The sequence below is a fragment of the Condylostylus longicornis genome, unplaced genomic scaffold (genome assembly GCF_029603195.1).
Source record: "Condylostylus longicornis isolate FDR11 unplaced genomic scaffold, ASM2960319v2 ptg000077l, whole genome shotgun sequence".
Lineage (NCBI taxonomy): Eukaryota > Metazoa > Arthropoda > Insecta > Diptera > Dolichopodidae > Condylostylus > Condylostylus longicornis.
In genome coordinates, this window is record NW_026578045.1 from 5,800,650 (window position 1) to 6,089,007 (window position 288,358).

The 288,358-nt window shown below is 24.5% G+C and overlaps 1 protein-coding gene across 2 annotated transcripts; it reads left to right on the top strand.

The window, feature by feature from the left end:
- The first annotated feature begins 5,163 nt into the window (after positions 1 to 5,163).
- On the top strand, positions 5,164 to 241,062 carry LOC129612859 (homeobox protein araucan-like). Of its 2 annotated transcripts, none has more exons than XM_055526648.1 (6): positions 5,164 to 5,349; positions 81,651 to 82,133; positions 144,359 to 144,477; positions 211,070 to 211,392; positions 238,705 to 240,241; positions 240,851 to 241,062. In XM_055526648.1, exons 1-6 carry the CDS (start codon positions 5,302 to 5,304, stop codon positions 240,885 to 240,887), a joined length of 2,547 nt encoding a protein of 848 aa, XP_055382623.1. In that variant the 5' UTR covers positions 5,164 to 5,301; the 3' UTR covers positions 240,888 to 241,062. The 2 variants fall into 2 exon arrangements, with proteins under 2 accessions (XP_055382623.1, XP_055382624.1); XM_055526649.1 differs by having other exon boundaries at positions 240,858 to 241,062.
- The last annotated feature ends 47,296 nt before the right edge of the window (positions 241,063 to 288,358 follow it).

A 288,358-nucleotide genomic window follows, 5' to 3' on the forward strand; every position in this document is an offset into this window, starting at 1 on the left:
TTTCTTGCATTCCAATAAGAAATTTTTTCCGTACTATTTCGGTTTTTTTTTTTTCTTTCACTCTTTCTTAACATATAAGTTATTACACACTACTGCAATCTCACACATTTACTTAAAGATTACACAATATTATAAATAGGTGATTCGGAAAAAAAAAATCTTAATTCTCTTAATAGAGAATAATTATCTTACTCTCAGAAAATGGAAATGATTGGTTAAAATGAAATTTAATTTGAATTATAAATAAATATATAAAATGAAATTATTAATAACAACAAAAAAAAATTATATTTATCTCTTTTTCACAATAGTTAATAATAATGTTGAAATGAAAAAAAAAATAAATATGATTAATGGCTTTCTTACCACGTTGTTTTATAATTTATTATTTTCTTTATTCATCTTAGCACTTTTTTGGTTTCGGAGTAGGTATATGTACATATATTTATATAGGTACACTGTTATACTAGTATAACAGTGTTTTCTATAAGAGGGAAGAGAAAAAAAAAATACTTAATTTGATTTTGATTGAATAAGTATAAGCAATAACCGAAATCAAATCAATATAAAAATTAATTTATGGCATATTACGTATGTGCTATATTTGGTATTGTAATAAAATATTTTTTTTTATTTTTCAATTAAATACAATAGAAAGAGATGCAACATTCTTAAATTTTGTAAAATCCGTACACACAAAAATTAAACTCTAAATAAATAAAACAAAAACAAGTCAAAGAAAACTATTTCTTTTTTCGGAATTATTCATTCGGAAAAGTATGAGAAATAAGAATACATGTAGAGAATGGTTAACACGCACACATATGTTACACTACTCATACACCAGAGAACAATTAAACTTATATTCAATACATAAAAATTCTTGTATTGTTGCTTAGTATAACAAGCTGTCATAAAATCAGCTGGTTTTATGAAAACTTGATGAAAGAGAAAATACAATTGATGATAATAATGAAAGAGAAAAGAAGAGAAAAATATTGTTAATGCGACGGTATTTTTACTTTGTTTGATATGCTCCCTTTATATTAGATTGACGTACCCAAAAGTGAGAAATTCTAGGTGATATTTAAAATGTAAAATGTAAATATGTAGGTACTCCTATATCTGTATGGATATTATATGAATATTATTACGTATTGTATGATCTAAATATAAAACCGGTTAAATAGGAGACTCCTATAATATTATTTTTGTAGGTTGGGTTTAAAAAATATATAATAATAAGAAAACGAAATATAATTTGTATTTTTCTCCATATATTTAAAAATATTGTATATTTTGTTTATAAAAATAAGAAAGTGACAAATATATTATACCTATTTGTTAAAAATATTTTTCGATTGTATTTGTATGTCATTAAAACGTATAATCTTTTAAATATTTTTTTTTTTGTATTTTATAGGTAAAACCTACTTATTGTAGGTGAAAACCTACCTTTTGGAAAAATTGTTTTTTCTATTATTTTATGCGATCATGATTAAAAATTTTAATAAAATTAAAATGTGATTAGAGTATATTGGATTCAAAGGGTCAAAATGGGGCTAACAATATGAAAAAAATAGAGCGAAAAATAATTTAAGAATAAAGTAAATAAAATTTAATTTTATTTATATTAAAATATAAAATTATTTCATTTAAAATAATGTTGATTTAATTCATTAATTTGATATTTAAAATAATTTGACAATTAAATGAATTTTATAAAAATAAAATTTTAGATCAGCAACTCCAAAGTCATTGTTATTAAGCACACGAGTTCAATATAAAGAGGATTAAAATAATAAAATTTCAATTTGGATTATAAGAAAATTTTATTAGATTAAGATTAAACTCATACATTCTAAAATCTTTAATGATATTATGTAAATGTATTGGTTTGGTATATATAAATATATCAGACCAATTTGTAGAAAATTTTTATTTTTCTTTATATATCATTGTATTGTATATCTGCTATTCTTATATATTTGTTGTAAAAAATATGAATGAATAATACACTATATAAATAAACACGCAATATTATATACGAGAGAAAAGGAAGCTGCATTTTCTTATATTATTATTATTATTATATTTTTTTTAAATGCAGCCGTTGCATTCAGTCAAACTCATCGTTTTACTTGTATATCATATATATTTTTCTTATATATATCCTAATATATATTTTCATATTTTGTGTATTTATATTATTTAAAGTTATACTATATACAGGAAAATTTTGTATACAAAATTCTATTTAGAAATTTTACTCAATTTTATTTTGACAGCAACAACACTAAAACAAATGCTAGAATGAGATAAATATATTACATATATTTTACAATTTGAATTTTTTAAATTATATTTTCTTGCCTCTTTCATTATATATGTATATATCAGAATATATTGTGTATATGCATTCAATAAAAATCTTACTGTTTATTTAATGTATATGAAGAATATTGAAGAAGTATTTGTTTATTTTTAAAGTAGTACAACAATATTATTTATATAGGAAAATAACATTTTTGTTTTTCTGTTTTAAAATTTCTATACTTTACTCTGTCATTCCTTTTATTATTTTCTTTTATTTATTTATAATATTATGTTTGTGTAAATATATGAGTACACATTTCGTATGCGTTTTATGTGGTTCGTTTTTGTTTCTTTTTTTTTTTTTGGCTGTGTGTTTTTGTTCTTTTCGATAGCATTGTTGTTCAAGTGGTCGGTCAGAATGAATTGAACCAGTTAGTGCTTGAACGTGAAATAGTGCGCATCGATATTATACGCAGAATCTGTTTTTGTATCGTAACAAAAATAATATATATAAAAATACGTATATACAAATACATATGTAAAAGAATATATGAATAAAATAACGGATAAAATAAAGCAAAAAAAAAAAAAAGGAAATTATAAATAAATAATATTTTTATTTTTGTTTTTTTTACATTATGATAACATAATAATAATGCTTAAGATCGCAAAATAAATAATCATTACAATAAAAAAATAATTATAAAATATAATGATAATTAAAAATTTGTATAACAATATTTTATTTTTTTTTTTTATTAAATTCTAATTAATTTTGATTTTATTTATTGCGTTTATTACTTTGAGTTCATATTTTTTTCTTAATTACTTATTATTATTATAATTAAATTAATATGGATAATTTAAACTGCACACATAATATTATATAACAGAATAATAATATGAAAATATTCTAAAATTTATTAAATAAATAAAAAAAAACGAAATTATTGTGATTTTTAATCTACAATATTAAAACAAAAAGAAAGAATTAAAGTAGTTATTAAAATTACATAGTTAATTAATTAAAAACAAAAAAGAAAGTTCTCATAAATAATTTAATTAAAACAAAAGAAAAGAAATTAATAAATTAATTTTTATAAATTAATAAAAATAATAATGAAAACAATGATTAATTATAAAGGATTATTAATAATAATATTAAGACCAATTAATATAAAACAAACAAAAATATTATTGTGAATTTAATATAAATAAAGAAAACAAATCAAAAATAAATAAATACCGGTAAATATTCCGTTATTTATAATTATTGAAAAAAAAAACAAAAATCATGTTTACCTTTATTACATTAAAAATATATAAATTTCGTATAAAAATTATTAAATATTATTGCCACCAAATGTCCAATAATCAATATTATTATTATAAATTATGATTTAGTTTATTTATATATAAAAAAAAATTCTTAAAAATTAATTACTTACATGCATACTTTTTGTAATATAATATACGGTCAATGTATATATTCGTATAATTTCAATTTTATAACATCTTTAAATATTTTACCATATATGAAATTAAATAATTGATTAAATTTAAATATTAAACTTATTATTTATATTATACCTAAGCATATTTATGTTATTAAAACTAAAATATTGAATATTTAAATTCATAAATTCAATTGTGAATTAATTTAACAAGAAGAAAACAAAGAACCGGGATTATGTGCAAAAATTATATAAGAAAACAAAATTAATTAAATACATTATTGATATTCAATCACACATTTATAGTTTCCAAATTTCTAAATAAATACTAAGCCCTGCTGTGTATAACATTCACTCTTATATTACATAAATAATGAAATCTATACGTATAATTTAAGAAGACATACTTGAATATTCTTAAAGACTAAATTTTCAGTGATTTCAGTTCGATATACACATATATATTATATACATATATATTAAAAATAATTTCAAAATTTAATTTCGTATTTCTTTTACTATTTAAGAATTATATATATTAAAAAACGTGCAATTTTTAATTAATTTATTAATTTTATTTTAAAAATCTTTTAAGAATAATAATTTGAAAATTTTTATATACAAAAATTAACAAAATTATAATTTCATTTAATAAGTACAATATTTAATTATTACTTATATTAAAATTATATAATTTAATAGTATATGAAAAGTATTGAATTTAAAATCGAATAAAAATAAATATAACAATATAAGAATTATGAAAAACAGATATAAACACGTACACATGCATTATGTATAGATATTTTAAAATAATTTAGTATGAATAAATAATTAATTATGAACTATGACTTAATTAAAAAATTTCGCCAATAATGGACTGTAGATGGTGTACAAAAAAAAATATATAGAATGCAAAATATTAAAATATATTGAAAATTATTTTTATTATTAAAATTAGTTAGAGGGAAGAACAACAGAAAACAAAATAATTAATAATTGTTTATTATTTTTTTATATAAAATTTTTTCTTTTAATTTTTAATGATATTTTTTTTATAAAAATAATATCGTGAGGACAATAATTTTCATGAAAGTGCTGTACTTACTTACACTTTAATTTTAGTCGTACCTCCTATACTTACAATAAAAATTTCAATGAAAAATACATAGAAAAAGAAAAATATTATCAAATATAAAATTGTGTTAGAAAAAGCAAAAAAAAAAATAAATAAAAATTTGTTTATATTATACATGAATTTTAATTTTTTTATATATAAAATATATACAAAATAGTTAAGCTAATTGAAGTATAGCTTTAACTAAGATTCAAAGTATACAATAATTAACAAATTAGTTACATGAAATGAAAGTAAAGTAAAGAATAAAAAAAAATAGAATAAATCAAGTTAAAAAAAATTGTCATTAATTCTAGATATTTGAAAAAATTTATATATAAAAAAAAATATATATATATAATATATATATATATATATAAGTATATATTTAGTGTCTGTTTTGTAAATATAATTATGGCAGCATATGCACAATTTGGTTATAGTTATCCGTCGGCAACTCAGGTGAGTTTATATAAAAAAGCAAAAAATTAATAATTTCACTATTGTTATTATAGAATGTTAATAAATAACATTTACTCTGACTGTCAAATAAATTTAACTGTAAAATTTCTATTTTTATGAAGAGAAAGTTAAGCGAATTCAACTATAATATGCAATAACACAATTCTTACTTAACTAGTACAGAAATGGAAAGTTATTTAAGCATTTCAGTTTCCGTAACTATATACGCCTCTTATTGTTTTCCCTGTTAGTGAGATATTGAATTCATAATGTTAAATAACCTTATACAAAATTCCGTATTGAAATTTTAGTGAGGTATTAAAATGTAATTTTAAGTAATAATGTCAAGAATTAATTTGTAGAAAATAAAATTGATTTTCCATTGTAAATAATTGAATATATACATATATTGTTGTATAACAGAATTATTGTAATACATTTGGTTGTGTTATTGTAACTTTATACATTATTATAATACAATTTCTTACAAATTATACTTATAATATGTATCAAAAATTTTAATATGAATATATCACCCATTGTAGATTCTCAAACGACCTATATCTATAAAACTGTTTACATTAGGATAACCAAATGTTCTTATAGTGAATAACATGTTGTTGTCCTGAATAATTGATTGAGTTTGTAACAACGGATTTGTTACATTTAAATTAATCGAATCAGATTTAAATTTCGATTGTACATTACGTTTTCTGGAAAATAGAGTTCTATTTATAAGTACTTTTTATAAGTTTATAGATAATTTTTTAATATATTCTATTAAGAATATTAGAAAGACAAAATATTTTATAAATTTACTTCGAAAAATAAATTAATTATGTAAAATTTCACGGGTTTAAATTCGTATATTTTATAATTATTAAAAATAATTAATATTCTTTCTCTTTGTGATATGCACTATTCTCTATGGATATGCCAAAAGGTTTTGCTTTTTTCACAAAAAAATAAAACAAATTTGCAAGTGATTTTGATAAATAGCCTACGTATGTCAATTTTGAAAGCATTATACCTTTATAGTGAAATCATTATACCTAAAACGAAACTAATATTCCATAAGTCAATTATGTAATTTAAGAAACTATGTATATTTCTTCAAAAATCAAAAATAAATTTAAAATAACAAAATTTTATTGATCCGCCGGGATTTATGCAATTTTTAAATATTTTGCTTAGTCTTAAAAAAAATTTAAAATTCATAAATTATTTTCATAATACTGATTCGAAATATTCAAACTGTTATACTCCCATTTATTTTCAAGGTAATTTTCAACACTGAATTACACTGAAATTTGTTCAAAATAAATTATGTAATGTGTATAACAGCCTCTATTAACAGCCTTTATTATACTTATTTTTAGTAAATTAAAAAAAAAATTTACATACAAATTAGTGTCTAATATATACGCACTCATAAATACTTCAATAAAATTTTAATGAGAAATTATAGGCATTGTACACAGAACTGAAGAAAATGAAAAATTTATTAAAATTCCATTTAGAGGAATTCCGATCGAATTTTTTGATAATAAATTAAATTAAGAATCGAAATATTTGGAAATTCAATAGATAACTTGTTTTGGTTTTTAAAGATAATTACTTATAAGTTTGTAAAGCAGTTTTATAGAATAATTTACTTTTGTATAACAATTGTGATTAGTTATAAAATATTTCACTTTCTTTATATTTATGCGCTTAAACTTTTATAGATATTACGATTTTAATTTTCTCTTTAACTTTAATTTAACCTTAGATTTTAAATTTTTGAATTGGAATATCTACTTTGACATAGGAATATTTGCATATATAAAAGTGTACCGAAATTTTTTTATTGTTTTATGCCAATATTTTATGGCCTTTTTATTCATATTCGATTCAAATGATTGGCGTCTTTATTCCAAAAATTTTATTAATTAAATATTTTGTGAATATACGGCAATTTTAGAAAAGTCTTGGAACTATGAATTTTATGAAACAGGTTTTGATATTCAAAGAATTTTTATTTCAATTTTATGCTGTTATGCCGGCCGACGGTATTATAAGAAAAATTATGCATTTGTTAATATTTTTGCGTTGCATATATAAAAATTTTTAGAATTTTATTTTTTCGTAAATTAATAATTACGTGAATAAGTCTTGGTTTTAATGAGAAAATTTTAAGAAAATTCGTCTTCATGTTTTACTATTTCGTGAATAATTCTGCAATAGTTTATTATCTTCTTATTAAAAATGGTTCTAATTATTTAGTTCGTTATTCAATTAATTGCAATTTAATTAGTCTTGTCCGATATTTGATTTGACCATCGATTTTATCGATGATCAATTGAGAGTTATTTTAAATCAATTTAAAAATGTTGGACTTGATATACAATTAAGTTTTCAAATGAACAATGAATGAAACGTTTTATCGTCATAAAAGTATATTTTGGCTGCTTGTATTGGCTGCTACTTTATACAGTCTGCTCTAGTGGGGCCTTAGATATTATAAATATATCTAGTGTAGTCCGATAGTTCTATAATATTTCGCTTAATTTGTGTTCATAGCTTAAAAGAAGAAAAATAGACATTATGACCAACTTAATTTTATATGCATTTAAATTTATCAAATGAAATTTGTAATAACACCTGATCTACCAGACTTCCTTGTATAAAAACTATTTTTAATCCTATCGAAAATCTCATACAATCATAATTTACGATATTTGAATATAAAATATATTACTTATGTAAATTAGTAACTTATGATTAAAATTATTAAAATATTTTTATAATTATTTAACAAATTTATTATCCCTTTTATGTTTTACTAGAAAAAAAAGAAGCAACACAACTATTTTATAAGAAAAAAAGAAAAAAAATACTCACTCACTTAATGTGATAATGTGAGAACTTACCATCACAATTTTCACCAGAGATGGTAAATTCTTACAACAAAAAATTACTTTGTATGGGAATTTTGTTTTGCTAAATTATTCTTTATTATTATCATAATGATTTTATAATTAATATTAATAATAAATTTATAAAATAATAAATAAATATATAAAAAAAACTCAAATATAAAATCACTATTTTTGTAATGTTAATAATTATTTTCTCAAGAGAATGTTCTAAACAACTTGAAGAGAACATCACTGTTAATTCTCTTTAATATTAAATATTCAATATATACTTAGATAATTAATTTTGTTGTTGTTATTGTTTTTTTTTTTCTAAAATTAACAATCCTTTTATGATTTAATGATAATCTTTAATAATATTTTTTTCCTTTTTTTTACATTAAATTTGTAATTAATTATTGCCTATAATTAGAAATTTTATTTATTATTATATTTTCTGTGGCTATGAGACATATTTTTTTAAAGTTGTAAATAAATTATTTTTGCACTTTAATTCATTATTTCGAAAAAATATGTTCTTAGGGAGACATAACTGTAAGAATTTTAATGTTTATTAGGTGCATTCTCCAAGAAAGTGTGTTTTTAAAGAAGTTTTCCCAGGTCAACTAAAGGATACAAAAATAATGGCACTGTGTCTGTTTCCCAAATTAAACACTATATACAGCAGCTCCTTTTTTCATAATAATAATATGAAGGCAATATCTATAGTTTCTAGAATAACGATTTTGCTTTAAAAATAAGCTTATTCATTAATTAATATTTTAGAAAATTTGACTGTTTTCGAGTTAAGATAATTGTTATGGTTTGAATCTTAGATTTTTAAAATATTTTAAAAATTAGAACAATATATTATTATTTGTACTTAAAAATTTGATACCCGTTTCGAGCCAAATTTTATGTTATATAAATATTTGTCAGATGAATTGTTTACGCCAAAGTAAATCGTTACATTTGATGAAGGAGGAAAAGTATAATGGATAGCTAGTAAGGATAGGAATATAACTACTTAATGGAAGCTTCAATAGACGTTTATGCGCCTAATTATATGCAAGATATTTTGTAAAATTAAGGGAAAATTAAATATATTTTTCGATTGTATTAGAAATGAGGTAACTATAACATTTACTATGTTCTAATGTCCATAAAGGATCATATTCGTGTATCTACGTAACTACCGAGATAATATTGATTGGGAATACTATATGAGAACTATTTTTCTTGCCTATATGTTTACCCAAATTCAAAATATTAATGTTAAAATTTTTGTTTATTAGTATACTAATTAAAATAGCAACAAATCGATATTGTTTTGGTTTGTCCACAGAATATTTTACAATCATATGGAAACAATTATGTAGACCAATAAATATACCTTATATACATATATATGTTATATTTAGTGTGTTTTTTCTTTAAAATATTCTTTAAATTGTTGGTTTTTTTTTCTTGCATTGCCTTTGCATTATTTAAAAGATAAAATACCACTTGTCATAATTTATTAACCATTTAAAGTCATTTTTAAAATTTCATAAATCAGAAATCATAATTGGCGTTTAATATCAATTCACACGCATACACACACAATATATTATAAGTATAATATTATTTATATATTATATTAATTTTCTGTATAATTAATATATATATAATTATTATATATATATTAATTTTCTGTATACATATATTCATTTAACTTACTTATTCATTTTGGATTCTTATGAACTATCACCGGGAATATTATATGATTTTGTAACTTAAACGCTATTCTGACTTTAATAATTTAAGCGCTACTTTATAACTGCAATATTTTTTTTAGTTTAAGAATATTGTTATACTAAGTTGTCGTTCAAATTAACTATAATGTACCTATCCATATATATATTTAGATATTAACAAGAAGATAAAATTTTTTTCTTAAAGATACAAATAGTCTGATAATGACTGACAATAACTTACAAAATTTTTACCATACCACATTATCTTGATTTTTACCATATATGTGAAAATATTATCAGAATCTTTTCGTATAGTTTCTTTTTTTGTTTTTTGTGAATTCTTTTAAAATATTAAAAAACAAAATATTATTAATAAAAATATTTAATATACAAAATTCTTATGTTTAATCAAAAAATTAAAAATTTTTATTATTATTAATATTTTATATTTATTTTTGTTTTTTTTTTTTTTTTTGCAAAACTTATTATAAATTCATATAATAACTTCGTCAAAAAAAAATTTAATTTATTAAAATATTGAGACAAACTCACCTATATATTTAGGTTTGTGATATATTCGAAAATATTATAAACAGAGAAAATTTAGTAATGCCAGATATTAAAATTTTTCTTTTTATATTTGATAAGCATTGTTTGCAAGACAATAACGGGTGTTATTTTTAACAAGAATCACGGTGAACAATTGATTTGTTGAAAATCTTATCCATAATGTAAAAAGTAGTTAAAAATTAAATATTTTTATACCATTAAAATTGTTGTCCAATAATATGCAAATTGAAAAATGGCAATTTAATTTGTCTTTCTCATTTATAAAGCGCCGATGTAGTTCATGTAGCTCATGCTGTAGCTCATGTAGTACATGTAGCTCATGCTGCAAATAAAATTTTTAAAAATGTTTACATTGTGAGCAGTTACAATTGAATTGTTAAAGTGATTTTTAATATTAAAATGTCGAGCTTTGAAGACTAGCTAAAGTAAATTGTTTATATTTTTAAATTAATTTGAAAATTATCTTTTTTTTCCATTTATTTCCTGAAATAATTGAATTTGAAAATTGAATAATTGAAACAAATTTGAACTAAATTCTCGCTTCATTTCTTTTTAGTCCTTTATTTGAAATTAATTAATTAAACGAACAGACTTTAAATCTCAAATACTGGTGCATCACACAAAATTGGTAGCGTCAAACTTTGTAGTACTTCAAATATTGGAAAAAAGCTTTTTTAGTTCTGATTAAGAACTTGTCGTGCATCATGCAATACCGAAAAAACCCTTTGTTTTGACCATTCCAAAAAATTTACGAGTCTTAATAGCACTAAATTAATTTTATATTTATTTAACTAATATTTATTGAATTGTTTAAATAAAAATTGAAAGTATTGATTTAATTAATTAAAAATTATTCATAATAATTTTCTTAATTTGACTCTTTATTAGTATTCCCGACGAAAAAATAGCAAAAACAGTTATCATCCATATTTTCTGTGCTATGATATGTATAATAATATTTATTCTGAATTGTGATTTTAACGAATATTGTTGATATCTGCTGATTGACTTAATTTTTTTTGTGAAATAATTTTGTGAAACAATTTTTTCCTAAGAACAATTTTGTAATTTGCAATTAAGTTCCCCAAATAAAAGTTATTGATTTTACCCACGGCAATGTGGGTAAAAATTAACACAGTGTTTAATTATAAACAATTGAGAACAAATTGATTGCAAAATATTCAAATTTCCGACAATTTATTAAAATTTTCATTAATATTGTTAAACCGAAATGTTATATTAAATATTAAAATTGTTGAAATGTTGTACAAAATTTGATATTTGAAAAATAAAAATACAATTTTGAGTAGTTTCTCTTTTAAATAGTGAGTAATTAAATTGATTGTTCTGAAATGTTAAATGCGATAGTAAATTCTTACAATCAAAAATTGAGAGGAAATTTAAAAATTTAAGCATTAAAAAAATATTAATTATAATTAAAAATTTTTAATAAACTGAATGAAAAATTGCATTATTAATATTTTTAAATTTTATTAATAACATATGGCATTTCTGAATATTAGGTATAAGTAAATTCAATAAAAATATTTATGTAATTTTTATTAATATTAATATCACTTTCAATATGATTTCATATAAACATTTTTGTAAGTCTATATGAACAATACTCAATATAAGTGAATCACTCATACATATGTTATAAAAAATAAAAGTCAACACGTTTAAAATCATCAAAATGCGCACCTGAAAAATATTTTAAACATTTCACACAAAAATTTATTTTAAACATATTGGCATCGAATTTTTTGGGGTTGTTATTTTGTGCTACATTTGATTTTCTATAACGTACAAATATACTTTATAATTGTATTGATCCCCCTATATATATATATACTCTTATACTCAAAAAAAAAAGTGTTTTTTTTTTGTTATATTTTTATTTTTTTTTTGTTATACTTAAATACCTTGACTTTAACTGAACTCACATATTAATGGGCATAAGTATTGACAGATTTTTTGTTTCACTTAAAATATTTTGATTGCGACAGAATAATAATAAAATATATTTTAATGTTATACACAATATATGTATAACAATACAAAAATATATTGGCACATTAATATACCACTTACTTATTATTAATAATTTTAGTATGTATTTTATAATATACAAGAGTGTATACAAGTTAAATTCACATATTATACGTAAGTGTATACTAAAAATGAGCTCTAAGGAAAAAACTATAGAAAATAATTGTACCCATATGACGTTAAGAATCAAAATTAACAAAATATTTGAGTCAAGAACAAAATTATTTATATATATGAATAGTTTTATACATATACATGTATACCATGTGTATATTGTTCAAACATAACCTCTAAATTTATAACTAGATATACTAAGGTAACGTATATTGGTTTTATAACAATGTGGGACAATATTTTACCAATATTATTTTCACAAATAAAAATTTTTTTTGGATTTTTTTCTCTTGAATCAGAAAACTTTGTTTTTTATTTTATTTTTTGACAAAACAAAAAGGTAAAAATTGTTTTTTTTTTTAACCAAAAATATAAAAAGCTATAACTATAACTAATGTATAATAATAAAAATATTAATAATAATAAAGTATAACAAAAAAAAAATTATTATATCCTTTTTAATAATTTATATATGAACACTATATAAACTTATACATAAATATGTGCATTAAGTTTTGCTTTTGTTCTTGTTTTTGAGGCAATAAAAACTTGTCTCTTTAAAAGAAAATAAATGCAAGTGTAAAATTTAATAAATATGAAAAAAAAAATAATATTAAGAGCATAGCAAGTGTTACCAACTTGAACAAACTTATATTATAGAAATCGGGATTTGTTTTTATTTTCACTTTAGAATCCAAAAATTTAGTATTACTAAAATCAGCAGAGATAACCAGTATAATAGTAAAGATGCATAACGGGATTTTATTAAAATTATGAATTATACTATATGGTATCGTACGGGATTAAATATCGTTATAATTTTGCGAATATAATGTTAGCAGTATATTCTATTGCTTCCAAATATTTTAGCCATCTTACAATTAGAGAGCCAAATAATATTGCTGGAGAAGTCAAATTAAGCCATCAATATAATTGCCTTATATTTTCTTGTAAAAATTTGAAATTGTCTCTAAAAAATGAAGGAAAGCGAAATATTAAGTAATTAACAAATTAAAGCTCTTTTGTTCAATAAATTTTTAAAAAATTTTAATTTAAATTTTATTGTTCACTAAGTTCGGAAAACCATGACATAAACAAACTTTGTCTTTGGAATAAACCACAAGCATGGAATAGTGTTTCAGTATAATAGTAGAATCAAGAAATAAATTAACTTGATCTTTGAATCAAAAAATAGCTAAAAATTTAAATTTCGGTATAGTAAAGTCGGAATATGATTTACCTTTTTAGAATTTTTGGTAGGAAGGCGGGCATATTATTTACGTTTTCCTTATCAAAGAGAGTGCGATAATGAGAAAATAATGTTTTATAAAAATGAATAGAACAGTTTTGCAAGTGCGGTTGCACTCAATATTCATGATTTATTCGAGTTTAAGAAACTTATAAGAATAAAATTAGATTAAATTCATTCAATTAATTAAATGTTATAATACTTGAAGAATTCAAATTTTGCAGATTTCACTTGATTTTCGATATAAGAATCATTTTACTACGAGAGTGGCGGTATCTATTGTTCTGTTCATAAACATTTTACACTATTTTTTCGAGATGAATCATTGAAAATATTGGAAAATTTTATTGTCCTTAATACATTTTAAGGCCGTGATCGTCTAGTGGTTAGGTATCTACGTTATGGTACATTTTAAATATTTTTAAAGAAATATGTGGCAATTCTATTTTAATGTCGCGATTAAAATAATATTCAATTTATGATTTTATAATAAATCATATAAAAAAATAAAAAAAAAAAACAATAAAAATATAATATTTCAAGAATAAAGATTCATAACCGTAAAATATTTCATATACATTTTTTTTTCGTCTTGTGTTCCTTCACATACTCGTATTTTCTTGTTTTTTTTTGCTTTTAATTTTAAAAGAATTGAGTTGAGCCTACAAATAAGTTTGAACTAAGCTGGAATATTGTGCGAAGTGATATGAGAACAAAATGTAAAAAAAAAATCCAAAATAAAGCAATACAAAGCCTTCAAAAACGGCAAAGAGAACGTTATGTTAAAAAGTGAAGGATGAAAGAAAAAAAAACTTATCAAACAGGAGTCTCACAGCACATTTTATCTTCTCACATCAATTGAGTCGAATGCACGCTTATTGTTTTTTCTTTTTTGTTTTTTGCTCTTTATTGAATATTCTGAGTTTGTTTTTTTGTGCTATTTAACGTTTCCATATTTCTATAAAATTAATAAAAACTAAAATTTGTCATAAAATAATAAAAATGTGAATTTTTAATATTTTATCGTCTTCAAACTGATTTTCTTGTATGAAAACTTGAAACAAGAAACAGAATATAAGAAAAAATTTTGGTTTAAAATTTTAGATTTTTGTCTTCTCTATATTATAGATTTTCATCAATGATGCTAGTTCTATACTAAAAATCTAAGGAGCATGGAACTGTACATATAGTGTTCACTCTTATATGATATTGGTAATGAAATTTAGAACTAGGATATTTTTTTTAAAATTTCGTGATTATCGTGATTTTGTTAATTTTTATTTTTCGATGTGTGCTGCAAGAACTTGTCAATATATTATTATTAATTCGTTAGTACCTAATTTAAAATATAAATTGGAAAATAAAATTAATTTTAATTGGTTACTTACGAACATAACTCATGATTGTGAGCTTTAATTTGAGTGTTTTTTCAGTATTTTCAAATTGTGTTACAATAATAAATTATCAATACACATATATGATACACCTGTTATTCGCAAGAGAAGAGATATACTGCAAATTATACCGGCGAATCGGTTACGATTTCCTCATAGTATAGGAATTCGACCGAATTCACAAAGGATTGGATCTGAAATTAGAGATCTTTGCTACTCCGATCACATAATTTTCCATGTCTAGCAACATAAGAACCAAATAATATTTATTTCTTATAATTCGTACTCATAGTTATATACCCACATTCAATATTTTTGTGTAATTCAAATATCCGCCCCAGTATTGCGTCAAAAACTATGTGGCGCCACTTAGTGTATACAATTTGTGAACTGTAATGTTTATTAACTGATTTATTCACCTAAATTTTTGTACTTACTTCATTAGTAATTAAATTCTCATATTACATTTTTTTATTTTTGAATTTTTTTCGATTTAACCCTTTGTGTACCAATGTTTAATTACTGAAAAATTATTTTATTGAACTAAAACAAATTTCGTATCTCTACCAGTCGAAAAATATAAGGTTTTCAGAGGAGCTGTGATGCACGTTTATTTCCGTAGAAGATTCTGTATTTTTATACTATAATAGAAGTTCGTCCCATTTGCAAAACTTCTTTCAGTTATACTTCGATGGTAGTGCTAGGTACCATGAACTCTTAAAAGGAGTGCGTTAAGTTGTTCAAATCTTTGTTAATTAAATTGTTTAAATGAAAGTGATACTGCTAGTCTCTAGTGTCTGATCATTATTTTTAAATTCTCTTGGGCCTACAATTTTTTTAACAGAATGAATTTTAGAAAAAGCAACGATTTCATTATATTTTAAAAAATTGTCTTAGGTTTGCAAGGTGCTTTCAATTTGTTTCATATTATGTTTGCTTAAAAAATATTTTGCATATGTTAAGTTCATGAACCTTATATATAAAAAGTTCTTCTTGACTTGCGACTTTTCATTGTTCAGGAACACGCTCAATTGGTTATAAGAAAAAGAAAAAGCAGCAAAAATGAGTTAAAAATTTATAGAAGTTCTGAAGAACAATGGTCAATAAAAATATTCTGAAGTTGTAATAAAATTACAAAATATTATACTTAAGTAGTTAAGAAGAAAAAGAAAATGGATAGGGACATTTTTTTTTCTATTGGACCTTTGGAACCCATACGGTATTTGATGGATATTGACAGTAATTAGTATTTAGAAAATTATCAATTTTTGAATGACTTTGTTTGATTATTTTGTGTAGGATGGTGTGATTTACGGCAAGAAATATCAATTGAAACAAAGTGAAATTTTGAGGGGATTTGTTAAACCTTTATTGTACTAATTTTTTTAATGAAGTAACTAGCCAATTAGAATTTTTGGCCTATACCATTCACACATTTTTAAATCTTAAATATTGTGCTTACAACTGAATATTTTAATTAATCTATAAATGGCTATGTGGCCACTATTTACAGTCCATTAATTTATTTATTAAAATTGTTGCATACGCTATACAGTAGCTTTCGTTTTATTATGCGTTTTATTGTTAAAAGCAGGTGACATTCAGCTGTGTAATGTCATTGTGACAATTAAGTTTTCAAGTTCAGTTTAATTTTATAAATTTATAATAAAAAAAATGTGCTTTTAATATATTTAAATAATTATATATACGTATATGGCACTATGCCAGGAAAATTTTTGAAGTAAAATGCTGTAGGTATAGGTATAACATATTTATAATTTCGTTTTGAATTAATTGTATTCATAAATTCATAATTGATTTGTAATATAAATACTCAATCTGTTAATTTTATTTTGTAATCTGTTTTGAAAACTTGATTAATAGTTCAGTAGTTATGGCTTCAAATTGAACCGAATAGATTATATTGAACATAATGGATTTTGAATTCAAACTAATACAAAAATTTGATATAAATAACTTCAAAATTTGGCCAAGGATCTAATTTAATATATGAAAAATAACAAATCCATCAAATATCTAATGTAAGAAGAGACAGGGACTGCATATATTTGTAACGATATCTTACGGAAAAGTTTATTAATGTAGGAACTATTATGTAGTGCCTCTAGTCATAAGGTGAAGTCATAGATACTTGATGAAGGCAAGCAGTGCGGCGACTGCTTAATTTTTTGACGTAGAATTGAAAAGGGAAGAAATAATTTCTGTATCTATAACTTTAAAACTAAAAAAAAATGAGTTAAATTAAATTTTTGAATTAATTTTTACAGAATTTAGAAATCCGAAATAAAAAGAATTTGAAGACTCGAATTAGGCTCGTTTTGCGTTTGACCAAATGTATACGGGCGAACATTTGTATAACACATTTTTTAAAATCTGCATTTTATAAAATTTTCAATGTACAATTTTTATTCAAATCTCAATCAATTTCAATTAAATTTTAATCGATTTCAAATTAATTTATTTTACATAAATTTTAATTCAGAAACATTTGTGAAAAATAATTAAATCACAATTTTTTAAGCAAGAAGCAAAAACTATAAGTATGACAATCAAAATATTTTGAGAAAATTTATACGTACAGGTGATTAATATTATACCTTGAAATTTATTATATTTGTATATTTGTATAACAATTTCATTGTTATATTTATGTATAACAGAATGTTATTCCTATCTCATATCACTATTATTTGTACTAACTAGTTGGATATAACAAAAAAAAAAAAAAAGTGTATAACCTGTAAAAGGTTGATGCGTTTATTTGTGTTATATGAGTAAAAACAAAAAATAAAAATAATTTTTTATCTTTCCAATCATCATCACTTCCATGGAACAGTTTTGTTGTTGAAAGAATAACAATCTTTATACCTTTGGTGCTTCTTTTTAAATTCTGTTCATTTTTTTTTCTTCTTATAACTCGCTATTTTTTTTTTTTTGTTTGTATTGTTGTATACCTTTTCTTGAATGCTCTGCGAATATTATCTGATCATCCGTTTTTAGTCATATAGTCCTTATATTTTATATTTTAGTGTTATACCCATAATATAGGTATACGGTATACTTAATAATAATGGACCATGAAATTCAATAAAATATCAAAAACCATTATGATTGAAAATTGATCTGACGCAAATAAAGTAACTACACGGTGGCGCTTTTTTTTTTCAAGAATATAACAATAATAAAGTAATATTTCAGTATATATATAGTAAAAGGAAGCAATATTACAGATATAGAATTAAAACAATATAAAATTGAAGTAAAGTACCTTTAGGTATATAAGTATACAAATATACTAACTACTTACTTAAAAAACGTTCAGTGTTCTACCATTAAGTATCTATATAAGAATATCTATATAAGTATAACAAATATTTTCTGATTGATTCGCTTAATTTGATGTTTAAAGAATTTTCTGGTATAAGAAGTTTACACAGTTTATGATACATATATACGTATTTAACAAGAGCTTGGATCTTAGAAGAGAAATAATAAAATCACATAGAAATCACACGCAATAAATATTTTCATGTACTATATGAGCCATAAGCTCATACCATTCATCATAATGGACGGAAATGTTTGTAAATTTACAGATTATTTAATGTACCCATTTTATACACATTTATAATAAAAGGAATTATTTTAGAAGATTTTTATCTAGAAATAAATTATATATTTGTATATTTAAAAATTTATAATATTGTTTTATGTATTCTTATGTATTTGATAATTAGATAAGTTAGTATTTGTTTAGGGACACTGAAAAAAATTTTCATGTAAAATTGCTATAATAAATTTTTATAGAAATTTAAATTAAGGCGATGTGTGCATCGTTAAAATGATCGTGTAATAAAAAGTACATTTCTTAACTAAATTGTAAATTAAATTTTTTAATTTCTGTGTATAGTGCTACTTCATTAAAGAGTAAAATTACCTATGCAGAGTAAAAATTTCTTCTCATTGCATAAATTTTTTATTAAATTAAATCACAAATTATAACTGAATATGAATTTTTGTCGTAAAATTTCTCTGTTACCAAGTTAATTTGTAAAATTACTTTGAAATTGAGTAAAATTGATCAAATGTTACGCAGAGTAAAATTACGTGCTCAAACGCTCAATATAAATTTGATCCTCATTGTAATTTTTATGTCAAATCAAATCACAAGTTGTCACTAATTTTATATGAATTATTTCCGTAAAATTACTCTCCAACCAAGTATATTGCAAAATTACTAACAAATTAATAAAATTTCCCTTAATATTATTACAGAGAAAATTTTACAAGAAAATTTTACAAAGGTGCTATAAAACTACTTCAATTATTATAGCAAATTTTCTTCTCAATTTTTTTCCAGTGTACAAATTAAACGCATACATACTTGCATATTTTAAGAGTATCAAGAAGCAATTGGAATTAAAAAATTGAATTTTCTCAAGAATTTTAATGTGATGTGATGAGAAATATTCCTTCGAACTAGAAAACAAAATCATGTATGTATTTCGTGTAGGGTATGGTAGAGTGTAAACTCTTATTAAGAACAAAAGTAAAAAAAATTTACAATATTTATGTTGAATGAAAGGCACATTTTGTAGAGGCACTAATATAACTAGCTATATTATTGCCTTTTTCAACATCTATAGCATATTTTGATTAATTTATTAAAGTATGTACTAATTTTTTCTAGTTTAACTTATTGAAAAAATTTTGTTCTAAGTTTCATCTATACAAAATATATATATAGAATAGATAGATGGGTAGGTAGGTAGGTACTTTTTCAAATTTTTTAGTATGATTATTTGTTGTTATCTTTCAATAACCAAAAAAGGTAATTTTCTCTTTATATATAATATGTACTTGTAATTTAAAATATGAGAATCTTATATTGAATTATTGTTGTAATTTTATTGTTGATTTAATATAAAAGGCGGATAATTTAATTCAAAAAAATTGACATTAGATTAATTTGTTTCTCCAATTGGATATTTTATATTTATACATACGTACAATTTTGTAATATTGTATACGTATATATGTATCGTGGTATATTTATGCAATATGAAAGAATTAAGTATATTATTATGTTTGAGTACAATTTTAACAAATTTTAAAATTATTGTAGCTATATGGGAATTAATTTTTTATTGTAGAATATTACTTAATTCAATATAATCAAAATATAGTATACAAATTTATAATAAGAAAATAAATAAATTGTTACCAACAAGATAAAATTAGAGAAAATATGTTAGGAATTCAATGCACTCAATAGAACAACTGTACCAGTTAACTGCTTCAATTGTACCTATACTGTTATACTAATATGGTATGGATAGGTTAATCGCGGTCCTTATTCTCTTGTATCTAATATAAATTTTCATATAATAAGTATATATTAAAATTGAGTTTAGGTTCCTTTTCAAACTGTGAAAGTTTTGAAAATATTTTATTCATCTGAAGTATTTCCTGCTGAAATCTCACATCGTTATCATGCCTTCCATACAATGTCTTTAAAAAAAGATATAAAGTTGTATATATCTCCCTTGTTTGGTATATAAAGTATATAAAGAACTAGTAATTTTTTTTTGTTAAATTTCCATAAAAAAATTCAAAATATACCAAATTTAATTTCATTTGAGCCTCATTACAGCCTCATTTGCCTCATTACAGCCACATTTGAGCCTTATATCAATGGAAAACGAGTGAAAAATGGCTGGAAATAAAAAACAAAATAAAAATAAACTACTCGTATAAGACTGTTAGGTGGTTTCATATTTATTATTTAAATTTAATGTATACGTTGTATTAAATTTCTTAGTTTTAATAATTTAAAAATTATTTTATTTTGTATACAGACAACTCTAATAAAATATGAGTATGCCATTATAAGTATAATAAAATTGTTATTTGAGTAAAGTATTCAAGTAATAAAAAAATTATTAATACAAAATTTTTATATTTTGCCAAAACTTAAGGCAACCATAATACAAAAAATTCTTCAATGGTTGATAATTTTTCCGAAATATAAATTTTTTTTTATTTATGAATTATTTCTTTAAAATATAATAATTTAGATAATAAAAATTATAAAAAAACTAATATTATTTTAAATTTATTAAAAAAAATGGCTACAATATTTTCATATTAAATATATAAAATTTAATTATTTGATTTATTTTTAAAAATTTTCATGGTATTTTTATGGTTTTTATTTATTATACTAATAAATAATTTAATTTATATTATTATAATAAATTAATATTGCTATTGACTATTGAAAATTTGATATATTAACCTATGTATAACTGTTATATCTATAGAGGAAATTGCAATAATTTTATGAGATTTCCGATACTTCGTATATGTGCAATAATAATGCTCTCATGTAACTCCGAGTTCCGAATTGTAATTTTAAATTGTAACTTCAAAAACAATAGGTAGATGAGATTTATTTTGTAAATTAAAAGTAGCATATTGTCCTCCGGTCGAATATTGTTATTAAATTTTATCATATTAAGTAACATAATATACGTGATTATAAAATTGTTATTGCATTAAAACTTATTAGTATATATACAAACATTAATTAATTTGAACATAATATTCTTCTTATATATTATAATTTAGATTGTATAACAAAATTTAGACTATACTGTTTGCCGCAAATCTATATATACGCATGGATTTTCATCCATTTATAATTTAATATTTCGAAAATTTATTTATTTAATTTCGAATGAATTAAAAAAGTTTTTGTGATATACCTACTTAAAATTAATTTAGTTATATACATATATAACACATTTTTTTTTTCATAATTAAATTTTATTATGATTAATTGTATACCATTCATTTCTACTTATACATAAGTAATTTTTAACTTAAAAATTATCTTTATTAATTATTATTAACAATATTTAAAAATATCATATATATACAATTAAATCTATATGTATTACAATATTATAATATATGATTCTCATATAATATTATTATTTGTGGCATAACTATGTGTTGTTTTATATACGTGTACATATTAACACACAATGTCGTATCATATATGTGTACTTACAATTTATAATCCAAATAAATTGAATTCTAGGATGATAGTTAACTAATTTTTATATAGTATAATATACGTATAACAGTATTTATATATTAAATAAAAATGTATTTTGATGTGAAAACTTTATAGTTTTGATTACCATTTTTGGATAAATGCAATAACTTATATTTGATATTTCAACAAGAGAAAAAAAAAAAAAATAAAATAAAAAAAAAAAATCTCAAATATATTAAAAGAGAAAAAGAGAGAATAAAATTGAATTGGATGGTTAACAATTTATGGTATGTGTTAGTATTACCCATGAGAATATTTGTTAAGCATAACCATTTATGTCGTTTGTGTTTATTTTATACTTACTATCTATATATATATTATTTTCTATATATATATATATATACATATATATATATATATATATATATATATATATATATATAGTGACTTACACCATAGAGACAATTATATTCAATGTACTGTGGATATATGCTGTTAAATTTACCCATGTTGTCTGTAACCGCAATTTTTTTTTTTTTTTATTTTCTGATAGTATATGAAAAAACAAATGTGTATAACAATTCGTATATAATATTATGTTTGTAGGTTTTTTCTATACTGATTGTGTCTATTTTTGTGCTCTTTTAATGATTTTTCTTATATTATTGAATTTTTCTTGTTAAAAATATTTTGTACTAATCAATTATTATTATTATTATTATTAGTTGTAGTTTTGTTCACGGGGAATTATTTTCACAGTTTCACATTTTTGTAATATTTATATTGCAATATCAATATATAGGATCAAAAAGTATAAGTTGTAATAATTTTGTTTTTTATGCTAAGATCAAATACAGAAACAAAAAATAATGTAAGTAACGAATTTAGTAAAAGAAAAAAAAAAACTGCGAATTATTTTACTTTTTTTTATCGGTTTTTGTGTAAAATGTAAAAAAATTTTAAGCAGTTTTTTTTTTTTTTTCAAATTTTTTTTTCTCAGGAATCAAAATCAATAATTGAATTTTTATTAAATCCATTGATTTTTGCCTTTTTTTTTAACATTGATTAATTAAAATTGATTTTAGTCTTATTTATAGATAAATTTTAATGATAATTACGAAATATTTTTAAAAAAAAAAAATACACTTGATTTTATTAATATTTGAAATTGTGATAATTTTGCATATTTCGCGGGGCTAGCGGAAAATATTTTTCTAATATAGGTAATATAGTTTGCGTAATGAATTATTTTTATTCTTTTAATGAAAATTTTATAGATTTTTTTGAATATTATTAAAATATATTATGAAAAATCTTAATAAAAATTAAATTTCAAAATAATTTTTATTGGTTATTGCCGTCGGAAAAAAATGTTCACAGGAATTTTATTAATTGAACAATAATTTTGAAAGAATTTTTATTATCATATTATTACAGATGCTAGTATCTAAAATTTTTTTAAATAAATCGAAACTACCAACTGAATAGCAACGCTATAGTTATAAAATATTTTTTGCATTATGTCTATTTTATACCTCATTCGGCTCATTACTTAATTTATTTTGATTATAGTTCCAATTATTACGCCTTATTTATTATAATATGTTCCATAACTTTTAAAATATCATCCATAATTTAAAATTTGTGAATGAAAATGAGTGTCGTATACAAAATATATAATATTTTACTAAAATACGATCGGATTGAGTGAAAAAGTTAAGTTATTTTTTATTTCTTCTCTCTACTTACCCATAATATTGTTGAGGCAAATACAAAATTGAGTACTTTTCTTTAATGTTCATTTTGCATTAATATCTGGGATTTAAATATTGAGAAACAGGAATGAACATCAGTAAAATATTATTTAAATACAAAGAAGTCATTATAATTTTTCAGTTTGACTCGAAAATAATTATTATATGAGTTATAAAGTATAATTGAGTATTTATTAAAAATTTGATTTTCCGCCAAGTAGTAAGTAATATCAAGATTCTACTGTAATTAAATTGATTATTTAACAATAATATCAACGTTTAAGAATTATATTAAAAATTAATAAAACTTTTACTGTGAAAATTTAGTTTTGTTAATTTCTGATATTTTTTGTTCCAATGCTACTGACATTTTTCTTTCAAACTTACTCGAAAAAATTAAAGATTTTATTTCTAATTGTTTTTTTTTTTTCTACAAATCAGTCAGAGAATATTAAAATTCAATTTTTTTATTTTAAATTATAATTAAAATTAATTTTAATTAATTAAATTAAAATATTAAGTAATTGTAATGAATTTTTTTTTTATAATAAATTTCTATTAAGATTTATGATTAATTCTAATGTACTTATAATAAAATATTCAAGGATTTTAGAAAAACAAATTAAAATTCCTTAAATAATTATAATTTATTTGAATTTAGAATAATTTATATTGCAATTTATAAATTAAAATAGTTAAGCATGCACAATATAATTTGCTTTTTTTGTTTAAGAGAGAAATAAAATATAAAATTAATTAAATTTTATAACTTTCTTCTCTATAAATTTTATAATTATGCTATTCGACATTTTTGCAAAGTAATTTATAAAGTATATTTCGTCCCTGAATGAATAAATATTTTCGTCAATGAATCAATAAAATCAACTGAATTTCAAATAAAAACAAAAATGATTTATGAAAATGATTTTAAATTTTGAAAATAATTAAAAAAAAAATTAATGAGATGACGTGATTTTTAATTTAATAAAAAAAAATTTTTTTTTTAAATTTTAAAAGTGTTCTACAGGGGTTCGATGCAATATGCCGGCTGAAAGCTAGATATTTTCTATCCTATATTGAGATTATTCAGGATCATTGTTGTACAACTTTAGAGTTTTATTTCAGATTGTTCAAATTAATATTAGCTCGCAATCAGCTTTCTAAATTTCTATTAAAAAATTTAATTCAATATTTTTCATTTATGCAATTTAGGGAAGCGTAACTAGTAGTTTTATATGAAATAATTTTCTGTTTCAGTTTATAAATTGAAATTAAAATTAAATTTATTCAATAAATAATAATAAAATTATTATTATTATTTTGAAATTTTAATTGAAATTTTTATTTAAATTAAATTGAAATCAGAGTTGAATTTATAACCATATTCAGTGAACGGAAAATTATTTAAGTTTTGATTTATGGTCTTTTTTTTTTTTTGAAGGTTTATTTATTTTTTTTAAAAACATGAATTTTTTTGTTTTATAAACTTTTGATTTATTTCATTTGGAAGACTTAATTTCCAACATTAAGTTTACCAAATATTATTGTGCTGAATGAATGTGTGAAATAACTTTAAATTTACTATGAAAATTAATAATATTTTGTAAGAAGATAAAATGACATGATGAAGATGAGACGGCTGAAAATATTCTCTGTTTTTGTGAAGTATTAGCTAGGAGACTATTAGTTTGCTTGGGGGAATACGTGGTAGCGCTCTCGGACTTGTAGCGCTTGGACGAATCTGTAATTATTTGGGGATTATAGGTCTAGCTGGCGCTTTATAAGTGGTGGGATATTTCAATAAGTGTTTTGGGCTGTAGGGAGCTGGGCAGAGATCGACCGCTACAAGTCTAAGAATCAAAGAAGATAAAAACTGTGTAATTTTAATAATTATCTTCCAAGACTTAATCAAAAACCTAATTTTAATGTTTATGAATAAAAAATTTTCGGAAAAATTATTAAAATCTTCTAAAAATTTTAAAAAAATTATTCCTTCACTTGAATTATTACAATAATTTTAATCTGGATTTTATTTCTGTTACAAATTACAAGCAATATCTGTTAAAACTTGGTTCTTCAATAGCAAAATATGTCGTACGTTAGACTTGATTTTAAAATTCTTGATTTATTGATTGCTAAATGTTAACTTGGAATGGGTATTAATCATAAAAACAGCAGTTAGCTATTTGTAGATATTGACCATATTAACATAATACCTGTAACTCACAGATTGAACACTTGTTCAACAGACCATAGTACAATAATTTTTAATTCAATATTGAATATAATGTGGTCTAAACTATTGCCGACTTAAATAATTGTTAAAAACAAAGAAAAAAATATATTTTTTCATAGAATACTTGCACTATATTCAGGCACGTTAATGGTACTCCTGGACCTCTCCTCTCCTTTTACCCTCTCCATTTGAAACAGCCTGAATTTTTCAAAAAATCGACTAAGATCCCTATAACACGTTTAAAATATAATTGATAGCAAATTATAATTTCCGTTCTCTTAAATTATTATCATAATTTTCTTTAAGATTGAAATATGTTCCATGTTTTTAAACAGCAAAATAGTGAAAAATAATAATTAAAGTTAATTTGAATATTTTTACGATAATTTCCTATAAAACTTCAATTTTGACATGAGCTACTGAAAATCAAATATCCGGTATTTAATTTTGTTCTTTTTTTTTCTCTCTCTCTCACTGTTTTATTATAGAATTAAGTACCATAAAGTATTTAAACACCTTCTTCCTTACATTGTATTCAAAACATGAAGATTAACGTTCATAATGACTATAATTTTATCCTTTTATTTTTTGTTTTTCTACTGCCTTGCAACGCTTCATTTTATATCTTGCTCTAACTTATCATTATTATTTCATTTCTTTTTTTTTGTGTATTATTGCAGTTGAATGTTTTTATAGGTGGATATAAAAATTTAATTCTTTTAACACCTTTACTTGTATATCTTGTAGTTGAAAATTCAAAAAAGCCGAAAATTCATTTAATTTCAGTGATTATCTGCACGCAAAGTAATCATCTTTTATTTTTCATTCATTCACTTATTCATTCACTTCCAACAAAAAAAAAACAGAAAGGATAAAGGAATTAGTTTTTGTTTTTGTATCTAATATAAGAAGAATTTGAAAAATGTAAAATTTTTTATTAAGGCAAAAAATGATTTGAATTTGAAAAATATTTTGAGTTTTTAGGCAGGAAAAGGTATTGTAAGTGGATACGGAAATAATTTTGTTCGTTAACCGCTTTGATTCGCTTTAAAATATGGGTACATTTTTAATTATTATCCATAGGGTACTATCATTTTATTATAGGAGAGTATTTAATTTTCCATATTACACTAAATTTTTACATTTTATGTAATTTCTAACAGGCAATTTCCTTACAAAAAGAAATTGTCCCAAATAAAATCATTTGAAGTGTCGACATTGTAAAATTTCGTAATAGAATTCATTAAAATAGAAATCATTAAGAATTTAAAATTTTTTGTTTTTTTTGTGAGGGAAATTAGAGAATATATTGTCACATAATTTCACCTGCGCATTTTTTGTCCTTTTGTGAATGAACTATAAAAAAATATTGTCCTAGATAAGGATCGATACAGACATGGATCGATATTTGATAGTGTTCCGATCTGCATTTGATATTTTGAGTATAATTTATCCAAGAAGCATTAATGAACAATTTTTTGATGATAACGAAAAATTTTGTGTTCGAAGAGTTTTTTATAATCTGAATTCATATGGAATGTGATTACGAAAAGGTCTTCTTGAGTGGATCGGAAAAGAACGTCATTTATTATTTGATTATTTTAAAAAAAAATTAGAAATTAAGCAAATTGAAGAAAGTCTTAAAATATTTGCATAAGAGTTACAAGTAACTTTCATATTTGTTTTTTTTGATTGCATAAATATAGGCGTGAAAGAATTTTATTCGCCGAGATTGTCAATTAAATTTCCGCTATTTTATTTCTTGTTTCCACTTTCAATAAGATTGAAACCTGAAAAGACTACATTTTATATGTTAAATAAATGTAATCCAAATTTATTTCAATTAAATTTTGAATTCAATATGAAATATTTTCGTAAATTTTCTCTTTTTCTTCTTTTTCTTTAGTAGCTCTAAAGCCCTTTGAGCCTTAGGTTGATTCACAATCTGTCTCCATTCTGCTCGGTCCGTTACTGCGTATATCGTCTTTCCATCTTAACCTTGGTCTGCCTTTAAATCTGTTGAGTAAGGGTCTCGCGTCATAAACTCTTTCTGGAGCCCTATCAGAGTTCATTCTAATGCAGCCTTTTGGCCTTTATATACCCAACAATGTTTTCATTGTCAATTAATTCCATCAGTTCCTGGTTCGTTCTAGTTTTGTATTGATTAAATACGAAATTTTCTCTACAATTCTATAATTTATTTAATACAAAAATATTATTTATTTTTAAAAACAGCTATACTTTTATAAAAAAAAATAATTAGCTATTTTGTGATTCATAAATAATTCACCATAATTAACTTAATTTTATTTTAATTTCCAATGATTTTTAATATTTTATTTTTATATTTTCTTGTAAATTATTCACTATAATCGGTCTTAATTGTACAAAATTTCAACTAGAAAAAAAAAATATCGAATATAACCTAGCTATTTATAAATTAAAATGATTCACAATATTCAATTATGATGTGAGTTATTTTTATAATCAAAATCAAAAAAAAAAAAAAAAATAAGGAAAATTTGTAAGAAGATTTGTAAAACAAATTTTTGAAAAATGTATAATTTAATTAAATTTTATTTTTAAATTCTTAGACTGTTAATTATTTAAGCAATTTAGTTATTTGTGAATTCGCAGAAAAAAAAAACAACAAAATAATAAAAATAGAAAATAATATGAAAAAATTTTGGAATTTTTAATATTAAAATAATAAAATTTTGAATATTTTTATTTTAATATAAGACGATTGCTTAGTGCAAGCATCTAGTATATAGCAAAATAAGCATCGCTTAGCCAACAAACGTGGTTATCAGTAAATATGGAAAGAAAAAGGAAAGGGAAAAAGGGACAAAAACAATAGTATTAGTAGTAGCCTTAAGAACCTTCTTACTAACGATCGAACAAAAAACTGATGAATTAATTTCGCACAACATACGCGTCACCGGTTCATGCATTTCATATAGTTCGTACTATGACGCGGCACATTGAAAATACTTATATTATGCTTATATTTCAGTAGAATAATTATTAGTTTTTAAATCACATACGAGAAAATATCCATAAGCTCTTTTGTGCAGATTTTGTCGGAACGGTGACGAGAGCGACGTGCATATTCTCTACACCTACTCGGTATTGGTTGTCAGGCATCGCAATTGCCTTGACTAGGATTTCCTGAGCATTCGGGAATTGCTATATAATTGCTTTGTTTATGTCTCGAGTTTAATACTTGGAACAGGGATATTATAAACGGAAGCTTAAGAAGACTACAATAAGTCGCCAATTGCTGCGGTTCTTTTGGAATCTACCAATCTACTAACAACAAGATTTTTATTAAAAATAGATTAAGTCAATAATTTGGAATAAATTAATTTACATTAAAAACATTTTATTGCTTTGTAACAAAAATTATTTTCATATTAGCCTTATAACATATTTAATATATTGTAGGTAATAAAATGATACAGCCGGTACCATAACACAAGAATTCAACATAAGTTAATCGAAAGAATAAATATGAGAATTCTCATGTCATCTAATGGTATACAACATACCATATTCACCCCCAATGAAACAACATTTCTTTCAGTATATTTTTGTATATATGCACTATATTGCACATTATATTAAACAATAATTAAGTGAGTCTTAAGAAAAATAAATCAAAGAATCAAAGCTTTAATAAAATGATAGTGTTTTGATTTGCTGCAAACCAATGATACCTTCATGAATAATTTGCAGAATATCACATTTTCTTACATAATTCTAATAAATTTCGTCTTGCTACACACAAATGAGTCATTCATAACCATTTAGAAATTATTGAATATTTCTAAAAAATCTACATTTTAACAAAAAAAATAGAAAATTAAGGAAAATTAACAATTTATAGTAGCAAATCCCTTTTAAATGGCATTCTTCAAAATTGTTTTCTGCATTGCAAGTTTGCTAAGTGCAATCTTGACTTAGCGACAAGTATGTATAAATGTATAATTGCAATATAATTATACAATCTGTCATCTACATATTCTATAGAATTATATAAGATATACAAATATCGTTTGATTTTTCATTCCCCATTAAAAAATTTGAATATGATAACCAATCAAAAATAATTAATTATCCTCTCTTAATAATTCTATTGAATTTTATTGTAATAATAATGACGATTATCTTTTATATTAAATCTAATAATAATCTAATAATAATTAATTAATTTATTTATTTTATTAATATTTTCATAAAGAATTTAATAATATTAACATTGGTAAATAATTAAAATAACATTTATTAATATTAAAATGCAATTAAAATCTAATTATACTTCATATAATAGCAGCCATATTGTTTGTATATCATATATATAATAAATATAGTTACTGAAACAAATAAATATAATTACCCTCTATATGTAATTATTTTACATATATGTATATGTATGTGTATATTATGAAGAAATATAAAATCAAATACCCACAACTAATTGACGAAAAACTTTTTTTTTTTATTAAATTATTTATTTATTTATTTAATGTACATAAGACTTTGTATATTATATTATGATATACGCGTATATATATACTAAGAATAATATAAAATATCATTAACATTATTTGTATATATCAAAATTATAATCTGTTATACAAGTATACTAATTAGAATTTATCTATATTCATATTTGTGTCATTCGTTATACAAAATATACTTGAGTCATTATATTGGTAATATTTAATTCATATTTGATTAGAAATTAAATATTTTTTTTTTTTTTATAAAAGTACTTGATTAACAAGGACATTTCTATATATATGCTAAATAGTGTTTCTTTAGCTTAAAGTATACCTTGAACGACTTACGCATTAAGAGAATTCTTTCTAAATATACTTACAGAGAATAATTTGAATTTAACTAAAATGTATTAGGTGTGATCGATTTCCATATACTGATTTAGATTTGATTTTAAGTGATTTATTAAAATTTTGTAAGGTGGAGATGATAAATGAACATTTTACCAATATAAATATGTAGTCTAACAATTAAATGTTTATTAATTTTAACATACTAATCAGAGTGGTTTTGCATAAGATGCCAAATAATATCAGAGATGATTCTTTAATCAATTTCCAGAAAAAAATTGTATATGAGAGGATGGGGGAAGGGCGGGTAGGGAATGAAGATATACACATTTTCTGAATGAACATATACAGATTTTTCCTGTATATATAATATATAAATGCTTGTAACTTCAGAACCATACAACGCATGAAGTCATGAGCGCACTGTGTAGAAATCTTTGTATTGTCCTTATATAATGGGAAAATATTAAATGCTTCATGAAAATATAATATGTATAGGACCTTTTTTATTGAACGTATATGAGTTTTCATTAAAAGAATGATTATTGTTTCAACAATCAAACTCTTTAAACTGTGGTTTACTTAAACTACATTCATTCCTGAAATTTACCTTCTTATATTTTAGCAATATTAAAATTTGAAAGAATTCAAAATAAAGAATGCTGGACTCTATGTTAGTAGCACAATGGTGATAGCTATCAAAAATTTTTGTTTTGAAGGCTCTATATCAATTACAAATAAATTCTTAATAGAAATCGAATATACCTTTCCGAATTTTCAACTCGTAAATACAACATGTATACGAAACATATGTCAGAAAATTAATTTCAAGAAAATTGTAGATCACACCCATTCGGTTACCCTAATACTCTTTTTAATCTAGGAACTATTATTGCCTGATAGATCAGTTTTAGGTTTTTGACTGGAATGCAATGTAAGTTATGCTTTATTTTTGGCTGAAGTAAGAGTTTGTTAAAATCTTTAAGATTTTTGAGTAATCTAAAGTAAATTAAATCTCATTATGAACTTGTATGTTTCATTTGCCCTATTTATCTTTCCGAATTCTATATAATAAATAAGTACTTCAAATAATTATAATTAATTGGCAAAACAAAAAAAAAGAGAGAGCTTTTAATGTATATTTAATAATATCCCCATCCCGAATGTAGACAATTCAAGCCACGTTATCAAATACACAAAAAAAAAAAAAAAATAAAGAATAATCTAAAAATAATAATCACCAAAATTAATAAAAAAAAAAACTGTTATAACAACAATAATAACATTAAAATTAAACCACGAAATTTTCATGTTCAATTTATCAAAAGTACAACGGAACTTTTTCTTTTTTTTTCTGTTTTTCTTCTTTTCTTTTTTATTATTATTATTATATGCATTATAATTTGTTAATATAATTATAATACATGTGTTTGTTGTTACTGTTCTTGGTATTGTATAATATGTACACGTATATATTGTTATACATTATTATAATAATATTTATTAGAATATTATTTTTTCGAGTGAATTCTCATTATTATTATTACATTATATATATAATATATTGTACATAATACAGGTTTATTTTTTACATAACATAATAATATGTGAATGTTATATGCTTATGGCCGTATGTACAATAATAAATGGCAACATTCTATATTCACTTTTCTCTCTGTGTATATATGGTATATAGGAAATTAAAATATTTTTTAAGGATTTTTGAATTATTTTTGTTTCTCTGATATGATAACTGAAATAGATAAGAGTTATTATATATATAAATGCTCCATTTTAATTTAAAATATAAAATTTAATATGTATATATGACCATATAAATTAGTAATTATGAAATAAATGAATAGACAACCGTAATAAATATAATGTATAGTGGTTTGTTTTATGGCATGATTAAAATTTTATACATTGGACGCTATTTTATATTATATACAATTAGTTATCTATTCTTAGTAATTTTGAATATTAAAATTTTAGTTTACTTACTATTGTAATGCAAAAATTTCGAAAAATTATTTTATTTACCAAAATTATAGGTGAATGTGTTGTGCTAGGGCATATACGGAAAACCGTCAATCTAACATAAGAAAAAATTTTAAAATATTTTGTAATTAATTGAAGAAACTTACCAAATACACATTACACAATTTCTAGTAATTGTACTGCAAATATTTCGGAAACTATATTTAAAAGTTTCAAAATTCAATGTGAAAATTGTAAAATTTCTTTTAATTTACAATCTAAATACCAATATAATGCATATTAGTTAAAATGATTTTCTCAAATTTTTTCACCAAATTATTTTAAAATTTTTAAAATTTCAGATAAATATAGGACCCCCGACATGACTTATCTTGAAACTATTAGAAATAAAAATAATTATTTTGAGCAGTTATAATTAGGAATTGCATCCAATAATTGTGGACCTACTTAATAATTTGCGTCATTTCTAAAATAAATTTAAAATTAAATATTAAAATTTTATTAAAAAATTCGATATTTTTCCAAATTTTTCTTAAATTTAAAATTATTTTATAATAAATTTTAAGATCCTGTAGAAATAAGTATAGCTCTGCATAATTTAATACGAATTCATAATATTTATATTATTCGTTTTACATATACGCCAGATTTAGAACTATAAGATTGTTTTAACAATATACAAAAACAAACAAAGTAAGGGGTTTCATCTCATTTTGAATGGTTTACGATATTTTTATAATGTATATACCTATATAAGAAGAATTAATAATCGTTATCTCTGTTAATCAGTTTCATATGAGAATTAAGATCTTCTTCGTTTTCATAATTTTAAATTTGAATTATGAAATCAGTCCCACATGAAATAAGTACCGAGTAATTTTTTTTTCGATATTTTGATAAAATTTTTAATTAAATGTAAGTGCAATTTGAAATGAATGTTTTTCAATATCCAAATAATTTGATTTAACCTCTATTTAAGAGACTAAAAACAACTCAATGTGATATAATACTAAGGGCTAAAATTACATAGTTTGACAAATTACATCTAAATTTCGGCATACAATTTGTTGGATTTGATAAATTTATTGTTTCAATTAAATTGAATGATTTTAAGACTATAAATTAATTCGAAATGAGTTTGCAATTCTAAAATGTATGACGATGCGTATGCATTTTGTTCGTGGTCGTGAATTTAAGAAAACAATATGTTCCAATTAGTGATAAGAGTTGGTTTGAGACATATTTTTATGGTCATTATTACTCGAAGGTTCTTTTTCAATTTAGTCTCATTATTTCTTAAAATGACATAGTAAACTTTCAAATATAAACCATCGAGATAAAGTGAAAACGAAAAACGTGGCCAAAAAAAAAAATAAAATTGTTGACTCTTTACCTGTCTTAAAATAGTTGTGAGTATGTTTGTTTTGTTTTTAATTTTTTTTTTCCTAAACCAAATAAAAATATCATTGGATATCTATAATTAAAAGATAGGTTCGTTTCAGGTTACAATATACTTATAAAATTGATATTGAGAACATTCTTAATATAACCTTAAAAAGATATAATTTGGTCATCTATATAAAATGAAAAGAAGAAAACTAAAAATAAATAAAAAAAAACGTGAATTTCGGATTTAGCGCGGATCAGATCGAATTTGAATTGTATAAAATATTTTTTTATATCCGTTACAGACGTATATTCTAAGGGAATGATAAATTTGTCTTATTGTTTGTAATGCTAAGAAATAATGGTTTGAGATGTAGACATAAGTGTAGGTTTTTGATTAGCATCGAATTTTGAGTCAATTTAGTTTTGCCCCTGTGCCTGTCTGTCCGTCCGTTCGTCCATTCGTCCGTCCCAACGACAATTCAAAAACTAATTGAGTTCACCAAATTTTTACACATGATTTATAATAATGAATGCAGGAAATCTATATAAATTGGATGTGATCGAGATACTGGTTCAGATAGCTGCCCTACAATTCCAAAAAATTATTGAAGCTGTAATATTAAAACTTTGTACAAGCAAATATATTATTAAGGTTGTTATGTGTGACAAAATTCGTTGGAATATCTTGACTCTTTATGGTAGCTGCCATACAACTTCAAAAGTTATTTGGTCATAACTGAAAAATTGCTGACGTTATGCGGTACTGAAATTTTACAAAAACAGATAATGTAATATTGCAATTATTTTCAGTAAAAGCAGTTAAGATATCACGAGCAATTATGATAGCTACCATACAATTTCGAAAGCCATATGATTGTATATAATAGAAAGTATTGAAATTATAGTGCTGAACTTTATACGAAAAAAAACGAGGAGTATGTATGGAACAGTTTGGCATGTTAACACACAGCACATTCATTCGAACAGATATCATAGAATTGACACGGTCAACTCTACCTATTCTCGGTTTTATTTTTTTTTTGTATTCTTTAATGAATATTATAAATGAATGAACCTCTTTAAATCTTAGAAATTTTTTAGATAAAGTATTTAGATGGGTTTAATATGGGTTTGATATATTGATATTATTGATTAGAAGAATATTTTATTGAATTTTGAGAGCTTCTCGTTTATTTTAATAAAAAAAAATCTTATAGTTATACCTATACTAATTTATGTGGAATTATTTGAAAATTAATTTCAACTTGAAAAGGAGAGAAAAAATTACAAAACAAAAAACAAAAGGAAAAATTCTTAATTAGGAATTTTTAATAAATTAAGATTCAAAAACAAAAATTATAATTTTGTTCAAAAGAAGGAAAATGAATTTCGTTTTCTATTGTTTTCTCTTATAAAGCAAAATCAACTCAAATCATTTTATTAAATGAGGTACTAATGGTAGAGGAGAAGGCGGGCGGAGCAAAAGAGCAGAAGAAGGAGTATAAAAGTAAGGGTAAAAGAACAAAAATATTATTAAATTGAAAAAGGTGAGAAATTCTAAACGCTCTAATATTAGAATATTTTAAAATAAATTTAAATATTTTATTATAGGAGTAAAGAAAAAAAAATTTTTTTTTTCGAAATTTTTGGTAGGTACTTAAAATATGTTTTCTTTTTTTTCTTTGAATTTAATGTCTGCCATTATGTCTATCAGGTGTATAATAACAAATTCGTAGATATTTTATACAAGTGGTTTAACAAGTATTATACTTGTTATTAGATTATGTTTTTTTTTGTATGTTATTAAGAACTAGTTTTTTTTTATAAATAAATTTTTATTTTATTTAATATATTATTAGATAACATTTTATATATATGCTTTATATATGTAGTTAGATAATATGTCCCGTTTTCTAGATTATAAACCTATATATACGAAAAATATTTATAATAGTAGAGCATGTTATGCTTATAATTAACGTAGTAGAGTATATAACAATGAAAATGTAGTAGAGTATGTAAGACATTTTGAATTTCATTTATTCGGAGTATCGGGATTCGGTGTGTTATTTAAAATATATGAATAATACTATAGCCAATTGTAAGAAACACATCTAAATTAATTAAATTTTGAATTTGCTTTGTATCGCTATATTTGGTTTGAAACAATTGCCGAATAGCTTTCTACAAAAATTTTACGTAGTATATGTATATTTTTGTGTATATACTTCAAAAACAGTAACTTTAATTATTATCAAAATCTAATAGGAATTCCATCAATTTAAGAGATTAGAACCGAATTATTTCATGAAAATAAAAAATAAATCTTTCTAAGAAATAAAAAATAAATATCAATAACCTTAAATATTTTAGTATAAAGGAAAAACTACGGTAGGCTAGTCACTCCTACCTAGTCAAAACCCTATGATGCAATGAAACTGGAGCATGACTATCTCTGATATTATGAACTAGTTCTGTGCTTCTTCTAATATTTTTTTCCTTTATGAAATCCTTATTAGGAGCATAGGGCCTCCACAAAGCCTCTCCATTTGTCTCTATTTTGGGTTAGGTTCTTGATTTGACTCCATATTTTTCCTTGACTGGTTATTTTGCTTATTACCGTTCTTCTTCATGTGTTTTTGGGTCTACCAACTTTCCTGCTTCCCTGGGTTTTCCATTCCATTGCCTGCCTCAGTATTAGGTGTTCCGACCTTCTTGGGATGTAGCCAAGCCATTTATATTTTCTTCTTCTTATTTGTGTTTCTATAGGCTGCTGATTACATTGAGACCACAGTTCATTATTAGAAATTCTGTTTGATCAGAATATTCTACTTATGATTCGGAGGCACTTGTTTGTAAACACATGCAGCTTATGGATTCTGGACTTATTCCCTTGCCGGGTCTCATTCCCATACAACATTGTTGATTTTACGGAGGCATCAAATATCTTTACTTTGGTGTTTCTTGATATATGGGGTGATCGCCAGATCTTCCACAGTCCCATGAATCCTGACCTTATTTAATTTTTCTTCTGTGTTCGTTTCTGTTCCTCCATTTACACTGGCGGTGCTCTGCAGGTAGTTGAATTTATCCACGTCTTCCAGTATCGTATTTTTTAATTTGAACTTTTGTGTATTGATGCCTGGGAAAAAATGGCATCGACTGGGTCCTGTTAATTGGACGACTTAGAAATATGCAGATGATGTATGCCTCTTGTCACACAACTATGAGAACCAGCAAGATAGACTTACCAATTTGTGTACAGATGCTGCAGAAGTGGGTCTGCCAATAAACAAAAGAAAAACTAAAATCATGAGAGTCAACTCCACCAATACGCAAAGGCTTCTCCTAATATACTCCTCCTAATTTAAAATTTTTAGATTTAATTTTTAGAAATTTAAATTGTTAGATATTGTTAATAAAATTAATAATATAAGAGAAATCCTATACAAAAAGAGTCACTAAACATACAAGTAACGTCCGACTGGACTATAGGACTGGATTACTTTGTATTTCTATGTATTTATTAACAATATTTACACCTTAATTATTGTGACTCAACTATTATATAATTTTTAAAGTTTAAAATATTAAATATTTCAGAGATTTTTTTTCTTCTGAACAAATTAATGATATAAAAAAATTATTATAAGTATATTATATAGTAAGGTATATATGAAAAATATATAAATAATTCATGACAGTCGGCTATCACATCAGATTAAGTGATTCAAAGAGATAAGCGAAAAGACTTAAATTTTCAAAATAAAATTAAATTTAAAGTAATTTTAAAGTTTTATTGAAAATTAATAAATTTTAAAATAAGATAAAAAATATAAGATTTTTTTTTATTATTTTAGCTCGATTCTAAAAATGACATAGATTTTATAATCACAAAATTTTAATAAAATTAATAGTTATAGCACTTTTAAATCTCAGCTGTAGCCAAAAAATTTATACTAAAATTTTTGAGTTTAAATACAATACGAGTATGAAACTAGTTTCGGTCCATAATAAATTGATTATAATTGATCATTAGACGGTTTAAGTTAAAATTTGTATATAATTTTTGACTTTATGATTGATTGATGTGAATTGTGTGATGTGTCAATGGCATATACGCAAATAAATGAAAAAAATCAAAAGTTTCATTTTCAACACAAAAATAATTTAAATGTTTTAAATTTAAATAAAGTTGGGTCAAACCAATGGTTTGTATTGTAGCACTTTTCCGTTCAACAAGGGAAAATTCTGCTTTTAAATACAGTCTATGTATACCTATCAAACTATTAAAATTATTTTCATTCATATAGAAAACTATTTCTAGAATTGCATATGACGCATGTAGGATGACGCATATATGCAGTGTTTGAAATAGAGCAAAAATTAATATAAAAAGGGGTTAACATAATGCTCGATTTTAAGGGTTAATTGTGTGAGTTAAGAAAAATAATTATATTTTTTAATTTCACGGAATTTATCGTTAGCTTTTTGCGTTTATAAAAATTTGGAAAAGCTTGCGGTTTCGGAAATATAAGGTGTCAAAAATTCAAATTTTACGAATTTCAAGAGGTTATAACTTGAGAGGGGGTGGAGATGGAAAAAAATTTTCTTCTAACGAAATGAACTATTTGTTAATGTCTGAAAGCTCCTAAAATTTCAAGCTTCTACAGGCTGGGGTCTAGAAGATAAACGACATCAAAAATTTGGAAAAAAAGGACTTTAGATAACGGTAAATTTGAACGGCCATTTTGTTTTTTTTAAAGTTTAACTATAGTATATCGCGCTAGAGGAAGCAAGCCACTGCCTTTCTGCGTTTGCAAAATTTCAAAAATGCTTATGGTTTCATTGCAACAAATATTTAAAAAAGGCCATTTTTAGGGTTTTGGGGGGGTATAACTTCTAGAGGGGGGGAGATAGGTAAAAATTTTGTTCTACGGAAATAAGTTTTTAGTGAAGATCTATGTACGTATTAAATTTCAGCTTTCCATCTTCAAAGGTGTAGAAGTTTTGTAAACAAAAAAAGTGTCCACGGACGGACGGACGGACAGAGTGAAAGTAATAAGCACTTTTTTCAAAAAATTTTTTGGAAAAGTGCTAAAAAAAGTAAAAATTTGCTTCAAAAATTGTTAATTATAAAATAAAAAAAAATTTATAAAATTTCGAATATCGCATTCTTATTATTAAAATTTTAACACGCGTCGATAGCACACCAGAGATTCTCAAACAAAAAAAATATTCGAAATTCTTGCCTTAATTACTTTAATATTTTTGAAACATTTATACACTTCCTATGGTCTTAGTACTCAAATGTTGTATGTAAGCTTTTTGGGATTATTGGACTTAAGACCATGATTAGCACAATTTTAATTTTCAAAAAAAAAATTAACAAAGAGTCCCACAATATTGTAAAAATTACAAGCAAACAATATTAATGCCGTTTTCTAATCAAATTGGCAGTGATTAGGCCAAATTAAACATAAAATCAGCAAAAAAATTTTATTAAGGAAATTTAAATTTTTCTAATTCTTATTTTTTTTTTATATTTCCAACTCAAATTCAAATTGGAAGAATTTGAAACAAAGAGTGTTAATTTATAACAAAGCGTATAGTTTATCCTCAGTATTAATGGAATATTTCACATTTTCCTGTATATATATAATTACATAATTCATGTATATATACATACAATTTATAATCAAAAATTTATAATTATACATTCACACGAACTGATAGCTTTATAATTTAATCAAAATTAATCAATCAATTTATAAAATTTCCATAAAATATTTATGTATGTAGACATTATAATGTGTGCCGATATAGTTATATATATAAACACATATATTTATTTACATAATGTTGTTGTATAGATTATAATATAGAATATCATTTTTAATTTAATATAGATAGAGAGGCAGGCATGAACAAATTTTTAAACCTTCAATATAAAAGTAATAAATCAATATCAATTCGTTTTCTATCTAATTGACATGTCATTTTAACTATCCATATACAAAACATTAAAATGAGCTCTCCAAAAAAAAAAGCACACACACAACAAAATTGGATATTGTAAAAAAATTTAAAGAGTCCGAGAACCAGAGCCAGATTTTTATTATTTCTAAAAAAAAGAAAACAAAAGCAAACAATTGAAATGAGAACTAAAAAAAAATAAGAGACAGAAATTGTTTTGTTATATAAGGCATACCAATATACATACACATATATATATATTTATTAAATTCAAAATATCTTCAAGTCTCTTTTGTTTTTTTTTATATTGCTCTTTTGTTAAAAGCAGCAAAGAAATTTTTCGAAATAAATTTCCAACTTGTCAATTTAATCTCTTTCAAATGTCAAAATAATTTTATTGTAATACAAAACAAGAACACAACCTTTTGAAGATTCTATATAATAAGAAGAAAAAATGCAAATAAAATTAAAAAAAAAAAAAAAATTGTACCCATATAAAAATATTAATATACCTAGATTATAAATTTTATTATGTTTAATGACCTATACTCGTGTATAACTAACATCAAAATAAATACAGAGTGTGTCACATTATATGAATAGTTATTGAAATGTTGACCGTGTGAAACTGTTTGAAATAATTGAATAGTTAGGCTTTTTACCATCATAATTGGAACGGTTGGTGCGGCTATATAAGAAAAATTTTCGAAGCCGAAATTATTTTGTGAAAAAATATCGAGACTCTGACCAAAAACCAGTTTTGAAAAATTTATTTTACGTTTTCATTTCAATTTAGTTAACACGATTTTCGAAATTTCAGAAAAAAAAGGCTTGATTTTTTTCCAAAAAATTCTTTAAAGCCTAATCGTGTATCTCACTTTTTCGTCTCATTTTTTATACACTTTCAAATCAGAAGTCTTCTATTTAATAAAAATTTAATTTTCCAAATTTCTTTTTTCAATTTTATTTTGGAATTTTTCCTCAAATTATTAACTGAACGTCTCACCAGCCAACTTTTGAAAAAATGAGATACGCAATACGGAAAAATTTTTCTCACTCGAAAATTACATTTATACAAATATATGAGAGTCGTTCACTTTCTTCTCACTTAGCAAGTAAATTAGCGAGATATGCGATCAACCCTTTAACAATTTTTTTTTGAGAGATGTTTTCTTAAATTTTATTGGACCGCCTTGGAATTACATTGCGAATACATAGAATATAAATGCTATAATATATTATTACGATTTTGTTCAAAGTCAACTTAGAAAATTTCACTTGATTCCCAGTGATGTTTTCATATATTACTCGTAATGCAGCATTGTATATTGAAAATTATCGCACCACTCTCTGTATGAATTTTTTTTTCGTATAGAATTAAAATTTATTTCATAGATGTGTGTATGGCTATTTGTGTGTGATCATATGTTTTTTATTTTAATATTATATAAATTAATACTGTTCTATATTTATAAACGTTCTTCTTAAAAATATTTAAATTAGTTTGCTAATTTCAAAAATTTTAGACTTAGAATTTTAGACTAATTTCAAAAATTTTAGACTTTTAGACTAGATTATAACGTTAATATTTTAAGTGATATAAAATTAATATATAAAGGAGATAAACGACTAATCATCTCCGCCCCAGTGAATTAATGCAACAGTGAGTTTATGTATTTACTGATATATTTACATACGTATACATATAGCTGTGTTATTTGAAATAATTATTAATTATCGTTATTTTAAAATTAAAATATTTCAATTTAATTTTTCAAGAATTTGAGGACAATCCAATGAAAATTAATAAAAATACCTATACTAACAAATTAATTATGAATGTTGTGATTAGTTTAAAATTAATAGGAAAAATTAATAATTCAGAGATGAATTTGTTCGTTTCGAAGAATATTAAATGGAATATTGTGCTAATAATGTTGCGTAAGTTGTTTTAAAAGCTTATAATTTGAATGTATTTAGTAACATAAGAAAAAACGTGAGTATTGTAGTAAAATTTTGAGTAAAAATCCTATTGCGTTGTTGTGAGGAAAATGCTCTAATATTTTAAACAAAAATTTCACTGCTCAGAGACGCGCGGGGTTGACTCTAAAACTTAAGAAGGTAATATTTTTTAAGAAAAATTTGTTTTTTAACATAAATGAATTTAGCGACAAAATTTTTTTTATGAGTTTCATGCAAAATACACAATGTTTTTTGAATTCAGTTTCAGTTTATAGTAATGAGAGAGCAAATATATGATTAATTGCCTATAAATTACATTGTAATTTTATTGTATAGATTCCAAATATTTGAATAGAACAGAAATTGTAATTAAATTTCAAATACTATTATACGTAATTCAATAAAATTTATATAACATGTTTTATTTTTAATTTTAATCACCATGAAACAGATTATAATTGGCAAATTAACAAATATTTTTAAAAAGAATTTTTATTAGATTTAAAACTTTATTATTATTCTGTGATTATTTTTAAATATAATTGGTATTTCAAATTTTAAAAAGTTGATATTTTAATATAAAATTTTAACCGTGTGATTGATTTTATGTGTATGTGGGTGTGTATTATGTCCGTGTGTTTGTACATTTATAAAATTTTGAGTTATTGAACTATAAAAAAATTTTGATTAAATTCTATTGGAATTTTAATTTCCTCTCTTAATAATTTAAGTAGAATTCCTATTTATATACATAATAATATATTTGTGGAAAAATATGCAAATAAAATAAATGTTTTCAATAAAGTGTTATATACCATTTGTGTACCATTAAATTGTTAATATGACCTAAATGATATTAAAATTAATTAAATTAAAAGTATTAAAATGGGTAAAAATAGTCGAAAGTGAGAGGTGTTTTTAAAATTATTTATAACTGAATAAAAAAAAATTAATATATTTCATGAAAAATTGCATACCTTTAGGCGCACTGAATTTTAAATTTGATTAAATGATGACACTGCAGTAATAATAATTATTATAGAATATATGAGGGACTCAGGAGCAAAGTGACTTAATCGTCACCCTCAAAATTTTTGCTTTTTTGTTAGAAATGTATATAAAATTTGGTCACAAAATTTAATTTTATCGACAAGAATTCAAATACGAGTATTTCCTATTTTCTGTTAATTTAATTTTTTCCACTGCAAAAGTGGAAGTCTAACCCACATATTGTGACAAAAATTTTGGGAGTGACAATTAGACCACTTTGCTTCTGGGCCCCAAATATAATGCATTTAATTACAAATTTTGAAGTGGAAAGAAGTAAAACTTCGGTACATGTTTTTTGACTATGTAGAGCATTAGTCAAATAGGGAAGAAGAATTGTAAGGAGCATTTTCTATTGGACTGTGGAGATGTTAGTTCACAAAAGGAGCGAAATTTTAAAGTACTATATATATATCTTCTGTAGAAGAGTTCCTGAATTCTCTTAAGCTGTCCGAACTCATCAGTTTTATTAGGATCCTTTGGTTCGTTTTACTTTTTTATTGTGTATTATTATTGAAAATCGCTTATTTTATGATTTTCATCTATTTATTTTTAAAATATTTGTGTATTTTAAGTTTTGTAATACTCAATTCAGTGCCGGTAACTTATTTAAAAATTCTTAAAATTAAAATCGTCCATAACTTTAAATTTGAAAAATTTCATTTTTTTTTTGTATTTTTGTCTTCTTATCATTATTGTTATTATTATGATTTTCATATTATAATTTTTTGATGGTGATCAGACATATCAGTTTCTGGTTCGATGAGTCTTTAACATCTCATTTTGCTCCCATTTTTGTCATATTTATTATTTTTTATTTTTTGTCTTTTTTTTTTTTCATTTCTTTCCTGTCTCTTTACACTTTTTTAATATTATTTTTTTTTCTTCTTATTCATTTACTCTCTTTATATATGGAATATTACAATCACAATATTCTTCTTTAAGATTTTCAAGTCATTCAAACTTCATTATAACTATACATTATGAGCTCCATGTAACTATATAGAGAATAATCGCATTACGCGGTAGGAGTATGTGTGTATATGTTGAATTAATTTAAGTATGTATATGCAAATATTCAAATTAGTTTGTATATATTATATGATAAGTCGATCTGGCCGCATTTAAACCTATATGATTTGATTAACATATGAGTATAGATGTGTGTATTATTTATGTGTGTATCAGTATTTAGTGTGTATTAAAACGCGCCATATATAAAGTGTAAAGGGTATTCCGATCAACAAGAATTTTTTTTTTTTGGTTAGGATTTAATGTCGGTTTGATTTTTGTTTTTTTTTTTTTTTATTTGGGTTGAAATATTTTTATTTTTTTATTGTTTATATATTTGAGCACAGTTCATATTTAGAATGCCTAATGACATTCATTAAGTAATTCGATACAACATTAAAAAACAGAAAAAAAATAAGGAGAAGAAAAACAAAAAGAACTGTGCTGCATCCAATCAAATTTAGATTATTTATGTATAATTTTAAGTAAAAATGAACACAGAGAAAAAAAAATGAAATAAGAAAATCAAAAAATAAATTAAAAATTATTATGTTCTATGGACGGAAAAAGAATTCAACAACAACATTAATAATACTAAAATAAAATATGTAAGAAAATAAAAAAAAAAAAATATTCCAAAAGTTTTTTTAAATGGAGAATTAATTTTTTTTTTTTTTTGTATTTTTATTATTTTGGATTAAGGTTTGGTTGGTATGTTTTTTTTTTTCTTTTCATTATTGAAAATGGTAAACAGTAATCACAAATGATTGGGGTGCGTTTTTGCTTATTCGCTCGTTCTTTTTTTTTCACTCATTCTCTTCATTATTTTTGTTATTATTATCATATTTAAAATTATGTACATACAAACATACCGACATTATAATATTTTATTTATAAACATGTGTATTCATCCGTGTTATTTGGTTTTTTTTTTGTTAAGATTATGAAAAAATTTGTGATTTTTAATGAAAACTTAACAGAAAAAAAGCCAGAAATAAAAGTAAAATACACAGAGAAAAAAAATACGATATGAGCATTTGAGAAACATAAATATACACTTGTTTAAATGAACTTGAGTGTAAGTAGATAACAAAAAAAAAAAAAACAAAAGGTGAAATTAATAAATTTTGAAATTTTGTGGACAAAATGAACAAACGAAAAAAAAGGTTTTGAAAATCAAAGGAAATTTTTTTTTAATGTTCTGTAATTTGTTAATTCATGTGTATAGAATATTTTTTATTTTACAAAAATAATTGAATAAATCATAATTAATTATTAATTATTTTAAGAATTCAAATATTATGATTTTATATTTTTAAATAAAGTTAAGATAAAAAATTATAAAAAATTTTCATTAAATTGCTATTTTTAGTTCATATTTCTGCTTTGTGGCTTCACAGGCTTTGGTAAATAAAAAAATTTTCAAATACAATTGATAACGAGTTGATTAACATTATGTCAAATTATAGTTCAAAAGTTACATATACATACTTACATTTATGTGTATATATAAGGGTTTTGGTTGTAATTTTAATTGGCTTCGTATAAAAATGTCAAATTTATTCGTACAGTATATTTTTCATATTTGTGATCAGAAACTATTCCACAGAAGATGCATCAATTTTTGTGTAACATAACTGTTATGTGTATATGTCCTACTTTTCAAATAAGTATGTACCAATATTATTATGAGATAATGAAAATTTATTAAAAATACTGAAAATTTCTTCATATTTTTTGTCGAAATTTAAGTTTAATAATTGCATATTTCTAATATTAAAGTGAACAATATTATATAAAACCAACAATACCAAGTAATCTATAACAAGAAAAACTATCGCGTGAATACGACTTGAAAAATTCCATGTTGGCGATGTCTCGTTCTGAAGATATATAGTCAATTAAATAACTTTATGTACGCATTATTCGCAAGCCGTCATCGGTACACTGAATTAATTTTAAGTATTCTTCGAGATAGTGTGGGATTGTCTTGAAAAACTCAAAAAATTTAGTAGATGCCGCCAAGTTAAACTGTACTGATTGCTTGGGCGTATACAAATATAGATGAAAATGAAGTCGTCAAGACTTTTAGGAAAAAAAGAAATTAGCCCATTTCTTTTGGTCCGAAGAAGATTTTGGTTTTGGTCTTTTCTGTAGAATTGAAACACATACTGCTACATCGAGTATTGAGGAATAAATTCAAGATTCCGTTTTCGAAGCGCTGGATTACGCATTCATATTATACTCTCCTGGGAGATTACGATTACAGGCGTTTATATAACAACAATAAATTATTATACCAGTTGACAATTAAATAAGTAAGGACTCTCATCGATGTCTTAACGGGGCATTGGAAGCTTAGGTCTTAAAGAAACTGGAGCTTATTTAATACTAATAATTAAATTTATAGTAAGCAAATATTTTTACAATTTAAGTAACTAACAGTTTAGTTTTCCAAAATTAAAATATTTCAACGCAACGTTTACTTATGTTTATATAAATATTTTTATTTTTGAAAAAAATTAATGTAATATGCCCGGGTTTTGTAACATGCCACACAGATATACTATTATATTATATAATTTCACCTTCATTACCAATAGTTAAAAACATAAAAATCAGGTTTTTATTGTTGTTTCCTGCATATTATGTAAGTATTTATCATTTTTATTCATATAATTTTATATGAGTATAAATAAAATCAAACGCTACAATAACAAACTTTAATAATTCGATATACATATTTTAAGTTTTAAATGTAGGCATGGTCATCATTATTTAATTCTATCATTTAAATTCATTTTAGTTGAAAATTTTTCTATTTAGCATGTATGGTATGTAGGAATTTAGAACTGCGTACAACAGTTTTAATATCAAACGTTGTATGATATCTTAATATAATATAATATGAATTGGATGATTGGAATATGAAGCGCACGCACGTGGGTTGAATATTATTCTTTATGTTTATCTAAAAAAAAAAGCAAATATATAAAAAGAGGAAGAATTAATAAATTTTATTTTAAATTATCATTAAACATAACGCAGATTAGCTTTAGAAAAATTTAGAGTATTATTTAAAAATCTTCATTATTCAAAAAAATCATGGCAGATATGCTCGTAAGTGCTTGACAGTACGCACATTATAACATTTTAAGTGTATCTGTATAGAAAAATCTATACTTTTTATACCCGTACGAACGTATGTTCGAAGGGTATACTAAATTTGCCTTACCGTTTGTAACGCTAAGAAATAACGGTGTTAGATATAGACTTAAGTGCATGTTTTTGATCAGCGTCAAATTCTGAGTTGATTTAGCTTTGTCTGTCCGTCCGTCCGTCCGTCCGTCCGTCCGAACGATAACTCAAAAACTAATTGAGCTAAGTTCACCAAATTTTCACAAATGATTTATGGTAGTAAGTGCCAGAACCCTATTTAAATTGGACATGATCGGGGTACCGGTTCGGGTAGCTGCCATACAACTTCAAAATTTATTTGGCTATATCTCAGAAACTATAAAAGTTGTGGTATTGAAATTTCACACAAACGAATATATTAGTAGGGCCAATGTGTCTCATAAAAGTCGTTGAAATTACTTGGCTCCTTCTGGTACCTGCCATACAACTTCAAAAGTTATTTGACTATATTTCAGAAACTATTAAAGCTATGGTATTGAAATTTCACACAAACGAATATATTAGTAGGGCCAATGTGTCTCATGAAAGTCGTTGAAATTACTTGGCTCCTTCTGGTACCTGCCATACAACTTCAAAAGTGATTTGACCATATCTCAGAAACTATAAAAGCTGTGATATTGAGATTTCACACAAGTGAATATATTAGTAGGGCCGATGTGCTTGATAAAATTCGCTAAAATTTCTTGGCTCTTTCTGGTAGCTGCCATACAATTTCAATAGTAGTTGGCACAACCAGTATTCTGAAAAACACTGTACTGAAATTTTGCATAAATTAATATGGTAATACGGCAACTTAAAGTCATAGTCTGCCCCCTAGTTAGTTATGGCACATTAGTTATTCGCACATAGGATAACAAATTCGTACGGGTATCACAGAGTTGACAAGGTCAACTCTACTTTTTTTCTCGTTTTTTTCAAAATAGATTCTCGATACGGTAGGGGTTTGAATCAGCTTTAAAGTATTCGTCATACGAAATTTATTTTGAAAAAAAAATAATATTGAGTTTTAATTTATCATTTTTGAAATTCATTTGCTAGATGACATACATAAGAGTAAAAATATATAAGAAGAATGCGGTAAACTAAGATATTTCAATTCCGCATGAAAGAAGGTTTTTTTTTTATACCGAGAACTTAAAATATTGTTTGACTCCTTCAGCTATTTCAAAAATCAATTCATTTTAGTTTAAAAACCTAAATAATATGCTTTAGGTTTTACTATTTTAAAAATAGTAAGTATTGTACAGATTCCCATTAAAACTCTATAAATAGGCCCTAAGAATGTATTAAAATAATTGAACCATACCTTCAATTTGACCTTATATGTTAAATGCCATTTTTGCCAAAAACAGACCCAACTTCCAAAAATTTTTATATACGTATAAAAAAATTTTAATTAATATTTTTAAAGTAAGCGTCAATCAATATGTTTAAACATTTACAACTTCACTTAAGTGTAACTTTATTTATTAAAAAAAAAATTAATCCTTTTTGAATTATGAGCTCAATTAATTATTCGATTCACTGCATATCATAAAAGTGAGATCACAAGGTTATATATTTAAGTAGAATATTATTTTCAGTGTGCATAATATGAGGGTAACTATATGAAACTCAAAAAAAAAAAAAAAATTTCAAAACGTGAAACAATTCTGACAAAAACATTTTTTTTCTCCAGGTACTAAAAACGTACATATATAACCATGTCATTTAGTAAGTCTGTACTACTTATATGTACGTATATAGTGTATATATACAATTTTTAAAATCCTTTTAAGAATTTTAAGTTTTATTATATGCGAATTAAAATAATAACAATATAAAAATCATATAATCTAAAGTATGCTTATATTTTATAAATATACAAACAAACATAATTATAGCGCACTATTTGTGGTATATTTACCCAAATAGTACATACACGTATTAAAAATTTGTTTAAAGAGGTTTTGCTCTTATAATAGTGTTAAACGGTTAAAAATTGTTTAAAAAGAATCATAATAATAAAATAATAAAATTAAAAAAGTTTTTTTAATTTTTTTGTTATACAATGGTACTTACGAGCATTAGCGAGTACTCGTATGCATTCATAGACTCTAATTTTAATATATAGCACATACTGAGGTGTATTTGTTAAATTTCGAGGCTTCTCGGCATCGAATTTTTTTGGTTGCCGTAAAAAAATTAATAATGCGAAATATTTGTTTACGTGCTCCGTTTTGAAAAATTAATTAAATTCATTAAGAGAGCGGGTAGCTACTTCTAAACTACGGATTTAAAAAAAAATATCATTCTAACTTAAAAAGTGAGGCGTGCCCGTATATTCTTTCAAAAACATAATAATTGTAAAAAATTTCAATTAAAAATTTTCAAAAATGTTTAAAAGTTTACTTAAACTTTTTTTGACTATTTCGAATTTCTTAATATACCAAACAACCAATTAATTTAAGAACGTTTTTAAAGTATCGGAAAGCATCCGGATTTCGATATTCCTGGTGATGCATCAGATGGCCAATATCTGCCTGACAGCAGTCTACATAAGATATATAGTCCGTTGTGGGAGTTGAGCGGTTAGGTGGGGGTCGCTCTTCAATACGACATATCGCAGCTAACGAGAAATGAACAAAAAAAAGGAAATCATTTTACAATACTTCTGCAAGTGTCAGACTATTTGCGAGACCATACTGTTCACATGGGGCATAGTAAATGTAACTGGGTTGAGCGACATATCGAAGATTAGCATCTGGTATTAATATATATTCCTCGAAGGAACCGGGTAGCTTAGATAAGCCGCCTTTAATCGTACACTCAAGGATGGCCTGGCGATCACCGAGTATTGGTACCAAAGCGGCACGTGCTAATTGATAAGATTTAATACTAAGTTGTCAAGAAAATGACTCGATTTCAGAGTCTATTGCCCTTACATAATGGCGCCCTATATTACGACCTATTTAATTTAATATCTTAGTCCGGCACTTGAAATTATGATTAAAAAATTATAGCATTTACATATGAACATACCATATTCGTACATCATACATACATACAAACATACATATATGAATCTGGTAAAACAAAAGAGCTAATAATAATTCGCTATTAAAAGATAAATATATGCAAACAATAATAATAATAATAATAAAAATATAAGTAAATAATAATAAGAAAACGACAGTTTTAGATAGATTTTATGACATTTAACATGATTATGCTAAATTATGTTCAGTGTTATGTCACATTTTAAGATGAAATTGTATTCCTTATATATATATTACGAGTATTACAATATTATCTACTTATACTTATTATTATTGTATATAAATATTTTATTTTTGTATATGTTATTGTTGTTTTTCTTTTTACTGCATTTTATAAGTGAATATCGTATTATAATTGTAATTTTATAATAATGTACTTAAATTTTATTATTTTTATTTTAATTGTTGTTTATTGTTACATTTTGCATATCTATACAATATATAGTGTATATATACATGCAATTTTAGAGTAAGTTTTTAGCTCATTCATATTAAATATATAGGACGGGTATGTTAAGTATATAGTCAGTATTACTTCTTATATTGTTATATATGAATTGTAATAAATATTAAAAATTAAGGATGAATATAATTGAATTGAATAACATTTTGATTGGATAAATATGGTTGAATAGAATTAATTCGAATTTTAGTAGTGAAAACAATTTATGAATAATTTGAATAAAAAATTAAAAATTAAATGCTTTTATTCAGTCATTTAAATTATAAATTGAAATTGGTATTGAAATTTGACATTTAATTTATAAGATTTTGGTTTTTTATTTATTTTTACACATATTAAAATTAGTTTGATAAGTGCTTTAAATGTGTTTAGTATTGTTTAATGAATATTGTTACTGGTTATTAATTTGTTATTAAAATATGCACTTATTTGTAATATTGTAATTTTACTATTGTAAATTTAAATATGTAGAAAATTTTAAGTGTTACAAATTTCAATGAATATATAGAGGTACTTAATATAGAAATAGGAAAATATATAGGTAATTAATGTAGAAGAATTTTACAAGCATAAATTATACTTAAATTCTCAATCAAATTTTCATTCGGTTTCATTGTTCTACTTTATAAAAATTCAACTGATTAAAACAATTTGAATAGAACAAGACGCATTATATCTTTACCCAAGATAATTTTTGAATTTTGTAAACGCAATGATTTCCAAATTAGTTCTTTTTTAATAAAAAGACTATAACAAGTACTTATATAGATTGTAGACCGCCGCAGCCATTCATGGATAATTGTAGTCCACACATATTGCAGTTTGAAGTAAAAATCCATCAGTGTTCCAAACACCAGAATCAGTTTCAAAAACTTGACCACCATAGGTGTTGATCAGAAAACAATGTCTGTCTCCAGTAATATAACTACTAAATCGTATACACGATTGACGCTATACCGTATATACGTTACCGCACAATATGCTGAGAGATGCAACGGTAGTAATATAATAAGTATAATATTTCGGAGCCGACTTTCGTTTGCAACTCGCATATGTGTTAAATTGTGAAACTTGGTTATGGATATTGATGATAATTACAGGTTAAAATAAAATTTATTTTGCCACACCTTTTTGAGTAGCTATTCCTTACGCATTAATCAAATTTATTTTAAGTTTAAATTATTATTTCACATATTCGCCTAAATTTATGCAAAATTATATGAAATATGTGATGTGGTAGTAATTTTATTGGACTGTTTTCATTTTTATTAGATTTAAAGTTATTTTTGCAAATAAAATTTCCAGACTTTAATTTTTTGACTAGAAGTGTGCTTATTTTGCAAACCATACTTTGAATTTTCTGAGAAATATAAAGACTTTAGCGAGAAACTCGCTGCAATTTTCAATAGTATTTTTGTAAAATATTGTGCTTGTGGAATTGTGACGCCATTCCATTGGTGCAGTCTGACCATTGGTGCAGTGGTTATGGCACCGGTCCTTTAACCGAAGGGTCTCGGGTTCAAACCCCGGTCAGGTCACTATAAAAATTATATTCAATATTATTATAACTTAATATACAATACTAATAAATATTATACAAGTAATTTTCAAATATTCGTAATATTCCATATTAAAAAAAAAAACTAAGAAAAATAAACAGTAAATATTAATAACCTCAAATAATTAATATAAATAATAAAACTACGGCAGGTTAGTCACCTACCTAGTTAAACTCTATGACGCTATGAAACTAGTGCATGAGAAATCATGCACTAGCCCTATGCTCCTTCTAGGTGTGAATAAGGAAAAAAAAAAAAAAAAAAATTGTGACGCTAAATTTCTTGAATAATAATTTTATGACCAAAAAAATAACTGGTGTTTTTCTATTTAATATTTAAATGTCAGCGTATGGGCTAAAGGAAACTTATACTCACAATATACAATATTTTAGTGTATCAAAACCAATATATTAAGGAGAGTCACTTTAAAGAGCAGGCGGTTATAACTTTCTGCTTACCTATTTTTTTTCCGTACTCTATAGAAAGAAAATGGATTACAAAAATCTACTCTAATAGAGACGAAGACAAAAAAAAAACTTAATCACGAGAATAATACAATTTCATTATAATATGCACATTCAATAGCAACAACTATACAGCAGGAACAATAATTACAACAACAACAGTAAGAACAATAATACAGCAACAAATACATAATTAATCTCCAGTCGATGGAAAATAAACAATAAGAACAAAAAGCAATTTTTTTTCCATTACAGCCCATACTATACTCAAACCAAAAAAACAAGCGCCAAGGAAAACAGAAAAAAAAAAAAACAAAGAAGCTAAAGAAATTCACGTCGTCATTATTTTTATCATTTCCTCTATTTACTTGCAATTTTTTTTTTTTTTCTGTTCTTACCCAAAAAAGCAAAGCAAAACGAAAAAACGCAAATTGTTTTTGTATTCGTTTTGCATTTCATTCAAGTTTTTCTCTGCTCGGTTTTTTTTTTGTGTACTCCACAGTTCTCGTATATTTGTTTGTGTACTTTAACATTCCGCTTATTTACTTTCCGGTTAATTGCCAAAACAATTAAAATCTATCGTAAATCTTTTCCGTTTTTCCTCTTGTCAGAAGAATTTGTTTTATTTCTTTTACTTTATTCTCTTTATATATTTACTTCACTCCTTTTTCTTATTATTTTTTTTTTTATACAATATTCAAATTGGTAGTTTTGTATATATCTAGTATGATCTTACAAACGCGTATTGTATATAAGAATATATAAATAGAGTCATTCATATGAATACTGATTATTACATATAAGTCAGTCAATAATAAAATAAGTAAAGCATTTAAAAATAAGAAAAATATTTTTAACAATCGGAGTATAAGAAAGCTAACCTCAATAAATTGAATTTAAAATTTTGAAAAATACGAACCGAGAATTTGAATTGAAGATAATTTTTCAAAGAGCCATTCAGCTCCTTTTGGAAATCTTTTGTTTGTAATTTTTTTTTAAGTTTTAGACGAATCATGGATTTAATATTATTAAAAATTAAACAGAGCAGAGCAAATGCCTTTGGCGCTTCAATATATTGAGAGTTTATTCGTCATTTCAAATTCTCAGAGCGATTTGTTGCACCGTGTCAAACTCTTCTGTAATAAAAAAAACTGAAGAAGAGAAAAAATATGCCTCATATCAAATTATCTTAAACCTCAACAGAGCCGTTTGTTGCACCCTTTCAAATTCTCTTGTAATAACAAATTTAAGGAGAGAAAAATTTATTTATAAGACCAGGATTTCACAAAAACCGTGTAAAATAACGGTATTACCGGAATAATTTTCCCACGAATAGATTATAAAAGAGAATATTGTTCAAAATATCGAATACTCACTGTTAAATATTATGTATAAAATATCAGGTTATCTTTTATTATCGTTCATTTTGCCAATTTGTCGTATGTGCATGCTTGACTTAAGTAAGCAACAAAATATATAATGAATACATAACTATGTATATAACGTCAGGAAACAATGAAGAATGCAATAACAAAATCATAATAAAATTTAAGAAAAATAAAATAAAATTTAAAAATTTTCTCCCTATAATAATCTTATGGGATAAAACCGAAGATGAATTGAAGATGAAAGCGCCAACTTAAAAAAATTCAATAAGTGAAAAAATATACAAAAAAAAAAAAAATCTTTTATATTTTTAATTATAATACTTGTTTGTATATGTATGCACTGCAATAATAAGCAAGTATGTATGTATATATTTTGCAGTAATAAGCACATAATATTCATGTATATAGGGTAACACAATAAACACATGACTTTAAATATTAAAAATACTTAAAGTAAAAAAATCAGCAATAGAGAAAATATCGTTTCATTTTTAATTATCCTTTCGACTTATATGAGAATATATGTGAATATTGTATGAGTTCATTAATTTATAAAAATGTGAAGTATATAGGTATATATACTTCCAGTATGCCGCTATCCTTATCTTCATTTCCAAAACTTATATACTTATGTACAACCATGAATATGCCCCATACATGCACTGCAACAATATTACACTCTCTATATAAGTACTCAAAATAAAATTTTATATTATTATTATGTAACATATACAGATAGTTTTTATTTTGTCTCTTTTAACTAAATTTAATGAGAAAATCGAGACTAAACTTAAGATTGAAGTGAAATAAAAGCATTTAGGTAAACGAAAAGAGCAAAAAATAAATAAAACAAGTGCATAAATAAAATCACTTAAAATTTTTTATGTTCTCTATATGACTCTCCTCTGTACTTCCTTTTCACTCTTATTATTTACATTCATTCTCAATAAATGTTGAAATCTTCATCTTTCATTTAATTCTAAAATTTCTTCATCCAATATATTCTATGTGGAGTATGCTACGAGTATATTTTTTTGGTGTTTTAAAATTTTTTGGGAAGTAGAAAAATCTCTGCCGCAAAAAAAAAAAGCAACAAATTTTAAATTCTTCTGTTTTTCAATTTAAATTTGTGATATTGCTATTGTGATGATGCCAAGTAAGCTGTTGGCAAAGAAAATAATACGCTTACAAATTAGAAATGGGAAAAAAAAAAACAAAAAGAAAATGCAAAAGAGTATAACAGCAGAAATACGGTCGCTCTATTTAATAAAACCAATCTTGTGTGCGGTCTAGTTTCTTATTATATGCTCTTTGGTTATTTGTGTTTTTTTTCTTTCGTACAATTCATAATAATGCGGTATAACAATATAGCAATAAAAATTAAAATGGATCAATATTTATTGGGTATAAAATGGTATTGAAAAAATAGTATGAGAAAAATACGTTCAAATTCTATTAAGAGTGTTTATAACAGTAGAGTATTACAATTTATAACGTTTATATATACATTTATACACATAATATATAGAGATATGGGAAGTATGTAAAGCGCAATATATATAAAAAAATCTGATGTGGTCAGCACATAACCGACCGCAATGTGTATTGTCTAGTTAAGTGAAAATGATACAGAATATTATAAAAATGTCTGTTAAATACTTCTTTCCAATTTTTAGGACATTAGTAAGCTTATAGTTAACATACCTAGAAAAATGTAAATTTAGCTCTTAGTAGAGTTTCGCTTTGTACTACCCGAATTCCCTGAAATGCTCGCCGGTTAACGACCAGAACTCAAATATCAAATTTCAAAAAATTCCATAAATTCGTTCCATGGATATGGTGAAAAATGTAAAATCAGTTTTCAAGCCCTGATTTTTCCAAAAAATTTACATGTTCATTGTTTTAGTACGAGGAATTCAAATATTAAATTTCAATGAAATCGGTTGATTATTTCTCTTTATATGTGATTATTTCTCTTTATATGTTATAAAATATATAAACTCCGGAATTTTCCATATCAAATGGAAAAAACACCATGTCTGGTTAAAAACGTAAAAAACCCCTTTTTTTACATAAAAACGTAAACAACTCTATACGTTTGTCATAGAACGTAATATCCTCAAACCATTTATACACAACATAGAATACTTAATAGCAATCCTGGATCCTCCGTTAAAAATATATAAACTCCGGAATTTTCCACATCAAATGAAAAAAACATCATGTCTGGTTAAAAACGTAAAAAACCCCTTTTATTACATTAAAACGTAAACAACTCTATATTGTTGTCATAGAACCTAATATCCTCAAACCTTTTATACACAACATAGAATACTTAATAGCAATCTTGGATCCTCCATTAAAAATATATCAACTCCGGAATTTTCCATATGAAATGAAAAAACACCATGTCTGGTTAAAAACGGAAAAAAGCCCTTTTTTTACATAAAAACGTAAACAACTCTATACGTTTGTCATAGAACCTAATATCCTCAAACATTTTATACACAACATAGAATACTTAATAGCAATCTTGGATCCTCCATTAAAAATATATCAACTCCGGAATTTTCCATATGAAATGAAAAAAACACCATGTCTGGTTAAAAACGTAAAAAACCCCTTTTTTTTACATAAAAACGTAAACAACTCTATACGTTTGTCATAGAACCTCATATCCTCAAACCTTTTATACACAACATAGAATACTTAATAGCAATCTTGGATCCTCCATTAAAAATATATAAACTCCGGAATTTTCCATATCAAATGAAAAAAACACCATGTCTGGTTGAAAACGTAAAAAACCCCTTTTTTACATAAAAACGTAAACAACTCTATACTTTTGTCATAGAACCTAATATCCTCAAACCTTTTATACACAACATAGAATACTTAATAGCAATCTTCGATCCTCCATTAAAAATATATAAACTCCGGAATTTTGAAATGAAAAAAACACCATATATGTTAAAAACCGTAAAAAAACCCCTTTTTTTACATAAAAACGTAAACAACTTTATACGTTTGTCATAGAACCTAATATCCTCAAACCTTTTATACACAACATAGAATACTTAATAGCAATCTTGGATCCTCCATTAAAAATATATAAACTCTGGAATTTTCCATATCAAATGAAAAAAACACCATGTCTGGTTAAAAACGTAAAAAACCCGTTTTTTTACATAAAAACGTAAACAACTCTATACGTTTGTCATAGAACTTAATATTCTCAAACCTTTTATACACAACATAGAATACTTAATAGCAATCTTGGATCCTCCATTAAAAATATGTAAACTCCGGAATTTTCCATATGAAATGAAAAAAACACCATGTCTTGTTAAAAACGTAAAAAGCCCTTTTTTTTTTACATAAAAACGTAAACAACTCTATATTTCTATCATAGAACCTAATATCCTCAAACCTCTTATACACAACATAGAATACTTAAAAGAATTCTAGTATCCTCCGCTAAAAATATATAAGCTCCGGAAATTTCCATATCAAATGAAAAAAATCTGATATGGTCAGCACATAACCGTTAGTCATGCCATGTTTATTTAAGTGAAAGTGTTACAGAATATTATAAAAATGTCTGTTAAATACTTCTTTCCAATTTTTAGGACATTAGAAAGCTTATAGTTAACATACCTAGAAAAATGTAAATTTGGCTCTTAGTAGAGTTTCGCTTTGTGCCACCCGAATTCCCTGAAATGCTCGTCAGTTAGTTTCGGTAACAACCAGAACTCGAATATCAAATTTCAAGAAATTCCATCAATCTGTTCCGTAGATATGGTGAAAAATGTAAAATCGGCCCGCAGATTAGTTTTCCAGCCCTGATCTTTCCAAAAAATTTATATGTTCATTGTTTTAATACGAAGAACATAAATATTAAATTTCAATGAAATCGGTCGATTATTTCTCTTTATATACACAAAAATGTATTTTTGGCCCGTAGGAAACATCTAGTTGCCGATGCCTGATTTCTTCCAAAACATAGGAGTTTTCGCGGACGGTCGATCAAAGCTTATATATGAAATTTGAAGTAAATCGGTTGAATACTTTCTTCAAAATGTTCAAAAATGTATATTTGGCCCGCTAAAAAGTGCAGTTCCCGAGGCCTGATATATCCTAAAAGTTGATCAATCCGTGCCATGGTGGAAATAAACTTACATATAAAATTTCATAAAAATCGGTTCAGCAGAACTTTAGATACACGCGTGCACGCACAGACCGACAGACCGACAGGTTGCTAAAAATAGTTTACTTACACTTCCCTACTATGGAGAAGTGCATTCCCACCGAAAACTCGATATGCAAAATTTGTTGCCATCACATAACCTACCTATTGCATACACAATACGGTCGGTAAAAATGGAAGAGATCACGAAAAAATAATATGTGACTTTTAAGATTTAAGAATTGATTTTTGTTTCTATTTAGTTTTCTAGTCATTAAGGATGGAGTGAAATAGCGAGCAATTTGAAAATAATTTTTGAAATTTACAAGTGGAACCCAGTATAGGATTAATTAATATGAATTCGGTCTTTTACAGTCACTGTTATTTAAGTAAGAAAAGATTTAGTTTTCTAAATTTGAATCTTCCGAATCATCAATTATATCCAAGATATCCAAGACTATATTGTACTCTCGAAGCTAATCAATGGTCCAACCCAGTGAAAAATATTGGAAGTAATTTTAATTTTCTCGCCGTTCTTTACAAGTCGAGTCGGTTTTGGATAACGGATTCCTAGAAGAGCGTCCTGTTTTTGAATTTTCTCTTAAATTTTCGAAAATATGACAATTAAAATAAAGCAGATGAACTTATTTTTAAAGCTCAAAAAATTCCTCTTCTAGCGAGATATTTCCGATGTCTCACTATTAATTTTTAATAATTGAAATATTTTACTCCAACCCGTTAATATTGTCTTATATCTTAAGTTATTTGAACATTTCATATCGTGAAAAGTGTAAATATGTATAGGAAGATTACATTTATTTTGATTTCAAATCAATCATATACGATATTATTTCCATATTTATCGTATATTGCATGATACTATTCCTTATACAAAATTTCCGTAATCCCTGTAGGCCTCATACCTCTATATTTGTGTTTCATAAAATGTTGCACTCACAAATTATTTAAAAAATTTATGCTCTAAATTTTTCGTGTTTTTTCTTCTTCTCATTATTGAAGTAGTAGTTTGAAAATAATTTTATAATATTTAATTGTGCAAATGTTGTAAAAAGTATGATTAAAAATATTCAGTCTCTTATGAGATTATGGTAGATAATCAAATAGGAGCGGCAAGTTTTTTATTTTAGTAAGATAGCAACAAAGAAGATATTTGAAATATTATGACATATACTATAGATATAGTATACTCTCATTATTTATCAACTCTATCAGTATCATTGCAATTATATCAATTCTTGAACATTTTGCCAGCAAGATTAAGACATAGATTATTCACGTTAATGAAGAAAATTGAAAATTTTGTGTTTAAATCCCTTTTCATCATAAATATTCTGAGTTTTAATTATTTATTGAACTACTTTATGATTTTGAAAAAAAATCCAAGAGAAAATATTTTTGATTATGTGAAAACTTTGTAGGTTTACTATACAAAATAATTGCTCTTAATTCAAAATAAATTGTTGAATTATGATTGTGTCCTTATACAATAAGGATGAATTTAGAATATAAAATATACACATAAACTAGAAGATTATATGTAATATTCAAAATTGTATCCATACCAAATATTATACGAAGCTTTTTTAATAAAAAGCTGTTCGGAAAATTACCTATTTGAATTCAAAAATTTTCATACAATATATACATAAATTAACAAAGACCTGCCTCATACTATTTTTTATATACTGAAAATATCTTTGAACTATTTATGGAAAATCGATTTGCAACATGTTCGAATATAAAATGCAACATGTTCGAGCGACATCAAATCGAATTTAAATCTAATTTTTGTGTTAATATTGTTGGCTTGATAAATTCTGAATAAAGATGGAATTCGAGTAAAATAACATAATCAAACATTTTGTGAAGGTTCAATGAATAAAAATATGTTCGATTCATACAGAAGTTCAACTTAAAAAAATTGCATAAGCTGTAAAACTAGTCTATCTGCATTCACTATTACAGGCGCAGCCAGATAGGCAATTTTTAGTTTTGGAACTGTTGATTTGCTTGTTTGTATTTCATAGGTTTATATTTAAGCGCTTAGACATGCAACTGTATAATCGCATGAAAATGACCAATCAAACAGTTTGTAAGTTTTTACAACTGATTGCAATTTTTAGCTAGCGCCATTGAATTAAATTGATGAAATAGCTTAGTTACATAGACGCAACTGGAACAATTTTTCCATCAAGCAGTAATTGCTCATAAAATTGAAAATTGTATATTTGTGTGAGCCCCTAAAACTATTGAAAATAAATTTCGAACTCTCATGTACTCGAAACTATATTTTAATATATCTACTTATGGGCCATTCTATGCAATACATTTGGGAAATAATTATAGAAAAATAATCAGAAACAAGAGATATACAAATGAATCCAGAACAATATTTAACAATATTTTTTTTCCAAAAATTACATTAGAAATGCAATATGAAAAACAGTAAAAGAATAGAATTAGGAAAAAGAAAATGGTTTGAAAGAGATAGAGAAAGATAATAAAAAACTGGCCAAATGAATATTTATATAATGAGATTTAATTATAGAGAGGAAGAAAAAATAGAGAAAAAAAATAGAGGAAAAGCTGTTCTATTTTTTAATTTTTTTTAAATTGAATCTTTTGCAGAGCATTTATCTAAGTATTTAAAAAAAAAATGAGAAGAAAAAGAAAAACAAAAATCCTTTTGAATGAATAATGAAAGTTGAAATATCACAAAATTGAAAAGCTATGCGGAATGTTATGGGAAATTAAATGCAAAATAGAAAAAAAGAAAAACCCAAAGAAGAAGCAAAACAATTTTAAGTAATTAACTTTTTTGTTCTCTATTTTTCCCTATGCCTTTCTCGCCACTGATTACATTAAATCTCTTATTATTATTTTTTTGTTTTTGTATTCTTCTATAATTGTGGCTCTTCTCTATTTAATTGTTAGATTAATTGCTGAATTATGCAAAAAATAAATTAAGAATAATTACCTGGCTCATTTAAGAAGAGAGCGCGAAATTTTTTTTTACATTGTCTTGTTCGAAGTGGCCTGATGGTAATGATTTTGTTTTTTTTTTTTTTGTCGGTTTTATCTTTGGTTTTCCTTTCTTGTTACTGGCATTATGTAAAACGGAAAAATAATTAAGAAAATAGAAAAGGATTATTAAAAAAGACAAAAAATCATTAACGAGTCTTTTCCTGTTTAAAGGTTTTTTTTTGTTAAAAAAAAAAATTAGGTTAAATTATTCGCCAAGTATAATAAATAAATTTGTTTCATAAAAATATTATTAAAATTTGGTTCATTAAAAATAAATTACCTGCGAACCAAAATAAGAGTTTTCTTTTTTAATATTTATTGCATTTATTGCATAACTTAAGGCATTATTCTTATAAAAGTCTTAAGAACTTCAGACATGAATGTTGGAAAATTATTGCATTAATTGTTTTTTATACCTTGTAATATCGTGAATTGTATTTTCACTTTGGTATGGCGAGTTTGTAACCACTTTAAGGAATCGTCTCCGGTATGACCATGTGTATATATTCTTGCTCATCGTAAAATTCTGTCGCAATTTAGACATGTCCGTCCGATCGCTTGGATGCAATGATTCGCAAGCTGTTTGTTTTGTGCCAACGACGTTCTCTATTTTTATTGAACTAATTCGGAAAATGGGTTCGGGTAGCTGCCATACGACTCAAAAAGCGTTTCTTTAAATATTTCAAAAACAATAATAGAGGTATTAGTATATAATTTTCTAAAGGCGCATCCAATTATGTTGTACATAATATTTTGAAAATTTTAATGTAGATAATAGCTGCATTGGTTGGGGTAGTTGTTATACAACTCCAAATGAAAATTTTAAATATTTTGAAAAAAATTTAAACCTAGATTCAAGAAATTTTTTAGTCGTGTATCCTCTTAAGTGCTTTGACAGGTTCGATTAATTACCATTTAACAAATAAAGCTGATTCTAGATATTTCAAAAACAAAATTTCTATCTCAGATTGTCAAAGTGCAGGGTATGATTCCGTCAGTTTATACCGACTGAAATGTTTTTACTTGTTTTTTTTTTTTTAAATATGTTCAAAATTTAAGGGAATTTAATTATTAAAGAATTGTGTTCGTATAAACTGTGAGTTCGAATTCAATTGCCTTTTAATAAATATTCGAATTATTTCAATTAGTTCAATTAGAAAATAGTTTTCTAAGTATCAAATACATTATGTTACCTATATATGCATGAAATACAATAAATCTTAACTAGTACCCCCTACTCCCCCGCAACCCAATTTTTCGGTTAAGAAGCCTTAGAGCTTGTAAAGCATTATACGTAATTTTTTTTTGAATTTTTAATTTTTATATTAAAAATTTGTTCGATTGTTTCACAGAAAAAACGCATTGTTGTTTGTTAAAATTTTATGGATTTTAAGATTAAATTCCTTGGAATTTCAATTTAACGGTTATGCTTATAATTGAAAACGGTAGCAAAACATGATCCATCATAGTATCTTATGGAAAAATAATTTTTATAAAAAAAAATTATTATTTTATTTTTTTTTTTCATGTTTTTTCATGTTTCTACACAATCATGCCTTTAAAATCTTATTATGCCTGAATGCAAATTTAAAATTAAAAAAAAAAAAGAAATCCTTAAAGGAAGAAATTTTTAAATAATTTACTTGAAGATTTTCTCAGTATTTTTAAAAGATTTAAAAGATCTTAATTTTTGCGCAGTTTGCAATGAAATTCAAGAAAAATGCCGGTATTGTTCTCTAGTCAAATTTTCCATTTTACATAATTCTGTTAGAATAAAATAAAAAATTTAGTATTTCAAATTGTCCCTCCGTTTATGATAATTTGATTTAGATTATTGGAATTCCATTTTTAAAATAACAAGGAAACTACAAAAAATTTTTGTGATCAAATTTGAAATTGCAAGAAATTTCTGTTTGCAGGAATTTGTTCAGATTTCTAGTATCAATCATAAGAGATTTTGAAGAAGGTATCTCTAAAAGTTGAAGAAAATCTATTTTTTCAGTTTTCGTGAATATAATCTGGTATTAATTCAGTAGATGATTCCATGTAGTAAGAATCTACTCGAATTTAAATTAATTATGAATAACTATGAGCACATTTTACAAGTCCATTCTATTCTGATTTATAACGATGCTCATAATCTGTTAAATATCTACGAAATAATGCAAAAACAAAATGATAAGAAAACCAAAACTAAAAAAGAAATATATTTTTTTGTAAAATAGAGATTGAAAACACTGGTTTTAATGATTGTAATGGTTGTATTACAACATTTTTATTACTAGTTTATCATCATCAGTAGTTGCAGTAGTTGCAGTAATAATAATTGTTGTTTTAACTAAAAACTTGGTAGCATTTTATGCAGAAGCTCTTCAAATTACATTCTATATATATATTTATTCACACAAACATTTTTATTTATATGTACAATCGTTATATATTATTCATAAAATATTTATAAAAGCGCCTGTCTTCCTTTTTTTTTTTTCTGGTTTGATTTCATTACATGTACAGGCTGTTGTTTAATAATTATTATGTATATAGGTATATTGAATAATAATATTTTGAATGATTGCTTTTGGCTACAATTTTCCGGTTTCAACTAAAAGCTATAATTTTTTTTTTTTTTTTGCTTTCCCATTCGAAAACTCAATTTTTTAAGTTTATTTTTAAAATATTGTAATTTATTTTATAAAAATTATATATAGCGTTTATATATATCTGGTATACTTGGTATATATGTGCGTATATTATTGTATATATATTAAAAATGTTAACACAAATTTTAAATTGCGTGAAATTATGTTTTAAGTTGATTTAATAGTGTATTTTTTTTTGTATTCTTATAAATATTTTTTTGGGAAGTCACTTGAATCGAGCAATGTTTACTGTTGTTTATGTTAGTTTGTGATACCAAGGCATATAGTATAACAAATTTTTTCGTCTTTAGTTTGGAAATTTTTTCATAGTATAGACACAAAAATATAATTTAAAAGATAATATGCACAAGATAATATTATTTAAAATTAAGAATATTATATTTTAATATTGTGTATAGAGGCATTTTTAATAAAAAAAATAAATTTTTGATTGGAAATCAATATAAATGGTATACAGTGGATACAAGTGGTATAATGCGTATCAGTGGATGGTTTTTTTGCACCCGATAATTATGCTGTTCCCAAAAAAACCAAGTAAAGAAGTAAAGATGAAGGATGATGAAGGAATAAAATTAAACCATATAATTAAATAAAAACAGAAAACAAGAACAATAAGAATGAAAATTTAAAAAAAAAATGAATGAAATTCCAAAAAAAAAGAAAAAAAAAAGTATGGAAGATAATCGAAAAATGGCGATCATTATTATTTAAAATAAATATTTTTATTTTTTTTTTTTCTGATTTTTTACAAGCAATTTTTGAATGAAATTTGATTTATTTAAAAAAAAAAAAAAATTAACTTAATTTTTTTTGTGTGGACATGTTCACTTATACAATAATGGTTTATTGAACATATGTCGAATTTTAACATATTAAATAAAGAACCTTACATTAAGAACCTTAAACAAAATTATTATTAAAAAATATGTTTTTTTTTTGTTTGGTCTACAGAAGTGCTTCCTTTCTGATTTTTTTTTTTTCATAATTTTTTTAGGTCGTCTTTGTGTTCTTCTCTTTTTAATGTGTGTAAATTAGTTTCAGTATATTTTAAATTTATATATGAAGTTTTAGTGTATATACCCATTGCGTATTCTTAATTTTTTAATATACCCTAAGGATATAGACGAGACAAAATCAATTTTTGTTGTTGTTTATTTTTAAATTTTTAATTTATGAAACAAAAAAAAAAAAAAAAACATTTTTCATTAATTTTTAATGTGAAGGCATTTTTTTTTGAATGATTAAAAAATTTTTTGATTAAAGAAATTAGTAATAAAACATGTTCGATACGAATCAAACATGTTCGATACGGTTCAAACATGTTCGATACGATTCAAACATGTTCGATCCGTATCAAACACGTTGGACATGTGTGAAACATGTTCGATAGGCATAAAAAATATTTGGTATTAAAAAAACATATTCAATAAGCATATAATACCGTGTCTTTGATAATTTTAACTTATTTATTTTTTGAATTTATACTAAATTAATATTAGTGTGGCTAGAAATTAGATCGCAATTATAAAATTAATAGTATAATAAAGCAAATTATATGTATAATATTATGCAATTATTAATTCCAAATAATTATAACAGTAAATATTAAAATTTTGGTTAGATTCGAACACGGATTTACAATCATATAAATTGTAAATCTTATATAATTGACAAAAAGTTTAAGGAAATTTAAAAATTCTAAAATAGTTTCTTGTATTGAAATAATGAATCTGTAAACTGGTTAGCTATAAATTTTTCTCAACAAATTTTGTATGAATTTTTCTCAACTTAAAATTTATATTGCATACGTTCTAGGAGTAATGAAATTCATATTAAGAATAATTGTTATACCCGTAATATATGCAATATTTTTACTTAAATTCATTTATTCCAAATTTAGTCAATTTTTAAATAAAATTTGAAGACAGTAATAAATAATTGAGTTACTCAAAACATTAATGTATAAAATTTCTGACCACCATTAAAATATTTTCAAGTATAACACTTTTCGATTATAATTATTATTATAAATTTAAAATATCAAAATATTATGGTGCAACCTCTTTTAAATGAACAACAATTTTTATGGTATTTATTACAATATCGTACTATACTAAATAATCAAATATTATTATAATAGGTTGCCATCAGTTCTGTATAGTATAATGGAAATTGGTAATTTACAGAGTGATTCAAAATAAATTGTTTTTGCATAATTTTCCAATAAAATTTTAAAATATATTTTAAGGAGAGAAAAATTTGTAAAAAAAAATGAAAGATCATCTTAACAAAAAATTTTCTATGTATACTTTTATGTATTAAAGTTTGTCGTTCACAAAAAAAAAAAAAATTATTATGTTGAATATTATGTTTAACAAGAAAATAACGAATTAAATAACATCAACAACAATTATAATAAAACAAAGAGAACAAATTCATAAAAGAAAAGAGAATCACAAAAAAAAAAAAATGGCAAGATTAAAATTAGTAAATTTTTTTTTTATATACTTAAATATTTTTATTATGTATACATGTGTTTGTGCATAAATAATATATAATGTATATTTTATTATAATATTTAAGGTTTTGTGTTATAACAGGCATTTTTGTAGAAGTACAATCAGAACAACAAAAAAACAAAAAATTGTTATTATTATGATAAAACTTAATTAACATAATTACTACCAAAAGATTATCTTTTCATATAATAATTATTATGTTCCTTCTCTTCTTTCACTTTTTGTATGTATATATGATATGTATATATCTAGCTACCTATACATATATTTTCTTGCTTAACATTGTACCTTTAAATCTGTCTATCTGTTAAAGTAGGTATATACCCTAAATGAGAATTCTAACAACATATACATAGGCTGGTATAAATTTAAAAAAAAAAAAATTGTTTATGAGTTCGGAGAATTGAAATTGAATCATTCTATTGAATCGTAATGGCCCCCAGTAGGGCGCCAAGATAAAATGTTACGTAATTAAGTTCATTTTCCCTTCATTATTTGTATAATGCCGATGCGGAAAATTAATTGAACATCTTAATTTAATTATAAAATAAAAATCGACTAAATTACATAATATTTTATCCTGCCGCCCGAATTGGGGCCTTTACGATTTATTCGAATGAAGAGAATAATATTAAAAGTTAGAAGATGCTGAATAAAAGATTTTTTAACTTATTTTGAATTTTTCATAAATTAAAATTTTACTTAAAGAATCAAAAACTATGTATTTTTGGACCATCCTATGTACACATTTACACACTTATACTATTACATATATATTACAGTGATTGAAGAAAATGTTTTCATTTCTATCTTACTACTATATAATAATAATTTTTTCTCAGTTCTTTTTTAATATATAATTAAAATAATATTTAAAATTTTCGCGGTCTCGGTTATTAAATTTACAAATTTGTTATATTTAATTATATTTTACTATATGTGTGTGTGTGTGTATTTAAAATATGATATTTGTGTATGCATAAAATTTTTATGTAAATTTAAGTTTAATTTTATAGAACTGAATTATATACATGTACATATATACATAAGTAAAATACAAATATTTTTTATTAACATTGGTATAACAAAATGATTTTAAAGCGAATTTTTTTTTTGTATAATTTTTTATGTTTTTTTTTCTCACTGTTATATACTATGCATGCTATATTTTCGGTATATTTCGAAGATTTTCTGGATAAATTTTGCTTATTAAGCTTATTCCAAGTATTTAAGACAGATGGGTTTCTATGCGTTGGAACTGCTTTCAAGATGGATATTAAAAAATTTGAAGCTCATTATAGATCCTAATGAGAAAATTATTTAAAATTAATATGATTTTGATTCCAACTTACATCTTGTATAGATAGTAGATGGTTGATGCACTGCAACCTAAAAGATCTATTGTTTCCCCCGACCATGAGTGTCCAGTGTTTTGCCTGGAATACCCTCTCGTAATTTACTCTTTTTAGTGATTTCGAGAGCATGCCCAACCAGCGAGTTGGATTAACGCTCCCCAACCATTAAGAAGATGCATCGAAGTCTCCTGCTCTTCCCTACACTGCCTGCAAGAACTACCATTCCTTAAGCTCAATTTGTTAAAGCATATTCTAAGCCTACAGTGTCTAGTTAGGAAACCCTTCAAAATTCTAATTATTCAAAATTCTGATTATTAAGCATCCTTATGGTTGCATTGAACCGCTCCCGGTTGAAATTTCACAGAAGCCCATTTTCTTGCCAAAGCCACGAAAGCAATCTCCATTGCTTCAGCTTTTACTCTTCTATTTTGCTTTAGAGAAATTCACAAATTTTGCTTGATCTAATCTCGCAAAAGTGTTCTGGCTCAACAAAACATGAATTTACCCGTACTATGTCTTCTTTAAGTTCAGAACATATAGTAGTTTTGAGAATATATCTTGCAAACGCAAGGAAGGTGATCGCTTTCTTCTGCTACTTAAAAAAAGTCGGTTTGGGTCAAATTAATATTGTGAATAAATCGGAAGCTGTAGTCAAAATTTGTCAATTTAATAAATATTTCTTGCAAAGGGTTTCTCATCATTTTCAAGCAAATTGCCCGAAAGCAATTTCATCCTAAATGTATGCAATTTTAAAGTTTTTAAGTTCTTAACATGAAATTTTTAAAATCAAATGTGTTCTGCTTTTACAAACCATTTATTTTGGAGGATTGTATTTTTTTGTTTTTCTATTATATACTTTAATTAAATGTATAGTTAATTTAATTAATTTTCAACATAAAAAAAAATTATGAATAATAATGGGGCAAAATATTACGGAAATAAATATAGAAATATTTTGTGTAGAAAAAATTAGTAAAATGATTTATTTAATTAAGTACATTTTATTTTATTTTAATTTTTTAATTTAAATGAAAATTTAAAAGCAAAAAGGAAAAAGTCGAATAATTGGGTGTTAAAATTTTTGGAAAATGAAATTTTATTTTTATTAGAATTTTAATTAAGAAAATTTTTATTACTTTTGTTTTCATGACTGAATTATTATTTTCTTTCTGTTGAATAAAATAACAATAATGGTTGGTATTAATTTATTTATCATGAAAGTAATATAAGAGTAAGTAGAGAATAAGTTACAGGTGGTGTAAAGCATGTTGTTATCTAATAACTACAATTTTTTTTCCTTATATATAGTTTTTTTTTTTTTGTATAATACTCGTGTGATGAATGAATTTATTTCTTTAATTCATCATAAGTCGGAATTGTACTACGGAAATTTTTTTTATTATAAAATTTAATGTAAATTTTAATGTAAAAATTATACAATTTATAATTATGAATTAATTTTCATACGAATATCATTATGTAATTAAAAGTGTTAATGCATTAAATTTTTGTTTTTTTTTAATTTACAACCTAGAAAATATCTATGAAATGAAAACAAAATTTTTTTTTTAGTAGGTGAAAATTTTAATAAAATTAATTATAATAGGAAATGAGGTTTTTCGATTCATTAACGCGGTTTATAACTCTAAGCGGCATATAACAGCTGTTTAGTTGACTTGGACTTATTAAATGAATTTGTAATTATGATTTCAGTGTTATTATAATATGTTTACTTTGCGTTCCATGACATTAAAGAAAAATTAAGGTCACATTTTGCTGAAGAAGCTTGATCTTAAACCTTAAACAATTGCATTAAAGGCGTTAAAAAGACACAATAAAATAATTTAACCTATTTTTTATATTTTAATTGTATTTTAAAAAAACTGTAGAGTCTCTGTAATTTTTTATGTTAAAAAATAATATCAACTAGTACTATTAGTGATGTTGTTGCTAAAAATCTGTTTCAATTACTGTTAAAATAATTAAAAATGAGAAAGAATCAAATAGTTTATTATGGCGTAGTAGACAGTTTCCGAATTTACCTATAACGATAATGAGACACGAACTAAATTTTTTGAATATATGAGAGCATTTTGCAAATATTGCAAGAGAATATCAAAAATTTATTATAATTTTGTTATTGCTACAACTTACGTACTGTAATATTGTACTCTAAATTTCCTAAACCATAGTCTAATTATTGTTCCTACAAAAATTTTTAATGAATTTCCTTAAAAATTTTTATACATAAACTTTTACGATAATGCAAAATTTATTCCAAATTTTTAATTCTATTTTCGTCCAACAAAATAATCGCCATTATTAACTTTTTTGTGTATATATATGCGTGTTAGTGAAAATATAAACATTTTGTATACACTTAAAATTATTTGTAAGTCTGATAAGCGTTAAAATATAATTTATGCTAATTATAGTAATATAGTTTTAATTGGCGTAAATTTATATTAATTTTAGTTGTTTTTTTTTTAAGTTCAGTTCTTATGAAAATTTGCAGACTATTAAAAAATATGAGAAGAAAATTATTATTTTAATAAGTTTTTTTTTCTTTTAACGATAATTGGTGAAGATTATATAAAAAGAGTGTATAAAAATTTTAAATTTTAAATTGTCGACGCTTTTAGTTGTTTCGTAAAATTTTAGAAATAAATAATTAGAAATAATATTAATTTAAAACTAACAGCCTATACTGTAGTTAGTAAAGTGTTATGGAAGAGTGTTCTGATTGAAAATATTAAATTTTAAATAATAAAATTTTAATAGATTCAGAAACTGTGGTTGTGTCGTATTTATAGCAAGTGAATTCTCAGTTAATTTTGTAATACTCGAGTTATTTATGAAAATTTGTCAGTCGTAAGAAGTATTCAGTGAACATAATAAGGCATCCCCTTCCTTATAAATGAAAAAATTATGAATATGAACAAAAATACCGGTTACGGCTACTATGTATTCGATACTTTGCACCTTTTCTGCCTCAAATAAAAAATTACTATACCTTGTAACACTAACGTAATAGTTGCACTTGTTTGGAAAATTAATTAAAAATATTGTGCCGTCTTTCATTCACAATAATCAATCTAAGATTAATTTAAATATCTTTGGCTTTTATTTTAATTTTTTAAATTCAATTAAAATTCTCAATTGTTTTACTACCGCCTAATTAATTGTAAAAAAAAAAAAAGAAAATTCACAACAAAAATTTCATACTTTATGCATAAATAAGAAATGAGGACAAAAATATTTTTGGCGGCATTTTATTTAATTCTTCAAAGTTAAAATCGCCCCCCTCGCCTCTCCAATTTAAAAATATTTTATCTTACCCTTTAGAATTATAAGAACATAAATTGTATAAAGAGAGTCAAAATTCAAAGGGTGCCACATGTTTATTATCTTCCTGTTTTTAAAATTGAAAATATTTAAACAAAAAAAATAAAATAAAAGAGGAAAACCCATGGAATTTAATTAGACTTTTAAATTTGTGTTTTGTTTATTATGTTTGACAGTAAGGTTATATTTTAAACTATGCCATCTATAAATTGTCCGAAAAGGTTAACATTAAAAAAAAAAAGAGAAGAAAGGATATTTTTTGTTTTTTTTTAGTTCTTATTCCTTTTGTGTTTTAATTAGACGCCGAAATTAATTTTCTTATATTTTATAAAATGAAGCCAAATGAAGTGGAAATAGACTTTGAATTTGTTTTGCTATATGGGATCAAAAATTACAAGTTTTCTTTTACAATTGTATCTTTAGGGTGAAAAATTTACCTTTATTTTGAATTAAAGAGAAAATTAAGAGTTCAACTATTGAAATTAAGAGCTTGTGATTAATTGAAATTTGCCAATGATAACAAAATTTGTATACTGTTGCATATGTGGAGGTGCTATTAATAACGATGTATAGATTTATTGGTTTAAATAGATGGTTGTGGAGAACAAATAGGAATAATAATCGCTTCACGGGCCGAATCCGTAGAGTATAGCTATTTCATATTTCTCCCGAAAATGCTTTCTTATAAAGATAATTTTGATTGTTAAATGAATGCTCATTATAAGTGGAAGAAAATTTTCTCAATTTACTCTTGCTCTCAGAATATCTAGAAAGAAATTTATTATTCATGTAAAGACCACCAAATTCTGTTGCTCGAAAATTCTTCTTACACTTTTCTATATCAATTTGTGAAACAATTCTCCTGATGTCTGAACAACAGTCTTCCAATAATTCAATTGGCATTTTATTATAATTTTGAAAAGTACTTTCAATAATTTGTAACCAGCTGTAGCACAAATTCATCATTAAATGTTAAATAAGATGATTTGGCGTGCAATATAAAATTAGTTCCTTCATATAATTTTAATAAATCACTAAAAATTCTTTGAAAATCATAAAGATTTCTAATAAAATTTCACTATTAAAGTTTGAGAATCTCTATTTTAATTCCAGAATTAGTTTAATCAGGAGTGTGCTTAGTTTTATTATTAAAATTTATAAAAATAACAAAAAAAAATAAATTTAATAATTTTAATAAAATATTAAAGGGTCATTCATTGCATATTATTGAGTAGGGGACACTCAATATAGTGGTTGAATAGTGTAATTGAATACTTTTTTGATTCGGTTGTCATAATATTTTGACTTATAAAATCACATTAAAGGAAGATTAAAAATATATGTGTAGAAAAAGAAAAAAAAAACAAACCACTCACCTTTGATTTTACTTTTGTTGGTCACTTGTAAGATTTTGAAGAAGAATATTCCTTAATAGTCGTTACCTGAATATATATAAGAATTTTAAATGCATACGACATATCAAATGAATCAAATGAATCATTTAAGGTTCAATAGATAATTTTAGTATATTAAATTTCAATAGTATTTATGCGAAAAACAATGAAATTTGAGATTTTGAGTTTTTATTCTAAATATTTTTGTTTTTTTTTTTATTTCCAATGAAATCTGTGCGCATGCATTCAATTTTAATTCTTTAGAAAATTTCTGAATCATAGTTTAATTTAATTATTAAATTACAATAATAAAATATTTATATTTTTGGTTCAATTAATAATGCAACAATAAGAATTTTAATATAAAAATATTTTTTATTAGCTTTGTTAAATCTCAGATTTCATATTTTCAATAAAGATTTAAGTGTCCTTAATTCGTTTGCCTCTAGATCATTGTATTAATGTTCGAATACTAATATGAGCGCATATAATGGTCACTTAAATGATAAAATAAATGACCGGTGTTGTTTGGCTATTAGATTAAGATTTATTGTTGTTTTTAAATTTTAAATTTAATTTGATTTGAAAATTAATTGCAGCGGAATCAACTCAAACAATATCAAATTTAAAATATTAAAAAAAAAAATTGATATTATTAAAAAATTTATATGAAAACCGCGACTTTTAATATTATTTTCTTTTGATTTTTGAAGGTTTAAATTATATTTTTTTATTTTATTCCAGTACATATCTACAAATTTGGGGTACTTGTTTAGAAATTTAATATTAATGTATTGATTTTGAACGTTTTCGGCTGTGCTATTAAATTTTCTTAATTAACATTTAGGAATACGGATTTATTCCGAATAAATTTCGGTAATCATTTAAGGGAAATGTTATTGTTTAAATAATATAATTTATAGAATTAATGGAAATTTATTTTAAAAATAACCTCACTATTATAGAGAGTACGGCGGGATTCCATATTGCATGTATAATTTATTTAATAGGTAATCCTAAATGATTGTTTTACTTTAACATACTGTATTACAATATTATAGTCAATCAAATACACAGTTTGCAAAATTTCATTCTTGAATTTGAAATTTCAAAGATCTTGGTTAATTGACGGGGCAAATGCATCAGGTGCACCGCATCCCAGTAAGCACAAATGTGCCGTTCTGCTAATCTTTGATATCAGCAGCTGACACAAGTCGTATTGAAGAGCAATCCTAGCCTAACAGCATGCTCTCCGACCATCAGTATTTCAGCAGATGGCCATCCATCTGATTTCCTCGGGATGTATTTCGGCGACCTATTTTCCCGCATGAAAATGGGCAGTACTTTTTACCTGTGGTCAACGCATGATAGATAAATTTCATAAATATTCAATTTCACTATGTTGATGAGAACAAAACTTGTTCCGCCCCGTAAATGACCATTTTAGTTAACTGAAAGTTTTTATTTAAATAATTCTCTAATAACACTATTATGTTGCATATATTTAGGAGTAATTTAATGTTCAAGCAAAAAATACAGAATTAATTCACTAAGGCTCAAGATTGTCTCTATAGGTGAATGTGGCACAACTTTATGCACAGTAATTGAAATTAACTTCGATTCAAACCAACGCGCTTTGGAAGCAACGGTATTTGATACAAGGTAAAGGTACATTTTGAATACCGAAAAATACTTTATGTTTTATTAAAATTGCAAAATTCTCCCATTTTCATCTCTATAGGCAAAATTGGTTAAAAGTTCCAAAATTCTCACTTCAGAATTCATGTTCGGAATTTTTAACATTAAAAATTTGATAAAAAATTTTATTTTCATCTTCATTTTTTTTTTTTATGAAAATTTAAATAAAAAACACACTTTAACCCAAATAGCATTTTTTTTTCTCTTGTTTTCATTTTTTTTTTTTTTTAAAGAGAATGAACATATTTCAGTTTGCTGTGGTAGTTACTCCCTCTATTTTTAAAGAGTTAAAACTGCAAAAAAAAAAATGGAAAAACAAAATTGAAACATAAGGAAAATTTAAAAAATTTCCTGTCCTGGGATTTTTGTATGCTAAAACATATTTTAGTATGTATACGTTATCGAATCGACCGACTGGTAAATTTTTTCAAAATAATTCTAGCATTTATTCATTTTTATTCGTTTTTTTTTCTTGTTTTTGTGTAAAGTAGTCAAATTTATTTATTATTATTTTCATTTTATACTATTGGGCACAATGTTGCCATCGTTGTAAAAAAAAAATTGAAAATAATTCAATTAAAAAATCATAGCTACCTCACCGGAATGGGTTTCATATTCATTTTATTTTGCATATTTTTAGGGGATTAGCTTATTAATTTTAAAAATTTATTTTGCTTGAAGGTTTATGTATTTTTAAGGTAAGAAAAGTTTTTGACATATCATACAGGGCTAGCACTATTTAAGATACTTTTTATGCGAAGGATCAGAGTCATTTCTAGAATTTCAAAACATGGACGTTCAATTCTTTTATAGTTTTACATGAAATATCATTAGAGACTTGTAAAATGTGAAACTATTCCTAACTATATAGAATAAGCCTGTTTAAATAAAGGTTCATACAGCGCCGGACTATTACAATAACAGTCACCGGCTAAATTGAAATCTGAATTGCTGAATGATGACCGGGAACTATTGAACAACATTTAGAGAAACAATTCTACGTTTATGATATCATGTTCGATATTCTCGACAATTCTAACGTTATCATCACTTGACCATATTTATACATAGAATAGTAACCATGGGATCTCTATATAGTAAATATTTTTTTTTTTTATTTAATACCATATTTTTAACTATTCTTCTTTTTATTCCATTTCTTTTCACTTAAATGTACGTCCAATTGGCAAACATGCATACGTTCAAATAATTCAATCTCTACCTATAACTTCATTTTATTTGCATATTTACATATACATATACACTCTATATATAACCTATATATTCATACACATATGTACACGTAAAATGTGCATATGTGGTGTATTTTCATTAATGATTGTGTATATTTCTGATTATTTATACAATAAATGTTTGTCCTACGTCAACTTTGTCACAAAAAATTAGTGTAGGGGTTCCTAGTTACCTTTTCAAGTATAAAAACATTTTTTATAATATAAAAAAAAAAATTTCTTTTTTGCATTTTTATTTTTCTATATTGCCGGTTTTGTTTGCTCACTTTATGCTGTCGGTCATGAGTGGATAGATACCGTTCTGTTGCAAAAAAAAAAAAAAGGAATTAAACTAAAATATAAAAAAAAAACACGGAGTAACTTTAGAAAACTGAAAGAAAAAAAAAAACAGAATAACACACAAAAAATTTCTTATCGATCGCGCGGCAAAACAGTAAAATTTCAAAGGACTCCGAGTAAGTAGGCAACATTATAGAAAAAAAAAGGTTCGCTCAATATTTTATTATTTTTTTTTTATTCTTCTTTGTTGTTTATTATTTTTATTGTTGTTTTCGCATCAGAATTTTTTTTTTTTTTTTCATAAAAATTTTTAAAACTTTGTTGGTTTATGTGCATATTTATTGTACGTAGACTGAGTACTTCATTTATGGAGGAAAACTTCGTATAACAGCCAAATATTAGTTGAATAGAGGAGGATAGCTTCGAAACATATCATAGAAATTTTGTGTTCTACAAAAATTTATAGAAGAACATTCGCTTGCCTGTCTACAGCATTCAAATATATACATATGCACGTAGCCTAGAAGGATCACTGCAGTTTCTTTTTGAGGGTTGTAAATGTAAAGTTCTCCAATTACGTATGAAATAATGTTTATTTTGATTTTGTTTCGCCCCTAAAATATATTATATTTTGAATTGTTTCGTGAGCTAGTTCAGCAATGCTTTACGAAAGAATTTAAATTGACAAGAAATAATTTTCCGTCATAACCCCATTAATTCTTATACAAGGTCAGTAAAAGTGTCGTCAGAAGAAGCAATAACCTTCTAATATTAAAAGTAAATTAAGTTGCAATTACAACTGAGAATATTTTACATTACAAAATCGTTTTATAAAATGAATGTTAGTAATTTTAAAATAAGGCTTTTCTATTTCATTATACTTGAACAGTTATACTAGATAATCTTCACAAATGAAGACGACAGCAATACATAGAAACACATTTTACGCATGTTTTACTTCTCTTTTTTCTCAGTGTATTTTGCCTGTTATATTTTATTTTTTGCATTATTGCAAGGGTGTCAGGTTTTTTTTTTCTTATTTTTGTTATTATTAGTTTTGTATACATTTACTATTTGAAACCAGGAGCTTTACACTAAAATATTTAAAATATTAAAGGAATTTTGTATAGTTGCATTGAAAATAAAGAAAGCAACATAAAAAAAATTCAATGTCCTGCAAAAAAAAAAAAACAAAGTGTTGGTTTAAAGAATTTGCACTGTAAAAATTAAGTAATTAAATTTTTAGTTTTTTGTTCTGTTAAAAGGGGATTTTTTTTTTAATAATTTTAATTAAACGGATCCAACAAAAAAAAAAAAAAAATGTGTTTGTATAGTGCCACAAAAAAAAATCAAGAAGGAAAATTTTAGAGAAATTGCAGTTTTTTATTGTTGGTCATGTACACAGGTTTAAATTTAAAATTAAATTTTATTCAATGAGTTTAAATAAAGTCGGAAATTTATTGCAATTTATTGCAATTGTTAGACGTTTTGAATAATTCGAATAATTGCTATATAAGCTTCTTCTTTCTCTGAAATTTTAATAAAGCTGTCAAATATAAATCAAAACTTATTGGTTGCAGCTGCCTTAAATATTTATGAGCTAGATTTAATACTTATATGTTGAACTTAATCAATATACACCTACACAATTTTTAATTCTATAAGAGTGCTGCTGTACTCATAGGGGGATGACTTATTAATTTGAAAAACACAGAATAAAAAATATTATGTGCTGGGGTTCCGAATTTCATTTAAAAAATTTATTAAATTTGTATATTAAATTCGCTGAAAGGCATTCCATTTAAAAAAAACTTTTAGATTTTGAAACACAATTGCTTAAATAAGGCATTTTTCTAATTCTATATATGAAAAATGAATTTATTACTTAGCCGTTTTGTAAACGACACCTTATAAACTGATCAATTTTCCAATTATCACCGCGGTTTCGTTTTACTATCACAACATCTCTTTAAATCTTGTCGCCGTTTCATAACGTCTGCCAGAGTTCGCGTAAGCGGATAAGAGTCAGCCTTTTAAAACATCGTTTTTCACATTCTTTACAGCTTTTTTTAGAAGTATGCCAATCATACAAGCTTTATGATGAGTCAAATGGTAGTCCTAGTTTATAGACGGATTATCTGTTCACAAACCAATATCCCGTATTTAAACATTATGTAAATTGGCTATGTTCACACAAGACAAAATACTTCGACTTATGACCATCCAGTCTCTGACTTTGATTATGATATTTTAGTTTTTTAAACAATTCTTTTAATTTCATTGTTAAAATATTTCATTTATTCATATCTGAAATTAGAATTTTTTTTTAAATAATTACTCTTAAAATAAAAAATTTCCATTTTGACCTACTTACTCTTTACGTGTTCACAAACTATAGTGAAAAAAAAAATTGTGTTCTTCAAAATTCCCATATTATGAAATTTCAATTAAAAATTCCTCTTTTTTTTTTTTGAATATATCCTGCTGAATCCTCTTCTTTACACAAAACAAATCCTTTTTGACAAATTTTCATAATGTCATTCCATGAATCTTTAAAATTTGTCAACAATATCCTTTTCTATAATAATAATTCAAATATTATTTATTTTTTGCAATGTTTTTCTACTCATTGAAATTTTCATCATTCCTTCTATTTTTATAAATTTTATTTGGCTTTTTGAGATTCTTACTACAATATGAAAAATTTCTAAAAGAGAAAATAATAAAAAAATTTAAAATGAAATTAAAATTAATGTTTGCATGCAAAAAAAAAAACAAAAAGAGAATTTCTTACTTACACAATAAGCTAAGAAAGAAAAAGAACAAAAAAAAAATGGGTTCATAAATTTATCAACACAGAAAAAAATTTTATTTTGACAAATTTTTGAAATAAACCAACCAAACCAACCAAATATTAACATAAACAAACAGAAATGTCAACCGAGACAAAAATATTTTAACTAGTCAAAAGAATGTCACCACATTGTCACTCTACTTATTATGTATACGTTTTCATTTATATGCTAAATGAGAGAATAACAAAAACAAAATGGTTGAGGTGAAATGTAAAAGAGAAAAAGAAAAAGATAAAGAAAAATAAAAATTAAATGTTGTCTATATGAGATAAATTAAAAGTTCACTGACGCACTATTTGTTGGTCTGGTGTAGAGAGCTGAGAAATTTTTCAAATTCTCTTTATTCTCTTTTTAGTTTAAGATAATGAAAGTTCCGGTGTAAATGCCTAAATCACAATTAATATATGTATTGCAAAGCACAACGATTGACTAAAATGGATTTTTGTTTCTTGCGAAAATATTTTAAATTCAAGATAGCGAATTTGATCCAAAAATATCGAAATTTCGAATTCAACTCGAATTCTGATATGGAAACCAGTTTTATTAAATTTCAATTTCGATTCCAACTCTATAATAATGTTAAGGCTTCCAACCGCGTAAATTTTTTGTATTTATTACTACTCCAATTTAAATATTCAATCTCAATTCCGACTTGCTTCTAGGCTAGACTTGCCAATTCTTAAATAATCATAAAATCTGTAACACCGATACAAATCTTTTAAATCGGACTCATTTTTTTATAAATTTTTCCAGGTCTACCAAAAAAACCCGGTGTAATCTTACTTAAAAAAACTTAAAATTGCAAAATTATAAAAAACGGAAATTTATATATGAAAGAGTAGAGACTGATTGTAATGGTTTAAATTTGAGTAATGGTTACAAAACTATCCCTACAAGTATGTAGAAAACCCTTTCGAAGTAAACGAAAAAAAAATAAAATTATTCTCTTCCTTATTTTGTTTTTATTTATTAGGAAACCGTATTAAAAAATTATTTTTAACCCTCTTTTATTGTTGTTTTTTTTTCTTGAAATTCTTAGTGTAGTAACGGGAAGTAATAAATTCGAAAATAAAATTTTCATGTATAATTTTTCGCCTTTAATTTTGTTTTTCAAAGTAAAAATACCGACACCGCGCTCACCGTTAACATTATGACATATTATTGAAATTTCATTTTGTCCACATGTGTGCAATTTGACGATTGTATGTGTTTTTTTTAATATTTATGAATAAAAATATGCGTGTTATTATTAATAATCGTAAACATAATATAATTGGAATTCAAGAAAAATGCAAAAATCTACAACAAAAAAAAAAAAAAAAATAAACGAAAAGGGTTGGTTCAGAATACGATGAACTAGTTAACTGTATATTATAAGAATTGCAATCATATTGAAATAATTGCATTGTAATATGCGACATGCTTACATTTAAGATTAATTTTTATTGTTCATGATATTTCAGCTAGATTATATTCGTAGTCATACTATTATACATAGGTATACGGTATATACACCTAGTTATGGCATTATATACATATGAACGGTAGATTATGTAAATAATTGTATAATATTATGAAACATTATCGGTTTGAATAATCAATGTTATATTTAATCGAATTGACATGAAATTGGTTGAACTAATTTAACAAGGAAAATAAATGTAGGTTATATTTATATTGTATAATAGTAGCTGAACATGATATTAAAATATTGCGAATATACACATAAGTATGACATTTATATTAATTGTTGTTAAAAGCTTAGAGGCTACTTCTTTGTTTAATTATAATTTTAATTCTGATTTGGGTTGTGCATAACTTTAAGATTAGCGTTTAATAAATGCAAAAAAAAATGTAATTGTTTTGATGAACACAACAATGAACAACAACCGTAATAGGGTTAAGTTTAAAGCTAAAATATTATAAAACAAAAAATTATGCAATTATACAACGTTTTATACTGAAACGAAATTATTAAAGCATTTACTGTTAAAAGCAGCTCTATTGATATTATTTATGGTATTAATGGATCAAAGTTAGAGTGTACTAGAAATCTGAAATATTTTTGATTATGTCTGAACAGGCTCAAAAATTTCTGTGGCAAATTTCTACAGAATTTATCCTCGCATATATTTTTCTAGGATTTATCAACCTATTATATTCGACAATTATTTATATTGAACCTCTTTACGAGTAATTATAAATGAAATTTTACAAAATCAAATTTTTAAACAAAAAAAAAATAATTGCAATTTTTTTTTTTTTTGTCTTTTACAGTTATTAGTTAGCAGTGGTCAAACAACAACAACAACAGCAGCAAGTGCTCAATCACCGATATCAGGTGCAAATGCACCATCAATATCACCATCTGGTGTTTCGGTAACAGGTGGTGCACCAACTGGCGGAGCATTAAGTCCTGGTGCCTTATCACAAACATCAACAAATAATGCACCACCAGGTAGTGGTGGCGGTGGTGGCGGAGGTGGTGGTGGTGGTAGTGGTGGAAATGGTGGTGGAAGTCAAGGTGGTGGTAGCACATCAGGTTCATGTTGTGAAAATGGTCGACCAATTATGACAGATCCTGTATCAGGACAAACAGTATGTTCATGTCAATATGATTCAGCTAGATTAGCATTAGCATCAGGTTATTCAAGAATACCAACAGGTAGTGTTGGTGTTTATGGTACACCATATCCATCAACTGAACAAAATCCTTATCCAAGTATTGGTGTTGATAGTTCAGCATTTTATTCACCTCTTGTAAGTAAAATTTTTATATTATTTTTTTGAAAGAATTTTAAATTAATTATTATTATTAGGAAAACATTTTTTAAATTATATTTTAAATATAATGAAATTCATTTCTACTTATGGAAGACACATTTGACTCATCTAAGAGCAAATGATTCTTTAATAAAATTTTACAAATTCTTTTGTATATTCAAGAATAACAATAATTTTTCTCCGCCTTTATGGATTCTTTTGTATAAGTTTAATATTTTAAGTGAATATAAATCAAATTAAATGCCGAAAAGAAAATGTTTGCGAATTGTTTTATTTTTATTTTTGAATTTCTTACAATTTGGTATTGGCACTCCCAACCAATCCCAAATATACATGTTATTATCATATGCATGTAAGTGGTATTTTCTCGCCTTTTCTTTGTTATTTTGTTTACTATAACTATTTTCGTTAAATCTCCTTTCGGCCTTGTCAAGAGTTCTATACAAAATATGAATGAAATATTGAAATAAAAATCCAAAAATGTTTAAGTAGAATGAAGTCCAAAAATTCCTTAATTCAAATGCAGGATGCATGCGGCATTCTTAGAGTGTTTTATTTTATTTTTTTCTTTCATACGTAATTTAACGAACCAACACTACTAACACCACCACCCTTAAAAATAAACCATAAATTTATCACCCAAAAAAAAAAAAAATAAGAAAAACGGGAAAATACCATAATTTTGTGTCCTTTACGGCATTAAGAATATCACCATATGCCGAAAAGGTGTTGCAATATTCGGTTAGAAATAATTTTTCATTTCTCATTTTTTTCTCTTCACATTTTTTTTTTTTTTTTGTTGACTCAAGTGGCTGGTCGAATGTCATTTTTCTTTTGTTAAATTTTTATTTTCAAAATAACGCAAGAATGAGAACAACAAAATTTTGTGAGCAGATTTTTTTTTCTTTTTTCTTATTTATTCTTCCCTTTTTTATCTTCTTATATTCCGGCTAGTTCCCCTTCATCTTTTACAATGTAAAGTCATATATGTTATTGTCATGCCTTGTTTTACTTGATTCTTATTCCTCACAATTGTTATAATTTTTTCTATCGTGTTGGTCTTTAAGTTTTTCTTTATTATTTTGTTTTATCCATATAGCTTTGATATGTCATGCACGTTATTATTTTTTAAGGAGATTGGTAGTGTGTTTTCAAAAAAAAATTTTACCATCATTTGTCTTCAACGTATTAACACTTCACTTTGTGCTTAAATTGTGACAAAATATATATATTTTTTTTTTCTAAATTAAATGACCAGGGTAATAAACCGAAAAGCAAAAAAAAAAAATAATGGTGTATAAGTTATAAAGAAGGTATAAAATATTTTATTTGTGATGCGGTAAGCAAAATTGAAATTTACAGAAAAAACTAACTTTAAAACTACTATAGCAATTTTTCAATTTTATTTTTTCTGTAAATTTCAATTTTTAGTAAATGTTTTCATTCATTTTGTTTTTCATTTCAAAATTTATTGAGGAGAGTAGTGGTATTAATCTCAGACTAAATATTTTGAAATTTAATAATGAACACCATTCAAATTTTGCTTAAGTAGCGGCTGTAGACTATTGTAGGCTATTCTTATAAATAAACTTTTCTTATATGGAAAATATTTAATCTAATTTTTAGCACTTTTCCAAAAATTTTTTGAAAAAAAGTGCTTATTAGTTTCACTCTGTCCGTCCGTCCGTCCGTCCGTCCGTCCGTCCGTCCGTCCGTGTGTCTGTTTACAAAACTTCTACATTTTTAAAGATAGAAAGCTGAAATTTAATACGTACATAGATCTTTACTAGAAACTTATTTTTGTAGAACAAAATTTTTACCTATCTCCCCCCCTCTAGAAGTTATACCCCGCCAAAGCACTAAAAATGGCCTATTTTAACTATTTGTTGCAATGAAACCATAGGCATTTTTGAAATTTTGCAAACGCAGAAAGGCTGTGGCTTGCTTCCCCTAACACGGTATGCTATAGTTAATTTTTAGAAAAACAAAATGGCCATTCAAATTTACCGTTATCTACAGTCCTTTTTTACCAAATTTTTGATGCCGTTTTTCTTCTAGACCCCAGCCTGTAGAAGCTTGAAATTTTAGGGGCTTTTAGACATTAACATGTAGTTCATTTCGCTAGAAGAAAATTTTTTTCTATCTCCACCGCCTCTCAAGTTATGGCCTCTTGAAATTTGTAAAATTTGCATTTTCGACACCTTATATTTCTGAAACCGCAAGCTTTTTCAAATTTCTATAAACGCAAAACGTTAACGGTAAATTCCATGATATTAAAAAATATAATTATTTTTCTTAACTCACACAAGTAACCCTTAAAATCGAGCATTATGTTAACCCCTGCTTATTTTAATTTTTGCTTTATTTCAAAGACTGCATAAATCGTTCATCCTAAATATATGCAATCCTAGAAATAGTTTTGTATATGAATGAAAAAAATTTTAATAGTGTGATAGGTATACATACTCGTAGACTGTATTTAAAAGCAGAATTTTCGCTTGTTGAAGGGAAAAGTGCTACAATACAAACCATTGGTTTGTTCTAACTTTATTAAAATTTGTCATCTGTTCATTTCTCATTTAATTGAAGAGCTAAATGATTCTTCTTCCAAGAAAAGCAAAAATATCCTATTTTTATATTTTCCGATTGAATTCCGAACAAGAACTCCCTTAGGTGAGCTTAATACAGTTGATAAGATACGAGTTGAGTTCTTTAAGTTTTATTATATGCATTTTCTCAAAAATTTGATTCAAATTAGAAGTTATGAATAAAAATAAAGAAAATTACAGCATTTTTTTCCAAAAGTAAAATCCAAATTCGAGATTTGAACATTTAATAACTCTTTCAACACCTTACGGATGACGCTTTTAAATGTTTATTGGAAACACGGTACCTTGCGTCTTTAGATTTGAATGGTCATTGTTTGGCATTTCATTACTCTTAATATACTGAACAACCGTACTCTATTACGTGCACAGTGTTAACAATGAAGTATAACAATGTTAACTGTACTGTAAATTTTTGCAGCTTTCTTTATTTCTTTATAGCTTTATTGCGTCTTATATTGAACGCAAACTGACAAAATTTTAATAAAAAATTTAAAAAAATTTAATTAGTATTGTAAATTTAAATTTTATAAAAACATTTATCTCACTTATGTTTTCTTAAAAATGACATTTTAACATATAACAGTCTAAAAAATTTATCATGAATTATTTTACATTTTTGCAAAAATTAACAAAAATTTACTGCAGCGAATGACCATCTGAAAGACTAATAATTTAATTCAATTTACATCTAATTATAAAATTTAAAATAAAACAAATTTCTTTACTTTTGGAATTTTATAAAAAAATATAAAAAACAAGAAAAAAATAAAATAAGAAATAAATAATATAGGAAGACATCCATTTGCTTAACACCGAAACCCAATTAATTTTCACCCACATGATAAATTTTTATATTATTTATAATATTTATAAATGTATGTGTACGATTATACTGGATTCTCATTGTAAGATTCTTACAATGAGAACAAAACCTCAATAGCATAAATATAAGAGAATGTTAAATAAAAGATAGCAAAAAAGCAGCAAAAATAAAAATGTCATAAATTTTGTAAACGCAATAATAATAATCATAATTCTCCTCTTGTGCAATTATTCATTTGACTAACTGGACTATCACTCAATTTTTTGTTTTATTTCTTTTCTTTGTCCCTATGTTTTTTTGTTTCGTTCAGGCTTTTATAGTCATTAAAACAACCTATCATCTGAAAATCTTCTTTATTTCTTAGCACACTACTCGTATATAAAGACTGTATTCTTTTAAAAGGAATAAGAGAAGAAAATAATTTTTTTTTGTTTTCGTATAGAAAGAGAAATAAGCTATAATAAATTTTTTGTTTAAAAGAAGTCACAAATTATTGAAGGAAAATAATTTTTCACAATTGAAATTGTATAAATTGAGAATAAAAAAGAATTTAAGAGAGTATGTAGACTAAAGTCTCCGAAATTTTATAAAGATTACCATTGAAACATTCTTTTTGTCCTACATATAAACACTTGCAACGTTTCCGAGCTATTTATAGGTTATATATATACCTATACGATTTATAGGTATATATATGTCATTTAAAAGGAAATATTATTCATTGAGTAAAATGAGTGATAAAATGAGTAATAAAATGAATAATTACTCATTGAGTAATAAAATGAGTAATAAAATTAATAATATTCTCTTTTAAACATGAATAAGAATAGGTTTGCCCATTCATATTTTCCAAAATTTGAGTGAAAATGTATAAAGCGAACGCTTTTTACAAACACCAATTCTGAGTTCGAACAATTCAAAAACTAATTTCCCCAAAAGACATGTTGCTATTGTTTACTCTTAGTACACATATAAGTTTATACGAATTCATGCTTCCGAAAATATTATAGAACCGCAGATAAGAGAACCCATGTTCTTGCGATATTTAAAAATCAAAACGATAGACGGCAAATTTCTGTACCATTTTAAATTTTTTTACTCACTGAAATAATCTTATTATGAGTAGTTCTATTTCAGAATTGACGAATTCTCGTATACATACAAAAAATTTTTATAATATAAAGAGCCCAACAAAAAAAAAAAGAATTATGTGGTTTTTTTTTTTCAATTTTTTTTTTCTTATTTTAAGAGCATATTAAAGTTGAATGAATCTTTTATTCATAGCACATACGAAATATTTTTTTCTTTTTATTTTCAGCATATACGCTTCATACTATAATACTCTCATCCCCCTCCCCCCCTCCCCCCTCCCCCCTCCCTACAAATATACATTCATATAATCAAATCAACAGAAGGTTATTAAGAGAGAGAGTAATTCGGCAAAAAATTATAAAGAAAAAATAATAATATTTTGTTAAGGAAAGAGATAGAAATATTTAAGAAAATGAGTAAAAATTATGAGCTGTTTTTTTTTTTTGTTTTTCTATATTTTTTGGTTGTTTATGATTTTGTCTTTCGTATTTTTTTATTGGGAACTCAAAAAGTTGACATGATAAAATTATTTATTAGTTTTTTTTTTTGTTTTTTATTTTCTTATTCCTTCCATTTTTCTGAACATTTATTTTCATATTTAAGAGTAATTTAAGAAATTATTTATTTTTCTGTTTTGTTCTTTTGCACAGAGGGAAAAAAAAAATTATTGTATATGGTGATATAAATTTCTCGGAAATTATAATACGGATTAAATTTAATTTGAGTTGTTGTTGTGCAAAAAAAAAAAAAAATTTTCGTTTTTACGTTGCATATATTATAAAGATACAAGATAGTATCTATAGATAGCAGGTATAGTATAAAAGAGAAAAAAAAAACACTATGCGCTTAATAATAATAAATTTGCTGTGATGCTACTGATCTTTAATTATTAATTAGTTGAGTGTAATTTTTAAATGAAATATTATAGATAGTGTTATTGTATATCAGATTGTATAAGTGTTTAAAAATATTTTATTCTGTATTCTGTTATATTTATTCACTATTGCAGACAAATTTTGACTACATACTTGTGATCTCATATTATGTGGAATTAAAATAGAAATTGCAATAAAAATGCAAATGGAGTGCAAAATATTCCAATTTAAACAAAAAAAAAGAAAACCAATATTTTATGTGTTTTATAAATTGGCGTCAAAATCTTAATTTGTTATTATGAATACATTGAATTATATTTTTTTTTTAATTCTATTAATTTGTTGTTATAATTTAGAGTTTCAAATTAAGATGACTCTGTGTTATACACTATCTGTTTTATAGGGATGGAAATTAAATTGTTAAACAATATTTTGTAATTGCATTTATGATTTAATTATATTGCAATTTGAATATTTTATATTTTAAGTTAAAAGGGGTGTATGACGTATAATAGATATGTTTATAAAATATTAATTAATGTAAAAGAATAATATTGTTTAATTATAATAAAATTAAAGTAGAGAGGAAATAATAGCTTCTTCAGTATTTGTAGATTTTGTATTATTTCAAAGGGAAATTGTCCAGAAAATTCTATCTTGTTGTACATTCTCTCTCCGCGAGAGAGAGGAAGGAAGTGCTACTTTTGTGCTATACTGTATAGTATTAATTGCAATACAATATATATGGATTTTGTATTATTCTTAAGGATCAAAAAATTCTTAATATTAAATAATCATTGAATTAAAAATAATTTGAATAACTAATCTAACCTAATAGATTCTATCTCCCCAGAGAGAGAGAGAGAGAGAGAGAGAGAGAGAGATATAATGCTACTTTTGCGCTATACTGTATCGTGTGAATTATAAAATTACTCTCTTTGTTCCTTCAATTCCTATTTTAATTGAGTTTTTTTATTACATGAAGAAAATAAATGAGTTGATCTAAAAAATTTATGGGAGTCCCTTGAATGCCAGGAGCAATAATTAGAATATTTCTACTTAAGAATTCGATTTCCTTTATAATACACTTTTACAGCTTATAGTCGTATATGCAGTTGCTAATACATATACATATTAAAAAATTCTTCATATCCTTAAAATAAAATTCTTTTGATTTCTTTTACAAAAAATAAACAAATTAAAAACAATAAACAAAATTCTTAAAATAAAAATTTCAGAAAAAAAAAAATTCTCTTTAATGTTTAGTCTTATTTAATAAAATAAAAAAAAACTGAATACTAAAATTGATAAAATAAAAATATAAAAATAAATTTAAATCACACATTATATTGTGCATTATAACCACCACCCGTCCCATACACACCACCGTCTAGATCCCCAAAATATCTACATACGGTCTTATTATCTTTTTATTACCTTGTCAACGACTTTGTTTTTAGATATTGGCATAAAGATTTATTTAAATTTTTTTTTTTATTATACCTTATTATATAAAAAGAATAAAGCACACAAAATATTCAAAACAATAATGGCCATATTTAAAAAAGTAAAATAAAAAATTCATAAAAATATAAAGACCTTTGATATTTTTTTTTTTTATTAAAAAAACACATAATTTTCTTGTTCTGATAAAAATTTTGTATAATAAAAAAAAAAATAATTCTGATAAAATTTCGTATTTTAAAGAAAATATTTGTTAATTTTAAATTTTTTTTTTTGTATTGAGATGTGTGATTGTTATTTTAATTGAATATCTTAAATATTTATAATAATAATTTTGTTTATCTAAATTTTATGATTCGCAAATTATTTGTTATTATTTAAAATTTAATTTTGTATTAAAATTGATTAATTTTTAACACTTTTCCAAAAATTTTTTGAAAAAAAGTGCTTATTAGTTTCACTCTGTCCGTCCGTCCGTCCCTTCTTCAAAACTTCTACACCCTTGAAGCTAGAAAACTGAAATATATGTGCATAGATCTTTACTAGAAACTTACTTCCGTAGAAGAAATTTTTTACCTGTCTCTCCCCCTCTAGAAGTTATACCCCCTCAAAACCCTAAAAATGGCCTTTTTTAACTATTTGTTGCAATGAAACCATAAGGATTTTTGAAATTTTGCAAACACAGAAAGGCAGCGGCTTGCTTTCTCAAGCGCGGTATACTATAGTTAAAGTTTAGAAAAACAAAATGGCCATTTAAATTTGTCGTTATCTAAAGTCCTTTTTTGATGTCGTTTTTCTTCTAGCCCCCAACCTGTAGAAGCTTGAAATTTTAGGGTCTTTTAGACATTAACAAATAGTTCATTTCGTTAGAAGAAAATTTTTTTCCATCTCCACCCCCTCTCAAGTTATCGCACCTTATATTTCTGAAAACGCAAGCTTTTTCAAATTTCTATAAACGCAAAAAATTAACGGTAAATTTCATGAAGTTAAAAAATATAATTATTTTTCTTAACTCACACAATTAAACCTTAAAATCGAGCATTATGTTAACCCCACTTTATATTTATTTTTGCTTTATTTCAAAGACTGCATGTATGCATCATCCTAAGTATATGCAATCCTAGAAATAGTTATGTATATGAATGAAAATAATTTTAATAGTGTGATAGGTATACATAGAGTGTATTTAAAAGCAGAATTTTCACTTGTTGAAGGGAAAAGTGCTACAATACAAACCATTGGTTTGACCCAACTTTATTATTTGATTATTCAAGAAATTACAGAGTTTTTAAATAACTAGCACCTAAAGGTATGCAATTTTTTCTTCTGAATAAAATAATCTGATAAATGAAATTTTTTCTTAATTTTATATATTATATAGATAAAAAATTACATAGAATATTATCAGTTTATTCATTTTATATATAGATGAATAACTCATAACATACAGTGGAATTCATGTACATCGAACATCCTCAAATACAAAATATACCGTAATGAAGGGATTTTGAAATTAAGAGAGTTATTAATTGAATAAACTAATTATTCATATCAAATAAATTATTCCTTAAACAGAGGTTTTAGGAATTAACATTCATTCAAATAGTATATTATGTAGAGATTCTACTGTATATCATATGTAACAATAATTTATATAGCGTAATTGTTAATAATTTTCAAATTTTCGTACATAATCTCATCGTATTCGCATAAAAATGAGATAAATAATTCGTATAGAAATGAGCGTAGAACAAATTTTTTTCTATTTCCCTTTCGTTTTACAACAAAAATGGAGCGCTTTTTGCATGGCATTATGTTTTCTATTTCGAATGTTTGTGAATGAGTCTTGATGTTTTGGTATTGAAAATGCAGAGTCGGACAATTACAACCCATTACAATAATTATAATAATTAAATATTTTAAGAAATTTAAGACAGATTCCGAAAATAACCAATTAAAGAGATATAGAGAGAGAGAGGGAGAGCTTAACGAAAATATTGTTCTTATTGTGAATGGAAAAAATATTTTTGAATATACCCCCTGGATACTTAGGCATTAAAGAGTGTAAAAAGACCTATAACAGGTCATTTTGTATATGTATAATAAGTGTAATAATTTTAGCAATATTTCAAAGGAAAAATTCTTGAAATACTTTTACAATTTTTTTTCTTTTTACATTTTACTACCTTTTGTGTTCAAGTTTTAAAGTGTTAAGCTCACGAAATTAAAGCGTGAATTATCCTGTGAAGTATAAAATAGAGAAAAATTAAATCATATAATAAAAATATCAAAATCAAAAATGCTTTGTTTTTTTTTTAATATAAAGATAAGATTTTTTAAAACAAATATTTGTGCCCGACTATATCCCAAGATCTAACTATAATACCATTAGTATATCTAAGGTGCCAAGACCTTGTGGCTTTATGTTTATATAAAAAATTTTTGTTTTTTTTCTATTTCACATTTTTCTTCTATACATTTTTAATATTGACTTTGGATTTCAGTAGCTCAAACATAGTTTTTTTTCTATATTTAAAACTATAACATAAACTGTTATAATAAAAATCTATAACGTCGGCCGTCTAAAAGTCTATACAGAAAACCTTATTATATATGAGTATTATATAGATAATATGTATATATATATATATATATATATATATATATATATATATATATATATATATATATTATATATTTTCCAATACATTAAATATCGCACAGGGTGACCACATTTTTTGACCTTTATCTTCTTTTTTCTTTTATTTTTTCTTTCTCTTATAACAATTCAACTCAATATCATATAACAGAAATAATATAAAAATGAGAAAAAAAAAAATTAAAAATAATATTTTTATATTATGAAAGGTGGTTATAGTAATACAGAAGCGCTGCAATAGTATCAAAAGTAAAAATAATCAGAAAAAAAAAATAAAATAAAATTTTATTCACGACACTTTCATTTAACAAAACACGGCAAAATTACAAAAACCAAAAAAAAAAAAATATCAAAACAGTCATCTACTTCTAAAAGGTAAAACACGCATTCAAACAGTGTTTGCTTATTCTATACCTTTACTCTACGTTTATATGAGCCTATTCAAATTTCGTACGTTTATTCTATGCAAACTTATAAAATAATAGAAATTTTTAGTTCAGGTGCTAGCTTTTCTAGTATATATAGGTATATAGATAATAAGAAGGTAAAATAAAAAAATGCATATAGTCAAATATAAAGCAAGAAATTTGCACCTTTTTTGCACATAATGTACAATTTCACCATCGTAGTTGCTATAGAACCTTATACTCGCCCAATATACGTTTATGTGTCAATATGTAGCTAGTATAAGGTATCAACGCGTATGTAGCTAAAATTAAAATCCTATGAATAATATTCTTTAATATTATGCTATATGCACGCACAGTATAATATACACACAGTTTAATGTTAAATAAAAAACTATAAGGAAGAAAAATAGAAAATAAATCCTATATAGGTAAAATTGTGAAGTGTTCATACAAATGGGTTATTCTATGGGAATTTTGTAGCAAGAAATCAGGTTCAAGAGACATTGAATGAAAACAATATATCAGGACATTAACATACGTACGCCATATTTTAAAATTCAAATTTGTGCACACCACACAATGTGTAAGAAATTTTTTTCAGAATGTCTTCTCAGTTTTTATTAGTTTTTAATATAGAATGCCAGTAAACTTAGTAATTTTAAAAAAGTTTTGAAATGAATCATGAAATTTTCATCTATTCCGTGTATAACGCTTTATAAGTAATATTTCAAAATAAAGGAAAATTTTTTGTAGGTATATTGTTTTTAATCAGACGAATGACTTAGGTCAAACACTATGTAAACTAATATTGCACGAAAGAGTTAAAATAAACATCAAAATCGCCAGAACAAGAATAATTCAACCAATATTTTTGAGGAATAACCCAAATAATATTTTATTATTTAAATATAAATTATTTTTACGTACGTATACACATACGCTATACATATTATGTATTGTTATATGTACCCGTAAATGTATATGAGTATAGGTACAAAGCATTAAATGAGAAGTAGCTACATGAATTTGTAAAAATGTCTATATGTGTATGTATGTGCTCAAAAGTTAGTGCAGTGTAAAAATATGCAAAATAAGCCTTTTTATCAAGTGTAAAAATGTGCAAAATGAAAAACAAAAACATATAATAGTGAAAGCAAAATAAAAGAAAGAAAAAAATGATATAGTTAGTCGATAATTTATTTATATGAATTCATTTATAAGTTTCATATGGAATAAGAGTGTTGCCATCTTAGTTGCATTAAAAAAAAAAAAAACGATTTCTTATTTTTCTTTCAATTCGAATTCAGTAAACGATTGTTATAAAGTCGTAATTTCTAAATAAAATGCAATTGTAAAAATCTGCAGCTCGGGAATCAGAAAATATAAACAAACGTCAGGAATCAATACCAAATTATGTAGGTTTTACATACAATAAACAAATATTTACACCAGGCTTGAAATTACCACCATCATAGAAGTTTTTAATTCATTTGAAAGCCAAAACATTTATTCATTGGAAAAAAATATTTGGTCCGACTTGTAGATTAAGATTTGTAACTGAATCTTGGAAGGAATGCATTCTAAACCAAAAACGAAATTGTATTCATCAATGAAATTCAAAAATATCTACATTGCGGGAGTTCGTGTGAAACAAAATAAACTCAAATTCATAAAAACTTCGATTAATTTTTAAAAAATTTTAATGAAAATAATTTCTAAATTACCTACGGTTGCTTGTCACAAATCATTTACACCAAATTGACAGAAACATGTTTGAGCATATGGCAATGCTTTACAAAATACCTTGAATATTTTAAAATCTCTTTCTTGTTTGTTGTTTTCTTCTTTTACTAAAAAAAAAACGCAAGTCTAGGAATTGCTAATTTTTTTTTTTTATTTGTTTCTTCTTATAGCATACTTTTTTAAGTAGACTACTGACCAAAAAGGCTTGAATTTCGTTGTATTGTAATTCCTTGAAAATAACATTAATGCTCTGCCAGGTGCAAACACTGGAAAAGCATGTTGTTGCAAAAACAAAACAAAAAAAAAATTAATAAAAAAAATATGTGATTCAGAAAAAACAAAAATTTTAAATTTTTACTTTTCACGTAAATCAAAAGGCAAAAAATCACTACACTCTTCTACCAGCTCACCACGACTCTTTCAAATTATTTACTTCTAGTATAGCTTATTTTTTCTGATTTATAAGAAATCAGATCTGTTTTTGACGACAAACTTTTGAAAACTTGCAAAATACAAAAAAATTTTCCCCTAAAATCCAATATAAATATGGTCTTGTATAACAGATAGAGAGAAAGAGAGAGGGAAAACAAAAGTTAATATGGCATAATAATGATTTGATACTTATGAAAGCTGATTAAGAAAAAAAAAAAAAAATTTAATATTTAAGTATTTTATTTTATTGTATTTATATTTTAGTTCTCTTTTAATTTCTATAGGCTTATTATACACACATATAGTATAATAGCGGACCGTATTGTTATACTAGTATTACTTTTAATACTTTATTTCTTTGCTTTTATAAATTTGTGCAGTTAATGTTCATGTTATTTTTAAAATAAAGCATACTAAAAGCACAGTAATAAGTATAACAATACTTTGGGTTATAATACTTAGATGTGAAGAACTTACACTATAGACCGATGTATATACAATGAAGGATTGATGATACTCTTGTTTATTTCATTGAATTTAAATACAATGTCATGTTGTATACATAGTTTAAGGTTTTTGGTCATATTTGTTATATGAGATTATAATTTAATAGTTTTTGTAATAATATTATAATTTGAAGATAAAAATTATGTCTTTTTGATGTTATAATAAATAAGTGTATTAAAAATTAACAATATTTGTATTGTTTGCATTCCATGAAATTTTTGTTGGGTATGTTAGTATGAAAAGGATATAAAGAATTAGAATAACTTGGTAATAATTCGGGAATGATAGCTTGGTTGATTATAGGGGAGTGAAATTGATGATACAATTTTTAAATTTTAATTTCTTTACCAATTATCTGTTAGAATTTTGGAAGAAAAGGAGACCTTACGATCATGAATATTCATTTTTGGAGTTTGAAATAGTTAAGTGTTCAGATTGTTACATATTAGAATAAAAGAGAAGAGAATAATATTGGGATTTTTTGAAAATTTATGAAATTGAAATAAGTACAGCAATATTTTGGAAATTTATTTTAACTAGTTATCTTGTAAATAAAATTTAATTAACATAATATTCTAGTATAATTGTTATTACATGGTTTTTGCTAATTTTGAGTTTGCTTTGCTAGACGGCTTGCTTTTAAGATTGAGTTCGGAATATATAGATTGAAATACTCAACTTATTTATCTAAATATTGAAAGGGCAATGCAAAATATGGAAGAAATACCAAATAATCTAATGATTATTAAGGAAAAATAATTGAATTTATTGAAAATAAAAAAACTAAACATTATCATGATAATAATATGAAAATTTTATAATTATAAAAAATTTATTTAAGCAAAATTTTTATTAGCTTGATTAAATTTAATGCATAAATTTAGGGCTCAAGCATGCTTTCTTCTAATTTGTTTTTTTTTTTTACCGATCCCATTGCATGCGATATATGATGGCACCAAATTTTGTTTACCGAGTTTTCAGTAGGACAGCATTTTTCCATAGTAGGGAAGCGTAAACAAACAATTTTTAAGAGGGATGTCGGTCTGTCTCCAGAACTAGGCATTTTGGCAAAACGATTTTACATTTTCGGTTAACAAAGTGAGAAGTAATCAACTAATTTTCTTCAAATTTAATATTTAAATTGAGGGTGTTAAAACAAGTAAACTATAAATTTCTCTGAAAGTATAGAACCCTGATTTTACGTTTTTTTTTACCATATATACGAAACTAATTGATGAAATTCCCTGAAATTTAATATTTAGGTTCTGGTTATTACCGAAATTAGTTATCAAACTGTTCGGGGAATTGTAAAGAAGTGTTTCAAACATATTTACATAATCTGCTATAATACTTTCACTAATCTACACAATTTACATTGCGGTGGTTATATACTGACGTGGCTATTATATAGACTTTGTTTTTTGGATACGCACTCATACAGGCTGTATAAAACTACACTGATATACAATGACATACTCATATATGTCATAACTAAAGAAAATATCTTGTTAATTCATTTGGAAAATTATTTTATTTATACACAATAAAAATAATAATAATAATAATATTGCTGATTATATTAATTTTTTTATACAATTTATTTAATAAAATAAAATATTTTTTTTGATTTTTTAATATTATTTATTTTCAATTACACAATTTATTTTTCTATATATATAGAGTCAATAAATTCAATTAAAATATTATTCAGAAAAAAAAATGAATGTTAAATTGACTAGAAATTTTATAAACTGATTTTGTTGTTATTATTATTCTTGCATTATAAAATAGTATAGGTATTGCAAATTTTAATTTTATAATATTTTCTTATTTGCCGACAAGTATATTGTGGTTATACTAAAAGGAAGGTATTGCTTTCGAGTAGAAATTAAATGTTTACAAATTAGATATATGTGAATTTAAGCGTGATTAAGAAGTGTATAACAGTTTTATAGTTAAATTTTTTAAAAAACAGCTTGAAAGCTCTGGATTATAACAGTTTTCAATAAAATTTTTCAGTTTATTTTGGATCTTTTTCATTATATTTTAGTTTAGCTAGTATATTTAGTATTACAAATATTAATATAAGTAAGTGTTCTGTATTACGAGTGCTATATTTAACTGTGATTGTAAATGAAAACAAAATAGTTATGAAATTTTTCATAAAACAACTACAACCAAGCATTAGAAAATCTATAACCAAAACCACAATTATACAATATTGTTCTCTTAGGATTTTTTAAATTTCAATAAGAATTTGAGTTATGGATGAATTTGAACTATAGTATCGTACGAATATACTAGCTATTCGTTATTTCAATGCTAATTGCTTTTAGAATTCGTAATAACTGGTTGCTCGTAGATCAAGAATACTCGTTAGTGTTAATAATCGCACATATATGTTACATTATATTATATCTATTATTAACTAGTATTATTTTTATTCATTAATGAAATAATCGCAGAATGTGACAGATTGATATTACAATTAATTCATGTGTCATTGTTGTTGTTGTACAGGTGCAGTTATTACATCATGTTGTTAATTACATTAAAATCTTGTTCTTATATTTAAGTGATTATTTTGGACAATTATTAATGTACATATATACAAGTGTAAAATTAAAAAATTTTAATTGGAATAGCATATTAACGACACCTTAACATTATAATTATGATTCAAAAAACGTATTAAATATTGGATATTGATAAAGAACTTCAATAATGCTCTTATTAAGAAGAGTAGTTGGAACCATAGCTCCTATCGGCTTAATTCAAAAAATTTACTCCCCGATCCTGTAATAGAAGTAAAATAAACAACAAAAAATTAAAAATGTCTCAACAAGTGGCACAATTGAACAAAGTTGATTGATGTTTTTTATCAAAATCCAGGAATACGTTATTTAAATCATGTCTGATTACCTACTGGTTCCCAAGATACAAAGCTTTATTATAGACCCTTAAAAGATTTTTTTTAGGAGTACCTAGTAACGAGAGAAAAAAAGTAAAGGGTATTGGATTAGTGAAGTAATGAGTATTCATGGACATCATAAAGTAATTGGATTGCACATCCCTTTTTTGAACACTGTGATAATTTCAATAGCTGTGGTATTCATTGAGAGCATAATAAAAATATTCTGTTATGTGCTGACCACATCATTTTGCTTTTACATTCATTATTTATTTATTTAAAATTTTAAGAAGAAATTATACTTATATATATAAAAACTAATAATAATAATATATTTTTATTATTTATTAATTTTGAAGTTTTTTTTTAGTGTTTTCGAACCGTCAAAACATATGTAGCTTTATGATTCTGTTTTTCACTTTTGTTTTGTATTAATTTTATTATTTTAAATTAATTTAGATAACGCGCCATATTTTCATTTTTTTGTTATATTATTTATCGAAACTTTATCGATGAACGCCATCTTTAAAATGGTATATTTTAGTAATAATATTTAATTTTCATTGAAGGCGAAATAAAAAGAGAGAATATTTTTAATAAAAACACGCTTAAAAATTTTATTTATAATTCAAAAAAATTATTTATTCAATTTATAAAAGAAAAATATTCATAACTATTAAATAACAATAATAATAAATTTATTTTAATAATTTGAATTTTAAGTATAGTGATACGCGGAATTCAATTATCATAATCCAATTGGATGACGATTAGATGAAGATTGGAGTAATTTTATTAAGCACAAATTAAATTTAATTTTGTTTATAGCATAAGTGAGGTACCGCATCACATTATGTTGATACCACTGATTACAATAAAAGCGTTGGTAATTGAGAGTTCTTAACCATGATTGTAAGGAATTTTAGAAATCAAATAATTATTTAAAACTTATTGGATCAGAAACCAACTATTAGAACAGCAATAACGAAAAATTTATGACGGCAATGTTTTCGAATTAAATTTATTGAACTTAGATCTCTGAATTTTGGTAGAATATTCGAAATATAAAATTATGTAAAATAAATTTTTGAACATTGTTTTAAAATTTTTAATAAAATAATTGTGCCATTTTCCAAAAAAGATTCAAAATTCGAAATTGTGCCGTTTTATTGTTTATAGTGTCAACTGTTTAAATCCATTTAGCGTAATTGATTTACAAGTGGTAAATTAACTAACTGTAGTAGGTATACTAAATTCCTGAAAATACGGGTTTACTCGTTATTAATAAAAATTTTTGCATTCAGAAAAGAAGCACAAAAGCATATATGGAATTTATTCACTGTCATTTCCTATTTGGAAAACTCTTTTTATAACTTGAAAACTCAATATAGAGTCTGTAACCACTTGAAGCAGTCGTCTGCATTGATTTAGACATGTTCGTCGATCCATCCGTTCATCTGCAATAATGCAATCAACACCAAATTTTCACATGTTTTTTATTTTCTACCAAAGTTGTTATTGTAATTGGACCAATTCGTTCAACAGTAACGGGTAGTTGCCATACAACTCAAAAACGTGATTTTAAATATTTCAAAAACTAATAAAGATATTAATATCAAAATTTGTAAGTTTGTGTTCGGTTACATTCTACATAAAATCTGAAAATTTTAATAGTGTGACTACAGTGTTTCGGATAATTGCCATTCAATTCCAAAAACTAATTTTAAATATTCGGGAAAAATAATAAACTTAAATTCATGAAACTTACAGTCGTGTATCTAATTATAAATCAGATTTATTCGTTAAGTTTCCATGAAATATTTTCCATGGAACATAGGCTCTAGTAACTACTATACAAAAATGAAAGGTACAGGACAGGGTATAATTCAATCGTTTTTAATCGAGAATGAAGCGTTTTTGCTTGTTCTTTGTTTATAATATTGAATAATATATAATAATTAAGAATATTGTATAAATGGTCAATCAAATTATTTTAAAATTCATACCATATTATAAAAATTAAAAAATCTGAATGCATAATGTACATACGTTTACTAGTTTAAATAAAAATTTTTATGTTGTATATGCTAAATTCGATTCACATTAAAAATTTAGAAATTCTAAAAGAGCAAAAATAAAAATTCGATATTAGATGGAAGAAAGCAGAACAGTGTTAGTTGTATTTACAAAATTCAAGCCTTCAAAATTCCTTCACTTTTATATTTCATTCCATTTTGCAAAGAGTATGAGAGCAAATAGAACTGAGATATTCAATTTTACATCAAACAATAAAAATAAAGGAAAAAAAACAAAGAAAAAAATTTAAAAAATAAAAGAACGGCAACTACATGGCAAGGTTAGGTACATAAAAACCAAATAAAAATGCATAAGAAAGCAACAGCAAAAAAAGAAAAGATGGGAAACATTGACATAGAAACGTACGTGTATAGTAGGGTAACGCGCAATTCACAGCTTGACATCGGAAGTCTTATTTTTTTTTTTCAATTTTTCTTTACATTTTTATGCGCTCTTCATATCTCTTTTTCGGTCGTTCGGTTTTTTTTAAACCTTTTTAACGTTACTCTTTTATTTGAATATTAACAAAAAAAAAACTTTGTTCTAACACATGAATTGCATTTATGCTTTTTCTTGCGGTTGTTGGTCGAGGAAAAAGCAAAAGTAAATTTTCAAATAAGAAAAAAAAAATTATAAAAATTATTGCAAATGTACTTAAATTTTATTTGAAATTCACACACACATGTTTTGCAACAAAAAATAAAAATAAAATAGAATTTACGGGCAAAAATCATGTCTACGCTTATTAAATTTTATGCTCTTTAAATTTATTTTTATATGGCTAGGGTAAAAAACTTATATAAATAGGGTATTCTTTGTATTATAAAATAGGGAATTAATTCTTGTGATGTACCGCGATTTTCGAGACCACTTATAAAAATTACGAGTTTTTAATACGGGATTGCATACTTATAGGTTGTGTAATACAAAAAAAAATTTTATTTTATTCTTGATAAATTGCCAAACATAAAACCAAACTAATGTAATTACTACGAAATTTATATAACAGCAATACACAGCTCTCTCTTTAATTCTCAATCACTTTTCTCTACTCTGTCATTTTCGCTCTTAAAATTTTTAATTTGGTTTTTAATAACATTTTCTTGTTGTATTTGAGTTTAAATATAATTATTTAATACAAAGATATATTAGTAAAAATTTTCAGGGTATTCTGATCCTTGCAACCATAAGCATAACATATACTCTGTTCTGCTTTTACTACTGATTAGGAACATTATTTGTTACGAGCACAATGGTTAATATTATTTAAAATTTTAATATTAATTTATTATGAATTTTAATCTACGGCACCTATAAAACATTTTTGAAAAAAATAAAATATTACCGAATTTTTAGAAGAATGTTCATTGAATATCTGTATCACCATATCAAATTATGGGTGGATTCAAATATGTCTGTCCGTCTGTACGTCCGTCCTAACGATATTTCTCAAAAACTAATTGATATAAGCTCATTAAATCTTCACATCAGTAGTTCGGGTAGTTACCATACAACTTCTTATTTTATTTGGCTGTATCTCTACAGTATCTCTAATATACAGAAATTTTGCTCTACAATACTAAAATTTTGCATGAACGAATAAAAAACCAGAAGTATACTTATACAACAAAACACAGTACCTAAAATCATTCATTCGTATACGGGTATCACAGATTTTACACGGTCAACTCTACCTGTTTTCGTCTTTTTAATCAATTTAATATGGTAAATTTATTAAAAACGCTAGTCAGTCGTATTACATTCTTATTTAAAAATTTAAAATTTTAAAAAATTTTATCTCCAATTTTAATAAATTAATTATTTACCATTCACAATTTTATTAGCATAATGCGATAATCATCGAAATGCGGGTGATAAGATTTTTTTCTTTTCATATGTTCTTTATTTTTCTAACGAATTAATTAAAAGCCTTAAATAGAAACCATAAAAAACAAAAAATATCTATATAAAGTGTAAATTTATTCGTTGATTGGAATTTTAATTTTAAAAATGATCTTTATCTTCATTATGGTGCAATAATGTAAATTTTATGTAATAGCATTATGTTTGATATTTATTCGTATATATATATATATATATTCAGAAATGTTCGCTAATAATTTGTTTATATTAATTGAAACATAACCTGAGTATATACACGGAGACATTATGTTAGATGGTGTGATAAAAACTCTTAATATTCATATACAATTTAATTGCATTATAATAGATTTATTGTCACTGTTATATAAAAAAAAAAAAATTATTAAAATAAATAATTAAGTAAACATTTTTATTTATATTTTTGATATTTATCAGAAAATCAATTATAAATTTATTTGAATATATTATGTGTAAATTTATCTACATAAACACTTAACCATAGCTATTTAAATTAAAAAAATTATTTGAAATTTCATTTTCTATATTTAAAATGTATTTAAAAAAATTTTTGCAATAATTTATTCATTTAGTTTCTAATTAAAACTTAAGAAACTGTTGAAAGCATTAAACAAAAAGAAGCCATGATAACAATTGAATTTTCATTGTATATTTCGAGATTGCATACTTCTAGGGGTATTTATTTTATATAATAAGATTTATGTTAAGATAAAATTAATAAATCATCTTTATTTGGAAAAAGAAAGAGGCAAACATAATTATGACTAAGGTATCAAGGGTTAATAAGGCCTAGCTAAGAGAAAGTCATTAAAAAATCGAAAACAATCGAATTTATTTTTATAGCGTTAATAATATTTTTTTTAAAAAAAGTCTTTTTAACAAAATTGTCAGAAAATGAGGCAATTCAGTTTATTATAATAAAAAATGATTTTAACTATAAAATAAGCTTTATTAAACTTGTATAAACTCAATATAATAAGGCCCATATTTAAATTACGCTAGCTTTAACTAAAAATATATAAAATTATGGGAGCTAAACATTAAATTTCAAAGTTAGAATGATTTTGTACTTTTAAAATGTTTTTATTCTTAGTTTGATCCTGGGAAGAGCATAAGGCTGGTGAACGATATTGTAGATAACCATTAACACCAGTTTCTTATGTCATAGAGTTTACTAGATAGGTGACAAGCCTACCGTAATACTTTCATAATTATACTTTTAAATATTTTTTCAAATTTTGTTTTCGGAATTTTTCAAATTTGGTTTTCGGAAGCTTTTTGATGAGAAATTGCTTTTACTACTTAAAATTTATGATTCTTAGACAATATTTCAAGCTTCGAACAGATAGAGTGATTAAACAATGAAAACGCACTCTGAATTTATCTTTTAAAAAGTTAATGAAGGTAATAAGACCTAGAAAAACTTTTTTATAGGCCTTATTGAACTTTCTTTTAATAATCTAACAAAATTTAAATTTTCTAAATGTTTTCAATTTAATCTCAAATAAAACTTAAAAAGTTGAATTTTTACGATCAATTTTATAATTGAGAGAAAATATGTGTTTTTATTTATGCTAAGAGCAACACTAAATACGCAAATACGATATTCAGCATGTATAATTTTTGTCTGTTTTTCGACATTTAGGTCTATCGGACAATATCTAGGTATATACCTTATAAGTTATAAATTGTAGAATTCGTACATTTAAATTTTTAATAATGTTGAACCGTAAGCAATCGCCTTATATTCTAATTTTTATAATAATTTTCGGTTAACAACTACAAAATCTGTAAAATAACAGAATTGATAGGTCGTTTTGTTCAAATTCAAAACTACTGTTTATAATTAACACATTAATTATTAGAATTAAATTTTTTATTATAGCAAAAATAATGTAATTTAATATTAATTTATGATGTTTGTCAAAAATTTGCTGTAGCGTGACTATGTTAAGCAATTTGTCATATTTTATTTTATTAATTTACTATCCACATACATTTAAAAAAATACACGGACATATTTTGTATAGGAACTAGTATTCTTGCTGTTAATACTTTACAATTTAATTTGTTAATGAAATATTTTCCAATAAATACTCTTCAGCATTAGGTGTCCAATTTGAATGAGTCAAACTTAACACATTTGATACTAGATTAATTATAACTAGAAAGAGTATTTGAATAAATTTATACATAATGACTGTTACATAAAATCCATATACATAAGTTGACTGAGTAAAATAATTTCTCAAATTCTCTCATGTAAATACCTACTCTTCTCTCAATATGACTACTTCATCTTCAAAGAGAGAAGGAATATGAATATTGAGTATATTTTATATATTAATTCGTTTTAATCATTGAACACAATATACTCGAGTATAAGAAAATCTATAATTATAAACTTATGCATATGTATGTGTATAAATAATTTATAAATTAATTCATAATGACATTTTCTTATGTCAAAATAAATTAATTATTAATTTTTTGATTTTAAATTAAAATTGATTCCTTATTAATGTTATTTAATATTTTTTTTGTTTTTTACTTTGGCAATTTATTTTGTAAAAATTTTTTTGGGTTGTGGTTTTTTTTTTATAATTTTTTTCACTTTTAAGAAAGAAAAAGTAAATAATTGTAATTAATATTTTTATAAGAGAAATAAAAAAAAAAAAACCACATTAAAAATTATATTATAGGATTTGAAAATTGCTATAAAAATTTTACATATGTTTGCAAAAATAATGTTTAAATGTTTGCAAAATTGTTCTACATGCTCTAATAAATTATAAAATCTGTGTATTTATTTAAAATTTTATATTTGAGGAGGCGGAAATGAAATGTACTATTTAATTTTTATAATGTAGTACAGTGGTAAAATTCAGAAATAAATTTAATTTATTCAAATTAAATTTGATTAGGTGGCAGATTTTAATTAAGCATTTATAAATAATTTAATTTTAAAATTTTTATACTTTTATATATAGGGAAGTAGAAAACTTTGTTAGTTATGTAATATATGACTGTATTTTATTAATAAAATTAATTTATAATTGTAGAACTATAAGTGTACAATATTATAGGATTACAATACAATCAGTGATTTTCAATCATTTTAAAATTATAGAATATTAGAAGACTTTGTTAAATTATTGAATCATCTTGTCTATGGTTATATTTTAAATAAAATATTTCTTAAGAACACAAAATTTATGTCGAATACAAAAGAAATTACCATATTAATAAATCATAATTATTGCATACCTTTCGGATGGGCGATTAGAGAAAAATTAAAAGACTCCTAATGAATTGATGCAATTGTATAGTTAATTGGATTATTCAAAATAAATTAATTATATTTTTTCATCTATTGTAATTTATCATTGCTCCTATAGAAATTGGATACGATGATAATTTTAAATGAAATCCCGAAAATTAAAAATTTGCAAATTTTGTTAGGTAGCAGGAAAAATTAATTATTATTTACAAATTTTTATAATCCAATTAATTTTAAGAAAAGCACAATGTTATCTATTCAGATTTGAGAATAAAATCATTTCGTGACTGTAATTTTTGGCTAAGCTGCTTTGAAATTGAAGAAATAAGTAGCAATTTTTTACAATTTTGGAATTAATTACAAAAATTTGTGGTTTGCGGATTTGAAAAGACATAACTTTTATAGAGAAACAAGTAAGCAAGAATTTTCTTTCAGAATTTCTCAAAATTTTCACAAATTTTGAATTTTTAAAAAAATATAATTAATTAATTGATCAATAATAATAGAAAATTAATAGATTTTTCCTTATTCAAAACTATTGAAATTTAAAATTGATTAGAAGCATAACATTAATTTCCAATCCAATTTCTACCACAAACAATACGATTACGATATAATTATAATTACGACATCAAAAATGATTATTTATAGAATAAAATAAAATTATTGACATTATAATATAGTAAGATCACCTTCACCTCAAGACAAATTTCAAAATTAAAATACAAAAACAAAATGAAAAAAAAATTATTCGCTAAAATATTTATTAAGTAGTTTTATATTTCAAATGAAATTTCATTTTCTATTTATTATGTAGACAAAAAAAAAAAAGCAATAAACTTATGAATAATAGTATTAAATAATTTTAAAGCCACAATAGTTAAAAATATAATTATCTATTTTATTTTAATTTTTTTGTTAAGGTGTTATATTCTTTTCTATTTTAACTTATCACACATAACATTTATATTGTTAATTCAATGCCTACGGCAAATAATTTCGTATATATGACATTCCATTATATACACTTATGGTGTCGTATATTGGATATTATTTTGCAATGTCTTGTTCTTACAAAATTTTAGAAAATTTTATTACAAAATTTAAACAATGGGAAATGTCAAGAATATTTTTTTCTTTTGTAAAAAGTTAGTGTTAAAATTTCATAATTTTGATTTTAAATAGCTTGATTAATAAATAAATTTATAATATAATATATAATAATATTTTTAATGAAATATATAATTTATTTATCTATTAAAATTTTCTATATAATTTGCTGAATAAAGAACATTTCAAATACAATATGAATGACTCAATTGAAATGTCAAAATTCTAAAATTTTACATAATATACTAATTAATTTTGTAATTTTTCTTATTATGTCATGTATTTATATTTTTCTTGGAGCTATATTATTATGGGTGTAATAGTATAATTATGAAACATTTTAGATATTTCAATAAGAATATACCAGCAGTATTGTTATGGAGGAAAATTTTGTATTGAAATCATATTTTCAAATTACGACAATATTGCGACACAATAATGTAGCAACTTAAAAAATTTCATTTGTAGTAAATTTTAATTTCTGCATGAATACTATATTTCTGAGAAGGTTTATAAAACAAATAAATTTCATAAGCTTCGTCATTTCAAAGGTAATAAGAAAAAAGATTTTGAAAAGGTTTCCATTAAACTATTCTTATTTTTCAAAACTTATTAAATATTGTAACTGTTTCAGCGATTATTTTGTTGGAATACCCTATTCGAGGGTATTTCGAAGAGAAGTAAACCTCTTCGTAGCTAACAAACGGGAAAGACGAACAATGTTTGACTCTGATATTTCAGTTTTTATATGAACGAAAAATTATCTGACATATTATTATATGTCTTTTAATTGTCCGAAAAAAAAAGACATATTATTATATGTCTTTTTTTTCGGACAATTTCTGAAAACAAATGAAATGCATTTATAATTTGATTAAAATAAATATATTAATATTATTTTGGATACTGATTTCTTAAAAAATAAAAATAATTATCTAATATTAATTCTAAATGGATGCGGTAAATGAAAGCAAAAATTTTTTGTGTTTAAATATGAGTACTACCGAAATTTGTGCACAGAGTTCGTACCAGATTGAAATTTTCAATTTTAGTTGTTCTTTAATGGAATAAAATGTATATTGATTGGTGTTTAAGTGTTGTCATATAATTACCCTTATTGTGTTAGTCGCATCACTTTAGATGTTCAGATATTATTGAAAATTATATCAGTTTTCAGTATCGAATTTCAATTTTTGAAATTGATTTTATTCCGAAAAATTCAAGAATTTTTGAGTAACAGCTCATCACGTCAATTGGTACAACTAATGGAATATGTGTTGAATTGGTTTGAGAATTTGGTGGAATTAGTTGGAGAACAGAATTTGGTGTTAATTAATCCCTCAACAATGTGTTTAGCACTAAAGAATAAAAAAACTAAAGAATTGCAAAGACATTTCCATTAAAAATGCTGTATTATCTTTAACGCCTTAAATTATGCAATGAAATTTAATTAAATTCTATTAAAAAATTAATTTATTTTTTCTTACATTTTAGTATCGTATTCGTTGTATGTACTGAAAATATTATTAATATGTATTATATACACACAAACATGTATGTAGCTTCTTATTCATAATAATATTTAAATACAATAAAATAGGATGTAAATATGTATGACAACATGTGTATACATATTTAATAAAAAATAAAAATATAAATACAAACGGTACCTATAATATGTTGTTCAAAAAAAAAAAAAAACAAAAACAAATCTTGTCATACAAGTGTGTAATTAAATACTTATAGATATGTAAGTTAATCTTGTTCATGTTTGGATTCATGTTATTTAAAGTTCGTCATTAAACAATGATTGTTTGTTTCATTTCGTTTTTTGTTTTTTGTGTTCATTTGTCTCTTTATTTTTTTTACACTTATGCTATACTAACATACATATATGTATGTACACTATAAATATTTACTTTATTATGTAAAAAAATGGAAATAACAAAAAAAAAAAAATGTCATAATTAAAACCGCAACTAGCACCTTATTAATAATTTTATTAAATTTTGTTTTTTTTTATGAATTTTACTCTTAAATAAAGTTGGGCCGAACCAATGGTTTGTATCGTAGCACTTTTCCCTTCAACAAGTGAAAGTACTGCTTTTAAATCCAGTCTATGTATACTTACCACACTATTAAAATAATTTTCATTCATGAAACTATTTCTAAAATTGCATATATTTAGGATGAACGATTTATGCAGTCTTTGAAATAAAGCAAAAATTAATATAAGGAGGGGTTAACATAATGCTCGATTTTAAGGGTTAATTGCGGGAGTTAAGAAAAATAATTATAGTTTTTATTGTTATGGAACTTACCGTTAGCTTTTTGCGTTTATAGAAATTCGAAAAAGCTTGCGGTTTCGGAAATATAAACGCCAAAAAGTCAAATTTTACATAATTTCAAGATGCTATAACTTGAGAGGGGGTGGAGATGGAAAAAAATTTTCTTGTAACGAAATGAACTATTTGTTAATGTCTAAAAGGTGCTAAAATTTCAAGTTTCTGCAACCTGGAATCTAGAAAAAAAACGACATCAAAAATTTGAAAAAAAAAACCGATTTTAGATAACGGTGAATTTGAACAGCCATTTTGTTTTTTTAAAGTTTAACTATATTGTGTTGCGATAGAAGAAGCAATTCACTCCTTTTCTGCGTTTCTAAAATTTGAAAAATTCATATGGTTCTACTTCAATAAATAGTTGAAAAATAGCATTTTTAGGGTTTTGGGGGTGCATAACTTTTATAGGAGGGGATAAAGTTAAAAATTTTGTTCAACAAAAATAAGTTTCTAATAAAGATCTATGTACATGTAAAATTTCAGCTTTATATCTTTAAGGGTGTAGAAGTTTTGTAAACATGTTCACGAACGGAGACGGACAGAGTGAAACTAATAAGCACTTTTTTTCAAAAATTTTTTGGAAAAATGCTAAAAAAACTAACGTTAAAAAAAAAAAAATTGTACCAATTGATAATAGTAATGAAAAACAGTGACATGATTTTGTTTTTATTCGTAGCACTATGGTAGCAATGACCTCATCGGGTGTGTGTTGTGTGTACATACGCGATTAAATACGAAATTTAATTATTTTTTTTGTTTTTTTGTTAAAAATTTTGTAATTTAACCAATATATTTTTTTTTAATAATAAATACGGTTATTAAATTTTAATTTTAGTTAAAATATTAATTAATTATTAATTACTACGAATATGTTTGGTGTAATTTTTTGTACATTCGCATTTTTTTTTTTGTAGTATTGCCTATGGAAATGTCCTTGAAGTATTTTTAGTAATTAAATTCATTTCATATTTAAAATTCTACAAAAAAAAAAATTGGAAATGATTTTAAATTAATTTTCATTTAATATTATTGCAAAAAATGTGTCAATGGCAGTCGGTCAAATAAAATTATTTTTATATGGTAGATAATTGGCAGTTTTTACTCTAATATTCTTGGCAGGGAAGGCCGGGAAAATGTTGAGATTAAGGATTGTTGTAAATTTAACAAAAAAAATCTTTTGCACAGCGTCGCTCCTATAGTTCTTTTTGGGATGAACGATCGTTTCTTCGTATTCAATTAACCGTGTTTTCTTATTTGATATTAGAAATGTAATTATGCAGATTACAGTATGCATATTAAAGTGAAGAATAATTTGCTGGTAATTTCTCTGTAATTCAGTTGGTAAAGCGTTCGCCTAGAAAACGGTAGGTGTTAACTGGTTCGAGTCCAGTTCGAAGAGGAAACATTTTTTTTCTAATTTTTCTGCTTTCATTCGGTCATTTGATTACGTTATCGATTTGCTCTGCAGTTATATAAAGAAATTTCCATTAGTTATTCTTATAACAATTAATAATAAACATAAACAATTACACGTTGTATTGGTAATTGTAACAATATAAATGAGGTTTATTATGTGAAGTTCCACTGTATTTTATAACACTAGTTCAATTTGAACTTTTCACTAAACATTAAACTCTTTAATCTTAGCGATATAGAATTATAATTTCAAGGATCTGAAAAGGAAGAATCCAAATATTTTGCTTTTTACATGATTTAACGTTTTAAATTTTAGGAATTTTTCCTTTAGAATTGAACACACTTAATATGAAATCATTCGATTGTGGTACCAGAGTCAATATTCTCATAATTGTTCAACTGTGCTTAATTATACAAAATTCTAATTAGCGACAACCAAAATTCTTAATTCACTTTGTTCGCAATATTATATTTATAACAATTTCAAAGGTTATTTTATCGATTTTTTTTTTTAGAATAATTTCCTTTTAATATCAAAATGAAACTCTTTCTCTTTTATTGTAATTATTCAAGTGTTCAAGATTTAAAAAGTACCACAGTAATTTTTTAAATTTAATTTTAATTTGAACATAAACGAAATTTAATGCTATGACAACTATGCAAAAAATTTTTTACTAATATTAAGATGTTAAAGAAGCAAAAAAATGAAATAGAAAATTTTTATAATAAAATGCTTTAAATTTTGTCATCAAAATAATTAAAATTAAAATAGAAAAAAAAAAAAACAGGCAAAACAGCGTGTGTACACGAAAGCAACCAAAAATAAAGAATTATTTTTAATGGCTTCACCCGTTCACGATTTCATCCAATTATCATCGCTCAACCGCTTATTTTATTTCTACATAATATATTTATATATATATATATATACATTATATATTATATTAATAGATTAGAATTAGACTGCTGAATATTAAAATAAATAAGTAATTTGAACCTTTTAAATACACTATTATCTTATATAACTATAAACGTATAGCTTTTAAAGATTAAAATATTTTACTTTTTAGCTCTCTTATATTCGAATATAACTATCTTAATTACAAGATATAAAACAGAGGTGTGTGAATGTAATTGAACTGAAATCAACCTTTCTGGTAATGAAGATGAAGCAATGAGTAGTATTTAAGTACCGACATATTATATATATAAGCCAAATCCATTTAGATTAGAAGTTTATCACATTTTACCACTTTTCCAAAAAAATTTTGAAATTGTTTTTTAGTTTCATTCTGCCCGTCCGTCTGTCCGTCTCTGAATTTTTACATGTACATAGATTGAAGAAAATTTTTTTCTACCACTACCCCCTCTCAAATTATCGCATATATCTTATATTTCCGAAAGTGCAAGCTAGCGGGAAACTAACGGGAAATACCATTCAATTAAAAAATATGAAGTTAGGAAAAATATTATTTTTCTTAACTCACGCAATTGAACTTATTCAAAGACCGCATAAATTGCTTATCCTAAATGTATGCAATCTTTCAAACATAATTGTAGTACATAGATAGATTATTAGATTTGTTGAAGAGAAAAGTGTCACATTCCAAACCATGGTTTGGAATTCAAATTGAGTGTTCAAGCATGAAATTTAGTGAATTTTCTGGTATTTTTCGGATAGAACGTTACACAGTAATTTTAATTTTCGATAAAAGTCATTCGTGCCAAAATGAAATTTTCAAAATACTACCATTTTTAGAATTAATAAGAGTTTGGCATAGCCAGGATTCTACATGGAATGGATAATCCCTAATATAGATTCAATTCTTAAGGTGTTACTTTTAAAAAATTAGCTTAAAACTTTAATTAACACATACCTTTACGTTAATTCACAATTTTTATAATTATTTGTAGACCAAAAATAATTGATATTTAAATGAAAGAATTAAAATGAATTTCACCTTTAATTTTGAGTTCTGATTCAGAGATACAATTTTTAAGTAAAAATATTTTTAATTTATTCCACAATAAGTTTTGATAATCAACACTTACTAACTGTATTATAAACTACTTAAAATGAAAGACTTTTTTGACATACCAAGATTTTGATTACTCGATTTAATTTTGAATTTAAGGTGAAGTTTTTGATATAGAAAAAATTTTAATATGGAACTAAAATAAATGTTAATCCTCAATAAATTAAATTTTAAGAAAAATAATTGATATTATGAGATTTATTTTTATTTTATAATGCCCTTCTTGGTTATGCTTTACGACAAACCTAGGGAATTGTTTAATCGCATTTTATGTATAAATAAATTCTTAATATCTTCTGATAAATATTATTTTAATTAACTTAGTATTGAGTATTGTGAATAAAATGATAAAAATAGGGAGTAAAAATTGAAGTTTTATTAGGTTTAATTATAAGTTGATGGTCTGCCATAAGAATTGTGTCCAAGAGTTGAAGACTGGGACAAGCGGAATGCAATTTATGGTGATTTTTCATAATCATCATCCCACTCAGACAAATTTTCATAATTTAAGGATTTTCCATAAAAAAACATTCCAGAGGCAAACAAATTCACATATTTGAATGATTTTTTACATAAAATGCGTTCCAGACAGACATTTTTTTCGTATTTTAGCAATTTTTCATATAAATTTCGTTCCAAAGGCAAACAAATTCACATATTTGAATGATTTTTTACATAAAATGCGTTCCAGACAGACATTTTTTTCGTATTTTAGCGATTTTTCATATAAATTACGTTCCAGGGGCAAACAAATTCACATACTTGAATGGTTTTTTACATAAAATGCGTTTCAGACAGATTTTTTTTTCGTATTTTAGCGATTGTTCATATAAATTTCGTTTCATGGGCGAACAAATTCTCATATTTGAATGATTTTTTACTTAAAATGCGTTCCAGACAGACATTTTTTTTGTGTTTTAGCAATTTTCCATGTAAATTACGTTCCAAAGGCAAACAAATTCACATATTTGTATAATTTTTCACATAAAATGCGTTATAGACAGACATTTTTTTCGTATTTTAGCGATTTTTCATATAAATTTCGTTCCAAACAGACACTATTTGATATTTAAACGGTTTTTCATGTAAAACGCGTTCCAAACAGGTTTATCCTTTGATTTATTTGATTTTTTCTTCGAACTTTATTATTCAATCACCCATTCTGACCATAAATATTAATACTATCACCATTATAATATAAAATTAGCAATTATAATAATCAAAAATTGTCTACAATGATATTAAAACTGCCCATATTGTACCTACATAATATTTAATTATTATTGAAGAATAAAATAATAGAATCATAAAAATAAAATTTACATTAACTGTATTTTTTTTTTTTTTGATAAACTCTTTTCTTTTATTAATTTGTACACTTAAAAATTACAATAAAAACATAAGGAATCTCTTAAAAACCAAACATAAAATATGTTTTTTTTTTTTTCTACATTTTTTAACTTCCGGAATTGTTGTTAACAATACCCAATCTTCAAATAAAATATTTTAATATTTAAAGTAACATTAATAACAAAAAAAATATGTAAAAAGAAAAATACAACAACAATCCACTTTACTCTTTATTTGTAATTCCTGTGTTTTATTAATAGTAAACCGTCTTTTTTTTTTCTTCTTTGTTTATTCTTCTTTTTTTTTATTATTTTCAACTACTTTTTAATATTTACTACTTAACTTTCTCCTCTTCTACGTTATATATTCATATTATAAATCGTCCTTTTTCCCCTCTCTTCTATTTATTTATTTATACTCTATATTATTCATATTATATAGGTAAATCTTATGATATGAACATAATACATGTATGAAATCACTTCAAATATGTATGAAAGCAAAATAATATGTAAAATAACCAAATATGTAAAATACAAGAAATAATAATAATAACAATAATTATAATATGAAATGAAAAAAAGAAAGGATAATAAAGAAAACAAACAAACAAAAGCAATTTATATACGACAAAAAAAAAAAAGAACATTAAGACTAACATATATGACTATGTAGAATCATATAAAACAGAATGTAGAAACCCCCTCGTAATAATAATTATAATGTCTCATTTATTTTACCATAAGTGTTTATTATTTGCATAAATCCCTACACATAATATTCAACATACATATACAAAAACACATACAATAGACGTCATGCAATAAACAAAATATCAAACAAAAAATATAATATTATTAAAATTTGAATAAAGAAAAGAATAAACAGAAAGAGAGAGAGAGAACAACCAAAAACAAAAAAGAAAGAAAAACAAATATGCTGAGTAAACAAACAAACAAAAATAAAAACGGTAAACTTTTTTGCAAATAATAATAATAAAAAAAAAAAAGAGAAAGAGAAAGAAAAAATTGAAATAGAAACAATTAAAAACGGTTGAATAAGAAAAAGAGTATAGAGTAAAAATAAAATAAAATTAAATAAAACAAAACGACGGAAAATTATACTTAAGTACATTGCAATTGTAATACAAAATGATATCCTTTTTTCTTTACTCCTTTTACTCCCGGTGTTTTTTTTTTTGATAATCCTCTTAAGTATTGTAGAATATTCACGGTATACACTTAAAATATCAATGCGGTCCTACACATATTTTATAATAATAATAGAGAATTGCTTAAAATTATAACCCTATGTTGTTCATAATAATTAAAATAAAATCAAAGTGGTTTGAAATTGTGTTCGGATGCGATGTATATATGCGGTACATGTTGTATGTAATAACAAAATGTGGTATCAAACAAGGATTTTTATACGAGTAAAAATAATTGAGAATTATGTGCTAGTAATGAATTTTAATTTTCTCTATTCAGGATGACCATAACATAGTATAAATATTGTTATATTTTATAAATTTTCATAATTTATATTAAGTATAAAGATATAAATTTAATTTCAATTAATTAAGTATAATAGTCAGCAATGAATTGTGTTATTTCGTAGCAACGTCATTCTTATAAATTTATAGATATTATGTTTTATACAGCTTGATTAAACATAAATGAGTAAATCTTATTTATAGATTATAAAACCTATAATATTATGAGTAGGATCTCTTGTTAAAATTTCCAACTTTTGTAATAGTTCGTTGTGTTTTCATCTACTTACGAGATTCAGGTATTGAGAGAACAAGATTTAGAAAACTTTATTAAAATGCTATCAAAATTTTTATTGAAAATTCATGGAAATACACAAATATTAATGACCATTATACCACACCACATTCAATTATGAAAATATGTTTAAAGAGGGCTGATAGTAGGCTGATATTAAGATTTAATAAAATTTCTTAAAACCCGTTTTTTTACTGTAGCAAGATTTGTAGTATTCAGTATATTTCAGAAATTCCTGTTCCTTTTTAAATTTTAATACATTAGTGATTTGCCTATATTTTTTAATTTTCACATATCATTTGCCTTTCATCAAAATTTTTCTAATTAGATAAAATAATTATGATTGTGTAAGTAATGGAATTTTGGAATGAAGTTGAAAACTATCACATTAATCATTTTGTATGTGTTTATTAGGTCTTGACGCACTGATTAACTCATACTGATTTACTGATTGTTTACTGATACTGATTTTGTACTGGCAAAGAACAAAAAATTTTCAATTTGAATTCGTTGTATTTTTATCTACAGAATATTTTAGAGGCGACAATATGCTATTGAATTACATTACAATTTTCTTATTTAATAGTACCTTGTTATATTTAATTTAAAAAATTTTATAATGAAAAGCACAAACTAAATTTTATTATAAGAAAAAATGTTGCAATAACTAGATATTTTATTCCTAGTTCTAATTCTAACGTTTGTCAATGCATTTTGAAATGTACGTTTGCTTCCTGAAAATTCCTCAGTTCATTGTTTTATTTTCTCTTCTATAAAATGGATAAATTCCTTTAATTTAAAAGATAAAAAAAATATTTCATTTTTAACATAAAGCTACCATTTTAAAAATTATGCTATAAATCATACAAATTTTCATTTGAAAGTAATTAGTTTGATTTCTTAGAAATATTTGCTTTAGGTTCTACTCACGTAGCTAAGTGATATTACTTTCACATATTTTAATGCTATTATGAATCATTCAACTGTATTGATTTTAAAGACATACCTCTAGATACCATTGTTATGAGTTGTACAATATTAGTTATGAATTGTACAATAATAATTAAGAAAAATGTATATGTTTGTGAATTAATAATGATTTTAAAATATTTTCAATATTTTAAGGCTTTAATCAGTCTCGAACTTATATTTTTATATTCAATTTACTCATAAAATTATTATTTAAAATAAATTCATTATATCTTCAAATAATGCAAAACTATTTTATTTGAATTTTGATACTACGATTTCCTCATTAAATCAAACTTAAAATAGTTATGTTTGATTGTGTTGCAGTTTAATTACAACATATCTCATACAAATTAGATAAATGCAATTAATATTATTTTTCATTCAAGAATTTACTTTTTCATTCAAGAATTGAGTTAAATATGTTTCAATCACTTCAATCAAATATCTTTCGGTTTATCTCAGTTCAAGATGCTTAGACATCAACCATTATTGATTTTGTTTGTTGTCGATTAGATTTGTTTGAGTAATTAAATTAGGTTTAATGGATTGAATTCAGCTCTCATTAAAACAAAATTCATCAACAATTTTTGATGTTCAAAAAATGACAACCGTATAGTTCGATTTAAAACTACAATAGAACGATTACAGTAGAAAAGTAATTTGGTCTGTGTGTAACAATGTTCGAACACAGTTTCATACATCTGTATCTTAGTTGGTAGAACGTCCAAATGGAAAACGGCACATAACTTGGTGTCAGCTCAATTCAAATAGAAAATGTTTTTAATTTTTCTGCTTTAATCCATCCTTTAGTTACGTCATTTATTTGTTTTACAACCGTATTGTATGAAGAAATCTTCTTTATTTATTTATTTATTTTATTATGGACCACTATTTGTAAGCTCAAACTTTTTGTCTTAGCGTGGCACATACCCAACCTACAATTTAAATTAAAAATTATTTGCTAATAATGTTAAAAAATATACGCATCCTTAAGCAGTTTCAATTAATTTATAAAAATATTATTGTGTCCATTGTTACTTGTAAAGACACCACTTGAATAAATATTATCTACTTATGAATATGAATTTAAAATTTAAAACATAAAAATTAAATATTTATTAAATAAGAAATGATAAAAAACGCATATTAACTAATAAAATAACATGAAAAATAATTAGTATGAATTCAAGTTAACTACATTTTTTAAATTTATTTAATTGATATTTTTCTCTTTTTTTTTTTGCTGTTGCCTGCCGCTCCTTTTATTTTTCTGATTCTTGTTATACCAACATATTTTAACATAACTAGTTTAGTGTTTGTTTCATAATATTGTATTTAAAACCTAATGTTATTTGTTCCCTTTCGAACACATTTCATATAACAATACGTATGTATGATATTCGAGAATAATTTCTATTTTAAAAAATTTCTTTAGTTTTCTTACATTCATTTTAATTTTAAGTGAAGGAAAGTTGAATATTTTAAAGAAAAGGAACTTCTGCTGTTTTATATTTTGTTATACAATAATTATATACAACAATATAAAAGGTACATGTTAATATATTTTTGTATATAGCTGTTGCAAAACATAATTATACAACATGTATTACAACAAAACAAGAAAATTTAAAATTAAATAGAATAAAATTTTTATCCTAATCATTTAAATGGAAAAAATAAAATTAATCAGCAATTCAAACAGCTTTTTTTTTTATTTTTTTTTAATTAAAATCTTATAAAAACAAAATTGTCTAGTTATGTACATTCAAACATGTATAATTATGTATCATACATAATTATGTTGCTACTTATATAATAACTAAATAGTATGTAATGTTGTTATGTAACAGGTATAATTATTATTTAAAATAAATGAAAACTAAATAAGATATAATCATTTTTGCAAAAAAATAATTACGAAAAAATAAAACGCAATTGCAATCAAACAAACATATGTAGGGTACTAAATATGTATTGTCGGAGACGAATATACAAATATTTTAATAAACTCGTATATACTCGTATAACATAATTTATGCTGCTTAAATATACACATAGAAGAGAACATAACAGAATGGAGCATAATATAAAAAGGGTGTGTATGATACAAGTACAGCGTATATAATTAAAAAATAATATGTATAAAAATGTAGAATTTTAAAAAGGACGCCAAACTTTTAATAGCTTTTAAACAAATAAAATACAATTTAAAAATTAATTAGTTACGAGTTTATTGCCATATTTAATTCATATTATATGCTTTTTTTAGCTGTTTTCTATGTGATGGGAAAATGTGTAATTGTAAAAAATTTTTTAAGCATTTTTTTTTTTTTTTTTTTTTTTTTAGATTCAAACTTTATATACATTTTAATTTTATAAGGTTATATAAGAGAATTTAAAATAAATTGACAGACACAATAATATTATGTAGCTGTATAATATAACAAATTGTAATACACAATGTATATAACAATTTTATCTCTGTTATACAACATTTTACAGGGCGTTTGTATAATAGATAAAATTAGCCACAAATTATTTGAATTGAAATCAAATTTTTTTAATATTGTTAACAGAAATCTATGACAAATAAGACTTAAGGTTAATAAGAAAGACTATACCGCAGTTGTTTAACTGACAAATTCTTTATATTTTATTATAAATTTGAAAAATCCATGATTTCGATTAGAATTTGATTCAGTAATTAGTTTAGAATTAAATTATTGGTTGGCAATTCCTTATACTGTTTTAAAAATTCAAAATACTTATTCGTATCTCTTCAAAATTTCCGGAAAAATTTGATTTCTCATTCATTTCCAGAATTTGATTAATAGTTTTGTTAATATGTGCTTTGAATTAGACTATAATAGTTTTATAAATATATGCAGTTCATAAGGTTGTATGACACAATGCAAACATGTGTATAACACTTTCAGACCAGGTAGTTTACTTTACATTTTTTATATATAAAAAATAAATTATCAATTATTTGTATAAATTTTTATTCCTTCAATTCAAATATAACATTTCAATTTTAAATATAATAGGATTTGACAAGAAAACTTGTCCAAATTAATAAAAATTTTTAAATATTAGATATTTGAAGTTATCAAATTTAATGTTTATATTATATCAAGATATAGAGATTAGATTTTACTTTTGTATAACAGAATTAGCTCTAAATTATTGAGAGATATTAGAAAGAAATATTTCAGTCAAATATCCCTGATATAATGTATACGCAACAAATTAACATAACAGTTAAATATAATATTGTGAGATTAATGCTATAGAATTAGATAACTCGCAATTATTGGTTTGAGAACACTTTTAAGCTTAGATATTGATCGCAGATGAAAGAGCATTCGATTTTATGACGCTTTAGGTTAATTATCTAAAAATATAAAAGTTCACATCTTATGCAGTTGGTCACCCTATCGTTAACAATTTTTTATAAATCCGTGTAATTTTTGTTTTAGTTTTTTTTTTTTGTGCAACATGCCAGATTAAATAAATATTTGTATAACAGGTGTACTTATACACATGTATAAAAATAAAATTAATACATCATAATATACATTGGGTATTATATAAATTTTATATTATAACACTATATTTTCTCAAAGAGATTTATTTATAAGATAATAATTATATTGAGCATACAAATTGTATACTTTGTTGCATTTTTATTGGTTCTTCATTTTATTATTTACCAACTATTTATTATACTTACATATATACAGAGCTAAGTTAAGTGTACCAAAATACTTAAATCTAAAATTGTTGTTTGTTTTTTAATATTTCACTTATACTATTGATATATATATATATATATCAATATACATATATATATATTGATATATATATATATATATATCAATAAACTATATATATATATATATATATATATATATATAGTTTTTGTAGTATTTTATAACATTTTAATTTGATACAATTAAATTCAATAAGATGATGTATTATTAATATTATTGGTGGTATTAAAGATAATTTCTTTTACAAATATTTGAACGTAAAAGTGAGGATTTTAAAAAATATTTATTTTTGTATATGAAAATAAAAATTTTCCATTTTCATATGGTATTATAGAGTATAGAGAGTGGTAAAATGCAGCCTTTATAAAATTGGTTATATAATAAAAATAATAACAAATTTAAAATTATTATATAGTTTTTATAATACAAAATTGGTTTTAATGGTGCTATAAAATTGAAGAGAAGTTTTTATTACAATAAAATAATAAAAGTATATTTTTGATTTTTTTTTTACTTTTTTTCAAAAAATATCAAAAATATCTATGTGTACATATAATATTTCGTTCATAATAATGGAATAGAGAATTTGTATAACAGAATTATTAAGAGTATATTAAAATTTTAGTATATATAGCAGAAGGAGGTTAACAGAACAACAAAGTTATAGTTATTTTTTAATAGTATATCAAAAGTGTTGAGAAGTTAATTAATCACTACTTTTAATATTACAATAATGTCTTTTCGTATACTTTATGTAGGAGGAAGATTTTATTCAATTTATTGTCGATATATTAATATAAATATAATAAAATTAATAAAATTGATTATTTTAAATCAACGATATTAAATAGAAAGGCTAAGGTAGTATTTAACTAATTCTATTTTATAGATTTATCAAAAAAAAAATAAAATATTCAATAACAATAAATTTTATTATTCAGCCTTTTATATTAAATAAAATTTTAATGAGTGTGGTAAATTAAAATGATTTATATATGGATTTAATTTTAATTTAGTATATAATAGTTATTTTAATATATCATAAAACTAGTATATATACTCAGTTGAAAGCAAAATTTAGACTCTATATAGTCTAGAATAAATTTATACAAATCTACTATTTAACCTGAATAATATTTCTCAATTATTATGTTACCTATTATTATAGAAATGGTTATGGTTGGTTGACGTGGCCGCATCCCAGTTAGCACAAATGTGCCGTTTTTGTTATCACTACACCTTGATCACCAGACCGTCATTAGGTGTACGAGGTTGCCCATCTAAGCCATTTATCTATTACATAAAGAGATATTGCATGGTTACCGCACACAAAATTTTGTGTTCCTACATGTCACAGAAATTAAACAGTTCCAGTCTTTTTTTAGCTTAAATATTTTAGTCTTCCTCAATATAATATTTTCTGTTCCATTATCAAACAGATTTAGAGGTGGATTGAGGTGATATTACCGGATTTTCACTCTTACGGTATGGTTAGGCACGTAAAATTGACAATCCATTTTTTAGCGAGAGATAATAATAATTCAATAAGGGCTTATGTTGCTTCAGATTGGTACAATTTTCGTGACTTTACAATAAAAATATTTAAATTTTTAACATTAAAATTAATTTGTGTATACCAATTAATTTTTTTAACATTTTTTACCCACAATATATTATTTTTTAATTATATAATATTATTATAAAAATGTTATACTTGTACATATACATAAATTATATACAATATCAATTGGAATATTTTTATTAAAAACAAGAAATACCAAAATGGTAATCGTGTTAACTTTGTTAAAAATTTTATTATTCATTGTTATTATTATATTTTTTTTTGTTATACTACAAGTACTGTTATAATATTTAAACTTCTCATAATATAATATAATACTGTAAACAAGCAATATAATAATATTGTAAATGACGTTGATTTAAATATTTTCTTAATTGTTATGACATGAGTATTTTGTGTTGCTGAACTTTTAAAAGTAACAAAAAAAAAAACAAGATGAAAATAAAAGCACAAAGTATTTGTGCACTTTTGACAACGTCATTTAAAAAAAAAAAAACAAACGCTTGGCTTTTTACTCTCTTTGCCTCTCTGTATTCAAAAATATTTAATTTAATTTTCTTGTTATACATTGCATACTTATTTATTTTTATTATGTAACATTTTTTTTTTTTACATTTTAATATTTTGCCCTATAGTGTTTTCCGCAAAAAAAAAACAAAAAGTATTTTGTTTGGTAATTTATTTTTTGACACTCTAAAAATGTCATTTGCATAATAATGTAATTTTTAATTCTTTTATTGTTTTTACACAATGTGTGTATGTATTGTAGTTGTTATATTATTTATAATGTAGTTGTATATTTATGTATATTTATGAGAACAGTCATGAATATTATGTAGTTTATTTCATTTCTCAAATTTCTCACAAAACTCTACACGATACAAACATATATTGTAAATTACGATATAACATACGATATTAATGTGGTGAATTTAAACAGTAATATTATTTTAACCCTTAAGTAGCAAGAGAGTTTATTTAATTTTTTTTTAGAATTTTAATCAAATCATTAATTAAATTTTGTAAGCTGCTGTTTAATATTCGAAAATTTATTTTATTTATTTAACTAAATGTCAAAGAAATTGTGATTTTTATTATTTTTAAATTGTAAAACTGTTATTCATACAATCAAGCCCCAGATTGAATTTTTTAAAATCCCATATAGAGTGAGTTTTATTTTTAATGCACGAGTACACGAATATTAAAAGTACTCAAGCAAGTATTGTAAGTACTTATAAAATCTATAAAAAATTCGTATTTAATTACTCAATAAAAAAAACTACAAAGGAAGTCAAAAGAACAGTAGCATATTGTAAAATTGTTTTATAATAATTGTAATCGTATAAAATAACAGAAACTTAAACTCTTAAAATAAACCATGTTTCATTGTTTTTGTTGTTCTTATATAAGGACTTTTTAATTCTTTGAATCACATATGAAAAAAACCTCAGTATTCCACACATACACACGTATGCACGGAAATATATGTATGTGTTTGAATGTATGTATAAGAGAATAATAAAATTCCTTCATGTAATTATGAATTTGTCGTCGTGTGTATACGAATATGTTCATTTTGTGGCATAATATCATTGTAAAATATTCATAAATGCACAGAAAACAAAAAATACAAATTCATGTTTTTCCGTCGGGATTTTTAAAAAAAAACAAAACAAACAAAATTTTTTTTGGCGCGGATTTGAAATTTACAAATTCTTTTTCCCTGTTGTTGTTTTGTTGTTCGTCCGTCGCATATTCGGTAATTTTGTTATCGTTTTTTCGTTTGTTTCTTGCTCTTCTTATTGCAACCCTTTTGGAGCGTCTTTAGTTTTATTTTCAAATTATGTATTGTGTACATTTTACACATACATACATACATGCATATAATTACAATTTTCATTTCCTATATTAAAATTAAAATTTTATTTTATTGCAAAAATTTCTTCTTTTATTTTTATAACAGTTTTCATTTCCTTTTTCATTTTTCTTCTTGTTGTTGTTGGCTATACTACTGTTTTATGTTTTTTTTATTACTACCATATTTTAAGTAATAGTTTATTGTTACAATTTTATTTATTTTTTTGTTTTTCAAGAGTGTAATTACTCCAATTTTCGTATATTGAAGGATTTTATAATATTAAGTAGTTTTCTTGTTGTTTAACTATACTACACTGAGAGAGACAGAGACAGAGAGAGAGAGAGAGAGAGAGAGAGAGAGAAAATAAACGGAAAAAGATAAAAATTCAATATGATTTATTGAATAAAACAACACAGTAATATTTTTTTTTATAAAATATAAAAAATTTTTTTATTTAAAATAATAAAAATCAACTTAGCAAAAATCCTTATGTGCTCTTATGCTCACATTTTATTATTATATAAGTATAACAATAAATATTGTATATGTTTATGTATTTGTAATGCATAATACTCGTATAAGTACTCCAATATACATCAAAAAATTTTTTATTAAGAATTGCATTTAAATTGTTTGAATATTTTTTATAAAAATTTTGTATGTATGTATGTGGTAATATTATATTAGTGTAATTGTAAGGAAAATCTGTATAACACAATTTTGTGTGAGCATTTTATTATAAAAATTAATTTATAGAACAATAATAATAGTAGTAATAAAGTATAAGAGCAATTTAAATTGAAGCGATATTAAGATATTAAGTAGGTTATCTGGGATAATAAAAAGAAATGAAATGTAGCAAAAACTGAACTTGTAATATTAATTAATTGAGGGACGAAGAAACTGATATCAACTATGATTTGTAGATTTTGCACATTTATATAATTTATATAACTTCGAATAATTACGAGTCACGGAAATGAAGACTCTGAGGTAAAATATAGACTCTGATGTGAAAGATATTGTTTGCTGCGAAAGAATTAGAAAAGGAAAATGGAGAGAAAACATATAAACAGGATGCAAAGGAATAGGATGGCAAAAATCGCATACGTAAATTATTCAGATGGTTTACAGCTTTCATGACGGCTCCCTAAGAAGTGGAAACAATGCTGGACCTCACAATCTGAAGAACAATTGGAGGCAATGAAAAAAACAAAGCCGGACTTGTAGCCTTTAAAAGAACAAGAAGAAGTGGAAGTATAACTGGAGTAATAGTGCAACGCGACCATGTATAAGGATTTTGATAAAAATTTTGCTAACAATTTCCAATTCACAAACTCTACGATTTAACTTAACTTTCAAATATTGATGTACGCATCTTTCAATATTTCGAAAGCAAAATTATAAAATTTTTAAAAAATTTCACTCTTCATAAGATTGTCTAAAACGAGAAAATTAATAATATTTTAATTTAATTATAAAATTTTGCGGTAAAATTTTTTTTTTTCTCATCATCAATTCCTTTAAAGGAAAATCTCTATATAATATGATTAATGAATAAAGTTTTAATTAGAAAAAAAAAAAGAAATAGAAAACCAAAATTTTTTCATTTAATTTTTGAAGAATTTTAAAACTAGCTTTATCATTAATAAAATATCATTCATAATTCAAAAATTCTGAACCCACAATCTTACTAATTAATACATGTGTTTTTGTTAAAAGAAATTCAACAGTCTCTATACCGAAATTAATTATACAGTACAGTTTATCTCCATATACCCTAATAAAATTTTTTTTTAAGCTAGTAATCAACCAAACAAAGAAACTGTTATACACCATACAATACGTGAACATATAGAGCTATTCATATTATGCCTTTAAATTTATATTATTAACCAGAAGCACTGACCGCATTCAAAAATTTGTTTTCTTTTTCTTTTCAATTTTCCATATTTTAAATAAAATTATTACCATATTATAAAATCGAATATTCAAAATAATGACCATAATTTTCGGTTTGACGTACACAAGAACTTGTTACTCATTTTGGTAGCCCACAATTTTATTATTATTATAGCGAATTTAACCCACCCTCACAGTAATTTTAGATTATTATTGTTTGGTTTTTTTGGGAAAAAGTCGAAAAGTTAAAATTTTCCGATATTTTTATAGAATGCCGCGACACGATGACTAGAACATAAGAATTTTTAATTTTGATATAAAAAATTCCAAATTAAAAAAAAAATAAAAATTGTTTTCGCCGCTCTTATTCATTAGTTTCGTTTTGTTTAAAATTTTTTTTTGTTTTGCTGTTGCTTCTGTGATTTCTAAAAATGTCACAATTCTTATTAATTTTTTTTTTTATTTTAAAACAAATTATTTATGATTCTTAATGTTTTGTTTAATTAATTGTTTTTGATTGAAGATTTATTTATAATTATTTATGAATAGGTAAGAGTCACTGTTATTGTGTACATAGTATTGGTTGTTTCATTAGATTTTATCTTATAAGTAGCTTTCTATATGTGCCAACATTCAATATTGAAAGAAATTTGCTTTTTAGTTTCTATTTATTCGCCCGCTTATTCATCTGGTCTTTTAAATTCTGAGTTTTCTGTTATACTGTTATACTGCAGACGTATAACAGAAAATGTTTTCTAATCGAATTAAAATTTGAATTTTCAATATTAATTTGGCATCGTAATTTTATTTTTAATTCAACTATAGCTATTATCCTAGTATTATATTTTTTATACTCCTCCCAAATGTATGCAATATTTTAATTCTAATAATATTCTAGAATGTAGAGTTTCACTTTTTATTTTGTAACAAATGAAACTCTAAAATTTCATTATTTTTACAGAAGTTTTTCAAATTTTGGTATTATTTTCAGAAAACAGTATTTTTTTTTAGATTACTTTGGAATAAGATGAGCTTTTCAAAAAAAAGAACACTGATTCCATTCAATAACCATATGCAAAGTTCGTAATTTAGTGATTATTGCTAAAACTACAATAATTCGAAAAAGTAAAAAATTTTTAAATATTGCACAACCATTCACTTTTAACAATTGTATTATATTAAGACTAAAGATGACAGCCTGAATTATAATTTGATCTAAGGCTTCTTAAAATCTCCTATTATTCAATTTGATATTCTGTAAATTAAAATTGCAATTACGTCCGATTCAATTGCTTTAAGTTACACCCAAGAACTTATAAAAGCGTACAAATTCCTTATGTTCAAATTAAGTTCATGATCGTCATCTTAACTATATAAGAGTACTAATTTTAAGCTGTAGTCATAAAAAAAATTGCTTTTACCTTGTTAAATCATTGATATACGGACGGCATCATGAAAATAAGGTTTTTGCCTTTCTTTGCTAATTTGTTATTCTTTGAATTTTTCTTTTTTTTTCCTTGTGAATTTTTTAATTTAATTATTTATTGCTAACAAATTTAAATTTCATTTTAACTTATTTTACAACATACTAAATATGGTGATTTCTATACATAAAAAAAAAAAAAAAACAAAATATAAAAACTAAAAATTGTGAACGCCAAATGCTGTGAATTAAAATTGAAAAAAAAAAAAAACCACCACACTTTATTCCAATTATGGCCAATATAGAAACTTGATTTCTTCTAAAAAAAGCTTTATAATTTTATAGACATTATAATATTGAGTATGTATATCTCTAAATATGTATACATGTGACTGTATAATTTATAATGCATAAATATTTCATACTGACATACATAGTGTTATGTAGCTATATCTACATATATGTGGGATAATAATAATTTTAAAACCATACTGTGGCGATTGACATGGTTATTTTCTTCCTGTTTCTCACATACTAAATACGGTTAATGTGTAACATTACTAATCAATGTTTAGTTCGTTATGAAAATCAGATAAAATGCAGTTTAGTAAATATTATATAGAGAAAAAGTTTTTATAGTGGTTTTGATTTTTTTTTCTATAATTGTAAAATATTTATTTATTTTTTTTTTCTTTTTGTAAATGTGATTGGATGCAAGAATATTATAAGAGAGAGGGGGCTAAAAATTATGTTGCAGTAGCTCTGTATTACATTTATTGCTAAATGCGAACATTTGAATGCTGCGCAAAAATTTGGCGGTGGTACTCATTTTAAATAGTTTGAATGAACGAATTAAAACTAAACATAGCGTTCTATTTTAAACTTTTAAAGGGCCGTCCTATTACTCTTATTATATTACAAATATTTAATAAATAAAACATTACTAGAATTTTCGTAACCTATGACTGTCGAATCTGAAGACTAATATGTTCGAATGTGACTGAGTTTGTGCCTTTCATGCGTCGTTCAAACGAATACTTGAGATCAGAAAATCCCGTGCAGGAACCTTATAATATAAATTATAAAATATGTTTAAAATTTTTTTTATTATGACGGAAAAATTAAAAGTTTTTAGTTATGTAAAGCTTAAAAAACAATAGCAAATCTTGCTTAAATAAGGCATTAAAATCAGTAAAATAAGATTGTCATTCTTCAGATTTTTCTTTCCAAAACTTAGGCTTACAATAGACAGGGTGTGATTAAGTTCAGTTGAGACTAAAAGTTTAGTTCTGTGTTGGAATACTCAAATTTTAGCAACTTCCGGATGTCAATAAGTAGTTCATTTTGTTAAACAATTTTTTTTTTCCAACTCCACCCTGTCTCGAGCTATCGCCTCCCAAAATTCAAGATATTTGAATTTTTGGCAATTTATATTTTCGATACTGTAAGCTTTTCTAAATGTCAATAAATGCAGAAAACTAACGGTAACTAAACCATATCATTAAAAAATATTTTTGTTTTTCTTAAATCACGCATTTAACCCTTAAATTCAAGCATTATGTTACGTCCTCTATAATTTTTTTCCCCTCATCCTAAATGTATGCAATCCATGAAATAATTTCATACATAAATAAATATTATATCAATAATTTAGTACATTTATATAGAATGTTTTTAGTTTATAGAATGTATTTTCACTTGCTGAAAGAAAAAGTGCTGTATTACAAACCATTGGTTTGACCCAATTTTATTATTCTATAATTTGATATTCATTAAAAAAATATATTGTAGAATAATTACATATTTTAATTTATTTATTTTATATTTCTTTTAAATAAAATTATATTGCATTCTTAAAAATATTTAAATAAATTAATAAAAAAGAAATTATTTTTTATATTTTACATACTTAATGACTTATATAGAATGCACGATTTCTTTTTAATTATAATATGCGTGGGTGTAATTAAATATTTTATAATATCCTGGAATATTAATATAACGAAATATTTAAAATTATATTCTAATAAATAATAATCAATAGTTTATGAAAAACTAGTCTGATTAATTAATAAATAAAATTTTTGTAGTAATGTCCTCTATGTAGTAATAACGTAATTTTAATTGAAAAATGCTGTAAAATGTTAATTTATTTAAATTTTTTTTAGCTATATTTATTTTATATATTAATTACCTATATAATATGTAAAATATGTAAATACTTATATTTTTTATAAAATTCTAAAAATTGCAGTTTAATATCAATATACAAGATATACAGTCAAATTTCTCTATCTCGTACTCTCTATAACAAAAACTTCTCCTTAATTCGAACAATTTACTTATGTTTACTTAGCATTTTAAAATATTTTTGCATAATATTTTCATTTCTTTAACTCTAACTCTTCCCTATTTCCAATTTTTTTGTCGACATTTTATGAGTTCGAGATATAGACATTCCACTGTGATTTAAAAATAATTAAAAGAATATAAAATTATAGAAACGGTGTTTATAATTGTTATAGAAATTATTCACTTTCTTGTCTAATAAAAATAAAAAATATTAATAATATAATTGCCGATTTTCAGTGATTATCGGAGATTTTCTGTACTTTCCTTCCTTAAATTATTAATAAAATTTTAGAATAATTCCGATTCCGACTAAGTGCTTTCTACAATTAATTTTTAAATCATTAGTTTGTATATTTAAGTTTGTATTGAGCACATTATTAATAGACAAGGTCTTGTTTTCTAAAATGTGAGTTTTTCTGAATTCAGTGACTTGCAATCGGTTATTTAAGCCCTTAAATTGAATATAAAAACATATTTTAGGAATACATAGAAATTTTTTGTATAGTAATGCGTAAACATATAGTCCAAGTGAAGTTTAACACTTTTTTAATATCATGGCAATATCAAATTCCGCATAATCTAATTTTGTATTCTAGCGAATTGTAGTTAAAAATTTACTTCAAAATTTCATGTAAAATTATATTGATACAAATTGGTATTGTTTTAAATGCAAGCGTAATTAAGTTAAAGTACAATTTTTTCACTTAGATGGTTTTCACTTTTTACATACACAAAACTCTATTGAAACTAGGAAATAATTTATTTTGTACGTTTGTATATTATGCCTATTACCTTAATAAATTTTTTTATACATTGTACCTATTAAATGATGAAGAGAATTTTTACCGACGGCATTATGTAAAGAAATTTTTTTGCATTAATCGTTTTTATATATTAACAGACTACTAATACTGAAATTTTTATTAAAATTATTTCTGTCTGCGTTCCAGAATTTATTTGAAAATTGTTGATATATTAAAAAAATACTTGCCTGGGACTCAACTAAAATTGAAAAATCATTGAAATATAAAAAAAATTTCTGTCCACGAAACGCAATTAAAATATAAAAATCGTAAAATTATAAAGAAGGATCAATCTTGAAGGTAATTTGAATGAAAATTTAAATGAGGACACAGTCATTTGTCATTCTGTAGAAGACATGTCTGGGCTGAATATGGCAAAATTTTGTGTTTTGAAAAAAAATTTAATATTATTGTTGAATATTAACCCAAGCTGTACCTTGTATTCTACTAAAATTTCATGATGTTAGCCAATAATGTTATCTATTTTTCTTTCAACAACTTTAAGAACCTTTTAATTAAATTTTTAAATATTTTAGAAAATGCATTGATTTTTTTCTAAATATTTTATGAAAATCTTATAATATTCTATAAAATGACTTTAATATTATATTTTTTGAATTTTATGATTTCATACACTACTGTACTACAATATCATCTATAAGAAGTTTATGTACCTATAATGAAAACAGGACATTTTTATCAAGCCATAATATGAAAGCAATATTATATAAACATATAGACATACATGTATATATACAGATTCCATTTTATAATTATTATTTAAATATTAAAATTTTCTTACTATGTACAATAAAAAATTTTATATGTATATATAATTAAAATATAATATACAAACATCTATAGGTACATACATAATATAGAAAATGTGTTTCATCTTCTATAAATTTATTTAAAATTATTATGTATTATAAATTTATATATAATGTATACATTTAAATATAAATAATATGCAAAATAATTATGTATATGAAAATATATATAATATTAAAATATATATATACACCTGAATATTTTATCATTACCATTATTTTAATATTATTATCATGATGGCTTCTGGCATTGTATTAATAATTAATTTATTCACTGAAAATAATTTTATTCAATTGCTATTATAAAATTTTACATTATATTATTTAAATATATAAGTATCGTATATATCGTATATATTTCTATATAATATAATATCATAATTTTATGTACTATTTTAATAAACATATTTATGTAGAGAAATTATTATATATGTGTATATAATTAAGAGTGGGACATTTGTAATTTTATTACTTTTTTAAATTTGTCCGTAATTTCCATTCTAAAAAAATTATATTTGGAACAGAATTACTGACATACTGCGAGAAGGTTATTGAAGCTTTAGGGATCCTATACCTGTTGTGATATATGCAATTTTATTCGAAATTTTACACCATATTAAGAACTTCCTTTCGGTGTAGTAAAAAATATTGGTTTATGATTATTGAATATTTTGTTAAATTTTTAACAATAGGTTGTTAGACAAATATCGTTGATGTCTCGTTTGTTTTATAATTCGGGTAAAGCTTTTATACAAAATTGTGTGATGAAGTTGCACACTAGAATTACCGATTATTGTAATGTGCACTTCTCCGTACCGTTAAATGGTTTTTAGGATTAAAATTATTACAAAAAATTTCCCTTTGTGGTGTATTATTCTAAACTAAACCGTATATGTTAAAAAAATGTGATTATGCTAAATAATTTATTAAAATTTGATGACGTCTGGTCTTGGAGTACTTTTTTTTAGCATATATTTTCTAAATAAGCTATTGATTTCGATTGGTTAAGATTTTGTTTAGTAATATCAGTCAATTGAATGATAAATTTGATCACGAAAATAAAATTTCTAGAGCTGCTTAGTACTTACTTTTTGGTAATAGTCCCTAATTGTATTAAGGTACAGTGGTAGTAGAGATGGAATAAATCAAGAATTTAAATTATATCGAATTTCCTGAAAATATTCTTTAAATAAAAATTTTAATACAATGGCCTAGAAAATTTAGTTTGGATTCATTGTTCTTTAATTACTTTATTAATTGCGGCTACAAGCTTCCAATAAATTTTTCAGTTATTAACATTTTATGAATTAGCTTTTAAATAGAAAGTATAAACTCTTGCACGGCCCACTCTATTCGATTTTTATTTTGGATCCATAAATTCTGTATATAATATATACATGTACATATATATATTTTATAAAAAAATTCATGTATATTAAAATTTTATGCAAAAGAAAATTATACTCAATTCAAAATTAATATTATGATATTATGGTAACAGTTGTTGTTAAAATTCATGAATATTTATGAAAATTTATGTTTAACATTGTTATATTATTTCTTTGGAAACTTTTGAATTACAAAAAAGAAAAAAAAAAGTATCAAAAATAATTGAGGAAAACAAAAGGACTTTTTGTTTTTCATTGTAGTTTTTATTCCTTAAACAAAAAAAATTTAAAATTCAGAAATTGAGGAGGAAAAAAAATAATTTTTGTTTTATAAAATTAAAAATTCAATTTGTTCTTTTACTGTTGAACTTCAATCAACTAGAATTTTTAGGAGTCCGAAAAAAAATCATAAATTCCTGTCTGTGTGTGTGTGTAAGTGTGGTTGTGCTTTAATTATGCAAAATTATTGCAAAAAATTTAATGATATTTTAATAAAATTTTAATAAGAAATCGAATTTTTTCACTTGATGTTTTGTAGAATTTAAAATTTTTGATGTAAATGTCAGTTGTGACAATATTCATCTGCCATTATTATAATATTTTTATTTTGTAAAATTTATCTGTAATTTAATTATAATATTCCATAATAATTGGTTTGTTTTTTTAAATTTAAAATTATTTTTGTATTAATGAGAAAAAATTAATTTGTTTTAAGGCAAGAAAATTTTCAGTTCAAATCTTTGTTTTTTGAGACACTATTATAATAAATTTATTTAAGGAAAATTTAAGCACTGTAGTTGCTACTCTGAATTAGCCTAAAAAAAATAATTTTATTTTGAATTGTATGCTGAATGGACCGAACATAAATTGAGTCGGGTTCATATAGAATATACGTGGCTTTATAGGGTTTTGATGAAAGATCATTGCGAAATTTTATGAACGTGTGCTAGAAATTATTTTATAAAGGATAATAAAATTATTGTTACCCAAAGTATTTAAAAATGTAGGAAAGAAAATCAAAGAATTATAGTTCGAGAAAAATTCGTGTTAAATTATTCAATATAAAGATTTCAAATTTAACTCAATCTCTTGTAGTATGAAAAATTAAAAAAAAATAATTTTTTGTTTAAATTTTTCGGAATTTAGGGCGCCATCTGTGAATTCTGATTTAAAATTCATTCCGGCATTTTTGATAATATTTATTTGGGAACCAGTAATCCATTCTAATTTAGAACGTTTTGAAACTTTTCACTGTAGAAATTTTATGTAAATAAACGCTACTTGATTATTGTTTAAAAGGTTTTTCAATTTTTTGAGAATATTATAGGCCTCGGAAATTCAGTCAGGGGCCGATCTTACCTTTAGTATCATATCAGAACCAATTTTTAGACTTGTTTGAAATTTAATTTTAAGGGTTGTGATTACTAAAGGAAGTAACTGACGAACTTTTCATGGAATTCGGACGGTACGTCTAAGAGCCAAAACTACATTTTTTTAGGTATGTTAAATAAAAGCTTCCCAACGTCCTCAAGGAAGTGTTTAAAAGACTAAACAATACAAATTGCGATCGCTTATGTGGTGACCACATCAGACTTTTTTCTCAACTCAATACGCTTTATGCGAAATTTGTTAATACTAGTACCTGTAAGTATGCAATATTATGATAATTAATTTTTTATACAAAGTCTCATTAATTTGATTGACGTAAACCTTATTCATGGCGTTAATTTTATAATTTTTATGTTTTCATACACTCAAAGTGAAAAACAAATTAAATACATAATATTTTTTTTGTAATAAATTTTTTTTAAGAGTTTTTGAACCCTAACCTTAATTAATAAATTTTACATCTGTAACTTTTAAAGTACAATTCATTCTATGCATTTATAATAAAATAAACAAAAACCAGAACAATAAAAAACAGTGTGGAAGAAAAAAAAAAGCAATAATGTGTTTTTTACTATTTTTTTTTTCTCTGTGTTTTATTTTTGCTTTTTTTCTTAAAATTCAGTAAGTTAAGTACCACCTATTATAACTTGTTTATAACATACATGATTTTTAATGGAGTTTTTAATAATTTTTAAAATGATTTTTCAATGATACTAAATTACCTTTAATTATTTTAAAAGATGAAAATTTTCATTAACTTTGTTACGTTATTGTTGCTTTAGCACAGACCTCCAATTATTCTTATATACAATTTCATATTATGCAAGATCTATAATTTGTATTTCACATTTAATATTTTATATGGTTACTCGTATAAATTCACTTGTTTTGTATTATTACTTTTAATGTTCGCTTTTATTGCTTGTACCACACATTATTTTTTTTAACCCTACCGTTTATATGCGTACTACATGTACGTTGAAAATTTAATTTTACCGCCATATTTTAAGTGTTTTTCTTCAATAGCTAACTATACAATTTTTATATTAATTTGTAAATAGATACCTACATTATGTTTATTGTATAATTGAAAATTTTATAGAATCAATAATGTCCTAGGTTTTTCAGATACACTTGATAAAATGATGTGAATTTAGTTAGAAATGAGAAGTGTCTGTTTAAATAATAATTTCATATTTAATTTTCAGAATATTTCATTTAATAAATTCCTAAGAATAAGATATTATATTTCCGAATAAATTTGAATTAATATTCAAATCCAGTCTTTTTAACAGACCCTGGTTGTTACTTGATCAAATATCAAATTTGAAAGTGAATAAAACATTTTTCGTAGCATTAATTATGGTTAAATTTATGAATAGTTCTCTATGCCAATTGCATTCTATCACTTTGTGATATGTGCAGGATGACTGTGTGCTGGGTTCCCGGTCACATCGAGGTACAGGGAAACGAGATGGCAAATTATCTTGCAAGGGGTAGGGCGTGCAGGGATGCTGACCTAGTGGATTTCGCGGTACGTTTGCCGCTGAAGAAGTTCCTTATTATCATATATATGGAGACTAAAAGGAGGCTTGTGGGCGGGAGCTCTCACGTATAGGGTGGTTAGAGCGATGTGGCCTAATAGAGACGAAAAGAGAAAAAAGGCATTGTTGGGATATTGTAGGACTGATCTCAACATAATGATGAGAGCGCTGATAGGTTATTGATTCTTAGAGAAAATAGTCAAGAGTCTTGGACCCGCAATAACGGATATCTGTCGTGGATGTCAGGATATTGAGGAGATGGAAGATGTCGTGCATGTTTTTTGTGCTTGTCCCTCTCTGATGTGGAATGGGAAACCTATACCGAGGGTTTTGTTTTATGATAGCCTAGATGACCTTTCATCTAGAGGGGAGTCTTTGGCGCAGCTTTTGAGATTCACAAAGGAAGTTAGTTGGTTCCGGTAGATGATTTTTGGGATTTTATTACGTAATGGTTGTTATTTTAGGAGTTTTCGATGGGTCTTTTTGTTGGCATTTTATATGGGCTTCGCGTAGATCGCACTCCTCTCTTACTATTACTACATTCTATCATTTAATAACTAGATTAACTAGATTTTCATATATTTATTATTTACTATGAAATAAAACCATTTGAGCTCCATTGAGCATTTAGTCAAATATAACTATAAGCGCATAATGCTCAAAATGAATATTTAAATAAAATTTCGCCTGAGTATATGCAATTTTTTTTTTTTTTTGTGATTTATATTTTCTTACTCTTTAACATTGGGTCTTATTGTTTCACAATTTAAATTGTTTTTTTTTTACATACCGAGTTATGCACTTTGCAAAGCTTTCTTTATAATGTTTTTAAATTCTCCCACGTTTTGATTTTATAATAAAGATCGTTCCTCTCAATTATTTAATTTATTTTCTATGACATAATTATAGACTAATTACTTTTCAGTAATATTATTCGGAAATGGTATGGCATATTAATTAAGGGGTAATATTTTGCTAAAAGTTCAAATTACTTACCCTTCCATTTCCTCATATTTTCAATTCCAATGTAGCAATTTTTGGTATGGCATGCTTCAGAATTACAAGAAATTTAATAAGTGAACATTTTAAATCATAATTAAAGAAATTTTTCTTAAAATTACAGTTTCGCCTAAGTAATTTAGAAATATTTTCGTTTTTTTTTATAATTTAATAATAATTTTGAAAGAAAAAGTAATAAAAATTTATTAATGAAATAAGAAGAGAATAAAAAATAAAATAAAAGAACAGGACAATAAAAATAAAAGAGAGTAACAAAAAAAAAGTGCTCATTCTGTTCCAGCAAATTCCATTTTTCACATTTGAGTAAATTTTTTTTAGTGTAAACTTTTTGTAATAAAATTTTTTCACCAACAAACAACAATAATAATAAAAAAAAAAAAATTAAGAGAATAAAAAGGAAATTGTAATAATTTAATTACGGTTTTAAACTGTGGTTGAAGTGATGGCGTTTAAAAAACCATTTTAGGGCGCATTTAATTGAAGTTTTTTTGTTTGTTGTTGTTGTTGTATTTTTTATTATGTTGTTTCATTGTTATTTTATTAACTTTGGTTTTTCATTTTTCATTGCTATTGTTTTTTTGATTTTTAATATTAGCTACTAAAATATTTGTTTTTTTTTTTTATAAATAATTACAAAAGAAAACAGTAAGTATAGAAAATTTTAAACAAGTTTTATGGAACGCCATTAAAATTAAACGCTTTGTAAAGAAACAAAATAAAAAGAAAATAAAGTTCAAATTTTTTTATGAATTGTAACCACTATATACGCGTCTCACTATATACACTCATAGCTACACGTATATGCGCTGAAATCTAATACTCTTATAACAATAATAAGAAAAATTAAAAAAAAAAAAAAATGGGGAATTTTGTTATATTAAAAAAAAAATTATCTGTTTGTGTGAAAGAGATGAGAATATTGTAAAGTTCAGATATAGTCATAATTATAATTAATTTTTGATTGGTGTTATACGGTAGTAAAGAGTGAGAGAAATTAAGATATAAAATTTTATATATGCAAATTAGAAATAAATTTTGCTTTAAAAGCTATATTAAAAATGTATTAAATAAATAAATTGTTATACATACAAAATGTTTGTTATGTAGCACAGTTATGTATATATGATAAAATGGTATATGAAACGGAATAGGTTTTTTAATATTTTAAATTAATTATTGTTATATTAAAATTAGTTCAAATTTGTGTCATTATTTTAATATTATATGAGATTTGCGACTGTTATGGCCAAAGGGTTGATAACAAGATGCTATTGCTTCAATTATTTTTAACTTCTCAACTTGTTTAAAAAATAGTTTTGTTTTTACATTATTGTCGTTTGAATTTTGGTGAAACAGAAACTTCTGGAAAATTATCCGATTAATTGAAATTCGAATAATTCCGAATAATAATCAAATTACACCGTGATATCTGACTAATCGATTAGATATATGTATATTTTAGATTATTGAAGAAAGATATGTGGGCAAGAGAACTCTTCCCTACCGACAATCGCATCTTGGTCACCTAACAGTCAGAATAATAGAGTCACGTAGAATCCCCTCATCGTCCCGTCAGAATCTTAACAAAACCGAGTTCAATTTTCCCATTTTGTGAAGGTGATATTTCACCAAACAATACTTATTCAAGAAACCATTAATAGCACTAACCCGATTTTGATCCATCAGCAGCTCTTAAAAGAACTTCCTTGAATAAGATGGAAGGAACAGCTTTGCATGATGACTTTTACTTATATATAAGTATTTTGTTTTAAAATTGAATATTTAACAAGGTATAGAGGTTATTAACGTGCTTCTACAGTATTATGTAGGATTTTTTGGAGAAAATATATTCGGATATTTTATTGCACATTAGGATTTGAAAAGCCTTTAAATTCCAACAAAATTATAAAACTTTTCACCATTTTGTAATTTTAAGATACAAAGAGACAGTTTTGAAAGTCAATATTAAAGATCGAATCTAAGTTTTTAAGAAAGAGGTTCAAATGAAATGTTTTAACAGAAATGTGGAGGAGATACAAAATTTTTTAAATTTTATTAGCTTTTATATGAGATCTTCATGATTTGTGGCTGTAATGTGCTGATTAAAATGGCAATTTTAATTTTTAATTTCACTCAAAATTTTATGTAGTAAAATATAAGTCATGTTATTTAATAAATTCAAAAAAAAAAAAAATTGTTATACTCTTGAATCATCTCGAAAAATTTTCCTACACTATAATGTCGTATAAATTTTTGCAGTATATTTTGTAATGATTGTAATTCGTTTTAATTTTAAAATAAATTAATAACTTTAATTAAAGACTGAGATCAATATTTTAGTGGTAGACTGTTATATATGCCATTATAACTTTCTGAAAACTACATAATAATTTTCTTAAAATTAAATACAGTAATTTATTATCTATAGAAATTCTCTATAATTAAATCATATTATTTAATATGGTAGAATTTTTATATTATATGCAAAAATTTCTTATAATAAATTATGAGATTATTTCTTAAAAATAAATCATGTTAAAAACTAATTTAATAATTAATTTCAAAGAAACCCACAACAGTATATTGTAATCAATTTCTTCATTTTATTTTAATATACTTTATAGGCTCTATTATTTTTTAAATATTTTAATAAATTTGAATTAATTTTTTAAAATTACTGATTATATTTAAACAATGAAATCTAATACATATTATGAATATTCAACGTATACGCATATTATTTAAAAAATTTTATGCAAAATATTAAAAAAAAAAATTAAATTTTATAAAAAAATAAAATTATCACAATAGAAAGAATCTATTGTAATAAGTTTATCATAAGCTCACGTTAAATTATACTTAAGATTAATCTTTAATAATATAAAAAAAATTTTAGATTATATGCAATATTAATTTCCCTATGCACAGGCTATATGCAGCACATACTCTTCCTATATTGTGTGTTAGTTCTCATTTTCTTATTGAAGCATTGAATGCCTATATATCAAATCGGGTGCACGTTGTGAGTTGAGTATAAGATTTTAAAACAAAATCGATTTCAATATTGTTTAAAACTCATGCATAAACGGAAAAATGCAAAAAATAGAAGAATTTTGCACGACAAATTTAGTGGTACCTACTGCCTATATGAGTAACAATAATTCGTTCAATATATATGAGGGAAAAAAAGATTTTTATCAGAATTGCCGATTATTATAATGTATCAATTATTGTAGTGTAAATATGAACAAGGCAACAGAGTCTAATATTAAATCCAAAGAAATATTTGGATTTTTGCAAAAGCTTACAGTCTGAATTAAAATTTTCTTTTTCATATTTAAAAATTTTTTTTATTATATTTAATTATGTTTTATGAAAATTTTTGAATTTTGAATTGAAAATTTTCAAGAAATGAACAAAATTAATCATAATTTGCAATTACAATATTATTGAGTTCTACTTCTTGTCGAAGCTCTCATATTGTATTAAAATTTTATGTTTTCGAAAATTTTTCAAACCTTAAAGCATTTAAGTGTTATGGTTAAAAAAAATTTAGTACGGTTAAATTTCTATACTGTAAAAAATTTTCACATATAATACTACAGTAAATTCGAAGATTCCGAATACCTTTAACAACAGTATCAAAATCTAAAGCAACAGTATTCAATATGACAATAAGAACAAGAATATAGAGCAAGCAAAAAATAAATTTTTAATTAAATTATGGAGTAAATTTACTACAAATATTTACCTGTATGTATTTTATTAAATTGAATCCATAAAAGAGTAATATTGCTCCATTTCAAGCTGCAAGGGAGTAACCCTCGTCCCACTATAAATTTTTTTTGTATTTTGAAGAAAACTGCAAAAATAAATAATAAAATTTGGTAGCCGCTTATCAATTTTTTGTGAATATTGTGTTCAATATAATTATAATCTATTGTCAAGAGTACTCATTCAATAGATCAAGTACTAAGCATAATAAATTTTTTCATCATAATTTTGAAATATATAAGTGACAAGAAAATTTAAATGTCATCAGAAATTTTCACAAAAGAATTTCTTTTATAAGAAAACACTGAAAAATTTTTCGAAAAATTCAATTTATAGCTATAGAACAACTACTACATCATTACAAGCTTTGTGCTCACGTCAAAAATAGTTATCTAAACATAATTGTAATTTTAAGATCTGAAATTAAAAATGACATCCATTTTAGAATAAATACTAGAAATTCTTTCCGTATAACAGTTAGATAACGTAACCAAATGACTGAGTCAAGGCAGAAAATTGAAAAAATTATTTCTTCTGAAACTGGACCATCTAATATTTACCGCTCTATAACGCTTTACCATCTAAGCTGCAGCAAATCGGTTTATTCTTCAAAAATCTGAATTAACAAAATGTTATAACAAAATCAATCTAGTATTGCATGTAATACATTTTAAAAATTTGCCTTGTACAAGAAAACCAATGCTAAACTATAACCTTGCTATATCCTATATAAATTGTACATTCTATATCTAACGTTCACACTCACAATATACTATAATATAGAATCAACTGATAACATTTTGAAAACAGGTAGCATTTTATCACTACACGAGTACAATGGCAGTAACATTATTAAAATATAAAAAGAACAATAAAACAAAAAAATAATTTTTTGCTTATAGCAATTTCACTATTTAACGTAGATAATCTTTTAACATCGATGAAAAGCTCTACTTTTAAACCACCTTTTCCATGTCGTGAAAAAGCCCAAACAATTAAAAAAAAAAAAATTTTATTTTTTATTTTGCCAACTACTTTCCATAATTTTTAAAAAATTTTTTTTCTTTTGGTTTAGTTTAATTATTCTTACACTAGTGTATTGAAGTTGAAGATTGTTGACTGTGAAAACACGCATCCCTTCATTTTATTTATTATAAACCTAGACAACACAATCATTATAATTTGCATTATATACGTATGTATGATTACACCATAATACATAATCATACCAATGGAATGATGTGCGTTCAATTGATCAATATTATAATGCCTATACAGTATAATCAGAGAATATTAATACAAAAAAAATATATATATTTTGAACGAGAAAATGCACACAATATAAACTGCATAATATTTAAAAGTATTCAAATATTCTCATACCTATAGTTCAACAGACACACACAACATGCATAGATATACAACATGTATGAAATGAATTTGTGTATGGTTGCATGTATGTATTTTATAAAAGCGAGCTATAACAATTCATAAAATGCTAATTAGTACGCAGTGGGTGATGACTATGACTGCAATAATATTCATGCCATCGATAACAAAAAGAAAAAATGAAAAACAAAAAAATGTTGTACGTAAAATATAATGAAAATAAAATAAAAAAAAAAAACAAGAATAATAGAAAAAATCATGACTGAAACGCACGCAAAGAATAATATGGAAAAACAGAATTAAAAAATTGAAAATGGAAAATTGCATTTTTCATACTATACAAAAAAAAAATTTTTTTTTTTCCAACTCCAATTTAGTTTTAAAATGATAACGCATTTATTTCTATCTCTTTCTATTAGTTTGAACTAAACAATAATAATGACACTATTACAACTAAGTATGTATTGGAGTCTTGTTAAAATTTCAATTCTATGTTGGAATTTGAGTATGAGTGTAAAAATTTTATTTTTCATGTTTTGTTGTTTTTTTCATTTTTCAAAATTCTTCTCACATGCATCATAAATAATTTATAGAAAAGAAGAAAAATAATTTTCTTTACAAGAAGAAAAATAATAAGGAAAACTCGTATGGGCCAAAAAAAAAAGTGAGGCTTTAAAGCTGGAGAAAAAAATTAATTTTAGAATAATTTTTTTACTTTTTGGAGTACAGGGCTGAATCCGGTTTGTAATTTTGACTCATAGTCCTTGGAAGGGATTTACCTGGTTTATAACCTATCAAGGTTTTATATTCTATCTTGAACAGAATACGTGTCAGAAAATCAAGTCTCTGCCTCACTTTCATTCAATTGGTGCTTCATTGTGTTTTACTACTTACTGGTAAGGTTGACTTAGATAGTTTCTACTTTTCTAAAATTTTGCAGTTTTATTGTAAAAAATTATTGAGCAATAATTTCAGCAGGCTGAAAAAGAAGCAATTATGAGCAATTTTCTGCTGAAATTTCTATTTCTATATTAGTTTGTTATATGTCTAATTGGGTCTTTGATATATTAGAATGAAAAGATTTTATTTAATAACACTAAATTTCATGTTTTTTTTTTTCCAATTTATTTTCATTATTGTTTTACAAATTTACTTCCATACATTGTATTTCGTGTTAAATTTATATCTAGTAAGTGATTTTAAAATATTTACTCGCATTGTTTACCCATTCTAATGGAAAATTGAAATTATAAAAAATAAAAATAATGCAATATAAAAAATAAATAAATTAGTAAAATTATAAAATAGAGAGAGAGAGAGAAAAAAATAGTGTAATTGTGCAGAAATATTTTGTATGTAAACAATAAATTTTTTTTAATATTATTAAAATAAATCAACAATAATTTTAAAAAAAAAAATTTTTTAATAAAAGTTTTTTGATGTTATAATTGAAAATATGTACAGAGCTTCACAGTATCATATAATAAAAAATATATGCCTATATACCTATAATACCTAATATACAAGAGAATTATAAGTACATTAATAAATGAGAACCTGATTTAAAAGAAAGGTATTGAGCAAAAAAAAACGTTTTTGAGAATTAAATGATTGGTATGAGTAGATTGTAAATTGTAGATTTCAAGGGAACCGAATGGAGCAAGAGGACACATCCCCCGGGCAACCGCAGACTTTCTCGACTTAATAATATTTCCGTATTAAGTATAAAATTCAAGATATCCCAAGGAAATTAGACAGCACTTCGCAAACGCCCACGAAACCCTGCCAAACAAGGCAATTGCGATGCCGAACAGTCAATACCGGGTAGTCGAAAAGAATGTTCACGATGGTATCGTTATCGCCCTCACGGAATTAGTACAAGGGACTGTTCGATTCTCCAGGTTATTCAAGTGAAACCATACCGGTCAGTACCCAGTTAAAGAAGTTCGCAATAGTAGGATTGTGGTTTCTACCTATCCCCAAAAACTTTGCGGTTAACCTTGTCCAGTGTGATGGAAAAAATTTCTTCGCAAGTATCTTCAATTTCCAATTGAATTAAAGAGTTATCCATCTGAATTCAAATTTGAATTTATTGCAATTTTTCACTTAATTCCAAAGTTTGAGGGAAAAACATAAAAGAGTAATTGAATTACTGATACAACGTGTAGTTTTTTAATTAATAAGTAATGTGCCTATTACACTAATAATATTAACTTAATAGAAATTTCTTCAGATACAATTGCAGACCAGATGTCATTTATAGAAGAAACTTCCATTAAGTTAATATAAAAGAGTAATATTATTTACAGAAACTCAAATATTAGAGATATAGAAAGTTTTCCCTTACAACCACAAACTTGTATATAACATTTTATACAACCGCAAATGAAAATTATGAATTGATTCTCTTTTCATCATACTTAAATATTTAAAAATTAAATAGTGAATGAAAATTATTACGTTATAGCATGCTAATAAAAGTTATTGAAAACATCGCATATTTAATTTAATCAAATCGCATTTGAATACAACAATATCTAGGTACTGCTCATGTTTTTAGATTCTGAAATTAAGTAATAAATTAAAATAATAAAAAACTACAAATTGAATACATTATAAAAGTGATGATGACTACTGAAAACTACTGATTTCATTTCATATTATTTAAAGAAGTTTATACGCACATTATTGGGCGCTCGTAAATCAATAATAAAATTAAATTATATAGTGCAATAGCATGGCAATATGATCTACATAGACTCAAAATACATTACATTGCAAATTATTAAATAATTTCTATTTTCTTATGTTTAAATAAATTTTGCTGATTTTCCTCAGAGCTACTGTTTAAATTCGCCTATTTAACAATATAACAATTTTTATATATTTTCTCAATTTTCCCCCTGCTTAACTTTTACAAATTAGCATGTATGGTATGGTTCAATTCATTGTATAATTTTAATTCTTTTTAAAAATCATTTATTATTTAAAAAAAGAAAAAAATTAATAAAATATGCAATAATAATTTTATGCAAATTTTAAACGCACAACTCCACACGTTTTTTGCAAAGACTCAAAAGTATAAAGTGTGTATAAAAGTGAAAGAAAAAAATTAAATTCATTTAAGAGTATAAAGAAAAATAAGAAAAGTCGTAGATTTCATGCAAATGTAAAATATAAAAGAAAAATAAAATTATAATTTCCATTTTTTGCAAAGTTATTATTGTTTGTTTTTTTTTTACAGGTTTCTTCAATTAAAAATTTTAATTAGAATAAGAAAAAAATTTTTTTTGTTATCTTTCATTAAATAAAAAAACATTGAATTTCATTTTAAAAAATTTTTAATTTTTCAATTATTTTTATACAATTTTTCAGAGTAATCCATATGGCCTAAAAGATAGCGGACCAACATCTGATATGGGTGCGTGGACGTCAGCGGGATTACAACCAACAACTGGTTATTATCCTTATGATCCAACGTTAGCTGCATACGGGTGAGTAATTTTAACTTTTTTTTATAAATTATAATTATAATTTTATTAACTGTTATATAATTATAATTTTATTAACTGTTATACTAGATCGAAACTGTTATACTTATAAAAAAATATTCTAAAAAACTGTTATACTAATAAAAATTATTCTAAACTGTTATACTTATAAAAATTATGATATATCTATTTTCTAAAATAGTTAGTGAATACTTCCAATGGTTAGAATTAAATATACAATCTGTTTTAAGAACAAATTTTTTTAAAAGAGGCAGGATGTATCTTAGATAATCTGAAATTTCTTTGCGACAATTTACATTATTACATTAGTCTTGAGTTAACGCACCGTATATGTTTTTGTATTTAAATTAATATGACTCAGGTTGTTGATTTTGAAATCAAATAATGTTATCCTAAAACATAGAGCTGAAATAAAATAAAATTACCACATAATATCGCTAAAATTCCATCTAAGTATCCCTAAAAGTATGCAAATTTTTTTATATTTTATTTTTATCAAAACTAAACCGCATAATTGTTCTATATTTTGAATTTCTACAATATATTTAGTTTTTTTTTTATTAAATTTGTAAAATCATAAATGTTTTGAATATTGTGGTCATTGAACTGCTTAAAACTTGTTAAAGAGAACAAAAAAGAAAAGAGGAAATTAAAATATTTTTTAACCAACACCATGTTTTAATATTCAAACTTTTATGAAAAATTTCAATATTAAATATGTATGCAGAAATAATATGTATACGTATATGAACAAATAAACCAAAAACTAATTACTCTGACTAGCCCATCTAAAATATAAATTCAAATTTTCATAAAAATGTACCATAATAGTTAACAACTTTTATTATTATTAATTTAAATCGCGTACTTAACACTTAACAGTGTAGCAAAAACAAAAAAAAGGAGCAAAATATAATAAGTTTATCTTATTGTTGATTTACTCATTTCAATGCAGACCAGAACTACAAAAACAAAAAAAACAATGACCTAATAGTAACAAATAGAAATATCAATATAACAAATAAACACAAGTACCAGAATGAAGAACGCGCCAAAGAAACTCCTTTTTATAGAATTATCCTTTAAATACAATTTTATTTTATTGGATTTTTTTACTCTATTGCTATATGGTATGTGCTTCCGTTTTAATTTTTATACGATTTTTATATTCTTTGCATTCATTCGGAATCATTCTATGAATACTTAGATTCTATATATACAGAGTTGTTGCTTTTAATATTAAAATCATTACTCGGGTTTTCATTTCTATTCTCCTTTTTAAGCGCAACAAAGAGATAAATGTTTTAGGTTATATTGTGTGGTCGATTAAAGTGCAACCACTTTGTGAGATTTTAATATTGTAAAGATTTCGTTCTATGAATATAATATTATGTTGAATGAAAGAATATTTGTGTGTGTGTTCACATGTACAAAATATACAGTATTAAAAATAAAAATGAAGATAAAAATGAAATTTTCTCCTTTTTCTGCACTAAACTTTTTAAATCATTCTTTTTGTATGAGATTCTTTTATCACCAGCATATTATACAGAATGTTTGTTCTTCACATACAACTATTTTTGAAAATTATTCAAATCTAATTACTGTTATTAAAAATGTATTGAAAATAATTTAAAATTGAGATAAAATAAAAATCAGATACAACATTCGGTATGAGTATGATATCTGTATGAAGCAATAAAATTTTAGTATGATAATAAAAAATTTTGAGTTTTTAAAATCTGTCCATTAAATTCTGCCAAAAATCATATTAAAATGAAGAGACAATCTTCTTAAAGTCATGGTATAACATAAAACTGTTCATAAGACTTGTTTATTGCTGCAATCAAACCATGATTTGAAGCATATTCAAACAAATTTTGAATGTTTGTTTTATGAAAGACTTTGCATTGCAAAGAGCTAGAACTTTGTGCAAAAAACGATAATTTATTAATTTGAGAAAAATTCTCTAATTCCTTAATTCTGATGAAGAAACTGTTTTGTTATAACTATTTAAATCAGCAGTCAAATGAAACACCGTGAATCAATTTGTAAAGTACAAGAGCAATATACGAACTAAAAAGGATTCAATTAAAAAATTTTCAGTTTTTTTCTTTATCAATTCCATTCTTTTTTGTATTTCTTCACCGACACTAAAGTGCTCTGTCTCACTAAAGTGATGTAGAAGAATTGATGGAGTGCGGGAGTTTTATTTTTTATTTTTTTTTGGAATTGGTTATCTTGTAATGAAAAATCGTTGTTACGTTTAAAGAATTCTAGATAATTTTATTGTCGAGAAGAAAATTTAGTTCTTTATTTCTCTATTACTATTCGTCTTCTGTTCATTTCCGTATTTTTTATATCATTTATTTTATTTATACTCCCTGCAATTGAATGTTATATGATATATAAAATAAGAATTGCAATGTAGAATAAAAAAAAGCAGTTGTAATTCATTTGTATTCACAGGATAATAAAGTATAATAGTTAAAAAAAATAGTGAAAATATTGTATAAGTAATAATTGATTTGACCGCTATACTAGAGTAATAATCTAGAATAAAAATTAGGAAAAATTGGAATTGAGATTGTGTTGATACCAAATATATTACGAATTATATTGTGTTGCCTAGGAGGAAAAATAGATATTTAAGGATAGCAAGGAAGATTTTTATTTGTTGCATCGAAATTTGTGTAATTTCAGAACAAATTTAAGTCAAATTTATAATTATTGTTGAATTAAAGAAAAAGATATAAAAATATTTAATTAAATATAGATTTTTTTAGCACTTGAAAATCGTTGAACAAAATTTGACATTGATCGAATTGATCAGATTTATTGGGAAATTTTTAACACTTAAAAGGAAAATTGCTGAGATTGGCGATGAATGCAATTGAGTTGAGAAAAGTTATCAGTATTTTTAATGATGTTTCATTATAATTGGTTTCAGAGAACATTAGCGCGGTAATAATTGATTCAAAGACCAGTTGCTTCAATTTTTTAGCATCAGATATCATCATCTCAATCAATTACCACACAATGACATGGCTGCTTGTTAATCGTTTCAATTAGCCTACATCAGTAGAAGGAACAACTATTACTTCGAATTTCCTTAAGAAAATCTCTTAAAATCATAATTATCTATTTTAATCCGTAATTGAATAATATTATTGCTATTAAACTTTAATTATAAATCAATTCATTAATGATCTGCTCATTTAATTATTATTCATTGTACTTTTATATATATTACGATTTCGAGTATGAAAATATTTGATTAAATCCTTGTTATATTTATTCCTTTAAATACTTAACATATTCGCCTATAGGTATACATGCATTTACTTACATAATCATATTTAATAAATAAATCATTTAATTTTTTTTTGAAAATTTTCGCCTTCTTTCCATGCCACGTTTTATTATTCTCGTTATTATCATAACAATACTATAATTTATCTGTTATACAAAACAAATCAAAACTAAAACAGCATTTTATAAGCACACATATTATGTAGAATAAAAAAATCAACACAATAATCACATAATTTATACATATTATGTATAAATTTGTATAAGTACATAATAATAATATGTCAAAAGCAACGTAAATAATAATAAGGCAATCAAAATTCAATATTTTTTTTTATAACACAACAATAATAATAATAACTAATATTACAATCAATAAGAGGAGAAAAAAAAACGAAATCAAACTATTATTCTGTCATATTATATTACAGTTATTTAGTAGATACCATTTTTATTAGTTTGGTTCTTATTGTTGGGTGGGCACGGCATATAATCGTAAATATAACAATAATAGTATAATAAAAATTGAAAAAAAAATAGAGTGTAGAGTGTAAAAATTCTAATATAATCGAATTGTTTTCCTTATATCGTTATCCCTGTTATATTGGATTATAAATAATATATTGGTAAACAAGAAAAATAATATGAAAGGATATTAGGTTTTTTCATTTCCCTTAATAATTTCCATCTACGATAGGACTTTTAGGACGAATTTTTTTCAGATAAGTTTTAATTAAATTCAAATTAATAATAAAATAAACAATTAGTTACAAATACGTATATATAAGGTCACAGAAATTGTAAGAAATATTTTTCAGGCCCAGCTATTCTAACATTTTATTATATCTAGCGCTTCATCTTTTGAATCGTTTTCAAAGTAATTGAAAATTTATCAATACGAGTGCGAGGAGAAGGTACCGTTACAGATATTATTCAATGTAAAATAAAAATTTGAATATCATTATCAATTTAAACGATTCCTAATTATTTCTAAACGATGCAATTAAGCATTAAAGTTAAGAGTACTCAACCGTTTATAGTAAAATTTCTAATATGAAAATTTGAATTTGGGAATTTGAAAATTATTTCTTGCATAGATTAAGAAACCATTAATTTAAATTCATTATAAATTAATCATAATTTTTCGAGGAAAATTCTTTGGTACATTTTGGATTTCTTTCGGAAATTTATTGGAATACACTTTGGAATTCCGAAAATGAAAGAAATAATGAGTAAATTTCTAAAATTGTAATCATCGCAGGAGAGCAAATGCAAATAATATACAGGGTGTCAACTGTACTATTATTATCATTGTCGATTTTCTTCCCTAAATTGGCAGTTTACTCCAATGATAGTAATTTGCCTCGGCATTTTTTTACTTTTAATATTAAATTAATGAAAAACTCCTGCCACTATAATATTCTTAATAGTATTCATACATGCATATTACGAGTACATATATTATTGAATAATAATAATCATATAATCCCAATTTTTTCAATCTTCCTTAATATTATTACAATATTATCCTTGTTTAATATACTGTTTTTGGTTCCTCATACATTATATTTATTTCTTATTTGATTTTTTTTTCGTAAATTTGATTTTTCGTCCTTAATATGAATTGCTTGGTATTTTTATATGAATTCTATATCCTTATATAATTTTTTTTCTTATATTATCACTAACACTTATATTATATCCTTGCTGTTTTGACATTTATCATATTATTATTATTATATATATATTTTTTTTAGTCATACATAAATAATATGTGTAAGTAATAAAAGTCAAACAAAATATAGGAAAATTTTCAAGGATATTATATAAACACTTAAAATAATATTTTATCAATTTACTATCACTTCCAATAAATATTTTCTGTATTATGATGTTGATGATGATGATGAAAATTGGCCCACATAATTCAATACAATAAAAGTGGATTATTAGGGAAAAAAAATGTATAATAGTTATTCAATGGAACTGTTCTCATTCTATATTAGCAATAATTCAGAAATTTATTTTAACCACCACAATATAATAATTCTATGGCATTATAATTTTACTTATATACCATATAATAACTGTATTATTTGATGCCAAGACGAAATTATTAGAAGCTAAAAAGGTATTTTAAATTTATTATTGCGTTTATGAAAGCTATTTAAACAGAAGGAGTTGACATATTTGTTTTATTAAAGACGAAGATGATTTAAGGTAGTTTGATAACATTCTATTTAATTGCAATATAAATTTCGGTTATAATATTGCCACTAAATCACTGTAACTGGTTGGAAAAATTTTACTTCCTTATTACAATAAAAGTAAAAGCATTTAGTTTTAATCCTTTTAACACGTCCAGATTTAGCTGTGCATTAGACTTTATTAATTTTACACGCAAAAAAATTTGAATTAATTTTGAAGATTTTAAAGTGAAATTAAATAAGATTTTAAGTTTATCTTAATACGAGCTTAAAGTCTGGACCAAAAATTTTATTTTAACAAAAATTAGAGTAATACGAACTATTTTTCATCACACCAACAAATTTTTATTTACAGTAGCCATTTTTCATCATTCTTTATTCTTCAATATTTTTTTTTTGTTTAAAATTTGCAATTCTAGGATCTTTTTATAATATTCTGTTGATCCTTTTTTTGAGGCACAATTCAATCAAAAAACAAGAATCCAATAAATAATGTGCAAAAAACAGGAGAAAAATGACAAAAAAAAAATTCAAAAGAGAAAAGGAAACCTGTTTGTTTAGATTTTCCTTTTTCCGTTTTATTTTTTGTTTTTTCTTTTTTTTTTGGTGTATTTTTTTTTTTGTGTTAATGTTGTATTACAATATCCTTTGTATTTAAGAGGATCATTTCAAAAAAAAATTTTTTTTTTGTTGATAAATAAGTTTACATTTATATTATTTTTCTTACAATCGGGTCTCGTTTTTTTTTTTTTGGGTAGCTTTATGAAAAGCAAAAAATTGAACAAATAAATGAAATCCTTTTAAGCTTTTCCTTGTTTTTTTGCTTCCCTTTTTAAATTGAAATTTTCTTTTCTATTTATTTTTGCCATTTCATGCTTTATGTTTATTTTATGGATGTTGTTTGTTGAAATTTTAAGGGACAAGTTGTTAAGAATTAGTTTTTTTTTTTTCCCATGGGGACCGAGGCCCTTAGGCCCTCCTCACATCGACCCATAGGACTTTTGTGACTCCCATCTCCACCTACATTAGTTCTATACCTAGGCCCCTGACAAACCCCAGTATGGCGGCCACATTAAGCTGCGAGATCCTCCCCGGGGTAACAAAGCCTCCGCGAAGCATTTCAGTCGCAGGCAAGCAACCGCCTCGCACTCACACAGTAAGTGCTCCATGGTTTCGTCCTCCTTCAGGTATAAACGGCAGACCTCATCCGCCACTCTGCCAATCCTTTTCAGGTGGAACCTCGAGAGGCAGTGTCCAGTGAGAACCCCCATTAATGTCCTCAAATTTGGACGACTGAATTTCAGAATAATTAAAGAATTAGTTACAATAGTTCCTTAGTTTTTTAAAAAATATATTGGATATAGTTGGAAACTGTTAAATTTTTTCATTGCCTTTTCGCCGGTATGAGAAATAAAATTGTAAAATTTATTCAAATAAATTACAAAATTTTAGGAATATTTATTTGATTCAATAATAACTGCGGCAAATTTCTGTATTTGAAGCTTTAGGTTAAATTCGTGTTCTTATATTGATCCTCAAAAATATATTGCAATGCACCTTAAAAAAATTATATCATCCAATAAACACCGCCAATTTGTTACAAATTTTAATACTAAAAAATTATTGAATTAACAAGGTAAATTGTTATTTTTTTGCCGCAGATTCTATGGTGCAAGTTTTAGTGAACTACAAACTACTTACATTACAGTAACAAAACAGACTGCTACTGCAGTGCTAACTTAAAACTATACAAACAACATTGACTCAATTTTAATTTAATGTTGGTTCTCGGATAAAATAAACTTTAGTACACCAACAAAATAAATTACCACTTATCATTGACACTGGTATCATTGTGTTTAATCAAATCTTCATATTCCAACTATAATTTGATTTATCATAAAATGACCACATGTTTATTTTTAAATTCACCCCTTTACATAAAAACTTGTTTTCTGCATTGCCACTTAACCAATACCATTTAATCTGTTGGTCCTTAAGTTTGGTCCTTTTCTAATAATTTCCAATTTATGCTGTGATATAAACCAAGGAAAATAATAGTGAAGTAAAGAATGTCATCTGACATCAGTGATAAGCATAGTCTCTAGACTCGATTTTAATACCGAAATCGAACGCTCTTCTATTATTGGTTTTTTAATAAAAACACCCTGTATGCTTGAACTAACGTATCCGAATCAATTTTATATTGTTTGTAAACAGAAAAATAAAAAAAAAAAACAAAAATTATTTTTATCCTTCAACAACATACGTTAAACATATTATGTGTCAAAAAACACCACAAACAATAATAAAATAATAAAAAAGAAAAACAAAAAAAGTAAAAAAAAAAAAAATTATTTATTATGCGTTTATTTATGTAGATGGCGCTACTTAAATTTGTCACAAAAATTCAATGACTTAACATTTTTCTCTATTGGAAAGAGGGGGAGAGTTCAAAGCATAGCAATTGCCTCTAGTTTCTCTTTTTTTTATCACACACAATATAGTATAAAGCGACAGTAAGTGCGAATTATGTGTATATTCTCATGTGTGTGTTTGTGAATATGGGAATTTTATTGTACTATAAAAAACGGTGATTTTCTTATACTCATATTACATTGTAAATTTTATACCATATACCTAGATTTCACCGTAGTTTATGATATCAGTTACACGCGTATAACATAATGCATAATTATATTATTTTGTATTATATTTTACACACACACAATTTTTACATTGAAAATTAAAGGAGTAACATATAATTTAATATGTATAACGAGTTATTCATAATTAACTCACCCGTTTTTGTATTAGGATGAAAATGTGCTCAACTTGCTTTACAGCACTTCTTTATTTGCGCGATTTAATTGAAAAATATCTTTAAAAAATATTGACTCTTGTGAAAATTACAACTTCCCTAATGAAATCAAAGTTCGCACATGTCAGCGTCATTCAAAAAAACATAGATGTTGAGAAATAATGATGCCGGGTATCATATGGACCTGTAGGAAGCTCTTTCAATTCCATTAATTAAAATTACTTTTCAAAAACAATCGGAATTAAAAGTTTATGCGGAGTAATGAATTCTTCAATTGTAACGTTCTTGTTAAAAAAAAAAATAGGCCTATAACACGGGTAGATTATAAAAACAGAAGAAATTAATAACTTTTTCAAAAAAACACGGTTTAGTTTTGTTTCATTCTTATTGTTATACCTGGGGTCTTATTATGTATTAGTACTATCATGCTGATTTGATTATTCGGAAAAATGGTAAGGTAGTACTAATCAATTTGTATAGTACTACCTTTCTATTTCTGCCAATACGAAAATCACATCACGAAGCTCGAATTACATAGTAAGGCATCTGTATAGTTGTTACCGCTAATGTGTTCTGGCTGTCCGACAATGTTATGAACTAAGTTTTTTTAACCTAAGTTCTAGCTGTTCTTGGCTCCTCTTGGCTGCTCTCTATTGCTTGAAAATTGTTGTCGCGGAAGAACGTTAATTTTGTTGTTTAATTCGATTTTTCAGATTGGAGTTAGTAAGTTATCTTCCGCGACCTAATTAACGATAAATTTTAATTCTCATATTATGTATATATACAATTAGTAAGGTATTTACTTAATGATTAACTTTTTACTTATAATACTTGCTGGAATCTAAGTAAAGTAATCAAAATCAAAATGTGAGATAAAATACAATATCCGCGTTCTCATACAATATGTAAATTCACACAATCATAATAATATAGTGTTTACGCACATGTTACATAGTATAAAAGCCATTTATTATAGATATACAAATACATGTGCAGTACGACGTATGTGAAATCTCGTTACGTTACATATTTTTTTTGCTCATATCATTTGTTCCTTAGTTGATTGATACGCAAATGTCACGCATACTCGCATGTCAATTGAATTGTGAATAAATCAAAAAACTGAAGAAAAAAGTAAAAACATTAAAATTAAATTTCAGAAATTTTAGTGGAATAAAAAATTATAACGTTGTTGAACTGTTATACTTAAAGTCAAAGTTTTGTTTATTTTAACTTGGGTCTTTATTATATGAAAAATATGGCCCTATATATTTAGAATTTTAAAAAAATGATGAATTTTATTCAATATTTTATTGAAATTTTTTTTTTTATTATTTCTTTATTTTTTTTCTGGTTTAAAAAATTTTACCTTCATCACATGATGTGTGAATTTTATTACATAAAACATTTTCAATGCATTCTGAAATGCTTTTTTGTATTTGAACGAAATGATGCCATAAATTACAAGTTCGAATTTCTAAAAATTTATAATCAAACATGAAATATAGGCTTGTATGATTGCTTATTGTAACATTCAAACAGAATGGACCGCCTTGTATAATACAATTTCAGGCGCCTAGTACTATAGAGTTTTGTTATTCAAATTTGAAACTGTTCTATTCACTTTTAAAATTATAACTATTAAGCATAATAATTTTTTCATTAATTTTGTGTTATTCAGTAAAGTTTACCAATAATCACATCAAACTTTTACCCCACAACTTGAAATATGAGAAGATTGTTGTTGATTAACAAATGATAATTTTTTATATTTCTTGAATCCTTTAATGATAACACTGTTATTGTAAAGTACATAATATGGGAGAAATTCTCAGAGAAATTTAAGTCCTTAATATTATGTCTCATATAAAATAAGCATTCAGTGACGGGAATCTCACTATATAGCATTGTTTTCATAGCAAAGCAGCAGCAAAAAATTTTATTTCAGTAAGTTGCTTGAATTTATCAAGAAGACAGGTTTCGTGAAAGTATGATTTAACCGTCATATCTGATAATTATAGTCGGGGTGCTACAATTAATGTGTTTTAATTTTGTTGTTATCCCAATATGGCAATTTAATATATATACATGCATCTTTATATTACAAGGGAGTGAAAATATTTAAAAATCATATAGTACTATAAGTTTGATTTTTTAGAGTCTTTGTAACAAACGTATGAATATTCTCCATTTTTAAATTATTTATATAATGTCTATGTAAAAGAATACATTAATTTTTCTCTCTCTCGGATTTAAATTAATCGGTTATATTCTTGTTTTACGCTTTTATATACCATTATAATCTATTTTTAAACTCACGCTCAAATATGTTGAATTGATTTATTTTTATTGTGACATCTGATTGACTACCGTGAATTGATATTTTTTCCCTTTTTTTTTATTATTTATATTATGTGAATGTACTCATATGTAAATGCAGATTTTGCCTATTTAAATTATTGTCAATTTAAGGATTTATCGTAATTTTATTGTATTAAAAATATTGAAAATTGAATTTTTTTTTTTTACAATATACTGAAATTTACCTATATAATAATATGTATTATATACTACATAAAGTAAACATATGTTATGTAGAAAATAATGTGTTATATTATTCTACATATACGACACGCTTTTAAATACGATAAATGAATAAAACAGTTTCAACACAATATGTAAAGGAAATTTAAGTGAAAAAAACAACGAATTTAAAGAATAGAAATAAAAAAATTAAAGAAACAAATCATTCCCTTGACAGTTTTATATAATATAAAAATTTTTGTATATATAGAGTACCTAAATAATAACAGGTATATTTATATACAATATTTATGCGTGTTGAGGTAATGTTAATATATACAATGATGGGACATCTAAATCGGACAAGTACTAAAATTTAGTACTTGTCCGATAAGGGCAAATTTTATATGCAATAAGGGTGGGATTAAAATTACATCAAATTTTGTCACGACTTTGAAATTTTTATGAATCTGGTTGTTATTTAAGAAACTAAAAATCCGAGACCTTGACTAGAAATTTCATTATATTTTACAAAAATTTTGAAATTAATTTTATGAGGCAAAATTTTTGTTTATGCAATTAGAAATCTGAGAACAGGTCATTCACCAACTAATGTCCATTTTGACTATATTGAACAAATTACTTATCAATATCTGCACACGAAACTATTTTTAGATTTTAAATTCTTAGAATAGGAGTTCACTAATTCCATTAAGTGAACTTTTATTCTAAGAATTACAAATTATGATTTCTTAAGAATTATTTACTCAAAGCTAATAGAAATTGTACTCAAATTTGAAATAAATAATTAAATTGAATAATAGAAGAGGTTTTCTAAATAGACCAAACTGACAATAATGTCAGACAGGTTTTGTTAGTCATTTTGAAACTATAATATATGTGCAATTTCAATATCAAAGAATTTATAAGACAGAATTGATTCGGAATAGCTTTGTGAAACACTAAGACATCTACAACAGAATTCGGATAGGTGTAGGTAGAGAGTCCTGTAAATAATTTAAAAAGTTATACAAATGCGATTAGACTAAATTTGCTTCGGGATTTTATACAAAAACTGTAATCAAGATTTAAAATTGAAGAGTAGGGAAAAAAAATTTCAAACCAAATTTTATTGTAATCTATTGTTTATACAAACAAATATATATATAAATTTTATTCGACACATACAACTGAATACACACATTCATTTACACACATATATATGTAAGCAATATGTTTATTTCAATTTATTGTAAAATTTAAAGGATTTTTTTGAACAATTTTGCAATTTAATTTTGTTCTCAGGTATATGTATTGAGAATATCCTGAATCTTTTTTTTAACAATTTTAAATTTTTATTTTCTATCTCTGTATTTTAACGGTATTAATATATTACCGTTAGAAATGGATATGTTAAATTTATTGTGCGGTAATCTGACAAATTTATTTCCTCAAATTTATTGTGCCTTATTTTGTCGATTTTTATTTTTTACCCTATTCAAAATAAAAACAAATTGTAAATTTTTTTTTTGTTTAAAAAAAATTTTAAATTTTACAATTTGCTCCGTTATTATTTTTAAAGCAAGGTGAATTTTTTTTCTACTTCTCTCTCTTTTGTTTCTATTTACTTGTTGTTTTTTGTATAATAAAATTAACGGTTAACGAATTTTAACAGTTATAAGCAATTGAAATTGAAAATGGGGCATATAAATTCATCAAAATCAATTTTGTGTTTTTGTTTTTCATTTTACTTGCGTTTTTTTTGCGTTAAGGAATCCCTTTTCGATTCGCAATGGTGTATAAATAGATAGGCAATAAATTAATATAAAAGGAGAAGAAAGAATGAGAAGAAAGAGAGGGTGAGAGGAAAAATTTATTTAAAAAAATGGATTTTAAATAAATAAATTAAATGGGTATGAGAGGAACGAAATTAAATTGAGAATAGCATTTAAGTTATATACCTTGCATATTATAGTATCGTTGAAATATACAAATTAATATTGGTAAGATTAGGATAGGAAGGAGTGAGGGGTTTTGCTATTTAATCCTAAATTGGAATTTTGCTAGTTCTTTATTCTGAGCCTACGTAGCATTTTATAAAAAAAATTATAATTTTCGCCTTTCAGTTTTTGAAAACACATCACGGTTATTGTATATACAATTTACATTTGGTTTGTGTCTATAATAATTCGAGAATTCAAGAATTTAGCCGAGCAAATTATCAACTAAAAGAGCTTCTTTTTTTGCTTTGCTTTGCAAAAATATGAGTTTTTTGACTCTTTAGCAGCGAAGTTCCCTAAATTTTCTATTAAAATTAAAAATATATAAATTGAATTTTTGTAGAAAAAACACTTGGATACAAGTTTTTGGCTCCACATAAATTTGTTGTAATAAGAAGAACAATATTTTTAATAAGCTTGATTTATAATCGATTTTAAGGATTCTCTCTCTTAAATTAAATTTTTAAATAGATATGTGCTTATAATATAAAATATTCTCAGTGATTTTATTCCCTTAACAGTATTAACAGAACAATACCAAATTTAAAGTATATAAAAATTAAATTAACTCTATTCCACAATTTTTCATTTCAATGGTATGTGTGTACAGTCATCCACACTAACATTGTGAATTATTTTAATCAATTACAGTATAACACATTGAAAAAGAGTATATTATACTCTCTAATAATATGAAAGAGATAAATTACCATTATTGATTCAACATTAACACTTCTATATACAATTATATCACACCATATGTGTATAGTATATAATATGTAAAGTATATTCAATAAAAATCAATCTAACTAATTGACATGCTTTTCAATCCAATTTTATTTTATTTATTTATTTGTTATAAATTTCATTCTTTAGATATTATTATTTACTCATACAAAAATAAAAAATAAAATAAAAATAATAGCGTTTGTGTATTTACATATATAAAATAAGCAGCTTCATATTGCTCGTTTACCGTCAAACGCATCAAAATTGTAATTCAGGAAAGATGGTACCAAAATATTTAGTATTAGGTGTACGTACTTATGAATTACTTCTGAGAATATAAGAAGTTTTTATAAGTTAAATAGAATTGAACAAAACACTTGGAATGCTAGATTGTTGATACTGCTATTAAACTTGGATTAAAATTAAATAAACTCTTTAAATGGATATTTTACTTTTAGTTTTTAGCAGGCACAGACTTCTTAAGTTTCTTTTGAAATATTAATAATTTTAAAAACCAAATTTTTGGAACGTTTACAGTGTATAACAGTTATCAATTTTGTATAACAGTTATTACCGTCAAATAAAATATTGATACGGTATACTTGCTTAATTCGAACAGTTTGCCGTAAAATTATTAATTTTATTTTACTATTACTAAATTCAGTTCTTTTTGAACTGCTAGAAAATCATTTTGAAATTTATCTTTTAAAGTGTTAATATACAATGTGCGTCTTACATCAATACTGTTATACATAAATAGAAGAGAATTAAAAAATTATTGAACTAGTAACGATAATTGCTTATATAAAAGACAAAGTGATAGAAATGGTAGATAGCAATTTGAGAGTGTGAGAAAACAAAAAAATAAACAAATATAGAAAATTCGAAAGCATATGAAATGAAAGCATAAGTATATAAAACCGCTATAAATGTGTATAAAATGTAGATAACAAATAATATTTTTTCTTTCTCTTTCCTATGTTACCGTAAATCAAAGTCTTCTCTGTTATTTTGAATTTGAAAAAAAAATATGTGAGTATAAATCGAAAAAAAAGGGTTTTTCTCAATATTTTTTTCTCTTTTTTTTTTTTATTTCTCATGCGTTAAGTGTATAATTTAGTGATTTTGTGTTGTGGGTGGGGTGCAATTTCAATTACAATTGAATATTATTTTTATAAATATGCGTACATACATATTATTTTTATTATATATTGTAGAGAATAAAGATATTATTATTGTAAATAAATTTTTGAATTTGATAGCTTAATAATATTAATGTGATTATTTTAGGGGTATGGGTATAAATCGGATACATATGTAATGTACATAAATTGTAATGTACGTATTGTATGCATTGACTGAATTTATTTGTTTTTTGTATTTTTCACAAGTGCTTTTCCAGATTAAAATACACCACCCAACAAAAAATTTTTCAAAATTAAAAATAAAAATAAAAGAAAAGTAAAAATGGCGTGGCTTTATTATTGATTTTAGATTGCGTTTTGTTTTATAATAAACTTTCATCTTTTTTTTCTGTTGTTGTTTTATTTTTGGTTTATTTTTTCTTTTTCTGTTGTTGTTTTATTTTCTTTTAAGTTTTAGAAAGTATAAATAATTATTTTTATGTTATACATACATAGAAATTTGTTATGTTATTTGCTTAGTATTTAAGATTATTTTAAGAAATTAAATAAAGTGTAGTTTGGGAAGTAAATTTGATTTACAAGGAAAAAATTTAATTAAAATTGCAATTATATGCTTAGCTATTGAACTAAGTATTGTGTTCCAATTTCAGAATCTGTTATCGGAAACAATTTTGAATTAAATTTTGAGTAAAACTTAGTACCTATCTATAATTAAAAAAAAAAATATTAATTTAAAAATGTGTTCAATTTCACGCATAATACAAATTCCTGTTTATCCCATTTTTCGTAGTTTGATCTTCACTTATTCAAAATTCCGCTACTACAATGCATTTCGAATTTTACTCAATTAAATTAAAATAATAAAATTTAAAATAATAAGTGAGAGCATCAAAAATAATTTGATTTTTAATTAATTTCATTTTATTTTTAATTTAAACATTAATTTTTTCACAGCATAATATCTAGTACACATAGACTATAATTTCTGAAATTTTAAAAAAAAATATTGGTTGTCATAAATATTCGAACTATGTTTTTTTCGAAATAGTTATTAAAAGAAAATATCTGATATTTTTAGCCACTCGTAGATAAATAAAAATATTTTAGAAATATCGGGCGCCTAAAAGTATGCAATCCATGTTTTATAATTTAAAATTGTCATATATAAATTAAAATTGTTCCCTCACCGGATTTCTCAGAATTATTACTTCAAGTAATTCACTCACGTTATTAAAGCATTAAATATATTATAAAAAAGCGGTTCCCAATTAAAATGAAACTCCGATATTCCATCAGTTTTACTAAGTAAAATTATAAAATTAAATTAGAATTAAATAAATAGAATTATGACGGGGTAAAGAAGTGATGGTTTTCGTCAAATTTCTGATGTTTATACAAAAACAAAATTTCCCGCAACATTAATATTTTAAATACACAATTATTATATTAATTAACAGTTTAATATACAAAAATAATAAGCTTAATGTTTTAAAATATAAAACTTTAATTTGTAAAAAAATCGATTCCAGTCTATGCTAGCTTTAATATTATGAAGTGTTTGTAGCTCAAATACTAAATATTAAAGTAAAATTATATAAGTTCTTTTAAAATATAAACAGAAATATTTTAAATTATTTAAATAAAATGGCTGAATTTTCATTGTTATACATAATATAACAGTTTGATTTTAATACAAATTTTATGCTATATTCTTTATATGGAAATTTGTGTTGATGAATTTTTGATGCGACTACGAGTTTTAATTTGTACATATGAATGCTTACCTTTGTATGTGTATGTAATTGAAAATAGCAGGTGCAAAAATTTGTTATCAAAAATCACCGCATTTCCTTCTTTTATTTTTTGTTATTTTGTGTTACCACCATTTTTCTTTTTACCTAAAACCAGAATAAATAATAAAATAGATAAAAAAAAATTGTTTTTTTTTTTTTTCAAAATGTTATCAAACACTTTTTGAATTCCAATAAGCTTATCAAATTTAAACAAATTATTTTTCAAATTATTAATCAAATAAAAGAAAAAATTGAGCAAAGAAATAAAAAAAAACACCTTTTGTGTTCCGAATTATTTTTTTTTTTTTTCTAAAGAAATGCCGAAAATTAAAACCGGAAATATTTGTCAAATCCACTTAAAAATTATTAAGTATTTAACAGGATATGTACAGGGTACATACTCGTATATGTATAATACGTATGTATGTGTATGTAGCTAAAATGTCTATCTGTTTCTGTTAATAATGAATTTTTTTTTTTTGAAAATCAAATAAATCATTGGTTCTCAAAGTTATTTGCTTATGATCAATATTAAATTATTTTTAAAAATTTTTTTTAGTATTTAAATAATGATAATGTACATAAATATTTATGTGTTTGTATATAATATATGTACATGATATTGTAACAGATGAAAATATTCAATATTTTATTTTGTTTGTTTCTCTTGTTAATTTTTTTTTCTTTAATTTCTTGCTTTTTGATTGTTTACTGTCATACTTTCAATATTTTGAATTCAAAGAGCAGAAAATTTAGAAAAAAAATATTTTATTATCGAATTTTGTATAATGAGTAAAATTGCATAAAATTAGGCGCATAAATTTTGATAATTCCCAAAATTGACCTTATTTTAAACTTGTTGAATGTCTTCCATATGTTTAGGTAAAATTTTTCTTTTTCATGGAAATTAGAAGAATATAAATTTGCCCTAAATTTTCTAGACAACAGTTTTCATTTCATACTCGTATTTTATTAGATTGCCATATTATTGTCCCTAATTATTTTCGTTTATTTTCTTCTGTGGGGAAAAAAGCATTAAATTTTAAAAAATTATTTATTTTTAATTATTCCTCCTAAATGTATGCAGCGAATTGAATAATGATATTAATTTTTTTAATTACTTATTACGTATAAAATTTTAATTTTTTCAAATGATTCAAATTATTAAATGGGAGAAGTATATACTATTGTATAAAACATAGTGAGCATGTTTACATGTAAATACGGGTGTGTACCCATATAAAACAGCTGAACTTATAAACAAGCCATTTATGATTCTCAACTACCTTACCATAAAAATTAAATTTATTAGAAATAAGGTAAGAAAGAGGGTGTGAAAAGCTGAAAATGTGTCATGTATTCTATTTAAGCCCATATAATAGGCTCATTGATTTGATTAACTGGATAATATTATTAAGGCTAATGAATAGTTTAAATTTCTTGAGCTTAATTACTTATGGAACTATTTACATTAATTGATATTAATGCTTCGTATATAATTTTCTCATCAACTTACTCAAATAAATTGTAAATGAGCAAAATATTTATAATAAAATATTTGAGGAAGTTTAAGAAGCTATGCCTATAACAAAGAAACCTGCATACATATAAGACTTGTAATCAGTTTTATAGATTGACTATTATAGTAATTAAAATATTAAATATAGATTAAATCTTACAAAGTATATGTAATTCTAGAGGGTTTTTTGTACCATAACTATTTGAAAAAAAAAAAAATTCAAATAAAAATATTGTAGAAAAAAGGAACCGAATTAAAGATAAAAAAAAATAACTTAAAACACTTTCCTTTATCATTGACTTTTTAACCAGTTTTTACCTTATTTTTTTTTTTGTTATTATTGTTTTTTTTGTTATGTTGTACTTATAATTGAGTAATCAGTATTTAATTATAAATACATTATATACGATGATTAAATAAATTAGATAAGTACGGAATACTTGAAAATAAATTTTTTTTTCTCGTTATTTTCTTGTTTTTGTTTTTTTTTTTTCTATTTCATCAAAAAGAAAATTCCGACTACCGCTTTGAAATTGTTTTAAATTGACAATTTGCTTGTATCTTTACTATTTGTGTTTATTTTTCTTTTTCTTTCCTAATATTTTGGAGGTAAAAATCAAATAAATAAAATGAAATCTTTATCTTTGAATAAAGTAGAAAAAAAAAAAAAAAATTGTTATAAAAAATGTCGTCAATTCAGTTGTACAGAGCCGAGTTTTTTAAGATATAAAATTTTGTAAGATAAATCTTAAATTCCAATTGAATTTCTTTGTATATTTGATGTGTAGAAGTCTCTGGATTGCTTTGGAAATTTTTAAATGCTAAATATAAATTGTAAAATTTAAATCCAGTTTCTTTCTATTTAATAGCTTTCATGTAACAACACTACAATATTTCATTACTACTGAAAATTTTTTGTTGCAATTACAACTGCAAAGAAATAAGTAGGGTGCCATTTTTAAAATTTTAGTAAGTATATAAGAATTTTAGTGTATTTTCAATTAGTTATGAGTGATACAATGAGAGCACGGAGCCCTACTTACGAGTTGCCGGAGTACTCCAATTTATTATTCTATTTTAAATTTTGCTACATTATTACATTTGCTGCATTACTACATTACTGCACAATACTACATTTTTCCACAATGCTATACAAAAATTCTGTTCATATGCTAAATTTAAATATTCAAAACACTGTTCATATGCTATACGGAATAGGATAACAGAAAAAATTCCACAATTTAAGTTTTCGTACGGAAATCCTACTGGATTCGAAATTCAAATTTTAAGCACGCGTTGTTGAAACTAAATATAATTCTTAACGTCTTACATAAAAATTTCAATTATATTTTTGCAAACACAAAATACACAGTCATAAAATATAAGTTTAATATATCATACCAGTAATGCGTTAGATTTTGATTTCCCCGCATCGCATCTCTTTAGCATTAACATGATTTTGTAATCTTTTCATCTTGAGAATTTGAGAAAATTCACCGTAAAGGAAGTCTTCCTCTAATCAAATAGTGGAATCGAAAAAATTATCTTAGAATAGTATAGCGCAAGTATCAGTAGCATGTAAATAGTCATTCATATGCTTTGATTTTGCGTTTTCATACTCATATTCGAGTCCAAGACACAAAATTCGCCTAACGTGAACTCTGTTATAATTTCATTTCATGTATATATAGGGGGGCTATTTAACTAAAATATAAATCACAGCAAACTGTATACTCAATAATAATAAAAATCAAATGCATCACATTAATCTTTTATCATCATTTACAATATCTGTATATGCTCTAATTGTGTTTGTAATACGTTTATATAAGAGTACATATAAGAGTGCCTATATTTGTTGACTCTTATCAAAATATTAGATATTGTTGTTGTCTCTTTTAGAAAACAATAACAAGTAAACTACACAAATATAATTAAATACTATGCAATTCAAAATTAATATCTTTACTTAATAATACTGTCTATTTTTTTTTTTGCTGCTTTGTTTGTATTTCATTATTAAACACCTTTTTATTTTGCTTACAGAAGATAAACAAATAAACAAACAAATAAAATAAATCATGCATAACAGCAAAAAAGAGAGAAAACCAATCAGTTCAATACGTTTACTCGTCGTAAAACGTATAATAATTATGCGTTGTATATTTTTATATACGTATATATGTATGTGTATATCGTATATGCTTATATAAATAGATCGCGCGATATAAATCACAAATAAGTCATTTAAAATAAAGCAAATAGATGAGGAGGTAAAAATTATAACAAAAAAAAAATTTCTGGTAATAATGTGTAATATGTGCATTGGAAATAAGTTATTGAGGTGAAAACATCAAAGAAAAATTACCGAAATCACCAGAAATACAACCACAAAAATAACCATTTAAAACAGACTAAATTAAAATAGCTATGTATATAAAAAAATATAAAAAAAAAATTAATAGTAGAAAACGAATCAAAACCCGATTTATTTATTTGTTTGTAATTTTAACAATTATTTTTGTTATTTTAACAATTATTTTTGTTATTTTAACAATAATTTTTGTTAATTTAACAATTTCTATTTTATTAATATTTTCTATATAAATTAAAAAAATATATTTGTATATAAGTATTTTGTAATTAAAAGATAAAATATATTTAAGAAATAAAGATTTGACTACAAAATTTTAATAGGTTTTTCTATTAATGCCTATACAAAACGAGAGAAAACGAGAAAAAAAATAGAGTTAACCGTGTCAACTCTGTTATACTCGTACGAATTTGTTATACTGTGTGCGAATAAATATAACGTAGCTGACTAACGATGGGACTGACTATGATTTTAAGTTGTTGTATTACCATATTAATTTATGCAAAATTTCAGTACTGTATTTTCGATATTTTCGAAGATATTGCTGCAGTACTATTGAAGTTGTATGGTAGCTACCAGAAAAGGCCAAACAATTTCAATGAATTTTATCAAACACATTGGCCCTACTAATATATTTGCTTGTGTGAAATTTTAATACAACAGCTTTTATAGTTTCTGAAATATGGTCAAATAACTTTTGAAAATGTATGGCAGCTATCCGAATCAATACTCCAATTATATACAATTTAAATTTGGTTTTGGCATTTTTTATAATTAAGAAAATTTATTTAAAATTATCTCAATTAGTGTTTGAGTAATCGTTGGGATGGACGGACGGGCAGACACTTGAGTCTATATTTCAGACCATTATTTCTTAGTGGTAAGGCATATTTTGTATACCCTTCAAACATACACTCGTACAGGTATAAAAGTGAGATGTAAAAAAGTAATAATTATTGTCATCTCATGTTAAATTCAAAATTTTCACATACATACATTTTTTTCGTAAATTAACATTGCGTAAGAAAATAAGAAAAATTATTCATTTTAATTAATATACTCGTTAGTCGTTATTATTATAAGAAATAACATTTTTAAATTAATGATAAAATTCCTTTTTGGAGTATAAGAGAATAAGAATATACAAAGAAAATGCTATTCTCAACAGGTACATAATATGTATAATTAGAAAAATGTAATCGAATCTATGAGCTGTTGAGAAAATATTTTTTTATTGTTATACAAAAATCTCATAATATATAATATATAATATATATTTTGTATAACATTTAGTTGTTTATCTCTCTCTCATGTATATATAATTATAATGCTTAACAATTAAATAAAATTGTTATGTTAGAATTTGTAATTTAAAGGTTAAAAACTCTTACTGTTATACTTTGCATTCCTTAGATTACATAAAATTTTTATGAATATTTGAGTTTTGAAAAAGCTGTAATTATTTATACTAAGTAGTATACGAAATAGAAAATGAGAAAAATTTTCAATTCTTACAATGTTGCATTGTAGCGACAACAATTTGTATTTTGAAACCAATAAATTGAAAATTATGAGTTATTAATTTAAATTTTAAATAATTTTGTGTGCTTATCAGTATAACATTTTAAAGAGTCGTTCATTAACCTTCTGCTTTAGCTTTTAATTAATCGGACGGCATTCAGGGTATTACAAATAATTTTAATATACTAAATTCGATCGAAGATTTCTTTCGATTTAATATGAGAGGGGAACAAACAAATTATATGCGCCTCCTAAATATTTATACATACTTTCGTTATCTTAATATTAGGATAATTCTGAAATAAAATATATAAGATTTACCCTCTTCTTTCAATATAAAATTTCCAAAAATCTTGAATACAACATGGAAGTTCAACGAAAACTTTTAATATTTTAGTTTTAAATTTTAATTCCTGGACTGTTGATTAAAATAAAAATTTTTACACATCACGCGGCTTTAGTCTGTAAAGTTCTACACATGAGTGCATCATAATTTCTTTTTTTTTTTTGTCATTTTTTAATTTCTAATCTTGTTCATTTTTCAATAAAGGCGGTTGATTTTGTCTTTTTTTTCTATTGCATTAAAATTTTTTTTTGATACTCATGTTGACCGCCTTTATCATGTACACAATAAATTAGAAAAAGTAAAAATATTAAGCGGTATATGCTTAAATTTTTTATAAATACAAAAATAAAAAATTTATTAAAGTTTTAAATTGAAATTTCATAAAGTACTGAAGAATATTCTGTACTGTTTACAATTTTGTTAAATTTTAATACTGTTAGATCAGTAAAGGAGTATTGAAAGCCAAGAAAACACATTGTATTGGTAATTAGTTATAATATCATTTGTATAATAGGCACAATCCCTTCGAAACTAATTCAATATGCTCTTGTGATTGGAAGTAGCATCACATGTAAATAATACTTGGTAATCTTGTAGATTACAGTCCAAAGCGAATATGCAAAACAGTTTCGGTAATTTTTTCATACCTCTGTAGCTTAGTTGGTAGAGTGCCCACCTGGGTAGCCGCATGTTACTGACTCGAGTCCAATTCGAGAGAAAAAAATTTTTAATAAATATTTTTGGTTTGACCTGTTCCTTTGATTACGTCATACAGCTGTTCTGCAGTTGTACGAACAAACTTCCATTAGTTGTTCTTGTTAAAAAAGTTTTTAATGAGTATATGAAAAAAACATAAATATTCTTAAAATACAATATAAAATCGACAAAAAAGAAGGTAGAAACGAAGATAAATAAAAAAAAATTTAAACATCCTTAAAGCATCCTTTAACGGTGGTCCAGACAATCATTTTAACACACTTAATCCATATTTATTCGATTTACATCAATTTTATTCCCTCCGGTTTTTATTCGTTTCATTTTTAATTTCATTTTTACAATTCATTTTTCATACGGTCCTTCTTTTTTATATAGTCTTTTAGAATCAAAATTCAACAAGTTGTTCCAAGAATGAATAGAAGAAAAAAATTATAATGAATAGGAAAAAAATAAATTGTGTTTTTTTTTCAAATCTTCAAAACTGTAAAAAAAAAATTCACTCTTTTAATTTATTCTTGTATTTATTTTTTTTCGTAATTTTATTGTAGTAATATTAATCTCAATAAAAAGGAGAAAAATATATATTCTACCCACATTTCCAATTCAAAAATATACAATAATAATAATAATAAACAGCAAACACAAAAAAGAGAAGAAAACAAAAGCAAAATAATTCGGAAAAGAAAAGGTCCTTTTATAAATGATCAATTTTTCCCATAATAACCATTAGGAATGAAATTCAAAAGCAGTTGAATATGAAAAGAAAAAATCAGAAAAATTGTAAAGAATTTCAATAAGAAATCAAATCAAGTAAAACACTGGAAATATAAAAATGAAAATATCCTTGTTAAGTCCTCTGTTTTCCTCCTGCTTCTCTTTTTTTTTTTGGATTTCTTCTATTGTTGCGAATTTTTTCGATTTTTTTACGGGAATGTTTTTTTTTTCTTCTTAATATTTTGTCTTCCTTTCACTATATAATAAGGATAATTCGTTATCGTTCCGGTTAATTCTGTTCGAATAAAAAAATGCCTTCAATATGAATTTTTCGAGGATAAAAAAAAAAAATAGAAAAACTGTTCAGGACCATTAGTTTTTACCATTTTATTGTTTCTAATGAAATTCGTTCTTATTTTGCTTCCTCGAGTAATAATAAAATGGCAATGAAAATGGCTCTTAAAATGTAAAATTTAAAATAATTTTAGGCTGCTAATTTTACATGGCGACCGTGTTGAATTCCACCATTAGAAAAAAAGAAAAATAATATTAACTTGGATCATGGATATCCATGTAGATTCCTTGCGACAGCTAAAAATCTCAAAATTGTTTGATATTTTTTGAAATTTTGTGCTACTCACGAGTATTATAAAGTGATTTGAGGGTAGTTTAGTTATTTTGTTATTCAAAACTTCAATATTATTGATAATCTTAATCGTTTTTCGAACAGACTGTATAGGTCTTAATTTCCATATAAAATTGAACTCTTTGAGTGAAGAACTTAAAATTTAAGTATTTCATGTATTAGGGACTGAAACTGTTATACAATAACAATTGACTGAGATTAGAATAACAATTGTGACTGCAGTGCTCTACCACGATCTATTTAATTGAGTTGCATGTTTCCTAATAAATAAATTTGAAAAAATTCCCAGTACACTCAATCTACTTTAAATTTTTCTTAATTTTTTTTTTTGGAAAATTCCGACTAAACAGTTTGGAACACACTTCTCTATAGGTTCGCTAAACTTAACTAAAAATAAAAAGCTTTTATCAAATAAAATTAATTCAAGGTAGTTTTGAGTATAGAAAAAAAATTCATTTAGACAATGAAAAGCATTCATTGAAAAAAAAAAACAAAAATACATTTTTCTCTTAACTTCAAGTCTATGGGAAAATGTAAAATTTCAAAAAGGTGAGGAAAAATGGGGTCTAAATAAGAAAATAAAAATTCAGGGTTGAATTTTTTTTCTTTTTCCAATTTTTCTGGTACTTACATTTCCTTTTAACTAGTAAAACAAAAAATAGCAAAAAAAAAAAAAACACAAATCTTAAAATATGAACGGCATAAAAAGTAGCCCTAAGGTGTTTAATCTTATGATTGTTGTTAAGTGAGAAAAAAAAAAAACGAGATTTTAACAGAGTGGAAAAAAAAATTACAAATTGTATTATGAAAACAGAAAAGAGAAAAACCGAAAAGGATAAAAAAAATCCTTTTTGAGAAAAAAAAAGGTTTACAGCTAGAGCTACCTACAAATTTCTAAATGCGAGCATACAGTCTATATATTATGCCTCTTAAAAAAAATACTGAAAAGGACTTTGTCCGTCGTGTAAGAAAAAAAAATGAAAAGCGTGAGAAATTTCAATTATGAAAAATTACTTTGCCCCTAAAAGTATGCAATTTTCTCTTAAAAAAGAGAAAAATTTCATTCATACTCAGATAAATCAGAGAATCGAAAACATCTTAAAATTTTATAAGAATTTTATGAAAATTTGGAACAATTTCTATATACCTATAATAATTATGTATACTAACTTATAGAAAATTCGTTAAGCTTTGAAATAATATATTAAAAGGTTTTCGGGTAGTGAAATTTTTAAAGTTCTAATTAAGGATTCGGTACTAAAATATAACCGAGCTTTGTATTACTCTACCATTCAGAATTAAAATTGTCACAATTTTGAGAAAATCTAAGAAAATTTTGGGTTTTGCAATATGGAATTCCAGTGGAATTTTATAATAAAATTCTGTTGTTCTTTTTTCAATAAATTTTTTCGAATTCGAATTTTTTAACTATCTATTAAGATTTTAAATGTGAAAATATTGTTTTTATTATATATGAATAATTCATGTTTGTTGTTAAAGCTTATAATTTTCATTAAAATTTATAATAAATTACCTGTTCGATTTTGATATTTTAATCAAACACGCTTAATATCACTATCTTAATTAATATCTCTACTCGATTATATTCACAAAAGTTTTGCAAATATTTGTAATCAATTTATGGAAAGCTACCTTAAGAGAAACTCTCTTAAAATCACGTAATTCTCGTCACCAAAATTATTTAATTTTCTTTCAATTTTGCTCGCCTAAAATCAGAAATTCTCGGACATTTTCTATAAGTGATTATAAACGTGTTCGCCTGTATAAAGCAATAATTTTAATAATTTTCTTAAAATTTAAAATAACAAAGTTCAATTATTAGAAAAATGAGATTTATATGATTGCAAAATCTGGCTACATTTTGCTGCAACGGAACAGTTTAATATAAAAATTAAATATCACCATAGTCCTATAAGGATAAGGAATTTACCATAGTTAAAAAATATTCTGTTACTTATGCTTCACTGATCTCATTACAAGTTTCTGTTAATTTTTTTTTTTCAAACTTGATTACTGCAGCAAATTGTCTTGAAATAAATTAAATTTAATAATAAAAAAAAAAATTCAATTTTCTTTAAAATTAAATTCACATACACTTTAAATAGTTTCATTGGTGCCTTAAGTTAAAAACCCTTTAAAATTTTAAAGTAAATTAAACTCTTTAAAAGTAGAGAAAAGCAAAAAGAAAAATTGTACCTAAAAAATTTACAACAATAACAAGTAGAGAACAGAGAAAGGATACAAAAACAAAATCCTTTTATTTTAGCAAAAAAAAAGGATACTTTTATTTATTTATTTTTTTTCCTCCTGTTATCCTTTTTTTTCATTTTTAATACAATAAGAGTACAAAAATTCATTTTAATGAATAAAAAAAGCAAACAAGACAAAGAAAGACACAGAAAAGCATAGCGCATGACAAACATAAAAGGATTTTTCATACATTTTCCATATTAAATTTTGATTGTACACACAGAGAGAAAAAAAAAAACCAACAACAAATTTTAAATTTCAATTCCTTTTTCCATTTATTTTATTGTTGTTGTTGTTTTTTTTATATAGTTTTTGTTGTTGTTATTGCAATTGCTACAATTCTATCTGTTTTTTATTTTACAAAATTTTTTTTTTTTTGTTTTGGTTATTGTTGCCATCCTTTTTATTGTTGTTGTTGAAAAAGTTGAGAACACAAAACTCATGTTTTTAGTACTAAAAAAATATGTCTATGTGTACTTGAAAACTTTGAGGGAAAAAAAAAAAACCAAAAACAGACCCATTTCAGAATTATAAGAGGATATGAAAAAGAATAACCAGAACAAAAATTATAGAAGTAGAACAAAAAAATAAGAAATGAAAATAAAATTTACGGTAGTCCTCTGTTTTTTTTTTTTTGTTTGCTAGCTATAATATGAAAATCGAGGGAGTATTGTGAAGAGGAATTTGTCACTACTCTACATACACACACACACATTTTATTGTTATTGGATAAATAAAAGAGAACAATCATAAGAAGAAGAGAAACAAAAACCGAAGCCGGAAGACGACAATTCAGTTGAGGAAAAAAAAATTCAATTATGATGATGGTTTAGAAAAAAAAAAAAAATGGTTGAAAGCAAAACTAAAAGCACATGAGAAAAAAAAAATAGAAACAGAGCAAAATTTTAATACTGAGAACATTACCATTGGGGTTGAGAATTTATAGGAATTTTTTTATTGTTGTTGTCTTTATTCTTTTCTCTTCTCGTTATTGCCGTTAGAGCTGTATGACTTGGTGTTCGTTGTTCATGTTCTTACTCTCTCTCTCTCTCTCTTTTTATTTTTATTCAAAAATTCAATATTTTTCAAATTTTTTTCTTTTCTGTTTGAAAATTTTTTTAAAATTTCAATCCATTTTTTTGGAATTTTTTCTGTTTTCCGAAAATTTTTTTTAGTAAGTTCAAATAAATCAGCTGAAAATTGAAATTTGTTACAATGCTCCAAAAAAAAAAATTGGGTTAAATAAAAATTTTGAAAGAAAAATATAGACAAAAATATTTGTCCTACTGAAATTTATGCATTAACTTGATTTTAAGATCGTGGGGGCATAACAAATTTTTAAAAAATTTTCGAATATTCACAAAACCATATTTTTATTGTGTTAAGTAAATTAATTATTATTAATTAGAGCTGCAAAATATGTCAATATGTCAAATGAAGAAGAAGGTGACCAATTTAGCGAGTTTCAAGTTCTGGGGAGGGGGGGCCCAGGCTGATCACGTCGAGCAGAGCTTGTGTGATGGGGCTGAACGAGGAATCGAAAATCAGCATCCGAGACTTAGGTAAGCGACATGTAATGGTACTCTGCAAAATGGCCTGGTGATAACGAGGTAGTGCTTATCACGGCGTACTAAAATTGCACATTTGTACTAACTGAAGTGTGGTGGTAATATATATATAGCAGTGGCCTAATGATGCAGCAATTTTATTTTGCTCATATTTAAAAATTTAAATTCTTGTTTAATTTCCTGAATTTCTCAATAGCTTTTTTAACAATATTAAATAGTTTTAAATATTATTTTAAACTTTATATTGGTATTATTATTTAGTCTGTACATAATTGCAATTATAAGTTGGTATATATTTTTTGAACCCCAAATATACCTGAGAAAATTATCTGGGACGCAAACCTTATTTTAATTTCATTTTATTTTATAAGCTCAAACATATTACAATACAGCAAATCAATTTACAAACTTTAATTTAGTTTAACCTAAAACTTGTATTAAATCAAATAAGATGAATGTTCTAAAATTACAATACTTGCATTGTTAATGATATTGGTATACTTTGAAAATGAATAATATATTAGAGTGAAATCAAGTGGTCTTCTTGAACTTGTTACACAGATTTATCATTTTATTAACGGGTTCATACTTCCCATAATTACTTCCATCAAACGGAACTACAAAAAAAATCAGGAGAACGAAATTTAATATTAGAATTAACAAAGATCTTCAGGAGAGATCAAATTAAATTTCATAAGTTGAAAAATGAATATCACGTTCGCGATATCACGTCTTTCGTGACAAAGTGCATAAGTTGATCGCGATTTGAGCCTCTCTTTATAATTAGAATATAATATTAGCGTTATACTCAAATAATACAAAAAATACCCCTTTTAATCACATTACTTAAAAAGTTTTCTTTCTATTAAATTTTACTAAACTCATTTTAAAATATTTTGACTAATTTAATAACTTGCTTGAAATTGTTATATAAAAGAACCTCTGCATGTTTAAGATCTTAAATTTCATAGAAGATAAAAAATTACTTAAAGATTTTCTAAAAAAAAAAAAAAGTAAAGGTTTAAATACTTTTCAGCTATCGAAGTAGAAATCCTTAAAGGATTTTCTTAAAAAAAAAAAACTTTTCTAAAAATAATATTCTTAAAAAAAATATCCAACTTTTATTTTTTTGTTTTAACAGGACATGCTATACTATAATCAGATAAAAAAATAAGATATTTAATAATATATTATACATATATACATACATATTTCCATGTATAAATAAATCCTTGGGAAATTTGCATACAGTCTGGTAAACTTTAAAATAAGACAATGAAGTGAAAAATAATAAAAGAAAACAAAAAAACATTGAATATGAACTTGTTCAATAAAAATAAGAAAAGCAAAATTTTTTTGTATATAACAGTTATAACTAGTTATAACATATAATGTACATAATGTATATGTAATACATAATATACATAAAAGACATATGTGATTAGTCTAGAAATAACTTTAGCCTTTTCCATAATTCGTATGCCATATAATACTTGAACTTATTGTATTATTAAAGTGTTATACAATATATACAAAATAGAGAGAATTTATTATATTGTGTAATGAAAACCTGGTCATACAATTTAAATTTTATAATATACGTATCTTATAATTTAATTCTTTTAGATATTTTAATTTATAAAATCTTTGTCATACGCAATATACATACATACTCATAAGGCTCTCATATTTTACGTTACGTTTAAGAAAATTTTTTTGTCTAAAAACTCACCCCTTATTATACTCTAATATTCTTAAACTTTTTAGCATATTGTGTTTTTAGCATGATTTGAAATAAAAAACTAAAATTCTTTAAGACTCTAAACTATACATGTTTATATGAGAATGTTATATATTGCGTATAACAATAATATTCATATGAGAAATGATAAAATATAGCATATAGTTAAAAGAGAAAGTTTTCTCTGATTATGGTATAGGTAGATATTGTATATAATTTTATAAAGAACAACAATAATTGAGAATATTATTCTATCTCTTTCATTATAACTTTTAGAATATTTTCTATATAAAATATAATAAAAGAATATAGAGAATAGTTTACAAAAAATATTGTACATACACTATAATATATAAAATTTTTGAAAACTGGAAAATCTTTTATAAAAGGCCTATTTTAAATTTATGCTATAAATATTATCTAAAATAAGATTTTGTCTTTTGTTACATACACATTTATATATTTTCTTATATTATATGTATAACTAAATTTTATATTTGTATAACAGATTTTATATGGTAACATATGCTATTATATATTTGTTTATATTGTATATGGCTTGTACGGTATAGTTTTGTATTTAAACACATTTGGTTCTTAAATTTTTAACCATTTTATTTTTAAATCTTATTCAAAGCTACTTTCTATCATGATTACCATCAATTCTTTATTCTTAAATATTATAGTTTCGTATGAAATTCTTAATCTTAAGAAATGTATATAAAAATTAGTGTTCATATTTTCGTAATATTCCATTCCATTTACAAATTTTACTGATTTCTCTAATATTTTATTTAAGATTATTTAGATTGAATTAAGAAGTTTCTTTAAAATTGAAGGGGTATATTGATTATAGGCAATCCTAATAATTTTAAATTGAGTATTAAAACAGGAATTTATTTAAAGAATGCTGATACAATTACATAAAATTTTTTTAATGAAATTTATTCTAGAACGGGTTGTGTTAGAGACATTTCGAATGTACCATACTAAAGAGTAGTCCATAAAATTCTTGCGTCTTTATATTTAGATTTGCTATTAGCTCATATAGCACATAAAAAGCGAAAATATTTGTTTTTAATTCTCATCTCTTTCCAATTTCAATTTTAATTGTGCTCTATTTAGTAATTTCCTATTTATGCTTCGTGTATTGCAAAAATTTTTTTAAAAAATTAAAATTTCTAAAATTAAATATATTTATTTATCTCAATATATGTATGTATGCAAAAAGCCAGACAAAAACTAATTTAAATTTTTTTTTTTTTTAAATTTTGTAAAATGCCTTCAAAGCCTATATACTTTACAAGTCTAAATACATTTAAATTTAAAGGACATTTAACGTATAATATATGTATAACAAAATATTTATATAAGTGTATAATTAAACCTGTGATTCAACATTATAAGAGTTTTGTGATCACTTTTAAAACTTTCTATTCTTAGATAATAGTATATAGGCATTTTCACAGAACAGTGATTCTAGTCAAGGAAGACAGTTCTTGTACATAATAAACAATCTATACGATTGTATAACAAAAATATTAAGCATGCATATAAGTAAATGTATGTATATGTATAAAATTATATTATTACATTATAAACGCATGTGTGTACGGGATGTTTTTTTTTAAAACAATATTGAAGTTTTTTTTTAAAGAAAAGGGGCCGTATAATAGTATGACGAAAGCATTATACTTAATATGTAGTAAAAAAATACCATATAGAAGAAAACAAATAACAATATGCTATACATGCTACAATATAATATGTATAACACATATGAGTAAACACAATATTCTATTCTATTCTATATAGTGTGTAGTATGTATATACATACAATAACTTTGATCTATATGTATGTCATATTTTACTTTTTACTTAGAAAATTAATGTATTTTCACCATGATATTTAAATTTTGTTTTCTCCCCATCTTCTATACACTTACTTTAGAAAATTTAATTTTAAAGTTTTTTAAACCAAACCCAAATCTAAAATAAATGTAAACTATAATAATAGAAAATGGTAAATAAATGTACCTATTAATATGTATGTGCTGTTTGTATATCAGTATGTACATACTTTTTATGAAATGTTAAATAAATATCATCAAATAATATAGAGAAGTGAGAGAGAGAGGAGGAGAAAAACAATTGAATATAACAAACTTTAATATATTATAAATAGAAAAATAAAAAAAGGCAAACAATTAGTAGAGTAGTTGTTATAACAGAATCAAAGTGGTAAAAAAAAAAATTAAAATATTAAAAATAAAAAAAAAACTGTTATAAAATTAAAGCATTAACCTTTAAATGGCGACTGGAGCGTGTTTCAACAAACAAAAGAAAATTTGAAATGGAAAACAATAAGAGCAATTTCGAAAATAATCACAATATTGGCAAATCGCACAAAAAAGGGAAAGAAGGCAAAATCACGACAGAAGGAAATCACAGCAAGTTTTATGCGTATGTAATTTTGTATGAGCAACTGTATAACGTATACTGATAGTCTTGGAACGAAAATATTATTATTGAAATAAACTCATAATTTAAGCTAAGATTCTTATAATGCAATACGGTTTCAACTGAAAGAGGAAGTGTAAAAATGAGATTATTAATTCGAGAGATAAATTCGAAAATTAAGCTGAAAGAAGGGTGACGTTTTCTGTTTCGGCAATAATATCAATTTTCGAACAATTTACTCATCTGATCAAAGGATCAAATATCTATTTGTGATATTATTTCTCCTCTTAATTTTCTAACAATGATCCTCCATAAATCTTCTATATTATTTGAAATATGTATATGGAAAAATTATGAAAAAAATTTCCTCCAAATTTACATAGAGTATTAAAAATACTTGAATACCGAGAATTATTTGATTTTTATTATTAAATTTTCGACCCAGACAGAGTCTCGATTTGATATTTCAACTCGAACAGATATTACAAGTAAAATTTGAATATTGAATACAAAATAATCAAAATTTGCCATGTAAACTATTAACTGGCAGTTGCGGTACTTATAAGAATTTCTTACGAGTAAGAGGTCGCGTTGCATGGTCGTTTTCTCATCAACTTGTACAATTTTATATATAATACGATAAAAGATTTTTATTATAAAGAATTTTTATTTTTTTTTTGTTTTCCAACAATTTAGAAAAAATTTTTTTTTTTAGTTTAAATAAAATAAGAATAAAGGGAGAAAAAAAAACGCTCTTAAGGATTGAACGTGATAAATTTTCCTATTCGCAGGATTTATTTCTCATTTTATACTATTTACAATAAACATTCATATTATGTATGTATAGGTATATGTATGTATTACAAAATATGCATTAGGATTTGCATAAATCGCATATATATATATATAAAAATTTTCAAAATCAAAATCAATATTGGAAATTGTTTAAAATATTTAAATTTTTACTCGTACTATTCTAGAATCTTGGATTTGTTTTCTTTTTTTGAATATTTTATTCTTTGGATTTAGATTTAGGCACGTGCAAAATAAAAGCTCAATCTCTCTGTCTCTCTTTCTCTCTCTAACTCTCTCTGAAACATAATATAAAATGGTCAATCATATGATTTTGTAAATAATTGATAAATATAGACACTATAACTAAGCCATTGCTAATAACATCAATGATTCGATACCTTACGATTATGAGGAATCTCTTCTTAACAGGAAATTTTATTATCCAGAACAAAATGTGTAGTTATCTCTTTCTATCTATTTCAAATTTATACCTTTTAAAATTTTTACAATATTTTATTTTGTATATTCTTTAAATTCATTGTACTCTGTCTCTCTCTCTCTCACTAATGGCAAGATTTTAAAGAATCAGTGAAATCGTGAAAGACAACGAGTACCGTTCAATACCCTAATATCAAAAAGCCTACTTGACAATGTGGCTGTCGAAATAATTAACTGACAAATAAATAATATATTGAATATAGAGTTTGTTAAATTTGGTCCTTTTGTACAAGCTGTTTACTACCAATATTAGCAAATTTTTAAAAATTAATTTGTTCCTTTTGAAATTTTCCCACTTACTGCACAGTGTGAACAATATTGTTACAGTTTAAACTAAGAGAGTCAAAACCGGAGGAAAGAGTTTTAAAAATGCTAAAATTAAATTTTCCCTTTTATAGTTTACTTTCACTTACTCGGCTGTATAATGAAAACTATATTACCTATCAAACCCAACTATATCAAAAAAATTTTTTGAGAAAAAAATTAAACTCCCAAATTAATCGCTTTTTTTTTGGGTGCACATAAACTAGTACACTTATTCGTGCTGACAAGATTATAACCTACAATATTATAAACGCCATCTATATATACAAGGTATTATTACGGAATCATATAACTTTTATCATATCAGTACAAATTTATAATAATTGGAAAACGTAGACACACAAATTTTCTACACAATTCAACTCTAATAAAATTAAATTTTTTTTCTCTTTTTCAATTGGAACACATTCTTGTACAAAATTAGTCAAAAAAAAATTCAGTAAAAACACAAACTATTTTTATAGTATTTTATTTTTATTACAATACTAATAAGATATAAGTAATGTTTAACCAGATAAGTATGGTTAAATTACGGTAGAACCCAAAAGTTAACCACAAAAACACAAAAAAATACGAGCAAAATATGGAAAAAATAACCAACCAAATATTACCAAAGAAAAAAAAACCATTATGACCTTTTTGTTTTTTATTTCGATTTTGTAAATTACCCTAATATTTTTTTTTTTGGCTTGGTATAAAAAATAAATAATCGATATAATATCTTTAAAATAACCGATTCTTTAAAATCTACAATATTTAAATTGTGTAAAATTTGAGGACGAGGAATTGAAGGCAGCAGAAACGAGATTGTAACTAAATTGAAAATATTAAAATAAAAGAATAAGTTAATATTTTATCTAAATTAGACTCTTAAAATTTAAAATTTTCTGATAGCTATTATTATTGTTTTCATTCGAATTTGCAAATCTTTTTTATCTCGATATTTATAATGTATTCAAAATTGAATATTATATTGTTCCTTTACAAATTACAATAGAAGCAAAAATATTGATATTATTTTGTGATATTTGTTGTGTATGTAGATATGGGCTAAAAAAAAAAAATTAAAAAACAAAAAATTTCCATCAAACGATTGGAATGAGTTTATTAAGAGGAAACGATGGGCAATAGGAGGAAATAAAATAACAATGGTGTACTAAAGGATATTTGATGATGATAGTAAATGACAACATTGTAAATTAAATTAGTGAACACGTTCGAGATTTTTTTTTGAAAAAAATTTACCAAATTTGTTGGTCACACAACACAAATCCTGCCCGATTAAAATATCAGATTAAAAAATGAGCATGTCCCAAATCCCGCCCGATAAATATATCAGAAAATAGCAAATCGCACGATAAAAAATCAGCAAATCACAAATCCCGCCCGATAAAAATATGGAATAGTTCGAACTCTACTCAATAGTAAAGTTAAAATAATATCATTAGAATTGTGTATAATTCTCAATTGTGTATCTCGCTTTTATACTCACTTTTTATTCATTTTCAAATCAAAATTCTGCATTTTTCTAAATGCATATTTCATTTTTCCAATAAGATTACTCATTTTTTCAAATATTAGTAAAAAAAATATAATATTCAATCTTAAACAATATCCAATATTAGAAAATTATACGTTTTTGAAAAAAACGAGATAAGGTATACCAAATAATTCCTACCACTCGAAAATTACATTATACAAATACATGAAAGTTACTCACTTTCTTCTCAATTAGTAGTAAAATAGCGAGACAGATATACCCCTATATATTGTCCTAATACTGGACTCAGCGGAAAAAAAGCAGAATTGTGATAATTTTAATCGTACCTTTAAACGACAAGAAATAGACAACCGAGATATAGAAAAGAAATTTTCACAAATTACTTATTGTAGTTGGGACAAGAACCTTCTTTTTTTTTGAATTAATGGAAGAATTGGTTCAAGTAGCTGCTATACCACTTATTGCATACAACTTTTATTCAGATTAGAAATAATACTCCAGTTCTATATTATTCTGTAATAAAAATTCTAGAAAATGTTAAATTTTAAGATGCAATGAATTGAAAATTTCATCATGCTAAATTTATGAACAAATATTATTGATCTCTGAACTAAATTAACCTAAATTGTTGCAATCAAACTTGAATCTACTTATGAACTAAAGCTTAAATTTTTTGATCCAATGATTAAAGTTCTGTTAAATATGTCACATTATTTGTATTCGAACACAAGCTAACACTTAAATATCATTAATTTAGTTTCATCTAAACTTGACATCATAGTAAAATCGCTCCGAAAATTTGATTTTATGACATTTTTAAAATTAAAATAAATATTTCATATTACAAACGGCTTACAAAAAATATTGGACTCACATACTAAAATTTTGCTAGCAAATATGAGTAAAGAATTCTATATTTAATCAGAGAAATATTCAAAATTTAAAAAAAGAAAAATTTAAATAATGATTTTGCAAAAAATACGAAATTATATTTCATGAAGCACACCCAAAATCGAAGTTAAATAAAAAAAAAAAATTAAGAAAAACAAAGCAGAATGGCACGATCGCAAATGACTTTCGTGTTAAGGTGTGAACTCTCGATAAAGTTAAGAAATGAGAAAAAAATTAAGAAATGAAAAACACGAAACTACTAAAATGAAAAAAAAAAAATAATCAAAAAATATTAATTTTTTCCAATAAGTTTTTGAGACTGAATTGAGGTCTCCTTTATTGACTCCTAAATTATATTTTTACATATTATTCCAATTTTTCTTTTTCGATTTTATTGGTTATTGAAATACTGAAATTTATCCGATGAAAACAACAGAACAATAAAGAAAATAATTCAGACCAAAAATAAAATTATGTAAAAATTGTCATTTTCGTTGCTAACTTAAGTTGAAAATAAATTTTTCATTCTTCATTCTCTTCTCGTTTTTTTCTCGTTGTGTTTTGGCATGTGTTTATAATTTTGTAAATGAAATGACATTTTTGCATAATTATACGTAATGTTTTTAAAAATTTGTATGTATATGTCTAATGTATAACAGTTAAATTTGTATATGGTATAAATTATTGTGTAAATACACTTATGTTGATAATTTGTTAATTTTGTTTTTATTGTTCTAATTATTTTTTGTGTATAAAATTTGTTTAAATGCCTGTTTGTCAATTTGAAACAAAATAATTAATAAATTAATTTAAAAATATTATATTGTTTTAAGAATTTTATATTGTTTATGAGAATTGATTGGAATAAGACTGAATTGTTGAGTTAATAGAAGCAAGTACTTAATTTTAAAATCCTTGAATGCTCGCAAGGTTGGTATTATTTGATGCCAATTGATGCCATTGCACTTCAACTGAAAAAAACACAAAAATTCCTGCCTGGTCATTTCAATTTTATTGCTTGGCACTTATGCAACTTAAAAAGCCTGAATACAAACGAGTTTTTTATTTTGTTATCATTAAATATGACATGCTCTTGAAATTTTCTATTTAATACAACGTACTTTCTTAATATGCTACAAATTTTTCATGAAATACTAAAAATTTTTAATGATTTTGTATTTGATGTATTTTTTTGAGTATAAATTATTAATCGAGTAATTTAAAGTACAAAAATTGTATTAATATAGAGAAGCAATATTTCAAAACAGAACTGAAACGAGAGCATGCATTTGTTTTTTCAAAATCTCCAGAAACAAATGAAAATTGGAAAAAGAATCAGAACGCAACCCCAATAATTTTTAATAGAATTAAGAATAAGAACTAAAATGTTTACCGTCACATTGGAGAAACACATTTCTCATATTTAAGAACTAACTGATATACACACGGCTAAAACCTTATTCTAAAGAATTTGAATATAAATCAAGTGCTTGTCGATAAGCTATGAATACTTGTATATTATACTTTACATATAATAAAATCGTTAATTACATAATATATTAAATTACATATAATAAGGTTCTGTAACAGTCGTCACAGAATTCAATTCAGCTCAAAATTTATTACAGTTATAGTAACAGTAGCCCCCTATAATTTACAAACCACATACGTTAAATTATCATTTTATTAACAAAAAAATTTTTTTTTTACAAAAAACCTACACTTTATTAAAAAATCACTTTAAATCTTAATTCATTCAATAAATTATATTTAATTTTAGCGATTCATTAACGACAAAATATAATATCGAAATAAATAATTAATAATCGAATATTATTAATAAATGATTTATTTATTTATTATTTTTATACTATATTATAGAATATATTCCAAAAACCTATTATAAATTTTATTAATTAATTTTAAAATTATTCATGAATACTAAAAAAATTTACAATTCCATAAAAGAAGAATAAATTTTATAACCTTTCCTTTATTGAATGCTCATTTAAACGCATACTAAGCCAATACACGAGTACATATCGTATGTATCTGTATTCTGTTCTATTCATTTAGCCGTATCCGATATTAACAAGCCAGACATCAAAATCACAATATTAACGTACTATATTTACTCATATTATAATGGTATACAATATGGGAAAGGGGAACCCAATGAACGTACACAATACGTACAACGAGTATATTAAAAAAACAAACCAATGTTGTTAACTGCATCTGTAAACCGTATTATAAAATTTTTATTGAAATCTTTAAATTTTATGAATGAATATAAAATATACAAATAACAAAAACAAAAAACAAAATTTTATAATTAAGAAAAATTTATTAGAATGAGTGGCGCTGCCTGCTTTAAAAAAAATATTATAATTAATTATTGTCATATTCTCGTTAGTTATGAAAAATTTAGGAAAAAAGCAGACAAAATAAAGAAAATTTTAAAAGTATTTAATTATAAAATGGAATGTTGAATTTTAAAGAAATCGAAGAAAAATTATTGATTTATTTAATAAAAATGTATAGATAAAATGTATTCGATGGTGTTATACAAAAAATTCTATGGAACTAGACTATGTAATGCACAAAAAACTTAAAGAAACTAAGTTCGGTCTTTAAAATTTATAATATCCTATAATTTCTCAGACATGGAAATGTGTTTGTGTTTCCTTATTATGCTAAATATTCGAAAAACAAGCATCATTTCGAAACATAGCCCTAACTAGCGAAAAAAAAACCTTCTGTTTTCTTTACATAGTTGCCTGAAAATAAATGTAAATCAAATAATATCTAATAGGATTCCTGTTAGGAAATCTTGAAGAGTTCGTCAAATTTTACATAGAGACGTTATAGTAGTTCGAAGTCTCGCGTTAATAAAAAAAATTTCGAAGATCAAAATATATTTAGATTTCGGCACACGAAATAAATATGAGGTTTTATAATAGCTTTGGAATCCAATATATGCTTGCGGTCGTCAGAAGAATCAGACAACTATAATTTGACAAGAATCAGACAACTGTAATATGGCGAGAGTCAGACACTGGACGAGGTTTTGGCGAGCTCCGAAATGTTTACTCAAGCAAGTTTTGACAAAAAAAACACTTAATTAGGCCCGAAGACCTAATGAAAACTAAATTTTATATAAATAACTGAAACACTGTTGTATTTATAATATAAACCAATTTTATTATTAACTATATTGTTAGGTACACGTAAACATAGTATGCTGTCATGTACTGTTGTATATATAAATAATAATAATAATGATAACTGTATAATATGATTTATAGATCGGAATTTTGGGTATAATAATGGTGATGGTGTGTATACCTTCAAAAATAATAAAATTTTCATTTTATGGTTTTGATATATTTATTATGCTATATTATTGTTATAACAATAGCATTGACAACAGTATTATAATAATATATTCTTATACAATGGGTATGTTATATTTATGTACATATATTATTATTGTAACCTACACATTCACAATATTTTAGTTTATTATTTTCGTTTCAATTAACAATTTTCCATATATTTTTTCATTATAACAAAAACAAAAAAGAAATTTTCATTTTGAATCAATTTAATTAATTAATTGTTATTATATATGATCTATATTATTTTTAATAAAATATATATAAAGTCTTATACAAAATATACAGAGCTATTGGGAATTCTCATACATACATATACATGTATGTAAAAATAATGATTTATTTTTAAAAAATTTCATTGAATATGGAATTTAGGGTCTTTCATTTTCAATTTTAAGTCTATAAATATAATTATTAATATAACAGTTATACGTCATTTTGCAAAATATTTGTGGAGGTTTTCCGATTTTGTATTTCTATTTTATTAACCCTGAACTTGCAACTTTTTCGGATTAACATTATTGTTCTTCATATAAAATTGTTATTTTACCATTATGTATCGTAAATATTAAGATTAACTTGAAATTTTAATTGTGAAGGATATAAATTACATTAAAAATCGGCAGATTTTCAAATAAGACAGTTGTTCCTATTATTATCCACAATTATTTAATAAGGGATAATTATTGTTAAATTCAACTACGAATAATTTTAATATTTATGGATCATGCTGAAAATATTAATGATATCTTTAGTCTCTTCCTAAAACATGATGTTTTAACACTCTTGATTGTTTACAATGCAATAATATTAATCTGAACTATAATTATTATTAGAATAATACCAAAATGCATCCCTTCTCTTATAGTTTGGTCATATATTTATGAAAGTTAACCATCTTCTAATTGGTTGCAAGAAAAATAAAGGGAGTTATATGTTAATCAACGCGCCTCGTATTTTAAAATTAGTTCTGCATCTCGCTATGCATACTATATTTTATGAAACAAATTTTGTATAAACCCGCATTAGGGTTAATACTCGTACATTAGGGTTAAACATTTTTATATTCATTTAAGTTAAAAGTAGAAAGCTCATATCGTTTTTTTGGGGAATTTCATTTTGATAATTAAATATGTTAATTATATTTCATTAAATCTTAATAATAATATAGAATTCATATTATTATTTATGTTTTGCTATAATTTTATAAAATATAAAATTATAATTTTTGAATAAAAGAAAGAGGGGCGTTAATATAGCATTTTTTTATAAATATTTTTATTTATGACTCTTGTAGTTTTTGTCTACATACATAAATTTTAGTGAATTAAAAATTTTTGAAATTTTCTATTCAAATTATTTTGTGTATAATTTAGTTTTATTCATTTTAATTTGAAATTAAATTTATTAGAATATGATTTATGTAGAATTTTATTTTATTTAATTTATTTTAGAATATTTAATATGATAAATACACATAGTTTAGAGTTTAGACTATATAAATATTAAATAATATCGTGACGGAATAGAATTCGATTATAATTTATCAAAGTGATTAAAATATTAATTATTTTTTCTATTATATTTTACTAATTTGGTTATGCACATATCTGTAGCTTCATATAGACATAGTTAATTGAATACCTCTTAGATTTTAGATGTTGGCTGTGTTATCCAAATTAATTGATGAGAAGTCCCGAAAAATCATAGGAACAAATTCTTTTTTAGTAAAACATTTTAATTTTTATACTATTAATGAAAATTATTGTGTTTTTAAATTAAAAAAAATAATAGGCTCCTTTAAGTAGGTGATCTGCCTTTACATATTGTTCAAATATTATAATATTAGCTCATTAATTTAATCATTCTGGTCTAGCTGCTCATATATTCAAACCAAGGTTATAAACTGAAAAGAATATTAGTTTTTGTCGTGCCAATTCCAAATGTTAATCAACATAGTTTGAATATGGAGTTGGTGAAAAAGTCTGTGCGTCACAGAGCCGAACTAAATAGTTGTAGTAGGATTCATGTGGTCCGAATCGAAGAGTCAAATTTGAAGAGTGGGAGTCGAAAGGTCGAAATCGAAGAATCGGAGTCAAAGAGTCAAAGTTGAAGAGTCGGAATTGAAAGGTTGGGGTCGATGAAACGGAGTCCATGAGTCGGAGTCGAAGAGTCAAAGTTGAGGAGTCAAAACTGAAGAGTCGGTGTCGAAGAGTCAAAGTCGAAAAGTCGGAATTAAAGAGTCAGAATCGAAAATTAAAAAAAAAAACTTTATTTCTTTCTGTTTATGCATGCAAAAATGCAGATTCGTTCTAAAATAGCAAAATTTTGGAATGTTGGCATTAATGAGGAATGGTGAGCCTTAACCTAAGTGATAATAGCATTATACAAATAGTGCTATTTATATAGCGATAATTACATTCTATGAGAGTATAATAACTTTTAGACTCCTAAATATAATCTGTTCTTTGCTATAGTCTAACAAGACTGATAACAACATCCGTATCTGTACAATTCAATAGAATTTTTAGTCAAAATTTACCTAATAAATTAAATTTGATCCCTCAATAGAATAATTTTATTAAACTACAATACATCATTCATTTACTTTTTGGAATTTTATATGAAAAACTTCCATTATCTTAAACTTTTATTTTTGTATTTAAACAAAATGTTTTAATTTTTATTAAATTATTTAAAGAACAATAAAAAAAGAAAACCAGAAATTTATAATCTTAATAGAGATAAAACCAAGAGTAAAACAAGAAGAACAAAAAATATTAAATAAATGAAGGCAGCAAGTTGGTGTCCTAATTCATCCTCGCAAAATATTAAATTTTTCCCTAAAATTTAATTGGTGTTATATAGGGAATTGATCTTTTCATTCAATTAACTCAAGGAGAAGAGTAAGAAAAATTCGAATTATCCCATCATGTTTTCATAGTATATAAGAGCACGTACCTAGAAGTAGTTGACATATGAAATGAGTTATTAATTATACATACTTATTCCAGTAGGTGGCTTTATGATTTCATGTGAAAAATAATTTTTAATTTCTTGGTATTTAATTTAAAATTCGTTTCTGGTTCTGTATTTATAATAAGATTTTTCAATACAAAGTAGACTTCGGTTGTGTTAGCAGCTGTGTTAGCAGCTGATAGTGTCTATTATTTTTACTTCTTAAGAAATTTGTGATGTCCTACTCTTCTATCTCGCAACTTTTCTAGAACATTTCATTAAGTATTCACTATAATTGACTCAAAATGACATGATTATTTCGAGGCAATCACAGGAAAATTTTTTAATGCTTTGTTAAGAAAACTGAAATGGCAACAAAATTAACCAGACGAACAAATTAAAATTTATAACACAAGTACAATGTCTTCTTTTAGCTTAAAACTTTTTTTCTATCTTTTAATATCAACTACATAAAAATTAGGAATTTTCACCATAATAAATAACTTAAAAAGTTACAAGATGTCAAAATATTTTTAACGCTTTTTAAACATCATGAATTTTCACAGACTTTTTCTTAAGTTTTTTTTTCCCCTTAACTTGATAATTTATCAAAATTAGATATGAAAAAGGTGAAAAGAAAGGTACAAAAGGGAATGAAAAGTTTTAATTTTTCTTTCATTTTTTTTGCTTGTTTTTTTTTTCTTTTATATAAAAAACAAAACTGTTATACAAGTTAAGTGTAAATTTTATTTTAATTTTGTAGCCTTGGTAAAGCACTTTCATTTTAATGGCACAAAGAGAAATTTTAAGAATTTTTGTATGAAATTTAATTATTCGTATATAAAGAATTTAAATAGAGCATATAAAATTTTTAAGTGAAAATTAGTGCCGTACTTAAGCATAGAATAAACTTGAATATCACCTTTTTCAAGGATGAAAAATCTTGAATTTATTATGGAAAATTTAATTTTTGTATTTAAATTGTTAATTATGGAATCGTCTGCATTATTTTTGAAAGTATTCAAATATTACAAAAATTTTTGGATTTTTAATTTTTTTTTGGAATTAAATTTAATTGCCATCGACCAGGGAATTTGTTAAAATTTTAATGGTTTTGCTTTAAGAAAGTTGTTTTTAAAAAGAAGTTGAATATCATTCTAATATGGCAAGTCTGTACTGCTTGAATCCATATAGAAAACTGCCATACTAGTTCAGGCAATTACTGTTTGATATAAAGCTACTGTGTATAATAGGGTAGCAGTTTATACAAAATTCAATCATCATTTTTACCTCAGAAACTCAGAAAATTTCATTTAATGAAATTTAATATAAGAAGTTTGAGTGTAGTCCTGGTATGGTAAGTTATAGGTATGGTAATCTGCTTAGCAATAAATTATTATAGAAATTGGTATATCACAAAAGTGATGAAAATCTTAACTATAATATGACTTTAATTTTAACAAGTTTTTCCAATTTAAGATTTCAATTTTTAAATTTTTGAATAAGAAAATTTCCTAATTTTTATTTGTATCACAAGAATTTTATAATTCCCTTATATAATATTGTATTATTGCATATAACTTTAAAAACTTATTCAACTTACATTATCTTAGATCCTTTACTAAATTATATACAGGAACGGGAATTGTTAACGTTCTTGTTATACTTTATTTCATTTACTTTAAAATTTTATTCATGTATTACGAGTACAGACCAACAATCATGTCCTTCTTTAAATCTCTATGGTATTTATTATATAACAGAAAAGTAGCTATAGAGAAACAAAAGAGAAATAAATAAACAAAATGAAAGCAAGTATAAACAATTCAACTTTTTCTAATATTAAATTTTTCCCAATGGATACCACTTATTAAGTTCCGTGTTTATGTATATAAAAAAAATAACAAATACATATAGGTAGGGACACACAAGAAACAAGAGTCAAAATAATAAAATCAAAATCAAGACGGGATTGTACCAAGTTTTTCAATTTTAAGCGAGTAAATGGAAGCGTTGTATGCATAAGAATTTTCTTACACGTAAATTTTATTTTTTTTTGGGAAATTTTGCAATTTCTATTGAGATTTTATTTAAAATCTTTGAATTAAGTAATAAAAATTTCCTTCAATCATTTAAAATATTTCTGAAATTTTCGCTTACATAATTAGGTAAATATTCTGTATAAAATTCCTTAAGGTATAATTATTAAGTCCTTGAAAATTATTATTCTCTGACTCCATCTGATTTTTCCATTTTCAAATCAATTCTGTTTTCACAATAATATTTAAAACGAAAAACTCTTTCTATTTCCCTTCAATTAATATTACAGAAACCATTAAATAAAATTGTGGCACGTATTTCATCACTTTGAAATTGTTTGAGATTTTATTCATAACGCACACTCTCTTTCACCCACATATCTCTTCAGGAAAAGTTCATTCTTTAAAGCAGAGAATAACAAAAAATTGAAAAAGAAAATTTCATTTTTTCCATAAAATATTCTAAAAGCATTTAAAGGATATTTAAAATCCTTTTACTCCTTCAAAGTCTAATCAAATTTTTTTTTTTTGCTATTTTATTTTCACAAGTGCACATAAGAATAGAAAAGAGCACTAAGTGTATAAGAAGAAATAAAAATCCACAACACGTTTTATACTTAAATCGTGTGCAAGATTTCTATACTTAAGAAATTATAATACACTTTTTTTTATATTATATGAAAATTTTAAGGAATATTAAAGAATACAGTACAACCACATTTATAGTAACAAGAAATTTTAAGAGAAGAAATTTCGAAAACGCAAGTTTTTCCAGTGAATTGAATCTACTGTATTTTCTGGTTAGGATCTTGACTAAAATTGCTTGAAATTCAAGGTTCGGTTGGATTTTCGCATTCATAAAAACATTCATAGAGATAAAGCGATTAACATATTACAAGGCACTTGAGCAAGAGTCATTTGACTCATACTAAATCTAATCGATTCCGTTACGAGAGAATTTTTAAGTGTTAACATACAACTAGTGATTGAAATAAGCTTTCTAATAAGAAATGTGCTCTCTGCTGTAATTTCAAAATATCTGGTTTGAAAAAAATCAATACACTCAGAAAAAAAAATCATTATCCTGTCGCTACCTAACATAATATACAGTATAATAATTTTGTTCACACACTGTAATACAGAAGAGAAGTCAAGTTAATGGTATTGTTACCGCAATTGATTCAATGAATGCGAAACCAAAATATTTTTATTTAAAATCAAAGAATAAATATTTTTAAATTTAAAAATATTTTCTCAAACCATATTTGTATGAATGTGTGCGTAAGAAAATATTAAAATAATTTTCAGAAAAATTCTATATTATTGTACTATTCAAGGATATTTCATTTTATTTATTCTATAAAAGCTGCACACACATCATGATAAACGTATCAAAATATCAATATATTTGTGTGTCTATGTGTGTATGGTCTGTATGCGAGAAACAATAATGTACAATAGATTGATATGCTTGGTTTTTGTTTTGAGTATATGTAAAAATAAATATGTTATTAGAGTCTTAACTTCAAATATACTTGAAAATACAGACGCTACCATAATTTTCAAGAAAAATTTAAATAAATAAAAATGGGGAATATGGATTACAACTAGTGTGGAATAAAGTTACAAAAATAAGGATATCAAAATTGTTTATACAACAAAATGTTTTGTTTGTTTTATCTAAGATTTAAAGGTAACAAAATATTCAAACCTTAACAAAATAACAAAGAGTTATTTTGTTACGTTCTGAATTTTTAAAAAAATATTGGCAAATTTAAGTTGTAAGAAGCGTTTTTCTACACAAAAACGTGAATGTAGTATAAGAATTAAAAGTAATAATAAAGATGCGTTTAGAATTTATATTGTAAAATCTATTCAGATTCATTGCGTACAGAACTTTTAGAAATAGATTTTTATGAAAAACCTAACATTATCGGACAAATTTTTATTTTCATTTTCTTTTACTTCCTAATTTATCTTCTATTAAAATTATGGAAATTTTACAATAATTTTAAACGATAAAAATATAAGCAACGGTAAGCTCCTAAATGTATGCAATAAGAAAATTAATAATGCTCTTAGGAATGCTTCTCGGTTTTAAATTGCTACAGAAATAACATAGTATCTTACATGCCTCTTATACGAATTTATTTATTTCAAACTAGGAAATTTTCTCCTTTTTAATTTGAGAATGGCGGGAAATGTTCTTTACATTTTTAAAATTTTCTTATTGTAGTGTTCCAAAAAAAAAAAAAAAAATTATTCTCATTCCGCGTCTGCCATTTTATCCTGATATAATTTTGTATAACTTGACAAAATAATATCACGTATTTGAGAATAAACTTAATCAATTTAATTCTATATACTTGTATAAAACATTTATACGTGAAATAAATGTGATCGTATAGCACAAATTCACATATTATATAATATTATTTAGGTATACCTATTCAGACTTACATGTCTGTGCGGGAATGTAATTTAACTAACTCCCTTTTGTATGTTTTACCTTAAGTGTCTTTAAGTGAAATTAAAAAAAAAATTCCTGAATTTTAAAATAGAATTCTCTTCTTTTTTTTCCAACTTCTTGTCTCCGTATAGTTGTTCTATTTTTTCCATTTAGTAATGAAAATTAATCGGATAATTATATAGGAAGAAATGGTTTTAGTAAAATGGGTGTTTCATGTAGGCGCGATATTGGAATAAAATTAGGAAAAAATTCAATTCAATTTACAAGATTTTTGTTTTTGTTCCTATGCTTTCATTTTAATTAAATTGGAATTTTTTTTGATTGAATGAAAGATTTTTTTTTTTCTTTAAGAATTTTAAGAATCTTGATTTATTTTTATTGTAGGTTTATTTAAAAAAACGTGAAATAATTTTCGTTTTTCTATATAAAGCAAATTTAATTCAATTTATAGAAGTTAAGAGTTTGTGTGTATTTGAAGGTTGAGATTTAATAATAGGTTTAAATAAAATATTTGAAAGAGAAGAATTTACGATTTCATATCTTCTGACAATTTTTTTTTTTATCCTTATATTTTTAAAAGATTTGTTAAAGAATTTTATTATGGGTTCTGAATAAATTAATACTGTGGTATTGTGATTAAGATACATGACTTTAGTTAACAAGATTATTAGTAATATTTAAATTAAATGTAGGTTATCATATTCTACATCGGTTTTATTAAACTTATAACACTAAGAGATTTTCTAAGAATAGTGGAATTATTTTTTTTGGAAAAACAAAATTTTAAGGTCAAAAATTTATGCGAATATCCAATAATATTTGTAAAATTAAAAAATAGGTTTTCAAAACAAATGAATATGAGCATCAATTCTACAAAATCAGTTGGTAATGATATTATAGAATTCTTCGAATTAAATTGGCTTAAAATCTTCAATATTATGTACTCGAAAATTTTTCCTAATTCCGACTACAGAGGCTTCGCCTTACGTTTTGTAGAAACATAAAATTGACAATGCTGGTGAAATTTATATGATTGGATTATAAGATTGTTATGTTTCAGAAATGGTGTTATTCTGTATGTCATACGAGATATTCATAAATATTTTTAAAAATTATGATCATAAAATTATAATTAGTAATTTTTTACTTGAAATTTAATTAGAAAACACTTATTTTTTTTAAAGAAAAATTTTAAAATTAATAAGTAAAAAATTGCATACATTTAGGGGCTTGATATTACTTATAAAAATAGATTATAATTTGCCTTTGCTCTTATAGCTTTAATACCTGTAAACAACTGAATTAAACTAATACATTAAAATTCTTTGTTTTTTTTTCCTTTTAACAAATTGCTTTTTACAATATTGTACAAATGTAAAATAATATATTAGAAAAAATATTGTTAACAAACTAGTCAATTATTAAATATTTTTTTAATCTATATAGCTACATATACATTTTATAACATTATGTTATACAAGGTTTTTTTTTTTTGTTATCATAAAAATAATCTCAGAATAAAATCAACTTACAAGTGAAATTCTTAAATTTTTTATTTTTTATATAAAAAATAAATAAATCTCATTTGTATAGTGACATGAAAAGGAAAAGCATATATAAACAAATCAATAAAAAAATTAGACATTTATACATACATACTTACATTTTTTTTTATTTTAATTAAGTATCATTGCTTTTAATTACAAAAAGTCACGATAGTCTCTTTCTTCTTTAATTGTATTCTATAATTGAAAAGGTGTTTCAATTTGGAATTAGTTAAAACAGCTACAGTGATAATTTTTATATGAAAGGAAATTAGCCATATAAAATTGCACTAAATAGCTTGAATATTATTTGAAACATTCAATAAATTATGGTGGTGATACACATTTTTTGGAGTAATAAGTTCGTTTTTTAATTATATTGCAAAATACCAACATAAAAAGCATCGAAAACTAAAAATAAATTTGACTTAAGTCATAAGTTTCAAATTATTCACAATATAACGTATGTGTACATTAATGAACCAAGAAAAATTTTGCGTATTTTAAGGCAGATCATCATTAATTCACAAATATAATTATACCAAATATACCCTGACATCGGAATTTTTATAATACTATATTAATACAGAATTCAGCAATTGACATTTATAAGCTGAATTCTACATTAATACAATATTGTTACAATTCTGATTTCATGGTAGCTCGAGCTCATTATTCTGTATTATGTGTTTTTTTTGTCTCTTATTCAGCTAAACAAAATTTACCTCAATAGAAATTCCAATATTTCTGAAATTTGAAAACTCTTCATTTTACTGATTTATGATAAATAGCGTAGAATTTAACACAAAGGTGTTGTTAAACGTTGATTTACAGAATATAGGAAAATATGATGACAGACAAAAGAAATTTATGTAAGACAGCATTGTAAAAATTTAATAGATTATAGGGAATTAAAAGCAAATCTTATATTTGGATGCGCGACTAGAATTCATTTAAACAATTATTGCAAAATTATTGCGAATTTATGTGATTATTAGAAGAATTGTATTGAAAATTATTATTTTCAAAATTCTTCAGTAAATTTCCGCCAATTAGAGCCTTCTATAATTTGATAACAATTTCTCTTTAAAATTTACCTTATTTTTATAGTTTTAACCCTATTTTTTGAATCCGCGTCATATATTCAAAATCTTTTGGTCTTAAATTTCTTTTTGATATTTACAACGAGCTGAATTGTTAAAGTCCGACCAATATCATTTATATACTGAAGAAATTGACACACTCTTTTAGTCTTTATTTTATGCCAATAATTGATTTTAATTTTTTCCAATTACATTTTATAGACATAGATGTTGTTATTATTATTATACAAATATTTATATGTAATTATTATTAAATTATTAATATTAGTTACCTATAATTTCCAACCTTAATTACATGTGTTTATCTATGTATAATTATTTTTTTTTTCAAAATTTTATTGTCCTCTTGTCTCATATAATAAAGTTAATAAAAAATTGTTTTTACAATTATTTTAATTTTTTCTTTATTATTTAAGCGAAAAACAACAATAAGATTTTACTAATAAAAAATGATTGTAAAATTAAAATAATAATTAGTTTAACTAGTAATTATTTTCAAAAAATTATTGTTTAAGAACATTGTTCGTGTTCATGTGTGTTAAGAATAAAAAAATATAATATTAATGTAAAAGTATACAAATGGAAATCATAGGTATAAATATAAAAACAAATTCTAATCAATGTTATGGCTTGTAAAGTAGCACATTTACCTTGAAAAAGTAAAAATTCTTAAATAATTTTTATTAATGAACCAAAATTATTGCATATTTTTCGGGGAAACTAATACTAAAGAGTTAAGATGAATTATTTTGTTTTCTGATTACAAGAGCTTTACGTAATTCTGATTACATGAGTGCGTAATAGTAACATTTGTAGGGTTATGGGTGTCTGTGTGTAAATATTGAGGTCTATCAACTTATAATTAGGACAGAAAGATTAAAGCATACGAGAACTTTCAATTTAGTTAAAAATGTTAACGAGAACTCTCAATTTAGTTAAAAAAAACCGCGATAGAGCAACACTAATGGTTTGTTTTTGGAGTTTATGTAAATCCAGGTGTATTGTAGGTTAGGTTAAAGTCCACTACTTTTGATATGTTCTGGCGGTAATTTCGATACGCCTGTTTTTGTCTTTCGACTATTTTTTTTTAAAAAATTTTATGAAATTTTTGAAAAGCTTACATTTTCAGAACAACAAAAAGCTGAACATTTAAATTTTGTTAATATTTTTACAGAATAACTTGGCTAGGAAAAAAATTTATTCTGATAGAGTGAACAATTTTGCGAATTTGTAAAAACTGGGAAAAATTATGGTCTTCCACAACTTATAAATCATAATTTTTCTGCATTTACCAGAAATTTCTCAAGAAATGCACGACCGAACAAACAGACAGGTTGAGTGAAATTAAAAAGAACATTTTTTCCATGTTTTAAAGGAAACGTGCTTAAAAATGTATTAAAAATAATGGAAAATAATAATTGAAAACGTCAGTTAAATAATATAATCGACAGCAGAATTAAGAAAAAAGAAAAAAACAAATTGCACTTTCAAATATTTACACAGAAAAAAAAAAATAAAAAATATAATTTCATATACCTATTTTCCCTATATTAAAATCACATACATACAAACTATAGATTATCACAATATCTATAATGTATGTATGTACATTATGTTTGACAATATTTTTGTAAATTAAAATGCATGTAATGAAAATATAGAATTATTATCAGATCAAAAAATAAAAACGAAATGCAAAAAAAATGGGGAGGAGAAAAATGTGAAACCAACAAAATGAAATTCATGTTCACGCGAGGATTCCATTTAAGAAATACCTACCACAAAACTATAATTTTAAATTATATAACATATAAAGAATAATTGACATTATGTAGTTTTAGATGTGGTAAACAATAGTATTTTTAATAATAAATTACCATGGCAATAACAATGACAATATTATTGTGATAACGTATTCAGTTCTCTTTTTCATTATTTACTCTCTAATAAAGTATAATGTTCCTTGTTAAATAGAGATCAGTGATTTTCATTGAGAATTAAATTATATTAAAAAAAATTGTTCTATAAGGAACTTGAACTTTTGTATATTTGAATTTTAATTAAATTAGAAGAGATTCTTTTAATAATAATTGTAAGACTCATGAGGCTCTCATAAAAAAAATGTGAATTATATATGATTGATTGAATAGTATAGCGATTAAATTATTCAAAAAGCATCTTATATATAGCTGAACATTTTCTAGAGTAATCCCAAAATACTTAAATTTCTCGTTATGATACTGCCGGATCCACAAAATCTCCTGACTTCACGAGAACCAATCCTAGCATTTTAGAAACCAGTTAAGGCCCCTAGTATTTACATTCTCTAGATCAGTGGTCTGTAATTAGAAAAATGACCCAAGAAATCTCAGCCTCCTCCTGTCAATGCCCGACATAAGCAAAGAAAATGGGCCACCGTCTCTTCCTCCTCCTTCTCCTTGTCACAGTAGCTCCTGCATAGATCGTTCGCAGGGTGGCTCATTCTCAGGTGTGTTCACCAATAAGACAATGATCCGTTATGACCCCTATCAAAGCTTAAATGTTTCTTCGCCGGAGAGACATCAGATCCCTTAACGTGGTTCCGCTAACTTATCATTGGTTGACTTATATATAGCTTATATAGTTACGTAACAGTAATCTGTATGTACTTAGAAGCAAAAGATCCCATGGGTCGTACCCGGAGTAAGAGACCCATTCCTCGTGAGCTCATTAGCCCTTCAGTTTCTTTGAATTCCTCTGTGTAATTAAGATTTAAATCACAATAATTCAATTCTAAGACTGCATAAAATATAATATTTTTTTAATGAATATAACACCATAATATTTCGTGTTATTATAAAACCAAAAATTTCGGTCTTTAATTTTCCATGTAGAAAGAGTGCAGCTTTGAACTCAATTTACTTAAAACTATAAATTTAGAGATGTTGTTGTATTATTTTCAGGGTGTGAAAAGTTTTTTATGAAAGCTAAAATTCGAATTCTTCACAATACATACGGGGTTCAAATGACTAATATACAAGAGAAGCTTTCCGATAAATTAAATTTATTCATTTTATAATTTTCAGGTAAATTACCTGCTGATTTTTTTTTAAATGTCATGATTTTTTAACACACTTTAATTTTCAAATATTTTTCCATTTCTTTGACTAAAATTTGTATTTATTTATTTTGTTGTTGTTTTTATTCATTCGGCTCGTAATTTTCATATTAATTTAAAAAATTTCAAAAAAGAAATTCTTTCGTTTTAAAATATTCAAATGAAAATTAAATAAAAAGCAAAAATTTTCAAAGAGTATAGAAGAAGATCATGGATTTTTTAAAGTTAAAAGATTTCCTACATAAGCATTGCATGTAGTGTGTTTGTGTTATGCCCTAGAGACAGAGTGTGAATTATGATTTATGGAAGATGAAAAGAAAGGCAATTATCTTGGATAAGTTTTTCTTCTTCTTTGCTGTTTTTTTTTTTTGTTCGGTTTTTGTTGACTTATTTTGGAAATTTTTCTTTAAAGTTTTAATTTATTTTTGTTAAAAAATAAAAACAGTAAGATTGAATATTTTTTAGAAAGTAGGTCATATTTTTGTAACAACTTAGAAATGAAGGAGTGTATGGGTTTATGTGGTTTAAATAAATCATATTTTTTTGTTTTTGTTGGTAACCTAGAAAATTTTCTGAAAATTAAATTGAAAACGGGTTTCTTTTTTGTTTTCTTGTTTGTTCTGGTAAAATTCTATTAAGAATACGGAAATTTTTATGAGTTGCTGCGATTGCATATATAGAATAAATTGTAACAGCCTATTTATTTAATTTGTTAATTTAAAACTTTAAAAAAAAATTGTATTTGAGTGTGAATTTTTGGTTCTCTACTAAGTTGAAGCAGTATCAATTATACAGGGTGTCTCGTAACAAAGTGCACTGCTATATGAAATTGTATTGGCCCTCATGAGTAGACAAAACTTTCGTATGGAGACCATGCTCATAGCTAAACAGGTTCGGAGCTACAGTGGTTTAAAGTCAATTTTGACTGATTTTTTTGTATTTTGAAATTTTAAGTATAACTCCGCGACTGTGTAAGACAGGCGCATTAACAAATATGAAATCGAAACCTGAGAGTAAGGGATTTCTTATGATTTATCTACATTAATCTGTTATAATCTGTTCAGATTAGGTTAGATCTGTTAGAAGTTCGAAAAAGTTGAAATTTTAACTTTTTATTTTTAAAAAACGTTAATTTTCTAGGTGACACAACATAGGAGTATCTTCTCCAATTTTAGCATAGGTGGCAACCTTGACAACTGAGCTTCTGACATTTGGTGTATGAGTCATCACGCTACCTGATCTGGTTTAGGCGTTATTGAGAAAAATATGCTACTAAAAATGTTATTTTATACAAAATTTTTCAATGAAAATGTAATTTTATACAAAACCGTTCAAAATGGTGTCTGTGTTCTGTTATGCAAATGTTGTAGTCATTTGAGTACAATGAGTTTTTGAATGGTCTAATTTTCATTAATTTTTCTGTTAAATGAACGTGAATCAAAAAATTATTTGACAAAAACAAGTAAAATGGGCACAGATTTTCAGGAGAACGGATGTCATGGATTAATTTAAAATTTAATTTTAATTAACAGGCCTGTAATCAAAATGTAACACTATAATAAATTTTTTTTTTTGTTTTTGGAGAGAATTAAATAAATTTTCCCAATTATTTGATTACAAAAAAAGAGAAACGTAATCAAATTTAAAAATTGATTTTCATTTTATTAGAAAACACATACAGAGCATATACATACCTAGCATTATAATTAATATTACACTTACATGTATACACAGCTACGTCACTTTTTCCCAATTTTTTTATTGGAATTGCGAAAATAAACAAATTCAATTCAATTTATTCTCTGCTTGATCCCTTCCTATATTATAGAATTTTATTTTTCTATACTCCTTTTCGGTGTATTTTTTTTGTAATTTAATTTTCATCCAACCTCCCAAAAAAAAAAAAAAAAAATGTTTTTTTTTTTTTTTATATACGAATTTTACACTTAAAATCTATATAGCCACACAGAAGAGAATCACAAAATAGGGAGAACAAAAAAAAATTATTTAAAGCAATTTTCCGGTGAAAAATTTACGATTTTCCTGTACTGCTGCATTCGTCTACGTATATATATATATAGATGTTGGTCATATATCCAAACACATACGTTTTTAACGATTTTGCAAAAATTCGAAATAAATTTTTTTTCTCTTCTTATTTCTTCTATAACAACCTATACTCTACATTATAGGTATTATAGAACATTATCATATTTTGTAGATATATACTATGTGAACATATGTGCACAATTGCAATACCTACATGCATATATAATGTACAGCATTTACGTAATTGTGCATTGCGTCTCTACTGTTACATATGGTGTGTGTGTGCATAAGTGTATAATGCATTCTCGTAAATGAAAAATAAATTTTAAATTTTTTTTTTTTGCATTTAGAAACATGTGTGTTTCGGCAGTAAAGAAAAATGAAAAATGCACAATGAGAACATCATCACGATGAAATTTGAGAATTTTTTAATTATAAAGTGCTTTATATTATGCAATATGTATATTATATTCACATACATATAAAATTATGCCTACTATAGAAGACTATGCACATATTGCTACTGCATTTTTCTATAATATAATGAAGATCATTAGAAAAACAGTGATTTTTCACTCATATTCCGTAAAATTTGTTGTTTATTGCTATTTTATTCATAGGAACGTCATTAACTTATATAATATAGAAGATACAGGCATGGTATGTGTAGATTCTGCTTATTACATGTGTAATATAATGGATTCATAAAATCGCACCTTGCAATCGCATTCTTACATTTTGTTATACTTTACATAATGTAAAAATATATTAATATATGTATATATATACCAAAATATTTTATTATAATAGATTATTCAATAAGGAACAGAAAATATATTTGAGCTTTACATAGAATACAGGCTTCTTTGTAAGAATTTTTGAAAAATTATTACAAGATATCGAATCTTTTGTTAATATTAAAAGTTTTCAATTCTTTGACTTAATAGAATAGAAAATAATAATTATCTTACCTTATGATTGCCCTATTCTATGAATGTTTATGATTGTCGTATTAATTTTACGATAATACGATATGTGTTTTAATTTAGTTCTGCGAATACTATATAGTTGACATTTATACCTTAAGAACGTTTTAATTGCATACGTTATAATAATGAAATGATTTACGATTTACTAAATGATTTTGTTGTTTTAAAGGAAAACTTGTTCGAAATTCAAAAAAATTTGAGATTTTTAAATTCGACAAGTATTATACCGTTTAACCTGTTATAACAAAGAATATTTACTAAATTAAATATAAGAATAAATTCACGTGAAATGTCTTGAAATTGTAGGTGATAAAAAAAAATCCAAATTTCAAATCCTAGTAGCTGGCAGTTACCGTAAATATTATGATATTAATATAAATAGTCACATAAATAATAGTTGCCTAATGCTATGTTATTCCTTCATAAACAGAATTCTTACAGAATTTGCATATATTATAAATAATTACAGGGGCATCACATTGAAAATTAGTTCATTATTATAAAAATATCCTCATATATACCTACTTATTCATGATATTTTATATAAAAATATAATGATCAAGGATTTTTAATTTTCAATATTAATATAAGAGTTTATTTACATGCATTATTCAACTACTTGCATCGAAAGTACTAAAATATTATTTTTGTATACCTATACAATTTACATAATACTCGTATGTATAGGTTTACTTATTCGAAGCCAATATTAAGAATTTTTATTGCATAAATTCATGCTTCCAATATAAATCGAATATTCATTTTCATACATAAATTATATTCATTAACATTACTAGTGTTTCTATGCTTGTATATTATATAACCCATTATTCATTAATTCTTAACCTCATCTATTATGTACACATACCTACACGTTACAGATTTCGAAAATATATTCAATGTTAAATTTAATTTTCACTTATAGATTTTATTTCAGTTTAATATTATTGGTGCATATTTAACCAAATATACATATATGTATAGTAGATATTTAAGTAAAAAAAAAAATTGTTATTAAAAAGATGGAATAAATTTTTTGCTTTATTGGCTTGGATGAAATTTCATAGCGTTCATCGTAATGAATTGACTATTTATTTCAATAATAATAAAAAAAAGGTAGAAATAGTAACGCGTTGCTGTAAGTAATTATAATAAATAAATCTAATGAAAATTAAACACTTCTGTTTAATTATTGAAAAAAGATTTTAGGATTTGCATGATTTTTATTAATCGTTTAAAAATATTATCAATATTGTTCATATAAAGTTCAGGGACGAATGCTATACCGAAGTGAATAACAAAAAGAAATTGTGGTGTCAGTAAAGAAGGCGCACAAATTATGTTATTGTGCAAAGATAAGGCTTTCATTCGGACGTATGAACAAACATTTATATTCAAATTTATTAAATCCACAATTTTCTGTTAAAATTGAAATTTAAACAAGTTTGAAATATGAATACAATTTTTAATATTACGCTGTATACTACTGCTCATCTGTATTCAGAAAAAAAAAAATTATTAATTTCCAAAATTTTGTAAATTATGCTCCCGAAATTATGCAATTTTTCACGATATTTTAATATACCACTTCTTCTTGTTAGTGAGTACTGTATATAAAGTGTATTACATACAGTACTCACTAAGAAAATTGTTTTGAAAATTTCGATAATAGCTGGCCATCTAGCTAGGTAATATATTTAAATAAAATATTCAGCCTATAAATATGCAATTTTTTTCATTCACAATCCTTATAATATTAAAGTTGCACGCAATCGTCTAATATTAACTCTTATCGCAAAGAAAAATTTTATTCTAATGAAATTTCATGAAATCTACGGAAAAAAAATAATATAAAAATAATATTAAGCCCCATATAGCTAACATCTAAACACCAATAAATATTTTTTGTTTTATTTAAAATTTGTATATTGAATAATAAAAACATTGCTAATCGATCTATATTTCCTTCTAAATAATCTGCTAATCTTATATTTCCATCTTAATAATTTGTAACAAATTTCGTAAAATAGGAAGATCAACTGCAGTGGCAATATTAGGAAAGCAATACTGGTATTAATTTAACCCTACTATTCGTATTAGCAAATTTTGAGCTCGTTTACTTTGAACGCCTAATTCTATCACCTATAATTTTTAATCACATTTTATAATTAATATTAAATTTAAAATATTAAATTAAAAGTGTGTATTCTTATTATGCCGAGAACTATATTCTTACAAAATAAAATATAAGTCATCTAATAAGGTATATAATGTAAAAATAATTAGACTAGCGTGTAAAATTATATAAAATGCATTATTAATATTATATTTTTTAAATATATTATAATAAAAATAATTTGTAATTGAGTCTTTCTGAATTAAATGAATAACAAAGTTTTAATAACATGTTGGTGCATTGTACTAAATGCTAGCCAACAAACTGTTGGTGTGAAGAGCTTAAGAGATAATCCATGTTTAACAATATTATTTATTTTTGTATTTAAAATTAAAAATTTATTTTATTCTCAATTCAATTTTCATTATCTTTAACTTTAAGGAAATTTTTTATACGCGAAAATTATTATTTTTTTTATTATACAATGTTACAAAAATTTTTGATTATATTAATAAATTAATTTTAATATTAATAAGAAATGAAAATTAAATTTACCGTATACTTAGATATTTTATAATATAATAGATTTAACTAAGCCTAGCGTGAATTACGTACTTGTATATCGTAGATTTGAGTTCTCATTTTCTGTTGCATATAAAATGAATAATTCATAGTTATTTTTTATTTATTTCATTTTTTCTTTTTTCTAAATTAACATTTTCAATTTTATACTCGTTGATTTTATTTCGTATGTAGCACTAGTTTTTATAATCACAATGAAGAGTCTTTAATCTACGGCTTCTTTTATTGCTATAGAAATTCTTCTTTAGTCCATAATATGTAGTTTTGAAGTTAACACGATGAAGTTACATGATAGCTATGATTATAAAAGAGCGTGAAGAACTGATTTCGAAATTGCTGTGCAACAGTAATTTGCTTACAAGCAATATTGATGAAACTATACAGTTAATATGTTGTAGAAAAGAAGCAAAATCTCATTACAGTAGTAATGTAGAAATAGGAAGAGGTACTCTTTACCACCAAAACACCGAACACTAGATCACTAAAAAACTCATTAGTAGTCCTTTACCACACAATACATTTCTTAAATCCAACCGATCTCCTTTGGACCGAAGCCCAATAAGTCCTTTATATTATACGTTAAACAGCTTTTCCAAACATTCTAACTGGACCCATAAATATTTTCCACTCTTTCAAATCAGCAAAATATCTTAGTAAATTTCTCATCTTATTTAGCAAAAAAAAAACACAAGTTAATATTTTAATGTTGGATTAATTTATTAGCAATAAAAATAAACAATTACAGTTCCAATAAAATTCTTCTTATATGCGGGTTTAAAAAAGTTATTGAGAACAATTTTTTGAAAATACTGCATTAGTTAATAATAATTAGAGAATTAAGATTACAGAAGAGTTGAGATTAGGTTTTGAAAATGAAAAAACTAATATAAAAATCAGGTTGAGAACAGAAGTGGTATTGAATTCATTTATAATAATGGTATCAAGTGGTATCATTTATAATAATTAAGAACAATTTAATAGGAACAAAATATTTAGGAACAATTTGGATATAATAAAATATTTAAATATTTGAATACTAGGGAACTGTTTTGAATACTCGGGAACAGTTTTTAAAGGAAAATAATAATTGAGAACAGTTTTCAAACAGATATAATATTTGGGAACAGTTTCCAAACGATTATAATAATGAAAAACTGTCAAAGAAGTACAATTACCCAAGGAAAGAGCATAGGTAAGAATAGTTTGAGAAATAACAGAACAGATGTGAGAGTTGAGAAAAGATAATTTTGCAATAAACAAAGTATATTTTCAAAATTAATTTTAAAATCTTAACCAATTGCGGTCAGTAACACCATGTTTAAACTTTAAAGCTACATATTTTGAAATTTCGAATAAAAAGGACACTTTGCTTTGCTTTTAATATTCACTCCAAATATCATTGAAAACACAATATTGCATACACAAAATTGTGTACATACATACATACACACATTATCACATACATGTACCCATTATATAACATATAAATTTCAAATAATATTCGAATTGTCATCAATTTAATGAAAGTCTTTAAAAAAAAAATATAAAATAAAAAATTTAAAAATAAGGGGAAAAAGAGTAGAAATAAATGAATAAAAACAACGAATCGATAGACAAAAAAAAACATAAGGAAAACAGAAAAACGAAAAAATTAAATTGATTGCAGATTGCACCAGAGATAAAAAAAAATGCTGCAAGTGCAGTTCAAATTAAAAAAAAATGAAATCATTATATGAAAGGCTGAAAAGGATATCGATTATTTTTTCCTTTTTTTTCTTTTTCTATATTTTCCGTTGTCATTTTCTATAAATATTCCTATATAGGCATAGAACTATGTACATGATGCACAATTATATATAAATTTATTATATATTTTTATGTGAGAGCTAAAAATGGTAAACGCATTCCTGTAATACAAAGTGCGATGCGAATTTTCACAATTCATTCAAATATTGTGCGATTTATTTTGACGGCCCATGTCATTGTGTAATATTAGATATACCGTTAAAATCCTTTGAACATAAGATTCGTACATACATTTAGTTTTGTATAAATGAAAATGAGTATGTGTGCCTGATAGCTATACATATTATGTGTGAATTATAAATAATGTATACGATTGAATATGGGTGGTATGCAATGCAATTATAAAGTTATTAACGCGTCGTAATGAATAAAGTGAAAATTGTTTTTAAAAATAAAAAAATAAAAATTTTAAAAAATTGTTTTTCTGAAATGGATGCTTAAATTGATTTAAATATAATGACGTTATGCTTTTCATTTAGGTGTAATTTCTCTTGCTATTGAAATTTTATTGATTTTGAAATTAAAACGTATGAATCTTACCCCTTTATAATGCAATCCTTTTATTAAACACTGCAGGGATCCTCTTTTTTTTGGCTTAGCAGTTTTGAAATACAATTTCAATGATCTGAGAGTTCTAAAATTAGAATTGTATCAGAAATAATTTAATCTTCAAATATAGTACTAAATAAAAGTGGAAGTGAAGTGTAATACCAGTTTTTCAATAGTATTTTCTAAATACCAAAAGCTTATTATTCTAAAATTTCATTAATATTATAAATCATCAAAATATTATTTAGCAAGTAAAGACGTTTCAGTCGATCTCGATCGATTAAATTATACCTTAACAATCTGAGTATAAAAACTTGTTTTTGAAATATTTAGAATAAGCTTTCATGGTTGTATGGCAGTTATTTGAAATACTGTCAAACCGCTCTACAAAAACTACAAGGATATGTGTGATCTATAATTGGAAATATCACTGCCAAATTAAATGAATCTAACTTTATTATTTTTCCGAATATATAAAATAAGCTTTTGGAATTGTATGTCAGTTATCCAGGTGCAAAAGAAACAACTTGAGTGATATTTGCTTTATTAGCTTTTGAGGTAGTGTGCGATCAGACTAACGGATGGAGTGACATATCTCAATCAACGCAGAATTTTACGCTGAGCAAGAAAATTTTCCTTCATAAAGGTGCAGGTTATAAAAGTTTATTAAGTGAAATATCTATATAACCTCGTGAATATTTGTTTTTGGTTTTTCCTTCATCTTTTTAACTAGGTAAGTGACTAGTCTGCCGTAGTATTAATTTTCACATAGATAGATTCCCATAATGAAGATTTACAAAAATCAATAGAATATTTTATAAAATCTAATAATTTGGACATCATCGAAATCATAGAATTTAAATAATTACATTAAAATCTAAAGTTGACTTGGAGTTTTTTGCTCTGAATTTTCCAAATTCAATTAGTAGAATTATTGTGTTTAAATAAATTGCATTTGAGAGTCATACAGCTGAAGAACAAAAATTGCGTAAAAGTTAATATTGAACTCGGTTTAAGTCTTGACGCATTGCGACTCATATAAGAAAATTAATATAGTTTATATTGATTTTTCTGCCCCAAAAATTTAATGTATTTGGATTTAATGAATATGAAAATATTTTCAAAATAAATTCTCGTCTCTTCTGTTATAATTTTTCATACACTTTGAAAATAAATCGATTGGAATTGGTTGAAAAATCAATTAAATTTTAAAATATGCATAAACATAAATAATATAGAGATGAAAGACTTTTAGAATTTGATGGTAGAAATAGAAAAAATAAAAATATAATATTTTTTAATGTTCTTTTATATGCGCCACCCAAGTTGTATGCATAATTAGAACTTAATTTCATTTTCATTTTATAGCACTGATAATCAGCATTTAACTGATTGAGTATAGGAATTTTATAACAAAGGGTTTATTACTAAAAATTATTATTGCTTTCCGTTTTAATTTTATTAATTTACAGTTTCAAAAACCACTTAGAATTTAGTATTAGTTTTATAGTTGAAGATTTATTTCTATAAGTATATTGTGTGGCTATAATACCTCTTTTTTGTTGATTATTTAAAACTATTTATACTTATAACTAACTGAATTTACAAAAATATTGTAAAATAATTGTTGAAATTTTAAAACCACTCACAGAAATCGATAATAAATCTTACTTAACTCTTACTTTTTCACCCAGTTTTCAAATTACATTACAATATTTTGAATTCACAAAATAATTATTTCTAAAAATTATAATTTAAAATAATTTCAAACAATTTCAAATTTCAACTAAATTTCTAAATAAAGCTAGAACGGTTTAATGTGTATCGCAACTAATATTATCTCAGAATTATACTAAATAAATTATATTCTCCGTCTTTTACAATATTAGTATACATACTAAACAAGCTAACAACACAATATGGAAGCAAGCTCTGGAATGAAATCTGCAAAGTAAAAGCAAAATGGGTAGACCTCGTAATATATGGCGTAGAATAATGTTACGAGAATTTGAATTAAGCGAAAAAACATGGTTAGAAGTTAAGTACTTAGCACAAAATAGAGCAAGATTTAGATTATATGTTGAAGCCTTTATCTTTCCAACGAAAGTTTATTCTTTTATAATAATAAATTAGAATTTAAACTTACTATTTTATGCTTAAATAAAATTTTAAATAGACACTTTTCAGAATTTATTGTTAAATGTTGAATATTTTACGGAGATTTTTATTTAAATTTTGTTTTAGGATCTGATATTCTATAATATATGACTTATTATATTGCATATACTCGTACTTAATAGGGTAATATGAAATATGTATGCCGAAAAAAAAATTTAAAATATTTCTATATACCAAAATCCTGAGATTGTTAATTGTGTATAACAGTCCTTAATAATTGTGTATAACAGTTTTTATTTTGTATAATATTTATATGCAATATAAATAATATTTTTATGCAATATAAATTAAAAATGTTTATTACTAAAATTCCAATTAAAAAATCTAAATTAATTCTTACTACGTATGTAACTATGTATGTAATATACTATGATGATGTGCCTATGTATATATTGTGAACTGTTATAACAATATGTATACAGTGTTTCAATTAATATTACCGGATATTTATCTTGCGGTATAATCATTTTATCCATTACTGGTATCAAAATTATTTTGATTAGTTCGATTCAATTAGAATGCCTATAGAAAACGAAGGCATTATTATTCAAATAATCAAACATTGTAATTAAAAAACAAACAATATATTTTTGAACTATTATAAATAAATTATGGTTATTTTAAGAAAATGGTGATTAATTTTTTCATATAAAAAAAAAAAAACTCTATGAATTCTAATGTATTGCATGATTTATTTTACTGTATTAAATTGTATTAACACAAGCACGAACAAAATTTATATTCAATCAAACATTTTTTAATTATTTTATATTATTAAATATTTTGATAATCGTATTTATTAGCGATTAAATTTTTTAATATAAAAAAGAGTATTGTATGAAATATTTATTAAAAATAGCAAAATCGTATGACGGATAGCATTATCTATTTTATGTACTTACAACATTTTGTATGAGAGCTATAATAATTTATACAATTTATTTGTGTATGATTCTAAATATTGTCATGAAATTTTATATGCCTAATCATTATTAATTTAAAATTTGCTTACATTACTGACATGGTCTACTTTTATGATATTTGCCATAATTAATTTTCATATATAAAATTATAAAATTAATTTCAATTAAAAATCTAATATATAATTAATATTTATAACCATTCTGATATGTATATATAAGTATAGTAAAACTCTTATTATGATATAACTAATATAAACGTGAATTATACTCTAAATTTTTAGTTTATATAAGAATATAATTTTCAATTAAGAAATGTGGCATATAGAAAATAGAAGAAAATTAGAATTTAATGCATTTTAGTAAAATGTATACGCATTCTATATAGATATTTTGCACATACATACATTATATTTAGCAGAGAAAAAAAAAAACATGAAAAAGAAACTGTAAAAAGACATCGAATTGTATAATAAAAGTTCATTAATTTAATTGGTCATCATCATCATATCCACCTAGTTTGAGTACTAGAATACAATATTAGTGTATACTCATTGTTATTTGTATAGCATATAGAACTTTTTTTTTCAAAATATGGCATTATTTTGTTCTATATTATAGTATGAAACTAGAATATCTGTATGTATGTATGTATATAAAGCTAAAATTTTGTACTAAAAGCCGCCATTTTAATTTTTAATTAAAAAAAAAAAAAACAAGAATAAAATAAACTGAAAAGATTTTTTCATTTTTTGTTTTCTTCTCATTTTTCATTCATTCTTCATTTTCTAAATACACTCATTTTTATATCATTCTATGTGGTACAAACATTTTCTATATATAGCTATTAGATAATTATATACGAGTATATGCTTATTTATTTTAATGCAATTTTATGATGGCTATTATAATACAAAATGCAACAAATCACTTTATGTCCATTATAAATTCAAATATATTGTATATTAGCATTATATATATATATATAATATATGTATATATGCATATATACATACATATTTATATATGGGTGTCTAAATACACAATATAAATTTTTAAAGAATTTATATGCAAATATGCATTTGCGTACATATATATATATTCAAAATGAGCCATTAATTTTAATTTAAGGCCATAACAGTATTATTCACCTTATATAGTATGGCTGGCAAATATTTTTTTTTTGAATTTATAGGGCTTCCTTATAGTATACCTGTTCTGCTTCAAAAATTTACAAAAGGTAACAAAAATAAAACGAAAAATAAAGGTAAAATGAAAATAATACGAAAAGAAAAAAAATTATAAAAACAGCTAAACTAAGAAAAAAACGAAAGCGCGAAAATAATATAGTTATATGCATATGTGAATACAATATGTGCCTATATATTAAATTCTGGTCTTTTTACAGTCTGTACTTCATATATATATACAATAATATTCGTGTATAACAGATATTTATATGTATACATTTACTAACGAACATAAATTTAACTTATGTGTTAGAGAATAAAACAGAAAAATTTCATGGTATAGAATTTTTTTTTTTTGTTTTATTTCATTCTATATGGTTATATTTTTCCTTATGCAACATATATATATATATACATAGAATTTATTATATTGCATAAATTGCATATATATAGGGTGAAAGCTGTAAAATGTGTTGGAAAAATAAGTAAGTTGCTTTGCTACATTCACGTAATATAAATTTGCACAATAGAAGCAAACCAAAATTTTTTAAATTAGCTTACAATATGTGGACCATTTGTGGGGCGTTATGTAACGAGATGTAGGAAGAAAACAAAATTGCTCATCTTCGTTCGCTTTCGAGAATGCAAAATCTTATCTGACCTACGAATATTATCTATTATCTGCCTTATACATTTCGTGTTGTAATCAAATGAATCTTCACTATAGTAGAAACTGTTATACGATAAGAAAAAATATTTTAGATCTCTAGCAAATTTTCTATGAATATTATTTTTGACTGCGAATCATTAATCATTAGAAGTACACTAATTTATTGCCATTCTGTATTTATTATTATGTTATATGTATAATAATTCTAAACATTATCCAACAATATTGTATACATAAAAATTTTTTCCATATAGGTGTATACGATATTCTTTTCATTTTCATACCATCAAAACTATTATATTGCATTATATAATAATTATAAATGTGCAATGCACATATTTATAATGTTATACATGCATATGTACATGACTATATGTGTGCAATTATGTGTGCACAAAAAAAAATAAAATAAATAAAAATTGTATTTTTATATTAATTTTTTTTTTTTTTTTGTTTTTTTCTTTCAACATTTTTTTCATTTATTTTCTTTTTAATTGCAGATATGGCGCCGGCTATGATTTAGCAGCAAGACGAAAAAATGCCACACGTGAATCAACAGCAACATTAAAAGCCTGGCTAAATGAACATAAAAAGAATCCTTATCCAACAAAAGGTGAAAAAATTATGTTAGCAATAATAACAAAAATGACATTAACGCAAGTATCAACGTGGTTTGCGAATGCAAGAAGACGACTGAAAAAAGAAAATAAAATGACATGGGAACCAAAAAATAAAACTGATGATGATGATGATGCAATGGTTTCAGATGAAGAAAAAGATAAAGATGATATGTTAGATACAGATAAAAATCGTGATTTAAAAGGTAAGTAACGATAATTAATATTGCAGAGAATAAAACAGCAACAACAAAAAAAAAACAACAACAACAATAGCAACAGTAACTATGTAAAAAGAAGTAGTGAAATTATTTTTATGTTTTTTTTTTTATTTTTTAAGTAATTTTTATAATTTTTGGTTTTTATTTATGTTTTCTCTTAAATTTTTTTAATTTTATTTCCTTGTATCTTTTTGATGTAAAAATTTTTGATGGAAAATTATGACTTTTTTGAAATCTATATGATGAAAATTAATTTTGTGTTTAAGTTATAAGGGCAGCTACAACTACGTTTGGTTGTCAACTCACACATATATTATGTTATGTGTATATAGCAAGGTTATGTGTAGAATAACTAGTCGAAAAAATTTAAAATCAAAAACCAGTAAGACGAATTAATTAAAAAATTTAATACTCAACCCCAATCAAATAATAGTTTTATACTAACAAATTGATTCCAATCCCAACAACTGAAAAAAAAATTAGATTCTTCAACAAAGTCTTCATATTTTTAGTTCTCTTCGTATGTGGGAAATATAATATTATTTTCACAAAATATGCTTTTATTAAATACTAGTTTTAATGATAAAGTCGAAACGGGATTATTGATTTCCGATTTAATGAGAATGAGTTATGAGTGAAATCATAATATCATTTTTAACCCTTTGCACTATGAAGTCACCTCTGGGGTGACAAAAATATTTTTCTCTAAAACTCTGACGTCATCTCTGGCGTGACAAAAATATTTTTCACCAAAACTCTGAAGTCACCTCTGGCGTGACAAAAAAGTTATTCATTAATTCAATTATTGTTAGTATTGAGTGTATTCGCCAAGTAATTGTACTCCATACCTAACATATGATATCAAAACCAGAAAAATTAAATCAGAGTTGGCCAAAAACAAATTAGAAAAACAATTATAGTGCAAAAGATTAAAAGAAGTTTGGAGGCTGTGAAGAACACTATAGCAAATCATATGCCGAGCTTTGTTTTCGCGTACTTTGATATAGATGTCCGGATTTCTTATTATTCGAGAATATTACTGATGATATCTACTGTCAAAAAACCGAATTCAGTGGTTTATTCAGTATATGGCCACTACTTTAATATGCTTAAAATTTCAAAGCAATTATAATAAATCCGAAAATTTAAATTTATTAAGCTATATAGTTTGGAAGCTTTATAGTTCCTATCATGACTATCTAAACCGATTGGTTTCACATCACAAAGGTAAAGGTATTTTGTCATAAAAGCAATTACTGAAGAATTAATTATTACTATTGAAGTTTTACGACATATATGCGGTACATATCGTAAAAATCGGGAAATTATTTTAGACTACAACCGTACAAGAGGCGATGTCAATAATTTTTACAAAATGCTGTATTAATGTTTATGCAAACGGCCGATAAATTGATTGCCTTTGGCCAATTCAGAATAAAATCATAATAATAAAATGAAAATAGATAGTTACCGCAATATTCTTCCAAACCTCGTAGAAACGTTATTTCCAAGATAATCAAACGTGTTGTACGTAAACAGTGAAATAATTAAAAATTTTACTTTTAGAAGTAGAATAGAAAGTATGTTGGGTTACAATTTAAAATCGCAAACAGACATACTTAATAAACTCATTGTACTACCAGATAGGAATGAATCTGGTAGATTTCGAAACAAACGTACTGGAAATTTATGCTCAAATGATCGTTTTACCAGGAAAATCTGCACAAAACGACAAGAAATTTTTTTTGTAGCCAAAATTCAGTTGAAAATGCAAATGCTATACGGAACAAATTACTTTATAATTTTATTTTGGCTTATTTTGGGTTTAAATTATTGTGAGTTAAATAAGTTTTGCATACTTTACGGCATTCCTTCTGTATGTTAACATATTTTGTGTATTACGGCAAATTAAATTGAATTTTTTACTGCAATTATTTCCTTTAAATTTAAATTTTCATTCAAATGAATGAGATTCGAATTCATTTCATATTCCAGTCTGTCCAATAATAATACTATTGGATGGCTTTTAAAAAAAAATTTCTGTCTTAATTCTTTATATACTCTTCTTTATTTTAATTTTTATTAAAATCAAAAACTTTTGCTTTTCAATTCGTTACAAATTAAGGATCGGTTCTTTGAACTGTAATCTTTAGTAATATTTTCATTTTCTTGTATAATGCGGTCCTTAATTATTTTGAATCCACGTAATTAATTTTAAAAATAAAAAAGCAAAAATGACAAAGAATTTTCTTTGTTTGCTTTTTTTTTTTTAATTTTATTCCATTTGAATGATCACCATATTATATAAAATTTTAAATTTTATCTCACATTATACTTGTATAATAGTAAAAGAACAACGTCCGCCGCCATACACATTAAAATTTATAAGAAAGAAAGGATTTAATTTATTTACTTTTTTCCTGCGACCAAATAAATCAATAGGATTGACAACAATAATAACAAGTATAACATTATAAAAAGGAACAATAAACAATATTATGTTATATGTATAACAAATAAATTTTTGTACTCCAATACGTTGCTGTGCATATATAGGAACAAATCCTTTTAAATATAATTTTGCTGTCCTTTTTGAAAACAGTATTGGTGTATGCAGGTTATGTCTTATAGCTATAAACAATAATTACTCAATATATAAAAATAAATAAATATTTTATATATATTTATTGTAGATATATACTGTTATACACTATTTTATTATTTTTGCTTATATTATATGCCTCCCATTTAACCTGAAATATTTCTCAAAAGGGGAGAAAAATTTAAAAAAGGATATTTTTAACAATATTTATGTACACAATATAACAAATAACGAGACAATGTAAAATTACAATAATAACAATATGTACGGCATTTTAAAAAGACTATTCTCTCTCTATATAAAACTATAATTTATAGAAAAGAAACAATGAATGGCGGCTGTTTTATAAAAAAAAAATTTTTAACCTCCTCATTCCTCATTTTCTATTATTATTATTTTGGTGTTGTAATTTAAATATTTATACATTTGCCTTTTTATAAAGAAACTAGTTAGTAATACATATAACAGTTACACATACATTTAAGATATTTTAAAAGATGATGATAATTATAATATTTTTGTTGTTATTTTATAATAAATTTTCTAATAATTTATAAAGGATAACATTAAAAAAAAAAAATTATTTATTTCTCGCCTTAGTTCAATTTTGATTTATATACCGCTTTCGTGTTTTTTGACTTGAGAATAATTAATTAAGACAAGATGTGGCAGAATTCGATTTCAAATTTAATAAAGACGGTTATGATGGCCTAACGTATTGACTCATAATTTCTAAAAATTCGATCAGTCTTAAGTTTTCGGAAAGCTATTAAAATTGCCGATGCGACTCAAATTGGATGGCATTATTTTACACCATTGCAGTTTCTATAGATATTTTTTTTAAATACACTGCATAGTCTTAAAATCATAATTTGAGTAAGAGTAACAGAGCATATACTCAAACATCTAATTTTATTTATTGAGAAATCAAAGCAAATGGTCAGTTTTATATAGCGGCTTATTATCTCTACTGAACAACTAATACTATCACCTGCATTCCAAACATTCCAAACACTACAAACCACTGTCGTTTCGTAAATCAAATTTTAATCCGAACTGGCCAGTCAAATTTTGCTACTTATAAATATTTTGTTTATAGCTTTAAAATAATAATATAAGAAGAAATAACAGAGCATTCTACTTAAACATCTTATTATTTATTATTTATGAAGAAAATCAAAGCAAATGATCCGTCACAAGTCACAACCTATAAGCCCTATACAGTAGATTAAAATCCCTACTGAACAACTAATACTATCACTTGCATATCAATTCCAACACTACCACTGTTGTTACGTAAATTGTTCAGCCAGTCAAATCTTAGAGAGAATTACCAATTCAATGGATCTCAGAAAAGTTCGATATCCAAAAATCTTAAATATGTTCTTTAAGTTTAATGAATATTTGATGAAGATAACTTGGAATTTTAATAAGATCCTTTAGTTATGTAGGTGTGCGCTATGATTAAGAAAAGTAATCCGCGGCATTGTTACCGCATGGTCTTTATGTATGAATTCTATTAATGTTATAAAATATACTTAAAAATAATAATAGAATAATAATTATATTCAATTAAAAATGTTGTATATAATAAAAATATAGTCATTACAATTTATATAAATAAAATTTTAATATTAGGGACGATAAGTTATTTAAAAAATTACAACAATAATTCACATTATTTTATATATATGCATATAATATACATACACATAGGTAGTTACATACCACCAAAAATTTCTATAAAATAATAATGACATTATCTACATATACATATATTTCTACATTAATTATTATAATAGAAAACTTATACCATTACTCTTGTTATTTATTAATGTGCCTTTACTTTTAATTTTCTTTTTGTTGCCTAAAACTTAAATATTTTATAATTGAAAATGAAAGGATGAATAATAGCGGTTTAAAATAATAAATTATTTATGATAATAAAATGAAACTGCGCTACAATATTTTCCAAAAAAAAAGGAAGATTTTTAAGAAAAAATAAGAATAGAAAAATTATTATTATTATGGTTGGTCTCCAGGCACTCTTATTATTGTAAAGAAATTGTTTAAAACAAGTACACATGTGTACATCATGTATATAATATTGTTGTGTATATAAGGGCTAGATAAAAACAAAAGTGAAGTATAAAACTTTTAAAACTTTTGTTCTAGTTTTTAATGGATTGTATACGACTATATTATACTTATATGTATAACTCATTCCAAAAATGTTTTATTTAATATTTTTGAGTATGTATGCCAAATTTATTGTAGAATAGGTAAAGTAAGAAGTGGTCCAACAATTTTTTCTTATAGTATAGCAATATATTTAATGTTTATTTAAAATTGTAGTTATTTATGTTCATGTAGAAGAATATCTAAATTGTATGCTACGAACTTAGCAATACTGAGTGCTTGATCTTCGAATTAATATTTTAACTGCTTAATATTTTGATTTAAGAACTGCGAAGCAACACAGAATGCTCAGCATATTTTGGAAGCAAATTAAAATTTTAATACTCGAATTTTGAAATCGGTGTAATTTTATGTAGCCTAGTAGTATGCAATTGACTTCAGTCTAATATTATGTAGTAAAAATTGGTTCCAAAATATAGTAATTAATTTCATATATTAGCCTCGACAATATAATTGTCGATTCAGTACAATTTGATTAGAGATTGAGTCAGCACAATCAGAGATTGGTACTCTTCATTTGTAATTTAATCAAATTATTAGCAACAATATTTCAATTAATTAATTTTTAAACATAAGAATTAAACCTACCTACTAAATATTTTATATGATTCCTAGATTATTAAAATGTTGTGTGCCACTTTTTGTCGTCCTTGAATCCACAATTTACGAAGGATATTGCTAATGCTAGTCACTTCTTTATTAAAATGCGGCATGGACTACAGCACAAAATATTTAATTTAATTTTTATTTAATTAATAATTTTAACATTAAAGACACTATGCAGCCCTTCCTTTATAAAAATCTATTACTATGAACACTGTTGAAGCATTCATTACAACTTCTTGTATTATTCAAAATGAACTTTCAATTATAAGAATATAAAAAAAAAATCTTTTAAAGGAGAACAACAAAAACAAAAAAAAAACAAAATAGCCGGTTTTCTTTTCTTGCTTAAAGAATTTTCCATATTTACAAAGGATTTCAAGTACTTGTTACAAGGGGTGTGTTACAAAGGTCGGGAAATATTTTTTGTTTCTCATTTTTCTAATTTTTTCTATTTATTTTTATTGTAAGTGAAAATTTATGGATTTTTTAAAGTTTTTGTCTTAATATTTTTATTTTTTTTTTTTTGACTTTTAAATTAAAATAATAAAATGGTTTTTCTTAAAGTTTTTAAGGGGTTGGAGATTTTACTCTACATTTTATTCAATGTATAGAGTCTGCAATATGTGTGTGTGCACAAGGAATTCTAATGAATCAAAATTTTTTTTAATTTTTTTCTCTTACAGAGAAGAAAGCAATAGAATTTTTATTTTTGAATGAAATATTAATATTTCCAAGTATATGAATGAAAATATTTTTAGATATAAATCTTTTAAAGAAATTTAAAAGTCTCCACATGCGATATGGGATTTTTTTTAGTGTTTTAACCAAAAATATTCTAGACTCTATTGTTGTTACATAACTACTACTATATTGAGAGTAATATAATAAGGTATATTTAATATTATAAATATTAATTTAATATTTTGGCCTCGTATATAGTTTGAGAATCTTTATACTTTACTAATGTAAATCATTGTAACTAGGTGGTAATAATTGAGGCCCTTTTAAAAAAAATTGTTTTTATTTCCGAATTTCCAAAGTTAAACACTTCACATTAATTTATTTTCCAAAGTTTGAATACTTGAAATTTTTGGAAATGGTTTGAAGTTTCTCTTGAATATTACAAAGGTTCTCCTATTTAGAACACGCATATTTAGTCAAAATTTGTATATCTTTTGAGAAAATCCCTGAAATTTTCATATTATTGTGGTTCTATAATAATTTTCCACTATACATTTCTACTAAACTTTATTGAAAAATTATATTGAAAGCAATATAAACTCTTAATTGTCTACATTCACATTTATTTTCTTAAAACAATCGTATATTTTTTTTTTGTGCTTAATCCTAGGTTTCTTAAAAAAGATAACGAAAACCTGCAATATCCCCAGATGCTACAAATATGTTCTGTGTTCTGTGTAAATTTCAAATGGCCGACAAGCACAATTTTCCACGAGAACGAAGTTTTCTTATTGTCTCTCCTGGGACTAAAAGCAAATTTGGGCCAGAAAAAATTTTTATCTTTCATTTCATGTTTCCAATAGAAAAAAAAAATCTAAAACCCAAATGTCTTATACATTCCTCACACTGAGGTCTTTCAGATTCTAAAACGACTTCAAGGCTTTATTATGGGTATTTTCGAGAAAAAGTACTTACTGTTCCATTTCTTATCGTAGACTATAATAATAAAGGAGAAAATTTACATTATACTTCTCAAAATGTTTGCACCAATTTTGAAAGAGAAATCAATAAATTTTAAATCTGATCTGTGGTCTACCAAACCCAAGTCCGTGAGTATCCCGGGCATTTTGATTTGGTTATCTCAAAATAAGCCCTATCTGTGTTGATATTCTTTCAAATTGAAAATGAAACGTTATTTCTCGTTTGGTTAACTGGAATAGTTTTAACACTTTTATTATATTTCTTAGAAAGTGAATAGAAATCACTGAAATCTAATTAGAAAATCACGTAAATTCTTCACATTACTCAATTATTCAGTCGCTTTTTTATTAAATGACAAATTATTCATGTATTCCACTTATAATTAACTGGAAATTATCATTAACCAAAAATAGATATACATATAATAATGGAAACGGTATAAAAAATTTGTCTTTAATAGTACACTAACAAAATAAAACGAAAATTTTTCCTTCATATTTAATTTAAATAAATCTCTTTAGGCTCACTCTTGACAACAATATATCAAATTTTATTGATTTATTTAAAAGAAACCAAAAAAAAAAAAACAATCCCGGCGACACACTTTACTTTTACACTTTATTTTATGGTGTCACTTTTATATAAAATATTTTTTATATAATTCAAAACAAAAATATTTACCTTATATTTTTTTTTTATTATTTAAAATTATTTGAATAACCTTAACATTCAAGCGAGAACAACTAAATAACAGAAAAAAAAAACAGAATCCCGGGGTGTTTCATTCCACTTCCTCTCTATATACGATATTCGTACGATATACCTTAATTCAGTATGGTTAAAAAATACCATACTTACGTTATCCTTAAATGTATCTTTATTATTAATAGCATCGTTTTATTTGTTTATCACTTTTTTTTTTTTGAAATATTTTTAGTTATAAATAATATTCACTCTTATATACACACACACATTTTAGTTGTCCCCATTCTCCGATACTGTTCACGTGAGTAAACACCCAAAAAAAAAACAAAAAAGGAATTTACTTTTCTCTTTTTATTTTTTATTATGATTTCAGTGTTTTTGTCTTCTTTCTATTTTTGTTGGGAATCTAAAAAAGTTAAACGACTTGATGTGATTTTACTTTTTTTTTTTTTTTGGAATACTTATATAATATAACGAACTTCATTTTTCTGAAGTTAATAGAATTGTAACACGCAACATACATCAGTTTTCATCAGCTCATCCCACTGTTATGGGGGAAGGGGGGGAGAAAAACAAAAAATTAAATCTATTTTTTAGTCTTAAAAGCACACGCACATTACAAATGAAAAAAAAATTTCAGTTCTCAGCCCTCAATCAAAAATAATACAATATATTATATCTATACACCGTAGAAATATAAGTTTGTGTCTATATTATAATGACATATCAAGATAATAGAAATCTACCCCTCGTATATATCTTCACACGATAAGTATAACAAGAAAGAAAAAGTTAACGCAAGTGTTAGAAAGTGAAAATGGCAACACAAAAAAAATAATAACATTAGAAGAAGATAGATATGAGAAATGAGTCAGAACTTAGAATGGAATAGGATTGGGGAAAATAATATGTATGTAAAGAAGAGGAGGAATTGAAGGAAATAAAATCACTTAAATCTGAAAGTTAAAGACAGTGACACTTAATAAAAATATCCTTAAGTGAATAATAATAATAATATTCACATATATATAAAGTAGTATAGCAAACAATAATATTAATAAGAGGGTAGAGGAATAATACACAATGAGAGAAAAAGATAGCATATATGAAAGAACAATAATATAAAATAAAAAGTGTATAACAATAATAAGAAGAAGAGAAACAGTAAAAAAGAAAAATTAAAAGTGAGTGAGAGAAAACAAAAATTGAAACAACAAGTTTTAAGTGTGAAGTACAAAAAAAAATGAAAGAAAAGAAAAACAGATTGGAAAAAATTAAGAAAGAAGAAGAAGTAGGAAGGATAAATCAAGGATACATCAAGTATTTTTATCACAAGAATTTTATTTGTTTATCCATGTGATTTTTTTGTTCTTTTTTTGTTTTGTTTTTCTTGCTCGTAATTTTGAAAATAAATTTTTCATTTCTTAAAATGCACACGTTTTTCTTTTACATTTTCATGGATTTCTTTCAGTTTTTTTTTATTGAATTTCCCTTTATTGTTACGTATGGCAACATTAATTTGTTTACTAAACCACTTTATTGAATAAACTGAGTAGCCATATAATATGTGATTAGGGATTTTAAGTTTGATATACAAAAAACAAAAATCTTGGAAGGACAAGACGAATTCCTTGAATTCGCAGTTTTGTTTTTAACAAATTAATTAAAACATAAGTAGATCTTTAAAATTGTTGAATATTACAAGAATTGTAGTATATTAAAAAGTCAGAAGTAATTTAAGAATATAAAATTATTCACCGTCTGATTTTGAGTCGTGTAAATTGTAAATTATCTGTGAAAAAAATCATAACAAATTAATAATTTTTCTTTAATTGCTATAGAGTATCATTCTAGAAACATGGTGGATAAAATGGCAAATATGTCATGGGCCTAGATCATCATCATCATCATCGAGTAGCGTTACGGCTCGGGGTGAGCTTGAGCCTGTTCCACAACTCCTCTCCAGACTATACGACCTGTGACCATCTGCGTCCAGTTTCTTACATCTATCCTCCTTAATCTCGGTCTTCCATGATTGCGTCTATTTAGTAGGCGACAAATTATTATTTGTTTCTGTGGGCGACTATCTTCCATTCTTATCACGTTTCCAGTCCAGCGTATACGTTGTGCTTTGAAAAATCTTATAATATCGCGTCTTTTATTAGATCGTTCAATTCGTCATTAGATCTCCGAAGGTACATTTCATCTTCGCTTTTGACCGGACCGAATATTTTTCTCAAAATTCTTCGCTTAAAAATACGTAGTTTTCTTCATCGTTCTTTGCTGGAGCCCAGAATTCACAGCCATAAGTTAGTATAGGTCTTACCAGAGTTTTATACATGGTTAGTTTCGATTCTCTGGTGAGAAATCGAAATTTAAAAAGCGTAAGGTGAGCATAATAGCATTTATTTGCTGACGTTATTCTTTCATTAAGATAGGCCTACATATAGGATTAAAATATAGAGGACAAAGGTTTCAACACTGTTAACAAATACAAAGAAGAAGGCCATTTAAAAAGGCTAAAGAATTCGGACGCGGGACGAAGTTTTGACTTGAAATTTTATTTTTAATTTTAATTCTTGTTATACCCATACCAACTTGCTTGAAAGTTTATGCACCAGTACCATAGTAGTGAAATACTATTTAATTTTTTCCTTGACTAACAGAAAACCGTCGCTGCTTACCCCAAGTCAATACCCTACTGCATACTTTTATTCCTTTTTTGGTTTTTTTTTGTTTTTGCATATTTACAAGGAATTCGATTAAAGATCTTTAATATTACACCATTAATATTGATTTGTCATAAATATTGTAAATTTGTGTCTTGAGTTTCCGTTTCCTACTACCGAGTTACATTACCTTTACACATATTATATAGTCATTGTAAAGATCAACTTTTCTTTTAAAAAAAAAAACAAAAATAATAAAAAAATCTATTCAAAATTCACAAATATTTATTACTCAAATGGTATTTTATTGTTTCTTTTCTATATTTTTTCTCTCTTGTATTCAAATAATAAATACGAATTTCAATATCAAAAGATTAAAGATAAATCTATACGTACATGGATTAAATAAAAAAATAAAAGTCTCCAAGGACATTTATATAGAAAAAAAAATATTATGCGTTTTGGAATGATATTGCTATAAGATAAGAAAAAGTAAAAAAACATAATAATAAATAAATAAAGAAAAAAAATCTTAAAAATCTTTACACACGTTTCAGTCTGTTACCGCATCAGTCTCTCTTTAACGCTCTAATTCCATTCATTTCAGTAAACGAGTGTGAGAGCGAGAGTACATACATTTAAAATTCTCGTACACAAAAAAAAAAAAACAAGAAAAAAAAGCAATACAAAAAATCTGATAAAAATTGAGAAAACTTTTCTCTTCGAAATTGAAAAACAAGAAAAGAGAAACAAAAAAAATAATAATACTGAAATCGTGTTAAAAAATCTCGGGGTCACGGAGAGGAGTTGGAACTTAAAATGCCGCTAAAGTTGATGAACACTAAGAAAACTGGAAAGTTCTTACACTTATTTAAGATTTTTCTCAAATTTTCTCACTTTTCCTTTTAAAGAATTTTTAGAAAGTTAAAAAACTTTTCATCATTTTTTCTGTTTTTTCATTAAAAACACAAAAAAAAATGAGAAAAAAAGAGAAGAAAAATAAAAAAATATTTTTGTTGTTTAGCAAAAATTAAAGTTAAAAGTAAAGAAATTGTTAGGGAAAAGTTAAAAGAATTTAATTTTTTTAATTTTATTTGAATTACGAGAAAACAAAGAAAGAAAGAGAAAGAGAAAATTAAAACTTTTTTTTAAACTTATTTTAACAATTTTTAAGTTTATGACTGGTGTAAAATTTTTCAAAATTAACTTTAAAGTTAATTTTATTAAATTGAAAAATGTTGGGTATGGAGGTGCCTTATTGTTAGCTTAAATTTTATGGATCTTCCATTACGAAATATTAATAGGTTCAATGTTCTGCACTTGTGTGGAACTACATAAGTACTATGAAGTAAAGTTCTTGCTGGATTAGCCATTAATATTATTTTGCCCAAAGAAATGACAATATATGGATTACATCTGGTAATAACATTTGAATGTACAATAATTTTAAAATAGGTTCCGTAACAATTGAATGGCATTAACTGTAAAATAGGACCAGTAAACCATTCAAAAAGAGTGAAAATGAATGACTAAAATTATTAAGATAAATGGCACAAATTATTAACATTTATTGAATAAATGAAAATTGAACTGTATTGCAATTTCAGAGCCATAGAAGTAATACAATAGCTCATACGAATGAAGATATAAAGAATCTTAAGAATCAATGATATAATATTGTCGATTTAAATACCGCTTTAAAACGAATATAAGAATGTCGAAAAACCATAAGAGATTACTCATTGATTTCCTGACGACATACAGGCCAACACAAAGAATAACTAAGCAAAGTACGTTTGGAGACTGAAAAGTTTTGCAAGAAGCGTGTAGAAGAAGAAAAGGCAACGATGCACACTCATAGAGAAAGTGCAGCGTTGATCTATAAGAGAAATTACTGTTTAAGTTCGTCTTTACTGGCGAACCTGTTGATATGGGATTTTTCCCTGAAAATTTTCTCGAATTCATTAGAGGCGTGGATATTGAAGAAGTACTTTAGGGAAAACAATGAACGCTTACGAAGTAGGCACAATTTATCTCTTAGGTTTCACTGCATTATCATTCCAATTCTCTTACTATAATCGGTTCTCTTACTATAATCAAGATTTCGAAATCCAACAAACTGTTTGGTATTTGAAAAGAATATAGGATTAACCGTTATGGAACATCTGAGAGCTTTTGAAACAAAAACTAATTTAGTCACTTGCATCTACAACCTTGCGTTTTGAATTTAGTGTGGAATTTTCAATCTGTAAATTCGACATCCGTGCAACTCACCACAAACATTATTTGTAAACAACTGAGGCACTTTGTTCGCACCCCACAAAAAATATTTTGTTAGAAAACTTAGGCTTTTATTTTTATTTTAATTTTTTTTTTCTTAAAATTGATTTTGCAATTTTTTCTCATAAAACAAAAATAAAATTAGTTTAGCTAAAAGAAAATTACAAAAAAAAAAAATAATAAAACTTTTTTTCAGATTAAAAAGTTAAAATTACATAAAAGCAAAAGAAAAAGAACAAAAAAAAATAAAATTTTTGATATTTCCCTGCAAATTTTCCCACCATCACAAAACTTTTAATTTTCTATGGTTTTCATATTATAAATGTAACATTTATGTGACAACCAGCCAAACGTGAACATATTGTGTATGGGATAAGTACATTATTGTATGAGTTCCAATACCATGCTTATTCGAATTAACAACCAATTTTAAAATATCATAGATAATTGCTGCAGGATTTTTATCCATTATCCTTTTTAAATATTTTATTAGAATCAATTAATAAATGGGGTTTTATGCACTTAAAATCAACTTTAATCTAATTGTGAAGAGTTCAGAGGAGAAGTGAGAGAAGGGTTTTTTTTTATGTTGTTAGATATAGTTTGATTATTACAGTTGTCAGATATGTTTGGTATACGAGGAACTGGTTGAATAATAGAACAAGGAAATACGAAAAAATACCAAATTTCGCTAACTAATATAGAAATATCATATGAGTTAGCAAGAATAAATTCGATGCAAGAAGAAATTTTAAATAATGAAAGATTCATTTTAACGGTGGCGGAGTTACGGTCTTCTGGTCCTAACAAGTTGCTTGAGTTCATCAGGAGAGTGGGTCTCGAGCGTGTGTTGTAGGGCATGCTCCGCACTCGGATCGGGGCGCACAATAGATCCTTATACGTGGTCGTGTTGCACTGTTACCCTCGTAGTACAAATCTACAAAGATTCATTTAAGGGAAATATCAATTCGCTCAAATATAGTTACTAAAAACAAAATATATATATATAAGATTTTCATAAACGCAACACTGGAAAAACGTAACGGATGGGCGCGCAATATATTTTTTTAAATATTCCAAACAAGCAGAACAGTCCATATGTTTTAAGAGCTGCGCTACTCATAACAAAATCGTATTGCTGACAATTTTTCAATGTTTATGAACAAACCAGATTAGCAACATTTGTTAATAAACACAATGAATATTGTGTAGTTCTCATTATGTATCGCTATATCTACTGTGTCATGAAAATTCCTATAATAAACCTGGACAATTAGCACATTACGATTCAAACGCTGGCCTTTTTTCAACTTTAGAAACCATAAAATACCCTTACAAATAATACAATACTTTTCAAATTTAAATCTCAATTCTTATATACACATTTTAAATATGGGTTTCAAATCTTAACTACACTCTTCTATTTTACAATTTTGGTAATTTTTCACCCCTTAAAACAAAATAAAACAAAGGAGACCTTGACTTTAATATTAAACCATAATTCATATGATTATAAATTAAGTAAACCTATCAATAATAATTTTTTGTATTCCATAATATTTTATTCTAAAAAGATTCTCATATTAAGTATATTATGAATTTTAACTACAAGGTCAAGATAACCACAATCAATATAAAATGTACATAAAATATAATATAAATACTTATAAAGAAAAAACACATTCACACATACATCATCATAAATATAAAAATTGTAATCAATCTCAATACATTTCTCTTTTTAACATCATATTTTTAATAGCATGTACTTTGGTAACCCCCTAAAATTTTCTAAGAGAAAATCACTTGAACTTTTATTTTATACAAAATATTTATCATTTTTTTCTTTTATCTGAAAAAAAAAAAAATAAAACTGATCTGATGGTGTTTATTGACAGTAATCCACCCTCTTTTTCACAAAAAAGGACATTTATTATAATTCACTACTATGTTTTCAATATGAGCGACATGTTATTCAAAAATCTAAAGATTTATGTATGTGTGAATTAGTTAATATTCAATGACTTTAATATAATCACCTTGTATATTTATCTTAAATTTAATATTGCACCCAAAGAATTCTAATATCATGTAGAATTATTTTGTGGAGAAACTGCAGTTTTAATACAGATGGCGTACATTGCACTGTAGCTATATCGCTATATAGAATGAGAGACCGTCAAAGAATTTTTAAGAATTTATAAGAAGACATTAGTTTAAATACTTTAACTAATTTAATTCCAAATTAGGAAGATTTAATTTAGTTTTCTAATTTTTGCAAAGTATTTCAATATCAACAAACGGGGGTTAGATCCGCCAATAGTATTTAGCCGTGACTTCTTCCAAAAACAATATTCAAATTTCTTTGAAAATTCTAATAGCTAGCATAGCAGTAGTAGTATTAGTGAGAGAGAGGGCGTCCCACCCGGACATCCACGTGAAGTCTAGGCAATAAAAAGAATCATCGGCAACCCCTAAATAAAACATCCCATAATTTCCATGTAATCCGATCCTAAGGACCATCTACCTGAACCTACCAGCCTCTGTGGCAACCAACATCTCAAAATTCGCGCGACAGACTTCACAGACTGGTTTCCCAGGCCATCATAAAAGAAAGCTTCAAGGACACGCCTTCTTTGTCACATCAAAAACGAACAGGCACAAAGAACATGTTTCCACATCCTCCACGTGCGTCATATCCACGACATATATCCGTCGTGGCAGCCCCAAGTCTCTTGGGCATTTTTTCCAAGAGGCAATGTCCCGTTAGCATCCTTGACCATATTACTCTGGCCACCCAAGACGTGTGAGACCCGCCAACAAGACATCGATCTTCTTTTTATTCTTCTTATAGCTAACATGAATTTTAATTTTGGTAACAGTCATATTCCGGGAAGGTGAGATCTGTTATCTTACTCCCATTTGAATTCCTGACCTCTCCATAAATTCTTTCATCGGTTCCTATACTCAAAATTCATACAATATTATAGTTCTTATATAAAACACAAACTTATAATAAATTTTCTCACATATTTTTAAGAGTGTGTGATTAGAATGTCTGTGTTTTCACTTTTCTGAGACATACACACAAATTCATATTATTATAATATTGCACTTGGAGTTTTGTTATTTGATTTTTTTTGATTTTGGAATATTGTTGACTAAAAACCATAATAATATCAGGCCTGCACACTTGTATATATCAATTAAATATTATAAAGTATTAAAGCATCCAAAGCAACTTTAAAGTAGATATTTCTTCAAGGAACTTCTAACTAAGTATATGCAAAAAAAATATAATTCCAAAAAAGGGGTAGATATTGCTAAAAATATGGAAGGGAGACAAAAAAAAAATAATAATATTTACTTCAGGAAAAGGCAATAAACCTCCCCAGAGGAATATAATTTTCCATTTTTATTTTTACTCTCGTTTTTGCGTTTTTTGGTTGCTGAGGCGTTGAAGCATAATATACAACCCCTGAGGTTTTAATATAAATATCAGAGTATAAATTTCATTCTTATATTGCACATACAATCATAAGATTATTTCTTCACCCCATGTTCATCAACACAAATCGCAATGTGAATTCTTAAAATCCTTTTACTCACTTCATCAAAAACCGAAAACTTCTAATATAAAAACTAATATTCAACACTATATGCTTATGATAATTGATGCTTATGATGATGATGCTGCTGATGTTGATGATGATATTGCTGATATTTTTATAATGATAAATCAGTTATAACAGACGCAATATAATTGAACGTCAATATATTATGGAAAAAACAAAACAGGGCACAATTTTTCCTTCTGAATATTGTGATATCCTTGCAATGGAATCGAAAACAAAAAAACAAAAAGAGCATCAACGCATCCAAAATACAAAACCTTTTTAAAGTTATTTTGTGTAAGGTCTAAATTCACATGAATGCAAAGAAGAATGGGACACTATAAAAATTTTATAAACAGCCGCATATGTTTTTTTTTTTTAGGTTTGCCTTTCTTGTCATTTTCTCAAAAATTGTATAATATGAACCATTATGCCCTCTTTTATATAATTTAGAAAAAAGCAAAATCAATATTTTCTCTTCCCTAAAGGACAAAAATTTCAACCCCAAATTTCTATCTGAGATTTAGAATAAAATTTTTTTTATTGTGTGTGGAAAAGGATGAAGTATTAAGTTTATATATTTTTGATTATTATAAAGTTAATTCAGTGAATGAAAGAGCCACCCAATCTCTCTTGATATTATTTTTTATTGAATTTGTTTTGAAGAGTAGAATAATATGAGCAATTATTTTCCTCTCATATTATATTAATAAGTAATGAAGTTTGAAATTGTTATTTAACTCTAACTTTTTAAATTAGAATAAAAATTGGGGTAAATTTAATTTCAATATTGCATTAAAATTGTAAACAAATTAAAAAGACACAAACTGTATAGTAAGAGAAATAATGACGTGAAATGTTGAGGTGTTTTAAAAGTAAATTGTTAATTGCATCACCGCTTAAATTGATAAATGAATTTTATAATTAATGATTAATGATAGACGCACAGAGAGAAATTTTGGCACAATTTTTCTCCAAAACCTCAACGAATGCTGGATGGTTAATATAAACAGAAGATTTCGTGCAGCTAAATAATTTAGGAAGACGCATCACGTGATGTCTATAATGAAGTGACTGAAGGTAGTGTGAAACCGTGGTTCGGACATTAGCTTTTCACGGTGATAATACATGAAAAACAAAACTAAAATTTAATTTTGCATTCTAATCAAAAGACAAAACAAAAAATAACCCTTATATTCAGTTTCGCCTTCAAATGTTTACACCAGCGTACACTTCATACATCCACTATTAATTTTATTATAGGCTTAATAAAATTTTGCCATCTTAAAAATATTAGGAATATACTGAAAAAACGAGAAAAGGTAAAGTTGACCGTGTCAAGTCTCTGATAGACGTACGAATGACGGATTTTAAGTGGTGTGTGTTGATTGTCACACTGTTCCATACGTCCTCCATATATGTCCTTCTGGTTTTTTATTCATTTGTGCAAAATTTCAGCACTGCAATTTCAGTAGTTTTCATAATATACTACTAAATGACTTTTCAAGTTGTAGCTTCTGTAATTTCCGATAATAGCCATATAAATTTTGAAGTTGTAATGCAGCTACCTGGACTAGTATCTCGATCATAAGCAAATTAAAAAAGGGTTCTAGTGAACATACGTTCGTGCGGGCCATTTTAACTAATCTGCTCAGTCTTTTCCGAGACTTTTACATAACTTGCTAATCTGAAGAGTCATAACAATTTTCTTAGAACTATGAAATATTAAGACTAGTATTTCTATAAGATTTTCAATTCGAAACTATCAAGTCAAAATCATTCCGTAAACCTTCTCACCTGCTACAATTTTCAATCATTATTCAATAAACAATTTTATCGAAATGCTTCCGTGACTAGAAATTCATAAATTATCACAAATAACACGTTATTAGCTAAAACGATAACTTCAAGACTTGTGGTAATTTCAAATGCGCTTTCAAATTGAATATAAAAAATGCATTTTTTAAGTGTATAATTTGATTCACACTGCTTCAAATACACCCTGAGAAATTCACTTTTAATAATAATAACTTAATTTTCAAAATTAACTTTTTAACAAATTTCAATAATATTGAAAAACAATTTCTTAGATCTAAAAATAACAACAAATAAAGGGCTGATATCCACAATTCGACCCATAATTCTAAATTTCAATATGCATTTCAAATAATAAAGTTATTTTGAATAAATTATTTCGTAAAAATTGAGAATAACCCTTTTATTTTATTACCTATATCAATACAGTTAATTCTAACTTCTTTAAGAATAAATATTTTGTTGGTTAAAGATGCAAAATTTTCTACCCCTTGTTATTTCAACAGATTTCAGAATGAAATTCATTCTTACACACATTGTATAAAATTTATATAGGATATGGGTAATGATTTTTTAAGGATATTTTCACTAATGGATTTATTTCTTTTATATATGTATATATGGACTACTGAACGAACGCACTGAAACTGAATTTAGGGTTCAAAAATAGTTTTTTTTTTTTCAAAGAATATTTTTTGAAGGGTTCAAGATTTTAACGCAATATTCAGACTGTGTTCATCATTGCATATACTATCTACACATTCTACATTATTTACAAAAAGTTTTGAATTGAGCTATGATAATGATGTTGACTATTATTTAACTATTATACTTAAAATTATTTTAATGTGATCTATACTTTATACTGATGATGATAATGATGATATTGATATGTCATAAGGTTAAGGAAGGAAGAAAGGGTTCATAAAAAATATGAATAAAATTTTTGGTGATAATTATTATGGGAATATGACTTGCAATCATTTTATGCTAAAATTTTTTTCTGCTGGGGTTCTTCTTCTATAGTAAATATAGAACATCTTTCAATATGCAAATTTATTTTATAAAAGGGTAATAATATAGAATATTGCGTGAATATTTATTACTTTATTTATATATAATTTTTAACTTTGTTAGTTATGCAACATAAATGTTAGATTATGTCACTTGCAGGATAACAATATTATTTGTAACACTATGTTTAGACCTCAAAATATATAAATTACTAAAATATACTTTTATTTTTAAAAAAGAAGGGTTCAAAATAATATCTAGGATAAAAGAAATTTAATTAAGAATTATTAAATCATAATAAATTGAAATTTATGTGTATAATATAAAATAATATAAAATGATTATAAATAACAGTAAAATTAAATAGAGAGAGAGAAGAGAAGGAGTGAAATTTAATAAATAAGAGGCAAAATAATAAAATAATTAATTATTTTAAATAATTTGAAATTAATTAATTGTTAAATGAGAGAGAGAGAGAGAGACAGAGATTTTTTTTTTAATTGAATATTATTTTCGATGAGAAAAATTTGACTTAAATAGTGTACGAGTGGAATTCCCTTCATAGGAATTGAGGAGAAATGGGTTCTTGTACCTCAATACTGAAGTATTAGTAATGTTATTGGTGTAATAGGTGCATTTTATGTAAACAATACTTGCAGTTTAAAGCAATGTGATGAACAATTTGCCAAACAAATAGTAATTAGTAATAATGAAGTATTTTTTTGAACCTATTATTGGTGTTTTGTGTTTATCTACTACAGCACATTATCCGAAAATTGATCCATTGTTCGTGACGGTGATCCAATTCAGGTTGTTCTGTGCCGTTCTCCTCTAATTCTGCAGTGTTTGTTTTTCTGGAAATACTGTTTCTCCCTTGTTTATCCTACACATATACTAAAGTCTCTTCTTCTTTTTTGTAAGGGGTACAATGTCGCTGACACATTTCACTTATTCTTATTTAATATATTTCCTCCTACTATGTTCTTCCGTATTTTAGTTCATACTATATACCACTTAAGAAATCATAAAATCTTAAAAATCTTGGAAAATATTTTAATTATACTAATAATTGCTATATTATATGAGTAAAGTAATTATAAATATTATAAAATTACACTCTCAATTAGTGATGAACTTTTCTCTTTCAATACGAAAATATTTTTTATCTTAAATCATTATTTTTGTAATCCATGACTTATACTTTGTGTGCACACGTAAGAATATTTTCCGCTCCAAAAGAAAATTAATAATTGGTTTTTTTTTTTTTTGTTTTTCTTTACAATGAGGAACGTCAAACGTTTTTTATGACTTCAGTTAAAATTCCAACCAAATTTATTTGTTTTTTTTTTTTATTTTTTTTTTATTTCAGATAATTTCAATAAAATTTATCACATATTATCACATTTTATTCTTTAATTTGGTATTTTTTGTCTTCTCTTTCTGTTTTCTTTATGAAAACAGAATTTGTTTTTTTTTTTTATTTTCTCTATCTTTTTTTTTTTATTTAATTTGCATATTATTATAATAACGTTCGCTCATATTATCATCATTTTTACAACTTTACTCATATAAAAATCGTCTGTATATATAAAAGAAAAAGGTAAAAGAATCCTTTATTTATTATTATATAGAATTGTGGCATATTATATGCCACTTCCGAATGGTTTTTATGGACTTTTTAAAACCAAATCAAAAAACAATAATAAAGAACAAAGAATCGAAAGCGAATAATACTAGCTATTTGTATATTGAATCGAATCGAAAATTAAATGGAACCAATATAGAAGAAGATGAAAAAGAACGAAAAAAAGTATAAAATTTCTACATAAATTATAAAAAAAAAAGAGATAGACGAAGGCGAAAAAAAAAAAAATGAAATACATGATAGAAAGAGAAAAATAGACAACAAGTGATAAAATTTAATCAACGAAACAATTTCTTTTAACAAGTCATAAAATTGTCTTTTGATTATCCCCTTTCTATGAATTCGATTTCTAATACTTTTATACAATAATAATAATATTAAAAAAATGTTTGTGACACACGAAATGAAAACGAACATTAAACGAATATATGAACGAAAAGAGAGTGTTAAATTGAAAGAGAACCGAAATAATAATGTGATTATTGAAAAACGTTTTTTTCTTCTTTGGTTTTTGCATTTTTTATCTACGCACGGTTTCTTCTTTTTCTCCTCTTGTTATGGACTTTAAATAAAACACTTAACTAATTTCTTTTATAATATTATTAATTTTAATACAGAGTGATTTGAATGAGCTAGAATCTATACTAAAATTACTAAAATATAAATCGATTATTTGCATTAATATCGAACATTGAATAATTAGTCTAAAACAATAAAACCGCATTTTTGACTTTAAAATATTGAGTAATCAGAATTTTAGAATTTAATCATGTTAGAAACAATCACAAACAAGTACGCAGAAGAAAAGGATGAATATTATTCTAAATTGATATATAAAATTTAATGTCAAGATAACTCAGGTGATTGTTACAAAGCTGAAAGTAAAAAGAATGTCTTTGGTCAAAAAATATGAAAATCACTAGTATTTCAATAGACTTGGCTCACCATTTAATGAGCATTTTCAATATCATGATCAAGTAGATGAACAAGAATTGTTTTAAAGAGTAAAAAAAATCCTTCTACTATCTATAGGAGAAGACAATTTTTCTGTATTCCTGTGAGTGTCTGGCTCTGGGTTTGACAGGGCTGACATTAGTATCGGAGATTTAGATATATTCCTCAAGAGAACCGAGTGGGGATCACGGAGTAGTAGTAACAAAACTGCACATTTATTATAATAGCGGTGCAGTAGACCTGCTGTACTTATTACGCTAACCAATCTGTATGACCCTCTAATTTTTCAAGCAGCTTGTTATATTTCTATAATTCCTCTGAAAATATTTTAATTATGTCTGAAAAAAAAAATCCCTGTAAAATATTTTTTCACAAAACATTTTTTCAAATTGATTTCTTAAAATCCCATTCTCCAAAACTATTCTGCAAAAAGGTTCTTCTCTGCAAAACCTCAAAAATAATTTTAATTTTTTTTAACACTATGTAATTGTAATTTCAACGCATCTTCAACAAAAATGAATTGAAATAAAATACATAAAACCATAGAAGAAAGTCAATAAAAAAATAATAAAAGCAAAATAATAAAATATCTAAGTACATTCGACAAAAAATAAGAGAAAAACAAAATACACAATGAGGAAAAAAAAATTTTTTTTCAATAAAATAAGCAAAAAGGAAAGAGAAAACGAGCAACACATCACTTAAGCAGTAAAGAACACTAAGTGCGATAAGAGTGGGAGAATCATACAAAAAAAAACAAAAAACTAAGCTATATTAAAAGAATAAATGCACAGCATGATAAAGAAACAACCATAATCCCAACTCCTTCACCTTCCCATTCTTTCTACCCCTCCTCTTCTTCCTTCTTCTCCACCTACTCTTCTTCTTCCTCTTCTTCTTTCTCATTCAATCTTTTTATTTCAAATATTCGAATTCTTGTGAGTGATTCTTCTATTTTATTCTCATAGTATATACGCGCATTAAATGGTTATAATGTTGTGTATATATCCGCCGATATACGAGTATGCTTTATTCTCAAAAAAAAATTGTTATGAGTTAACATTTCATTCAATAATATTATCATTTATGGAGTAATAATCAAGTTGTATAATAAAAAAAAACAAACGCTTAATAAAACGCTTTACTCTTATTTTATTTGTTTTTCTTCTCATTTTAATTTAATAAAGTGTTAAAAAATCACAGTTTTAATCTTAAGTACAGAATGGAATATTTTATGAATTCGCTTTTAATTTTTGACATGAGTATATAAACACAGTTTTAGATAAAATATAAAAGAGAATTAAGAAAAAGGAATAAAGCAACAGTGTATACATATAGAAAATAAAGATTGAAAATTAGCAGGATAAAGAAAGGAGTTTTTTTTTTTCTGTTTTTTGCTATTGTTTATATTTGTACTTAATAAACAAGCAGGAAACAGCATCATAAAGATTAAATTCATTACTTGTTCATTTTAATTTAATAATAATTTTAAAAACACAAAAAGTGAGAGAGGAAATTCTTCTGTAAGAGTTAGATTTACACAAGAATGATAATTTAATAAATTTAATGGTTTTATTAGGATTTTAAAATTTCTAATTTGTATTCAATGGGCTTATATTAAAATATTAACTGAATAAGTTTACGATTGCTCTATAATATTTATAAAACAAGTAGCTTTTTTGATTAAAATTTTGATTTTTTATTTGTTCGAACCTACTTGGAAATTTTCTTTATAAACAGATTCACAATTACAACTAACTTATAGTTAGAAATTAAAAGTGCTGAGATTTTAGCTATAGGCTCCGAAAAACTATAATTAGTTCTATTTGAGTTTAAATATAAAAAACGATATGCTCTTACATATGCGAACTCAGGCATAAATATTATATAAACTGAAAACTAAAGGGCTATTCATTATTGCAGATAAAATATCATATGAGAAAATAAGGGACGAAATATTACACCTAGAATCAAGAATTTGAATAACTATTAACTAATATTTAGTATTTAAAATTACTAATATTTAGTACTAATATTTAGTATTTAACTCCCAAGTAAATTTGTGTAAACAAAATCTAACCATATTTTTCCGTACCGATTTCTATTCCCGTAATTATGTACCGATTCAATGCACCTAATATGTTTAATATAAGACGCCATCCATATTAGTGCGGCATACTTAAGATGTCAGCGAACTAATGAATTAAAGAAGCTTTTGAAAGTGAGAATCATAAAATTATAAAGAGTGCCGCTTAATACAACTAAGCATAGATAACGCCTTAGATATATGTTAATAAAATCAATATCTTAGGTCTAAAAGTAAGTTAACGATCAAGAATAACACTCAGATCTTTAATTTCACATTTAGGAGAAAGCACACACCACATTTAGGAGAAAGTTATTGAGTTTATAATTAAAATCAAAGCAATTATTCATTTTTATAAAAGCTAATTATTTTACACTTTTCATTTGTAAAAAGAAAAAAAAAACAGGCGACCCAAATGTGTTCCTTGTGGGAAATTCCGATGTCAATATAAATGAATATAATTCCGTTTTAGTATACATTGCGATGTGATTTGTATTAATAGCACTCAGTTTTGCTCAAAGTTCAGAAACTGACGCATCGCCTATTCGGGTTTTGGTGCATCGTCGCAGCTATATATATAATAATAGTTGGACAACTCGAACAAACCTTGTAGGCAATAACACACCTGACCAACTGGTTCAATCAGAATACGAAACTCCTATATCCTCATTTAATTTTCATTCTAAAAAGTTCCTTTTATTACCATCTATCTAAGCTATGGTTACCCCGAAAAAATGACAGAATTTCATTAATATGACAGCGTTTATGAATCAACAATTTAAGTAAATATTTTGCTACTATATTTTTAAATATATAATTCATTACCATCATTAGCATTACTCAAAGCATATTATTACAAATCGTGTAGTATACTTTTATCATACATATACGGACATCAGAATGCAACCGACCGTATATAAAAATCATTAAAAAATCATTTCACACACACACATTATAAAATAATCAAATGAGTACTTAAAGGATATTTCATAATAAATACTCTCATACTACAAATCAAAGTTTAATAACACAATAATAATAACAACAACAGCAACAACAGCCGTATTATATAACAATCATAACTTCAATCATGTACAACAAGAGCTTTAATGTAAAACAATCTGTAGAAAATCCCCATTTTGTTGTCCTTGTTGTATACAATATTCTCTTTTTCTCTTTCTTTTTATAATTATTCTGTTCTTTTTTTTTTTCTTTTTCTGACACGAAACAGTATGTTGTTTTGTTGGTTATTGTATTGTTCAACTCCTTCTTCTTAAAATATAATCTACATAATAATATGTACGTCTATGCTTTCCTACAGCACCTATATAAAGTAATATGTAAAGAAATTGTATTTGTATAGTTTATACTTTTAATAATATTGTTCATCTGATTGTTTCGATGTAAGTATATCATAGTCTATGTGTAAAGTGTAACCCACCCATCAAAAAATATCATCACTTATTTATAATCCTTTTAATACCTTAGCGGACATGAACATTCATTTTACTATATTTAAAACTATGGTTACACTCTAATAATATTCTATATGTTATAGAGGAATAGAATATTATGTATGTATTTATGTATGTATACAAGCAATTTGATTATTACTTAGATATGCTCGTATCTTCGTTCATACTTATATAATATTATGCCCTTAGCGGCAAATAACAAAAAAAAAACTTACAGTCTTTCAACAAAATATTTTGGGTACCATCATTATTATTGTCATTGTCATCATTATTCTTATCAACATCATCGTGATCATCATCATCACCACAATCATTATATTTGGTATTAATGCGAGCCGACATTATCAATATCAATGTTAAATTTTTTTTGTTTCTCAAAAAATTGCAGAAGAGAATAGCATGTAGGTATAAATAGGAAAAGATGAGAACAAAAAAAAACTCTAGAGACAGTTACAAGAACTTGTATTATTTTGAAAGAGAAATTTTCTATTGTTATCGACTATATACTTGGAAGGAGTCTAATTGTAATATGTAGAAATATATTGTGAGACTATATTCAAACATTGAGCAGCTGTTGTGTCTAACAACATATTTTCCAAAAAATTTTCAGTATTATGTGAATTTATATTCTCCTTTATTTTGTTGTTGTTCTTATTTCCTAAAATAGGATACTGTCATACGAACAGGAAAGTAATGTAATGTTAAAAAAAAAAAATGTAAAATAAAGAGAGAGTATGAATAAAATTCTTTTAAAAAGAAGGATGAATAAACGCATATTTCTGCATTAAATCTCTGGAGGAACTTAACGAGTTATAGACTTTTAAGAAATATACTTGCACAATAACATATTAATATTGCATATAGAATTGAACAAAATGAAGATTGAGCTTTGAATATGTGATTTTGTAAACAATTGCATAACTATATGCGTTCACTTAAATTTTTGTAAATGCAATTTAGTCTTCATTTATACTTATAAGCGATTATATGGAGCTTCATTTATACATATAAAGATAAATTTATGCTAATATTATTTCCATAACATTGATTTTTCCATCGCATTATTGTCAACATTATATTATTATATACATTTAAAATGAGTCTCATCGGACGGGTTTAATTGCGAACGTACTGACTCAGTATTTCTACATACTCTTAATTATCAAATTATCATCAATACTCTTATTACGCAACATGTACTGCAAAGACAAACGCATAAAATACAATAATTTGTGTGAAAAATACACATTAGTGTATTGATTTGAATAATTTGTAATAATGTTGTGAATTTTTTAGTAATACAAGTCTTACTGTAACTACTCGTAATTGTGATTGCAAAAATAATAAGATCCTGTTGAAAGTTTTAAGTTTCTTTTAGAATTCAATTAAAATTTTATAACTGCTAATTGAATCATTGTTGTTTGAACATTACGAAATAAAAATTAAATGAATTTTCCTTATATTATATTAATTTGAGAGTATAAATGGCTACAACTAGAAACTGTCGCTATCTATAATTCTCAAAACTCATTTTTTTTTATTACTTATATCAACTACAACTCGTATTCTCTTTTTATATTGAAAATTGTAACATAACATAAAAATTTAATTTTTTCTTAAAAATTGCATACTTTCAGGAGTTTATATTTATAAAATTTTATGTTCTACTGTGAAATATTAAAAAAATTCAAAATTGAAACCTTCTTATTAATATAGATTATTTTAATTTTATTTTATAATTTTAAATATTTTTAAAAATGAAAGTTCGATTTGCTGTAATTGAAAAGTTTTATTTATTTTGAATATATGAAATAAAAATTATTTAACTTGAATTTATTTTAAAATATAGATTTTTATAATTTTTTTTTTTTACTCTTTCATTTGTTTTTTGTTTTAAACTTCTTCTCTTCTAATTTCTCTTCTATTTATACTGAAAAACAAAAAAAAATTTAATTAAACTTTGTGTTCTAGATCCAATGCATCACGTTAAATCAGAACATGATAAAGACGATGATGATGATGATCTTGACGATGATAGAAAACCAGATAATTTAAATAATATGATGGGTGGTATTGGTGGTCATGTTGGTGGTAATTTAAGCCATCATCATCATCATCATCATCCTCAACATCCAGCATATGGCCATCATCCGGCATATTCACATCATTATCAACATCATCCGTCACTTTTAGGTGCTAGTGGTTATCCAAATATTAAAGAAGAATTATCGGGTCCAAAAAACCAGACAAGCAGCGACTGTGGGATCCCGATTCCAGCTACAAAACCGAAAATTTGGAGTCTGGCAGACACAGCCGCTTGCAAAACACCACCACCATCGGGATATATGATTCACCATCAATCATTTCAACATCAACTTCAGCAACATCATCAGCAGCAACAACAGCACCAACAACACCAACAGCACCCCCAACACAATCAGCTTCAATTACAACAACAAACCCAGCACAACACACATTTGACAGCCGGCGGTCTATGGATGGGAAATTATCAGCAACATCATCAGCAGCAACAGCATCACCAGCAACAGCAACCCAATCATCAGCAATCACACCACCACCATTCCAATCAACAGCAACAGCACCCCAATCAGCAGCTGCTCAATACACATCCGAATGGTGGAAACAACGTTGCCGGTATGGGGATGGTTATGGGGAATATGGTTGGTATAAATCAACAGCAGCAGCAACAGCATCACCAAGCCCACAACAACACCAACAATTCCCAGCAACAGCAGCAACAATCTCAAACTCAACAGAATCAACAGCAGAATCAGCAACAACAACACCATCAACAGCAACAATCCCAAATGAATATGATGAGCAATTTCGTAAATTCACATCAATATACCAACAGACAGTACGCGGGGTTTCTAGGGCAAGCAGCAGCAATAGCAGCGGGACAAATGTATCATCAAGCTATGAACAACAGCAACAATCACAACAGCAACAACAACAACAACAATATGAATCAACAAGGTATGAGCCAGCAAGGTACACAACAACACCCAAATACACCTACCACCCCTACTACGGTTATGCAACAGCAGCAAACAGTGGGTTCTACGAATACGAACGGAAATCATACGAACAACAATCAGCAACAACAATCGATGGGGTTTCCCGAAGTACAGACAGATACCCCACCGCAAACTCCACCGAATATGAAATTGCCGAGCGTAGCAGCGAATCTCATACAAGGTTCGGCAACCCCTACGACCGGTACTTACAATAATAATAATAATCATGTTAGTAATAATAATAATAATAATAGCAATAATAATAATAACAACAATAATAATAGTAGCAGTTCAAATAACAATTTAAGCAGCGGTTATAGTAGTGATTCATCACCGAATAGTAATAGCAGTTATGTTAGTAATTTTACTAGACTTCAAGATCATTCACCAACTAAAGATTATACACAACAATTGATTGATGGTGGAACAAATGTTGATGCAACAGCGGCTTTTAAACCATTTTTCAAAAGGTACATTTAATTTCTTTGTAAATTACACGTTGTTAAACCAAAAAAAAAAAAATTAAAAAAAAAAAACACTTAAACAAAATTGGCTGTCTATTGAAAAAACTGATGTGTTCTATGTGCCAAAATGTTCCAAATTTGAAATATACGTGTTTTGTAGCTGGAATTCTGATGTCGCTGGCTGTTTCAATAAAATATTTTGATATTCTTCAAAAAAAAAAATATTTTGGTAACTCACTTTTTTTTTTCTTTATAACAAAATTTATGCACAAAAAAATTATTTTTTTTTTTTTTTTAAGAAATTCTATAGCACACAATTCTAATTTCAGAACTTCGATTAAATTTATAACAATAAATTTTATTATAAAATTATTTTTAATATTTAAGAACTTGAAATTGCAGCAAATCAAACTTTTTAAATAAAAAGATTACTGAAATTTACACAAGAATCTTTTTACCATTTTGTGTGTATAAAAGTGTAATTAATTTTTGAATTTTTTTTGGCTCAATTTTGGCACCTAGATCACGATGTTTCGTCGATTTGACACACAATTTTTGAATCTATTTTTTTTTTTTTTAAATATTTAAATTCCAAAATCATTTTCTCTTTTTAAGTCAGCAGTTGACAAATGGATTCGTCTCACCTGTATAAAATTTAAAAGAACTTTTAAGTTGGAGAAAAGTTAAATGTAAAACCAACTCCCGCTAAAAGATTTAATAGGATTAAAAATAATAATATCAAAAGAAAAAATGCTTTACTGTTGTTACAAAGAACATTTCATTAAAAATGTTAAAAAAATTGTTGGGATAAAGAAATGTTTTTAAAATTTTTTCTATATTTAATAATTTAATTGAATATGAAATCATGCTTTTTTAAGTCTTTGGTAATAGCGACCTAGGTAAGTAAATTTAGAATAATTATAATTTTATAAAATTTTAATAAAAAATTTGTTAAAATACTGGAAACTGTACTTAATGCTGAATTAATCCTAAGTTCTATAAAGAAATGTGTACTATACCAGTTTATAGAGTATTACTGATTTGGTTTTCCTATACAAAATAACCTCGTCAAATTATCATTTAGAAAATCTGTTAGCCTAATCTTGAATTTTTTTAATATAGGTGCGCTGTTTCGTTTCTCACGAAAATTATATAAGACAAATAGTGTTATAAATGAGAAAACTCAGTTAGCATTTGAAACAATACGAATTTTTTTTTTATTCCAAAGATTTCTATATCCTAAGAGTCTTGATATTGTAAATCTGGTTCTGTCTAAATTAGCAATGAATAAAATAATTTGAAAATAAAGATAATAGTGATGATGAAACTGCATGAAACCTGTTACTTAATAAAATTATTATTCTCTTCTCCATATGCAAGGATCATTTAAATTAAATAATAATAAGAATAGAAAAAAATAAAAGTTAAAATTTTACAATGTGTAAATAAATTACTTATATATAAGTAAGTAAATGTATTTTTAGAAATGATTCTTCTTATATACATACAGTATAAACGGGAACATCGTGTTAAAAAGAGGGCAAAACTTAAAAAGAATTAAAAATCTAAAAAAAAAATTTTTAAATTCTTATTACAAGACCATGAATGCAACAACAACAAAAGGACACAAGAAAAAAACTTATACTGATGAAACCTGATTTATAATACTTGATCTAAAAACAATAAAACTCTACAGGATTCAACAATATTTAATGACTTTTCAGTTGGTCACTAACTTTTTTTTTTTTTTTCATACTCCATGAAAATTTATTATCGTACATAAAATATACACTTTTTTTTTCATTTTCTTCGTTTAGTTCAATTTTTATACTTTAGTATTTGGAAACTATCGAGTATCACTTCGCGTATTCCTTTTGAATGAACTCAATACCAAGTTATTATTTTATATAGAATTTTCAGAATCAAATTGATTTGTCTGTTTATTTATTTTATCGTTAATATGTAACATATATGTATACGTAGCATAGAGCCATCATTAATATATTAAAGAAAAATCACTATTCATATCATGGTTTTTATTTTAACATGCCCCATACTTATTATACCCGTGCGAACGTATGTTCGAAGGGTATACTAAATTTGCCTTACCGCTTGTAACGCTAAGAAATAACGGTCTTAGATGTAGACTCAAGTGTATGTTTTTGAGCAGCGTCAAATTCTGAGTTGATTTAGATTTGTCTGCCCGTCCGTCCCAACGATAACTCAAAAACTAATTGAACTAAGTTCACCAAATTTTCACAAATGATTTACTGTAGTAAGTGCCAGAACCCTATTTAAATTGGACATGATCGGGGTACCGGTTCGGGTAGCTGCCATACAACTTAAATAGTAGCTTGGCACACACAGTATTTTGAAAAACACACAGTACTGAAATTTTACATAAATTAATATGGTAATACGGCAACTTAAAGTCATAGGCATCTTCATTTGCACATAGGATAGCAAAATCGTACGGTTATCACAAAGTTGACAAGGTCAACTCTATTTTTTTTCTCGTTTTCTTTTACTTATACTAAATTCAATAAAAAATATATATTTTAGAAATTATACATTCTGTACTGATGATCTTGCATAAAATATAATAAAATAGTTCAATAATAATAATGTTATTGTAAGTCTATATATTCTATGCTATGAATGTCTAGATACATCATTCATTCTAGGTGCCTCAAGATTTATGCACTATATATGTTATATTATACATAAATGCAGAATATAATGTGTAAGTTCTTGGATTTCATTTGAGTCTGATGAGCTGTACTTGGCTATATGTATATGAATACTTTATAAATTTGTTCAACGTATAAAATTTTCATTCAGCAAAATTAAAAAAAAATTTTTATTCAATGAAATTTTTTTTTGTTTGCTGGTTGTTATTGTTATAATAATAATATTGAATGAATGTGATTGATCTATACATAATATTTATATAATATATACGGTATGTACAGAACTCAATATACTTAGTATGTGATGAGTTCCTCAATTTGGGTGTAATATTTTAGTGGAATCATAGGAATCAAATATTATGTATAGTATACTACAGCCGTCCTGATTCCTAATTGTACTCCTGTTTTTCGGAATTAGCAAATTCGACTAATATCGTATTCTAGTTTAGGTTTAATTTGACGCTTTTGTTAAGATGTTCTTATAATATTCTTAAAAACTACTCAGACAGTTGAGCTTATATAAGGAGATTTTTTAGTATTCTGTTGGCTATGTAAATAGGGACGTTGTTCTTTGATTTCATTATCATCTAATTTGTATGTGCCCTGAAACTAACACTATAGGGCAGAATGTGTGTGACTGAAAAGGCCTACGCAATTTAAATATTTCAAAGCTTAAAAATATACCAAGACTTTTTTTGACTATCTCAAAAGTTAGTGAATTTTTACAGATAAAATAATAAGGTATGAACGTTAGCACCTTTTGTTAACGCATTCCGTCCTTGTTTTTCTTTGTTGTTGTTTCACAAAAGCAAATTCAGTAGTATACAAAATTTATTCGGTGTAGATCAAAATTATCTTATATATAACCTTAGTATTGTCATAATTATAAGTGGGCACTATAATATGGAGAGTGTAAGAAGTCACTAAATCAAGATTTTATTGCTGCCTTAAAATATAATGAAAATTTTCATTTATAAAATTAAAATTCTTTAGAAGTAGTGTAAAATCAATTAAAATTTAAACGATATCAAGGACAAGTTACCAGAGAAAGAAGAAGTAGCCAACAAAAAACAAAACAGAATTTAAAATGGAACTATAATAATTGCCCTTCTATCTTTCCTACCTCCCCCCTCCCTATCTTTTCATAAAATATCATAGACATCGATGGAATGTCAATTTTTTTAAAAGGAATAAAAATATTTCATTTTTCATATTTAATTTTCCACTATAGTTGCATTTTTTTTGTAGTTTTTTTTTTATAGTTGATCGCGTTTTATCGCTTTATAATTCAATAATAAGGTTAGTTTGCAATTTTCTTTTGATATTTTTAAATTATGAATTTTAAATCACGCTCTAGAACGAACCTTATATGTAATTCAAGAACGTATTCTGCATATTATATAAGGAAAATATAGAGATAAAAAATATTCAATAATGCTATAAGAGATTGAATAAAATTAGAATGATTAAAATGAAATTCTTGTACGACGATATTATTCTTATCGTTTCTATAAAAATTTAAAACAGAGTAATTAAAAGAAAAAATTTCATAAATTGAATGCGACAATTAATAATGTTAAGAATAATAATCATGCTTTCATTTTGAAAAATAATTGAATTTTAATTCTATTTCTTACGTAGTGCCATTAATTGTCGCTTTCTCTTTGGTTTTTGATAGCTCTTTAATTCTGTTACACAAAATATATCGTAATGGTTTAAACAAAGTAATCAAGATTCAATATTTACGCTAGCAAAATTTATTGTAATTTTATAAGCTTCAAAATACTACAAAGAGTTGGCTTTGCCTGCAATATTTTCCCGAATTATCAATAAAAATTTAAAAAATGGACAGTTTTCAGAAACTGCAACTTTGAGATCTCATAATTCGAGAGGTATTTGTTCGAAAATCAAAATGTTACCAAATGTTTTCTGGTTATCTGGATGCATTCTATTATCCTGCTTCGGAAGCACAATTGTTTAGCGAGTATTCTGTATATTTACATGAGTTATATAGAAAATTATATATTGAAGGCTGTGGTTTCATATTGAATAAATCATAGAGAATAAAGTAATATAAGAGAAGACCTTCTGTATACAATTAATTAATTAAGTAAATTAATTATTTTGCTATTTTCTTTCTAATTTAATTTTAACTTAAATAGCAGTTAAACACCAAAATATTTAGCACATTTCACAAACCCATACACATTACATACAATATTTATTTATCCAATGCTAAGAGTAGTTAATGATCACTTTAAAAATACTTCAATATTTTTTATTAAAATAAACGCAAAATTTCATTTTTCATTTAATTCTATTTAGCAATAATAGACAATTTTTAATTCCCTCTTACTTACTTGTATTATATTTTACCTTGTATATTTCAAGAAATATTGTAAAGAAAACCCCAGAGTCTATTAACACATTTTTAGTATATATTTTTCAAGTCATTCTCCCCTCTTCTTTAATTTCACAAAATATCTTAAAATTTATATTGAATATAATTTCTATAAACGTATATTATGTATAACCAGAAATATGTAACACAAAAATGTGGGACTATGAAATTGTGTAAGAGATTCTGACAACGGTTAAAAAGTTAATCTAAATGGATTCTGATTGAGATTTAATTATTTTCATTTAATTTTCTAGATGACTTCGTCAGTTAAATACGCTTTAATAATAATATAAGAGAAGACTATATATTCCTGTTATTGTACTATTCTTTTAATTGTATATATAGTGTTATACTCTGACACTATACTATTATATTCAATTTGATTTTAATTTCGACCCCTTCATTTAATTTGTATAATGTAATATACCTATTATAATATATACATGAATATACAAATTTATACAAAATATTCTTAATGCACTTGAAATATTATACAAAATTTAATTGAAAATAGCTACTAAAGACTGAGAGGGAGGGCGGCTTTTAAATAAAATTTTATATTTATATTAAGATATTTTTCTTATTCCATTGTTATACACACTGATACATACACATATATATAATGAAATTCGTATTCTGAATTTGTATATGTGTTTATTATAATTTTCTTGAAAAAGGAAACAATGGGTGATTGTGGCAAATAGTGAAAATGATTATTCTGCAACCCTAATCATGAAAAAAAAAACGAAAATTATTGAAGGGCTAATATTATACATTCAGTATATAGTAATTCTGTTATATTAAATGTACATATATATGAACGAATTTTAGCCTCTTTTACTGTAAAATATAGCTAAATATATCTGTATATAAATTCATTTATAGAGAAAGGATACTAAAGGATATATAAGGGGTTTTTCGAAGATTACATTAGATTGTGCTGTATTCGATTGTGTATACATTATATTGTTATATAGGGCAAAATTTAATGAAGTGGGTAATTTCTGTGGATGAGCTCAATGATTTTAACTTTTAACTATTAGCCAACAAAATAGAAAGGAAAATAGTAAAAATTAAAAACAACCCCAAAAAAAACAAAAATTAAAGAAATTCTTTTAATTTTCATCAATTTTCTTGATTTTTTTTTTCTTATTTCGTTTTTGGTCAAAGAAAATTCGTAAGGATCTTTTTCTATTTTTTAATTTTGTTGTTGTTTTTTGGATTTTTGTTGTTTTCTAAGTGAAATAAGAAATAATAAAATGTTTTTTTACCAATTCAAAGTTGATTACCGTAAAAAATACAAAAAAAATTCATAAAATGAACAATCGTGAAATTATTATATTTGTAAAGTTAAAATTTTTGAGGAAAATTTTCGTTTCTGTTATACACTATACATAGATATTTATTATACTTTTATTTATATGGCATTTCAAAGGATACGGACTATTTAACATGAAAATTATATTATGAATTTTACTAATACAACATCATAGTTGAGAAATTAATAAGAATGTGCTTATTACACTACTAATTTATCTTAATGGAAATTTCTTCATGCAACTGCAGAACAGATGGATGACGTAATCAAAGTTGGCAGAGCTCAGTTGGTAGAGCGTCCACCTAGAAAGCGGTAGGTCACTGGTTCGAGTCCAGTTCGAGGAGAAAAATTTTTTTAATGAATTTTTCTGCCTTTAACTCGTTCCTTTGATTACGTCATCCATCTGTTCTGCAGTTGCATGAAGAAATTTCCATTAAGATAAATGAAAATTATTATTCAAACAATGATTTATAAACCCCTATTACAAAACAAGGAGTTCATTCGAAAACTTTTAAGGAAAATAATTAAAAAATTTGTGTTATACAAGCCTTAATATTATAGAAAAACAGTAATTTTCATATAATTCGCTATATTTACCCAAACTCTGCTGGACCTAAATATTGAACGTAAAATAAATATTTTTTTGATCACGCTATTTTACTGTGGCCAATATCATTAGCCCAATAAATACATTAATAACTGTTATACGAACATATTTAATTATTTTCCCTTTTATTCAATTCTTTATACTGAAGCACTTGTAATCTAATATTAAATTTTGAATTTAAAATGAAACCCTAATAACAATTCATAACTTTAATCAAAAAAAATATCCTTGTTTTTTTGCTTTTCCATTTTAATTTCGAACTTTTTCCTTATACTTAATTTTTTTTTTCCAAATTTGCTCTTCTGAATTAATGAAATTTTCAAAATAGCCTAATTCGACATCAGATTTATTTACAAAAGGGATTTGTACTTGTTTTATTTTAACTAAAACAAAATTAAAAACAACTATACGGAGCAAAAAAACGAAAAAACAAAAAGGATTTTGTTTACAATGATGTTGTACTCAAAAAAGAAAAAAAAAAGAAAAAGAAAATTCTTGTTTATGCAAATTTAATTCCCATTTTCCTTACAATTTTTCCATTTTTCTTATTATTTTTTCCTTTAAAAGTGAGCATGAATCTATAAAAATATCTAAAAACTTTACCTTCAATATTTTCTTCCATTTTTTTTTGTTTCTCTCTATTTTCAATAGAATCCTTTTCTCCTCTGACCCGCGTTTCTTGCGTTTCTTGGTTTCTATAAATACAAAATAGAGGAAATCTTTGTGATAAGAAAATCAAAATAAAAAAAAACAGAAAAAATTAAAAACAAATTCACTTAAAATCCTACAGCATAACTAAAATTAAAAAACTTTTTCATCATCAAGATTAAAATTAGAGAAAAATAAGAAAAGAAAACAAATCTCGGAAAAAAAAAGGATAATTTCAATTTTTAGGAAATCGAAAACATTAAGTGTGTGTTAGAGAGAGCAAAAACAACATTAAAATAATCAATAAAGAGAGATGGATCTATTAATTCTGTATATTTAAATATGTACAAGACTATAGAGCTACATTATGGGGCTACATACTGAATATTTTTATACGCAAGCATTGTATACAATACTGACAAATTTAAATAAGAAAATATTAAGAAATACCAGAAAACTGCTTAAGAAATTTTAAGGATACGGTAAAGAAAATATTCCCTTAAAAATGTGAACAAGAAGAAAACCAAAAGAACACAATTTCTATATCGTATAAAAATAATGTAAATTTTTAAAAAAATTCCCTTTGAATTAAAAAGCAATGAATTGGTTAGTAAATTTGGTAAATTTAACTACAAAAATTATTACATGAAACCATCCATGAAAATTTCTCACTTTTCCTATATTATAATAGAAAATAATTGTTATATACCCATAAAAATAAAATGGTAGATATAGTGTAAAAAGGGAAATTAACAAGTTTATGTCATAGAATGTTATAGGGATATGGAGTTGGTTATGGAATTAATGTGGGTTTTATACTGTAGAATGTATAGGTTTTTTTTGTATAAGAAATTCGCTTGTACAAGAATAATTCTTTGTACTTGATTTTATAATAACATTATTTTTTATATTATATAAGCTCTATGGTATTATAATTAATCTTAATTAATTATTATTAAATAAAATGTTGTTCGAAGAGTTATGGTGATAGAAGAAGGGTTGGAGCTGATTTTATAAAAGACATTTTAATCTATTTGTAAATTTTTTAATCTTGAATCAATTTTTTGAATTTATTTGAATAATTTAATTTTAAATACTTAAATTTTTCTGCTAATTTTTTGCAAATAATTGAAACAATATTAAAAATAACAACCATCTTAGTTGAGTTTAATAGTTTCCTGTTTCTTGTGCTAGAAATAAGGTTAATGTATCTCAATTTAGTTCTTAAATGTTTAACACACTAATACTGCTCTTAAATTAAATTTTTAATTTTGTAAACATAGCAATTTGAACATTATTTAAAATTTTAGATCAAAAATTTAACACATATTGTGTCTATATAATTGTAAATATAAAAAAATGTTTTATGTTTTTCATTTCAAATATTAAGTAAGTACATTTTTCAAGTAAAAAAATCCCGACGGGAAAAATTTCTATATCATTTTTTCTTTAAAAAAACATTTATTTTAAAATTCTCTAGCAGATTTTTTGCAAATAGCCAATCTATTATCATTTTTTAATATTAATATCAGATAACAGTTGCCTAAATCATGCATTAACAATATTGTCAAAAGCCGTAAATAATAACATTATTTAGCCGCATCTAAGCAAGTATCAATTATTAAACATAAGCCTCGTTATTTATAACAAAAAAGGAATCACAATGTTTTTTGATACAAGCTGATGGATAGATATTATGTCAGTAACAAGCCTACGAAGATAGAAACGTAACTATAGTATGTCAGCGACAACCTAGCTTCATAAGATAGTAATGTAAAACAATCCGACCAGCCAAAACGGCTCAAAGCAAATCGCATAAATTTGCTCTGAACTGCAAAGAACATTAGCTTCACAAAGTACACATACAAATATTCCGCAACATACAGAACAACAAGCTCCCTAACCCACTTCATTACAAAGTTCAACTACGAATTTGCTCAAAATCCAACCTGTAATCAGGTATTACCACAAGCACACAATCTCTCCAATACTATTACATTGAGGCAATAATAGTGCTATATAACATAAGATTCTCTCCTCAGCGAGAAACTTACTTACCAAGTAAGTATCCAAATCATTAGTTCGATACCATATCCTCACAAAACTGTCCAAATCCCTTTATAACGCCAAACAATCAACCTCTGACCCAACTGTCATCACAATCTTGTAGTGATCGTGAAAACTGTAAAGCGTAGGGCCAACAACAGAGTATCGTTAATCGCGATTATAAAAAGTATGGGACCTAAATGATCACTCTGCGGAACACCCGACACGGCACATTAGACCACAAACAGAGCCGAACCGAAAAAAAATTGATAATTAATGTTAAATAGGAATAGATCCACATTAAGCTACGAAGAGAAATTTTATAAATCAAATATAAAACATAATTATAAATTGTAATTTCAATAAACAGTAAAAATTTGAATTAAATATTTTAAATTTTTAATAAAAGTGAATACGATATTCACATTCATGTTAAAAATGAACGTACATAAGCATTTTAAAAATTTCGTAATATATCGGTTGACACTAATATAAAATACATAGTTAATTATAAATTTTATTATTTAATATTTAAATTTAATAAAAAAAAAAATTAATTGATATTCGATTTTGAAAATTTCAAGACAATGGCTATTCATAAATTCAAAATTTTTTACATTTTATAATAGTAACAATTATAGTTTTAGATAAGTTCTGAATTGCGTTACAGCAATATTTAAAAAATTACTCCATAATAATTACAAATAATTCAATAAAATATTTTAATAATTATAATTATATAATAAATCCGTTTCATAAATATAATATAATCCCTAAGTTATATCACTGAAATTTAAAAACCATCCAGAATCAAACCCTATATACCCTGGAAGTATTGCAATAGTACCTACATAATTGCATTGAAATTAAATTCTATAAAATACCGAAAATTTATTTTTTTTTTATACATTTCATTTTCAAAAATAAAAAATAATTTAAATTGGTACTTTAAGAAAAAAAATTAAAAAAAATATATAGAGCATTAATATTTACAAAAATGGCGGAAAATTCTTGTATAAGATGAAAAAGAAAAGCAAAACAATGACATTAAAAAAGAAAAAATCTAAATAAATTGCTTGTTTTTATAATGTTATTGCAAAAAACAAAAAAAAAAACACATACACAACACAGCAACCATAACAATACCAACAAAAACAAAAAGAAAGCAAAAAAAATAAGTATAGAAAATTTATTCAAAAGGGGTAAACTTGATAGGATTTGGAGCTTAAGTAAAAGTATCACGTTTCATTCATTCTTTACTCTCATATATATATATATATATATATATTATATGCATGTATATATGACATTATTGTTATTCTTATATATACATATAATATATATATATATGCTCTTATTATGCTTCCTTTAACTTTAACTATTAACCATTTTTTTTTCTCTCTCTCTTTATTTTTTTTTTGCTGTTTAAGAATGGAAAACACAATATTTTATTCATTTACCTATATGTACAAGAGTTCATGTTCTTATGTTATACATACATTACATACCTACTTATATTTATGTATTAAAATCTATATATAATTACCTACATATACGGATGTATGTATTATTATATTGTGTGTAATGTAAATATTCAATTTAAAAAAAATCAAAATTATTGTTGGAGCACCATTATAATATTAAAAAGAAATTTAAGAAAAAAAAACAAGTAGCAACCATTATTACATATATATTCATATGTATAAGGTAATATAAGCAACTGATTGTATGTATGTAAGAATAAAAAAGAAAAAAAATTGAGCACAAGAAAACACGAGCATTGATTATATTAGATTGATTATGGAACAAGAATAACAGTAACGGCAATAAGAAAAGGAAAAAAAAAAAAAATAAAATAAATCCTTTAATAAATGTTTGTATATATTATGTAAAATTACAATATCGTAAATATACCAACACATTACATAATATTTTGATTATGTAGTGCACTACTAATATATATGTGTGTGTACTTAAAGTTATTGGAACAAAATAACTTTAGCGGTGAAACAAAATGTACTTTACCTTCATTTTAAATAATATTATGTATAGGCCTTTCATTTAATGCTCTTCTCTTATCTTTGTACAAAAGAATTATTCTTATTATTATTACCATTATTATTTAAAGATAAACCGCTTAAAATTGTGTCCATTTTCAAAAATTTAATCTATATACTCATGAATTTATCTCTTTCTATACTTGTATATCATTCCTATATACGATCCTTTATTATAATATACGTATACAATATGTAAATGTTAAAATATTTTGTACACAATATAAAAGTAAGGAAGAAAAAATAGAATTTAAAGGATTAAATTTAAGAATAATTTGACCATTATAAAGCGGAAATTAATTTGGTATTCAAAGGACATTCGTCGATTGATTGCAAATGAAATAAAATAAATGAATGAAAGAGAAAGAGAAAATGTAAAAGATATGGCTGTATTAATAGTTATTAATAGTATTTAGTATAACCCTTAATAACGCTATCGTACAACAAAAAAAATATTGTAAAATTTGATTATTGCAATACGAAGTATGTATACGCTTCCATTCTGAATAATATTCAGCTGTAATTGAAGTGATTTATGACTTCTAAACGTCGAAGTTTTAATTTTGACAGTATGGCAAAGCTATTTTATGAATAAAATTCGGTAAATTATAATAACAAACGTTTCAATACCTTAGCTCTCAATTTAATTTCAAAATTCTTTATAACAAAGACCTAAAGCTTTATAACAAAGAACTAGACTTGTATCAGAAAAACCCAGACTGTTTAAAATAATAAAAATTACCAGGGTAATGTTTTCATGCAATAATTATTAATACAATATTCTGGCTGTCAAGAGATGCAGGTAGTTTGGGTAGATGGTATTTGAGAGCTCACGTCCAATTCCTTGAGGGATGTATTCGGTTATTTACTTGGAAGCGGAATAGTTTAAATGAGAGGGCTACTATAAGCTGTAGTTGGCTGCGGTCATCGGAGCGGAGGAATTCTTTTGCCTATATCTCGCTTCAACAATCTACAATCTACTAATACAATTAACTCGATTAAATGAATGTCTTCAGGTCTGAGCCAATCTGAATCACTGTTTTCAAAAAGGCACAGATAATGATTCTTGTAGCCGCCAAAAGAGTCATTCCGAAAATTGTTTCTGATATTTAAAAGCATTTAAATTTGATATTTAAAATTTTTAAAGTCACGAATAATATTAGAAATTTAAGGATATTTTAAAACTAGAAATGGTAGCTGTGTGAATGTGTTACAATTATGCACGTAATCCAAATATGTTGGAAATTTTTCTTTTATTAATCTTTACAACTCTTATAAGAATTGAAAATTTTCAAGTGGTACACAATTTTTTTTATAACAAAAGAAATTTTTTATTGACTTTCTAAATAAAAATGAAATGAGGAAAAGAAAAACAAAACTGACCTCAGCCTATAAAAAAATTTTTTATTTATAGAAAATTTCTCTGATAATTTTAACACTTAAAATATCTTTACGATTATATCAGATTTTTTTTTTATCTTAACTGTTTGTTCTTTTCATTTTTTTTTCTCTCCAAACATTTTATTACTATGAATTTTATGACCCTTCTTTGTTCTATACATTCCTGTCGCCCCCCGTATATTATCAATTCCTCCTTATTCATCATTTATATTAAAAATGTGATTTGAAATCTATTATTTTTCTCTATTTTATATTGCACATGATATTCAATTCGATATCCTTGCTTTCAATTTATAAAGTAGAGTTATTGTCTGCGTTGCATACACTACAGATTCTTAATTATATTCGGAATGTGTGAGTATATATGTATGTGTGTGAATCTTGCATATATGCATACTCGTATCAGACGTTAGAGAAATCAAAGAATAAATAAAATGAATGGACCAAAATGCCCACCTGTTTTTATAAAACGCATAGTTTGTTTTGATTTTCTTAACTTTGAAGATAAAATGGAACAGAAAAGATGCATTCATTATTAAGGGTTTTGAATTTTATGAATTAAATACAAGTGTATACAAAGAAGAACAAAAATATAAACAAACAAAGATTTTAAATTTTACACTTTTCAATATTTAAAATATTGTGTATGGGGGCCTTATTAGAAGTATAAGAATAAATTGTATATAAAATTCGCTTCTTGTATAGGCTAAGTTTCTTCTTATTTGTTTGTTTATTTCTTTTTGGGTCTCATTTTTTATTGCTGGTTTCTCCTTTCCGAAGAGCATATCTTCTTCTAATCTTATCCTTAATTTTTTATTTATTATCTTGGCATTGACTAATTTGCATAATTTTTTCCTTTTCTTTTCATTTTATTTTTTTATTTGCTCTTCGAATTTAATGATATCCCCATTTAAAAGTAAACAGAATATACAACTTGTTGAGGGGTTTTCGTATGAAAATAAATGATTGTATAAAATAAGAATTTTTATTAAAATTTGAAAAAAAAAATAATGAAATTCTTTTACTACAGTGTGTAGCTTATGTCATACTTTGACGATCAGAATGGAGCACAAGTAGATTTATCATTATATCCAGCTAAAACCTATTTGGTTCATAAATACAATTGACTATGCGAGTTCTACCTAGTTGGCGACTCATGGGAATTGTATGTTGCTAGTGAATTTTAAGAGCAATTGCTTTCGGAAACAATATTAGACAGTTCACATACCACCATCTAATTATAAAAACATCTCATACTATAGACTTTAAAGGCTCATTTATTTTATTGTTTTGCGTTCTAAGTTTTTGAACCTTATTATATTAAAGGTTTTGAAAGATTTATGTTGTTTTTTCTTCAGAAGTAGCTTGGTAATACATAATGTTTCTAGACTACATGCGGATGGAACAACAAAGTCTTATGTGGGGTCTAGGGATAAGAGTCATCTGACAGCCGATTACAAGAAATCAAATTATCGTAGTCTATGATTCAAGTGATCTACAATGCCTTATTTAAAATTTAAATGGAAAAATATATAAGCGTTGGAAATATTTGTTCTAATGAAACCTGTAATGAGCCACCATATAAGCATTGTCAATAAAGGAATGAATTTATTCAAAATAATTGTATAACAGTATAAATTTTTAAGAATAATGCCTTTTCACGCTTTTCACCTACCATCAAGAAATACATTGGTGCAAATTTTAAGTTTGAAATTTTTAATTCATTGCCGCATAAAATGCAGATTTTAAAAGAATTCTTAAGACTCTGCTTTTTCTTATTCTTAGCCATTCTTAAAAAAAAAAAAAAGAAAAAAAAAACACCATTTGGTCATTATTTCTTTTCATATACTCTTCTTATAATTTTAGCTTATAATATTCAACTTCATTTTTTATTTTGAAATTTTTTTTAAGATTTTAAGGAATGGACCGGAAACTCTTATCTAAAGGGACATCTTTTTGAATATCTTCCGCAAAATAATAAAATTTAAAAGAAAATAATAATGATGCATATTCAATTTAAAGACCCACATATATACGATCAATCTAATGAAAATAAAATTATGCATACCTATATGTATGTGTGCATATATTTGTGCATATATAACACTCTAAAATATAAGCGGCAAGAGACCGGTCAACCGGTTTATTTCCAAAATAAAGAACGAAAAAGAAATTTTTTTTTCTCTTTTGTTTTCTTTTTAATAAAAATTCGATTTTTGATGATCTAAATGAATTTTCCAGTAAAAAAAAAAAATATTGTCATTATCGTATATTGATGATGGTGATGATGATGATCATCATGATCACGATAATGATAAAATGAATATTTTATAAAAATATACGAAAAGAATATTAAAAAAAAAAAAATAATTTAAATTTCAAAATTCTATGGCGACTCAATGGCTATCAAAAAATATTCATTCTATAAAGAATTCAGAATGGATGCAATAAAAGAAAATAAAAATAATGCAACAATCTTAGATATTGTGATTCTCTTGAAGACAAAATGTCTTGCGTTTGATAGACATTGTTGCACCACAACGACATTACTTACGATACCAGCAAGAAGAAAATTAAGTAAAAAAAATTTTTGAGAGAGAAAGAGACCGTAAATAAAAAAAAAATAAAAATAAATTTAATCGTTTGGGCCACAGAATTATTTTAATTGAATAAAATAAGAAAAAAAATTGAAAAATATTTATTTGTACGCCTACGATATGACACGGTCACTTCAAACTTTTTTTGTTTTTCTTTTTTTTACATTTTTAATATTTTGGCGGCTTATCTGACATATATAGGTTTTAATAGTGAAAGATGCTTAGATTATTTTTAATGTTTTATAAAATTTTAAAGGTGAGGTTCTAAAGATAATTGATCTTTTCTTTTCTATTTCAATATTATTTACGATTATTAATATGAATTTTTTGGATATAGTTTTTGGATAATGTCAAATGAATGCTGATGATTTTAAAGTAATTAACAACTTTATATGGTAATTTGTAGTTTTAAAATGATTAGCTGTAATAATATTTTTAATATCGTTCGGTTAATTATTTATTGTTGGCACATATATAAGCCTTCCTTAATATGGCATTCTTAAATTGCTAATGAGTAATCTAATACACATATTGAGCACATTTCTGACTGAATCGTAAATAAGGCTATAAGTTAGTGGTAGGAGTATAGGAGTATAGTAGCTCCCAGCTAGAAAAAGGAATATAGTTAGCTCATAGCTAGTAGCACTTTGAAATAAAATTCTATTAAGGATAAGGTTTTATTACTAAAAAAATTTTTTGAAAATCGCATCATATCTAACTATATAATTTATGATTCAGAGATCTCAGTATCAGATTGATAATTTTATGACTCCAAATACGATACAGATTCAATTTTTAGTAATATTTTAAAATCAAAGCCGATTTTCATAGTCTACAAATAAATTTTCAAAAATAAAATTTACAAATTTGGAACTTTAATTGCAATGCAACAAATTAACAAGACAACTTGAATTTCTATGAACAGTTTAAACACCTTTAATCTGCAGCTTACCCTAACAGCTTAATCTCATTAAGTCTGCTTTCTTATACAAACATATGTAGCATATTATTCGATTTCCTATACAAAATGAATCAAATAATTGTGTTTTAAATATATTATTGCTAATTTGTTAATATTATTTATTAAATAATCATTAAAAGTTTTTATTAAATAATTATTAAATAATTATTTATTTAATTTTTTTCTTTCTTTTTTTTTTGTATAATTTTAGGTATCAATAATAATAATAATAATAATATTGCAAATAATTACCAAATATCATCACAAAATCCACCATCATCACATTTACATCATCATCATCATCAACATCATCATCAACAACAATATAATCATCATTTACAACCGCCAGTTCCAGCACCAGGACCATATTATTATACATAATACGAGGAAATACCAAATTAATAATTAATTAAACTTATGTATAGATAAAAAATTGAAAAACCACTGAAAAAAAACAAAATTATTTTATTAAATTAGAAAAATATAAAAAGAAAAACAAAATTGAAATAGAAAAGTTCTAAAATTACGTACACTCACACATATAACATAATATAGAGAAAAATGAATGTATACCAAGAAAACTAAAATTAAAATAAAATATTGTATTACTTAGAGTAATTATTATACAACAAAATTGTGAGAAAACAAAAATTATTATTAATATTTTAAGAGAATAACTAAGAAAATAGAAAAAAAAAAAACGAAATATTAACAAAAATGTATACGATCACAAAATAAAACAAAAATACGAAACAAAGACAAAACAAAAAAATTATTATTAATGTAAAAATAATTAAAAAAAAATTACCGTTATTATCAATAAAACAAAAATTAATTATGAGTGAGAGAATTAAAATTATTTTCTCTTAATATTCTTTTTCTTTTTTTTTTTGTTATACATAATGTTACTCTTGCTTTTCATAAAATGAATAACTACAATGAAAATTGTTATGATTTCACTTCTTTCTCTCACTTTTTACTCTCTTTTATTTTTATTTTTATTTAAATCTCATTTATATATTGTATACATACAATATTATTCAATACAGTAATAATTAATGTAACAAATTAATATTATTAATAATGTAAATATTTACAAAAAAAAAATAAAAAAAATAAAGTGAAAGAAATGTATAAGAAGAAAACAAAAAAAAAAATTAAAAATTAAAATAATTTATAAGAGAAAATAATTAATTAGTTCATAAATAGTCTAATTTAAAAGTTATTGAATAAAATTATAAAATTTAAAAAATAAAATTGTATAAAATTATTAAAAAAAAAAAAAATAAATTAAAAAATATAAAATTGTAAATTAAGATTTTTTTTTTTGTAAAAATAATTTATAAGTATATGAAAATGAAAAAAAAAATAAAAAAAAAAATCTCATATATAGAAAAAAAAATTATTATTATTATTCGCTTCAACTAAACTATTATACAAATTATAATATTATAATTAATTAATTGTATAACATTTTACTTAATATTAATATCGCCTAAATTATTTTCATTTTCTTTCAAAAATAATTTCTATACAATAAAAATATATGTATGTATGTATTTGTTCAAGAAACAAAACAATGAAAAAAATGTTGAACGTTCAAAGTGTATTAGACGGTTATTAGGTATACCCTATACATATATAGGTCCCTTGGAATCTTCCAATTTAATTAAATTAATTATAAAATTATTTGAATAAAAATTTGTTTATTTTCAATATTTTCATTAAAAATTTCCCAAAATTTCAATCAGTTTGATACTGAAATATTATAGTTCCGATAGTATAACACATTAAAAACAGTATGATTTTTAAAGCAAGAAAATTTAATCTGAACATTTTTTATAATTTATAAAGTTTTATTTCGGTTTTACTCAAAAATCTTAAAAATTATCTAAATCAATTTTCTAAAATTTCATAACTAATTACCAATACAACGTGCAGGTAATTATAATTTTTTTTTATTATTAATTCTTATGAGAATAACTAATGGAGATTTTTTCATACAACTGCAGAATAGATTTAAGACGTAATCAAAGGAACGATTGAAATGCAAAAAAAAAATTAAATAATTTTTCTGATCGAGGAATTTTTCTCCAATCTGTTCTTCAGTTGTATGAAGAAATTTAAATTAATTCTAAGATTCGTTTAAAATTTGTTTCAAATTTTTAAAATTTAATGTTATTTTGAATTTTCGAGACATATTTTATTTAAAATTAAATTTTTCAAATAGAAGTCTAAAATCTGATTAATTACTTTTTTTTTGTTTTTTTTTTTTTGCTAGTCTCACAGTTAAAATTTCAAATCCAATTCATGTTACTCAATTATTACCCTTGTGACTTATATTTTTATAATTTCGACAAGAATATTAATTAAATGCTAATATTGTTATAGCTAAACTCGCGGCTTTTTATTGCTTTACATAATATTTGAGCACCTCAATGCATTTCTTGTGTCATCCATTGGCAAGCTTAATAAAACCTTAATTTATAATATTGTTATTCCTAAATAGATTGGCTTACATTCCCTCGTACACATTCTTCATAACTCTGCATTAATAATCGTATAACGCACTCAACAAGGTATAGATTGGCCTACACCTCAATATACCTACTCTTCATAACTCTTCAATAATAATCGTATAATACACTCAACTGATTTAAAAACAAAATCAAAAATTAGTATTGTAAAAAAAATAAAACCAAATTAAATTAATTAAAAAAAAATTTTTAAATTTTCAAAATTACAAAAAAAAAATATAAAAACAAAAAATAGTGAAAATGGGCAACGTGCAAGTGAATAGATTTTGAATGAAATGAAAAATTAATTAATTTAATTTAAAAATAATTAAAATAAAATAGAAAAGAACAAGCAAACCAACAAATTACAGAAAAAAAAAATTGAAATTTTTTTATTATTTTTTTTTAATTTCAAAACCATTATCCTTTATTTTCCTTTCATATAAAACAATTTTATACAATTTGTAAATTTAAAAAGGAAAAATACTAAAAACTATTATAGAAATATAAGATAATTAAAAAAGAAAAAAAAAAGAAGAAACAAATTTGAAAATAAGAAAATTTAATCCTAAAATTGAAAACAAGTTGCAATAATTTCACACATAATTAAAAAATAAATGTAAATTTGTATTTATATATAAAAATTAAGTAGTAAACTAGAATATTATTCATTATAAATTTATATATATATATATATACATGTGTTTATGTACACATAAAGTAAATTATATATACAATAATTAGTAAAGTTGAAAAAATTATTTTGTTATTCTAAATATCGTAAATTTTTGGCAATAATATTTTTTATTTAATTCATGACCAATTCGGCAACATAAATACGATTATTTAAAATAAAATTTATAAAAATCTGATAAACTACTATTATAAATGTAAAAGTGGTTGAAATTTTGTTTAAATAAACTTCAATATCGTAAATTATTAAATCAGCTGCTTTATGTGTACATACCATACATATATCGTATTTATATTGTACTTGTATTTATTTATTTTCAAAAGATCTTATAAAAACTATAATTTTTGTTTAATTATTTGATTTAAAAAAAATAATGTAAATATTTTAATAAAACAAAAAAATAAAAATTTATTGTAAAGTATTGAAAATTAAATTTTATAATTATAAGTTTTTTAATTTTAAAATTGTATTTGAATCAAAATAATTTTTATATAAATATAACAGTAATTATAAATTATTTACGATAAAACTTATATAAAATCTTCTTTAAATTCTTTTTATAATTTTCAAATTCATTTTGTCTTATTTAATTTTGAAAATAAAATAAAAATTTTTTGTATTATAATTATTTTATAAAAAGAAATTTTAAATTATTATTTTTCACTGTATTTTATCGTATATTTTTTACGTTAATTATTATTAAATGATTGATCTACCTTAATAAACACGGGAATATATTAAATTAGAATTAAAATTTTAATAAAACTAAATTAAATGAAATTCAGAAGAATTAATGTAGAATCAAATTTTATGAACACTAATTTGAAATTATAAATTTTCATAATAAAACTTTTTATATGAGCCTTTTGTAATTTTGTTCAATTTAAAGTTGGTCAAAATTTAAAATAAAAATAGTCAAAATGCTTATCCATAATATCTACATATATATATATTTTAATTTCAGAATTTATTAAAATTTTCTGTGCTTAAGCCTTTATTACCTATACTTAGATACGGATTCTTGAAATTTTACTCCAATTTCTGTTATAACAACTTTTAAAAGCTCAAATTGAGAATATTTGAGAAATTTTGGAAATTTGTTTTATTTTCACCATTATTAAATTTCGAACTTTACTCCAAACTGAAAAAAACCCAAATTTGGGCTATTTTCTAGTAAAACTCGACTAGAATTTCAATAAAATTAAGAAATTAATTAAAATTTACATTATTGATATTCGATTTTTTGTCTATATTGAAAAATGAAAAATTATTATAGCAATTAGTTCCATTACCAAGAAATTATTATTGCATTTTAATTTTATGACCATGAAATTTGTTAAAAAAAATTAATTTTAAAACTCACTTTTGTTCATTAATAAGAAAATTTTATCATAGTTACAAATTGACAGCAAAGTCATTCTGGTACATACAATTGGCATACTTTTATAGTAATATTTGCAATTTCAATACGAGTATAACTAATATCAAAATTCTTAAACTAGCTAACTACTTTACAAAAATGCAAATATTAAAAGATTTTACTATTTACAATTAATATACAAATTGCTCAATGTAAATGTAATAAATAATTGCCAACAATTTATAAAATGATCATCAACATTAGTCATCCTAAAGTTATGCAACATTTTTTTCTTATAATATATATTGAAATGGTAGTAGGTTAGGTGCATAAACTCCCTATGTTTATTCTTTTAAATTCACACAAATTTAACTACGGTGTTAAAAATTTTTTAATTTGAATAAGAAAAATATGTTTTAAAATTTCTTTTTGTATAATAATATAACAATTTATTTCTGTCATTATGTAAGATCTATAGTTATTGTATAATAAATTGATCAAATAAATATTTTTTCGTTACTTAAATTATTGTTATAACATTATTAGAAAAAAACAAATATACTTACACCCTTTAAAATTTAGTACATTATTATTATTGTTCTTAATTTCTTTAAATACTTTTGTAAAATATTATTTACTTTAAAAAATTTTTAAAATTAATAAAATCTTACGAAAAAAATTATAAAAACACAAAAACAACAATGTAGTATGAAAAATATAAAACAAACAACACAGTATAAAAAAATTCTTAAAATTAAATACACTTAAAAATATTAATGTTAGTCTTATGTGTAAAAGCATTTGCAATCTGTGATAAATTAAAAACAAAAAAAAAATACAAAAAAAAAACAAAAAATTAAATAAAAAAAAATACACAAATGCAAACATAATGTTCAACTGACAAAAACAAACTGAGTAATTAATGGCGAAAATTAAAATTAACATAAAATAAATGAGATGAAGAATGAGAGAAAAATGAGAAACAGAATAAAAACAAAAACATATTATGTACGAAAAATTATCTGAGAAAATTCTAATTTGCTATTTATTTGCAAAATGTTCAATTGAATCTCAGAGAAATATTTGAGTCTTAGAGAAATATTTTTTTTTATGCGTAAAATCACTAACAGTTTTAAAATTTATATAACATTCTTATTACATTATACAGTAATGCATCAACCTTGACAAATATATTATAAATTTTTATTAATATTTCTTCTTCAACGTCTATTATATTTCGGTAACGGATTTAGAAAATCATCTATTTTAAATGAAATAATTAAAAATTATTAAAGAAAAAATCCTGGCTAAAATTCTGTATTAAAAATATAACAATATATTTTTTTTTATTAAATTCTACATTATTTTTATATTTCGGCACAATGTCACTTAAAAAAAAATAGCCCAATTAATTCAGATTTCTCAAACCCATATATAATCATTTTAGGGAGATAGAATAAAGTTTTGAAAGCGAATGTAAAAATCTAAAGAAACATAAATCACTATCAATAAGCAAATTAATAGGACGTCATAAAGAATTGTATTCTAAAATAAAATACATAATTGAATTGTTTAAATAACTACGTAATCTCGGATCGGCTATTAAAGAATTATAAAATATATAATATTACAATTATTGATTCAACAAAATTGAGAATAGAAATTGCTTTGCCAAAAAGAGAGTAAAAGCAATTCTGTAACACCTTACATTTTTAAATGTTACGTGTAACAAGATCACAATACTTAAAAAAAATTGTATACTAAATACAACAAATTAATGACAAACAGTACTATTTTAATTGAAAATAGAGAGAATTAAAAAAAAAAAACAAAACCAGGAAACAAAAACAAATTTAAAATAAATTAAAAAAAAAATTTAATTAATTACAATTGTATAAGATTTATTAAGAATTATTATATTATAAATAAATTAATTTAATATAATAAATTATAAAAATGAAAAAAAAAAAAAAAAACAAATCTTAATTAATTCTATATTAAATTACTAAAATATAAAAATTAATAATATTAAATTAACTGAACAAAGAAATAATAATTAACAAACAAACAAACAAAAAAAAATTAAATAAAATAAAATAAATTTTTAAGATTATATCTAGAAAATAATATTGTAATTATAATAATTAAAACTATAAATACATACATATATATATATATAAATAAAAATTAATAATAATTTAAATACATATTAATTAATTAATATATTGAAATAAAAAATTAATTATATATGATAAAATATAATGTAATACTTCTGTAATACTAAAATGAAACATGAGTATAATGTATAAAAGAGTATATACATAAAATAAATAAAAAAAAAAGATAATTTAGTGAAGCTAGAATTAATACAGAAATATATATATATATATATATACATATAAGTATATATATATATATATATATATAAATATTATAATAAAATAAATAAAAATTATAATTTAAAAATGAAAAATTCTTGATGAAATGAAAAATATTATAAAATAATATTTAAAAAAAAAAATATATATATAAAAATTTTTGTTTTATTTTTTAATTTTCTGAAATTTTACTTTTAAATTAGAGGATTTTAATCTTTTTTCAAAATTAATTGTAAATTTATGCAATTATAACCACACGCTATGGAAATAATTAAAGTATTTCGACAATAATATAAACTGAATTTGAAATTATATACTCGAGCAGAGAATTTTAGTTGCTACTTGTACTGTGTATATACCCAATTTTTATATTTCTCTGATATTTAAATTTTATTATAACTATATTGTTATAGAATCCACCTTATACATATTATTATTATTAAAGTTGCTAATCTAGCTTGTTAGTATTACAATGTAATTATGATTTTAAAGAATATGTTCTTCATAAACTTTATTTTGAAAAGGTTTTCTTTAAATAATGTTTATTGTCCTATAATTATCGTCATATTCAAATATAATAGCTTTCAAATTTGGACTATTGACATTTTAGTAATTGTTTTGAAAGAGAGTTGTAAAATTGCAAATTAACTTAGGTCAATAACTATAACAATTTTTAATATGAAAACCCACTTTTGTTTATACTCGTATTATAAAAAGAAAAAGTTTTACTAAAATTGTATGATAAGACCAATTATTTTTTTTAAAAATATTTATATAAACTTATTGCTAGAAATAATTTCAATTCTGAGATCAAAAATTTTGTTGAATTTATACAAATGCATTATAGCAAATGAGCTTTCCATTAAATTTTAAGTGAGCTAGATGTCAAAGTTTATAGAATGTTATTAGCAATTTTTTCAGCCTGCAAATTAAAACATTTTAATTGGTATCGAATTATATGATAAATTTATGAAATAATTATAATTAATACAATTCAAAATAGCATTTTAAATGAAATATAGGAAAAAATTATTTTCTCTTAACTATAATTATTCAGATATCATTATTTATAACAGTGAAATCATTAATGTTCCTTCTTAATTATTTCAATTAATAAATTTTTTTTGTAATTTATATAGCAACCAATTAAAAACCAATTTTTTTTATCTCTCAATTCTTTAATAAAAATAAATTTTCTCAATTTGTTAAAAATATTGTGTTCCATACTCATTTCAATTATTATTAATCTCTTATTCTCTTCACTGATTTATAACCATACATACCATATAATATACATTTAATGTATATAGGTTTATTAGAGTAAAATAAATATTAAATAATTGTTGCCCTTTAAAAAAGGGTCACAAACTTTATGTAAATCACGTTTATCATGAATTAAATTAACAAAAAAAAAAAAAAATATTATCATGACTTAAACATTCGTTCAAAAATTTGTTTTTTCTGTATTTTTCTTATGGTGATTATAATATAACATTAATAGTATATAAGAATCATTTTATTGCAGTCGCAGGCAGCCATCTACAGACAGATGTAACAAATTTTCAATTATAATACCAGAATATATTCACTATACAATACGACATGAGTACGTAAATAATATGGAACATATTATTTATTTGTGAGTAGTTATGTATTTAAAAAAAAAATTTCATAAAACATAACAGTAGACTATTGTAATGCTCGTAAAACATCCACTATTATTATGAATCGAATTATGAAACTACTACTGATGATAGTAAAACACTGAAAAAAAAAATTACTAAAATATTGCAAAACTATACAAAATTTTGTTTTTAATTTTATTGTTTTCTTGGGCCACCAACATTGTCTTGTTTATTTGACTTCGAACAGAACTATTGGAGTGTATTGGGGTTCTTTTAACCCAGGTTTAAAATTATGTCACGAAACATAAAAAAAAAAAAAAACAGTTTAAAAAATTATATTTTTTTGTTTTTTTTTTTTTTTTTTTATTACGATTATGCTAAATCGTGAGAGAAAACAATAAGTTTTTGACAGGTGGCGCCGCCGCATTTTATATTATTGTTTTACTCATATATTTTTATTGGATGACAAAAAAAAATGACAAAATGAAAATAAGAAAACGGTGAATTTAGAGTAGATAAAACAGAACCTTTAAATACAAAACTAAAGGAATAAAATAATAAAAAGGGAAATTTAGAATTTACTCAAAAAAAGTCTTGAAATAGGAATTAAGGCGACAGAAGTTAAAAAATAAGAAAAAAAAGGAATTGCTTTTGCTTTCATATTTTTTTTTTTTTTTTTTTTTTTTGAAAAAATAAAAGGTCATGGAACACAATTCAAAAATAATTTGCAAGCAACTAAAATAAAAATTTGTTATTTTGCATAATTTTTTAAGGAATTTTATTTTAATTATTCAAAGACATGGATTTTTAAAAATGTCCTTGAAATGCGAAAATTTTGATTCTAAAAATCTGTGGGCTATAGGCAAATAACAATGTATGTAAATTAATTTGTGCAGAATAGAAACGGCAAAACGTAACACATTACCATATTCGATACACATATGGTTATACGCCGAATAGTTTTCGAGAAATGCTCTATTCGAATGTTAAAATTCTAGAAAGCCTAATTAACAACGAAAGTATAGCTCTATATTACAAATATAGAGGAAAATATTAATTTAACATCATTCAACAGTTTGGCACCACTCTAACAAATTATAGTAATTTTTATTCAACAGCTTAACCCCCTGATACAAGATCATTCAACAGTTTAGCGTTATCTAACAATTAATTATAGTAATTTATAAAACTTCAATGTGAACATTTTGATGTGCTGCAATTATTCGATATTTCTGACAATTATTGATGCATTAAAATAATCTGTTATACTTAGAGTATTAAATTTAATATATGGAAAACATAGAGATATTTTATTAAGATGCATAATTTGAAATTATTGGATATTATTCAAAATTGTATTGATATTGTCTGTATTAAATTTTTAATTTTCAATTTTGGTTTGACATATTCTTAAAATTACAAAATTTTTAAATAATATCACGTCACATCTATTTGCAGAATAAAATATTTCAGCTTACTGTTTGCGAAAAATATCTCTGGCTTTAGGAATTTACCCAAATAAGGAATAACTGTAAGAATACAAGTGAAATTTATACTACAATGGGAGTAAATGGCCTAAGTGTACCCTTTGGGGAGGCGTATTAAATCAAGTGAAATTAATAGGCCTTATTCGGTGAAGTTTTATTAAATTTTTTTTGGTCTACTACTATTTAATTTCAATTACAACTTGTTGTCTCTCTTCCTAAAACAAATACAAATCTAGTGACAAACCATTAGTGCACTTAAAATTTATTTAGTATATGGAAAATGTTAATACCCACCTTACCCATCTTCATTTCATTTTCAATATTCATACTCGTAATTACTGTCATAATAATAATCATAGTGGCAGCTATTCAGGCAACAGTTTACTTACACTATATTATTTTTCTTTTCAACTTAATAAAATAAAATGTCATTTTCAATAATTTTATTACACACCTTTAAACCGCAATTTAGCTCAGCAGGTATTTTTCTCAATTAACTCATACTTTGTGTTTTTATTATTATTTAGCCTTACATAGTAATCAAAATAAAATTCTTTATGAGTACAATCGCGTGATTTTGATATCTTTTTCATATTATTTCTTCCGCTTGCAAATATATAACTAGAATATTTGATTTCAGAAAAAAAAAAATTCAAAAAAACGGACAATAATAATAACAGTTGGAAAATAAAGAGAGGTTCATATATTTTTTTTTTATTTCTTTAAATGAAGTTATCCTTTTTAAGCATAACAACAGGAGGTAACGAGTATACGTAAATTATTTTGACATAATATTAATGCTAAATCTGACATTAAATTAGGTTTGAGTTTTTTATAAAAATAAAATATAAAATTTGACTGAAATAAAGAGAAGCGCCATAAAATCAGTAAAATTTATTATAGTTGAGCTTTTTGTGTCCCCTTTTTCTTTCTATTATATTTTTTGAATTGTTATAAATGTAATCGTATTGCATAATGCGTCTATATTGTGTATTGTACTTAAAAATATGTGAGTTTCATAGGAAAATTTTAATTAAATTGAACATAAAGTTCTTATTTGTATATGCTCCCGGGTAAGTGTTACATTTTATTCCTATATATAGAAGTTTGTATTTACTCACAACTTTGACAACCGAAACATATAACAAACCAGGTGAAATTTTCATATGATTTAAAATTTAATTCTGAAAATTAAATCACACATTCAATGATATTTACTTTATCTCGTTATCAAATCCTTATTTCTTCTTATCGAGGAAAATAATAAATTTGATATTTGGTAGTTCTGAAAATTCTAAGAATGTCGCCTTTTGTGCCCAGACAAATATTGAAATATATTTATATAACAATTCCTCTCAACTTAAACTAGGTGATAAATATCTTAAAATATATTTTACAGTTATAATTCTTGTTTTAATTCTGACTTATAAGACAGTTAGCTTAAAGAAATCTATAATTATTTGTAACTTTAGAGAAATACCAAAATTCTTATTGACTTGATAAATTGATGTTCATTTTTAAGAAAGATTCCGTAGAGTTCATTGAATACCTTCCAAAGTTACATTATTCTCTTTCTGAATCTGAAGTCCCAGTATCACATTATTTCTCTTTATAATGCTACACACAACAACTATAAGCTATTACTATTTCTATTGAATTTTATCTATTATCGTATACGGCAGTTAACAATTTTACTTAAAAGCTTAACTATAAAAATCCCATTAGAATATCGCAATGATTCAATTTAATGTGCAATACGAATATCATGATAACATTATTTTAATATCACTCAATGAGAAATTGAAGAATTTCGAAGAGACATGAAAGGAAATTCTTATAAGATCAAATTACAATCGATTCCAATATGAAAAATTTTATTTCCTTCGTAATGTATACGAAATATATAAAATGATTTCAATTACACAAAACTTAGTATGAACGTATAGGATTTCATATTCATACATTCAATAGAAAATGAAATAAAAATGGTTTGCGCCTCCGATCACCTACATGGTGGTTCTTTTAAATTTTTATTTTAAACATTTTCGTAAAATAAGCAAGAGATGGCGTTATACGAAAAGTAAGATTTTCTATTTTTCTTTTGTACATACTTGTATTGTTCGCATAAAATACACAAACAATTAAATTATATTTTTATTATTTTGCAGAAAATTTAAAAGGAATATTATGTTATACTTATGCACAAATTATATAAAATAATTCGCACATAAATATTCTCAAGTATTGTTGTTATATTAAATAAAATTCGTATATGAGAAATTCGTCACCTCAGTTATCTTTTATTCTATTCGCCATTTTTGTGGTTTTTGACTTGAGACTTGTTCCATTAAGATTTTGAGACGTGCTCTCTTTTGGCTCGATTCAAGATTCGTATTTCCATATATTTTTAGTTGACAACTCAATTTCTTATATTTTCCATTGCAATTGGAACTTAATACGGGTTTGCTCCATCATGTGCACAGTAAAAACTAGTTAGTAATCGATTTATATTGAATGGAGTCCACTGTGACTTATCCGATAACATATAAGATATTTCGAGAAATATTTAAGTGACAGCCTTGAAATTAAGCTCAAATTAGTAAATTAATCAACAACTGTTCAGTGCAAATTTGAATGACACTTTATCCGATCAACTTTTTTTAACGTTCAAACTTTCGTTTTCGATTTTCTCGAAATGTACTTGGAGGTCTATGGAGCAAAAGAGAATTCGGACTACTAATTATAAGAAGCAAAGTGCAACTAATATAAAGAAAACTTACAAGTTTTATAGGAAAATCGATTTTTCAAATAATTTAAATAATTTAGTTTTTCTGAACGATTTGAAATATTCTAGCTTTAAACTAATAAAGGACATATAGTGATCCGAATAATCAAAAGCAGATGTAGAAAACAACTAGACTATAGTAAGTTCAACATATAAAAATGAAATATGAAAAAGAATCGGACCAAGTCGCCTTTGCAACAAACAAGTTTCGCCGATCTTCAGCAACCTAAATGGATATGAGGGAAGAAAATGAAGAATATTATAAGCAAATTAAAACTATAGTTAGAATATAACAAAATACCTTCCCTTTTCAAATAGATCCCCAAAGAAATTCTTCACGAAAAATTAAAAAACTGATTTTGTATTGAATTCTACGAATAAAATTTCTATTAAAATGTGAGGAACCCCTGTTGTCCCATATAACGACCCGTCATATCTTATTTTAATATTTTGTTATTTCCTTGTAAAACGAAATAAATTTGAAAACGCTTGTAGTCTCCCAAATTTTTAATAAAAAAATAATGATACCAATAATTCAATTAGAAACAATAATTAATTAGAATCGTTTAAAAAAATTTCTCTGTTTTTGGGAAACCTTATAATTACTTAAGACAACTCCTCTTTAAAATCAGCCATTATTATAATCACATAATTTTGTTATACACATATTACGCACCAAACTATATTGAAACTTAACATTCCATTTTGGGTTCAGCTTGTAAAGGATTAAAACAGAATTGAAAATATTTTCATTTTGTAACATTCAAAACCGCGTAGTTGTAATCAGAGTTTTTGTTATACAAAAGTTCCACCATTACAATCTTTTTTTTTTATTTTTGTTTTCCTTTTTAACAAATTACTACCAAACCATACCCATTTTAATAAAACACAAAAACCATTATTATACAAAATATGTAAATAATTCCCGAATATGTTCAGTCAGCTGATTAAAATTGTAAGAAAATTAACATGAAAAATACTCGTTCTGACAATATGTATAATTTTTGTTTAAAAAACAAAAAAGGAAAGCGCAAAAGCAAAACCAAACCTCTCAAAGGTTTCAAATTTCATTATGGCGCAGAGTTTTTCTTTTTTTCCTCTATATATTTAAAAAATATTATAAGTTCAATTTGGTTTTGAAAAACCATATACGGAGTGTAACAAATTTTAATGGATCTTAATATGTGCGTACGACACCCGGTACATAATGGCATAGTGATGAAAGTGAAATGAAACGAAGAACTGCTCGACGTCATAGCTATATTTTTGTGTCTAACGATTGTATAATTAGACAACCTTGGTGAAAATCTTGCTAATTTTATACTAGTCCAGAACACTTGTGAAGCAATTAACGTTGAAGTCATGAAAGGCAGGTCAACTTGTAAAATTAATATTATTTTATCACCAGACGTTCGCATTTTAAGCAGTAATTTCAGAATTAAGTATGAACAAGCGAAACGGAAAAAAATCACCAAGGATTATAAATTTAAAATACTAGTATAAAAAACTTCAACTTATAATCAGTACCCACACTCGCAGCTGTAACAGTTCACTTGTAACGCTGAGAAATAATAGTTCGGAACTATAAAAACATATGGATTTTTTCTCAGTGCCGAATTATTAGTCAATTGAGTAGGGTCCTTGTCCGCTTGTTCCAATGGTCGTTCAAAAATTAGAATTCAATTCACCAAACTTTCCCAAATGTGAATTCCAGTACTGTACATATTTATGTATATGGTCGACGCCGCAGTTTAGGTAACTTCCACTTATTTTTAAAATTCTAGTGCCTAATTACTGTGAATCACATTGTATATAGTTCTGATGTTTATGTTCCTATTTAATCAATTTATAAGCTTTAATTTCCAAATATTAGTGGTCGCTCTGTATATAGGCATTCTGATTTAAATATTTTTTGAATAATTTTAGTAAGCAAAACTTTATTAAGTTAAGTAATTAACTTTATTAAGTTAAGCAAAAACAAAAATAAGAATATTTTAATGGTCAAAGAATGGTCAAGAGTATTAAATTTCAAAAATAATACTTAAGAAATAGGGTAAGTATAACCAAAAAAATATTACATATTAAATGGTCATTATTATTATGGTAGTTACATTCCATGGTCATGTTAGAATATACATTGTTGCTAATCATGTTCTAATAATAATTTTGTAATTCTACTTTAGAATATCGATTGTTATTATTTTTTTATTGTTGACCTCAAAATTAAAAAAAAAAACTTGTTTACCAAAATATAATCTTTAAAAATAATTTTTAATGCACTGTCACGTTGACCTCTAAAGCATTACTAAAACAATCAGCGCTAACAATGTTTTCGTAATATTGTTCACTAATTACACTAATTACAGCATTAACGAAATAATAATTCGGATAAAAAGCGCAAATTTGCATATCGAAATTGAAATATTCCACAAGAAAATAATAATAAAAATGGAACTCAAAATCAAATTAATTAATTGACGTCAAAGTGAATTCAAAATGTCCAAAAACAAAATTAAGATGATAATTTGCAAACGCCTCCATAAAACGAATTTTATATTTCACGCCTGTGGAACTGTTCTAGCTTCGATTTTTTTCGTAATTTGCATTTATTTGTTTTCATTCAGCCGATGGAGCTAAAATGAGCAGGAGATGTAAATGAGTAATAGAGAAGCAAGACAATTACTGTAGCAAAAAAAAAGGACAACAATTTGCCGAAAATATCTCCATAACTTTGTAGATCACTTGGCAAAGCCGTCCGCTAAGAAGCTGCAGGTTCTTTTAAATTTTGAAACTTGAAAATTACATTTTTTATGCAAAATTTCAAAATAAAATGTGAAGTAATACGAGTAGATTCTGACTCTGTCAAGAATATTGTGAATTCGAAGAGAAATAAAATTGTAAAAGCAAAATAAGAAAAGAAAAAGCCCGAAGAGTACACAAGAATGCTTTTTACTTTTAAAATAAAAAATTAATAATTAATTTTGTTAAACAAATTTGCTTTTAATTAAACAGGGGTGACAAAAGTCACAGACTGATTTAATTAATTTTTTTTTTTTTGGAAATTATTTGAAATTGCAAATTTTTCATTTCATTTTTGGCATTGATAAAGTTCTTTAACTTCTTTTCTTTATTTGTTGTTATTGTTTTTTTTTTATGGGGGATTCATTGAAAATTTTGGATTGGAACATTCAAGTTCAAGGTGAGTTTCTTTCTTTTTATTTTTGTTTAGTTTTGAATTCTTTATTTTGTGATAATTAAATTGTCAAATTAATTAACAATAAATTTATGGTAGCGAATTACTTATAAATATTAGATAATTTGGCACGTTTAGTAAATTATTACAATTTGGAATTACTTTCTTTGAACAGGTATTTTTGCATTAATAATAATGTGTTTGTGAATTTATTTTGTGATTAAACTTAAATAAAAATTTAGACTTAAAAATTTGTAATACATGACTTAATAAGAAAACATACTTTTGTATAATTGAGGTATGCCAACGTAATAAATTCCAGTAAAAATGTTAGTGAAAGTATAAGGGGAAACAAGACTCAGTAAAATATCTTTCGGCAAAAATATTCAGAAAAAATACTTCGGTGAAAATTTTCTGCCTCATTAATAAAAATTAGGCGGGCAATTTGCATTTAATTTGTTCGGTAATAATTAAAGCTTCTTTCAAGCCACAACAGGTATTCCCCTTTAGTATTTGTCTTTTATTTTTTTTTGGCATATAGTGGACTTTGGCATATCACAGAGGCTAATTTCAGTAAAATTTCGAATATTTTGTAGTAAATAACACGAACATTTCACTCCTCTCTTAAATGCCTGACGATTTTGTTAAATTCGGCTAAGGATAAATTGGAGATACATGAAAGATGCGGTGTGTACAAAATCAATTGTAATAATTGCGATAAATTTTACATAGGACAAACGAAGAGACCCGTTACAACAAGACTTAAGGAACATTTAAGTGAAATAAAACGTGCAAGGAGAGTAGGATTTAACCGGATTTTCGATTCTATGGTTGCAAAACACATTTATGAAACGGATCACACAATCACGGAAGATAACTTAAAGGTTTTAAATTAATTATTTGACCAGTTTTAAGGTTTAAAAAAAAAAATAAATAAATAATCAAATTCTAGATTAAGTCAGGCATAATATTCCTAATTTTAATAGATTTCAATTTTTATTGTTTGTTGTCTTAATTAGAAGAAAATCAGCTTTGATAAAGTGCGTATGTAGCGAATAAAAGGAAGTTTTCTTTTCATACCAATAAAAAAAAACAGCCTGACGAGTTTTTAAAATCGACTTTGTCAAACTCATTGTCACTCGAAAGAATTGATATTGAAAAGTATCATCATTACTATCACATAATATGCGTGTTAAGATTTTTTGAATTCTTCGTGGAAGCATCCTTTTTTTCAACAATTGCACTATAGCCTTTACTAAATTCAGTGCGAATCAAATAAATGTTGCGAATCGATTCAGTCATTTGCTACTAATAATGGTAGAGCGCGGTTCTTTCGAGAACATACTTTTTAACCAAACGATGCTTATAGGACTCCTTTTGAAAGAACGATAAAGATAAAGAATTATTGAAATTGTTAACTCATTTTGATGGAAATGACGAACAAATATTTTAAATAATATGCACCAAAGACATATAGAACCTTGTGTTCTTTGAAGTTCAGTAAAAAAGATACAGCTGGAAAAATTTTTCCTTTTTTTGCATTTTTAATCAATTTGTTATTCAAGATTAAAAAAATTGGCAAACCTAATAAAGATCCAATATGGAAATCTTGTTATAAAACTTCAGTTTTTTTAAATCACTTGATGGATTCATTTTGCGATAATTAAATACTCATTATCCTTTATATTTTTAAATTACAAAAATAATTCAATAATTGAAGAATATTCAATTTTTTACATATTTGCTTTACCTATGCCATCTAATCAATCAGTTGTTCAAACATGCAAATAACCTAATTTCACTGGCAACTTCTTTTTCTCCATTTGAATTCATTTTTCTATGATTTTTATTAACGTCCTTTTTTTTGTACAATATGCAACACAATTTTCCTTTTTTATGATTATACTCCAATGTCCGTATGTTGGAAGGGTATAATAAAGTTGTCTCACCATTTGTAACGCTAAGAAATAATGGTCTGAGATATTGATATAAGTGTATTTTTTTGATCAACGTCGAATTCTGAGTCGATTTAACCACGTCTTTCTATCAATCTCTGCCCGTTCCAGCAATAACTCGAAATCTGATTCAACTAAGCTTATCAAATTTTCACAAATGATTTATAATAGTAAATTGCGTAATCCTTTTTCAATTGGATGGAATCACGGTAGTGGTTCAGGTAGCTACTCTATACTTTTAAAAGTTATTCGGCTCTATCTCAAAAATCTCAATAATATCGAAATTTCGCACAAGTAAATATATTACTAAGGCTAAGTAAATATATTACTTGATAAAATCGTTGAAATTGATTGACTTCTTCTGGTAACTGCCATACGATTTCAATTGTTAATTTGTCATATCTTAGAAAGTACTTAAGTGCTGAAATTTTGAATAAAAAAATATTGTAATATGGCAACTATTTTCGGTAAAAGCTGTTGAGATATCATGAGCGCTTATAAAATTGAAGCTATAAAATATATTATTGGTGCTCTTCATTGTATCTACATTCGTACAGGTATCACAGAGTTGACAGGGTTAACTCTATAACTATATATTCTCGATTTTTTTCTAAATTTTAAAATTAATAAATTTAAAAAAACATTCATACATTACTTTTGAGCTGCTTGTCAGTCAAAAAATCACGCCTTCTTCATAATATTTAAAATTAAAAGAAAAATGCCACGTTAAAGGAAAGTGAATGGAAAAAATAATGACAGATGAGTTATGACAACGATAATGCAATAATTGTGAAAGTAAAATTTTTCAAAGCTTGAAAATCACGAATATTAACACGTAATTTTTAAGGATTGTGACTTCTAAGGATATCATTTTCATTCTATTATTAAAATTCAATTAAAAAAAATAGGAAAAGGATAATAAAATGAAAGGGTTTCTTCTTATTATTTCTTATATACAGTTGAATATGTCAGCCGTTTTGCAGTATTTTGAATAAATACGGTACGCAAATTAGGGTTAATTTTAACATTGTAAAGGAAATCAGACAAAAAAAAAATTTAAATATGTGAACGCAGATGTTGCAAAATTAAAAAAAAAAACCAAAAATAAAATAAGAATTTTTTTCGCCGAAATTCACTTAGGCACAATAGACAGATTTTTAAAAATTTTCATCCGTGGAGACCGGAATCGTATGACGTTTTCTTATGTAATTTTTTTTTTTTTTGTTAATCGCGAATGTTTTTGACATTTTAACATGATGGATTGTGGATAATTGAAAAATAAAATCACCAAAAAAAAAAAAAACGAAAATAGTAAGAAAGGCAAAAAGGATTCCTTTACAGTTATATTTCCTCTTGTTTTTTTTTATGTTGTCAACTAATAAGTTTTGAGTATACTAATAGGCTGCAAGTATTTAGATAAAAAAAATTTTTAAATTAAAAATAAATTTTTTTTAAAAGAATGCAAATCAATCATAAAATTAAAATATTTTGAAAAAAAAAAGTGCAATTTAATTTCCTGCCATGCTTCGATTATTTTGAATTAGAATCCAAAATGTGCAAAAAATTGATTAGAAATCTATTCATATTTGCTAAATCTTGAAAAACTCTGGTAGGCTCACTACCAGAGTCTTTCAACTGACTAAAAACGCTTATCAGTTTTGATTCATAAATCGAAAACGGCGGATAAAGGGTAATATTCTACCTTAACTATTTTTTGATATTTTATTAGAATTTGATTTGTCACTTAATGTTCCAAAGATAAGGTAACACGAGAGATTTCTTGATTCGGCATGAAATAATTGTATTTCATGCCGAATTTTATTGAATGTTTGCTTTGATATTTCTTCTATAACACTATTGACTCTGAGATTTCTATATGTTTATGAGCACTACATACATTATATTAGGAAACGTAAAAAGTGTCCAATTCCACGAAAAAATACTTTATTTACCAAATATATTAATTCTGCAAGACTAAATTTTCTTAAATTTTTAATACTTACTACTATTCATAGAATTGTGTAGACTGAATGAAATAAGAGACACTTAAATATAATTTCGCAAACAAAAAATTGTTACCCTTACAAATTTGAAGTTGCATGTGGAATTCAATTCTCTGAAGACAATATTATCTCTAAAAATATCTCAGGAGTCAGGAACATGATTTACAATTGAAATCTAATTGAGGTCAGTTTGTTTTGAGTTGATACAAAAAATAATTTTCCTTACAGAGGCAGCATGATATTTCTAAATGGTAATAACTGTAAACTTTTCCTAAATACTAAAAATTTTATATACCTTGTAGCTTGTACTTGAAAGCATACTTTCTACAACAGCTCGGAACCTTTATAAAGGCTTAATTTTTTTTCCAAAATATTTGCCAATAAAAATGTACCTATACAAAAGAAAACCAAAAATAAAATAAAAAATTTAAAATTTGGCTAACCACAAAAAAAAAACAAAAAAATAAAATAAACAATTTATAAATATTGAGGGTCATTTGTAAGTTCAGTAACTTGCATAAATTATCAGAAACGAAAAAAAAAATAAAAAAAAAATTTAACTGACATTAAGTATAACTAATATTATAAATTTTATAATGGAATGCGATCTACTTTTCTTACATGTGAGTATAGCGAAAAGCAACAAGAACGAATCAAGTGAATAACAAACAATCCCAATAAACAAACAATAAATTCACTAAAAACAAAAACCCAATAAATTGTTAACAAAAAAAAAAAATTAAATATATTGTGAATTTTGTATATTTATGCATATACACGTGAACATGTGTTAAAATATTGAATATAACGGTGATATCAGCAAAACAATGAATGTTAACCACAGCAGGACACTTTCTGTCATTCTTCTTTCTTCTTATACTCGTATGTATTATATTTTCTCATATTTTTTCTGTGTGTGTATACAAAAATAATTTTTTATATACATCATATTATTTTGCATATTATTTTAAAATGCCCTATATGCTAACTCTTATACTCTGTATAATATAACATTAGAAATTAATCGAATTGTATTACAATAGCATTTTTAAGTCTGAATAAAAAAAAGACAGAATTTAGAGTACCTAAAATGCGAATACAGTCATAAAAAAATTTCAATAAAGAGAAAACCTGTATTATAGTTATAACAGAATACAAAAGTATTATACACTAGCAATAGTTACTTATAAGGTGTACGAATGTAAGTATATATGAGGGTGTATTTTTTTTTTTTTTTGAATCAATTTAAAACCTACATAACTTATTTTGTCAGATGGTGTTTTTTGATAACAAAAAATTCAAAAACAAAAAAAAAAAATTAAAAGTGAAATTTATCAACTTATCTTAAAACAATAGAGGGAATGCATATTGTGACTCTGATGCGAGATTATTTATATGAAAATATTTTATAGTATTTTGTGCGCAACTTATCTGTAAAGGTAGGCATTATATATAAGATTGAATAAGACAAAAACAATAAATTGAAAATTTGATGACCGCTTTTGTTTTTTTCTTTTTTTCTTACTTTTTCTCGTAGATGATCCCTAAAGATCACCCATTTTTTTTGTTATACGAATATTTTATACTATTCAAAATTTATTTATGCACATATTATAATGCTCAGTCAGGAGTATACAACATAGAGGCATTCTGTGATTCATACAGATTAGAGAGTTATTATATGTGATAAAGGAGCGGAATACAGTACTTCCACATGTCGCGAATTGCAATTCAAGGTCGCCTAAAGGAAGGTAAATTCAATTTTCACAAATTGCTCTGTAAGAGGGACCAACCTTTCAACCGAATGTTATGATGTTTATGATTTCGTATTATATAAATGAATAACCAACAAAATACAGTTTTAATCTTATCTACAATATTATAATTAATACACAATATTATCACTATATAAATTAACACGAAAAAATTATAGGGTCGACTGGGTCAACTTTGCGGTACCTATTCGAATCATTATTTTCCTACGATTTGTATGACATTCGATAAAAATATGTTGGGAACGAATTTGATAAGGATGTTGTTTGATGTAATGTTTCAAGTATGCAATTTGAACAGGTTTTAAGGTATAAGTAAATGTATTATATGTAAGTCTTTACGAGTACTATAGCAACTTATTTAAATAATCATTTGTAAGTAATTTAACTCATTTACCTAAAATTCTAATGCTGCAAATTTATTCTTTTGAGATAACTATGAATTAATTATTCTTGAAATGAAATGTTCTTGCAAACAACAACTTCAAATTAGGGTAATTTGGCAATTAGGCCTATATTCTAATACGTTCTTGAATTATCGGACTATTATGGAACTAGGATAAAACTACCTACAATGAGCCTGAAATTTCATTATAATTCCATTACATTTTTTAACATTAAACTATTCCGCGGACTACAAGGTTGTCTATTCCTTTTATAACACAAATAAAGAATACAATTTCTTATTTCAAACAAACAACATAAGATCAATTTATATAATATACATAATGTATACCAACATAATGTATGTTTTACGTGCAGTAGTAGTAGCACAGTAGTGGTCATTATTTTCTATGAAAATGTCATTTTGAAAATTGTTTATGATGATCATTTAATGTTCAAAATTTAATTTATGAACTACTTCCGTGATATATAGCTGGTTATAAACAATAATCATGTATGAATGTATGTACGTATATAATATAAAATATTTAAGAAGCTGCTGTTCACCAAGTGTTTTTTATAATATAATATAGCAATTTTAAATTTTATGCGATATTTTTGGTCAAAATATTTTTTTTTTTTGTTTAAAAGGGTCATTTTGTTAAATTTGTATAGTTTTCAACAATATTTCCTTTGTGTATATAAAACTGGAAATTTCATTTAAATTTCTAGTTGAAAAATTCGGTTTCTTAAAAATAATGTTTAAATGCCCAATTTGATAATGTCAAGAGAAGACTTTAATTATATTTATTTTGAAATGAATGAAATTTAATAGTTGAGTCTTGTGGTGAGAAAAACGACTAATAAATTATATTGTTGATTAATTTGTGTTGAATACAAAATTAGTTAAAGAGTATTTAATTTCTAAGGATTTTGAAGGGTGATTTTTGATAATGTAGACTATTGTAAGCATGTCCCACTATATAGGAAATTATTTTATTAGAGTAATATTATTACCATGCATGTATGTAGCGAAATTTGTATGGAAAATACGTGAAATATGATAAATATTGAGAATTCCGAATAAATTTATAGTATAACAGTCTTCGATTCGAAAAAGAATAGCGATTAATTAGCGTAAACAAATCATTAGACCAGAATCAATTGGCCGAAATGTAATATGCATAATTACCAAATAGAAGATTGCATGTGTAGCATCTCATGTACAAAATGTAGTTGGTAATCATGTAGATTACAGTATAAAACAATATGAAGAACAATTTTCCAGCAATTTCTTCATACCTCTATAGTTCAGTTGGCACAGCGTCCGCCTAGAAAACGATAGATCACTGGTATAAGTGCAGTTCGAAGAGAAAATTTTTTAAAATATTGTTCTTCCGTAACTGGTTCCTTTGATTATGTCGTCTATCTAATCTGGTTTTGTATAAAGAAATTTCCATTAATCAATCTTATTTCTTAAAATTTTGTTCGAATCAGAATTTTATCATATCTACATAAATTATATTTACACTGACCATGAGGAGAACTCGTACATTTAACAATAGATTGGGCACGAAGAACTTGTAACGCACCTACTCATTTAAACCTTGGTATCATTATTATGTTAAGAATTATGTAATTCTGTAAAATTAATTTTAATTTAAATAACACAATTTCTACGATAATTTCTTTTTAAATATTTTATTGAAAGAATTATGTGACATAAATTGTTAAGATAAAGACTTATTATATTGATTCTCAACTTCCATGTTTTCCTAAAAATATAGAAATTTATGGTTATTATACTAGTCGTTTATCTAATCACTAAAATTCCACAAAAGGTAGATCTATTGCAAACAAATTTACATAAATAAAAAAAATTTAGAATTAATGGTTTATTTAAAATAATGTATAAGAAATCAAAATCTTAACACTACAATATAATTTACAACCCCTTATGTATATAGAATGAATTGAAGATTAATTGGTTAAAACCGGGTCCTATCAATTCTCTATTTTTAAAACTTAAATTATTATTAGATAAAAAACACAAATATATTATTAAATTTTAATCTTAATAATATTATTGCACCATGTTTCAAAATTTAAAAATTAATGAAGGAGAAAAATTTTAAAATACCTGCGATAAAACGCGTAAAATTTCAAAATTTTCAACAATTTTCGTTCATTTTTCCATTGATTGTACCATAAAATGGAAAATTAGTAGATTGGTCTGGCCTACACACATATTATATAAAACGGCTATCACTATATACTAAATAATCACTTTAAAATTTATATTAGTTTATAAGACAAGAAGACGAAACAAGAACAACAGTGCTGTATAAACGCAATCCAAGAGATAACGATTATTTCTTTATGATATGTTTTAACAATCGAATTGATACAAAGGAACAATATGTTACAATCAAAGATTTAAAAATAATTTAAGATATTCTACACATATTATTATAGAATCTTTGTGTATTAACAAGGTAACAAAAGGTATAATTCTTTTCAATAAAAAAGGTAGAAAATTGATAATGAAAAATTAAAAAATGCAGCTTCAAATCAATCAACAACGCATCATTGCGCTAATCATTATTATATTTTGATAAAAATGTTGTGATGGATTTACGGAGAACATAAAAAAAACTTTGAGAATTTAAAAAAAATAAACTGCTAAAAGAGATTTTCAACGCCTGCCAAGCTCATATGTTAATGCTATTAAGATTGCATGTGAAGAAAATTTTCAAGAAATTTAAGCTTAAACAATATTAGTGTTGTTAAATTTGCAGTCATTCATGATTATCATACCTATTTCTCGCCCTTAAACATACACCCATTTGAAAAACTCAACAAAATTACTTAAATTTATTTTAAAACTCAGTCGTTAACAAGATTGTTACAATAACTAACATCAGACTATATGTATAGAGGCTAATACACTAAAGATCCATTGAATATCATAAAATTCAGAAAAATAATAATTTTAGTAAAATAGCAAAAGTGATGGACGATTTCGGAGCTAACGATATATTAAAAGTACTCGAAGCTAACGATATATTAATGAAGAGTGTTACAGCACATATCACCGATTATCGGTGTGACAAAAAGAAACAATGAATATTATTCGGGCAGGATAATATTGGGATGCATTTACGTGTCATTAGGTGATTGCTGTCTTCGACTTTTAGATCAAATTTTGACGTTACGAGTATATTGGTTTTGAGGGAATGGAGAATATTTCATTCTGCCATCAAATCTAAAAAATTTTTGTTAAACCGTAATATTATTTGTGACTTGTAGACTCACTGATGAAATGAAGAAAAACACATTGTTCCTGTTATTCGGAACATCTATTATTACCACATTTCAGGTGTCAACAACTGAACTAAGCAGTGTTTTTCTTCAAATAATTCCACAATTAATTAAAGCCAATTTGTATAACGATATTTAACTTAAACTATAAAATTTTTATACTAAATTTACCATATTGTATGTACATATATGTGAACAGTATAATAATTTGTGTATTGATTACAAATCATCTTAAATTTTTTGGGGCTATCATTATAAAGTTTATTGTAGGGATAAAAGAGAACTGGATTATATACATTGGCATATCATATACAAAAAGAAAATTATCAACTAATTTTAAATGTCATTATAATGATATTAAATTATCTTCATAAATGACATATTCAAAAGATAATGGAATTCAAGACCAGAAAACCAATAACCTTACATAATACACATACAATTTATTAACAAATGGAATAATACCGTCACTGTGTAATCTTTTATAAAATTGTTAAAATTAATTCTTTTTTTCTTTTTCTTATACTAATATTGTTATAATATTGTATATTATACAAGTTTAATCTACCTGTATAATACTTTTATTAATGTTATTGATATGACGATGGGCTGTATAATTTTTTTGATCCAAAATTTGGTAAGTACCCAATATACCAATATAATCTTCTATATTTTAAGATATTTTCATGTTTCACATACTGAAGAATATTAAAATTTTCGGCCATACAGAAAAAACATCGAAAATAATAAAATTTAGGACCTTTTGTTAAAATTTCTTATCTTATATATTTTTTACATAAATTTTTAAATTTTTGTTTTGGCTCCGTATTCTATACATAATATTTGTAGCAAATATGTTATAAGATGAGTTTTCTCTGTTCATTTTATCGATAATTGTTTTGAGCGGTTAAGGTTTTTGTCTTCAAATTATGTGATCCACCAAAACTGTTGTTTTGTAAAATAGCACATTTCCTTTTTAAAATTACAGTTTAAAGCATTTATTTAGTTATAAGACATAGGAATTTATTTTTTAGATAAGAGGATGACCATACATTAAATTTTTGTCTTATTGTAGTTCGGGCAAATGCGATGGAATTGGATGAGATATCGAAGATTAGCATTAGGGAATTTGGTAGATTCTTTAAAAGAACCGGGTAGCTTAGATAATTACCTTTAATCTTACGCTCAATGATGACCTGAATGATCACGGAATAGTAGTAGCAAAACGGTACATATGAACTAATTGGGGTACAGGCCACGATGTTGATCTTGCAGTGTCAAAGAAATAAATAATCAAAAATTTACTCTTTCTAAATTTTCGAGGTAATAATTTGGAATGAAGACGGAATATAAGAAAATTTTGTTTTGTTAAAAATAATTAAATTATAGGACCCTTCCGAATTGCCTTATAAAAGAAAACTTGCCATGTAAATTGTCGAGAAATCAGTTTCTGGTAACGGTTTATTTGACTTAACGGAACAATTCAACAACCTGACATTTGTTTATAATTTTTTTTTATATAATGAAAAAAATATTCTACGTTTACATAATTTACAAGCTGCCCTTGGTTTGAAAACAGTTCTTTGTTTAAAATTTGCATTCACAATTAGGAGGTGCTATATGGATGAAAGGTAGGCGATATGCTACAATTTTGTTCTAGCTTAAGATATGTACTTATTACTAAGATCTTTTTACAAGTAAATGGACCAACTGACAGACAAAGCACAAATTATAGATACATTTTTTCCAAATTCAGAACAAATTTTTCGAAAAAGCATGGACAAATGAATTATTTGGCTTTTTTTTCCAGAAAATCAAATAAGTGTAAAGTAAAAGAGGACATTTTTTTTAACATTCTGTTAAATGTAATATTGATAAAAGATTGTTATACACAATCGCACATTGAAAGATTATCGGAAATTAAAGAGGAGCAAAAACAAATACCTAAGCATCTAAATTTAAAATTAAAAAAAAAAAATCATAAAAACAAAGGACCCAATCTAAATTAATTGTTTCAGTTCTTTTTTGTTAATTTCTTGCCCATTTTAAATTTTTAAATTTGATGAAACCGCGAGTATTTAATCAATTTTTTTATATAATACTATTGAACTGTAAATGCCGCGACCATTATTCTAATATTGTATTATACTAATGTTTTACATCTACATTTACATACACACATTCATATATAATTACTTATAAGAATTTTTTGTTCTTTTGGGCAAATCTATTTTGATGGCATCATTTTTGTTTATTTAGTGTTGAAAGAAAGGGGCGCGTTTATTAAATAAATTGAAAGATTTTCAAAGATATTTTTTGTTTTGCTATGTTTGTTTTGTGTATGGGTACCTGTAAATTAAACCTTTAAATTTTCAAACCTTTTTATTATTATATTAATCCCTCTTTTTGTTTAATTTTAGTATATAGGTCTTATTAATTTCAGGTGTGAGAATTCTCTTGAATAAATGATTTTTTTTTTGGAAATTAAAATCGAATCGTGTATAAAATCGCGGTAAAATGAATTTGATTCAAAAGATAAAATAAAAATTGGATAATAGATTCAAAAGATTTTCTGATTTGATGAAATTCTTTTGGATTTTATTGATCCGGCGTCCTTCTTTCTCTATTATAAATGATGGTATTATATGAGGACACAAAAAGATAAAAAGATTCCAAATGATACGGTCAATAGTTTTTTTTTTATTAAATAAAATAGAAGATTTTTTTTTCGGAACTTTTATAGTGTCTTCTCTTTTAATATACATTTGTGTATAACGTGTATTATTTTTTAAACGCCATGATTTTCCTCCTTTTTCGGCAATTTATAGGGTGTGTTTATAAAATATTCCAAGGTTAAAGCTATTTGTTTTAAATTAATGTTAATATTTTATAAAAAAAAAAAGAAAAAAACAAAAAAATGGAGGGATTTTGTTCTAAATAAATTGACGACTAATACAAGTGGGAAGACATTGGAAATTAACACCGAGACTACAAATCGTTATTGTTGGACTCATATATGAATTTCTCTTGAAAAATTCAAACTGACCCAGGTCCCGATTGCTCTAGTACTTTGATATTTTCTTATAAATTTATTAAAAAATTATTTTTTTATTCATTATAGTGTTTCGACTCTAGTTGAGGCACAAGAGAATTTCCAAATTTTTAATAAGTTAATCAAAAGAAATGTGAATATTGGCCGATGGAACTATAGTAGAACCAAGCTTCATATTGTATACAGCTATTTAGTTGATTATTGAAATTGGATTACATTTTTATAAAATAAAAAATATTCCATTTAAAAAAAAGGCCTGTAGTGTGAAAGATTGATACAATCACCATGTTTAATTTGACCATCTGGGTAGTTCTAGTGTTAAAGTTCTTTAGTTTAACTTTATATAATTAATTACTATAATTATAAGAAGGAAGTTAACAATTAATATTGAAATTAAATTAATTATGCCTATTTTTTTGTTGTTGAATGGAATTTAAAGAATTTATTCATTCATTTAGCTTTTGTTATTACGATATGAGAACATGTGTACGAATAATAAAACATTTTGTTAAAATATTAATTTATTCTACAGTGATTTACATTATGTGTATATTATGTCTGTGATAGTGTTAATGCATGTTTAAGAAGAGGTTAAACTTAATGTTAAATTATTCAAGATCATTCAAGAACGGGTATTAAAAGAGGTTCGGTATTCTTTCTATGTTGTTCCGTAAACAAGCTAGAGTAGCTGGCTTAGAAAACTTAGAAAATTGTAGTAGACTTTGGAATTCCTAAGCTATATTGCAGCTTCAGTTTATATTCAGTAAATATTAATTGCAGAAATCTCACATTTGTTCTATTGTTTTGGGATTCTCAAATTAAATAGCAAAAAAAAAATTCCCAAATTTGAGAATATCGTTAAAGCTCATTCATTAATAATTAAGGACTCATTTGCAATACTGTGAAGATGTAGGAGTCAGGCGAACCTCATTTAATATTCCTTTTTTAAACTTTTAATCAAATTATTATTATACTAATTTGATCCCATCATTATCTTGAAATTTCGGCAATTGGCATTTTTATAGCAATATTAGTGGAAATATGTCGAATTTCCGTACGATTTAACGTTTGAAAGGGGGTATCGGGGACACGAAATAAATGATATTATTTCAGATAGCCTGGCTGCCATTGAAGCGCTGAATTCCTTTCCAGTATCCTCCGCGTTAGTAGACCGAGCCTAGTAAATATCTTCCCCACAGAACCTGCAAGGTTTCTCACTACATCTTCTGGGAGAGTATGTTGCTTTCGCTCACAAAAGATGGGAAGAAATGAGCGATTTTGCGGAGTTGCTGTCCTTCGTACCTCACAAGTTGCTCGACTACATCAGCCCGGTTGATTTCAAGCGAGTACTGTAAAGTCATCCCTCGATATCAGAGGGAAGGGAACACAATAGATCCATTTTCAATTAATTTATTAAAAGAAAATTAAGGTAAATTTTCTCTTTACATTTTTGCCACAAAAACAAATTTTTTTGTTTTACTAATAAAGTGTTTTCAGTTCAAAATATTTTAAACTTGTTAAACATAATTTCTTCTTTTCTTTTTTTTAGTTTCTAATTACAAGTAGCTTATAGCATGAACAAAACATAAAACGTATATAATGTAGTTAACATCAATATTTGTAAATCGTGATAAACTTTTTAACATTTCTAACTGTTAAATTGAAAACAACACAACAAAATAAAGGTAGCCGAAACAGAAAACAAAAACAAAAAATAAGAAATTTCACATTTCTATTATGTTTAAACGATTAATAAACGGATAATCAAATTCATTGAAATATCGATTATTTTTATGTAGGTACATAAAAATCGAATAAAAACTAAAAAAAAAAATTGATTTCATGAATCAATAATAAAAATTAACGAAAACATAAGCACAACAATTGAAACACTATGCATATACAATTGAAATTTATTTCACTAAAACTTTACAGTTTAACACGCTGAGCTTAAAATTATAATAAAATATCGAACATAAAATAAAAAACTATAAATTTAATTTTTTTAATATTTTATTCAACTCACATAATATGTATATGAAATCATGAAAAGAAGCAAAAACAAAACGTAACCTGCTAGGATTTAAAGGCATTTTTCTGTAATACTATTATATAAGAAAAAATATGATCGGTAATTCCGACCACTACACTGTTAGTTTATTTGGAATTTGCATGCATTTATAGCGCAATACGAAACAAGATAAGAGTTTTTGTTGCCTACATGCTGGCCCCTGACTATCTGATTAAGGTGTTTTTCTTTATGTTCCCAGGCACAGGCAACTTATAATTTAAAGTATCTGCCTAATTACTTGGAGTGTCTATAGTAATAATCAAATGTTTGTGCCTCCTTCACCATAAGAGCGTTGAATCTGAAAGACCTTCTTTTTGAACAGGCCAATGGAAATCCAGCCTTTTTGTACATTAATGTTACTAACACTATAAAATTAATTATAATTGAATAACAGTAATCGTTTCTGAATTATAAGTAGAGTATGAAAAGAGAATGCTTCTCGGGGGGAAGATTGGTTATGCTGTTCAAAAATGCGTTGAGAGAAAAGAATGACACATCTTTTAAAATTTCTTTTTTGCTTCGTTTCAGTCTTTAGGAATACCATCAAACTCTGGTTCGGAACTTGTACAATTACTTTATATATCAAAACGGCATTATATTCTGTAAATCACTTAATTAGAATAAGCTCCCACAATGAATTTGTTAATTGAAAATGACAGTTTCCGGTTTGATGTACAGAAAGGAAATGAAATATTCCAGTCTAGAAGACTCGTAGCATTATATGTGAATTTAAAAAAAATTCTGAAGAAATTTTCTTCTCCTTTTTTTTTAACTCAATGTTAATTTTAATATTTTATTCTG

Excerpts from the sequence above, each read along its gene's own strand:
- LOC129612859 (XM_055526648.1), top strand. The coding sequence starts at position 5,302 with ATGGCAGCATATGCACAATTTGGTTATAGTTATCCGTCGGCAACTCAG. Across the intron at positions 82,134-144,358 it reads CAGCATTTTATTCACCTCTT|AGTAATCCATATGGCCTAAA; the intron begins GTAAGTAAAATT and ends ACAATTTTTCAG. Across the intron at positions 144,478-211,069 it reads CCAACGTTAGCTGCATACGG|ATATGGCGCCGGCTATGATT; the intron begins GTGAGTAATTTT and ends TTTTAATTGCAG.